This window comes from Syngnathus acus, chromosome 22, assembly GCF_901709675.1.
Source record: "Syngnathus acus chromosome 22, fSynAcu1.2, whole genome shotgun sequence".
Taxonomy (NCBI): domain Eukaryota; kingdom Metazoa; phylum Chordata; class Actinopteri; order Syngnathiformes; family Syngnathidae; genus Syngnathus; species Syngnathus acus.
In genome coordinates, this window is record NC_051106.1 from 644,111 (window position 1) to 924,664 (window position 280,554).

Genomic DNA, 280,554 nt, shown 5'->3' on the forward strand with positions numbered 1-280,554 from the left:
GTCTCAGTGAAATGATTAGCTCTAAAACCAGACTGAAAAGATTCATATCGATTATTGGCAACCACGTAATCAATAAGCTGCTGCGCTACTACTTTTTCAAGAAGTTTTGCTATGAATGGGAGGTTTGAAACTGGCCTATAATTACTGAGACAGTCCGGGTCAAGATTTGGTCGCTAAAGTAACGGTTTAATGATAGCGGTTTTAAAGGCTGTTGGCACTATCCCAGAGGAGACAGACAGATTAATTATATTTAAGACGGACGGTCCTAAAATTTGAAATAATTCTTTAAGTAGTTTGGCTGGAAGCGGGTCGAGTAAACATGTTGTTTGTTTAGCCACAGTAACCAATTGTGTAAGCCTTTCAAGGGACACGCTTTTAAAATTTGAGAGGGTTATTGCATGATCATCAGCGCCGGTAATCGGCGGTCTCGACTGAGCGATTGGAATGGTATTCTTGATCTCATCCCTAATGGATTCAATCTTTCGAGCAAAACATTTCATGAACTCGTCAGCTGACTGGAAGGAGCTGTCGGGGGTCGGCTGGCGTAGTGTTAGCTTTGCCACTGTATCAAATAGGTATTTAGGATGGTTTTTATTGAGATTGATGACTTGCGAAAAATAATGAGTTTTTGCTAAAATAAGCGCATCTTTATATTTCAGGAGGCTGTCATGCCATGCCTGATGGAAAACCTCAAGTTTGGTTAAACGCCATCTGCGCTCATGCTTTCTACATAATTGCTTAAGCGTACGTGTTTCATCTGTGAACCACGGAGTAGGCAATCTACGGCGAGTTTTCAGACGTAGCGGCGCCACAGAGTCGATGGCATTTAACAATGTAAGATTATATAAGATTATCAATAGAGCCGATATATGCGGGAAATATGGCAGTTGCCGGCGACAGTAACTCAGATAGCGCAGTTGCAGTCATGGAGTTAATATTACGGCTGCTATAATTCTGATTGCTCTCTTGTCTTTGACAAAGAGCTAAAATTTCCAATTTTATTAAGTAATGATCAGACAAAACAGTAGTGTATGGCAGTACTGTTATATTTGAGGTTGCAAGTCCTCGGGATAATACCAGATCTAAGGTATTTCCATTCTTATGCGTTGCTGCCTGTACGGCTTGCGAAAACCCAAACGTATCAGTTAAAGTCTGAAACGCCGAAGTAAGTGGCTCTGACGGTGAATTCATGTGGATATTGAAATCGCCCATGATTATTATATTATCCGCATTTGTCACTAGATCAGCCACGAATTCTGAAAATTCATCCAGGAAGCCAGAGTAAGCCCCGGGTGGACGGTAAATAACAGCAAGATAAAATGACGGCAAAGCGGTGGATCGGACAGTGAGAACTTCAAATGTTTTAAATACGTTAATCGAACGAGGCCTAAATCTAAGATCGGAATTTGAGATGAGGGCGACACCCCCACCCTTTTTTCGAGGACGCGCCACATGCGAGCTCACAAAATTTGGAGGCGAGGCCTCATTAAGCGGCAGCAGTTCATTAGGTTTTAACCAGGTCTCGCAAAGACCAAAAACGTTTAGATTATGTTCCGTGATGAAGTCATTAAGGAGAACTGCTTTCGTATGAAGCGATCTAATATTCATAAAACCGAGTTTAAGTGTAATCGGTCGATCAGGGTTCGTATCTATCGAAGGATTTTTAAATGAAATGCGAGTAAGATTGTGTTCTCTAGGCCTGACATCACCTCTCAAATGTTTATTAGCGCAGTGGAACGATACGACCGTGGGAATTTGATAGTAAATATTTGTTACACATGTAAAATTATCTGAAACAGGCACCGTCTCATCAGCGATACCGGTCGGGGTGGAGTGATTGGATTTGTCTACTACCCCAGTAGAAAGTGTGTTCACGTGTACTGTAGCACTATTCAAACTGTGACGCTCTAGTCTACACAAGGAGCTATGTGCATGCTGGAAGTCTAGCCTAGCGCTAGTTAACTATAACTTAACAGAAAGAAAAGAAAGAAAGAAAGACCCAATGATTGTCACACACACATCTGGGTGTGGCGAAATTTGTCTCTGCATTTAACCCATCCCCGAAGGGAGCAGTGAGCAGCAGCGGTGCCGCGCCCGGGAATCATTTGGTGATCTAACCCCCCAATTCCAACCCTTAATGCTGAGTGCCAAGCAGGGAGGCAATGGGTCCCATTTTTATAGTCTTTGGTATGACCCGGCCGGGGTTTGAACCCACAACCTTCCAGTCTCAGGGCGGACACTCTACCACTAGGCCACTGAGCTCCAAACCCATTCTAACAGGTGGTCTAATCACCTGTGCCCCGGCCTTCTCTAAAGTGACCTGTCATGAGTGGCTTAAACAGCAATCTATATTCCTAGAAAGAGTGAAGGCGCCTTCACGGTTAGGATGAAGGCCGTCCTTCCTCAGCAGGTCGGGGCGGCCCCAGAAGGAGGACCAGTTATCTATAAAATACAGTCCCTGCTTTTTACAGAACCCAGCCATCCATCGATTAAGGGAGACTAATCTACTAAACCTCTCATCAGTGCCTCTCCCAGGCACGGGGCCAGAGACAAATACTCGATGCCGACTCATCTTTCTGGCGAGATCACAAGTCCTCGCTATGTTTTTCTTTGTGATCTCTGATTGTCCCATCCTAACATCATTGGCGCCGACGTGTATCACTATGTCCGAGTAGCTAGTGTTGTTGGAACTACGCTGTTGACTAGGCCTATTGCGAGTCAGCTCCCTAAGATTAGCTTCTATGTTCAAGATTCAAGAGTTTTTATTCGCCATGTTTGAGCGTGCCAAACAAGGAATTTGACTTCGGTAAAACACACCCTCTGTTCAACATATAGGTGACTAACAACACTCAGGACATGTGACTAATGGCAAAAACAGTGTAGACAAATTCAAAAGGTGTGAAGAGCAGGATGTTATTGCACAGTAATGCCTCTGAGACTCTATGAGTGGTGTGAGTTCATCAGAGCAACAGCCTGGGGGAAGAAGCTGTCTCGGTGTCTGCTGGTTTTGGCGTACCGAGCTCTATAACGCCGTCCGGAGGGGAGTAGTTCAAACAGACTGCAACCTGGGTGAGAAGGGTCTGTAGAGATGTTCCTTGCACGTTTCCTGGTCCTGGACAGGTACAAGTCTTGGATAGATGGGAGGTTGATTCCAATGATCTTTTCTGCAGTCCTGATTGTCCGTTGCAGTCTGTGCTTGTCTTGTTTGGAGGCTGATCCAAACCAGACAGTGATGGAGGTGCAGAGGACAGACTGGATGATGGCAGTGTAGAAGGTCTTCAGAAGCTCTCGTGGCAGGTTGAACTTCTTGAGCTGTCTCAGGAAGTACAGCCTCTGCTGGGCCTTCTTCCGGACAGAGTCTATGTGGCCGGTCCATTTCAGGTCCCGAGAGATTGTGGTTCCCAGGAACTTGAAGGTGTCTGTGGAGAGAATAGTATTACTGCGGATAGTGAGGGGTAAAAGTGGTGAAGGGTCTCGCCTGAAATCCACTGTCATCTCCACGGTCTTGAGCGGGTTCAGCTCCAGATGGTTTTGGTTGCACCAGTGGACCAGCCGCTCCACCTCCTGTCTGTACGCAGTCTCATCACCGTCCTGGATCAGTCCGATGAGAGTGGTGTCGTCTGCATACTTCAGGAGCTTCACAGGAGAGTCATCTGAGGAGAAATCATTGGTGTAGAGAGAGAAGAGCAGTGGGGAGAGGACGCACCCCTGAGGGGCTCCAGTATTGGTGGTCCGGGTGTCAGATGTGATGCCCCCCAGCCTCACACGCTGTCTCCTGTTGGTCAGGAAGCTGGTGATCCACTGACAGGTGGGGGCAGGCACCGCAAGCTGGATGAGCTTCTGTTGGAGGATGTCAGGAGCGATGGTGTTGAACGCCGAGCTGAAGTCCACGAACAGGATCCTGGCGTACGTTCCTGGGGTGTCCAGGTGGTGCAGGATGTAGTGCAGTCCCATGTTGACCGCATCATCCACTGACCTGTTTGCCCGGTAGGCAAACTGGAGGGCGTCAAGCAGGGGGCCCGTGACCTCCTTCAGGTGGTTCAGCACTAACCTCTCGAAAGATTTCATGACCACAGATGTCAGTGCGACGGGTCTATAGTCATTCAAACCTGTGATGGCGGGCTTCTTGGCCACTGGAACGATGGTGGAGCTCTTGAAGCACGAGGGCACCTCACACAGCTCCAGAGAACAGTTGAAGATCCGTGCAAAGGTGGGCGCCAGCTGTTCAGCGCAGACTTTCAAGCAGGAAGGTGACACGCCGTCTGGGCCTGGTGCCTTCCTGGTCTTTTGTCTCCGGAACATCTGGCGCACTTCCTCCTCGCGGACCTGGAGTGCGGGCGCGGCCTCTGCAAGAGAGAGAGTGGGTGACAACGATGATAGAGGTGTGGACAGAGCAGTTGTGGGGAGAGGTGAGTATGTAGATTGTGCTGCAGGAAGTCCCGTTGTGTGGGAGGACCGATCAAACCTGCAGTAGAACTTATTCAGCTGGTTAGCAAGCCTTGGGCTCTCCACAGGGGGGTTCGTTTCTTGTAGCCCGTGATGCCCTGCAGACCTTTCCACACTGTTGAGGGATCAGGATTGGCAGAGAGGTGTCTCTTCAGGTTCTCCCCGTAACACCTCTTGGCTTTCCTGACCTCTCGGTTCAGTGTGTTTCTGGTCTGCCTGAACAGGTCGCGGTCGCCGCTCCTGTAGGCCTCCTCCTTGACTTTGCGCAGCCTCCTGAGGTTCGGTGTAAACCAAGGTTTGTCGTTGTTGTACGTGCAGAAGGTCTTAGTCTGCACACACAGATCCTCACAAAAACTGATGTATGATGTGACAGTGTCAGTGAGTTCATGCAAGTCTGAAGTTGCAGCTTCGAAAGCTCCCCAATCGGTGCAGTCAAAGCAGGCTTGGAGGTCCTGCCTTGACTCCACTGTCCACTTCCTCACAGTCCTCACCACAGGCTTAGAAGTTTTTAGTTTCTGCCTGTAGGCCGGGATCAGATGAACTAGACAGTGGTCCGAGAGTCCTAAAGCTGCACGAGCCGCAGAGTGGTATGCATCCTTGATCACGGTGTAGCAGTAGTCCAGAGTCTGTGCCCCTCTGGTGGGACACGTTACGTGCTGTCTGTATCTGGGGAGTTCGTGTGCGAGGTTCGCCCTGTTAAGATCACCCAGAACAATGATTAGTGAGTTTGGTAGAAGTTTCTCCATGTCTGTTACCTGGTCAGCCAGCATCTGCGTGGCTTCACTCGCACGTGCGTGTGGTGGGATGTAAACAGCCGCCATGACGATCGAGGAGAACTCCCGTGGTGAATAGAACGGCCGGCAGTTTATGAAAAGTGTTTCTAGGAGAGGGCTGCAAAACTCTTTCAACACCGTGACATCAGTACACCAACGTTCATTAATGTAGAAACAGAGACCACCTCCCTTTGATTTTCCGGAGAGCTCCGCGCTGCGATCTGCTCGCGTTAGCCTGAAGCCCGCTAGCTCCACGGCGTGGTGGGGCGTTCGTTCGCTGAGCCTCGTTTCCACAAAGCACAGCGCGGCGGATCTGCTGAAGTCCGTGTTCCTTGAAGTGAGGAGCAGCAGTTCGTCCATCTTGTTCGCCAGGGAGCGGACATTCGCCAGATGAATTGACGGTAGGGCAGAACGGAACCCTCTCTGCCTCAGCCTTACGAGTGCTCCCGTTCGTTTTCCGCGCCGCCGTCGTCGTGCTAGCTTGTACAGCACCGCCGCTCCGGCTAGAATCTCCGACAAACAGTCTGAATCGAAGAGAACAGGAGAGAAAATACCAGAAGAAGACTGTCCGATGTTTAACAGCGCTTCTCTAGTAAAAGTGATCCGGGATGGACAGCAGAGGACACAGAAAACACACAAAATAAGACAAATAAACAGAGAGCGACTCACCGTGGCTGCCATCCGCGGCGCCATCATGACGTCATGTTGGGTGCTCTGCCCCCAGGAATACACATTACCGTGGCTGGATTTTTAAGCATAATATTTCGGGTAATGGAGTCACCTATGACCAAAGTGCGAGGGCCAGTAGACTGAGAAGACTTTGGACGACCATGCGTCTTACCTGGCTCATCGCAATTAGCAAGCCGCTCGGGGCTAATGCTAACTGCGCTAGCGGGCTGACTACAGTCCGCGTCTGTGTCCGACACATCTACTGTTATCGCACTATTCTGCTCTAGCTGGCGGACACGTCCCTCTAGCAGGGACAACCTCTCTAAGAGAAGGGTGCAGTTGGTGCACGAAGCCGTACAACCTCTTGATCCGCAGCCATACTTTATGTGTCCGATGATCGACGGTAGACAAACAGCCACGAAGCCTCCGCTGAGAGCCGAACAGTGACGTGGTCGAAATGGCATATGTATATGATATAAATCAGTGGTCCCCAACCTTTTTTGCGCCACGGACCGGTTACGTATCAGAAATATTTTCGCGGACCGGCCTTTATATAAATAAATAATACATTTATATAAATAAATAATACATGTATAATAAATATATAAATACAATGAAATAAAATGATATGACTGGCATAAAAACAAGTATAAACGACATAAAAATAAAACTCACCATTACGTTGAATTAGTGGGAACACTGAGCTCGTTTCTCAGAAACGAGCCGGCCCCATCTAGGCTGTAATCGGAGACAATGACACCCGAAGTGGTTAAGGTTTGTCTTTTAATACAGGATGCTTGGTCTCCATGTGCTGAAGCAGTTTTGAAGGCTTCATTGCCTTGTTAGCTAGCCTGTCGCCACATATTATGCAGAGTGGGCTTGGCGCGTCAGAGTCACCTGTGGCGATTAATCCATATTTTAAGTAGGACTCCAGAAATGTTCTTTTAAATGTAGCTTTCCTTTTCTTAGAAGTCGTAGCCTTTTCTTCTTCCGTCTCCTCAATGGGCTTTTTTCCCTTTCCGAAGAAGCTTTCCAAACATCTCTGTTTCTTGTTCATATTTGCTTGCTTCGCGGGCTCGACTGAGGTGGCATGTCACGTGACTGAGACAAGCGTCTTCACCTGAACCGACGGATGTAATTGGGAGAGAATCAAAAATGTTTTTATATTTTTCAGAATAATTTTGTACTCATTTTTGCTAGCTTTGCGGGCTCGACTGGGGAAACATGTCACATGACCGGGACGAGCGTCTTGACCTGAATTAATTGATCGTCGATAAATTTTTTTATTTATTTTTTCTGTGTGGCTTGGCGGCCCAGTACCAAGTGACCCACGGACCGGTACCTGTCCACGGACCGGGGGTTGGAGACCCCTGGTTTATATAGCCCCGTCCTCTAACCAGCAGCAGGTGTGCGTGATCTGGCCAGATTGGAGGGGTGTGGTCGTGCGTATATGACAGGCGGAGTATGTTTGTGTGTATATATGTATTGATAAGAATGAAACCGAGGACGACAGCTGGTGCTCAAGTCTGCGTCTGTATTCAACTTCCCCCCGTGCGTCATGACGTCACAAAACACAGCATAACATCTCTAACATCTCCTCTTTTATAGATGGTAACTTGTACATGCAGATCAAATTTAAATTCCAACAATCTGTCTCCCCCGCTTTTCTTTACGTATCAGCGAACACTTAAACAACTCCTAACCCACATTTCAAAGAACAGTGTACAACATGGTTTTTTTTTGTTTTTTTTTATACATTTTGTTTCCGTCAACAACCCTATTGAACTCGAGGTCCCCACAGTATGTACCTACACAGCTCACAAGTCCAGTCTGTTTGGCACTCTTACAAGCCTGCCACTGGCCGTCCTGCGCCCTGGCACAGGTGTATGTAGTGGCGATCCATTCTGAGGCTGGTGGACGTCACTCCGCTCCTGCAGTGTGACCTCCTGGGCGACTGTGGCAGTGTCAACATTAGTGTCAATCGCGTTGTCAGGGGGATCCCCGGGTTGGTCAGTTGGTGGGCTGTTGTGCTGCACTCCGTGTTGCCCAGGCATGGCAGTGTTACTCTCCGCAGGTCACAGATCCACCCTTTTACAGCGGTACAGTGTCCCTTCGATGCCCACCAGGTATGACCTGGGGCCCACCAGCTGTAAGTACACTCCTCTTCGCCACCTGCCCGTTCTGTCCCCAGGCAGGGGCTTCATCCTTATGTCCTGTCCAATACACAATTCAGGCAGATCTCTGGCTGATTTGTCATACCAGAGTTTGGCTGTCTGGTGTTTCACTCGCAGCCTGTCTGGGACCCCCGCCACCACACTTGGCTCCAAGCGTGTGTCAGCAACCGGGAGTGGCGTTCTCAGTCTGCGAGACATCAGTCTCTGCGCAGGGCTGCTCAGCATGCCTTCCGTAGGCGTATTCCTCCACTGCAAGATGGCCAGCCAAGGGTCAGTCCCCGCCCTTGCTGCCCTCTTGTACAGGCTCTTGACTATCTTCACGGCTGACTCAGCCTTCCCATTCGATTTTGGATACCTGGGAGAGGATTTCACATGGTCAAAGTCCCAGTCTCTTGCAAACCTCCTGAATGTTTCGCAGTCGAACTGGGCACCACAGTCTGTAATTACCCAGTCAGGCTGACCGTGCCGTGCAAACTGGGCCTTGCACCTCAGCACTGTGGTCTCAGCTGACAGCAACTGCAACTGGGAGCAACTCTATTTCCCAGAAATCCGAATAATGATCAGCCATGATCAGAAAGTCCTTGCCAGCTTGTGTGAACAGATCCATGCTGAGGATCTGCCATGGTCGTGTAGGGAGTGCATGCGACATCATCGTCTCCCGCTGCTGTCCGTGTGCATATTCGTTGCAGGCTGAGCACTGGCTCACATAGTCCTTGATCTCACCGTGCATGTTGGGCCGGTATAGCGTCTCTGGCCTGTCTGTAACAGGCATCTCCTCCTACATGGCTGGCATGGATGCGTTTCAACATTTCAGCACGCAATGATTTGGGCACTATGACTCGCTGACTTTTGAAAAGCACTCCATCTTGTGCGCTGATCTCGTCCCTGATTGACCAGTATTCTCTGATTGCCAAGGGAGTGCCCTCCCGGCGATCTGGCCAACCCCGGAGCACTACCTCTTGCAACAGCCTCCCATCACCCACTGTATGCAGTTTTATCTGTCTCAGCCGCTGGCTGGTGACGTTCAGATGCTCAGCCTGATTTATCTGTTCAGCGTCAACTTTGTGCTCTCTGCATGCAGCAAACAGTTTGTTTCGTATATATCGTGCCAGGCCCCTGCTGTGGAGCCGTGGCTCTACTCAAGGTGTCACTAATGTGCATGTCGGGCCCTGGCTTGTACACCACCTTCAGATTGTAGCCCTGTAGTGTGAGCAGCATGCTCTGGAGTCATTTGGGCGCTGAGAGGAGTGGCTTGGTGAAACTGGAGATGAGTGGCTTGTGGTCGGTTTCTGCTGTGATCTCCCCCCGCCCATACAAATAGTAATGAAATCGCTGACATGCGAACACTATGCTCAGACATTCCTTTTCGATTTGTGCATAGTTCCGCTCCGTCTGAGTAAGTGCCCGCGAAGCAAAGCTTACCGGCTGATTCTCCTGCATTAGGCAACAGCCAAGTCCCTTCTGACTCGTGTCACTCTGTATGGTGACTGGCTTGGTCACATCGTAGTATCGCAGGATTGGGGCCGACGTGACGAGTCGCTTAATCCCCTCGACTGCTGCGTCTTGTCTAGGCAGCCAATGCCATGGGACATCCTTGTCCAACAATCTCCGTAGTGGCTCACACACCTCAGAGAGGCATGGCATGAACCTTGCGAGGTAGGTCACAAACCCAATAAATCGCTGCACGGCCTTGGCGTCCTCGGGGTGTGGCATGTCCTGGACCACTCTGATTTTCTCCGGGTATGCTCTAAGTCCCTCCGCTGACAGGATGTGTCCGTGAAACTTGACCTCTCTGACCCTGAATTTCAGTTTCTTTAAACTCAGTCTCAGCTTTACCTCCCTGCTCTTTGCATGAGCGCTAACAGCTTTGTATCATGGTCCGGTGTGGCTATTTCATCTGTCCCCCCACACCCCACAATCAATATGTCATCTGCTATAGGTTCCACCCCATCTAGCCCTGCCAGTAGCTCATGATGCATTCGCTGGTAAATCTCTGGGGCCACAGACACTCCAAACGGCAGCTTTAACCATCGCTTCCTGCCCCACGGCGTCCAGAACGTGGTGGTGTAACTGCTCTCTTTGTCTAATCTGCACTGTAGAAAGGAATCTCTTGCATCTACTAGTGTAAAGATGCGGGCCCTGGGCAGCTTCAAAGTCAAAAGTCAAAGTCTGCTTTATTGTCAATTTCTTCACATGAAATTCACACACAAAGAAATCGAAATTACGTTTGTGCAACACATCTTCAGGTGTTGGCATTATGTTGTGGGACCTCTTTAGAGCCTGATTTAATGACTTGGGGTCTATGCAAATTCTCAACTTTTCTGCCTGCCTGCCAATCACCATGTTGCTAATCCACTCAGTAGGCTCTGACACTGACGTTAGGTGGCCATCTGCCTCATATCTATCTAACTGGGCCTTGACTGCCTCCCTGAAGGCGACCGGGACATTGCGTGGGGAAGCCTGCACTGGGGGTACATTAATATGTAGCTCAAAATGAACATCCCCTGGGAGTGACTCAACTGGATCGTTGAAAACATCTGCGTATGTCTGCACAAGGTGCTGCCTGGTTAATGGCTCTGAGCTGCTGTGTCCCACCATAAGAAGTTATTCTGGGATGGTGAAGTGCACCAAGCCTAGCCGCTCGCTGGTTTCGCCTGACAACAGGGGTCTCTGTCCACTTCTCACTATTTCGAACCGTAGCCTGTGTACTCTTCCTTTCACTACGCACTCTGTGCGGAATATGCCCATGGATTGCATGGATTGGCCTGAATACAATACTAGCCTGGTCTGGCGAGGTAGTAGCTTTACCCCAGGGTCAAGTCTCCTCATGTCTTTTATGCTCATGACATCACATGTGGCCCCTGAATCTAGCTGGCACCTCTGAAACCCACCATTCATTTTGAATTTAACAAACCATTTCTTCCCTCGCCCCTGAACTGCCCCTATGCTCTCCGCTGTGTAAATGTGTGCCTCCGTGTCAGACCTGTCCATGTCCTGAGGTACTTCACCGTCTGCTGCGTGTAGCTGTCTTGTGGCTTGGCCCCTTTTCAGGCAAACTTTAGCAAAATGATTTGCAGTCCCACAGCTCCTGCAGTTTTTTCCAAAGGCTGGGCAAAAATCACGCCCACGCTTGTACGTGTTGCCGCAGAATCTGCACGTAGCGCTGTCATATGTGTCCAGGGTCTGATTTCGAATTCTGTCCGGACGCTCCTGCCTGGGCGGGGGACGTGGCCGCGGGCCATCCATTCTACGCACTGTCTCTGGAGGCCTGTCCTGCGTGATTGCTTGTATCCTCGTGTCTGTCATCTCTGCCGTTCTGCATATATCTATGGCCGATGCAAGTGTGAGATCTTTTTGTCTGAGCAGCCGGCGGCGCACACTTTCATCACTCACACCCAGCACCAGTCTGTCTCTGATCAAGTCCTTTTTGAGTTGTCCAGACTCACATGAAGCAGCTTTCTCCCTCAGTTTTGTTACGAACACATCATTCGGCTCCCCTTCATCTTGCTTGCAGTTTCCAAAAACAAATCTCTCGAATATGACGTTTCTAGCTGGTTTGAAGTACTCCTCCAAAGCATCAAGAATAACTTTTACATCCTTCCCTTGGTATGCCGTGAGACCCAAGTTATGCTTGTATATGTGACGACATTCATTACCCATTACTCTCCGTAGGGTTGCTGCTTGTACTGGTTGCTCTTTCTCTGATAATCCTGTTGCCAGTAAATAGTCTTCAAATTCCGCTCTGAAATTGTCACAATTGCTTGCGAAGTCGCCGCTCATCTTCATCTCCTCTGGTGGCGGTATATTCGTTGCCATGGTGGTTGCTATCGCTAGCCAACCTGGTTGCTAACTGCCGTTTCGCTCGTCTTTGCTTTCTGTCCGTCTGTCCCTCTTCTCCTTCTTTCACTGGCCCCACAGTGAAGCACAGCGCTAAACTGTGGTCGGGTCCAGTCGCTTCTGACACCATGTTTGTGTGTATATATATGTATGTATTGACAAGAATGAGACCGAGGATGACAGCTGGTGCTCTGTATTCAACTGCCGCCCGTGCGTCATGATGTCACACAACACAGCATAACATCTCTAACAGAGTATTGTCCAATAAAAATCGCGCTTTTTTTGTCCGACCTGGCGTCACCCTTCTGTACACCGAAGGGCAGCTAGGATTGGGTGATACGATGCAACCGTGCATTTCAGCGGTAGAAAAACAGATGGGATGGATTGCAAACGTGATCGTATTTTATATTTTGAAAGCTAATTTAACATTTTGATTTCAGTAGGTCTATTTTTTACTTTGATAATATAACAAAATTATTTATGACTTCAATTGAGTAAACAAATGTCAGATTTGTCCGCGAGCCAGATGCAGTCACCAAAAGAGCCATATCTGGCTCGCGAGCCATAGGTTCCCGACCCCTGGTCTACAGTAATCCCTCATTTTCCGCTGGGATTACGTTCCGAAAAGAACCCGTGATAGGCGAGATCCGTGAAGTAGAAATCTTTGGGGTTATTTTTACCATTATTATACATGCATGACATTGAGACCAAAGAACAAAAACTGTTTTCAGGCTGACTTCTGTGTGAGGTCAAGGCCACTGTGTGAAGTCTGGTCAAGTTAAAAAAGCTTGTGTCTACTGTGTGAGGTCACGGAAGGTCACTGTGTGGGACCTGGTTAAGTTAAAAGAGCTCTGAGTCTACTGTGTGAGGTCACGGAAGGTCACTGTGTGGGACCTGGTTAAGTTAAAAGAGCAATGAGTCCACTGTGTGAGGTCGCGAAAGGTCACTGTGTGGGACCTGGTTAAAAGGAAAAAAAAGGCGCTTGTGACCACTGTGTGAGGTCACGGATGACCGTGTTAAGTCTGGCTAAATTGAAAGAGCTCTGTGGCCACTTAATGACGTCAAAATCAAGTACTTTCTTTTGAGATTGCTGTGGTGATTGTAAGGTCCGATTTTGACCTTGTGGGGTTTATAATTAACCTCTAGCTAATCAACTTACCGTAATTTTCGGACTATAAATCGCACCGGAGTATAAGTCGCACCAGCCATAAAATGCCCAAAAAAGTGAAAAAAAACATATATAAGTCGCTCCGGAGTATAAGTCGCATTTTGGGGGGCAATTTATTCGACAAAATCCAACACCAAGAACAGTCATGAACGAGCAACAACAGGCTAAACCAGGGGTGGGCAAACTTTTTGACTCGCGGGCCGAACTGGGTTCTAAATTTGGACCGGAGGGCCGAACCAGGAGCAGATGGACGTAGTGTTTGTGTGAAGTAATATAAGCGACCTGTAAAGGTCATTGCATAAAAGATTTTGGCCTTTATTAGGTAGTAAAGCATGGATATTCCAAACAAGTTTTTTGAAAACAAATGCATTTATTAACAGCATTAAAAAAAAATCACTAAAAAACTGCTATCAGTGATTCTCATAAAATACGACACTATTATTATGAATAACAGTCTCCATCACTTCAGTGCCTGCAGGTCAGATTAATGAAAAATGTTTATTTTATGAGATCACATCAAACAGCAAACATTCTGACCAAATATATCATCTTGAAGAATCGGTGAAAGCATACATCCAAATAAAGTAATCAAAACGGCAACACGGTGAGTGGTATCTGAACATCAGAGCAGAGTTTTAACTCACAAACACCTGGTAACAGAGGTGAGGAAACGGGAAACACTTCCTTAAAGTAAGCCTTAAGAACTTTACAGGTTAAGATTAGTCGCAAACAGGTGGTGCATCAATGTCCTTGAGCATCCTGCATTGTTTGAAAATGAGAATGGTCGCTAGTTTCAATCCCTGCTATGTGTACAAATCATATTCAAAATGCATTTTTTTACAACAAACTTGAGAGCCTCCCCTTCATTTTCAGTGGGAACAGTGTTGTTGGTCTCCCTTTTTTGCTAGTGCATCATAGTCTGGAGTAAAATTTGTTGTGGCAATTCTTAGGAGAGATCCGTTTACCTCGATCTGTGACGGGTTGATGTGGCTGAACGTCACGTCGCGTACGTCGAGCCAAATTGGCCACTCTTTTAACATTCGGCACTCACTTCTTTTCTTCGGGCCACTCATTTTAATGGAAGGATTCCAGGGGAAGGTTTGTGGGTGGCTTTAGCGTAAAACTGTATCTGAAAGCTCAGCGAGCGAATTACAAGAATGCTGTCGTCACAGCCCACGCTCTAAATTCGGGACTGATACAAATAGAGCGCGAGTGCGCCATGTCCGTACTACTGAGTACGTACGTACACGCACTTGTGAGTGTGCACCGAGCTTTCTGACACGGCTTCCGGTAGTAAATGCGCAGGCGAGCGGTTCCCCATCTACTGGGGAAACGCAGTCATTGCAGGCAAAATGACAAAAAAAAAAGTTTAATAATACAATTACCGTTTTTTTCCGTGTATAATGCGCCCCCATGTATAATACGCACCCTAAAAATGGCATGTTGATGCTGGAAAAAAGCCTGTACCCATGTATAATACGCACCCAATTCTTTTTTTTTTTTTTTTTTTTTTTTTTTTTTAAGTCCCAATGATCGTCACACACGCAGGGAGGCAATGGGTCCCATTTTTATAGTCTTTGGTATGGTCTTAACTAGGCTGGATGTATTTTTTTTTTGTTGGCGTTGATTTCTCCGACTGCCCGTAAAGGCACCACCGCGATCAGATGAAAAGAGAGGAAAGTGACGTGCGGACATGTGAAAAAGGCGGCTCTGTATGGGAGAGACGTTGAAGAGGAATAAAAACACCCTTGGAAACCAAAACTTGCCCCTCGTCGTGACTCGGAGCCGCAACAAATGTTTCGGATTTGTGTAGGGTACATTGTGACAGCAAACGAGCAGGTGATCGAGCAAGCGTCTGATACGAGAGCATTGCGTTCGTATGGAGCGTGTTTGAAGTGAACAGCAGAGACGAAAGGAACATGGCAAAGTGTTGTGAAATAAAATATTACCTGTAATACGCATTTTGTTATTTGCTGATTGTATTAAACTATCACATTCATTGTCAGTCAAGAAGAGAAGAGGACTATTATCCCTTCTTTGACGAAATGACCAGAGCACAGTACAAACACACTATTGTCGGTCAGTCCTGTTGTTGGTTTTGTTGTACCATGATTTTCTTAAAAAAAAAAAAAAAAAAAAAAAAAAAAAAAAATTAAAAAAAATTTGTATAATGCGCACCCCAGATTTTAGGACAATAAATTAGTTAAATTTTGCGCATTATACACGGAAAAAAACGGTAATTCAGGGTTGGCGGGCCGGATTAAACGGTCCCGTGGGCCGGATGTGGCCCGCGGGCCGTAGTTTGCCCACCCCTGGGCTAAACGATAGGTATGCTAACGTGACATAAACACAAACTAAGAGCTGAGAACGGCCCTGACGTAAAATTCAGAGTTATTCAAAAAACTATTACATATATAACACGTTAATAAAACCATCTGTGTCACTCCAATTCATTAAATCCATCAATCGTCCTTTGTCAACAATGCGTGCGCGCCGCTGACGGCTCTTGCACTTCAAAATATTCCACAGGCCCATATAACGATATATAAATTATATATCAAATAACTATTATATAAGCAATAATGTTATCAAACCATCTGTGCACTCTAAATCATTAAATCCATCGATCAAATTCCTCGTCCTTTGTCAACAACGCCGCGCGTGCGTGCGCCCTGACGTCAGCCTCGTCGTTACTCCACAGATCTACTATATAACTATATTGTAGCGTTAACAAAGTTCAAGGAAAGACGTGGGTTTGGTAAACGGCTCTTTATTTAACAAAACAAACTTACAGGCGTGTGGCGGCGTGGACTTCCAGCCACGGAAATGGAAGAGAGCTCCATAGAATAGGACCGGGCGTGCGTAAAAGCCATGACCGAGCCCCATCCACCGTCCCCGGACAGCCACCCGACCGAGCGCCGGCCCTCGACTTCCATCCACGGAGGTGAAAGACAGCTCGGTAGAGGACCGGGCGTGCGTAAAAGCATTGTCCGAGCCCCATCCACCGTCCCTGGACAGCCACCCAGCCGAGCGCCGGCCCCCGACTTCAATCCACGGAAGTGAAAGAGAGCTCCGTCGAGTCAATCTTTGTCCTTTATGTAAACAACGCCGCGTCGCGCTGCTGACGTCGCGCTGCTGACGTCGCGCTGCTGACCGCGACGTCGCGCTGCTGACCGCGACGTCGCGCTGCTGACGTCACTTGAAATTCAAATTACAGTAATCCCTTGCTCCCTTGCGGTTCGTTTATCGCGGTTTCATTTTTTTTTTTTTTTTTTGAAAACGTTTGAAAAAAAACACATATAAGTCGCTCCTGAGTATAAGTCGCCCCCCCACCCAAACTATGAAAAAAACGCGACTTATAGTCCGAAAATTACGGTACTGCTGAGTTTTGTTGCTCTGTGGTTGCTCTGGTGGTTGTGAGGTCATAATTGACCACTGTGTTCGGCCACAAACAAATATTTTATTTGTTTAGTGAAGTTATCATGATGTGAGATTTTGTTTTGACTAAAAAAAAAAAATTATCGTTACTTTGGTGTAAATTTTGAGTGAAAGACTTGGAGAATAATGTAGGGGAGATTGCAAGTGCAGTCATAAAATGGCGGCGACAGAAGGTGGAACGAGAACGCTAGGGGAGAAAATTGATGTTGTTGTGAGATTGTTAAAATTAAATTATCCCCATGAATACCAGAAAACATATGAAGAAAAGTGCCAGATTTGGACACAGAAATTGTTAGAGTTGGGAGGGCTTGGTCCCCTAGAGGGGGAACTCCCAAATAAGGAGGCCAGAAGGGCCTTTTTAAAGGAGTTAAGAACCAAAGAATAGTTGGCTTTAAATGAGATGGTCACTGCAAATCAAGGAGATCGGGGTAAAAAACAAAAGAGGGTCGGAAACATCCAGGATTTGATCAGATTTTGTCGGGATGTGTTTACACATCCAGCTTTTTGTGAGGGGGATAAAATTGAAAGTGAGCTTGAAGCTTCTGCTCAACAGAGGAAAGGGCAGATAGTTGGTAGAAGTAACCGTCAAAATATTGCACAGCGTGGCCCTGAGGTGCTGAAGGCCCAGGGTCATTCGCTTGTTGATGTGATGCAGGCACCTGTGATTGACATTAAGCAAGGGACTTTGACGTGTGAGATAGAAGGCCCAATGACTACGGTGTGGGGCCAAGGGAAATACAAAGATGAGCTGGCCGCCTTATCTGAAACGGTACGCCATCTAAGTGACAAAGTGAGAGAGTTGACAAAAGAAAAGGGGTGTGGAAGGCCCTGCATTGGGCTAGATGACAGTGACGATGAGGGACCACATTGTATGGAGCTGGATGCACCGTTTGTCGAGGATTTAGTAATGGTCACAGGCAACATAGATTGTGGCGATGATAATACTATTCCTCTCCGAAAAGGAGATATTTACAAAATTGTGGCAGAAGAAGGTACATCGGATGAGAAAGTGTTTATGGTACAGGATGTCATGCCTCGTCCACAGTTTTGTGATGTGTCATCAGTTCTGTGTTTGTGTGCTCGCCCCTCCCTTCCTGTGTGCCCTTGATTTAGTGTGATCACACGCACCTGCCTCTCATTACCTGTGTTGTATTTAAGTTCTGTTTGCGTGGCACTCTATGTCGGAGCATTGCACGAGATGTGTGGACAATGCATGTCTCACTGTCACTCGGTTTGTTTGGTTCCTGTCTTTTGTTTCACGTTTTGGTCGGTTAGACCTGTTAGTTTGTTGTTTAGCCACGTCAGCTTGCCGAGTCTGTCCTTTTGGTTTTGTTTAGTCACGTCAGTTTGCCGGGTTTGTATTTTGGTTTCCACAATAAACCCTGGTCCAAGCTGCACTTGGTCGCCTCGCTCCATTACTCCACCCTGAAGCCTGACACAGGATGTAATAACAGACGGGATGGGCTGGGCGCCTGCCGATTGTTTTTTGACATTGAGACAACCAGATAAGACTTATACAGACACCACTAGTACGCCATTAAAACAACAAAAACGTGATAAGGGACGGCCTAGCGCTGGCTTCACTGCATATCCTTCATCATCCATGAAGCCAAGCATGCCTGATGCCTACAGAAGTGAACCTTCGGTATCTAACACACGTGCATCACAGGTTGTTACTAGAGCAGGGGTGGCCAACCAGTCAGAGACTAAGAGCCACATTTTTACTGTGTCATCGCAAAGAGCCACATCATACACATGAGCACACATGAACACCCCCCCACCACCCCACACACAAACACGCACACACACGCGCACACGCACACGCGCACGCGCACACACACACACACACACACACACACACACACACACACACACACACACACACACACACACACACACACACCTCTGCTCAGCCAAATTTATTGTGTGACATTATTATGTCACGCACCAACATGATAATGACAAATTGAGCGTTCAACAAAAAACAACTTTAACTCTGTTAAAAACGTCCTGTGTTCATCGTCATATATTCGTTTAGCTGTGCATTTTTTCCTTGCCATTTTGGCAAGCGTCTTGTCAGCTTTTCTGGACCTAATGGGCCCCCGTAGTCACAGTCGCCATTCATTAAAGAGCCAGCAAAACCAATCGCTCTGTTTGTCCCTCCTCCTTTGCGGGATTTCACCTCACGCGCATGCGCGTTTGACCAAAATACCATATTGAACTCAAGCGAAGCAAATACGCACGAAAAATAAACACAAATGTTGATATGAACGTAAAAGAGCCGCATGAAACCAGCCAAAGAGCCGCATGCGGCTCGCGAGCCGCGGGTTGGCCACCACTGGTCTATAGCATAGACGTCTAATAGACGTCTATTAGACGTCTATACTATAGACGTCTACGGGATAGACGTCAATTAGACGTCTATTAGACGTCTGGTTAAGACTTTAAAATTTTGAAATATGATCATATTTGCTGTTTTTAATTTAGACGTCTATTTTAGGTCTATACATAGACCAATTTTAGACATCTAAATTAGGTCTATACAGAGACCAGATGTCTAATAGACGTCTATGGCTGACAGGGGATGTTGTGAAGGTTGCTGACGCCATCCAGCAGGGTTCGGGGGACTGAAGTGCACGCCACAACTAAAATTCTTGGTCACCTCTTGTGCCAATTTTGGATAGTGACTGTAATACCAAAAGAAACCACATGGTGTCATAAATGGTCAAATACACGCTGGAACTGCCTGAGTGGTACGAGTGTATTTGTCTGTGTGTGTGTGTGTGTGTGTGTGTGCATGTGTGTGTGTGTGTGTGCGTGTGTGCGCGCGTGTGTGTGTGTGTGTGTGTGTGTGTGTGTGTGTGTGTGTGTGTGTGTGCGCGTGTGTGTGTGTCACGTGTGATTGGCGAGGAACAGGAAGTCGCCTCGTTTTTCAGGAAGTTGATGGCGACGCCATTGTTCTCCAGGAAGTAGACTCTCTGTCTAGGGCAGCTGGGCGGCGCCAGCAGCTTCCCGGAGATGAGCTCCAGCAACCGGATCAGAACTGCGCCGCTCTTCCGCGTTCGACTTCATCTACACATCTGTCAGAACTGCATTCTCCTGAATACACGCATCCCCCTCCTACATGTACGCAGACAGACACACACACACACGAGAAGCGACCGATGGGAAGTGTGTGTGTGTGTGTGTGTGTGTGTGTGTGTGTGTGTGTGTGTGTGTGTGTGTGTGTGTGTGTGTGTGTGTGTGTGTGTGTGTGTGTGTGTGTGTGTGTGTGTGTGTGTGTGTGTGTGTGAATGTGTGTGTGTGTGCATGTGTGTGCGCACGTGCGCACACACCCACACAATACAACTTACACGTTGTTGCGTGTTGTGCAGGCTGTCCAATGTTGAGCCAGGAAAAACAAAGATGTGGAGTTTAGAGTTGGTTCTTTATTGGCAAGATCTTGGGTTGTTTAATGGCGGCCAGTACACATAGCCCGGCGGCACATAAACAACAACTTCCTTCTCCAGGTCAGCTTGTTTTATACCAGGGGTCACCAACCTTTCTTAAACCGAGAGCTACTTCCTGGGTACTGATTAAGGCAAAGGGCTACCAGTTTGACGCAGACTTCTGAAATAGCCAATTTGCTCAATTTGGCTTTCACTATGTGTTATTATTGTCATTTCCAGTTCACATGTAAGTGTGATTTTAAGAAGAATAGCAAAAATACAGTCAAACCTTGGTTTTTGACCACAATCCGTTCCAGAAGGCGGTCGAATTCCGAATCTATTTTCCCATTACAAATAATGGAAAATTTTTTAATCCATTTCAAGACAAAAAAAAACCCCCTTTTTTAAGCATTTTTTCATTTGCGCATATTTGTCCGATCGCGCAACTGCAGCGCACCGACGTACGCGCAACCGTAGCGTGTTGCCCACTGCGCAACTGCACCGCGCTGGTCGCATTATTGTGACAGAGCCGTCGCTGAAATCTAGAAAATATTTTTAAAGTCCTGATGTATTTTCCAAAATTTAAGTGGACCTCAGTGCGCAGGGATCATAATTTGGTCCGATCGCGCAACCGCAGCGTGCCGCTCACTGTCGCATTGCTTTAAGAGCGTCTTTGTGTTTTAGGATGGCTTTACTGCTCCCACTTGCTTCCTTTGGAGGAATGATTAGGGGTTAATACAATCCTCAAAGTAACGAAAATACAATAACAACGGAGTCAGTCGGCATCCGGGCCACGCGGTCGGGTTTTCTCGGGTCCTCCCGGCTCATCTCGCGAGGTTCGACCTTGTTCTGTTGGATTGTGTCCACAATTTAGGGAGCGCGCTATCTGCGCCTCACGGCAAAAGCCATTGCCAATCACCTGTGATCCAATTTACTCACTGCGTGCTCGTTTGATTTCTTCAGATTTAGGAAAATGGAAGCAGATAAGAAGATACTGAAGCAGAAATTAGACTTACACAGGTTGGTTGAGTTCAATCACAATTCTTGTTAAGAAAGCTCTGTTTTCAGGAAAGTACAATACAGCGCTGGGCCTTTCGTGCGACCATGCTCAAGAGCAGAAAGTCTCCATTCAGAAAAGGCAACGTTCAAGGTTCTTTGGTCAGCTTGTATTCAGTTGCACATGCCAGTGTGGGCCGAGTTTGATGGGTGATGAGTCTTTGGGGTGGGGCAAGTTCGCAGGAGAATTTGATTCCATGGGAGTGGGTGCTGGTTCAGTGAGAGCTGGTTCCGTGGGGGTGGGTGCTGATTATGGGCGATTCGGTGTGTGTGGGGGCTGTTGTCTTCCATCCCGTCTTTCGGCCTTGGCGATCATCTTTGGCCGGGTTCTTGGCTGTCTCCCTCTGGCACCTACTGGTTTTATCTCCAAGTGACCTTCCTGTAAACATTCTCCTCCATTCTTGCACATACACTGTCGCACCTCATCCATTCATCATTCTTTCAATTTTGTCATTTTGTACGGAATTATGTGAGCTTTTGGCTGTGACATCATCAATTTATTAATGTTCCCTGACTATGCAAAGTTTGTACTCACCACTTACCATGTTTTTGTTTGTTTGTTCTTTTGATACTCCATGTACTTGCTTACGTCATCATATTCTTAGTTTAATCATGCTTTCAACCATATCTTTTCTTTGTTAGGCAAAATATTTCCCTCTGTCCAGAACGTTCAGTAGTAATCGAAAACTGGCGTCTAGCATTAGTCAAAACATAAGATACAATCAAGTACAACACAGCAAGATGGCGGCGCCCCAGTTGGCCGCGGCCGCGACGGGTCTCAACATCCGACGAGTATTTTCACAAAATATGTCGCCTTGGACACTACAAACAACACAAAGTTTAGTTTATCCATCCAGTAGATTAGTGTATGATCGCCAGCGCCTGCTGGAGGTACGGTCATCAAGTGTTTTCGGACTCGTAGCCACAACTACCCTAGTCTGTTTGTGTAGCCTCGGAGTGCTTAGGGCGCTAGCCCCAGAAGCTCACGACGCAGCGGGCTCGCCGGGCAGCACACGCCGGAGGAGGAGTAAGCGTAGGCGGTGTGACCGGCGGCGAAAGCGCGGCTGTCGAGGTGGGCTAACGGCTAAGCTTAAAGCTAACCCCTACAAACCGCCGCTTCCATCCATCTTCCTCTCCAACGTCCGCTCACTGGATAATAAAATGGACCATCTAAAACTGGAACTCTCTTCAAAGAGGGAAGTTAGAAACTGCTGCGCTCTCATCCTGACGGAGACATGGCTGAACTCATCAATGCCGGACAACGCCGTTAGCCTGGAGGGGCTCGCTACATTCCGCGCCGACAGAAACAGCGAGCTAAGCGGTAAATCCCGAGGAGGTGGGCTGTGTGTCTACATCAACAACAACTGGTGCAAAAATGCTAGATCTGTCGCCAGCTTCTGCTCTTCGGACATCGAGCTTTTGACTGTTAACTGCAGACCCTTCTACCTGCCCAGAGAGTTTACTGTTGTTAGCATCACGGCTGTGTATGTGCCTCCCAGCGCTAATACTAAAGAGGCCATGAGTGTTCTCTATCGGACAATCAGTGAGCTGCAATCCACGCACATAGAGGGGGTTTTCATCATTGCTGGGGACTTCAACCAGGCTAGCATGAAGACTATTCTCCCTCATTTTTACCAACACGTGGATTTTCCAACTCGGGGAGAGAACACTCTGGACTTGGTTTACACCAATATAAAGGATGCATTCAGAGCAGCCCCCCGCCCCCACCTCGGCTCTTCAGACCACCTATCTGTTATGCTAATCCCTGCATACAGGCCCCTGCTGATCAGAGCAAAACCCACTGTGAAGCAGGTGAGGGTGTGGTCTGAGGGGGCCATGGAGGCACTCCAGGACTGCTTTGAGTGCTCTGACTGGGACATGTTCAAGTCAGCAGCAACATATGACAATCAGATCGACATTGATGAGTACGCCATGACTGTGTCAGCCTACATCAACAAATGCTCCGAGGACGTCAGCACCACTAAGAACATCATCACCCGAGCCAACCAACGACCCTGGATGACTGAGGATGTACGTCATACGCTACGAGCACGGAACTCAGCCTTCAAGTCTGGCGACAAGGAGGCACTGAGGACAGCGAGAGCCAACTTGAACCGTGCCATCAGGCTAGCGAAGCGAAGCCACAGTCGAAAAATTCAGGATTTTTTCCACGACGCCAATAACACCAGGAGTATGTGGCAAGGCATACGGGCGATCACGGACTACAACTTACCCTCCCCCCCGGTGGGTGAGGTTGATGCTGACTTCCTAAATGGTCTAAATAACTTCTTTGGGCGTTTTGAGGCACTAAACAGCACTCCTGCAGTTAAAACTGTTCCCCACCAGGAAGAGGAGGCCCTCTGCCTTGACTCAGCCGACGTGTGGAAGACTCTGAGAAGAGTCAACCCACGTAAGGCCCCAGGTCCCGACAACATACCTGGGCGGGTGTTCAAGGAATGTGCAGGCCAGCTGGCTGGTGTCATCACAGACATTTTTAACATCTCGCTGGACCAAGCCAAAGTGCCAGTGTGCTTCAAGGCTGCCTCCATCATTCCGGTGCCGAAGAAACCTCAAATCACCTCATGGAATGACTACAGACCTGTGGCACTGACTCCCATCATGATGAAGTGCTTCGAAAGGCTGCTCAAAGATCACATCGTCTCCAGACTCCCCCCAACATTCGATCCGTTCCAGTTTGCCTACCGGCAGAACCGCTCTACTGAGGATGCCATCTCCTCCGTTCTTCACCTGGGCCTGGCTCACCTGGAGGAGAGGAACACCCACGTGCGGTTGCTGTTCCTGGACTTCAGCTCAGCGTTTAACACCATCATTCCACAACATCTGGTGGAAAAACTGGAACACCTGGGCTTCAGCACCCCCCTTCGGAACTGGCTGCTAGACTTCCTCACCAACAGACCTCAGTCAGTCCGGGTCGGACAGAACACCTCAGATGTCATCACCCTCAGCACAGGCTCCCCTCAGGGCTGCGTCCTGAGCCCCCTGCTGTTCACCCTGATGACACACGACTGCGTCCCCAGGTTCACCACCAATCACATCGTGAAGTTTGCAGACGACACAACGGTGGTGGGCCTCATCAGGGACAAAAACGACCTGGACTACAGAGAGGAGGTGGAGCAGTTGGTGGGCTGGTGCAGAGAAAATAGCCTGATCCTGAATGTGGAGAAGACGAAGGAGATCATCGTCGACTTCAGGAAGAACCAGCCTCACCACGCTCCACTGATCAACAGCTCAGCTGTGGAGGTGGTCAGCAGCACTAAATTCCTGGGAGTCCACATCACAGACGACCTCACCTGGACTGTGAACACCACAACACTGGTCAAGAGGGCACAGAAGCGCTTGTACTTCCTGCGGAGGATGAGGAGAGCCCACCTGCCCCCACCCATCATGAGGACGTTCTACCGAAGCACCATAGAGAGCATTCTGACAAGCTGTCTCTCGGTGTGGTGTGGAGGTTGCAACGCCTCCGATTGGAAGAACCTGAGGAGAGTGGTGAGGACAGCAGAGAGGATCATCGGGGCTCCTCTTCCCTCCATTCAGGACTTGTCATCCCAGCGCTGCGTGTCCCGAGCCCGTAATATTATCAGTGACCCATCACACCCCCACCATGGACTGTTCTCCCTGCTGCCCTCTGGGAAGAGGTTTCGCAGCATCCGCTGCAGGTCCACCAGGTTCTGCAATAGTTTTTTCCCTGCTGTCGTCAGACTGTTGAACATTCAAACGTAGCATTCCTCTGCACACTTGTAAATACTGCTTTTGTCTCCTGCACTGTTTACATACTTTATCACTGCTGCACTTTGTACTTTATAATTATCTTATTTCATATTTTTATATAGAATGTCACTTTTTAACCAGCCGAAATACCACTACATTGTTGAAAGCCGTATGCAACGAAATTTCGTTTTGTACACACCTAGTGTTGACAAAATGACAATAAAGTTCTGTCTAAGTCTAAGTCTAAGTACTGAACATTTTTAGACGACTTTGGCAGTGTCCGTGATTTAGAAAATCATCAGGCATGCATTAAACAGTTCCTTAAGGGTCATTAAGCTATAGAGGCTTTGCAGTCACGTGGTTTTATCACGTGATTTTGTGTTATGCCGCCATCTTGGCGGTCAACTCGTCAGCTCGTTCCTACGTGTTTGTATAGATTGTTTGATTTCTGCGCTACATTTTCACCGATTTCATCCGAATTATGGCTGATTTGCTATCCAACGAAGTTGGGCATTTGGATGAAGAATCCAAGAAACGTTACAGAGAGAAGTTGAACCTTGTTGGCACAACGGATCCGTACCTTTTACCGAGAAGTATGCTAAAATCGCCCGAGCATTTTGCAACAGCCGACCTGCCTGAACTCTCATATCCAGATATTTATAATTACCTCGTCGATTCACCATCTCCGTACACTGAAAAGGACCTTAAGGCATACAAGTGTCTGGATGCCTACAAGTATTCTACAGCAGGTTTTGTGCATGATGGGCTGATATGGCAGATCCTAAACAAGAATCGATTTCTTCTCATGACCAAGGTAAGGAAAAAGCACGCACGTGGCAGTAACAGTGTGATTGTGAAAAAACTACTGAAGTGATTCTAATGAAAACTCACATTGTTAAGCTTTTTTTTATTACAAAAGGCCTCTTGTTCAAAAATGAATGATTCATGAGAAAACTTACCAAATGGCAGGTAAAATATGCATAAATGGACAGTAAGAGGTCTAGGTTTGTATATTATATCCAAATTAGGGACTGATAATATAAGGTATGTCATATTATCTGTTTCAGGTAAAACACTCAACGGATGAATGATCCTCCCCTCAGACCTTGGGTAGCAATAGCGAAAGATGGTCAGATCCTGCTGTGCTGCCACTGTACCTGCATGGCTGGATTGGGTGAAACATGTTCACATTCAGCACTCAGTAATTAATATATATATCATAAATAATTTATTGTTCTCCAACCTGTTACAAATCTAATCATAGTGAAAACAATTTTTATTAAAATGTTTTTCAGATATCTGCGGTTGAAGAAGAGTCCAGGGGCCAAGCAACATCAACAACTTGGTTTCAACAAAGAGCTGGGCGAATTACGGCCTCGAATTTTAAGGCAACGACCAGGACCAATGTCTCAAAGATTCTTCATTCCATGTACAGCGTTTCAAACTGTCCTTCAGTTCATCAAGTTCTGCACGCAGATTTTTACACTCTGCAGTGAGGGAATCCATTGCTTCCCCAGTGATAGCCGTCTGTGTGGCAGTAGTCACCATGCCTTCTTTTCGAATCTCAGCGTGCACCACATCTTCACCAGCGGGTAGTTGATCATTTTCACAAGGGACAGACTGGGAAATATTGACAAGTGCTGCTGCTGCTGCCAATGCCCTCTCGCGGTCTCTCTTGCGCTGCTTGAGATTTTGTCTTCTCTCAAAGATCTTCATTGAACATTTGAGTTTTCGTTTGTGAGGTGACTGGGTATGCTCAAATATATTTGGCACATAGTCTGGGGATAGTGGATCTTTGTTTTTTGCACCTGAAACAATTAAACAATCACATTATTCATCATGACTACCATAAATAATTAAGTACGTTGTTGAAGGGGATATACACAGTTCAATTTGTTTTGTAATGGCATTTCATAACTTGACATATTAAAAAACTGAATAGAGTGAAATCATTCAGATACTGTACCTGTCTGTTCAAGTTGCTACCATTTTTATTTTTTGTTTATTTTTGCATGATGCCACATCTGATTGGCTTGAAAACTTAACCAATGAAAATTTTAACCTTGTGCCAATGGCTTGAAAACTTTACCAATGTAGATTTTACCTTGTGCCAAATGAAGTAACAAAAACCCTCTTGTTAAAAAATGCTACATTAAAAAAAAATTGTTTCACAAGGTTCATAATAATTTTTGGGGAAATTTCCTAATGCATTCACTCGAGAATTAATTGTTCAATTCCAATATGAAGTTCAATATTTACATTGATAACGTTTTCAAGCCAATCAGATGAAGCATCATGAAAAAATAAACACAAAATAAAAACGGGGGGGTGAACTGAAGAAATCATCCCATTCCCTGCCTTGCTGCTCTTGCTGCCTTTCTAAAAATGCACCCAGCATTTTCAACAATCATATTTGTATCATCCCATATTGTATTATTTCACATTTTGTGAAACAAATCAGGGGTGAATAGTTTGTTTACATACCTGATATGAAGTCCTCATTGCATATCCTTGTGTAAATCGTAGGTTTCCATCGTTCACGACGAATATCCGCGATCCATTTATCACGTTTTTTCATGTTCGCCGGAAATCTATAGAAGCTAAGATTTGGTTTATCGCCTCGTCTATTGCTACATCCAACAGCACAGCAGGTATCCGGCATTTTTAAGCTCAAATAGCAGCAGATATAACAAGAAAGCGTGTGTGAGTCGTAGACCGGCACTGAAAAGTTGACCGCCAAGATGGCCGCCAAGCTAATGTGGGTAGCTTGATGACGTCAGCTGCAAAGCCTCTATTCAGGCAATATATCAAAAAACATTTGTTATTTCAAAGTGCTCAGAAATATATCAGATCAAAAAGTTATAAAAACCTTTGTCATTACCACCTATCAAAAATGTCTAGTTATGTCTTCTTTATTGATTTGGTGTGTAGGTATAATTATATGCTTAAAATGTTTCTTTTATTGATTTAATACAGGGGTGGGCAAACTTTTTGACTCGCGGGCCGAACTGGGTTCTAAATTTGGACCGGAGGGCCGAACCAGGAGCAGATGGACGTAGTGTTTGTGTGAAGTAATATAAGCGACCTGTAAAGGTCATTGCATAAAAGATTTTGGCCTTTAGTAGGTAGTAAAGCATGGATATTCCAAACAAGTTTTTTGAAAACAAATGCATTTATTAACAGCATTAAAAAAAAATCACTAAAAAACTGCTATCAGTGATTCTCATAAAATACGACACTATTATTATGAATAACAGTCTCCATCACTTCAGTGCCTGCAGGTCAGATTAATGAAAAATGTTTATTTTATGAGATCACATCAAACAGCAAACATTCTGACCAAATATATCATCTTGAAGAATCGGTGAAAGCATACATCCAAATAAAGTAATCAAAACGGCAACACGGTGAGTGGTATCTGAACATCAGAGCAGAGTTTTAACTCACAAACACCTGGTAACAGAGGTGAGGAAACGGGAAACACTTCCTTAAAGTAAGCCTTAAGAACTTTACAGGTTAAGATTAGTCGCAAACAGGTGGTGCATCAATGTCCTTGAGCATCCTGCATTGTTTGAAAATGAGAATGGTCGCTAGTTTCAATCCCTGCTATGTGTACAAATCATATTCAAAATGCATTTTTTTACAACAAACTTGAGAGCCTCCCCTTCATTTTCAGTGGGAACAGTGTTGTTGGTCTCCCTTTTTTGCTAGTGCATCATAGTCTGGAGTAAAATTTGTTGTGGCAATTCTTAGGAGAGATCCGTTTACCTCGATCTGTGACGGGTTGATGTGGCTGAACGTCACGTCGCGTACGTCGAGCCAAATTGGCCACTCTTTTAACATTCGGCACTCACTTCTTTTCTTCGGGCCACTCATTTTAATGGAAGGATTCCAGGGGAAGGTTTGTGGGTGGCTTTAGCGTAAAACTGTATCTGAAAGCTCAGCGAGCGAATTACAAGAATGCTGTCGTCACAGCCCACGCTCTAAATTCGGGACTGATACAAATAGAGCGCGAGTGCGCCATGTCCGTACTACTGAGTACGTACGTACACGCACTTGTGAGTGTGCACCGAGCTTTCTGACACGGCTTCCGGTAGTAAATGCGCAGGCGAGCGGTTCCCCATCTACTGGGGAAACGCAGTCATTGCAGGCAAAATGACAAAAAAAAAGTTTAATAATACAATTAATTCAGGGTTGGCGGGCCGGATTAAACGGTCCCGTGGGCCGGATGTGGCCCGCGGGCCGTAGTTTGCCCACCCCTGATTTAATATGTGAATATACTTTTCTGCTTATGTACTTTATTCAATGAGGTTTGAGCATATCTGTTTTTGTAGCTAGGCAGGACTTTTTGTATTTCGACCCCATTCCTTCACTCCCTCTGTTGACCTCAGTTTAACTGAGGTCACCAAAACCATTGATACCACCAAGGTCCCTCTGTTGGCACACCAAGTCCCTCTGTCGGGCCGCCAATGAGTGAGAAAAATAAATATAGGTACATTATTTATCAAATTCTTGTGAAGCCATTTTTCTGACTCCAACTCACATGCAAAATAAAAAAATAAAAAATAAACAATTTTATACAAATCAACTTATTGTTCTTCATGAACCACAAATCATCACTTCCACCCCATGAAGCAGCACCACAACTAATCACTCACTTCTCCAGCTGCGTCGCTGTCCCATCTGACAGCCAAGCCTGCTTTCCACACAATATCAACATAGACACACTTCAACAATTATGTAGTGACCTGGTTAACCCAGTTACCCTTCGCCCTAGACAACAATATAAGTCTCTAAGGTCACACTATTGAGGTCGCCAGGCATCCGTCCTGCTATATCAGCGATGCCTTCACCTTTTTTTTTTTTTTTTTTTTCACGAGTCCCCAACTCGTATTGGTGGCCTGGCCGATCCAATCGACTCTGACCTTAGGCAACAGTACAAAGTCCCTAAGCGTCTACTATTGAGGCCACTCCGGTGCCCATATGCTAGCCATTGGCATCCCACAAGTTCCACGAGTACCTGACCCTTATGGTGGCCTGGCCGATCCAATCGACCCCGACCTTAGGCAACAGTATAAGTCCCTAAGTGTCTACTATTGAGGCCACTCTGGTGCCCATATGCTAGTCACTGGCACCACACAAGTTCTCCACGGTGTGAGTTTCCTTCGCTGATGAGACGAAGTCCTCACCACCTTTCACCTTTTCACCAGTTTCCATACAAGCATAAATGTATATACAACCACCATTCCTGAAAACAGAGCTAAAATTATTAATTTTTAATTTTACTCTGCTTTCACTCCACAATATTGCTGAACTGGGAGATTTTATTGAAAAAAAAAAAGGTTCCCCCTTACCTTTTGTGCCGATCGGACTGCAATATTGTTGAGCAAGAGCGGAGAAGGAAGAATCCTTCCTGGAGCATGCACGTTCCCTTCTGAAGAAATCACGTCGGGGTCACCATTTGTTGGATTGTGTCCACAATTTAGTGAGCACGCTATCTGCGCCTCACGGCAAAAGCCATTGCCAATCACCTGTGATCCAATTTACTCACTGCGTGCTCGTTTGATTTCTTCAGATTTAGGAAAATGGAAGCAGATAAGAAGATACTGAAGCAGAAATTAGACTTACACAGGTTGGTTGAGTTCAATCACAATTCTTGTTAAGAAAGCTCTATTTTCAGGAAAGTACAATACAGCGCTGGGCCTTTCGTGCGACCATGCTCAAGAGCAGAAAGTCTCCATTCAGAAAAGGCAACGTTCCAGGTTCTTTGGTCAGCTTATATTCAGTTGCACATGCCAGTGTGGGCCGAGTTTGATAGGTGATGAGTCTTTGGGGTGGGGCAAGTTCGCAGGAGATTTTGATTCCATGGGAGTGGTTCTCAGTGAGAGCTGGTTCCGTGGGGGTGGGTGCTGATTATGGGCGATTCGGTGTGTGTGGGGGCTGTTGTCTTCCATCCCGTCTTTCGGCCTTGGCGATCATCTTTGGCCGGGTTCTTGGCTGTCTCCCTCTGGCACCTGCTGGCTTTATCTCCAAGTGACCTTCCTGTAAACATTCTCCTCCATTCTTGCACATACACTGTCGCACCTCATCCATTCATCATTCTTTCAATTTTGTCATTTTGTACGGAATTATGTGAGCTTTTGGCTGTGACATCATCAATTTATCAATGTTCCCTGACTATGCAAAGTTTGTACTCACCACTTACCATGTTTTTGTTTGTTCTTTTGATACTCCATGTACTTGCTTACGTCATCATATTCTTAGTTTAATCATGCTTTCAACGATATCTTTTCTTTGTTAGGCCAAATATTTCCCTCTGTCCAGAACGTTCAGTAGTAATCGAAAACTGGCGTCTAGCATTAGTCAAAACATAAGATACAATCAAGTACTGAACATTTTTAGACGACTTTGGCAGTGTCCATGATTTAGAAAATCATCAGGCATGCATTAAACAGTTCCTTAAGGGTCATTAAGCTATTCAGGCCATATATCAAAAAACATTTATTTCAAAGTGCTCAGAAATATATCAGATCATAAAGTTATAAAAACCTTTGTCATTACCACCTATCAAAAATGTTTAGTTATGTCTCCTTTATTGATTTGGTGTGTAGGTATAATTATATGCTTAAAATGTTTCTTTTATTGATTTAATATGTGAACATACTTGTCTGCTTATGTACTTTATTCAGTGAGGTTTGAGCATATCTGTTTTTGTAGCTAGGCAGGACTTTTTGTATTTCGACCCCATTCCTTCACTTCGACAACCGAAGCAAAAAAATCTCGAATTTTTTGTTAGAATTCCGATTTGTTCGAGAACCAGGACGTTCGAAAACCGAGGTTTGACTGTAAAATAAATAGATGCAGCTCACTGATAAGTGCCGCTATTTGAGCAAATTTTAGAACAGTCCTGCGGGCGACTCCTGCGGTCCTCACGGGCGACCTGGTGCCCGCGGGCAACGTGTTGGTGACCCTTGTTTTATACTGTCCGGAAAGGCGGGAAATTGTCACATGACCATTTGGTATCTGTGAGTGTGGGGGGCGTCACCCCCCTGTGTGTGTGCGTGTGTGTGTGTCTATGTCTGTGTGTTTATACAGTTCTGTGTTGTATTCATGTTCTGATTGAGCAGTTATGTTAATATAAACTAATGAAAAGAATTGCACACATATAAACATTAAAACGTACATGAGATTGTCTAACCTAACAGAATATGTAAACATTGCTGTTGCTCTCTCTTCAACGTGCACACACATACTATTAGCCAGGAAGCTAACTGCTGCACTTGGACATGTGGACAATTAGTTTGAAATGTTTTGACATTTGCTTTCAAAATAAAGTGCGGAATGTTTCCCGAAGAGGCCAACGGGAAGTTGAGCTGAGGTGGTCAGGGGTCATTCTTCGAGAGGCCACCGCCGTGCAGCTTCCTGCCAGTCTTCCACAAGTTCAAAAGTCAAAGTCTGCTTTATTGTAATTTCTTCATATGTCAAGACACACAAAGAGATCGAAATTACGTTTCCCACTATCCCACGGTGACAAGACATAGTACACAATATACGTACAAGTAAACAGCACAAAAAGTAAAAACAAGAAGGCACAAACAATGATAAATAAGAGCGATGAATAAATAATAAATAAACAAATAACATAATAAATAAGAGGAGCAAAAATGGAGCAAGTGTGCATACAGCAGACAGTCAGAATATAGCGCAAAAGTACAGGAGGTTATGCAGCCGAGGGTGGAGGGGGGAGAGAGTTCAGGATCCTAACAGCCTGGAGTATGAAGCTGTTGGTGAGTCTGGTGGTGCGGGAGCGCAGGCTCCCGTACCTCTTCCCAGAGGGCAGAAGATCAAACAAAGAGTTAGCGGGGTGACTCACATCACACACAATCGTGGTCGCCTTGCGGGTGAGATGAGAGGTGTAAATGTCCTTCAGGGAGGGGAGTGAAGCACCAATAATCTTACCAGCTGTGTTCACTATGAGCTGCAGGGCCTTCATGTTGTATTCAGTGCAGCTACCACCCCACACAGCGATACAGCTGGAGAGGACGCTCTCAATGGTGCCACGGTAGAATGTGGTCATGATGGCCGGAGGAGCACTTGCTCGCCTGAGTTTCCGCAGGAAGTACAGGCGGCGCTGAGCTTTCTTCGCCAGTGATGCAGTGTTGGTGGTCCAGGAGAGGTCCTCACTGATGTGCACCCCCAGGAATCTGGTGCTGCTCACATTCTCCACCACAGCACCGTCGATGGTCAGCGGCAGGTGTTGGGTGTGACCCTGCCGGAAGTCAACAACAATCTCCTTGGTCTTGTTGATGTTCAGCAGGAGGTTGTTGTCCCTGCACCACGTGGCCAGAAGGTCGACCTCCGACCTGTATTGAGTCTCGTCGCCCTCGGTGATGAGACCCACCAGAGTCGTGTCGTCGGCATATTTCAGCACGCGGTTGCTGCTGTAAGTTGCAGTGCAGTCATGCGTCAGCAGGGTGAAGAGCAGCGTGATGCTGGCGGAGATATTATCGCTAACACGTACTACCTGAGGCCTCTGACAGAGGAAGTCCAGTAGCCAGTTGCAGAGGTAGTAGGTACTGAGGCCCAGCTTGTCGAGTTTGCAGATGAGTCGCTGTGGTACAATGGTGTTGAATGCAGAACTGAAGTCCACAAACAGCAATCTCACATACGAGTCCCTTCTCTCCAGGTGGGTGAGGGCTGAGTGGAGGGCAGAGCAGATGGCATCCTCAGAGGACCGTTTGGCTCGGTACGCAAACTGGAAGGGGTCTATGGTGGGGGCGAGAATGGATCTGATGTGCTCCATGACAAGTCGCTCAAAGCACTTCATGATGATGGGTGTCAGTGCCACGGGGCGATAGTCATTGAAGCAGGATGGAGCAGGTTTCTTCGGCACAGGTACGATGGTGGCAGCCTTTTGGCACACAAGTGTATGCTCAAATTTGAGACTTAAGTCAGATTTTTACTGATTTGATGACGTCATCAGCTAGCACGTCTACTGTTTGCTTTGTGCGCTATGTGCTCACCCCAAAGCTCACATTCATACAAGCCAAATCTGTTTGCGAGCTTTAGTGACCTTGGCTCCCACTGTTGTTGTTTTTTGTGGGGGGTGGCCAGCTTCACACAGGTAATAAAAGCATGTGTTTGGTTTGTGTCGTAAGGTATGAAACATCAAAGGATTTAAAGTACTGAGTCAGCTGGGATGGCAAACGCTGTTTATTGTCAACAAGTGCTTTGTGTGGAGTGACAACAGCCAGTATGGAAACTCGAAAAGTGACACCTCAAAAGACAACGCGTGCACACTTATATTTAATAGGACGTTCGTTAGCATTTGTTGCTAACGTCAAAGAAATGTATTAATCTAGGCGATTAAATGTTTTTTTGGACCACTGAGTGCAAATGTCCTGTGTTGGTTAAAGGGGAAGTAACCCCCCCCCCCCCCCATTTCGTTGTAATATGTTCTGTGCAGCCAAACACGTCGCAACAGTGTACTCATTAATGTTTCGTTTAGATGGATTAAACAAAGCATATGCCCGAGATGGAGGCCATTTCGCCACTTGTTGTCGCAATGTATAATATCTTAAATTAAATTAGCAATGTATAATATCTTAAATCTTGCTTTGATAGCGCAGGCATTGTGTATCATGACGTAGTAAAGGTGCGTATTTAGTGTTTTAAGATCTGGACGAGCCATGGAGGAGCCTGAAGCTATGAAGCAGGGAGTCAACACACAGGTGGGACACCCAAGCTGGACAGGTCTTAGTGTAGAGGCCTGACAGAGTGCAATCCACTTCTCCAGGTTGAGATCTGGACAAACAGCTAACAACTGCCGTGAAGAAAACACTAAGTGTTAAAAATGTGTAAAAAAAAAAAAAAAAAAAAAGAACATGCCCCCTTCACATTTCTGACTGCCCCCTCTTATGTGCATTCCTAGAACCGGCCCTGGTGACGTAGCAGCACTTTCAGTTGCACATTCAACCTATTCGGGGACAAAATGTCAGCACCATTATGAAACACATCCGCGCTGTTTGTTTCCGGGTTGCTGTGACGCAAATGTGAAGGGGCGGGGTATTATGAGCAGTCTGTCCCTCCCGCAGGTAGGTTGCTCGCTCACCCATCCCCGACAAGTTGCCCTCCAAGGCGTCGGTCAGAAAGTCCAAGACGAGGAGGGAAGTTGTAGCCCTTTACGCGTTGGCTTCTCCTTTTTTTCTCCCCCTCCCTTCGTTGTTCTGTGAGCGCTGCTGTCGGTGCTTGCGCTGGGGATGTTCAGTTGGGTAAAGCAGGAGCAGGGCGGCCGCAACAAGGAGGGCGAGATGTACCAAACGGTGACCGAGGGGCTGCAGAGCCTCTACAGCAAGAAGCTGCTGCCACTGGAGGAGACGTATCTCTTCCACGACTTCCACTCGCCCGCCCTGGAGCCGGCCGACTTCCAGAGCAAGCCCATGGTGCTGCTGGTGGGCCAGTACTCCACCGGGAAGACCACCTTCATCAGGTAAGGCACGGCGCCACAGCGGAATATCAGAGCGGGGATACAAAAAGACACACAGATGGCATGAGCGCAACTCAATAGGCTCTCATAAGGCTGCCACACAACGGCGCCACAAAGAAAGCCAGAAAGGGCGAAAGATACAAATTTGCTTCCCAATTCTCTGCCGCACCTGGGAGGGACGGAGTGCGACCGTAACAGTCGACGGCGTTCAAATGGGTTGGATGTGTTCGAATGACAACGACACGGGGCTGCTTTGAAGAAATCTCCGCCGCTCGAATTTAACTCGATCTGATTGCGTCGGCTCTCGGCGGACTTCCGCAAGTTTAAAGCAAAGAGGCATCGAATGAATCAAGGCGCCCGGCCCTGGCATGCTCATGAAACTCGTGCCGCACCTCCCGCGCGATGTAGAGTAACTCGGTCCCTCATCCTATTTGGCATTTGAACCTACTAGTGTGGATTACTTGGCGCTAACGCGCTCAATCTGATGCTTTTCAATAGGGCCTTGGTGTGTGCGTGCGTGTGTGTGTGTGTGTGTGTGTGTGCGGAGTGTGTGCGTGTGAGTGTGTGAAGGGGGTCATGTGACCATGTTTCACTTGACAGTTTCGCAGCTGTAAAAACACTTTTTTTGAAAAAAAATTGAAATGTTCGCATATCTTTCAGCGCACGTGCACGTTGTTTTCGAACATTCACTTTGGACCTGCTACAAGTGTCCCTCCTTTTTTTCTTTCGGCTGTCGACACCCCCATTGTGTGCACTTCCTTCATGTCATGTGAGCACTTGACAGGCGCTCGCAGTTTGCCACCAGACTCGACGTGATTTCAAACTGGTCCACTTGAAAAACGGCCGTAGCCACAGGCTGCAACATCCATGCAAATCAAATGCAACCATGGTAGAAGATGCGGACGCGGCTGCACACCTTTCTCACCAGACGTGAGATTGGTGGTCGGTGAGGCACCGACAGTCCAGTTGGTCGGGTTTGCAAATCCACAGACCGTTGTCAAGTTAAATGAAAGCTGTATTGCCATTCTTTTTTCCAGCGTTTCATTTACATCAAATTTGCCCCAAAGCAAATTGTGTGATTGTGACGTGTAGGTTGCCAGCCAAACGATTTGGGTACCAACCGACACCAAGATAAATGAGAATGATGTTCAGCCATCTGTCTTGTTCCGATTTGCTCCATTTGCTGTCTCTTCCCACGAGTAACGATTCACTTACCCGCGCACAATTTGTGAGGACTCTCACGCGGTCGCAAATCACACAGTATTATTTTTCACTCACTCGCAAAACTGATTTGGTTCCTGTTGTGACAGATTCGTTACTTGCTCAAATCATTTTTTACTTTTTGTGTTTCCTCGGGTTGGAGTATTCTCAAGTGAGAGCTGACTTGAGTATAATTTGAGGCGAGAGCGGGACAAAGAAAGTGATTTTTTTCTTTCTTTATTTTGCCGACTAAAGGTAGAAATCCCGTGTGTGTGTGCGTGCTACATTTTTTGGGCAGCCTACAAGCTGCAGAGAAATCTGAGCTGCTGTTGCAGCACTCATGTGCGTGTGTGCGCGCGCCTCTTTGGAGGCCCCACCCTGTTCGGAGGAATGCCGCCAATCACAGGAAAAAGAAGGATTACAACTTCATCATGCGGACGGGACTCCACATGTCGCTTAAAGCAGCCGAGCTAAACGACTCACCTGACCCGCCAATGAGATGGCGGCTCCATCGCTTGAATATTTTCTCGTTAACGCACTAGGCAGACGACGGCCCGTGTCGTGTTATGGCCCCCCTGCTTATAGCAACCAATCAGATTGCAGCGGGGTGTCTACTGCCTACTGTCTCAGCTCAGTGGTATTCCAAAAAGAATCGTTGCTCTTTGTAGAGGATAAATAATACATGACTGTGAGTACCGGGCTATTCACTGTCTCGGTGCTGCAGCCTGGAGGCGCAAAGTGATGCAACATTGATGCTAATTGGCGCTTGCATATCAGGCCGCTTATTTTTTGAATCCTCAAGAAGAAACTTCTTAGGTTGAGCATGAAATCACATTCAACCAGGGCAATCGTGGTCATGACAGTTGTTATGGTGACATCACGTCAGAGGTAGCAGACGCAAAATGAGGCCGTTTCATCCGGTCATCCCAAAAAACAAAACGGGTCTTCGTTGCATAAGAGGAGGCTTCTATGACCACAGGTATCTTCTGGAGCAAGACTTTCCTGGTATGCGGATTGGACCCGAACCCACCACGGATGGCTTCATCGCGGTGATGTACGGCGACAACGAGGGGATCGTACCCGGCAATGCCCTGGTGGTGGACCCCAAGAAGCCCTTCAGGAAGCTCAACGCCTTTGGAAACTCGTTTCTCAACAGGTATGCTTCTGACACCTAAAAATAGATTTGGCTCTCCGATAGGATCGGCACCGGTAATTGCCGTTTTGACGCATTTATAGGCATCAGGCTTTGCAAAAAAATTAAATCTGCCATCTGAAAAGTGAAGAAAATTTCAGAGAATTAGTCTTAACTTTTTTCAAATCGCTTCCTGTTCCAAGAGAAGCAGACGAGTGTTTTGCTCGCTGCGCTTTTTGTTTCACCTTCAAAGCTATGTGAAAGAAGAACCTGTTAGTGCGCCCGCAACTTTTGTTTACAATTTGAACACAAAGATGTCAGTTGTCTAAGACAAAAAGCAAAATACTACATTGCCCGCATCCACAAGTATTTTTTGAGAGGAAGCGATGGGGAGCCATCTTGTGCCAGTGAGGGCCCCCCGCCTCAATGAAGCATTGTTTCCAGGGGGAAGCGTTTGTGCGTCACACGTGGCGGCATTGCGCTCTTGTTATTTTCCGCCTGCCATGCGATTTATGACCAATGAGCCATTTATGGTCCCACGCGAACGCCCTTTTGGATGTATGCTGGGCTATCTATGCAAATACAAATACAGGCTCCACGAGCTAAGGGAGCTAAGCTAGTGGTCTTCCAATTGATCTGCTTGTGTGTACAGGTTCATCTGCTCTCAGATGCCCAATCAGGTTCTTCAGAGCATCAGCATCATCGACACGCCGGGGATTCTGTCCGGAGAGAAGCAGCGCATCAGCAGAGGTGCCCGCTAGCCCGCCGCTTTGACTTTTGCTTCGTCACACGCTCACCATGCAATCGCAGCAGGAACAAAGCTAGCCGACACGTAGCAATACAACGCTATTTTATTTCAAGAGCGGATTTCTCCACCGCTGGAGCTGGAACAAAGCGCTTAAATAGATATTAATAAGAAATACTTTTTCTATTTGAACCGAGCTACTTTGAAAGCATCCCACTTGTCAATCAGACGCATGCCTGATTTAACATTTAGCTTTAAATTATTTGCCCGTGATTTTTGCTGGTGCATTGAGGGAATCGGCTGCGCGAGGGACGGAGATGACTACTTTCAGGCAAAAGCCATCATCCCTCGCAGACGCATTTGGAACTTTACTTTATCCCCATGATTCCGTGTCGGTCCCGTCAACACATGATGCGTGGCGCGAGAAAGACGGGCCAACCCGCTCTCGCTTCGGCACCGGTTTGAGGTCGTCCCTTCGCGACTTTGCGTTCGAAGCGGCAACATGAACAGTGTGCCAAAGAGCCCGCTGAGTTTGCTCGATGACATCACCGGCCTCAGCGAGTCGGGCGGAGTCTCGGTGGGAGGACGAGTGGAGATGGGGGGCGCGTTGTTGCAATCTGGAAACATTTAGCGCTGCTCAGCCGAATCACACACACGTACACGCCCGTACAATAATGTCACTCTTGTCACGGCATATTTTGTACGAATATGAAAGGGAATCTTAAAGGGAGCCCTTGATTGTTTCCAAGTCAGAAAATGGCCGTGCTACTAGAGTCACAACTTGACTCGAATCCCTCAACTCTGCCATCAAGAGTGATGGTGTCAGGAGTTGGAAGCAGTTGTTGACATTTGACTCGTGCGTCTCACACCGCAAGTTCCACGTCCTGATTGGCACCAGGATGTGTTTCCATAGTGACCAGCAGGCCGGTTGAATGAATGAGCGCCCTTTGCGGGTTTTCTTGAGTCAAGTTGACAGTTGCCACGTGATTTTGTTTCACAACGCTAAAAAAGGAAGCAAGATTGCTGGAGAAAAGACATTTCCTCAAAAAGGGGAAATGGAACCTATGAAGTCTTCACCCGGCATCCTGCACATGCACACTTGAAACCGCGGAAGGAAACTGACACCCGAGGGCGTTGCCCTTGTCTCCGCCATCCTTCATTTATTGATGGAGAAAAGCTGCTTTGGTGGGCAATCGCCTAAAGCAACTACGGCAACTTCACACCCTTATTGCATCTGCGAGAAACTCAGTATAGTTCTGGGGTCCTTTCTCGGGGGAGGCGTCAAGGACTAGGTTGGCCTGTTCAAAGACAGCTTGTGGCTGATGATGAAGAGGAGGTATTCTGGCTGCCTGACAGGGGGCAAAGGGAAGGACCGGTGTGTGTTTTGGGTGGGGGTGGGGGGGGCTAAGCGACAGTTTGTAGTAAAGCTGCACTACTAGGTGGATTTTTTCCTCGATCGGATGGCCCGGGGTATAGGGGTCTGGAACGTGAGTCTCCTGATCAATGATGTGCTTTGGAGAGATTGGGGACTTTTTGGCTTGCGCTTTCCAGCTTTACAGTGTTCAAGCACGTCAACGTAAAGGCTCCTCGTCCTGTGAACAGGTTACGACTTTGCCGAGGTTCTGCGTTGGTTCGGCGAGCGAGTGGACAGGATCATCCTGCTTTTTGACGCCCACAAACTGGACATCTCAGACGAGTTCTCCGAGGCCATCCGAGCTCTCAAAGGACAAGACGACAAGATCAGGGTGGTCCTCAACAAGGCCGACCAGGTCCGCTCTCCCTCACGTCCGTCACCTCGCCTCATCCGCAGCCTTAACGCCTTTTCCTGCCCACCCTCGTGTTGCAGGTGGACACGCAGCAGCTGATGCGCGTCTACGGCGCCCTCATGTGGTCTCTGGGCAAAGTGATCAACACCCCGGAAGTGGTGCGGGTTTATCTGGGCTCCTTCTGGGCCAAACCCCTACAGAACACGGAGAACAGGTACCTTCCCGTAAGGTGTGTCCGTCCCTTGACCTCTCGCTAAATTCACTCTTGCCCTCAGACGTCTATTTGAGGCGGAGTCTCAGGACCTCTTCCGGGACATCCAGAGTCTTCCGAAGAACGCGGCGCTTCGCAAGCTCAATGATCTCATCAAGAGGGCCAGGCTGGCCAAGGTGAGACGGGAAGTGCATGGCGAGGTGGGAGGAAGTCACATAGGCGCATATTAAAACTGGAAAGGTTTAAGCAAGTCAATTACTAACACGAATGGCGGCGCTCGGGTCCAATGAAGTGGCTTGGGGGGACTCGACGCCAGAGGCACAAGCAGAAACGGGGAAAAAACAGCATTACGTTTTATGTCTATATTTGGGTACCGCACTCAAATATGCGTCAAGTATTTTGAAATGAATCTCATACTGACTTACCCCACCTGTGGAATGCAGAGGCTGACATTGGAAACGTTTGTGGAATGCGTGCGATGCCGTTCCCGCTGCCAGCATCATGCGATATCCCCGCCAACGCCAGCCCACACGTTATCAGCGCCTTTCTGCGCTCTGTCTCCTGTTGGAGAGAGTAGCCTCCGAACCATCCCACGTTTGCATTGACGCTGGCCGTGTGCTTGGCAGGTGCACGCCTACATTATCAGCTACCTCAAGAAGGAGATGCCATCGCTGTTTGGGCGCGAGAAGAAGAAGGAGGAGCTCATCGCGAGGCTGCCTGAGATCTATGCCATCCTGCAGAGGGAGCACCACATCAGCCCTGGAGACTTTCCTAACGTCAACAAGATGCAGGTACGTGGAGGGCAATGCTCGACTGCCCCCCCGCTGCTGATGTCAAGATTCATTGGGCATTGAATGACTCGACAACAAGTCGATAATGGTTTAGCGCCATAATGATTCCAAATCCTCGGATTGATTTCTTCATTGAGATCGGCATGCTGAAAATAACGCTGTGGTGAGTCTACAGGTGTAACGTCAACTCCTCTTCAATCCTGCTTTTTACGCCCACCGAACGTCCCAGTCAACGGCGGGCTACTTTTACTTGCGCGCAGTTATTTCTTTGGCATGCAATCGCAGTAGCGGTCTGACGGACATATCACAGCCACTGGGATGAATCAAGCAGACGGGTTCTGTTTGAAGGATAGGACCGGCTCCCCAATGACAGCTGCGCACGTCTCTTCCAGGACATGTTGCAGCACTACGACTTCAGCAAATTCCCATCGCTGAAGATGAAGCTGATCGAGTCCGTGGACAAGATGCTTGCGTCCAAGATCGCCGGGCTGATGACCATGATCCGCGAGGAGGAAACCAAGGCGCCGCCTGCCATGGTGTCGGGCGGCGCCTTCGAGGGCTCCCAGGACGGCCCCTTCGGCCGCGGCTATGGCGAGGGCATAGGCGCCGGCGCCGACGGAGCCGAGGACTGGATTGTCAGCCGGGACAAGCACCGCTACGACGAGATTTTCTACACGCTCATGCCCGTCAACGGCAAAATCAGCGGCGTCAACGCCAAGAAGGAGATGATGAACTCCCGGCTGCCCAACACTGTACTGGGCAAGATATGGAAGCTGGCTGACTGCGACCAGGATGGCAGCCTGGACGACGAGGAGTTTGCGCTGGCTCAGCACCTCATCAAGGTCAAGCTGGAGGGCTACGAGCTGCCGGCCGAGCTGCCCCCACACCTGGTGCCGCCCGCCCATCGCAAGCACGCCGAGGCTGAGTACGATCCCGGCGAGGACTAGACGCTCGCGTCCATGCACCCTGACTGACACGCGACGACAACAGGCACCTGTGTTTATTTGCTACGCTGCCCGCTCGCTTGAAATCTTCGGTTCAACTCAAAATTAGCAATTTTGCCATCAGCAGATTTTTGGGGAGGGACTCTCGTCTTTTTATTTGCTGAAAAAGTCGCTTATTTGCTGTTTTTGTTCTCACTGCATCTTGGCTTTGGAACTGTTGAAGTGAGTTGAGGAGCTTTATTTAGGCAGATGTAGTGATTTGCCGCCATCTTGTGGTTGGCTAGTACAGTACACTTTAAACCGTTTTAGGGGCGTGTCACTCACAGGCCGGATGAGCTTCATTTAGGGCAGAGGTACCTTTTTGAAACCGAAACCAACTTCTTGCCCACACTGCTTAAAAGCAAAACATGGTTTTGAAGGTCCTTGTCATACTGGTTTTGCTGGTGTCACTTGCAAGACTCGGCAGCAAAAGCAGCCAAGATTTAAACAGCTGAACATTTGGTCATCTGGCAACCCACTACGCTAACTCGGCAAGAGATTTTAAGATGTGAAGACATATAGCCTTATTAATTAAATTTTTTTAAAAACTGTTGTCTATATGTATGTGTATATGAACTGTTTTGGAGCAATGATCAAAGTATTGTACATCATTTCAAGGTTCTTGTCCCGCTCTGTTGTCCCATAGTTAAAGGACACATGGGAAATCGGCTTTTTATGCTTTTAAAGTCATTTTCTTGTGTATCTGGACTATGCAGGAGTGTAGAAAAGTGTAATATATCCCTCCAGGTGCTACAGAGATACTGTTACGATCGTTTTGGGAGGCTATTTTTTACTCTGTTCAGATTTCTCTGTTTTCTATGATGTTTTTTTTATCTTACAACACATCCGTTGGGGCAGGACAAACCAAACAAGGTAATGGGTATTGCCAAACGGAAATCCGAGTAATAAACATGGCGGATTCACGAATCCGCCATGTTTAAGACGTATCCGCTTGTTTATAACTCAGTGAGACTTTTGTAGTCCAAACAACTCAAGAAGGCCGAGGTGGAGAGATCAAAATGTTCCACATAAATCATTGCACAACATCAGAACCTCAAAGAAGTGCCTGGTCGAATTTCATTTTTCATGCAGTGTTCCCACGTCTGTGGACAAAGTCCTGCCTGTTAAGGAGTGTTTCAGAAATCTTTTGTCAATATAGAGGATTTGCCGAAAGACTTCATTTCGTTGATGGTTCAGTTCCTTCAATTTACGGAAACGACGGACACAATAAAGTGGTAAGTTTGAAATGACACAAAAATAATAAACTGTATTCTGCACTCGTTTTCATAGCATTAGTGTCAGTCTTTCTGCTGATTTTGGAGCTGTGCGCTGTGTTTTCACTTTTTGTGGGTGTATTTTGAGTAGTTGTATCAGATGAATTGCGTCAAAGGTCCTGTTTTATTCTTGGGGATGCATTCGTTACCTTGTTTGGTTTGTCCCGCTTCAACGGATCAGAATCAAAGTCTGCTTTATTGTCAATTTCTTCACATGTCAAGACACACAAAGAGATCGAAATTGCGTTTCCTACTATCAAAGTCAAAGTCTGCTTTATTGTCAATTTCTTCACATGCCAAGACACACAAAGAAATCGAAATTACGTTCCCACTATCCCACGGTGACAAGACATAGTACGCAATATACATACAAGTAAACAACACAAAAAAATAAAAACGTACGAAATTTAACTGACTGACAACGGTCAGGCACCTGCGTGAAGCTGGCCCCCCACCCCACGCAAAATTTAAGCAAAATAGTCTGTTTCGTTTGTGCTTCGTTTGTGCTGGTTTGTGCAGCAAAAAAATTCGTTTGTGCTGCTATGGTTTTTTAGTAATGAACGATTCTTTTATAGGTCATCCAGAGTTCACCCAGCCCCCCATCTGCTCAAAATGAACCCAAAATGGTACCGTTCGTTTGTGCTTCGTTAGTGCTGGTTTGTGCAGCAAAAATTTTCGTTAGTGCTGCTTCCGTTTCGGAGATATTACACATTTATTTTATAGCGATGACGTCACCCAGCCCCCCATTTCGCTCCAAATGGACCCAAAATGGTACCGTTCGTTTGTGCAGCAAAAATTTTCGTTTGTGCCGCTTCCTGTAATGTTTCTCTATACTATAAGAAATAACTTGACAGGACGACCAGGTTTTAGGGAAGCAGTGAGTCAATCATGTATTGATGTTCGTTCTTTTAGCTAGGGATGGGCGGATCGATACCAAAATATCGATATATCGATCCAGGCTGCTCATTTTTGAGTATCGATCTCCCTAGCTAAAATATCGATACTTACAATTATTTAATTATATTTTCCCTCATTTTTTTCTGCTCCAATTTGACGACTTGCACTCATGCTAGCACTACTTTTCCTTCCGCCTGCTGCACCGGCGTGTCCTGCTCTGCTCTGCTCCCGCCCCCTTTTCTCACAAGCCAAGCCCTCCTCCTCCGCCTCCCGTTCCAATCCAAACACAAACAAGCATGGCCACGGCGGCGGCCCAGTCCGAACGTAAGAGAAGTCTGGTTTGGAGGTATTATATTTTAGTTAATAACAACGAGGCAAGATGTGAAATATGTCACAAAACGATTAAATATTGTGGCAACACCACAAACTTAACAAAACATTTAAGTAAAATTCACCCCACGGTTCATGAAGAGCTGCAGTTGAAACGTGCCGCAGACACTAAGGCAGCGACGGAAAACCCTGCAGCCACACCGAGGCTAAGGTACCAAAGTACCTTAGAAGCAGCGTTTCAGAAAGGCAAGACATATCCAGGTATCAGGTGCTAACCAAAAATCGTAAGCATTTGTGGTTGATGTGCTATTTGAAGCAATAATTACTGCGCTTTAGTCAGTCATTTATAAATAAAGTTTTCCCCTTTTCAATTTGTGGTCGAACGCCATACGTTTTATTTGTAACTCCACTTCCTATAAACAACACTAAAGTATTACAATATTAAATGTAAGTATCCAGTGGCTTTACAAATTGATAGTTTTGCTGCTCAGTTTTGCTGATCCAGGACGGTGATGAGACTGCGTACAGACAGGAGGTGGAGCGGCTGGTCCACTGGTGCAACCAAAACCATCTGGAGCTGAACCCGCTCAAGACCGTGGAGATGACAGTGGATTTCAGGCGAGACCCTTCACCACTTTTACCCCTCACTATCCGCAGTAATACTATTCTCTCCACAGACACCTTCAAGTTCCTGGGAACCACAATCTCTCGGGACCTGAAATGGACCGGCCACATAGACTCTGTCCGGAAGAAGGCCCAGCAGAGGCTGTACTTCCTGAGACAGCTCAAGAAGTTCAACCTGCCGCGAGAGCTTCTGAAGACCTTCTACACTGCCATCATCCAGTCTGTCCTCTGCACCTCCATCACTGTCTGGTTTGGATCAGCCTCCAAACAAGACAAGCACAGACTGCAACGGACAATCAGGACTGCAGAAAAGATCATTGGAATCAACCTCCCATCTATCCAAGACTTGTACAGACCCTTCTCACCCAGGTTGCAGTCTGTTTGAACTACTCCCCTCCGGACGGCGTTATAGAGCTCGGTACGCCAAAACCAGCAGACACCGAGACAGCTTCTTCCCCCAGGCTGTTGCTCTGATGAACTCACACCACTCATAGAGTCTCAGAGGCATTACTGTGCAATAACATCCTGCTCTTCACACCTTTTGAATTTGTCTACACTGTTTTTGCCATTATTCACATGTCCTGAGTGTTGTTAGTCACCTATATGTTGAACAGAGGGTGTGTTTTACCGAAGTCAAATTCCTTGTTTGGCACGCTCAAACATGGTGAATAAAAACTCTTGAATCTCATGACGATTAAGCCCTGCATCTCTGTTGGTACCATGTCTCTTTTTACAATATACTAAAAGACTAAACTTTTTCCCAACAACAGAGAGAGAGAGAAAAAAGTAAAGAATAGCTCCTTTTAATTAAAGTTATACTATTAATATGCATCTTCCATTAATGTTTTTCTAAAAAGGTTAATAATTCATGTACATGACGTAATACTTTTTTCTACAAAATTCAATAGATGACTCTCCAAGAGCAAGTATCATTTGCAGTGAAACACCTGCTGTAGTATACAAATGTGCAGGTCAATAGTCACATGTAAGGCACAAAATATTGATGCAGCATGCCACTGCATTTAAATTGTTTTTTTTGGCGGGAAATTACACTTCCGGTATCGATATCGGATCGATATCGGGTATTTTTGGGCAGGAAATACTTGGTATCGGATCGAATCCAAAATCATTGGTATCGCCCATCCCTACTTTTAGCAGCCGTCTCTCACCAGCTACAACATGCCATCCGCCCGCCATACATCACCTCTAGCCCCACCCCCCAGTACGGGTAACCACACAGTCCAAATACACTACATCCCCCTTCTTAAGTTGTTTGTTTTTTTCTTTTTCTTTTTGTACAACAACAAACAGAAAATATATATATATTTTTTTTTTCTAGCAAATTGTCTACAATAACATATATACCCTCTATCGGATACAACATCCAAGAAAACGAAATAAATCACCCAGCACTGTATACATAAAAACTTTCCAATAATCAACATTTCTGCCCTAAATTCAAACAAAATATTCTTCCGTAATCAAGTACAGGTATGCAGCAAAATGAAACCAAACATGGAATAGTGCAATAGAACTTATCAACATTAAGTCCACTTTTCCTTTTTTCTTATTTTTTTTTTATGACCTTACTCTCTAAACCGTATTGGAGTCTTGACCAGTCTCCCTGATTTAGTACGGTACGGTTGCTTGGGAGAGCACACAGTGTCACTGTGTGACTGCGGAGCATGTGCTGAGGTTTGAATTGCACAGGTGTGAATTGTCCTGATCAGCAGCACTTTGGTTAGAGTCCATATCCACATTCAATTCTCTCTCAGTTGTAGAAGATGGAAACACCCTCTCAGCAGTCTCCCTGAGATGTCTCCGGTTTCTTCTGAGCATCCTGCCCTCAGGTGTACGCACCACATAGGAGCGTTGTTGTTCGTGCCGCTTCAGAACTACAGCTGGCTTCCAAGTGTTTCTAGACTGCATTCTCACATTTTCTCCAGCGTGTAGCTCCGGCAGATGCTTAGCATGACGATCATAGTAGCTTTTCTGTTTAGCTTGCTTTTCTTTCAGCTTGTTATGAACCTCGAGTGCACCTTCAGGAGTGAGTAGTGAGGTGGACGTTGGTAACTTTGTCTTTAGCCGACGTCCCATCAGCATCTGTGCAGGCGACAGGCCCACACCTTCCAGTGGTGTATTCCTGTACTCCAGAAGTGCAATGTAAGGATCTCCAGACTTCTTGAGCATTCTCTTCACTGTCTGCACCGCTTTTTCTGCTTGTCCATTTGATTGAGCATAGTGTGGACTTGAGAAGACATGACTGAACTCCCAGCTTTCTGCAAAGCTCTTGAAATCAGCACTGGCATACTGAGGAGCACCATCACTGACCAAAATATCTGGGATCCCGTGCCTAGCAAACATGGACTTCATGGCATTTATAGCACCCTTACTGGTGGTATCGGTCAACCTCATTATCTCTGGGAACTTTGAGAAGTAGTCAACACACAGCAAATATTCAGAGCCATTGCTGTGAAACATGTCTGAGCCAACCTTCTCCCATGGTCTAGTTGGCAGGGGGTGTGAGATCAGCGCCTCTTTTTGATTGCTATTCTTGTGCTCATTGCAGATAGCACACTGCGCTACAACTTGCTCAATTTGGGCAGACATGCCTGGCCAATAAAGAACATCCCTTGCCCTTTCCTTACATTTGACCATGCCCAAATGTGACTCGTGTATCTTGTCAAGCATTTGTGCTCTCAACAGCTCTGGTACAATGAGTTTCTCTGATTTGAATAGCAGACCAGAAGCAAAACTGATCTCCTCTCTGAATGTCCAAAATGGTCGCACACTGTCAGACACAGCAGACCTGTCCTTTGGCCATCCTCTCATTGTTGTGTTTATTAGCTCCTGCAGTACTGGGTCTTGTGCAGTTGCATTTCTGAACATTTCCAGCTTCTCCTCTGATATAGGCAACTGCGGTGTGATCCAGTTCACTTGCAGGTCCTCCTCCAAAAGGTCCTCTTTCTGCTCACGTAGATAGGCACGGCTCAAGGCATCTGCAATGTGAAGCTCCTTTCCTGGCTTGTATGTTACTGCCATGGTGTATTTTTGGAGCCGCATCATCATTCTTTGCAGCCTCATGGGAGCCTGATGCAGTGGCTTCTTGAAGATGCTTTCCAGTGGTTTGTGGTCGCTCTCGACCTGGACCTCTCTGCCATAAATATATTGATGGAATTTCTCACATCCGTACACTATGGCTAGCAGCTCTTTTTCGATCTGAGCGTATCTGCGTTGACAATCTGTAAGCGCTCTTGATCCGTATGCCACGGGTTGTTCATCTTGTAGTATTACAGCCCCAATGCCTTCAGAGCTTGCATCCACAGACAGCGTCACAGCCTTGTTGACGTCATAATATTTCAGAGTAGGAGCTTCCGTGATCAGCTGCTTTAATTTTTCAAAACTCTGTTGCTGAGGCTCCTCCCAGTGCCATTCTGTCTCTCCCTGCAACAGCTGCCTTAGGGGTGCAGAGACATCAGACAGATTGGGAATGAATTTCGCTAGGTATTGAATCATCCCCATGAATCTCATTAATGCTTGTTTGTCATCAGGCAGGGGTATCCGAACAATGGCGCGTATTTTGTCTTCATCAGGCTTTAACCCATCTGCACTGAGTGTATGACCAATGTACTTGACCTCCTTCATCCTGAACTTGCACTTGCTCTTATTGAATCTGAGGTCATTTTCATCTGCTCTCTGTAGCAGCTTTGTCAGTCTCTGGTCATGCTGATCTAGTGTGTCTCCCCAGACCAACAGATCATCAATGATGTTCACCACACCCTCTAACCCAGGGGTGGGCAAACTTTTTGACTCGCGGGCCGAACTGGGTTCTAAATTTGGACCGGAGGGCCGAACCAGGAGCAGATGGACGTAGTGTTTGTGTGAAGTAATATAAGCGACCTGTAAAGGTCATTGCATAAAAGATTTTGGCCTTTAGTAGGTAGTAAAGCATGGATATTCCAAACAAGTTTTTTGAAAACAAATGCATTTATTAACAGCATTAAAAAAAAAATCACTAAAAAACTGCTATCAGTGATTCTCATAAAATACGACACTATTATTATGAATAACAGTCTCCATCACTTCAGTGCCTGCAGGTCAGATTAATGAAAAATGTTTATTTTATGAGATCACATCAAACAGCAAACATTCTGACCAAATATATCATCTTGAAGAATCGGTGAAAGCATACATCCAAATAAAGTAATCAAAACGGCAACACGGTGAGTGGTATCTGAACATCAGAGCAGAGTTTTAACTCACAAACACCTGGTAACAGAGGTGAGGAAACGGGAAACACTTCCTTAAAGTAAGCCTTAAGAACTTTACAGGTTAAGATTAGTCGCAAACAGGTGGTGCATCAATGTCCTTGAGCATCCTGCATTGTTTGAAAATGAGAATGGTCGCTAGTTTCAATCCCTGCTATGTGTACAAATCATATTCAAAATGCATTTTTTTACAACAAACTTGAGAGCCTCCCCTTCATTTTCAGTGGGAACAGTGTTGTTGGTCTCCCTTTTTTGCTAGTGCATCATAGTCTGGAGTAAAATTTGTTGTGGCAATTCTTAGGAGAGATCCGTTTACCTCGATCTGTGACGGGTTGATGTGGCTGAACGTCACGTCGCGTACGTCGAGCCAAATTGGCCACTCTTTTAACATTCGGCACTCACTTCTTTTCTTCGGGCCACTCATTTTAATGGAAGGATTCCAGGGGAAGGTTTGTGGGTGGCTTTAGCGTAAAACTGTATCTGAAAGCTCAGCGAGCGAATTACAAGAATGCTGTCGTCACAGCCCACGCTCTAAATTCGGGACTGATACAAATAGAGCGCGAGTGCGCCATGTCCGTACTACTGAGTACGTACGTACACGCACTTGTGAGTGTGCACCGAGCTTTCTGACACGGCTTCCGGTAGTAAATGCGCAGGCGAGCGGTTCCCCATCTACTGGGGAAACGCAGTCATTGCAGGCAAAATGACAAAAAAAAAAGTTTAATAATACAATTAATTCAGGGTTGGCGGGCCGGATTAAACGGTCCCGTGGGCCGGATGTGGCCCGCGGGCCGTAGTTTGCCCACCCCTGCTCTAACCCCTCAATCATCTGGGCCACAGCTCTCTGGAACACCTCGCTCGCTGATGATATGCCAAAGGGAAGCCTCTTGAATCGGTATCTCCCGATGGGTGTGTTAAACGTGCACAGCTTAGAGCTTTCTTCGTCTAGTTTTATCTGATAAAATCCCTGGTTTGCATCCAACACAGAGAAGTACTTAGCGTTTGGCATGCGTGACACCACTTCTTCCACAGTGAGAAGTGGATAATGCTCTCTTCTTATTGCCCTGTTCAGATCTTTGGGATCCATACAAATCCTGATCTTCTTAGGAGTGACCACTGTCACCATGCTATTCACCCACTGTGTAGGCTCAGATTGTTTTGTGATCACACCCAACTGCTCCATTTTGTGAAGCTGTTCAATGACTCTGTCCCTTAGAGCAACAGGGATTCTTCTTGGTGCATGTATTACTGGCTTTACTTCAGGGTCTAGTTTTATGCTGTGCTCACCTGGTAAGCATCCAAGTCCAGAAAATAGATGCTCATAGTCTTTCTGCATTTTCTGCACTTCATCTTCCATGCTATACAGCCTCTTCACCATTTTTAGTTTGGTGCTTGATTCTCTTCCTAGTATTGCTGGAGCATCTTTCTCAATGATTTCAAATTCAATCTTGTGCTTTTGACCTTTGTACAGACATGTGACTGACGTCTTGCCTAAGGGCTCCATCTTGTGGCCTGAATACGCCACCAACTTGCAGCTGGATACATGCAGCTTATTGTTGAGATTCAACTTGTGAAACGTTTTTGCCGACATCACATTACAGTCAGCTCCTGTGTCAATACGAAATGAGATTTTCTTCTTGTTTATTAACAGCTCTTCAGACCATCTGTCTTGGTCACATTTGGCATTTTCAACCGCATCAATGCTTCTCATCTCTATAGTTCCAACAAACATTTCCTCTTCCTCACTGCCGTCACCTTCCTGTGTCTGTCCCACAGCATGCATTTTCTTATTTTTAGGTTGTCTGTTTGCACGGCACATCTTTGCAAAATGATTTGTCCTGTCACATTTTCGGCATGTTTGTCCATACGCTGGGCACTTTTTTCGCTCATGCTTGTAACCACATCGGTCACAGTCAAATTTCCTTTCACTGGCCATCGCGCTGTCTTTTGTGCTGCTAACTCCTTTTTTGTATGCTTTTGCTGTGCTGACTTTGTGCACTTCAACTTCATCATGTAAAGCTTTCATTTGCGTCGAGGTTATCTCACTGGCACGGCATACATCGAGTGCTTTTGTTAACGTAAGATCCGCCTCCCTGAGCAATCGAGCTCTTAGTTGATCATCACGTATCCCACAGACAATTCTGTCACGTATCAGTGAATTGCACAGGTTGCCAAATTCACAGTCTTTAGCTTTATTTTTCAGGTCTGTGACATAGGCATCCATTGTTTCTGAGGGACCTTGTGCACGGGAGAAAAAAACATGCCTTATGTAGGTCAGGTTCTTCCTGGGCTCACAGTAATTTTTGAATTTGGTTTTCAACACAGCAATCTTGTTCCTCTCGTCTTCCGTGAAAACAAACGTGTTACTCACTTTTATTGCTTCTTCTCCCGCAACATGCAGGAAAGTGGCACATTGCACCGTCTCCGAATTTTCTTCTACTCCACTGGCAACCGCGAAAAGTTCATAACGTTGCAGCCACGTTCTCCAGTTCTCGGCAAGATTTCCTTCCAGACTCAAACTCGGCGGTGGTTTGAATTGTGCCATATTACAGCTCAAGTTTATCTTCTGACACCATGTAATGTTTCTCTATACTATAAGAAATAACTTGACAGGACGACCAGGTTTTAGGGAAGCAGTGAGTCAATCATGTATTGATGTTCGTTCTTTTAGCAGCCGTCTCTCACCAGCTACAACATGCCATCCGCCCGCCATACATCACCTCTAGCCCCACCCCCCAGTACGGGTAACCACACAGTCCAAATACACGACACTACCGTTTCGGAGATATTACACATTTTTTTTCTAGCGATGACGTCACCCAGCCCCCCATTTCGCTCCAAATTGACCCAAAATGGTACCGTTCGTTTGTGCTTCGTTTGTGCAGGTTTGTGCAGCAAAAATTTTCGTTTGTGCTGCTATGGTTTTTCAGTTATGAACGATTCTTTTATAGGTCATCCAGAGTTCACCCAGCCCCCCATCTGCTCAAAATGGTACCGTTCGTTTGTGCTTCGTTAGTGCTGGTTTGTGCAGCAAAAATTTTTGTTTGTGCTGCTTCCGTTTCGGAGATATTACACATTTATTTTATAGCGATGACGTCACCCAGCCCCCCATTTCGCTCCAAATGGACCCAAAATGGTACCGTTCGTTTGTGCTTCGTTTGTGCAGGTTTGTGCAGCAAAAATTTTCGTTTGTGCTGCTTCCGTTTCGTAGATATTACACATTTATTTTATAGCAATGATGTCACGTAGCCCCGCCCCCTGTTTACTTCCAAATGGACCCAAAATAGTGCCGTTCGTTTGTGTTTTGTTTGTGCTGGTTTGTGCTGCAAATAGTTTCGTTTGTGCTGCTACGGTTTTGCAGATATTACACATTTAATTCATAGCGATGACGTCACCCAGCCCACGTCACTGTATTTTGTCGCGAATTTCAAGCTCCTGGAATGCTCCTGATGCAGGACGAATACAAGGTAAATATGTTCTTAACCTTTTTTTTCTTTTCTTTTTAGCTTACAGAAAACTTTCACTGCGGGGAATGGCTTTTAGAACGAGGATATTTCTGTAATTATGTTTGTATCGTGCTCATTGATTAATTTCCTTGTTTTCAATAAGCCTATGTGATCATTTTTTTCAATTACATCTGACATGCAAAAGGTTCACCGCAACCTGACAATTAATACATGTATGTGAAGTTGATGACAGCCAGAAAAAGAAATTGAGATGAAAAAGAATACTGATGCTGCTTTCACTCCACTTCCCAGGTCATTATAGATCTCCCAGGCATATGCAGTCCTTTTGAATATTTCCCCAGCAGTTCTGCCCTCTGTGAGTATACCTGTGGGTTCACACCCTGTGTTGTGATGGTTTTCACCAGGTGGAGGAATTGGTTCTCACGTTCATAGTTCAGAACAGTCTTTTCAAATGAAAAACTTTCACAGAAAGAACAGCATAAGCATTGCAAGACAGAATCAAATGCACAAGCATTGAGCACAAACACTTTTGATGTGCGAAGTTTAACAGGCTGTTGATGGTTCCCGTTTTTCAACAATGGTACCTTGACTTTTTTCCAGCCCACTTGTGTATCAATATGCAGCCATTCAGGACAAGGAGAGAGATATGAAGTTATCTTTCTTTTTTTCGGTGGGACCGCTAAACATCTCCAGTTCTCAACTGCACTGTCAGTAGATGCATCTGGCTCCGCTCCAGGATGAGATTTTTTTTCCCTTTTGTTTACTACTTCAGTTTGAGAAGTACTGCAGACATTGTCAGGCTCTTTGACAGTCGTGGCATCACACACATCCTTTTCACTTTTTTGTTTTGCAGAGCAAATTCGCATGTTTCCCTCAATGAAGGAAAGATGACGAGCAACAAACCGGTCCACACGAATGGGTAGGCTTTCATGCTTGAAAAGGCGCCTTTTTTTATGTTTTTGAACTCTGTTTCAACAGCTGCGGAACTTGCAGTGATGCTGGTGCTTTTGAAGAGAGGGACCATTATTGCTGTCCAGAATGGCAAGTAACTTCCAAGTCTTGTTATTTGGGGAATAATCTCAGGGAGGAAGTGGATGTTGTCTCTATCCCCATCAGCCATGGCAAGTGACCTGCTCTCCTCACATATTTCTGTCACCCACTGTCGGACATTAGTCTGGATGTGCTGATTTAATGCATCACCTGGTTCTTGTCCCTCAACTTCCTCATCTGAAATGGGGAGAAATTCCTCTGCGATTTGCGCTCTCAAGTATTTCTTGCACTTTTCTGATGGGATAGGGGCTCCAGAATTGTCATTACCCTCTGTCTCACTCAGTGCCACAATGGTGATAGCACGAAGAAGTTCTTTTGCATGTTGCAAACATTGTGACTTAAGAAGCTGTGCTATTGACCTAACAAAGAAATCCTTAACACGAGGTCTTTTGTTTTTCAGGCAGTCCCATCGGCAGATCATCTTAATACAGTGTGCTACGTCTACCTTGACAAAACATGGGGGTAGATGTCCAGGTTGATTCCCACGTGAAATGTTAAAGCACTCATTGATGTAGCTCTTCAGATCAGGATGAGGGGTAAAAGCTTTGACTAGAGCTCCAAGAATCGCCAGAGAAAAGTCACTCACTGCTTCTTTAGGAACAGATGCACCTGCATGGATCCATTCCTTCAGCCACTGTGTGATAGCATTAACATCATGCTTCTCTGACAGCATCTGCACGACTGGGACACTGGAGCTGGTATGCCCTGTCATAACACCCTGATACAGGAAGATATGGCCAGACATGCCATTCGACCTCATCAGTTTTTTAACTATTGAGCCAGTTGCATCAACACATAATATTGGGTGAGATTTCTTTAAGCTCTTGTACACATCCATTTGTGTTTGACTCCAATAGTGACAGAAAAACTTGTCAAGTCCAATGCCTTTGATGCTGTCACTGTGAGGTGCACTGTATTTCAACATCTGCAATGATAAAATTGGATTTTTGTCACCTAATGCCAAATCATTTTTCTCTTGCTTTGCCTTGCGCAGGGTGGCCAAATTTGGCAGGTGGCTTGGCTCAGGGTCTCCGAAGTCCATCAATTTATTTGCCTGTGATGCTCGCCATACATGTGGTTCCATCCTGCCCTCACAAAGTTCCTTGGCTACCTGCACACGCAACTGTCCAGATAGAAACCGCTTTGAGCTACCAGTGTGTAGGGAGTCATCACTGTTCTTAATGAAACAGTTCAATATTATTGGACTGTTAATTTCTGGCTCTCCGCTACAATTAATGTTGAGAAGGCCATGACACTCCTTGCAGTATCCTCTGATTTCGATATAATTATTTGAGACCAATGGCTAGACCTTGGCTCTTTTAAAAACAAATGTGCAAGGAATTTTGACTGTTTTCCAGATTTGTTCATTTATGATGTGGGTCCAGGTGCCAGGCTTCAAAATTGTATATTCTCTTTTTCGGGTTCGACAGTTCTTATCTTTGTATTCAGCCTTTTCCGAAATAAATTCCATCCACTTGTCAAAAGGAATATGAAGCTGAAAGGACCGTTCAGGTCCTGATTCCGAGCTTGCTTCACTGCTAGTTTCAGGATCAGTTTCATCATGAATGAATCCCAGAGCTGACCAGATATTGCGTCTGTTTGTTTTTACAAAGGTGTACAGAGCCTTTGCAGACATCTTCTTTTCCAACTGGTCACTCAGATCTGTCCACACAGTAGCGCTTGGAGTGGCTACGTTACCATTTTCAAGTATGGCCTCTTTTGATGAGCAGAGAACTGCAACAATTAAATCATTGTCTACTGCTGGTTGTTTGGGCATCTAGTTGAAGGACAAATATAAATATAATCAGGATTCATTGCTTGAATAATTAAAATTACACATGCGTGATCATTATAATTGCTATGCTCGGACGGAAAAATGATGCAAAGGGAAAAATATTGTGACATCAAAATGTATCAAGCATGCTTTCTTTAGAAATTTAGTTTTCTTGGTCAGTGCAAATTACACACGTATAATAAGACAATGTTAGCCAACTAGCTATTCAGACTACCTAGGGTGTTTTTAATTCAGAGGCATAGCCAGGAATTTTTCCAGTAGGGGCGCACGCCCACAGGAAAAAAAATCGAACATCACCCACGCCGTTCGCTGATCGCTAAAACAACATCCGGGTCCGGGAGGCAAACGGTGAATGGATAACATCGCGCACATAGAATAGCGCAAGCACATTCGCGCAAGACCGAAAGAAAAAAAACGGCATGAAAATGAAGAATCGAAAAAGCTCGATTTTTTTCAACCGGGGCGCAGGGAGTCCTAACCGGGGCGCCGCCCCGGCTCGCCCCGGCTTGGCTACGCCTCTGTTTTAATTCTATATTGTAGGAACTCCGTTTTTTTTTTTTTTTTTACACATTTTACTTACATTGGTCGATGGTCACTTCCCAGAAAAAGACGCTTTCTGTCACTCACTGTTATTAAATCTTCGGAGATAGTTGTGCATTTGTCGCTTGAAAAAGTTGCACGTCTTTGTTTGTCGCCACCCTGTTGCGATATGTCTTACCGGCCTGCAGAGGTCACCTTGCATGGTAATTAGTTGGATAATACATGTGTAAGAATTGAGGAGTTATCATGATGTCAAGTGAAAAAGAATAAAATACATGACAGGGGGTTAATGAAGATGCATGATTTTAATAATGAAAAATTGCAATGGCACAAACAAATGGTTAATTAATGGAGCAAGGATTTGACATCTCAAGAAAATAAATTAGTATTAAATGAATGACAAATTGAATGATTCACTGAACGCCAACAAATTTTTTTGCGGCACAATCGGTACCATTTCTGCAGCACAAACCAGCACAAACGAAACACAAACGAACGGCACTATTTTGGGTCCATTTGGAAGTAAACAGGGGGCGGGGCTACGTGACGTCATCGCTATAAAATAAATGTGTAATATCTACGAAACGGAAGCAGCACAAACGAAAATTTTTGCTGCACAAACCTGCACAAACGAAGCACAAACGAACGGTACCATTTTGGGTCCATTTGGAGCGAAATGGGGGGCTGGGTGACGTCATCGCTATAAAATAAATGTGTAATATCTCAGAAACGGAAGCAGCACAAACGAAATTTTTGCTGCACAAACCAGCACTAACGAAGCACAAACGAACGGTACCATTTTGGGATTCATTTTGAGCAGATGGGGGGCTGGGTGAACTCTGGATGACCTATAAAAGAATCGTTCATTACTAAAAAACCATAGCAGCACAAACGAAAATTTTTGCTGCACAAACCAGCACAAACGAAACTGACTATTTTGCTTAAATTCTGCGTGGGGTGGGGGGCCAGCTTCACGCAGGTCATTCACGCAACTGACAACATTTAAGTGGCGAGAGCAGGCTGTTATTGCACAGTGATGTCTCTGAGTCTCTGAGTGGTGTGAATTCATCAGAGCGACAACCTGGGGGAAGAAGTTGTGTCTGTGTCTGCTGGTTTTGGCGTACAGCGCTCTGTAACGCCGTCCGGAGGGGGGCAGTTTGAACAGACTGGGACCTGGGTGAGAAGGGTCTGCAGAGATGTTACTTGCACGTTTCCTGGTCCTGGACAGGTACAAGTCTTGGATAGATGGGAGGTTGATCCCGATTATCTTTTTCGCAGACCTGATTGTCCATTGCAGTCTGTGCTTGTCTTGTTTGGTGGCCGATCCAAACCAGACAGTGATGGAGGTGCAGAGGATAGACTGGATGATGGCAGTGTAGAAGGTCTTCAGCAGCTCCTGTGGCAAGTTGAACTTCCTGAGCTGTCTCAGAAAGTACAACCTCTGCTGGGCCTTCTTCAGGACAAAGTCTATGTGGCCGGTCCATTTCAGGTCCCGGGAGATTGTGGATCCCAGGTGATAGCATTACTGAGGATGCTGACGGGTGGAAGTGGCCAAGGGTCTCTCCTGAAGTCCACTGTCATCTCCACGGTCTTGAGCGGGTTCAGCTCCAGGTGGTTTTGGTTGCACCAGTGGACCAGCTGCTCCACCTCCTGTGTGTACGCAGTCTCGTCACCGTCCCGGATCAGTCCGATGAGAGTGGTGTCGTCTGCATACTTCAGGAGCTTCACAGAAGAGTCGCCTGAGGAGCAATCGGTGTAGAGAGAGAAGAGCAGTTGGAAGAGTACGCACCCCTAGGGGGCGCCAGTGCTGATAGTCCGGGTGTCGGATGTGATGGTCCACAGCCTCACATGTTGTTTCCTGTTGGTCAGGAAGCTGGTGATCCACTGACAGGTGGAGGCAGGCACCGCGAGCTGGATGAGCTTCTGGTGGAGGATGTCGGGAGTGATGGTGTTGAACGCCGAGCTGTTGTCCACAAACAGGATTCTGGCGTACGTCCCTGGGGTGTCTAGGTGGCGCAGGATGTAGCGCAGTCCCATGTTGACCTGATACTCCAGATACACAAGAAAATGACTTAAAAAGCAAAGAAAAGTCGATGTTCCAAGACAAGAGTCCTTTAAATATAATGAAAATGTATTAGACGCGAGGGCACCTCGTAATAATCTCTTAGAAAATATTAAATTTTCACGACGAGCAAACGAGCGCCAACGATCCCTGTGAGCATTTTGTCGTCTAAAAGCGGTCTATTAGCGGTCTATCCGTTCACCCACTCTATTAAAACAATATTAATAGCTTTTCATTCTTTTCACCGCTGGCGTCATGTTTGTTGTTCAGTTCGACCATTTCGAATGGGCAGCGCTATCTGGTGGCTAAATTGTTGAACTTCCATTCCAATGCCATTTAGTCCACAAACAGGATCCTGGCGTACGTCCCTGGGGTGCCTAGGTGGCGCAGGATGTAGTGCAGCCCAATGTTGACCGCATCGTCCACCGACCTGTTAGCCCGGTCTTTTACGTCCAGATAATATTATTTAGCATGAAGGAATAGGGTCAAAAGACACAAAACCCGCCTAGCCACAATAACAGATACGCTCACATCTCTTTGGATAAAGTATATAAGCAGACAAGTATATTCATGGAATCAACAAATAAAGCAGACATAACTACACATTCTTTGATATAAGATAATAACAGAGGTTGCTACAACTTCATGATTCAATATGTATTTCTGTGCACTGCAACATAAATGTCTTTTGATATGTTGCTTAAATAGCTTAATGACCCTTAAGGAACTGTGTAATGCATGCCTGATGTTTGTTCTCTAAATCATGGACACGGCCAGAGTCGTCTTGACCGTTCAGTACTTGATTATATCTTGTGTTTTGACTAAACGTCATATTTCGCCTAATGCGGGACGCCAGCTTTTCGATTACTACTGAACGCTCTGCACAGAGGGAAATGTTTTGCCTAACAGAAAAGATATGGTGGGAAGCATGATTAAACTAAGAATATAATGATGTGAGCAAAGACATGGATTAATGATGTTACAGCTCACATAAATTCGTACAAAATGACAAAAGTGAAAGAATGAGGTACGACAGTATATGTGCAAGGAATGGAGCAGAATGTTTACAGGAAGGTCACTTGGAGATAAAACCAGCTGGTGCCAGAAGGAGACAGCCAAGGACTCGGCCAAAGATGATCCCCAAGGCCGAAAGACAGGATGGAAGACGGCAGCCCCCACACACACACCGAATCGTCCATACCAGCACCCACTCCGATGGAATCAAACTCTACTGCGAACTCGCCCCACCCCAACGACTCATCACCCATCAAACGCGCCCCACACCGGCATGAGCAACTGAATATAAGCAGACCAAAGAACCTTGAACGTTGCCTTTTCTGAATGGAGACTTTCTGCTCTTGAAAGGCCCAGCGCTGTATTGTACTTTCCTGAAAACAGAGCTTTCTTAACAAGAATTATGATTGAACTCAACCAACCTGTGTAAGTCTAATTTCTGCTTCAGTGTCCTTGCATTTTCCTAAATCTGAAGAAATTAAACGAGCACGCAGTGAGTGAATTGGATAACAGGTGATTGGCAATGGCTTTTGCCGTGAGGCGCAGATAGCGCTCCCTAAATTGTGGACCAAAATCCAACAAATGGTGACCATCCGACGTGATTTCTTCAGAAGGGAAAGTGCATGCTCCAGGAAAGATTCTTCCATCTCCGCTCTTGCTCAACAATATTGCAGTCCGATCAACACAAAAGGTAAGGGGGAACTTTTTTATAAAAATCTCCCAGTTCAGCAATGTTGTGGAGTGAAAGCGGAGTAAAATTAAAATTAAATATTAATAATTTTAGCTCTGTGTTCAGGAATTGTGGTTGTATGTATATACTACATTTATGCTTGTATGGGAACTGGTGAAAAAGTGACGTGTTGTGGAAAAGAAAAGGAGAAAGGTGGTGAGGACTTCGTCTGATCAGCGAAGGAAACTCACACCGTGGAACTTGTGGGATGCCAATGGCTAGCATATAGGCACCGGAGTGGCCTCAATAGTAGACGCTTAGGGACTGTACTGTTGCCTAAGGTCAGGGTCGATTGGATCGGCCAGGCCACCAATACGAGTCGGGGACTCGTGAAAAAAAAAAAAAAAAAAAAAAAAAAAAAGGTGACGGCATCGCTGATATAGCAGGACGGATGCCTGGCGACCTCAATAGTGCGACCTTAGAGACTTATATTGTTGTCTAGGGCGAAGGGTAACTGGGTTAACCAGGTCGCTACATAATTGTTGAAGTGTGTCTATGATAATATTGTGTGGAAAGCAGGCTTGGCTGTCAGATGGGACAGTGACGCAGCTAGAGAAGTGAGTGATTAGTTGTGGTGCTGCTGTTCATGGGGTGGAAGTGATGATTTGTGGTTCATGAAGAACAATAAGTTGATTTGTATAAAATTGTTGATTTTTATTTTTTGTCATGTGAGTTGGAGTCAGAAAAAATGGCTTAAAAATAATTTGATAAAGAATGTATAGATATAATTAGCATGAAGGTTATATCCCATTGTGTGGTGGGGTTAAACTGTAACCATTTTTGTTTTCAAAAGGGTGCGGCTCTAAAGTTTGGGCCAAACGGTCAGGTGGGCACAAATGCATATTCTGGACAGAGGTGGGGGGTTGCATTGTGCGACGTGGTGGTGGTGAGGCTCTCCACACTTCGGTTGCCCCCCCCTTGTCATCAACTGGGAAGATTGTCATGTCTATGTTGTGGGCCCGTGTGTTATCTATGTTTGTCTTTGTGTATCAGTTTGTTATAAATTATGGAATTGGGCTAAAATGTTGCACGAAGATGGTGTGCTAGACAATGGTTTATCAGATTTGCATTGTTAAATGTAAAAATTAGAAATTATAGAATAATCTGAGGGTTGTGGGCAGAAACTGGTCCAAAAAGGAGAGTGCCCAACCCTCATAAAAAATGTGAGAGTAAGAGAGAACAGGCATTATTGAATTGGATCAAATTACATAAATTGTGATTGCAGATGTTAAATTTAGGAGGAATTATTGATCGATTAGGACATTAGACTATGCAAGGTGGTTACATGTAAGAATAAATCAAAGATTTGAATCACTTAGAGTTAAAAACAACAAATAAAAACGACATTGCAAGGGGGCACTTTTTATTAAAAGAACACCAAGTAAATTATTGAGTAGGGGGCATTTGTGATTGGGATTAAATTAAGGATAAAATTAGGTCAATGATGAGAAATCAATGGTGCTCTGCACAAAAAAGGCTAAAATTTTAATGAGGAAATATTTGGAGTACTTGGGTTTATTTTGTTTATTGTTATGTTTTCTTTGTGTTCTTGGGTTAGGGTTCAGGTGTTCCTTGTTATTCTCTTATCGCTTGCATTGTAAATGTCTTCTTTATGCAGATAGGTTAACAGGCTAGGAATTTAGTGAGGAGATAATTGATCAATTGATGAGGGTTAATAATTGTCCAAATTCTAGTCACATGTTTTGAGGGACCACAGCAACAACATTATATTTGGAGGCCATTATTTAGTACGTGATGACAGTGTCTAGATAAGTAGACTGTTTTATCAAAAAAATGTGAGAGTGAAGGAGGAGGTTTGAGTTGTAAGCTGGCATTTGGGTGCCACTTTTAAGAGTCTGTGCAGGAGCAGAGATTGTTTTTGTTTGTTTTTAAAGATATATTTAACAGTTTATCTCGGTGCAGTAATATAGCAATTTAGAAAGACTTAAAATTAAAAGCAAAATTACATTTTAATTCTGACACATGCCAGCTAACATGAGGATGGCAAATAAATAAATGAATAAATACTAGCTCAAATGTGGCATGTGTTTTAAATTGGGCGATAAGACATTCACTTTCAAGCACTATCATTTAGCGCTGCTGACAACAATAACATATGAGATGGTAAATCAAGGAGGAGTGTCATATTTGGAACACAGGCGCTGTATGACCTATAGATTGAACAATAACATTCACCGCATATACAACCATGTTGGTAGATTGTTAAATTACATTACAGTTTAATACAAAGGATTTCGGAACTTTATTTGATGATAAACACTGGAACGAGGATTTTAGCTGTGTTAATGGTGGATGGATTACTCAGAAAAAAAAAAAAAAAAAAGCATTTGATAAGGGCGGCTTGATAGTAAGATGATGAGTGTGCGCAACTGGTAGGAGACAAAATGTTAAGAGGAAGATTTGGGGTGTAAGGAACAAATACTACACAGGAAGACTGATAACACGAAGATAGTTTGTGAAATTTGTGTCCCAGTGTGTTCTGCCCTAGCGTGTGGCACAAGTCCTGAACTGAGTCCTCGTACTCCACTGGCTGTCTCAAAATCAACAGAGGACTGTCCCTGGTCATGAGACACCTTTGACCTTTGGGAGAACAACGGGAACTATTATCATGCTTGAAGGGGGCAAGCACAGCTCTTCACAGGACAAGAACCATACAGTTGGTGGAACACACACAGTTGCAGATCAAAAAGAAAATGGACTGAAAGAACAAAGACAAGATGGACGCATTTGAGAATGGCGGACAATCCAGCCCTGAGTCATCATCATGAGAATCTAAGAGGAGAGGCTGCTAAAGACTTGCACAAGGCACATGAAGTCAAACTGGACACATTGCTAAAGACTGCTGAAGCATTACAAAGTTGGTGGAGTATGGGACAAAAGGGATGGAAGTGTGTTTGGGTGCTGGGGCGGACATAACTGAGGAGTTTTGATAAAAGAGGGAATAATAAGGCTGCTTATTGACATTGAAACGGAGATAAAAAACAAAATACATCGATATGGACAGTGAAGATGCACTAATAATAACAAATCATACGACAGCGTGATCAGAATCTTTGCAAAGTGTGCATTGATCGATAGAAATTAAATCATTTGAATCATAAATTTCTATATGTAACATAGCATTTCGAAGACATGATGAACCTAATTGAAATAATGACATTTATAATTGGACCGGTGAAAATTTGGATTCGGGCAACAGAAGGCTGAATTGCTAAACTTAATTGACCTTTATCAAAACGACAGAATTTAATTACACATCAATTGCGACTGATTTATAGGATGCATATTTGAGTTTGAAGGGGTGAGGGGCCATAAGAAAGTTGGAATTCTGGATAGTCAGCAAAATAGTAATACAGGGCACTACTTAATTAAAAAAGAATACAGTAGGGTTTTTAAATAACAATTACGGTGACATGACCCTTGCGACAATTGATTTAAATGGCAATTTATGATAGGTACTTGGGGTTAGGATTAACAATCCATCCATCCATCCATTACTGGTGCGGCTCGTCCTTACGAGGGTCACGGAGGATTAACAATAATAACTAGAATTTGCAATTCCTGAAGAAATTGCGTGTGAAGGTGAAGAAGTTGAATAAATATTTAAGGAATGTTGCAGAATGATGTTGAAACGAGTTGAATCGGTTGAAAAATGTAGAAATGAGAAGGGAAAAAGGAATTGGGTGTGAATTTCAAAATAAAAGATGTGAAGTTTTTGGTAAGTTGTGGAATAGGTAGAAAAATGATGAACAGTTGAAAGTTGGAATGGGTTGAATCGGTTGAAAAATGTAGAAATGAGATGGGGGAAAAGGAATTGGGTGTGAATTTCAAAATAAAAGATGTGAAGTTTTTGGTAAGTGGGAAGTTGTGGAATAGGTAGAAAAATGATGAACAGTTGAAAGTTGGAATGGGTTGAATCGGTTGAAAAATGTAGAAATGAGAAGGGAAAAAGGAATTGGGTGTGAATTTCAAAATAAAAGATGTGAAGTTTTTGGTAAGTGGGAAGTTGTGGAATAGGTAGAAAAATGATGAACAGTTGAAAGTTGGAATGGGTTGAATCGGTTGAAAAATGTAGAAATGAGATGGGGAAAAGGAATTGGGTGTGAATTTCAAAATAAAAGATGTGAAGTTTTTGGTAAGTGGGAAGTTGTGGAATAGGTAGAAAAATGATCAACAGTCGAAAGTTGGAATGGGTTGAATCGGTTGAAAAATGTAGAAATGAGAAGGGAAAAAGGAATTGGGTGTGAATTTCAAAATAAAAGATGTGAAGTTTTGGGAAGTTGTGGAATAGGTAGAAAAATGATGAACAGTTGAAAGTTGGAATGGGTTGAATCGGTTGAAAAATGTAGAAATGAGAAGGGAAAAAGGAAATATTGGAGAATTGGGTGTGAATTTCAAAATAAAAGATGTGAAGTTTTTGGTAAGTTGTGGAATAGGTAGAAAATGATGAACAGTTGAAAGTTGGAATGGGTTGAATCGGTTGAAAAATGTAGAAATGAGAAGGGAAAAAGGAATTGGGTGTGAATTTCAAAATAAAAGATGTGAAGTTTTTGGTAAGTTGTGGAATAGGTAGAAAAATGATGAACAGTTGAAAGTTGGAATGGGTTGAATGGGTTGAAAAATGTATAAATGAGAAGGGAAAAAGGAATTGGGTGTGAATTTCAAAATAAAAGATGTGAAGTTTTTGGTAAGTTGTGGAATAGGTAGAAAAATGATGAACAGTTGAAAGTTGGAATGGGTTGAATGGGTTGAAAAATGTAGAAATGAGAAGGGAAAAAGGAAATATTGGTGAATTGGGTGTGAATTTCAAATAAAAGATGAAAACGTGAACATTTTGAATTTGGCAAGTTTGGGAATGTCCCCAATGTGATTTGAATGTGTTGAATTATGTGAATTTCAAACTGGAACAACGTAAATGTGAAATGTTGAATCTGCCATTAAGAATGAATGGGGCAAAATTGGCCGTAAATTTGTGAATTTTGCGAAAACGGAAAATTTTTCGAACGAAAAAAATGTAAGCACCCATGCCATGAATATTTGGAATAAGTGAAAAGTGGAACGGAGTGAATCGGTTGAAGTATGTGGAACTAGTTAAGCGGCAAAGAAAGTTAGCGGAAAGCTAGCGCAAAATGCTGTAGAATAACAATAGTGTGAAGGTCTTCACCTTCACACTAATTAGAATTTGTCATTTCTGTAGAAATTGCGTGTGAAGGCGTAGAGGCTGAATAAAAATTCGGGGAATGCTACAAGATTGTGTTTAAATTTGGAACGTGTTGAAGTGGTCAGAAAATGGATGAAAATATAGAAAGAATTCTGTAAAATTGGGCGTGAATTTTAAAGTTGAGAATTTGAAATTTTTCAAAAGTGGGAAGTTTGGGAATCGGTAGGCATAAGATGAACGGTTCAAAAATTGAAATGGGTTGAGTCAGTGAGAAAATTAATTAGAAATTATAAGGGAAAAAGGAAATTTTGCAAAATGTTACCGCAATGTTGAAAGTGAAAATGTGAAATTTTAATCTAGAAAGTGAAAGAAATGGATGTTTATTGTCCGGAGAGCTGCATGCACAGCTACAGGAGGGTGATGGCTTTTGTTCATACAGCCATGTGAGATGCTGCCAGTCGAGTTTCAGGGACTGAGAATTGGTGATTCCAGGCCAGGATGGCATCGAGGTACACCGAAGTCCAGCTGGCGATGGGTATGTTACCATGGACATTGTTATTTTTGCTTTTTAACCATTGTGACACATTTTTTAGAATGTGTAAAAAGGGAAAAATAAATAAATAAATAAATAAATAAACAAATAAAAATAAAAAACAAAATAACAAAAAAAAAAAAAACAAAGGGGGGAATTGTGAGATTTTAAGTGTTTTCAGATTTGATGGTTTTTAAGTCTTCAACATGCTAGACGGAGGAGAAGAAACAGCTCGGCAGAAATGAAGTGAATGGGAGACAACATCGTGAAATGGAGCCAAAGCCTGGTAACAAGTGTCATCATCATCATCATCATCGTTTTAAAGTCCGCTTTCCAGGCGCCGCTGGGTTGGACTGGGTTCTCGATATGGCCGTCTCTAGCCATACTGAGAATTTTTGGAGCAAAACTTTTTACAGCCGGATGCCCTTCCTGACGCTAACCCAAAGGGAAATTGATTTTCTGTCGGGGTTGACTCCCTTAGCCCATTCCTCTCCCGAGGAGCCCACTGGGCAGTGGTACTATTTAACCCATAGTTGGGGGCTGGTTCGTGGGCACCAGGGCGTGTCCACACACCGGTGGGCCTGCGTGCCGCACGTCTAGGGGCCAAACCTCCTCCGAGTCCCTTGTAGTTTAGCCTGGGTCCGTGTTGTACCCAGTTACCATGTGTCGCTGCGTGGAGGCACTACATAGGGCTTGCTGTTAGAGAGGCTATGTACTGGCAGGGAGAGACTTACGCACTCGGCTCTCCCGTTCGCATACTGCTAGCCAGCGGTGAGGGTTGACAGTGAGAAGTGACATGCACTGGACACTCCACCAACACACTAGACGCATCACAACAACCCGACTTGATGTTATGAAGTCAGACACACCTGCCTGGTAACAAGTGTGGAGAGTTTTAAAATAGCTTATAATAAATTGTAGACCTTTCAAAACAGGATCAAATAGGTGGGAGAGTATTAAATGTAAAAAATTGGAACAATAACATACAGACTCCAAACGGATTTGGAACAGGGGGATAACTTATGAACGTTAAAGTTTGAATAACACATTATTCACGTGATTCATTTGCAGGATAAACAATGGAAGGGATTGATAAATTGAACAAATTTAAGATGACTGCAGGAGTATTATGGCGAAAACAAATAGATTCAACAAAGGTTTTTCCCTATAAAATGGTGGCGTTTGGGTTTGAAGTACATAGTCGCTTCAAAGGAGGAAAAGCATGAATTAAGATACGTGATTGATCAATGATTAAATGTTAGTCAAACAACAGATTGAATAAATTACGATGACTATGCTTTGAAAAGGCTATCCCTTATACCAGGGGTGTCAAAAAAAATAAAAAAAATAAAAAATAAAAATAATAATAATAATTTTCGGGCCGCATTGTAGTCATAGCTTCTTTTGGAGGGCTGTTATGACTGTCACCCCAAATAAATGTATGGGCACCTCATATTATATACAGTAAAAGCTACAAAATAAACTGACAAGTAATTCGTTTTCAAATCAGACAAGTAAAAACTGGTCTAATAGTTAAAAATAAAATATTATTAAAAGTGAAGACAATTTGCAATTCGAGTAATGACACATGAATATGAAGCACAATTTGTCTTCGCGGGCCACATAAAATGATGTGCCTGGCGGCATCTGGCCCCCGGGCCTTGAGTTTGACACCTGTGCCTTATACAAAGGTAAAGAAGGATTAGAATTTGATAGAACAGATATGGACATTCACATATTCCAATAGAGTTTAAACTGCTTGCAATACTATTACAAATTAATTGACACTTGTGAGTGAGTGCGGGATTGATTGATTGATTGATTGATTGATTGATTGATTGATTGATTGATTGACCGAGTGACAGAATGACCGAGACCAAATGACTGAGTGACCGAATGGGCGATCGTTCGATGTCTGTCTGTCTATATGCAGGTATAGATGTATGTATGTATTTCGTTATTTGTTTATGTATTTTTCTCTCACATTTCCTTTCTCATCTTCCACTTCTTTCGGGAATCTTCTCGCTTTTAAGAATCTCCCCTGCCATCTCTTCTTGATAGTTCCATGCTGTCACTAGAATGTCGTCTAGGCCAGTTGCCTTTCCCCTCTCCATCTTTTACAAATGTCTGGGTATGAATTTTATCTATATTTATTTTTCTCACTCATTGGCGGCCCCACAGAGGGACTTGAAGCGGCTCCACAGAGGGACGTGGTGGGCCGACAGAGGGATTACGAACACATACGGGTTTTTGGTGACCTCAGTTTAACTGAGGTCAACAGAGGGTGTGAAGGAATAGGGTCAAAAGACACAAAACCCGCCTAGCCACAATAACAGATACGCTCACATCTCTTTGGATAAAGTATATAAGCAGACAAGTATATTCATGGAATCAACAAATAAAGCAGACATAACTACACATTCTTTGATATAAGATAATAACAGAGGTTGCTACAACTTCATGATTCAATATGTATTTCTGTGCACTGCAACATAAATGTCTTTTGATATGTTGCTTAAATAGCTTAATGACCCTTAAGGAACTGTGTAATGCATGCCTGATGTTTGTTCTCTAAATCATGGACACGGCCAGAGTCGTCTTGACCGTTCAGTACTTGATTATATCTTGTGTTTTGACTAAACGTCATCAGAATCAGAATCAGCTTTATTGTCAATTCCTTCATGCTAGGACACACAAAGAAACCGAAATACCGTTCCCCCTATCCCACGGTGACGAGACACAGCACACGATTAACACACAAGTAAAACAACGGGGAGAGAGTTCAGGACCCCAACAGCCCGGAGATCACAAACTTCGCCAGTGGCGAGCAGTGCTGGCATCCCACAACAAAGTCCCGGCACCATTCTTCACGGATGTAGACGCACAGTCCACCTCCACGCGATGTTCCCCCTCGTACAATGGCCCGGTCCGCCCGATAGCGCGCCATCCGCTCCAGACGCACAGCAGCTACACACTGTCCGGTCCGCAGAACTCAGCAGGCATGTTGATGTCCAGCGATCGAACGTCCGCCAGAAGAATGGAAGGCACGGCCGGGCGAGCTGGGGTGGCCGCCAGCCAGGCCCGGACGCCCAACCGGGGGAAGAACAGCAGGCGAGTCCGGCGACGCTCCAGGACGGCGCAGACCGAGCGCCTTTAATGTCCCCGCTTCAAAGTTCAGGTCGCCACAAAACCCGCTTTCGCCGATGTCGAGCAGAACCAGCCCGCCGCACTTGAAGCACAACCCGGTACGACGAGACGAACACACAAAACTGGCGGACAAACCCACATTAAACGACAAAACAAAACACCGTTCGGGACAGAGAGAGGCCGCAGCGTGTGCACGCGCCGCCATCTTACTTGTACTTACATATGTCGCCTAATGCGGGACGCCAGCTTTTCGATTACTACTGAACGCTCTGCACAGAGGGAAATGTTTTGCCTAACAGAAAAGATATGGTGGGAAGCATGATTAAACTAAGAATATAATGATGTGAGCAAAGACATGGATTAATGATGTTACAGCTCACATAAATTCGTACAAAATGACAAAAGTGAAAGAATGAGGTACGACAGTATATGTGCAAGGAATGGAGCAGAATGTTTACAGGAAGGTCACTTGGAGATAAAACCAGCTGGTGCCAGAAGGAGACAGCCAAGGACTCGGCCAAAGATGATCCCCAAGGCCGAAAGACAGGATGGAAGACGGCAGCCCCCCACACACACACCGAATCGTCCATACCAGCACCCACTCCGATGGAATCAAACTCTACTGCGAACCTCGCCCCACCCCAACGACTCATCACCCATCAAACGCGCCCACACCGGCATGAGCAACTGAATATAAGCAGACCAAAGAACCTTGAACGTTGCCTTTTCTGAATGGAGACTTTCTGCTCTTGAAAGGCCCAGCGCTGTATTGTACTTTCCTGAAAACAGAGCTTTCTTAACAAGAATTATGATTGAACTCAACCAACCTGTGTAAGTCTAATTTCTGCTTCAGTGTCCTTGCATTTTCCTAAATCTGAAGAAATTAAACGAGCACGCAGTGAGTGAATTGGATAACAGGTGATTGGCAATGGCTTTTGCCGTGAGGCGCAGATAGCGCTCCCTAAATTGTGGACCAAAATCCAACAAGCATTCAAAATGTCATAAATATGATTTCAAAAACAAAAAAATCTGTTTACATGGTTGTACAAGGGATTTCATTCTCTGTCGTTTTCCTCAAAAAGGAAGCTGAAATGTATTTCTTTTTTTTTTTTTTCACGATAAAACACGTCAAAAAGGAACTGGAACCCGCCGCGTAAACTAAAACTAAAATTGTTGAATGAAGAAGAGACGACTATTTTAAAATACAAGAAAGACACATCTTCAACAAGAATGCAATACACTCATTCGAAAGGCGGTGAGCGCAAGGGACGAGAGAATGCCCATCTTCGAGGAAAGGGGCGGAAGCGGAAATGACGTATCTTATTTTGAAAGCGCATTTTCAAAAGAGTTAGCCATCAGAAAGAACATCGCAAGTCCAGAAAAGACAACAGAGCGACATAAAAAATCATTGCAAACCTCCAAATCACGCGCTGAGCCTTGACGTAGGTCCACTTACTCTTATTCCACCGACATTTTTGTTTCGGTTTGGGCAGCTTTTGCACGGTTTCTCGCGTTAAACCAAAGAATGTTCGTCAAGTCAACGGATAGCGAGAAGCAGTGGCTTTCATTTGTCAATAAATGAAACATTTCTGATGTATTGCTCCAAAATCTCATTTTAGACGAGAGTGTCTAGCAGCTAGACTATAGCTTCAGTTAGCTGTGAGTGTTTGCAATTAGTCATGATTTGAAGTTTATTTAATAGATATGTCTATTTTGGCAGCCTTGCTATGTCTGTGAATGTATGAATGCATTTGTTGTTGTCTGCAGCATAAGACTTGAGTTTCCAACAATTGTGTGACCGCTGACCCTGGAGAAGAACAACATGAAGAAGAAAGCCAGGCGCTTGGGAAGGCACAAAGCGGTCACCAGCAGCAAAATGTTGGTCCAGTGTAAGTATGGAATGAGGAAAGACAACAAACAACTCCCTTTATTACTTTTGACTTTTCTTTTTTCAAAGAATTGGCTTCTTTTAGTACTGCGCTTATTGTTGTCTTGGTTCCTTTTGAGCAGATTTGGATTTATTTTGTGAATGAGCAATTTTGTATTTGACTAAATTATGTCGCGTCGATTGCTTTTGGCTTCATCCTTTACTCAGTTTATTTCATTTTAGATGGGATAATTGTATTGAGTTGAGTATGTTTGTACTAAATTTAGTTCCCTCTTCATTTTTTCCCCCCCCTGCTCGGACCCAATGTCGCGTGGTAACTCCCAGGTTGCGTTCTCTGCCGACGCTGTGAGGATGACCCCGCCTTGTTTGGGGACAAATTCACCCTGCGGGAGGACAACATCTCTGTGCACTACTTCTGCTTGGTCAGCATCGAGTTGCGCTTTCGTTGCCCCGAGAAGCCCTTCCTTCATAGACGAAGAACCAAGACCTCGTCCAGAATTTTGACTCGATGCGCTTCTCCTCGCAGCTGACGTCGTGCGGCGTTTACCAGCGGGGCAAAGATAGCGAGGGCGTGTTGGGGTTCCTGGTGGACGACATCAAGCGGGAGGTCCGCCGCTCGGCGCAACTGGTCGGTTTGCCGCGTCACCGCTGGCCCGGCAGTTGAGGCTTACTTGTTGCGTCTTGCAGACGTGCTGCGCGTGCAAGAAGAAGGGCGCATGCGTGGGCTGCAACGTGAAAAGTTGCCGAAAGACGGTGCATTTCCCGTGCGGACGCAACAGTGGGTTTGTTTCGCAGTTTACCCAAAACTTCCCGTGAGTCTCGCGTCTTTGGCCTCGCGCAGCGCAAAATGTGCTTGTCCCACTCTCTGTCCATCTCTCCGCAGCTCTTACTGTCCCAACCACAGCCCGTCCCAGTCTGCATGCGTGAGCTCAAACCCGAGCCCGCCTCAGTCGTGTTCCGTGTGCTTGGATGCCATCGACGGCGACCGACAGGTCCTCAAGTGTCCGTCCTGCCGCGCCGGCTGGTTCCACAGAGACTGCGTGCAGGTGAGCTCGCCCGCCCGCAGACTGACGACCTCACTGTGGACGCGCCTGGCAGCTGTGTGACATTACGTGCGCGTCAGAGGCAAGCGCACAGCGCTGGCCTCTTCTTCTTCAGATGCGCCTTGTGCAATAACAAGGACGAGTACCAGCGGGAGATGCTACGCATGGGAATCTACATCCCCGAGAGGTACGCAACTCAACACCGCGCAAAAAAACACATAACTAGAGGCGCACCATAACAACACAGTGTCAAATGGCACAAAAAAAAAACGGCAACATGAACTGACTACTGGCAAAAAAAACAGCAGCCAAGACATCGCCAGGCAACAAAAGGCATGACATCGAAACACACAGGACAAAACAGCACGAGAACAAGGCAGCGCAACACAATACACAATACTTCGCACAAGCGAAAGAAATGCAACAGACGATGGCAGGCAGGCAAAAGCCAAAGCAGTGCGCCGAGCGACACAAGCGCACAGCTGGCGAAGGCAATGCGAGACGAGGTCACGCTGCAAGCCGAGGCGCCTGCAGACCATTGCTGTGGTTGCGGTGCAGAGACGCATCGTGGGAGTTGGAGGCCAACGCCTACGCCGACCTGCTGGAGGTCTACATGCACTGCGACGCCTGCGCCTGTTTCTGCACCAACGGACGTGCGCATTCCGCCAAAACCGGGTGAGTCCGCCTCGCCGGAGGTCGCCGCATTCCCGCGACGTCGCTCTAAAAGTCGTCGTAATCTTCTCTCCCCGTTGCCACGACGCTCAGGTGGTTCACAGTGATCAGATGCCTGCTGTGCGGATCCAGGGGGACGCACAGGAAGTGCTCTGGGCTCAAGGTGGACGCCGCTGACTGGACCTGTTCCGAATGCGCAAAGTCCACTGACAGGAAAGGTGACCAAAACCGACGCCCCTTTCAAGGCCCTTTTCAGCCGTCTTACGTCCAAGCGGCTTCCTTCACCTTGACATGCTTGTAGAAGCCCTTGCATATGCCTCATCCCCCCCTTGTTCCTGCTGGCAAATTACCCTAATCCCACCGGCACAACAATAGTCCCTCCATATGAGTGTAGCCGCTTCACACGGACATGCGGGCCTCTCCAGCACACCCCAACACACCGCATCCCCTCTTTCTCCAGCAGCCAGCCACCGCAGCACCATCTTCCTGCGAGACCTCCTCCTCTTGGCCACCGGTTCACCGACGCCGCCGGCCTCCCGCCGACTCCCTCCATTTATCTCCTCTGGCCTCACCGCCGACACGACGAGGAAGAGGAGGACAAAACGCGGCCGAAGCAGGGCCTCTTCCCGCAGAGCCAGCTCGAGGAGAACCCCCTCCTCCTGCCCATCAAGTCGTCCTACCAGCCCGGCCGTCGGCCACCATGCGCACCTCCTGCCTGGCAACGTTGCACCGTCACAGTTTCTTAACAATTAAGTTTATTTTATTACTCTAAGACAGGGGTGTCAAACTAATTTTTTTCGGGGGCCGCATTGTAGTCATAGCTTCTTTCGGAGGGCCATTATGACTGTCAACCCAAATAAATGTATGAGCACCTCATATTATATACAGTTAAAGCTACAAAACAAACTGATTAAATTGTGATTAAAAGTGAACACAATTTGAAATTCTAGTAATGACACACAAATCTGATGCACAATTTGTCTTCGCGGGCCACATAAAATGATGTGGCGTGCCGTATCTGGCCTTGAGTTTTGACACCTGTGCTCTAAGATGTAGCATGAAGAGAATGATGTTTCACAGTGATATTGTTCACTTGTTAAATTGTGACTTCAGTATCAACTTGGAAAAATACAACTCTTAATTCAAATAAATCCTTCCTTGCTTGCTCGTTTTGTTGAACTGGCTTTTGTACTCTGATTCTTCCCTTGTGAAGACCTCCAAAGTTTGAATTTTCCGCCAAGGACTACAAGAAAGACCTTTGATACATATGTTTAATGATTCAAATGTTTGCTTGTCACGGTGCTGACAATCACGCTATATCATTTTGGAATAATCCAGCCAAATTGACACCCTTTATCGGGAGGGGACAAGTCGGTCGCGTCCAACGTCGTTCACTCAAAAGGTAGATACTAGGGGTGTAACGATTCATCGATACACATCGATTAATCAATATAATGCTCTACGATTTGTTGGCATCGATGCTAAACGTAAACATCGATCTATATCGCCCGTTTTTGACCTCGGACATTAGACGCGACTTTATTTTGAAATCCAGTTCATTGTTGCTTGCTTCCTCTTTCCGGGAGCAGTGCGCGGCGTGTTGTGTTGTGAGCAGAGCAGGCACGTGAAAGGGGAGCTGACAACTACGCGGCTCCTGGGCTGGTGCTATGGCTAGTGTCCAAGAAGACGAGGAAATTCGCTCCCCTTTGGGCTTCAAGTCATTCGTTTGGAAGCACTTTGTAATTAACTAAATAAAGAGTTTGCAGTACCTTGTTGATTTTGCGTATGAATTGTTATAAATCAGGATATTGTTCTGTATCGATCGTAGAGCACTATATCGTGATGTATCGTGAATGAATCACAGCAGGCTATAAAATATCGGCAAATATCGTATCGTGTTTCTTTGTATCGATATGATATCGTATCGTGACAAAACCCGCGATTTACACACCTAGTAGATACCTCCTCTCGGTCGTCTCTCGCGATGGTTTCGTCAAACTGCGTCAGAGTGGCGCCTCCTCCTATTAATGCCTCTTTGTGCTGATAGACACGTCATCGACATTCCACAACATCCAAGATGGCGGCATCGGTGCGCGACAAGCAGACAGGTACGTGTCTTCCGATCGTAAAATCACTTGTCATCCGTCATCTGCTGCCGCCGGCGCACTCTTGACTTTTAAACTGTCAATTAAGACGGACGCGTAATTTAAACAAGCGTTCATGGACCGCCATATAGAATTAGCTTCTGTTCCCTGGCGCTCTCCCCCGTATTTCGCATTGACGTCTCGTCTCCAAAGATTTGAAATCATCGAGATGGCAAAGAAACTTTCAGGATGAAAGCGTAAGCAAATGTTGCCGCTTAGCTCGTCGTGCGTGTTCCAAAATGGACTGCGTCCGCTGCACATTGGAAGAGAGCAACGCTTGATCGTCCCGAACGGAAATGCGAACCTTTCCCTCCACTCTATTCCCCGAACATGTCTTAAATTTAACCTAAGTTCCATCGAACAAAGTGTAGCAAAATAGAGCCAACCCGAGCAGGGTCTCGGCGCGTCTCAATTGATGTTATGTCTGCTCACGTGTTGTGTCTTTTCTCGCGGTTGCCGTCCAGTGGCTCTGAGGCGCATGTTGAACTTCAACACTCCTCCCGTGAAGAACGCCACATCCGAGCCAGTATGGAAGGTAAGAAACAAACACAAAATGACACACAAACTAACGAACCAAAGGCATCGAAAGCCGACTCGAGCATGTGAACTTCACTTAGGAGCGAAGCGGGCGAACTCCATCGGATGGCAGTTTGAGTGTGGCGAAAGACGCATCGAGACAAGTTTGCGTTTGTTTCCTAGGTGCTGATCTACGACCGCTTCGGCCAGGACATAATCTCACCTCTGCTGTCTGTCAAAGAGCTGCGGGACATGGGCGTCACCCTGCACCTGTGAGATGCCGTCGGGTGGGCGCACCTCACCTTGCCCCGCCATCGACATCGACATCTCGTTGCCTTTGTGCCTTCAGCTTGCTCCACTCGGACCGAGATCCCATTCCCGACGTGCCGGCCATCTACTTTGTCATGCCCTCGGAGGAGAACGTCGACAGAATGTGTCAGGTGCTGGCGCAGGCGCCTGCGTCTCTCGAGTGGAACGTCAACCTTTTGGCACTCAGTGAGCCGCGTCGGCAACCCAACCTTGAGTTGTGGCAGGTCTCATGAGCATCAAATTCAAGACGCAATTTTTTCCCCCTCATGAGGTTACAAACTGGCGTCGCCTTATGGCGCGAATGGGCGCAGCCGGCTCCGGTTGCGCCTTATTTGGTCTTGGCCCGCTCCTTGAGCGCGCCGTCATTTTGCGTCCAATTATCGGACTGCTTGTTGACCAAGCAAGCGACCTCTCGCAAGTGAAAACTCCCAAGTTGAGTCGATGTCGGCAGAGTTCTGATCCGGCTCCGTGTGTGGATGCGTATATGTGCGCGGGTGCAGGACCTGAGGAACCAGCTGTACGAATCGTACTACCTGAACTTCATCTCGGCCATCAGCCGAAGCAAACTGGAGGACATCGCCGGTGCTGCCTTGGCCGCTAATGCCGTCAGCCAGATCACCAAGGTTGCCACGTTTACCCTTAATCGATTATCACTCCCAAATTTCAGGATGAACAAAATGCGATAGAACCTCGGCGGCCTCTCGTTATCATTTGGACCCAAATGTTTCTTTTGTGATGGGATGGGCTAACTGGACATTTTTTGGTTGCTTCAGGTTTACGACCAGTACCTGAACTTCATCACGCTCGAGGACGACATGTTTGTCCTGTGCCATCAAAACAAGGAGCTCATCTCGTATCACGGTGCCGCTTTGCTGCTACTTCGTCGCGCGAGCGCCTCACCGCTGCTGGCTGCTGCCGCCCGCTCACTGGCGCCATTGTGCCGCATCACCCTGCAGCTATCAACCGGGCGGACGCACAGGATGCCGACATAGAGGCCATCATGGACACCATCGTGGATAGCCTCTTCTGCTTCTTCGTCACCCTTGGTGCGTCCCCGCCAGCCGCCGACCTGCCCTCGCCCTGACCTTGACGACGAATGCGCCCTGTGCTCGCGTAGGCGCTGTGCCTGTCATCCGGTGTCCCCGTGGCAACGCGGCCGAGATGGTTGCCGTGGTGAGTTGAGCGGCGCCGTGTGCTTTTCAGCCCCTTTTGCAGGCAAAAACCCGCAAGAGCGTGGTCGAACCCAGGTCGGAACCCGGTGACGTCTCGGATGGAGAGCCGAGGTGATATTTCTCTCACCCAGAGAACCGGAGACCTGTCTTGTAAGCTTGTGGTCGGTCACAACCATCGGGGCTCCATTACCGTAGAGCAGGGGTCTCAAACTCCAGTCCTCGGGGGCCGCATTCCTACATGTTTTCCAAGTTTCCCTCGTTAAACACACCTGATTCAAATGATCAGTTCATCCTCACGTTCTGCAGGAGCCTGATAATTGAATCAGGTGTGTTGAACGAGGGAAACTTGGAAAACATGTAGGAATGCGGCCCCCGAGGACTGGAGTTTGAGACCCCTGCCGTAGAGGAAACGGAGCGAGTCAGTCGGTTTTGGTCTAGTTCCACATTGGGACAAAGTGATCCTGACCCGCTTGTCTTCTGAAATGGATGCGTGACCTTTTGATTCATTTCACCGTCCACCCCACCCCGTCTCGTAGAAGCTGGACAAGAAGCTGCGTGAAAACCTCCGCGACGCCAGGAACAGCCTGTTCACGGGAGACAACATGGCCGCCGGGCAGTTCAGGTGAGCACACATTTCTTGCCAGCGGCGGCTCCTGTGACGCTTGTGGTCCTCTCGCGCGCAGCTTCCAGAGGCCGCTGTTCGTCCTGGCTGACCGCAACATGGACATGGCCACACCCCTTCACCACACATGGACATATCAGGCGCTCATCCATGACGTCATGGTTAGCCGTCTGTTAAGTTTTTTGATTATGATGAATGATAAGTCCACTAAAATTATATTTTGACTGTTGAACCGCCCGCCAGGATTTCCACCTCAACTGGGTGGTGCTGGAGGAGGGCGCGGTGGCCGAGGCGTCCTCCGCCGGTGCCAGACCCAAAAAGAAGAGCCGCCGCACGTACGACCTGACGCCCGCCGACAAGTTCTGGCAAAAGCACAAGGGCAGGTGAGTGGCCGGGGAGCGAAGGGAGAGCAGAGTGCTTTTCTGACCGCGTATGCCCGCGAGCGGCGGCAGTCCCTTCCCGGAGGTGGCCGAGTCAGTCCAGGAGGAGCTGGACGCGTACCGGGCGCAGGAGGACGAGGTCAAACATCTGAAGAGCATCATGGTGAGAAACCCCGGGTGGGCGGGTGCTGTCCCCTTGCCGCCGCCGGCTGAGCTCTCTGTGCGGGCAGGGCCTGGAGGGCGAGGACGAGGGCGCCATCAGCATGCTGTCCGACAACACCGCCAAGCTCACGTCGGCCGTCAGGTGCGCAGCCTGCTCCCAGCTTTCTTATTCACGAGCAAGTTAACCCATCCCCATGGGAATACCTTCATGCAGCACCAAATGCAGCAACTTTTTGGGCCTACTGTTCATCGGCTTTTGTGCTGCTTTTCTCCTCACCCAGGAGGCAATGTAAAACCTACACGCATACGAAACATAAATTTGATGGCGAAGAAGAGCGTCACAGTTTTGTATTGCTCAGATGATAACGACTCGATGCCCGTGACAATTGTTATGTCGAGAGCAAGACTATGTGCGCAGGGTGGCTAAGTTTGGTGTTTGTCTAGTTCTCTGCCCGAGCTGCTGGAGAAGAAACGCCTGATTGATCTGCACACCAACGTGGCCACGGCCGTGCTGGACCACATCAAGGTACCGACATGCACGCGCGTGCCTAACCTGTAAAGTACGCGCCGTGACGTGTCGTGCCCTTGTGTGTTTTCAGAGCCGAAAATTGGATGTTTATTTCGAGTATGAAGAAAAACTGATGAGCAAGTCGACTTTGGACAAATCTCTCCTGGACATCATCAGTGACCCGGATGGTACGTGCGCACACTCACGGCTCGGTCTGAGCGCCTTGTTGTTGATGCCACCATGTTGTTGTTGCTCGTCAGCGGGGACTCCGGAAGACAAGATGCGACTCTTCCTCATCTTCTTCATCACAGCTCAGCAGCCTCCTTCCGAGGTATCGCCACCGACAAGCTTAGAATTAATTTTTTTAGACTTTTAAAATCAGTCAAAATTGTTGCATGCAGCAAAAGCACAAACAATTGACAGGTTGTCACCAGATGGCAGCAAAACACTACTTTTGCCGTAATGAAATTTCTCAGGCGCTTCAGCATGTGTCCCTGCAGATTCCGCAAGATGATGCCAAAGCGCTCCTTTGGTCCAAAGGAACTGCTTTGATCACGTCTTCAATTAGTAATCCCCTCGCAGCTAGATGCTGCAAGATGGCGGCAAAGCACTTCTTTTGTGTAACGGAAACCCTAAATCTAGTTTCTTGGCACTTTTATCAAAGAGCCCTTTTCGTCCAAAACAAGCTTCCGTCTTCACTCTGACATCAGCGCTCCTTTTGTCAAAAGGAAGCGCTTCACTTTGATGTGTTTTGCTTGAGCACAAAACGGCAACTATTTTTCAGCAAAGGTAAGTTAGGAGAAAAAAAGATCAGCGACGAGGTGAATATTGAACCGAGCTCTCTCCGTGTGTGCCTGCCAGGGCATCTGTCTCGCGTGCGTGCGTGTGTCTGTCTGTCTGCCTGTCCCCGCGCTAGAGCAACCGCGCTGATGGCGATCGCAGGCCCGGCCATGACAGCGGCCATGTCGTAAATCGTGCTCGTCCTTTTCCAGTCCAAACCTTCTCTAAGTACGACGGAATGTTCCCTTGCCGCTCTATTGTTTTTGCGCTGGTCCTTTTTGTTTTGCCCTTGCCGTGGCTCCAATGATGCCAGCACGACTTTGTTTGTTGCGTTTGTTTGTTGTGTGCCCCCAGTCTGACGTGGAGCAGTACAAAAGGGCCATGCTGGATGCTGGCTGTGACCTGTCGCCCCTCACCTACATCAAACAGTGGAAGTGAGTCTCTGTGCCTGCGTCCTTCGATGAGCAATGCCCCTTGCTTTGCCCCCCCCCCCCCAACTCCCCCACGTGGCCGCATGGAAATTAAGTTGCGCTTCTCCCGGAGGATGATCTGGGAAAGACGAGTTGGCGGGTGGAGATAGAGAGCGGACGACCCGGTGCGCCCTCCCTCAAAACGTGTCCTCAGGAAACCCGAACCCCGTCTGACCAGCCTGTCATTGAATTGCTCCTTTTGATGCTACAAACCCTTGCAGCCAAAAAGAGCGTCTGCAGGCCTCCCCCTCCGAGTCGTGTGTGGGCTTCCCTGTCAAACCTGCAAAAAAATTGGACGGATGGATGCGTGGTCCGCTGTGATGCCTTTATGAGAACAAATGCCGCTGACACGCTTTGATTTGTGTCTTCGCTGCGCAGGGCCTTCACCAAGATGTCCGCCACCCCCGCCAACTACGGCAACAGCGGAGTCAAGCCCATGGGGTACCTTCTTCAAATAGCCAAAGTGAACCTGATTTCCAGCCTGAGCTTGTCCTCCGTTCCTCCTCCTGGTCAGACTCTTCTCACGAGTGATGAATAGCGGCTCTCAGCTGGTGATGGAGGGAGTGAAGAACTTGGTGCTCAAGCAGCACGTGAGTCAGCAAGCAAACACCTGCGCAAGTCGTTTCCACGCCGCCTCACCGTTCGTTGTTCCACCGGCCCACTGGCGTTGCCCGCAATGATGTCATCTCTTGATCACATTACCTTGATGTCTCGTCTCCAAAACATTCCACTCAATATCTTTCTTTACAATTTTGTTCAAGATCAATGATGATTGACCCCAGAAGAGGCCCTTTTTTTCCATTTGGAAGGAAAGGAAATATTTATGCTTTCCTGATTCTTGTCTCTTTGTTGAAGTTAACAATTCACCTTGCGTCTCGAGAGGGGAACAGTCGCTATTAACGATGTGTTATCACTTTCAGAACCTCCCGGTGACGCGAGTCCTCGACAACCTGATGGAGATGAAGTCGCACGCTGTGAGTGTAACACATACACTCACACACACGTGAGCACGAGCACACACGACGCGGTTGTTGTGCTTGGTGAAAGGAAGACACGAGCGAAATAATGTGGACCGACACACGCTTATTTTTTCCCCGCTTGACTTGCTGTGCTCACACTAACCCATCTTAACCTTGGATCGTGAGGCTCCACCTCCTGGCTGCCAATAATTTTCGTCACGTGTGTATTTTTTTCCTTCCCGTTCCAGGAAACGGACGACTATCGCTACTTTGACCCAAAGATGCTGCGTGGCAGCGAAAGGTAGCGCACGCGCAAGCGCTTGCTCTTAGCGCCGCGACGACGTCACAGCGATGTCATGTCTCCCTCGCGTCGTCCGCAGCTCCATTCCCAGGAACAAGAACCCTTTCCAGGAGGTGAGTCCATCTGTTTTTGACCGATACGTTCATCCATTGACTGAATTGTAAATGCCTTGCCAAGGACAAGAAACGTGAGCCGGATGACAACGAGACAACTGAAATATTTTTGAAGGAAAAAAAACAAGCAGTGTGGAAAAAGCAAATAGATTTTAAAAAAAAAAAATGTACAAAATGTAAACATTTCTGAAAGAAAGGAGGAGAAAATGTCAAATTGGATATAAAAATAGTAGATTAACCAATTCTAGTTGTGTAAAAATGAAAAAGTAATTCTGTGGCAAAAGGGAATGAATGAGAAGGCAAAAAGTTCCGTTTGAAAAAATGTGCTGTATTTCTGGATGCAAAGGTAAAATGCAGCAAAAAGAAAGTCAAACAGAAAATTGGGTCAATGCAAACATTTCAGTTTGTAAAAAGCTTTTCAGAAATTCTCCAGAAGGGAAAAAGCCAGTTAGTGTTGCGTCATCACACTCATGACTTTATTCTCCTCGAGGCCATCGTCTTTGTGGTGGGTGGCGGAAACTACATTGAGTACCAGAACTTGGTGGACTACGCCAGGGTACGTGAACTCGCGCGCACACAATCACACACACACACACACACGACTCACTGTACTGACGTGTGTGTCTGTGTGTCAGTCAAAAACAGGCAAGAAGATCCTTTACGGCTGCAGTGAGCTGTTCAACGCGTCGCAGTTCCTCAAACAGGTCAGTTGCAGCCCCCCCCCCCCTTTCTTTTTTTTTCTTTTTGGGGGAAAACTTTTCAACTTGTGGCCTTCTGACGTGTGAAAACCAAATTGAACACTGTGTGTGCGTGTGCGTATGTGTGTGTGTGCGTGTGTGCATGTGTGTTTGCAGCTCTCCCAGTTGGGCCAAAAATGAGGTGGCAGACCCCAAAGAACATTTTAGCCTGTGAGCAGAAGTGCTTGGGATGGATGAGCGCATCAATTGCTGTTGACTGGGTGGATGTTGTCCAGCAGCATCAATACAAAAGAACTTGACCAACCCCCTTTTTTAAAGTGTGTTGCTTTTGGAAGATGTATCTGAGGAAACCCTGTCTGTCAATCACCCCATAAATCAATATGTAGAATAAAAATCGTCGAGCCTCATCAAGTCCAACCACGTCGTCGTTTGTTGCAAGCACATATGCGATCAAGTGAGGATAATCGGGCCTTGCCATTGAGAAGAGGCTTGATGCACGTACACCAGCCAGCCACCAAATCCAAAATGAGAGTCTTCAACTTTTAGCTGACAACAAATGATTGCACAAGTCAAAGTGACATTTTCAGACAAAAGGCTCCCAAAAAAAGAACAAATCTCTTTAGTGGTGCCATACTACTGCAGCGCTGCCGGACACAAAAGCTTCTTGTGCTGTGAGTCGACAGAAAGTTTTAACTAAACCAAGATGAGCCACACCTCATGCAAAGACAGTCGGACTCTGGCTGAGGGGAGGAAACGGCGCCTCCTCTTGGAGAAGAATGAGGAACCGCCGCAAGTTTTCATTTTGGAACAAAGAAGATGAACACGAGGCGTCCGCGTCCTGCTGACCGAGCTCCACTTCCCGGCCTGGAACCACATGAGAGACATACTTGCTCTCCGTCTCAGCTGGAGACGCAGTAGGAGGAAATTCTCCTTCCTCCGCAACAACATCCTGTCTCGTGTAGATGATGTCATCAGGCCAAATCTCATTTGCATCCGTCCCAATCAGCACGAACCCCGACGACTGGGGAGCTCTTGCACAAATGAGGAGTGAACAGCAAGGTCTAATGAAAAGCAGGAGCGTGGCTGGCTGCATCGTCTTTAGCCTCATTTCACTTCCCTTTTTTTCCAGACAAAGCAAGACATTAATCAAAGAAGCGTGCAGTTTGACCCTTTGACCTAGCTGACTGCCAATCTCGAATCACCCCGAGCTTAAAAAAGGATTCGGGCAATTCTGCCATTGGGCGAACAAAATGTAGCCCAAAATATGACAAGTTGGAAGCTGATATGCTTTCTCTTCTCTTTTGACTTAATGTTTTTCTTTCCACTTGGACTTGAAAGAGTTGAGGTGAAAAGCTCGAGTTGTTGTTTTCCCGTCGTGACTCGTCAGAGGGCGCCGCTGCCTCCACGCCCATGGAGCGCGTGCACGCGATCGTATTTAAAGGCTCCGGTCAGCCGCTCTTGTTCAATTTCTTCATCCTCATCCAGGATTTCGGATTTGCTTGGATTCCAACCTAGGCGGTCAGCGTTGGCAACTGGTCATTTTTTGCCGTGGTGCGATTGCGTTTGCGTGGTGTCGGGCCCACGGCCCATTTGTATCTCGTTTGCATGAGCGGCGCCTCATTAGCATAAGCGTCGAATTGTTGCATTTGCGCCCCTGTGCAGTAAGTTTGACGACTCTTTTTTATTTGCTTGTCTTCCAGGCGGCGGCGTCGGTGCGCTCATGTCTGCGCTCCTTTTCAGCGGTACCGGCTGGCACCCACTCGTCTCCACTCGAGCGTGATTCTACTGCGGCTCTGTCTCTGTCGAGCGTTCAATTCTTCTTCTCGAGTGCCCTCCTTAGTTTGGGCAGAGTCGGGCTCTGTTGTTCCCCGTTTACCCTTAATTTCCGACTCGACCATGTTCTGTTCTGCGACGTCCTCGTTCTTGTTCCACCCTTTCAATTCTGTAGTTTTAACACTATTTTTTTCTCCAATTTCACCCGATACTTTTCCTCTCTTCTACTGTACTCTAACACTTTTGTATTGGAGTCCACTCGATTGCACTCGATTCCGTGCGACCCGTATCCGCACTCGTCCAACTCTAGCCTCCATTTCCACTTTGTTCTGCAGGACTCCGTAGCATTCTGTGTTATTTTTCTATGTCCTTCCATGATGCTGCTCATCGCCGTTTTACTTGACTCTCTGTTCTATTGGTCTGGAGTCGACTCATCTCTGTTCGCTCCTCTTCTCCCCTTCCCACTCGTGTCCTTCGTTTGCCTCCATCCTGTTGATGTGTATTGCGATGATGTTTTGAATTCTTTCCTCTCTTCTTGCAGGTGTACTCTTCCTGGTGTCATGGCGGTCCTGCGAAAGCTCGGGTGCGTCCTCACATTTTTTGCTCGTGGCCCTCAAGCTTGTTTCGGTGTCGTGTGAAGTTGCTGTGTTTCTGCCGGTCGCTTAGCAGCGCGTGCGCTTACCTGCGGCACCCGTGCCGCCGACCTAGACCCGACGGCGATGGTGGGCGGCATCCCGCTGCGGTGCCCGCCCCACTGTGCGCAACGCAGACTCTCTGTCTTCGGCACCACCGTGTACGCCGCCGTCTCATCCATTTGCGGCGCTGCGCTGCACAGGTAAAAAGGATTTAAGCCTCGCAGTCCCACCTGCCCACGTGCCTCGACCTCACCTCCCGTTTCGCAACACGACATGTTTGTCTGCAGCAGCGCTGTGGGACACACCGGTGGCGAGGTTCTGCTCAGCCGTCTGCCAGGACAGCAGCACTATGTGGGCACCCTGGCCAATGGTGTCCAGTCGCAGGCCCTGTCGCGCTGGAGCGCCTCCTTTACCCTCCAAGGTAGGGTACGAGGGTACGGCTAGCGCCGGCGAGCATGAGCGCTCACCGGGCCAGGTAGGACTCACAAGGGACTCTTTCCACTGTGACCCAGGGCTCCAGGACCAAAGACCGCAGGAGCTAATCCGGGACTCGGGCACCAATTCCAGGCCAGCCAAGAAAGCCGCCAAGAAGATGTCTGTGAAAAAAGTTGGAAATAAAGGTAACCTTGTCCTATCCGTTGTTTTATTTTTTTTGGTCCTGTTCTATCCCATGCCATCTTGCCTCTTCCCTCTCTGGACCTGCCTCGCTCTGCCCTGTGCTATCTAATGTGTGCCAGTCCGCTCTGCCCCATCCCTCCCAGTGCTGTCACTTCCCTGCACCTCCCTCGCCTCGCCTTCCCCGCCCTGTTCATCCTTTCTGGCAGCCATTTCCACGGCATTCTGTCCCGTCCTTTTCTGCCAGACTGTCAGATGGACATTGGGCTGGTGATTGACAGCAGCTCCAATTTGGGGCAGCGGCGCTTCAACCTCCAAAAGAACTTTGTCGCCAAGCTGGTGGCCATGTTGAAAGTTGGAGTCGACGGACCCCATGTGGGCCTCGTTCAGGCCAGGTCACGCACGCGCCAGTCGCTTCAGCAACCCTTGAGCTCAGAGCTACGAGTTAATGTGTGTGTGCATGTGCGTGTAGTGACCTTCCTAGGACAGAATTCCTGCTCAGCAACTACACACAACCCAAAGAGCTTCAGTTTGCCATCAAGGCGCTTGCACACCTGGGAGGGAACACCAACACAGGTACTCACACAAGCAGGGTGACTCGCTGTAGCGGGACTTTGGCTGGATGGTTCCGCAAAAGTCTCCAAGAAAGCCGCGTGTTTGTGTGGCACTCCCGCAGGCAAGGCCATCACGCACACGGCAGAGATGCTGTTCACGCAGCGGAGCGGCGCCAGACGCGGTCGCCCTCGCGTCATGCTTGTGCTGATCGACGGCTGGCCGTCAGACGAGCTGCAGCCGGCAGCGACGGCAGCCCGCCACGCGGGCATCAATGTCTTCCTGGCCACCGTCACCCAGCCCACGGCCGACGAGCTTCCCACCGTGCCTGATCGCGACTTTGCCAAGAAGGTCGGTGGGCTGGCCCGTGTTTATCACAGTCATGTGTTTGACCCGCGTTTGTTCGCTTCAGGCGGTGTGCAAAGACAACGGCTTCTTCAGCTACCAGATGTCCAGCTGGTTTGGTACCACCAAACACGTCAAACCTCTGGCGCAGAGACTCTGTTCGCCGGACGGCCTTCTGTGCAGTATGCGATTTGATGGTGCCACCACAACACAGCAGAAATGCACTCGTACACCATCCAAATGCCCGCCGTCGTGTGTTTTGCCACAGGTCGTACGTGTTATAATTCGGTCAACGTGGGCTTCTTGATCGACGGCTCCTCCAGCGTGGGTGATCCCAACTTCCGCACGCTCCTGGACTTTTTGGCGGCCATCGCCACCAAGTTTGACATCTCCGATATGGGTGCTCGCGTGGGTGAGCGTGCCATCTTATGTTGCCACTGTGCCAAACTTGAGTCTCCTGATATCTCCGTGGCCTTTTCACATGCTTTTCTTGTGTGTGTCTGCAATGTCACAACCAGGCGCCGTTCAGTTCACGTATGACCAGCGTCTGGAGTTTGGCCTTAGAGAGCACGACAGCAAAGATGGCGTCCTGGGTGCCCTGAGGGCCATCCCCTACATGAGCGGCGGCACGGCCACCGGGAGCGCCATCACCTTCGCCGCGCAAAACCTCTTCAGGTGACGCTCGCCATCACTGGCGCTCCGATTCCAACGTGAATTGATTCTCTCGTAACAGGCCGACGGCAGTCGGACGTAACTTCCTGATTGTGGTGACTGACGGCCAATCGTATGACAGCGTAGACGGGCCCGCACTGGCGGCGCAGAATCAAGGTGTGCCCATGTGGCAGTTTTCATTATATTATTGGGAAAGATTCTGCAGTACCAATATGGACAGTTTTCCTTGAAATTTGTTACCGTAATAATTTTCTTAGAAATGGAGAACTTTTCAATAAATAGGACTTATTAGTGGCGCCACGGCGGCGCGCAGGTTAGCATGTTGTATTTTGCGGGGGCTCATTTGTGTCATGTCTTTAAAGCAGTGGTTCTTAACCTGGGTTCGATCAAACCCTAGGGGTTCGGTGAGTCGGTCTCAGGGATTCGGCAGAGCCTCCACTGCGGCGGTCCAAACACACCTGATTTATCGTGTAAATTCGTGATGACGCATAACTGAACTGGTCTCGCAAAGGCAACAGTAGAAGTCACACTGATTTGCAGGAATGTAATTTGTTGTGAGTTCATGCAGTTTGTTGGTGATGTTCATGCACGACTCATTTTGTGCACCAGTAAAACACATCTATATCATGAGTTTGAAAAAAATAATTTTATTTTTCACTAAAAAGGGGTTTGGTGAATGCGCATATGAAGCTGGTGGGATTCGGTACCTCTAACAAGGTTAAGAACCACTGCTTTAAAGTGATTAGTTGATTTTTTTCACCAGTGTGCTGTTTGTCACTTTTGCTCCGCCCATGAAAGGCATCAGCATGTTTTCAGTGGGCGTGGCCTGGGCGCCCATGGACGACCTGCGCGCGATGGCGTCGGAGCCCAAAGACGAGCACGTCTTTTTCAGCCAACACTTCGATGGCCTGGAGGAGCTCGTCGACAATGTCGTCCGTGTAATTTGTCACGACTTTGACGTCAACAATTGAAACATATAATACGGACGCTATAACGTCATCGCCAAGTCACCACGCGTAGTTAAGTGAACTCTCCTGATTGCCATGTAGAACTTTTCTTAGGCGCTTATTCATATTCTTAACTGCAACAAAGTGTACACGTAAGTGCTTCCAGTCAAATGCTCTCTCGGGTTCCAATGATTTTCGCTTTGTAAAGCGACATTTTCGAAACCATCATGAGCCCTCTCTGCATTGAAATTGGTCGTGCGCGCATCTTGAGGCTACTAACAGCAGAAGTTGAGTCTAATTTGTTTCGTGTAGTCTTTTAAAGGCATTGAGTTTTGTAATATTTATTCCATCCATCCATTTTCTATACTGCTTTTTCCCACGGGTGTCGCAGGCGTGCTGGAGGCTATCCCAGGCAGTAGGCGGGGGACACCCTGAACCGGTTCCCAGCCAATGGCAGGGCACAGAGAGACGAACAACCATCCGCACTTGCACTCACACCTAGGGGCAATTTGGACTGCTCAATTGGCCTACCAAGTATGTTTTGGGGATGTGGGAAGAAACCGCAGTGCCCGGAGAAAACACATGCGGGCACGGGGAGAACATGCAAACACCACACAGGGAGGGCCGGAGGTGGAATCAAACCCGCACCCCAGTGGCGTAGCCAGGAATTTTTCCAGTAGGGGCGCGCGCCCACAGGAAAAAAAATCGAACATCACCCACGCCGTTCGCTGATCGCTAAAACAACATCCGGGTCCGGGAGGCAAACGGTGAATGGATAACATCGCGCACATAGAATAGCGCAAGCACATTCGCGCAAGACCGAAAGAAAAAAACGGCATGAAAATGAAGAATCGAAAAAGCTCGATTTTTTTTTCAACCCGGGGCGCAGGGAGTCCTAACCGGTGCGCCGCCCCGGCTTGGCTACGCCACTGCCGCACCCTCCTAACTGTGAGGTGAACGTGCTGACCAATTTTTGTAACAAATTTATTAGAAGCTGTTTTCAAGAAAACTGGTTCTTTAAAATGTGGTTATATTTTGAAAGACTTTAAAGCCCACGTATCATGGTAATAAATTCTACAGTTTTACGTTGTACTCATTCAGTTGTGGTCTATATAAAGTGGAACAGAGATGCTTTTGTCTGAATTTTTCATTTTGATAGGATCACCTCTTTTCTTCTTCTGAGGTGCGGCTCAGAGCAAGCCGTTTTGGTGCGGTCTTTTTGCATTTAGCAAATGAGATATTTCACACGCCACTCCCTCCATGCCACAAGATACGCGCCTCACTTTCCGGTCAACATATTTGTAGTTTTTAGCCGAAGTAGTGTTTACTTGTGCCGCAAACGTTTGAATTGATTAAAAGATGTCAACGGAAGAAGACTTGTCCATACATACATAACACGTAATACGTAATAAATCCTCTCACAATATTTATGAACACGTCTTGTAAACAAGCACTGCAATCAAGCTGCTGCTAGCGCTAGCATTAAGCTAACGAATGCATTTAAAACATTATTGTGTCCCCCAAGAATAAAACAGCATCTTCGATGCAATTCATCTGATACAACTACTCAAAATATACCCACAAGAAGTGAAAACATAGAGCACACAGCCCCAAAATTAGCAGAAAGACTGACGGAAATGGTATGAAAAAGAGTGCAGACACAATATTATCAGAGTCGAGTCAGCTTTATTGTCAATTCCTTCGTGCTAAGACACACAAAGAAACCGAAATTTCGTTCCCCCTATCCCACGGTGACGAGACACAGTACACGATTAACATACAAGTAAACAACGGGGGAGAGAGTTCAGGACCCAACAGCCTGGAGATCACAAACTTCGCCAGTGTCGAGCAGTGCTAGCATCCCACAACAGAGTCCCGGCACCATTCGTCACGGATGTAGACGCACAGTCCACCTCCTCGCGATGTTCCCCCTCGTACAATGGCCCGGTCCGCCCGATAGCACGCCATCCGCTCCAGATGCACAGCAGTTACGCACTGTCCGGTCCGTAGAACTCAGCAGGCATGTTGATGTCCAGCGATCGAACGTTCGCCAGAAGAATGGAAGGCACGGCCGGGCGAGCTGGGTTGGCCGCCAGCCTGGCCCGGATGCCAACCGGGGAGGAATAGCAGGCGAGTCCGGCGACGCTCCAGGACGGAGCAGACCGAGCGCCTTTAATATTAAAGTGAAATACAGTTTAGTATTTTTGTTTCATCTCAAACTTACCGCTTTGTGTCCATCGTTTCCATAGATTAAAGGAACTGAACCATCAACGAAACAAAAGTCTTTCGGCGAATGTTTCTCTATACTGACAAAAGATTTCCGAAACACTCGTCCTGGAACAAGCAGGATTTTGCCCACATACGTGGAAACACTGCTTGAAAAATGAAATTTGACCAGGTACTTTTTTGAGGTTCTGATGTTGGGGGACGGTGCAATGATTTGTGTGAATTGATGCATCCAACAACAGAACATTTTGATCTCTCCACTTCGGCATCCTTGAGTTGTTTGGACTACAAAAGTCTCTCCGAGTAATAAAGATGGCGTATTTGCGAAACTGTTTGGCAACACCCATTACCAACCTTGTTTGGTTTGTCCCACCCCAACGGATCTGATGTAATAGATAAAAATACGTAATATAAAATGGAGAAATCTGAACGGACTAAAAAATAGCCACACAAACAGATCATAAAAGTATCTCTGCAGCACCTGGAGGGATATATTACACTTTTCTACAGTCCTGGAGACTCCAAATACACAAGAAAATTATTTTAAAAGCAAAAATAGTCGATTTTCCCTGATATGTCTCCTTTAAGTTAGATGATATAAAAGTGCTTTGATGCAAGTCTTTAAAAATTCTAGTCCCAGCAAAAACAAAGGAACGTCAATTTAAAATGGTCAATGATATTTACCCAAGTAAAGAGAACATTTGAATTGGATGTAGGTATTTGTGTTTTTTTTGTGGAACGTAAATTGAAGATTTAGATCTTTAGACCTAGGTCTTTACTTTTGGTGTGAGTCTGTACAAAGTTTCCCACTGAGCCATAGTGGCTCAATCAAAATATGATCATATTTTGAAATATTAAACTCTAAACCAGCTGTGAGTTGTATAAATAATGTACAGAAGTTGTATTGCTTCGTTTTAAACAACCATTGACAGTGTAAGCTGTGGTTATTTTTGTAACCAGATTTAGACGCGTCTATAATTAGTTATTCCATAGCCCTAATATAGACGACAAAATTAAATCCATCAACTATGAAATATTAAACCCTAACCCAGCTGTAAGTTGTATAAATACAGTACAGAAGTGTATTGCTTCGTTTAATCAACCATTAATCCGTCTAAAAGTGTGGTTATTTTTGTAGCCCGTCCATACCGGTTATTCCATAGACCTAATATAGACGACAAAATTAAATCCATCAAATATGAAATATTAAACTCTCAACCAGCTGTAAGTTGTACAGGGTCCGGCAAAATGATCCAACACATTTATGGGTTTAAAAAAGCACAAATAAAGTAAAGAAACTATATATATATATATATATATATATATATATATATATACCGTTTTTTTCCATGTATAATGCGCGAAATTTAACTACCGTTTTTTTCCGTGTATAATACGCAAAACTAATTTATTGTCCTAAAATCTGGGTGCGCATTATACATGGGTACAAATTTTTTTAATTTTTATTTATTTTTTATTTTATTTTTTAAGAAAATCATGGTACTGGTACGAGTATTGATTTATGTATTGTTCTCTTCTTGTCATGTTGTGAAAGAATGTGGGTTGAATAAATACCGAAAGAACAATAGTGTGTTTGTACTGTGCTCTGGTCATTTCGTCAAAGAAGGGATAATAGTCCTCTTCTCTTCTTGACTGACACTGACCGTGATAGTTTAATACAATCAGCAAATAACAAAATGCGTATTACAGGTAATATTTTATTTCACAACACTTTGCCTTGTTCCTTTCGTCTCTGCTGTTCACTTCAAACACGCTCCATACGAACGCAATGCTCTCGTATCAGACGCTTGCTCAATCACCTGCTCGTTTGCTGTCACAATGTACCCTACACAAATCCGAAACATTTGTTGCGGCTCCGAGTCACGACGAGGGGCAAGTTTTGGTTTCCAAGGGTGTTTTATTCCTCTTCAACGTCTCTCCATACAGAGCCGCCTTTTTCACATGTCCGCACGTCACTTTCCTCTCTTTTTCATCTGATCGCGGTGGTGCCTTTACGGGCAGCGGAGAAAATCAACGCCAAAAAAAAAATACATCCAGCCTAGTTAAGACCATACCAAAGACTATAAAAATGGGACCCATTGCCTCCCTGCGTGTGTGACGATCATTGGGACTTAAAAAAAAAAAAAAAAAAAAAGAAATTGGGTGCGTATTATACATGGGTACAGGCTTTTTTCCAGCATCAACATGCCATTTTTAGGGTGCGTATTATACATGGGGGCGCATTATACACGGAAAAAAAACGGTAATTTATTGTCCTAAAATCTTGGGTGCGTATTATACATGGGTACAACAATTTTTGAAGAAATTCTCCCTCGAAATAAAACTTGAAATCACCTTTCTTGTTGTTTGTTGTCAATCGCGCAGCGCATTCAGCCATCCTGCCCAACACAGTCAGTAAAATTCATAATTGACGACACATCGTTTGATGCGATGGTGCAATCCTTGATGGTGTGTTATTGTCAAATATTGTTTGTTTTATATATCACACGGATATCATACGGAGGCCGCCATGACAGTATGCGCAGAACGGATGCGCAAGACACGTCAATCGCGCATCGCATTCAGCCATCCTGCCCAACACACTTAGTCAGTAAAATTCATAATTGATGACACATCGTTTGATGGGATGATGCAATCCTTGATGGTGTGTTATTGTGTGAAGGCAATGGCCTTCACAGTGAGCCAGGGCTGTGGACTCGGACTCGGGGACTCGGACTCGGTCATTTTTTTGCCGGACTCGGACTCGGTGCTGATTTTGACCGAGTCCACCGAGTCCGACAATAAAAAAAATACGTTCAATTTTATTTTCATCATGCTGCTGAGAATGCGCGTAGGAATACTGTCCACAGCCCTGCTTACGATCAAGTTTGAAAAGAACTTGACAGCATTGAGCGCCGCCGGCGTTTGTCGGCCGCCACCTCGCCAACCGGTCAAACGCGCATGCGCGTGAGGGGAAATCCCGCAAAGGAGGAGGGACAAACAGAGCGATTGGTTTTGCTGGCTTTTTAATGAATGGCGACTGTGACTACGGGGGCCCATTAGGTCCAGAAAAGCTGACAAGACGCTTGCCAAAATGGCAAGGAAAAAATGCACAGCTAAACGAATATATGACGATGAACACAGGACGTTTTTAACAGAGTTAAAGTTGTTTTTTGTTGAACGCTATGGCAAGCCATTCTGCCTGATATGTCGGACGTCATTGGCGCATTTAAAAGCTTCAAATGGTCAGCGCCACTTCAGCTCACTTCATGCCAATATCGATAAGGACTTTGCAAAAGGGACTGAATTTCGCAAGCACAAGTTTGGAGACTTTGAAAGTCAGGCAGAAAATAGGTACAGTTTTTCAAAAAAATTACGAAGCACTCAGAGACTGTCACACTTGCATTGTTTCAACTGGCTTGGAACATGCACGGGCTAAAAAGCCATACAATGAAGTGGAGTTCGTTAAAATATGCCTCAGTGACGTTATTGAATTTTATTTTCATCATGCTGCTGAGAATGCGCGTAGGAATACTGTCCACAGCCCTGCTTGCTTGTTATGAAGACAAATTTAGTTGTTGCGTGCGCGCCCGCGCCTGCCTGCCTGCGTGCGTGCACGTACAAGACCCACAATGCCCCGCGCGCAGCCAAGATGGAAGAACCCGGGAGTAGCGAGAGAACAATGTTTTGCCTCTAGATTTGGGGGGGAAACGGAGCGTAAGTTACGATCAATGCGGCCACGTTGAGTTGCACTTAGGCTAATGTTTACATTATGTACCAATGTCAAGGACGATTATGTCACCCAGCTTATATCATTGATGTGTTTCGATAGTTGTGGGGATATCATTGATGTGTTTCGATAGTTGTGGGGTCGTCACTAATTATTTGTGTTTAGATAGATGTCTGAGCTATAATGGTGTAATTAATGATTAAAACTTGAAAGTATCTGTTTATTGTATTCGTTTATATGTTTAATAAAGACAAAGCCATCACAAAACTGTTGTAATTATTTAGATTTTGATCTAAATTAGCCTTGAATAAAGACTAAGCAGTCACATGAATTAACAGAAAAAAATGGACAGCCGGACTCGGACTCGTGGTCAAGAGGCCGGACCCGGACTCGGTGCAAAAATCCGACCGAGTCCACAGCCCTGCTTCACACATATGTTTGTTTTTTAATCTCCATCGCAGACCCCATATATCATATGGAGGCCGCCATTACAGATGCGCAGAACGGATGCGCAAGACACGTCAGCTATATAAAGAGCGAGAGTTCAGTTTTCTTCCTATTAGTTTCAATTCACAGTTTAATTAGCAGTTTCAATCAGCAAATAACAAAATGCGTATTACAGGTAATATTTTATTTCACAACACTTTGCCTTGTTCCTTTCTTCTCTGCTGTTCACTTCAAACACGCTCCATACGAACACAATGCTCTCGTATCAGACGTTTGCTCGATCACCTGCTCGTTTGCGGAGACGAAACAGAAAGAGCTTAGAATTGATAGAAAATGTAACTGAAACGCTCTCCATTAGTTCTCCTCACGAGTAAAGCAATTACTGGTTGTCTTCTCTTTGTTTCAGTGTGTAAATAAATGTCTGATGGTGCTTCGACCTGACAGCTTCATGTTCGAAATGTGCGACTGACATGACATACTACATCAAGGAAAAACAATTTATACAATTGTAGTCGTTTTCTTCATATTCATATTTCTTAATAATCCCAAGGTCTACAATGGTTGGTGCCCGATGTCCATGGAGTTCATCTTTGTAGAAGTCGTTGGGGACACGCACAAAGAGGCCATGGATGATAAAAGAAGGACAACAATGGTTTGAAAATTAAAACAAGCTCCAGCGCTGGCTGCGTGGCAGAGGGGGCTGTCAAAAGCCCACAAGAGTGTGATGTTTATTTTGTTTCCCCCTTGTGTTTTGCCAAGCAGGTTGTTTTGTTCATTTGATATGTCCCACATAAAAAGTATGTATATATTTACATTACAACTTAGTAGTTTTGTTCTCTATTGAAATAGCCCCCATTTCTTAATGTTGTATGTATATTTTTTTAATGTTTTAAATGTGATATGATTAAAAACATTGCACATTCATGTTTGTGATGGTTGGATAATGTTCGAAAATGGTTTTTATTTAGATTCAATTACATTTAGGTTAATTTTAACACCAAAAGGTGTATTTATATACACAGCCAACATACGTATGACTGTTACTGAAATCTATTTAAAAAAAAACAAAAAAAAACACCAAGGTAAGGATCACAATTCAAATGCATTTTCACAACATCCTGGACCTACACAAAGGTAAGATCACAGGTTAAAGGTATTAAAGAGAACCTTATTTAATGTTGAATAGATGTCGACGTTCAAATGATCACTAATAGCTATTAGCAATAATAGCTATTAGCGGTCATTGGAACGTCTGTGCAATAGACGTCAAAGAACCTTTCATGTTAGGTCTATGTGTTATAGTTGTGTTTTAGACGTCTAAGCATGGCCGGCTATTAGACGGCTATGTATGGACGCGTCTATATGCGTCCATACATAGCCGTCAAATAGTCGTCTAAGAAACTTTCATATATAGACGTGTTTTAGACTGATTTTAGCCTAGGCGTCCAGGCACTATATAGCGGTCTAATGGACGGCTTTTAGACCGGAAAATGCTCAGTGGGTTAGGTATGATACAACAAATCATTGACACTTGTTAACCCCAAGAATGCTGTAAAAATTGCCTCATTTATTGAAAGACTTTTTATGTGAGTCGTTTGCTCTGGCTGGCTGTTCTTTGGATATAATATGGAGATGCCCTGTAATATTTTTCTTTTTTGTATCATCTGAGCTTTGTTTTTGTCTTTGTTCGTTTGTACTTGCTATGTGCAATGGGATTGTTAGGGTATGTTGCTGTACCTAATTTGTGTTTGGATAAATGGTTGGGGGGGGGGGGTAATGGCGCACAGTTTCCTCAACAGTCGCCATGGAAACGAGACGCAAACATTCCAGTAAGGAGCGCGTGGACGAGGTAAGATGACGAGGATGCGTGCTTTTTTTCTCTCCACACTTGCAATTTACTTGCAATTGCTATTATTAGCTGAGTACAATAGCGGGTTTTAGGCATGTTACACAACTTTGAAAAACATTTTCGTCGTGACATTTGACATTTCAAACCTCTGACAATTGCATGCCGTCATCACATCACGACGATTAGGTTCACCAAGTTACCACAATGTCGTTGTGCCCCTTTAAATTTTGTATTTCAAATAAGAGTAAATAAATTCATTTTAAAATCTTACACAATATTTACACCAGAAAAATCATAATCTCCAAATTTGTCGAGATTGAATGCAATCCTTAAGTATCATGTTCTTTTTGCAATTCTGATCCTGAAACTACAATTCATCTTATCTACAACTGCCCTATTACTTCTAAGTTTTGGAATGATGTTAAGAATTTTATACTCACTAAAAATATATGTATTAGAGCCAAATATATTCTACCTGTTTTTGAATCAGAGAATACTCCACTTAAGCATGTTACTAATGTTCTACTGCTCGTGGGAAAGTTCCTTATTCACAAAGCAAAAGTTAATAATTCGTCTCCACTTCTATTTTTTTGTCTGAGCTGGAGTCATATGTCCGTGTTTTGGCTCTCGTTTCCAACAAGAAAAGTGCGCGTACATTGTTATTTTTAGAAAAGTTCTTTCGTGTGACCTTTGATCGAATTTAAATCATATTTGAATCTTAAGTTTTCATGTTGCATTTTCAAATTTGTGCTTTGATCTGTTTTACATGGTCATTCTATAAACAGAAAACTTGAATGTTTGCTATGCTTCTGCTAAATAAAGTTTGCAAAAACAAGTTACCACAATCTCACAAAGACTTCAAATATTAGAAACACGTAAAAAAAAAAATACAAGGCCAGTCGTTTTTTCAGTGATTAGCAAATTTAGATTTAGTTTCCCCCTCCTCCTCCAGTAATTGAAGTTGACATATACAGTATATACTACATGCTATAACATAATGCAGGGGTCCCCAAACCCCGGTCACTTGGTACCGGGCCGCCAAGCCGCACAGAAAAAAATAAAAAATAAAAAAATTTTATCGACGATCAATTAATTCAGGTCAAGACGCTCGTCCCGGTCACGTGACATGTTTCCCCAGTCGAGCCCGCAAAGCTAGCAAAAAATGAGTACGAATTTATTTTGAAAAATATAAAATAATTGGCGATTCTCTCCCAATTACATCCATCGGTTCAGGTCAAGACGCTCGTCTCGGTAACGTGACGTCACCTCAGTCGAGCCCGCGAAGGAAGCAAATATGAGCAAGAAACAGATGTTTGGAAAGCTTCTTCGAAAACGGAAAAAAGCCCAATGAGGAGACGGAAGAAGAAGAGGCTATGACTTCTAAGAAAAGGAAAGCTGCATTTAAAAGAAAATTTCTGGAGTCCTACTTAAAATATGGATTTATCGCCACAGGTGAATCTGACGCGCCAAGCCCACTCTGCATAATATGTGGCGACAGGCTAGCTAACAAGGCAATGAAGCCTTCAAAACTGCTTCGGCACATGGAGACCAAGCATCCTGCATTAAAAGACAAACCTTAACTACTTCGGGTGTCATTGTCTCCAATTACGCCTAGATGGGACCGGCTCGTTTCTGAGAAACAAGCTCAGTGCTCCCACTAATTCAACGTAATGGTGAGTTTTATTTTTATGTCGTTTATACTTGTTTTTATGCCAGTCGTATCATTTTATTTAATCGTATTTATATATTTATTATAAATGTATTATTTATTTATATGAATGTATTATTTATTTATATAAAGGCCAGTCCGCGAACATATTTCTGACACGTAACCGGTCTGTGGCGCAAAAAAGGTTGGGGACCAGACATAACGTACACTCACGCTGACATTCTTGCAAATAGAAAGCGACTCAAAAGAGCATCGCGATTTTCTCATTGGAGGCAGTTCGATGGTTGGATTTTAGGATGATTAAACAAACGAAAAGAAGCATTTGCTTGATGTTTAGGCCACCTGAGTGAAAAAGAGGAGGAGGACCAAGAAGATGCTCAGGCAGGCGAAGAAAGTAGGCGGGGTGTCGGAGCTACCGCAGCGATGGCATCGAGCCAAACAAGAGGAAGTGGAGAGGAAGAGGGAGGAGCTTCTCACACTCTTCCTCACGGTAAGACTCAACGAGAGCGTTTGGGTGACCATGGTGACGATGATGCTCAGAGGCTGGCGTTGCATTATTATGCGCAAGGGTCTGAAGTGGGCGCGTTTGTGGCCACAGGTCAAAGTTCATCGGGAGGAGCAAAACTCGCGTGTCAATCGGGCGAAGCTGGACCAGGCCTGGCGCGTCATCCTGCAGCGGGCGCGCTCAGAACAGCTGCGCCATGACATCATCGTCTTGAGACAGACGTTAGAACGACAGCTGGATGGCCTGGACGATATCATCAAGGTGTTAGCATGCAAGTTAAAATGACAATGGCGACCAGAATGCGTGCCGCGTTCTCCTTGTTTCTTGGGCCGCTTCCTGTTTGACCCTCACAAAACTTGCTCTTTGACTCTTCCTTTGTCAGTTCCAGCTTGGCCACTCTTCTTGTTGGTTTCTCGCAACACGTCATTGGACCTAAAGAGCTCCTTTGGTGTTTATACGACTTCCTGCTCGATGTTCGCATCGCTTCCTTTCTGTTTCTTGGTTTTAGTTTCTCACGTCTCCTTACTTATTCCTTACTTGCCTTCTTTTTTGATCTCTTGTGGCACTTTTTGTCACACCACTTCCTGTTTTTTTTTTCTTTTTTTTGAGGCAGGTCCTGTCAGGTGACCTGGAGGAGGCGGAGCGTCAGTGTTGCCGCGTGCGTCGCCTTCACCTTCATCATGCCGAGCGTTTGCGGACTTTGCTGGAAGAGCGCGTGGCGTCTGTGCGGATCCACTGGGAGCAAAACATGCAATACATTGATCAAGGTTTCGCAGAAGACAGGTCGGTGGGCGGTCCACTACAGTAAACAACCAAGATGCATCTCCTTAGCGCCGATTCGTGACCAAACTCATGTTGTCATTTTGATGCATCGCGCTGATCGGGGGATTAACCGGTCTTCTGTTGCTGCTCGGGCCCTAATAAATCCTTGGAATCAAAATTTAATCAATGGCGACTTTCTCATTTCTCACTGATTCTGAAAGTAAACATTTTTTGTAATTTCATGTTTCAACTCTTACTGCACGCAAACTAATCGACACTATGCAAGGTGACAAAATGGACATAAAACCATTCCCCATGTATCGAAATAAGGAAAGTCGCATCCATTGGATGGCAAACAAGTGGGCTGTGTCCCTCACAATGGTGCAAACAATCCTTTCGAGTTGCGCCAGTTTGAGTGAAAGAAATAAAATGTGAAAACAAAACGCATGGTTAAAAGAAGGCCAAACAGATGACATGCTAATGCACTAAGTTGCTACCTGCAGTAACAACATGGCAGTGGAGTCCCAACATCAGCGTCGGCGCTTAGAGGATGCAGCACTGACGTCGCGGCGGCATGATGATGTCATGCGCCAAGTGCACGCGGTGTACGGCGACATTATGGCAGCCCAGCGCGACGCTCAGCGTGAGCGGGTACGTCGACAACCGCTCGCTCTCACTTCCTGGACGCTGTCTTTGTTTTAGATGGCTAATTTGTTGTTGCGCCCTCCTGTCAGGTGTCGGCGCTATGCAGCGCCGACGAGAAGATGGAGGAGAAACGACATGAGAAGCAGGAACTGGAAGAGGAGGTGAAACAGAAAGTGGAGCAGGCGTGCCGCCCGGCCCAACTTCTGATGTCCAGAAACCAACGACTGATGAATGACACCGGCAAGGACGTGACGAGAGTGCGCAGGCTGCAGGTGACACGCTGGCGAGCGTTTAGCAGCCAGGGGGCGTCACCTCAGCCACATAACCCTAACCCTCACCTTCAGGTCGCCGTCAGCAGCCTATGCGCCCAGCTAAGCGCCTTCCAGACAGAAACGACGTCCGACGCGGAAGCGCTGACGTCGGCGAGCACCGAGGTGGCGGCCAAGGCGATGCGTCTTGGCCGCCACCTGACCGAAGCCCGCCGGGCGTCCGGGAAACGTCTGTCCGTGCTGGCGCTCCAGACAGACGCCGCTGCGCACAAGCTGAGGGCGCTAGTCGACAAGGTGTCAGAGTCAGGTCGTCGTGGAAACAGAGAGGAGAGGCCGAGGCGCTGACCAACGTTTTGTCTGCAGGGTGAGAAAGTTCTGTTCGCCACCTCCTTATGCAGCCAGCTCGAACTCGCAACGACTTGGTGGCCAAGCAGCGGCAAAGACGACGAGCGTCCAATAAAGACACGACCGACCGAGGTAGGAGTTGGCCGCACGTAAAAAATGTTTGACAAAATAACGTAGTAGGGTTAGGGTTTCAAAGTAGGCTTTCAAACTAGGGTTGGGGGTTTCAAAGTAGGACCAAGTATAGTAAAGCCTTACATGGCTTTGGTTAAAAGAAAAAAAAAAAAGACCATGAGTTTTTTTGTTTTTTTTTACCAAAAATATTGAAAAATGCAGAATCAGAATAACATAGCATTCACATGCACAATGAGCCAAGTGGTGAAACAGTAGCTTAGTAAACTAAGTACATTTTTACAGAAAGGCACTCGAGACTTTAGGGACTTGATGTTTGCGCATGCAGACGTTTCCGGAATGTTACCAGATGAGTCGCCTTCTCAACTGGGACCTGCTGCAGCAAGACGCGCTGGCCAAACGCTCGGAGGAGCTGCGTCGTGACAACCGTCGGCTCAGGCTTCTGCTACGCCGCTGTCTGCACGGCACGGCGCTCGGAGGAGGCCCGGCGCTCGGAGGAGGCCCCGCACTCGTCGCCATTGAAGCAGCGCCCGTCGCGGGCGCACACCCAGTCGGGACGTCGCGCCATAACATCATCGAGGCCAATGCCGTCGTCAGAAACTCACTTACCTAACAAGGACACCTGCGGCCACGAAGCGGACTTTTACTTTGGAGGCGCCACATGCCACGGAGCTCCTGAGCGCCTCTCGTTCTTTCTGAAACAAATCGCTCCGAAGCAGGGACGTGCGGTCAGAGGAGGCAAGCGAGGCTACGCCTCCCCTGCCCTCATGAAAAGGGGAAAAACGAATTCAATTGTTTTTATTATAAAGTCATTTTCCTTTTAATTTCAATAGTTTTGTATCATTTTGAACCAAAATCGCTGAATTTCTATAGTTATTTTAAAACCGAAGACGATTCGCTCGGAGGAGCCAACTTCCTGTCTAGCCTCCTCTGAGGATTGCGTAATCACACGGCTGCCTATGTTGACAGGCTATGCAGTTAGACCAGGGGTGGGCAAACTTTTTGACTTGCGGGCCGAATTGGGTTCTAAATTTTGACCGGGGGGCCGAACCAGGAGCAGATGGATGTAGTGTTTGTGTGAAGTAATATAAATGACATGTAAAGGTCATTGCATAAAAGGGTTTTACTTTTAGTAGATACTAAAGCATGGATATTAAAAAAAGCTTTTTGAAAACAAATGCATTTATTAACAGCATTAAAAAAATATTTCACCAAAAAACTACTATCAGTGATTCTTATTAAATACGACACTGTTATGATGAATAACATTTTCCATCACTTCAGCGCCTGCAGGTCAGATTTATGAAATATGTTTATCTAATGAGGCGAAATCACATCCAACGGCAAACATTCTGACCAAATACATCATCTTCAAGATTCAAGATTCAAGAGTTTTTATTCGCCATGTTTGAGCGTGCCAAACAAGGAATTTGACTTCGGTAAAACACACCCTCTGTTCAACATATAGGTGACTAACAACACTCAGGACATGTGAATAATGGCAAAAACAGTGTAGACAAATTCAAAAGGTGTGAAGAGCAGGATGTTATTGCACAGTAATGCCTCTGAGACTCTATGAGTGGTGTGAGTTCATCAGAGCAACAGCCTGGGGGAAGAAGCTGTCTCGGTGTCTGCTGGTTTTGGCGTACCGAGCTCTATAACGCCGTCCGGAGGGGAGTAGTTCAAACAGACTGCAACCTGGGTCTTGAAGAATCAGTGAAAGAATACATCTCAATAAAGTAATAAAGAAATCAATAGTATTGTTGGTTTCCCTTTTTTGCTAGTGCATCATAGTCTGGAGTAAAATTTGTTGTGGTAATTCTTAGGATAGAGCCGAGGTGTCGGTCCGTTAACCTAGATCTGTGACTGGCTTTGTTGACGTTCATGTGGCTGAACGTCTTCTCACACACGTAGGTCGAGCCGAATTGTCCAGTCTTTTTTAACATTCGGCACTCAGTGTACACCTTTCTTTTCTTCGGGCCACTCATTTTAATGGAAGGATTCCAGGGGAAGGTTTGTGGGTGGCATTAGCGTAAAACTGTATCTGAAAACTCAGCGCGCGAATTACGAGAATATTGACGTCACAGCCTACACTCGAAATTCGGCACCGATAGATGAAATTACTACGTACTACTGAGTACGCACACGCACTTGTGAGTGTGCACCGAGCTTTCTGACACGGCTCCCGGGAGTAAATGCGCCGGCGGGCGCTTCCCCATCTACTGGGGAAACATAGTAATTGCAGGGAAAATGACCCCAAAAAAAATTAATAATACAATTTATTCAGGTTTGGCGGGCCGGATTAAACGGCCCCGTGGGCCGGATGTGGCCCGCGGGCCGTAGTTTGCCCATGTCTGCGTTAGATAGTACTGCTCTCTGTCTTTATGTCGCTGTTTAAGTGTTCAAACACTGTGGCTATATTAACTAATTTCCGTAGTTAAGCTGATGTATTGAATATCTAGTGTTTTTTGTCATCTGTCTGTAACGTCGTGTTTCTTAAGATGAACAAAACGGCTTTGAAAAGAGACCTTACGGAGGCTACGAAAAAAGGTTCTCCAGCCTTATGGCAGGGGGTGCTAGTGATCCCGGGATGCTTCATGCGCCTACCTGTAGAATAAGAGAGCTCCAGTTCAAATTTACAGTGAGCAACTGAGGAGCAGTCGTCCATTTATTTCGTTTTCCATTCGGGTTTTTTTTTCTTCCGTTTTTACATTTCGTTGTACAATGGAGGATTACATATCCAAACGATTTTCAACTATGGATTGGAGCAGGAGGTCATCAGTAAAGGAAGAGCAACTCCGCAGTTAAAAGGTTTGATTTGGACAATGGGACTTCGGAACGGAGTGGTACGCACGATCGAAAACAAGTTTTTGATTCCATGTGCTTTATTGAGTGTTTTTATGTGTGAAGACTGCTGATATGAGATTTTAATTAAAATAGTTCAAATTAAATAATGAAGAAGCCACCCTTTTTTGTGACACGGTTAGGTGCCGGACAAATTTAAAGGGGGGGGGGGTGACGTCAGTGCCTCCCCAGTCATGAACCTCACCGCACGTCACTGCTCCGAAGCACTGCCTCGGAGCTTGTCTCGCAGTAGCCACTCACGTGAGGAAAGCGTTGAAGTCTCGGTTCCCTGGGTGTCAATGGCTTCAGTGTATCGAAACGTTGCACTGGCTCAGCGAATGTTGCACTCTCAAAGTCAAAGTCTGCTTTATTGTCAATTTCTTCACATGCCAAGACACACAAAGAAATCGAAATTACGTTCCCACTATCCCACGGTGACAAGACATAGTACACAATATACATACAAGTAAACAACACAAAAAAATAAAAACAAGAAGGCACAAACAATGAATAAATAAGAGTGATGAATAAATAATAAATTGTAGTGGGTTGACATAATTCACCCGGAACCTAAAGTCACGTTACATAGTTCCGGTGGGACAGTTTACACGTGTGGGAATTTCCTGTTCAGTTTAGTGTGTGTTAGGATCTCGAAGGGAAAAGAGTCTGCCCGTTGTTGAACGAGAATAATTATAAATGTCATTAAAACAACTGCCGTTGGCACCGTCGTTTGTCACTCCGCCTCCGACTCCAGTCCTTGCACGCCACACTGGTGACCCTGACGTCAGTCCCGCTGAAGATTCCGGGACTGAACAGTATAACGAGCGAAACGGCATGGCGCATTCCGCCGTCCTCAGACTGCCTGAGTTTTGGGAGACGTCTGCGGCAACGTGGTTCGCATAGGCGGAGGCTCAGTTCGCCCTCCGGGGAATTACGGATGACGCCACACGCTACTACCACGTCGTCTCAGCACTCGGATGCTCCACCGCAGCCAGAGCCGTAAGTTTCATCACTTCCCCTCCTGCCCAGGATAAATATGCAGGGCTCAAGGCTTATCTCCTCAGGATTTTTGAACTGTCACGATCCGAACGAGCCCGGCGCCTGCTTGCTATTCAAGGCATAGGGGACAGCAAACCCTCTGAACACATGGAGATGATGTTAAACCTGCTGGGTGGGGAAGAGCCGAATTTTCTTTTCATTGAACTGTTTCTGCGACATATGCCGCCGCACGTACAAACGGCCCTCGCAAATACGACTATTACGGAGCCGTGTGCTCTGGCGGAGGAAGCAGACCGTTTCTACTTGGCCACCCAGCGTTTCGCCCCTGATGTGCTGGCCCCAACACGCAGCTACACGTCCCCAAGCGCTGGCGTTTCCCCTGGCAGAGGACACGCTGCAACCGACGGCCGCACCAGCACAGGTTTGTGCTACTTCCATGCACATTTTGGCGCCAAGGCTAAAAGGTGCCGCTCCCCTTGCAACTTCAGCACGACGGGAAACGCCAAAGCCTGCGCTCAGTAGTGGCCGTGAGCGCGGGCAAAAAGAACTGCTGTTCATTGTGGACACCGTCTCGGGTCGCAGATTCCTCTGTGACACCGGTGCCCAGAGGAGCGTCCTGCCGGCTACGGTGGACGACGCCGCTGGAGGGTTGCACGGCCCGCCCTTAACATCCGCCAACGACACCCCCATCAGGACGTATGGCACGAAGACTGTGGACATATGCTTCGGGGGTCAGCGTTTCACATGGGACTTTGTCACTGCCGACATCTCCTTCCCCCTGCTCGGCGCAGATTTTCTGTGCGCCCACGGACTGCTCGTGGATGTTAAGAATGGCCGCCTGGTGGACGCGTTAACCTTCTCCTCCTTCGCATGTGTCCGCGATGTGGGGAAGTATGTGAGTCTCTCCAGTTCGCTCTCCGAGGGCGACATGTACCAGAAACTCCTTGGAGAGTTCCCCGGCCTTACACAGCCCACCTTTGCCGCCACCACAGCTAAACATGGGGTCGAGCACCACATCGAGACCAAAGGCCCCCCCATCTACGCTAGGGCCCGACGGCTCAACCCGGAGAGACTGACAATTGCTCGGGCCGAGTTCGCCAACATGGAACGCCTTGGCATTATTCGCCGCTCTGACAGCCCGTGGGCCTCCCCACTCCACATGGTGCCTAAGCCAGACGGTGGTTGGCGCCCGTGTGGCGACTACCGCCGCCTCAATGATGCCACCACGCCCGACCGCTACCCGGTCCCCCATGTTCAGGACTTTTCGGTACATCTAGCAGGGAAGCACCTGTTCTCCAAAGTGGACCTGGTGCGGGGTTATCACCAAGTCCCAGTGCACCCTGCCGACATCCCTAAAACAGCAGTGGTGACTCCTTTCGGGCTTTTCGAGTTTCTTAGGATGCCCTTCGGCCTGAAAAACGCGGCCCAGTCCTTCCAGCGGTTGATGGACTCCGCGCTTAGGGACATGCCTTTCATCTTCGTCTACTTGGACGATGTCCTCGTCGCCAGCTCCTCGGAGGAGGAGCATGCGGCGCACCTGCGGGCCCTTTTCGCAAGGCTCGACCAGCATGGCCTGATCATTAACCCGGCGAAGTGCGTTTTCGGAGTGCCGTCGATCCAGTTTCTTGGGCATCTCATCAGCAGTAATGGGGCCACCCCCCTCCCGTCAAAGGTGGAAGCAGTCTCCGCTTTTCCCCGCCCACATTCGGCCCGGGGGCTCCGGGAGTTCCTTGGGATGGTTACATTCTACCACCGATTCATACGCCGGGCGGCCCACATCATGCACCCACTGTATGAGGCCCTTAAGGGTAGGACCCCCAACCAGGACATCGACTGGACCCCCAAGAGGGTCAAGGCTTTCGAGGATACTAAGGCTGCGCTGTGCCAGGCCACCATGTTGGTCCACCCGTCGCCTGGAGCCCCGGTCGCCCTCACAACCGACGCATCTGACTACGCAGTTGGTGCTGTATTTGAGCAGTGGGTTGGTGGCGCCTGGCAACCGCTCGCCTTTTTCAGCTGTCAGCTGGTCCCTAGGGAGCCGTGGTCCGCCCGCCAGCAGCGTCAGCTGTCTTTTATCTCCGAGTACACCACAGATATCCGACACATCGCCGGCAAGTCCAACGTGGTCGCCGATTGCCTCTCTAGAGCGGTCATCCACACGGTTCAGCTGGGTCTCGACTACTCAAGTATGAGTGCTGACCAAGCCTCAGATCCTGGGATCCAGTCACTCAAAGACTCGGACACTGGGCTGCGTCTGGAGGAGGTCGCGGTTGGCGACTCAGGAGTCAGGCTGTGGTGCGACCTCTCCACCGGCCAACCTAGACCACTTGTCCCTGCCGGCTGGCAGCGGGCTGGCAGAGGGCTGGCAGAGGGCTGGCAGCGGGCTGTCTTTGAGGCGATACACGGCCTGTCCCATCCTGGCAGAAAGGCGTCCGTGAGGCTGGTGGCTCAGAAGTTCGTCTGGAAAGGGCTGAAGAGGGACGTGCGGGCCTGGGTCGACTCATGTGTGGCTTGTCAGCGTGCGAAGGTGCACCGCCATACCAAGGCCCCGTTGGAGCCGTTTACTGTCCCCGAGAGGAGGTTCGACCACGTCAACGTCGACCTTGTGGGCCCGCTCCCCCCTTCCCATGGTGGACAGGACGACCCGCTGGCCTGAGGCCATCCCCCTCTCCTCAACCTCAGCTGCCGACGTGGCCCGGGCGTTTATCGGCACATGGGTCGCACGCTTTGGAACACCTTCAGACCTCTCCTCGGACCGGGGTGCACAGTTTACTTCCGAAGTCTGGAATGTGGTTGCTAGAGACTTAGGGGTCAAGCTGCACCGCACCACCGCATATCACCCCCAGGCTAACGGGCTGTGCGAGCGGTTCCACCGCTCCATGAAGGCTGCTCTACGCGCCAGTCTGGTGGATCGCGCCAGTCTGGTGGATGGCGACTGGGTGGACAGACTTCCCTGGGTCATGCTGGGCCTCAGGACGGCCCCTAAGGAGGACCTGCAGTCCTCGTCTGCTGAGCTCGTCTACGGCCAGGTACTACGGGTTCCTGGGGACTTCATTCCGGACGCCACAACGCCTTGGTCGGCGGCCAGGCAGCGGTCCTCCCTGCTGGAAGTTGCCAGGACGTTCGCACCTGTCCCCACATCACAGCACTGCACCCCTGTTTCCCGGGTGCCCACCAACCTGCGCTCGGCGGGTTTTGTGTTCATCCGCCACGACGCCCACCGCGGACCGTTGCGTCCGCCTTACGACGGGCCTTTTAAGGTCTTGCAGCACGGGGGTAAGAGCATGGTCGTGGACATCGGCGGTAGGCCTGAGACTATCTCGGTTGATAGGATTAAGCCTGCCCACGTGGATGTTTCCCGGACATTGGAATTGGCGCAGGCCCCACGACGCGGACGCCCCCCAGCGCCTCGCCCCTCCAACCTGACCGTGCTCCCACCTGCCCGACCGACAACACGACCGTCCAGCCCAGCGGTCTTTCCGGCGGCGCCCCCTACCCCTGACCCCCCGCCAGCCCCTGCCACCTACACCCGCTGTGGTCGGGCTGTCGTCCCTTTCCGGCGTGGCGATTTTGACTATGGGTGAATTCTGGGGGGGCTTGTGTAGTGGGTTGACATAATTCACCCGGAACCTAAAGTCACGTTACATAGTTCCGGTGGGACAGTTTACACGTGTGGGAATTTCCTGTTCAGTTTAGTGTGTGTTAGGATCTCGAAGGGAAAAGAGTCTGCCTGTTGTTGAACGAGAATAATTATAAATGTCATTAAAACAACTGCCGTTGGCACCGTCGTTTGTCACTCCGCCTCCGACTCCAGTCCTTGCACGCCACAAAATAAACAAATAACATAATAAATAAGAGCAAAACTGGAGCAAGTGTGCATACAGCATACAGTCAGAATGTAGCGCAAAAGTACAGGACACTACGCAGAAGGGGGGAGAGAGTTCAGGATCCTAACAGCCTGGAGTATGAAGCTGTTGGTGAGCCTGGTGGTGCGGGAGCGCAGGCTCCTGTACCTCTTCCCAGAGGGCAGAAGATTAAACAAAGAGTGAGCGGGGTGACTCACATCACTCACAATCGTGGTCGCTTTGCGGGTGAGATGGGAGGTGTAAATGTCCTTCAGGGAGGGGAGTGAAGCACCAATAATCTTACCAGCCGTGTTCACTATGCGCTGCAGGGTCTTCCTGTTGTATTCAGTGCAGCTACCACCACAAACAGCGATACAATTAGAGAGGACGCTCTCAATGGTGCCACGGTAGAATGTAGTCATGACGGCCGGAGGAGCACTAGCTCGCCTGAATTTCCGCAGGAAGTACAGGCGGCGCTGAGCTTTCTTCGCCAGTGATACGGTGTTGGTGGACCAGGAGAGATCCTCACTGATGTGCACCCCCAGGAACCTGGTGCTGCTCACTCTCTCCACCACTGCACCGTCGATGGTCATCGGCAGGTGTTGGGTGTGACCCTTCCGGAAGTCAACAACAATCTCCTTGGTCTTGTTGACGTTCAGCAGGAGGTTGTTGTCCCTGCACCACACGGTCAGAAGGTCAACCTCCAACCTGTACTGAGTCTCGTCGCCCTTGGTGATGAGACCCACCAGAGTCTGCGATTGGTTCGGAGCCTTTGGCACACTTCCGTAGTATGACAAGCGCTAAACTGCTACTGCAGGGGTGGGCAAACCTTTTGAGCTCGCGAGCTACTTTTGAAATGACCAAGTCACAAAGATCTACCCACTAAAAAAATAAATAATTTTATATATATATACAGTGCCTTGCGAAAGTATTCGGCCCCCTTGAACCTTTCAACATTTCGCCACATTTCAGGCTTCAAACATAAAGATATAAAATTTTAATTTTTTGTCAAGAATCAACAAGTGGGACACAATCGTGAAGTGGAACGAAATTTATTGGATAATTTAAACTTTTTTAACAAATAAAAAACTGAAAAGTGGGGCGTGCAATATTATTCGGCCCCCTTGCGCTAATACTTTGTAGCGCCACCCTTTGCTGCAATTACAGCTGCAAGTCGCTTGGGGTATGTCTCTATCAGTTTTGCACATCGAGAGACTGGAATTCTTGCCCATTCTTCCTTGCAAAACAGCTCGAGCTCAGTGAGGTTGGATGGAGAGCGTTTGTGAACAGCAGTCTTCAGCTCTTTCCACAGATTCTCGATTGGATTCAGGTCTGGACTTTGACTTGGCCATTCTAACACCTGGATACGTCTATTTGTGAACCATTCCATTGTAGATTTGGCTTTATGTTTTGGATCATTGTCCTGTTGGAAGATAAATCTCCGTCCCAGTCTCAGGTCTTTTGCAGACTCCAACAGGTTTTCTTCCAGAATGGTCCTGTATTTGGCTCCATCCATCTTCCCATCAATTTTAGCCATCTTCCCTGTCCCTGCTGAAGAGAAGCAGGCCCAAACCATGATGCTGCCACCACCATGTTTGACAGTGGGGATGGTGTGTTCAGGGTGATGAGCTGTGTTGCTTTTACGCCAAACATATCGTTTTGCATTGTGGCCAAAAAGTTCGATTTTGGTTTCATCTGACCAGCGCACCTTCTTCCACATGTTTGGTGTGTCTCCCAGGTGGCTTGTGGCAAACTTTAAATGAGACTTTTTATGGATATCTTTGAGAAATGGCTTTCTTCTTGCCACTCTTCCATAAAGGCCAGATTTGTGCAGTGCACGACTGATTGTTGTTCTATGGACAGACTCTCCCACCTCAGCTGTAGTTATCTGCAGTTCATCCAGAGTGATCATGGGCCTCTTGGCTGCATCTCTGATCAGTCTTCTCCTTGTTTGAGATGAAAGTTTGGAGGGACGGCCGGGTCTTGGTAGATTTGCAGTGGTCTGATACTCCTTCCATTTCAATATAATTGCTTGCACAGTGCTCCTTGAGATGTTTAAAGCTTGGGAAATCTTTTTGTATCCAAATCCGGCTTTAAACTTCTCCACAACAGTATCTCGGACCTGCCTGGTGTGTTCCTTTGTCTTCATGGTTCTCTCTGCGCTTTAAACAGAACCCTGAGACTATCAAAGAGCAGGTGCATTTATACGGAGACTTGATTACACACAGGTGCATTCTATTTATCATCATCAGTCATTTAGGACAACATTGGATCATTCAAAGATCCTCACTGAACTTCTGGAGTGAGTTTGCTGCACTGAAAGTAAAGGGGCCTAATAATATTGCACGCCCCACTTTTCAGTTTTTTATTTGTTAAAAAAGTTTAAATTATCCAATAAATTTCGTTCCACTTCACGATTGTGTCCCACTTGTTGATTCTTGACAAAAAATTAAAATTTTATATCTTTGTTTGTTTGATGTGGCGAAATGTTGAACAAGGGGGCCGAATACTTTCGCAAGGCACTGCGAATATATATTCTACTATATATATATACTATATATATATATATATATATATTATATATATAGTATGTCATTGTGAAAAAAAAGTCCTACTCCCATTCCCTATGAAAGTGATACTTCTTACTATGGCCAGCTGCCCCACTCATTTTTATACCCTTTCTTAAGTTTAAGAGAAAAAACAGGGTTCTGACAATTGGAGGGAACTCGCGAGCTTGCGTGTTTGTGTTGTGTTGTTAGCGCCGTTGTTTGTACACGCGTCAAGTGCGGAAAAAAAATAAATAAAATAAATTAATATCACGCGATCGACCAATAGTGGCTTGGCGATCGACCGGTTGATCGCGATCGACGTATTGAGCACCCCTGTGCTACTGTATAAAAAATGCATCAATATTTCTTAAAAATGTTGGGTAGCGATGAGTATTGTGTGACGTTGGTGGCGATTTTGGTGACTTTTGACATTTGTTTAATTTTCGATAGCGAATAGAGTTTAGGGTTCTCAAATCATGGGTTGTGTGTGCTCATTTGCGATTGTTAAGTTCGTCCACTAGAAATCAGTGTTTACCAGGCCTCAGACACTTCGAACCATTTGACACATTGCTTCAGACGGCTCCGTTCGCCCAATGTCGTTACTTCCCGACAATGAAATCAAACGCAAGTTGGAAGACTAGAAAAAATACTTTTATTGTAATCATGCAGGACACTGACAAGAAGTAACACGTCGCGTGATCAACGTCAGCTGCTCACCACACCATCAATCACTTGAGTTAAAAAAATAAAAAGAGCCATTCAGCGCAGGCTCCAGGAGGCCTCTGGTTGGACGGTTTCTCCTGGAGTCTCGACTTCCTTAATGTGGATATCGAAGCCTATGAGAAAACGTGAGAACGACAGCAGTGAGCGATGTGGCGTGGATCTGCTCCTTCCCAGCAGATGCTATGTGATCAACCAATCAAGGAGGTGAATTGTTTGAAAAATAAAAATGAATAATATTGATGATTTGTCAGTCATTTCCTTGACTTTGAGCTCATTGCAGTTATCATGCCGTCATCTCAAGAATTCAGGGACAGGAGGTAGAGGAGCAAAGACTCGAAAGCCCGCCAAAACTTCCTGACGGAATGGAGATTTCTGATTGGCCGGCTGCTGCTTAGGTCTGAAATCCAAAATAAATCGGGTCCAATCAGGACCAGTCGTTACGTTTCTATGGCTGTCACACTGACTGGCCAGTGAATTGCGACATCAAATTGGCTCGCTGGGATCCACATGACAGCTGCCCTGAGTCCCGTCATATTCGATCACGACCAATCTGAATTGTTATTTCAGAAACTGGAAGTAGAGGTGTCGGGCCAAGAGGGATCCTTGTTTGATTTTAAAATATAAAAAAAAACACTCATGCCATCGGCGACTGAATGGACATATCCGATTGACCGGCTACCGCTGCTGAGGCGTATCATATGAGCACGGTGACCGAGTCCTGTCCTAACTAATTGGGCTCAATCATTTTAGTTATGTCATCACACAAACATAACAAAAAACCTACGATTGCTCGCGATGTCAGCAACAACACGGCCAGTTGGCCAGCTGCAGTCCTGAGTCCCGTCTTGACCGATCGGAATCAATCTGGTCTGATCAGAATCGATCGTCCGTTTGAAATTAAGTTTTTTACCGACGTGTTCTAGAAGCGTTGGTGAAGAAAATGCATCACCTCGCTGCCATCTTTGTCGGTGAAGCGAGCCCGAGGACCACCGGCTGACAGGAGCGTCGGGATTGTACGACAAACAACCGATGGGGTGACGTGGAAGAGGGGCTTTAGTGTCATGTGGACCAATGATGTCATTGGTCAGCTGCCCGTGTCGGTCTTCAGGCGGCGTGCATGGCGGTGATTCAGCGTCACGTGTCTGTGCGCAGGGTTCCCTGCAGGCGGGGAGGGCAGACCCTACACGTAAACCCTGGCGAGGGCGTCGGCTCCGGCCGAGGCGATGTAGGCCTTGGAGGGGTGAAAGGTCACGTCGTAAATGGCCTCGTCGCTCTTCTTGCGGTGCGCTGTGATCTCCTGCACGCACGTCTTGGAGTCCAGATTCCATAAGCGCAGCGAGCAGTCGTGACCTGAAACCGCGGCAACGACAACCGTTATTCCATCGGAGGCCAGGCAACCTTGTCTGACGAGCCACGCCTACTTTTAAGGGGCAAAAGCGGGCAAACTTACTGCCGGACATCAAGTAGATCCCGTTTGGATCCACCGCCAGGCTGGTGACGGCGTCCAGGTGGGCCACCATGGCGTGGATCACCTTACCTGCAAGCGCACACACGCACGCAAGCAGGCACACACAGACACACACAGACACAAACACACGTACCATTTATACAAACAATACTTGCGTGGAGCCACACACCTTAGCACAAGCACAGACGTGTGTGCGGACAATGACGCATGTTCACAAAGGTATACACAGTGGAGTTGTAAACAATGATGAATTCAATAATCAAGTAAGCTATTAATTAATGGATGAAGTGGATTAAAAGAAATAATTTCCATTTTTGGATTCCGAATCTGGCAGCACGCTGACGCACTGGTTAGCATGTCCGACTCACAGTTCAGAGGTTGCGGATTCGATTCCACCTCCCCTGTGTGGAGTTTGCATGTTCTCCCCGGGCCTGCGTGGGTTTTCCCCAGGAACTCGTTTCCTCCCACATCCCAAAAACACGCTTGGTAGGCTAATTGATCCCTCCAAATTGCCCATCGGTGTGAGTGCGTGTGCGAATGGTTGTTCATCTCTATGTGCCCTGCGATTGGCTGCCAACCAGTTCGGGGTGTCCCCTGCCTTCTGCCCGACGACTGCTGGGATAAGGTCCAGCACGCCCGCGACCCACGTGGGGATAAGCGGTATGGTATGATATTAGATGTATGGTTGGATGGCTAGACGGACGGATTCCTGAACAGGGCAAATTTGGAAACATCTTATTTGGATCCGACACAAAGAAATCGCAGATTATTTACGTCGCGTCGGCAGGACAAAATTTGGAGCATTCAGACAACTTGATGAGTTGTCGATGATCGGCAGCGCACCTCCAACAGGCAGACGGGCGAACGCGGCCCGCGGGTGGATGTTACCTGACTTGTTGTCGAAAAACTTGATGCTTCTGTCCTCGTGTGCCGTGATGGTGACAGCCAGTGTGGGATGGCCCACCGCCCTGTAGATGTGATGGCAGCCAGGACGGCCTGCGTGTGGAGTCACATGGTGGGACAAAATGGCCGCTTTAAGTGGGCATCATCAAGCACCGGGACCGCATTTGGCGGATGGCAAAACCGCGTTTGATGTGTGCGCTTACTTCCTTTGCCCTGGCCCTTCAGCACTAGCGCACTCTGAGCCGTCTCCAGGTCGTAGAGCACCACGTCTCCGCTGTCAAATGACACCACGGCGCGGGCGGGGTCACAGCCGTCAAAGTTCACCGAGGTGGGGATGCCGTGCTCTGTGTGCGCACAAAGCCATGATGTGGGATGAGTGTGAGTGTGTGTGCGTGCACGGTGCTGCTGACCTGCGGCGGCATTCAAAGTGCTGATGCAGGGGTTCTCCTCACGAGGGTTCCACAGCTTGACCGTCCCGTCGGCCGAGCAGGACAGGAGGCGGTTCTTGATGCCGCTGTAGGCCAAAGCCCACACGGCATCCACATGGCCCACCCACGTCCCTGCCAGCGCGCCAGCGTCTAGAAAAAAGGAAAACGCAAGGAAAAAAGGACCCACTGAAGCCGAGCGCTACGTACGCTTCGTCATATTTCCTTGTCTTAGCTTTCGTGTAACTCTCAATTCTCTTATCTCCGTCTCTCTCCGCCGTTCTTTTCAACCCTGTTCAATATTTTTCCATGGTGTCCCACTGGACTTTTTATCGCCTGCTCTGTGCTGTGTCTGCGTATGTTCCGTGCGCTCGACACTGTAGAGCGACTACTCCTTGCGCACACTCTTACAGTGATACCGCCACTCCCACCTACTGCAGTGGATGTCTAATTCCCCTTTAATCTAGTACAGCCAAAAGAAAAGCATGTTCCCTGGTGTCACACGCGACCCCCTTGGTATCACACCGCGCCCTATTTGAGAAGCACTGCTTTAGCAGATGTTCCATCCCCAAACCAAAGCTTCAGGTTCTGCTGCCCAAAACATAACATTCACAAACAGTTGTGTCAAGGGTGCACGCAAAACGCCTTTGCGGCTGAATTTCATTGGACTGTTTTTTTCAATCTGCAGTCTCACGTTTGAGTCATTTTATCCTCCAACGTCGAGGCGGCTGAACATAGCATTTGCGATTTCCCGGCGGCTCTGTGCCTACCGTACGTGTCGTAGGGGTCCACATTTGGGCCGGGAACGTTCCACCACCGGATGGTGGTGTCCACACCGCCGCTGAAGCAGTGCTCACCGTCGGCCGTGACGGCTAGCGACAGCACGGGGCCGCTGGAGGTAGGGAGAGAGGGACACGGGGCTAGGTTAGGCTGCGAGGCTCGGATCGGCCCGATGGCACCGCACCATACGTACGCATGAGCTCTGAACGTGTAGACCGGCTCCACGTCCAGCGAGGCGCTTCTACACAAAAGAAGCAAAGTCACATGATGTTGGCGGGGTGGTTCATGAGCTGACATTTTTGCTCAACCTGACGTCAAATGTTTAAGATATGAAAAAGGTTATCAAAAGATTTGGTCATAGCACGATACCTGATGTCGTAACGAGGGACAGGCGAGTCCCCATGTTGCTAACGATAGCCGTAGCGGCTTTATTTGCCTTTCGTGTCACGTCAAGTTGCTATCTCTGGTTATTCCGGATGGGTCTGATTGGAAAGTGGTCTCGATCGTTGTTGTTAGTATAGGTGACTAATCGAGAATTGATACTCGTATTGCTCTGAAGAGGTATTGAACATCCCCAGTAGCAACGCTTTGTGATTTTTTTTTCCTAACGTAAAACTTCAAAAATTAAAAACGTAAAATCATAAAATGAGTTGTAAAATGATGTTGGATGTTAGTTAGGTCGTCCTCAGACGAGCTTCCATAGTAGAAGCTATACATTGCTAATAATGACTGTGGAGCGCAGCTCCTCACAGCATCCCCAATCCAACCCTTAATGCTGAGTGTCAAGCAGGGAGGCATCGGGTTCCATTTTATAGTCTTTTTGGTATGACTCGGCCAGGGATCAAACCCACGACCTCCCAGTCTCAGGGCGGACACTCATACCACAAGGCCACTGAGCTAGAAAATGTAGAGGTGCTCAGATCAATAGATTACTCAAAACCTAAAAGATTACCAAATTAATCAACCATTTTATTGAGAGCCATTTTTCTCCAAAGGGTCCAAAATCTTAGATTTCGGCCTCCCAATAAAATTTCAATGATTCTTTTCGGATTTGTCGTCTTTCGTATCGAATTTGCCACTGTCGTTAGGCTGTTAGACAACGCCGACAAACGTGGGTGGCGGTGATGTGTGGTGAAGCCAGCTGGGCGGCGCTACTTTTTGGCGGCGAGCGTCTTGGTGAGATTCCACAGCTTGAGCGTGTGGTCCTCAGACACGGTGAGCAGGCAGGGCTCCAGCGGGTGGAAGGCAAGCGCCCGCACGCCGTCAAAGTGGCTGCGCAGCGTGTACTTGGGGTTCCACGTCTTCCGGAATGACGACTCCTGATTGGACGCCAGCTGCGGGAGGGGGGAGGAGTCGCATTAGCCAGCAAACACTCAGCTCGCCCTCATTTCTATTGGTGATGTGCTTTTAGGAACCGAAGCAACGTAATGTTCAGTATGTGGGTAATGAGGTCAAGTGCAGGAACTAAGTCGTAGTCGTCACTCACGTCGTAGCCGAATTCCACATCGTCGTTGGCGACGGTGAGGTCGGCCAGATCGCCCAATCCCAGCACGCTCTCCAAGACGCGGTCGGCCCCTCCCATTAGGAAGTCGTTCCCCACCCCAGGCACGAACGGCAGCGGTTCAGCTGTGCGCCACAGAAGAGGGCTAGTGTTAGCGCCGGCGTCCTCTTGGCCGGAGGTGGATGGGGGGGCGGACGCCCACTGAGCTCACCCCACTCCGTCCCGTCTCCAGAGCTGCGTGCCTCGCCGGCGCCTTCGCCGTCCTCGGCCGTCACCAGGAAGTCAAACTCCTTCAGTGCCTCCTCCGTGTCGCTGGCGTCCTCCTCGGACGCCAGACCCTCATTGCCCGCCTGAGGACAGCGACGATGGGCCGGGGCGGATGGCAACCGAGAACATGGAGAAGAGGAAGAAGGGTTAGGAAGGCACTGGAACACGAAGAAAAGCAAGCGCGATAGACAGAGCAAGTAGAGGAGGACATGGAAGAAAGAGACGGGACAAGCGGGACGAGGAGGATGAAGAAGATGGAGGAGACCGATTGGGAAGATGAGAAGAAAGAACTAAAGAGGAGGAGAAATATGAAGAAGAAATGTTAGACCAAAAGGAGGAAGACAAAGATCGGGAAATGATGAAGAGATGGAACACCTACAAGATGAAAATGAGGAGCAAGGCAAAGATAAAACTAGAAAATGAAATTTCTGGAGAAATTCCGCGTGAAGGCGAAGAGGTTGAATAAATATTTGGGGATATCTATGTTTAAAGTTGGAACGGGTCAGAATTAGTTGAAAAATGTAGAAATTAGAAGGGAAAAACAAAATTCTTGAGAATTTGGCGTGAAATTCAAAATTGATTTAATTTTTGATAAGTGGGAAGTTGTGGAATAGGTAGGCAAAAGATGAACATTTGAAAGTTGGAACTGGTTGAATCGGTCAAAAAAATGTAGAAATTAGAAGGGAAAAACGAAATTTTGGAAAAATAGGCATGAATTTCAAAATTGAAAATGTGGAATTTTTGGTAAGTGGGAAGTTATGGAATAGGTAGGCAAAACATGAACAGTTTAAAGTTGAAATGGGTTGTATCGGTTGAAAAATGTAGAAGTGAGAGCAAATGTTGAATGCCCCATAGAGAATGAATGGGAATTTAAAAAAGAAAATTGCACCAAACATTTTTGAAATTTGGAACGAAACGAAAAGTACGGGTTTAAAATAAGATAATCCTTTATTATTCCCTCAATGGGGAAACTCCTATGTTAGCAGCAGTACACTTAACATATACGCACACACACGCATGCGGGGAAGGGGGTAAAAGATTTAAAAAAGTAGAAGGTATATATAATCAAAAAATATGGACAGTAAAATATTAGATAAAAAAATAGTGCAAAGGAAGAAAAAAAAAAACAGTGCAAAAAAGCAGGTAAAAAGAGTGTGAGGTAGACAGATATTGCACATAGTATGATTGCACATATGGTTATTGCACGTTATTGCATGTTATTTTGTCCGTTAGCTACAGTCTGGTTGTACAGTCTGATGGCAGCAGGGAGGAAGGACCTGCGATGCCTCTCGGTGGTGCATCGTGGGTGACGAAGCCGGTCACTGATGGAGCTCTCCAGGGCTCTGACAGTCTCATGAAGGGGGTGGAAGACATTGTCCATGATGGAGGACAGCTTAGCCACCATCCTCCTCTCCCCCACCACCTCCACCCGGTCCAGACTGCAGCCCAGGACAGACTTTCTTCACCACCAGCTCAGTGGCCTAGTGGTAGAGTGTCCGCCTTGAGACTGGAAGGTTGTGGGTTCAAACCCCAGCCGGGTCATACCAAAGACTATAAAAATGGGACCCATTGCCTCCCTGCTTGGCACTCAGCATTAAGGGTTGGAATTGGGGGGTTAGATCACCAACTGATTCCCGAGCGCGGCACCGCTGCTGCTCACTGCTCCCCTCTCCCCCAGGGGATGGATTAAAATCACACGGGGATGGGTTAAATGCAGAGGACAAATTTCACCACACCCAGGTGTGTGTGTGACGATCATTGGGACTTTAACTTTGACTTTAACTTAACTTGTCCAGCCTCTTCCTCTCCGCTGCAGTGATGCCGCTGCTCCAGCAGACCACCCCATAAAAAATGGCGGACGCCACCACAGAGTCGTAGAAGGTCCTCAGGAGGCCGTCCCTCACTCCGAAGGACCTCAGTCTGCGCAGCAGGTGGAGTCTGCTTTGGCCCTTCTTGTATAGGGCCTGAGTGTTAACAGTCCAGTCCAGTTTATTGTTCAGGTGAACACCCAGGAACTTGTAAGAGTCCACAATCTCTATGTCCGTTCCCTGGATGTTCACCGGCGAGGGGGGGACTTTGCGCCGGCGGAAGTCCACCACCAGCTCCTTTGTTTTTCCAGAATTAATCTGGAGGTGGTTCCGCCGGCACCAGTCCACGAATCTGTGATTCAGTTCTCGGTACTCCGTCTCGTCTCCGTTGTTAATGAGACCGACGATGGCGGAGTCGTCAGAGAACTTCTGGAGGTGGCAGGTTGATGTGTGGTGGGTGAAGTCAGCTGTGTAGATGGTGAAGAGGAGGGGGGCCAGGACGGTCCCCTGTGGAGCTCCTGTGCTGCAGACCACCGTGTCAGACACACGGCCTCCTGTCCTCACAAACTGCGGTCTGTTTGTGAGGAAGTCCAGGACCCATGATGTCAGCTGCTGGCAGGCTCCAGCATGGTGCAGTTTGTTCCCCAGCAGTTCTGGCTGGATGGTGTTGAAGGCACTGGAGAAATCATAAAACATGATCCTCACAGTGCTTCCAGCCCGCTCCAGGTGGGCCAGGGACCTCTGCATGAGGAAGATGACGGCGTCCTCAACCCCGATGCTCGGCCGGTAGGCGAACTGCAGGGGGTCGGCGGAGGAGCTCACCAGGGGGCGCAGGTAGTGGAGGACCAGCCTCTCCAGGGTCTTCGCCAGGTGGGATGTCAGGGCCACCGGCCGGTAGTGGTTGAAGTCGCTGGGGCGAGATGACTTGGGCACCGGTACCACGCAGGACGTCTTCCACAGCTGTGGCACCCTCATGTTGAATATGTGCTCCACGATCCTGTACAGTTGCCCGGAGCAGGATCTGAGCAGCCTGGAGGTGATGCCATCTGGACCCGTCGCCTTCTTCACCTTGAGCCTGGCCAGTCCTCTCTCCACCTGGGCTGTGGAGAGCACCATGCTGGGTGGGTGGGGGGGGGGGGCTTGCAGGGGGGGTGGTTGGTGGGTTCGGTGGAGTTGAGAGTGGGCTGGGGGGTTTTGGAGGGGAAGTAGCAGGGGGCGTGGTTGAGGTGAGAGTCCTCGGAGCAGAAGAGGCTCCAGTCGGGGGAAGTTGCAGCAGGGCTGGGTGGGTGGGGGGAGGAGTGGATGGTTGTTCAAACCGGTTGAAGAACCGGTTCAGGTCATTCACCCACTCCTGATCCCTGTCCAGCGCAGGTCTGGAGTTGCTACGTCCTGAGATGGTGTTCAGGCTCCTCCAGACCCCGCTGACGTCGTCCCGCTGCAGTTGGTCTTCCATCCTCCTCCTGTAGTTGCTCTTCCCCTCCCTGATCTTCTTCTTCAGGTCCCTCTGCACCGTCTTCAGCAGGTCCCTGTCTCCTGATTTAAAGACCCTCCTTTTTTCCCTGAGCAGGTCTTTAATCTCAGGGGTGATCCAAGGTTTGCTGTTTGCAAAAACCCTGACTGTTTTGGTGGGTATGGTGGAGTCTACACAAAAGTTAATGTAGTCTGTGACACAGCTGGTGAGACCGTCGATGTCGTCCCCGTAGTCCTCACAGAACACGTCCCACACCGTGGTCTCAAAACAGTCCTGAAGAGTCTCCAGAGATTCTTCAGACCAGATCTGTCTGGTGTGGGTGACTGCTGGTTGCCTGTGCACCAGAGGCTGATACAGGGGGAGAAGGTGGATCAGATCGTGATCAGATCTTCCAAGGGGGAGGAGGGGGGATGATGTATATGCCTCCTTAAGGTTGGCATAGAAAAGGTCCAGTGTTTTATTTCCTCTGGTGCTGCAGGTGACATATTGGCTGAAAGTTGGAAGTGCGGATGAAGGAGAGGCATGATTGAAGTCCCCGGTAATAAGGAGGAGGGCATGTGGATGCTGTGTTTGCAGCCTGCTTACATTGCTGTGCAGGACATCGCGGGCTGCGTCGGCATTAGCATTAGGGGGAACGTACGCAGTTATCGCGATAACGTGCGAGAGTTCCCGCGGCAGGTAGTGTGGCCTCATGCTAACGGCTAGCAGCTCAATGTTCGCGCTGCAGAGTTGCTCTTTGATTCTATCGTTCACAAACACAGCAAGCCCCCCTCCTTTCCTCTTACCGCTCTCTCGTGTCCTGTCTGCCCTTATCAGGTTAAACCCGTCCAGAGGGACGGCAGAGTCCGGTGTTTGCTCCGTTAGCCAGGTCTCCGTGAACAGCAGCATGCTACATTCCCGGTATTCCCGTTGGTGCCGTGCCAGCGCCGTTAGCTCATCCATCTTATTACAGATGGATCTCACATTCCCGGTGATGATGGTGGGGAGTGTGGGCTTGAAGCGGCGTTTCTTTTTCCGGCACATAACACCCGAGCGTTGTCCTCTTTTCCTCCTCTTCAGCTCGGGGGAAACATCGGGCTTGTAGCCGGTTAGCTTCCCTTGGCTACAGAGGGCTAACAGCTGACCACGGGTGTAAACAATGGAGCGTTTACTCCCTGCTTCGGTAGTTGCTGGGGTGATGAACCAGGTGAAAAATAGGAAAAATAAAAGGGCCAGCCTCACTGTTTTTGCAAACATGTTTCTGCCCGGTAAAAAAAGAAAACACAGGACTGCGAAAAAAGAAAAATAGTCCAAAAAAAACATAAAACGAGACAATATACAGACGAGTCGACGGAGCTGCTGCAAACGTGTCGCCACTACCGCGGCGCCACCTTAAAAGGTTCACTTTGGAATTCTAAAGTTGAAACGGGTTGAATCGGACAAAAATTGTAAAAGTTAGAGCAAATGTTGAATTCCCCATAGAGAATGAATGGGAATTGTAAAAAAAATTGTGCCACAATTTTTTTAAATTTGGAACGAAACGAAAATTACAGGTTTAAGAGGTTCACTTTGGAATTCTAAAGTTGAAATGGGTTGAATCGGAAATAAAATTGTAAAAATTAGAGCAAATGTTTAATTTAGGGCACTTCTGGTTGAAATAAGGTAACTTCTGGTTTATTTGGGTCTGTTCATGTCGGGGCACTTCCTGTTCATTTTGGGACCCTTCCTGTTTGTTTTGGGGCACTTCCGGTTCACTTCGTGTTCATTTTGGGGCACTTCTGAGTCAATCCAAGATGGCCGCCACACTGGAAGTGGGGGTGAATTGGGTAAGCACAGTGGGTGAATATGGTAAGCATAAGGTGAACAGTTCAAAGTTGGAACGGGTTGAATCGGTTGAAAAATGTAGAAATTAGATTTGTAAAATGAAATTTTGGAGAATTTGGCGTGAATTTCAAAATTGAAAATTTGGAATTTTTGGTAAGTGGGAAGTTGTGGTAGGCAAAAGATGAACAGTTGAAAGTTGGAACGAGTTGAATCGTTGAAAAATGTAGAAATTAGAGTTGAAAAACGAAATTTTGGAGAGTTTGACGTTGAAGAGAGAGCAACAGCAATCTGTACATATTCTATTTGGTTAGACAATCTCATGGACATTTTAATGTTCATATTATGAAATTCTTTTCCTTAGTTTATATAAACATAACTGCTCAATCAGAACACTAATACAACACACATATAGGCACACCCATACCCACACACACAGAGGGGTGACGCCCCCCACACTCACAGATACCAAATGGTCATGTGACAAGTTCCCACCTTTCCGGACAGTATAAAACAAGCTGACCTGGAGACGGACGTTGTTGTTGATGTGCTGCCTTGCCATTGTGTACTGACTGCCATTGAACAACCCAAGATCTTGCCAATAAAGGACCAACTCTACACTCCACATTGTTTTTCCTGCCTCAACTTCGGACATCCCCGCACAACACGCAACAGCGTGAATTTCAAATTTGAAAATTTTGAATTTTTGGGAACTGGGAAATTGTGGAATAGAGAGGCAAAAGATTAACAGTTGAAAGTTGGAACGGGTTGAAAAATGTAGAAATTAGAGTTGAAAAACGAAATTTTGGAGAATTTGGCGTAAATTTCAAAATTGAAAATATTGAACTTTTGATAAGTGGAAAGTTGTGGAATAGGTAGGAAAAAGATGAACAGTTGAAAGTTGGAACGGGTTGAATCGGTTAAAAAATGTAGAAGTTAGAGTAAATGTTGAATGCCTCAGAGAATGAATGGAAATTTTAAAAAAGAATTGCGCCAAAAATTTTGAAATTTGGAACAAAACGAAAACTACAGGTTCAAGAGGTTCACTTTGGAGTTCAAAAGTTGAAACGGCTTGAATCGGACAAAAATTGTAAAAGTTAGAGCAAATGTTAAATTTAGGTCACTTCTGGTTTCATTTAGGGCACTTGTTTAAATAAGGTCACTTCCGGTTTATTAGGGGCACTTTCGGTTTAATTTAGTGCACTTCCGGTTTAGCTTAGGTCACTTCCGGTTTAATTGGGGTAACTTCCGGTTCAAAAAGGTCACTTCCGGTTTATTTGGGGCAATTCCTGTTTGTTTGGAGTCACTTCTGTTTAGTTGAGGTCACTTCCGGTTTATTTGGGGCACTTACGGTTTAATTTAGGTCACTTACGGTTTAGCTGAGGTCAACTTACGTTTCTTTTTGGGTCACTTCCAATAATAAGGTCACTTCCGGTTTATTTGCGTCACTTCCGGTTTAATTTAGTTTACTTACGGTTTATTTGGGTCATTTCCGGTTTGATTTGGGGCACTTTTGCTTTAAATTAGGCCACTTCCGGTTTATTTGGCGCACTTCCGGTTTTATTTATGCCACTTCCGGTTTATTTGGGGCTCTTCCGGCCCACTTTAAGGTCATTTGGGGTCACTTCAGGGTCAATCCAAGATGCCACACTGTGGCAGTGGGGGTGAAAGGGTGAATTGGGTAAGTATAGTGGAAGTGGGGGTGAAGGGGGTGAATATGGTAAGCATAAGGTGAACAAAGTAAATGAAGTTGGAATGGGTTGAATCTAGCGGTGTAAATCGCGGGTTTTGTCACGATACGATATCATATCGATACAAAGGACCACGATACGATAATTGCCGATATCTTAAAGCCTGCTGTGATTCATTCACGATACATCACGATATAGTGCTCCACGATCGATATTTTTATTTATTTTATTTTTTTTTAAATAAAAAATATAGAACAATATCCTGATTTATAACAATTCATACGCAAAATCAACAAGGTACTGCAAACTCTTTATTTAGGAAATTACAAGAGTATTGTAGTATACAAAGTGCTTATTTTAACACTGAACTTTATCAAATTCCTATATTTTTTCTCATATAAGTAAAGAAAAATGAATATTCTTTCTTTTTTTGTAATACCATTAACTTTAAAGTGCATTACTGAACTATTTATTTACAATAATTTTAATTGTCCGTTGAGCCATCTTTTCTTTGGAATCCAAAGTGCTTCCAAACGAATGACTTGAAGCCCAAAGGGGAGCGAATTTCCTCGTCTTCTTGGACACTAGCCATAGCACCAGCCCAGGAGCCGCGTAGTTGTCGGCTCCCCTTTCACGTGCCTGCTCTGCTCACAACACAGCACGCCGCGTACTGCTCCCGGAAAGAGGAAGCAAGCAAAAATGAACTGGATTTCAAAATAAAGTCGCGTCTAATGTCCGAGGTCAAACACGGCGATATAAATCGATGTTTACGTTTAGCATCGATGCCAATAAATCGTAGAGCATTATATCGATTAATCGATGTGTATCGATGAATCGTTACACCTAGTTGAATCGGTTGAAAAATTTAGAAATTAGAAGGGAAAATTTTGGTGTGAATTTCAAAATAGAAAATTTTGAATTTTTGGTAAGTGGGAAGGTGTGGAATAGGTAGGCAAAAGATTAACAATTGAAAGTTGAAATTAGTTTAATCGGTTAAAAAAAGGTAGACATTAGAAGTGAAAAACGAAATTTTGTGAAATTTTGTGCAAATTTTAAACGTGAAAATGTGAAATTTTTGAATTTGGCAATTTTGGGAATGTCCCCAAAGTTGGAATGAGAAGTGACAAAGGAAATTTGGTGAAATTTAGCGCAAATTTTATATGTGAAAACGTGCAATTTTTGAATTTGGCAATTTTGGGAATGTCGAGAATCTTTCCAAATGTGATTTGAATGTGCTGAATGCTGTGAATTTCAAACTGGAACGACGTAAATGTGAAATTTTGAATGTGCTATTAAGAATGAATGGGGAAAGATTTGCCAGAATTTTGTGAAAACAGAAAATTTTTGGTATGAAAGAAATTTAAGAAACGGTGTCATGAATATTTGGAATAAGTTAAAAGTGGAACGGAGTGAATCGGTTGAAGTATGTGGAACTAGTTACGCGTCAAAAGTGGGGGGAATAAAATTGTCGAATAACAATAGTGTGAAGGCCTTCACCTTCACACAATAAAGGACAGGAATAACACTAGTGTGAAGTGTGAAGGCCATCGCCTTCAAACAATAAAGTAAATTACTAATAAAGGAAGACATAGAGGAAGGAGATGAAGACCAGGAGGAAGATGACGTGTTACAGACCTTGTTTTTGTGTTTCCTGTGATGTCTGACATCATTGCCAATGTCATCCATGAGCTCTCCGTCCTCATCGTCGTCTTCGTCGCTGTCCTCGGCGTTCTCCAGAAAGTTGAACGTCTCCAGAACGTCACCTGGACTCCTGCGCACGCAAATACACAAAGTGTCCTCATCATCATGGCCACGTCATCTCGTCGTCACCGCCACGGTTACCGTTTGCCATCCTTGCCGTTGATAAGCTGCTGCAGGTTCTTCTTCTCCACCGACCCGTTCTGCTCTGGCGTCGACAAGCCCAGCAGCGAGCGCACACGCTGCGTGCGCACGTCCAAGATGGTGTCCGTATAGCCCACTTCCTGAAGGTACCTACGCATGCACCAACGTGAGCACTTCCTGCCACTGCCTGATGAAGTCACCATGATGTCATCTTACTGTCTCAGCAGCTGTCTTCCTTGTTTCCACGTCAGCTGACTGTTGGTGGCGAGCGCCGACACTTCTGAGTCTTTGGCGTCTGGAACACGACAGACGCGCTTAGATACGCTCAGATACACGCACAAACACGCACGATTACTGGCATACACAGACATATCGACAACAAATGCACACAAATACACAAGGGGACAAAACAGACCGCATGCAGACACACACATAGAACAGAACAGCGCTAACATCGGCAGGCGAGGCAATGTAACCAGGACAACCAGAAAGCAAGGGGGCAGGGCAGAGCAATGTCACCTGACTCAAAGCTGGGCATCTTCAAGTCGCCTTGATTCAACTCTGTTCCATATTTCAACTTGTGATACTTGGCCCTGAGGAACGCCAACGTGCACGCACACAGTTACACACAATGCATTTCCAAAGCTTTGCTACTCGGGCTAATTATGCACGCACGCACCTCTCTTGCTTGAGAGCATACTCCAACATCTTGATTCTTCTGACCAGGTCATTCTTCAAGTTCTCCTGACCTTTCCTCTCTCCCTGGAGGAATGCTATCCTCGCCTGACCAAAAAACACACACACGCGCGTCAGTGTGACAGCAGCTGGTCCTGAAAGATGACACTATTGGTGGATATTTATAAACACACACAGAGTTGTCCATAGCAACAGGTGCATCAAGAGGCAAATCAGAGTTGTGCCATTGCCATGGCAACAGGGGGATACACACAGGGCGCTTTGCCACCATCCGTTTTATCGAGAGGTGGGTTTGTGTGCGTGGGGTTACGTGGTGGCTCCACCCACTCGTTGCGCCCCTCTTAAAGATTATGCGAGAATCGAAATATTGTCAAACGGTAATTTAGGGTCAGGCCAGGAATTAGTCAGTGATCTCCAACACGGGCATTTACTGAGTTAGGGCTCTGTTAGCGGCATTGGCTCTAATTTGATTAATCATTTCAGCGTGAAAGTCACCAACATTGTCCATGGTCTTGAAACCAACAAGAACTAGAAAATGCAGATTCTGGAGAAATTGCGTGTGAGGGTGAAGACCATGAATGGGATTTTTTTTTTAAATTGCGCCAATTTTCTTTTTTAAATTTGTAACAAAACGAAAACTACAGGTTCAAGAGGTTCACTTTGGAGTTCAAAAATTGAAACGGGTTGAATCAGACAAAAATTATAAAAGATGGAGTAAATGTTATATTTAGGTCACTTCTGGTTTCATTTAAGGCACTTCTTGTTGAAATAAGGTCAATTCTGGGTTCATTGGGGGCACTTCAGGGTCAATCAAAGATGGCCACCACACTGGAAGTGGGGGTCAAGGGTTGAATTGTGTAAGCATAGTGGAAGTGGGGGTGAAGGGGGTGAACATGGTAAGCATAAGGTGAACAAAGTGAATAAAGTTGGAATGGGTTGAATCGGTTGAAAAATGTAGAAATTAGAGTAGAAAAACGAGATTTTGGAGAATTTGGTTGAATTTCAAATTTGAAAGTTTGGAATTTTTGGTAAATGGGAAGTTGTGGAATAGGTAGGCAAAAAATGAATAGTTGAAAGTTCGAATGGGTTGAATCGGTAGAGAAATGTAGAAATGAGAGTAGAAAAACGAAATTTTGGAGAATTTGGTTGAATTTCAATTTTGGAATTTTTCGTAAGTGGGAAGTTGTAGAATAGGTAGGCAAGAGGAACAACTGAAAGTTGGAATGGGTTAAATCGGTTGAAAAACGGAGAAGTTAGAGTAGAAAAACGAAATTTTGGAGAATTTGGTTGAATTTCAAATTTGAAAATTTGGAATTTTTAGTAAGTGGGAAGTTGTGTAATAGGTAGGCAAAAGATGAACAGTTGAAAGTTGGAATGGTTTGAATCGGTTGAAAAACGTAGAAATTAGAGATGAATAATGAAATTTTACAAAATTTTGTGAAATTTTGTCGAAATTTTAAACGTGAAAATGTGAAATCTTTTAATTTGAAGAAATTGCGTGTGAAGGCGAAGGTTTATTTGGGGCACTTCCGGTTTAATTTGGTCACTTCCGGTTTAGCGGAGGTCACTTCCGGTTTATTTGGGGTCACTTTCGGTTTGCCTGAGGTCACTTCCGGTCTATTTGGGGTCACTTCGGGTTTGATTTGGGGCACTTGCGGTTCATTGGGGGCACTTCAGGGTCAATCCAAGATGGCCGCCACACTGGAAGTGGGGGTCAAGGGTCGAATTGTGTATGCATAGTGGAAGTGGGGGTGAAGGGGGTGAATATGGTAAGCATAAGGTGAACAAAGTGAATAAAGTTGGAATGGGTTGAATCGGTTGAAAAATTTAGAAATTACAGTAGAAAAACCAAATTTTGGGGATTTGGTTGAATTTCAAATTTGAAAGTTTGGAATTTTTGGTAGGTGGGAAGTTGTGGAATAGGTAGGCAATAGATGAACAGTTGAAAGTTGGAATGGGAATGTTTTTTTTTTGGTATGGCGCCGTGAGTGGCTGCCTCCCAGCAGTGTTCTCTCTTTTCCTCTTTATTTCCTTCTTTTCTCCTTTTTCTTTCTGTCTTTTTGTCCATTCGGCGATGCTGGTGCCTTCTACCGCACCTCGGTATCTCTTCGGATCGGATATTTTTTTCTTCTTCCTGGGACCGGGATCATCGGTCGAGACCGGCGTAACTCTACGACGGCTTCCTGCTTATCCGGCCAGTGATGACCGGGTCCCTCGCCTTGGCCTTGCAGCCGCAACCCCTGTGGGGAGTCCGCTCCCTCGTGCTCGTCGGAACCAACGACTTTCGCCATGCGACGTGACCATCTGCACGTGCCCCGACTGGGTGCCCAGGACGCTGCTCACACGTTTGCCTGCTTTGTGATGTTTTCACCGATTCACGACCACGGTCCATTGGGCGCCGTTGAACTGGACTGCCCTTCCACCTGTCTATGGACCCCGTGGAGGCTATTTTGTGTGTTTTGGGGTGTTCTCTTGTATTGAGGGGTGCTGGTTGCCCGCTGTTACTTTTTTTTCCCTTTGTCTTTTAGCTTTGATTTGCTTTGATGGCTTTTATCTTGAGCACTTTCTGACTTTCTTTGTGGCGCCGTTGTGTGGCAGCCTTATGAGAGCTCATTGAGTTGCGCTCATGCCATCTGTGTGTCTTTTGTATACCCACTCTGTGGTATGGATACTGCTGGGGCCTGAATTTCCCCACCCCTGGGGATCAATAAATATTCAATAAATAAATAAATAAATATTCAATCAATCGGTTGAAAAATGTAGAAATTAGAGGTGAAAAACGAAATTTTGTAAAATTTTGTCGAAATTTTAAACGTGAAAACGTGAAATTTTTGAATTTGGCAATTTTGGGAATGTCGAGAATCTTTCCGAATGTGATTCGAATGTGCTGAATGATGTGAATTTCAAATTGGAACGACGTAAATGTGAATGAATGGGGAAAAATTTGTCGTAAACTTGCGAATTTTGCGAAAACGGAAAATTTTCGGAACGAGAAAAATGGAAGCACTCATCTCGTGAATATTTGGAATACGTCAAAAGTGGAATGGAGTGAATCGGATGAATTATGTGGAAGAAGAAGCAGGACAAAAAAGTGAGGAGAATAAAATAGAACTAGAAAATGCAATTTCTGGAGAAATTGCGTGTGAAGGCAAAGACCACGAATGGGAATTTAAAATAAATTTGCACCAACATTTTTTAAAATTTGTAACAAAACGAAAACTACAGGTTCAAGAGGTTCACTTTGGAGTTCAAAAGTTGAAACGGGTGCAATCGGACAAAAATTATAAAAGTTAGAGTAAATGTTATATTTAGGTCACTTCTGGTTTCATTTAAGGCACTTCTTGTTGAAATAAGGTCAATTCCGGTTTATTTGGGGCACTTCCGGTTTAATTTGTGTCACTTCCGGTTTAGCAGAGGTCACTTCCGGTTTAAAAAGGTCACTTCCGGATTATTTGTGTCACTTCCGGTTTACGTGTGGTCACTTCCGGTTTGATTTGGGGGCACTTCTGGTTTACCTGAGGTCACTTCCGGTCTAGTTGGGGTCACTTCCGGTTTGATTTGGGGCACTTCCGGTTCATTCTGGGTTCATTGGGGGCACTTCAGGGTCAATCCAAGATGGCCGCCACACTGGAAGTGGGGGTCAAGGGTTGAATTGTGTAAGCATAGTGGAAGTGGGGGTGAATGGGGGTGTTAGGAAAATGTATATAGTCAGTGAATTAAACCTGACAGGGGGTGAATATCAAAGTCAAACTCAAAGTCAGCTTTATTGTCAATCCTTCATATGTCAAGACACACAAAGAAACCGAAATTCCGTTTCCTCTATCCCACGGTGACGAGACATAGAAGTAGACGACACAAAATAAAAACAAGAAGGCACAAACAATAAATAAATAAAAAATAATAAACAAAATGAGCGATGAATAAATAATAAACCAATAACCCAATAAATAAGAGGAGCAAAACTGAGCCAGTGCGCATACAGCAGACAGTAAGCATAGCGCAAAGAACAGGACGCTACGCAGAAAGGGGGAGCGAGTTCAGGATCCTAACAGCCTGGAGTACGAAGCTGTTGGAGAGTCTGGTGGTGCGGGAGCGCAGGCTCCTGTACCGCCTCCCAGAGGGCAGAAGATCAAACAAAGAGTGAGCGGGGTGACTCACATCACTCACAATCTAATATGGTAAGCATAAGGTGAACAAAGTGAATAAAGTTGGAATGGGTTGAATCAATCGAAATATGTAGAAATTAGAGTAGAAAAACAAAATTTTGGAGAATTTGGTTGAATTTCAAATTTGGAATTTTTGGTAAGTGGGAAGTTGTGGAATAGGTAGGCAAAAGATGAACAGCTGAAAGTTGGAATGGTTTGAATGGGTTGAAAAATGTAGAAATTAGTGTAGAAAAACGAAATTTTGGAGAATTTGGTTGAATTTCAAATTTGGAATTTTTGGTAAGTGTGAAGTTGTGGAATAGGTAGGCAAAAGATGAACAGTTGAAAGTTGGAATGGGTTGAATGGGTTGAAAAATGTAGAAATTAGAGTAGAAAAACGAAATTTTGGAGAATTTGGTTGAATTTCAAATTTGGAATTTTTGGTAAGTGGTAAGTTGTGGAATAGGTAGGCAAAAGATGAACATTTGAAAATTGGAATGGGTTGAATCGGTTGGAAAATGTAGAAATTAGAGTAGAAAAACGAAATTTTGGAGAATTTGGTTGAATTTCAAATTTCAAAATTTTGAATTTTTTGTAAGTGGGAAGTCGTGGAATAGGTAGAAAAAAGATGAACAGTTGAAAGTTGGAATGGGTTGAATCGGTTGAAAAACGTAGAAATTAGAGATGAAAAACGAAATTTTGTGAAATTTTGTCGAAATATTAAACATGAAAACGTGAAATTTTTGAATTTGGCAATTTTGGGAATGTCGAGAATCTTTCCGAATGTGATTCAAATATGCTGAATGATGTGAATTTCAAATTGGAACAACGTAAATGTGAAATGTCGAATGTGCCATTAAGAATGAATGGGGAAAAATGTGTCGGTTAGGGTTAGGCTATCGCCTTCACACAACTAGAAAATGCAACTTCTGGAGAAATTGCGTGTGAAGGCGAAGACCACGAATGGGAATTTAAAATAAATTTGCGCCAAAATTTTTTTAAATTTGTAACAAAACGAAAACTACAGGTTCAAGAGGTTCACTTTGGAGTTCAACAGTTGAAACGGATTGAATCGGACAAAAATTTTAAAAGTTAGAGTAAATGTTATATTTAGGTCACTTCTGGTTTCATTTAAGGCACTTGTTGAAATAAGGTCAATTCCGGTTTATTTGGGGCACTTGACCAGCTCAGTGGCCTAGTGGTAGAGTGTCCGCCCTGAGACTGGAAGGTTGTGGGTTCAAACCCCGGCCGGGTCATACCAAAGACTATAAAAATGGGACCCATTGCCTCCCTGCTTGGCACTCAGCATTAAGGGTTGGAATTGGGGGGTTAGATCACCAACTGATTCCCGAGCGCGGCACCGCTGCTGCTCACTGCTCCCCTCTCCCCCAGGGGATGGATCAAAATCACACGGGGATGGGTTAAATGCAGAGGACAAATTTCACCACACCCAGATGTGTGTGTGACGATCATTGGGACTTTAACTTTTTACATACTCACCTCTCCCCACAACTGCTCTGTCCACACCTCTATCATCGTTGTCACCCACTCTCTCTCTTGCAGAGGCCGCGCCCGCACTCCAGATCCGCGAGGAGGAAGTGCGCCAGATGTTCCGGAGACAAAAGACCAGGAAGGCACCGGGCCCAGACGGCGTGTCACCTTCCTGCTTGAAAGTCTGCGCTGAGCAGCTGGCGCCCACCTTTGCACGGATCTTCAACCGTTCTCTGGAGCTGTGTGAGGTGCCCTCGTGCTTCAAGAGCTCCACCATTGTTCCAGTGGCCAAGAAGCCCGCCATCACAGGTTTGAATGACTATAGACCTGTCGCACTGACATCTGTGGTCATGAAATCTTTCGAGAGGTTAGTGCTGAACCACCTGAAGGATGTCACGGGCCCCCTGCTCTACCCCCTCCAGTTTGCCTGCCGGGCAAACAGGTCAGTGGATGATGCGGTCAACATGGGACTGCACTACATCCTGCACCACCTGGACACCCCAGGAACGTACGCCAGGATCCTGTTCGTGGACTTCAGCTCGGCGTTCAACACCATCGCTCCTGACATCCTCCAACAGAAGCTCATCCAGCTTGCGGTGCCTGCCTCCACCTGTCAGTGGATCACCAGCTTCCTGACCAACAGGAGACAGCGTGTGAGGCTGGGGGGCATCACATCTGACACCCGGACCACCAATACTGGAGCCCCTCAGGGGTGCGTCCTCTCCCCACTGCTCTTCTCTCTCTACACCAATTATTTCTCCTCAGGTGACTCTCCTGTGAAGCTCCTGAAGTATGCAGACGACACCACTCTCATCGGACTGATCCAGGACGGTGTTGAGACTGCGTACAGACAGGAGGTGGAGCGGCTGGTCCACTGGTGCAGCCAAAACCACCTGGAGCTGAACCCGCTCAAGACCGTGGAGATGACAGTGGACTTCAGGCGTGACCCTTCACCACTTTTACCCCTCACTATCCGCAGTAATACTATTCTCTCCACAGACACCTTCAAGTTCCTGGGAACCACAATCTCTCGGGACCTGAAATGCACCGGCCACATAGACTCTGTCCGGAAGAAGGCCCAGCAGAGGCTGTACTTCCTGAGACAGCTCAAGAAGTTCAACCTGCCGCGAGAGCTTCTGAAGACCTTCTACACTGCCATCATCCAGTCTGTCCTCTGCACCTCCATCACTGTCTGGTTTGGATCGGCCTCCAAACAAGACAAGCACAGACTGCAACGGACAATCAGGACTGCAGAAAAGATCATTGGAATCAACCTCCCATCTATCCAAGACTTGTACCTGTCCAGGACCAGGAAACGTGCAAGGAACATCTCTACAGACCCTTCTCACCCAGGTGGCAGTCTGTTTGAACTACTCCCCTCCGGACGGCGTTATAGAGCTTGGTACGCCAAAACCAGCAGACACAGAGACAGCTTCTTCCCCCAGGCTGTTGCTCTGATGAACTCACACCACTCTTAGAGTCTCAGAGTCATTACTGTGCAATAACATCCTGCTCTCCACACCTTTTTTGAATTTGTCTACACTGTTTGTACTATGTGTCCTCTCTGCATCCATTGCAGCCTGGTCATCCTGGAAGAGGGACCTTCCCATCTGTGGTCTCTTCTCAAGGTTTCTCATTTCCCCTAGCTGGAGTTTTGAGTTTTTCCTTGCCCTTTTGGGAGTTTGATGGCGTCATGATGGCGCCGCGGATGGCAGCCACGGTGAGTCGCTCTCTGTTTATTTGTCTTATTTTGTGTGTTTTCTGTGTCCTCTGCTGTCCATCCCGGATCACTTTTACTAGAGAAGCGCTGTTAAACATCGGACAGTCTTCTTCTGGTATTTTCTCTCCTGTTCTCTTCGATTCAGACTGTTTGTCGGAGATTCTAGCCGGAGCGGCGGTGCTGTACAAGCTAGCACGACGACGGCGGCGCGGAAAACGAGCGGGAGCACTCGTAAGGCTGAGGCAGAGAGGGTTCCGTTCTGCCCTACCGTCAATTCATCTGGCGAATGTCCGCTCCCTGGCGAACAAGATGGACGAACTGCTGCTCCTCACTTCAAGGAACACGGACTTCAGCAGATCCGCCGCGCTGTGCTTTGTGGAAACGTGGCTCAGCGAACGAACGCCCCACCACGCCGTGGAGCTAGCGGGCTTCAGGCTAACGCGAGCAGATCGCAGCGCGGAGCTCTCCGGAAAATCAAAGGGAGGTGGTCTCTGTTTCTACATTAATGAACGTTGGTGTACTGATGTCACGGTGTTGAAAGAGTTTTGCAGCCCTCTCCTAGAAACACTTTTCATAAACTGCCGGCCGTTCTATTCACCACGGGAGTTCTCCTCGATCGTCATGGCGGCTGTTTACATCCCACCACACGCACGTGCGAGTGAAGCCACGCAGATGCTGGCTGACCAGGTAACAGACATGGAGAAACTTCTACCAAACTCACTAATCATTGTTCTGGGTGATCTTAACAGGGCGAACCTCGCACACGAACTCCCCAGATACAGACAGCACGTAACGTGTCCCACCAGAGGGGCACAGACTCTGGACCACTGCTACACCGTGATCAAGGATGCATACCACTCTGCGGCTCGTGCAGCTTTAGGACTCTCGGACCACTGTCTAGTTCATCTGATCCCGGCCTACAGGCAGAAACTAAAAACTTCTAAGCCTGTGGTGAGGACTGTGAGGAAGTGGACAGTGGAGTCAAGGCAGGACCTCCAAGCCTGCTTTGACTGCACCGATTGGGGAGCTTTCGAAGCTGCAACTTCAGACTTGCATGAACTCACTGACACTGTCACATCATACATCAGTTTTTGTGAGGATCTGTGTGTGCAGACTAAGACCTTCTGCACGTACAACAACGACAAACCTTGGTTTACACCGAACCTCAGGAGGCTGCGCAAAGTCAAGGAGGAGGCCTACAGGAGCGGCGACCGCGACCTGTTCAGGCAGACCAGAAACACACTGAACCGAGAGGTCAGGAAAGCCAGGAGGTGTTACGGGGAGAACCTGAAGAGACACCTCTCTGCCAATCCTGATCCCTCAACAGTGTGGAAAGGTCTGCAGAGCATCACGGGCTACAAGAAACGAACCCCCCGTCCTGTGGAGAGCCCAAGGCTTGCTAACCAGCTGAATAAGTTCTACTGCAGGTTTGATCGGTCCTCCCACACAACGGGACTTCCTGCAGCACAATCTACATACTCACCTCTCCCCACAACTGCTCTGTCCACACCTCTATCATCGTTGTCACCCACTCTCTCTCTTGCAGAGGCCGCGCCCACACTCCAGGTCCGCGAGGAGGAAGTGCGCCAGATGTTCCGGAGACAAAAGACCAGGAAGGCACCGGGCCCAGACGGCGTGTCACCTTCCTGCTTGAAAGTCTGCGCTGAACAGCTGGCGCCCACCTTTGCATGGATCTTCAACCGTTCTCTGGAGCTGTGTGAGGTGCCCTCGTGCTTCAAGAGCTCCACCATCGTTCCAGTGGCCAAGAAGCCCGCCATCACAGGTTTGAATGACTATAGACCCGTCGCACTGACATCTGTGGTCATGAAATCTTTCGAGAGGTTAGTGCTGAACCACCTGAAGGAGGTCACGGGCCCCCTGCTCTACCCCCTCCAGTTTGCCTACCGGGCAAACAGGTCAGTGGATGATGCGGTCAACATGGGACTGCACTACATCCTGCACCACCTGGACACCCCAGGAACGTACGCCAGGATCCTGTTCGTGGACTTCAGCTCGGCGTTCAACACCATCGCTCCTGACATCCTCCAACAGAAGCTCATCCAGCTTGCGGTGCCTGCCCCCACCTGTCAGTGGATCACCAGCTTCCTGACCAACAGGAGACAGCGTGTGAGGCTGGGGGGCATCACATCTGACACCCGGACCACCAATACTGGAGCCCCTCAGGGGTGCGTCCTCTCCCCACTGCTCTTCTCTCTCTACACCAATGATTTCTCCTCAGATGACTCTCCTGTGAAGCTCCTGAAGTATGCAGACGACACCACTCTCATCGGACTGATCCAGGACGGTGATGAGACTGCGTACAGACAGGAGGTGGAGCGGCTGGTCCACTGGTGCAACCAAAACCATCTGGAGCTGAACCCGCTCAAGACCGTGGAGATGACAGTGGATTTCAGGCGAGACCCTTCACCACTTTTACCCCTCACTATCCGCAGTAATACTATTCTCTCCACAGACACCTTCAAGTTCCTGGGAACCACAATCTCTCGGGACCTGAAATGGACCGGCCACATAGACTCTGTCCGGAAGAAGGCCCAGCAGAGGCTGTACTTCCTGAGACAGCTCAAGAAGTTCAACCTGCCGCGAGAGCTTCTGAAGACCTTCTACACTGCCATCATCCAGTCTGTCCTCTGCACCTCCATCACTGTCTGGTTTGGATCAACCTCCAAACAAGACAAGCACAGACTGCAACGGACAATCAGGACTGCAGAAAAGATCATTGGAATCAACCTCCCATCTATCCAAGACTTGTACCTGTCCAGGACCAGGAAACGTGCAAGGAACATCTCTACAGACCCTTCTCACCCAGGTTGCAGTCTGTTTGAACTACTCCCCTCCGGACGGCGTTATAGAGCTCGGTACGCCAAAACCAGCAGACACCGAGACAGCTTCTTCCCCCAGGCTGTTGCTCTGATGAACTCACACCACTCATAGAGTCTCAGAGGCATTACTGTGCAATAACATTACTGTGCAATAACATCCTGCTCTTCACACCTTTTGAATTTGTCTACACAGTTTTTGCCATTATTCACATCCTGAGTGTTGTTAGTCACCTATATGTTGAACAGAGGGTGTTTTTTACCGAAGTCAAATTCCTTGTTTGGCACGTTCAAACATGGCGAATAAAAACTCTTGAATCTTGAATCTTAAGATCAGGGGATGTTTGAGAATATTTGCCATTTTTCACATGTCCTGAGTGTTGTTAGTCACCTAAATGTTGAACAGAGGGTGTGATTTACCGAAGTCAAATTCCTTGTTTGGCATGCTCAAACATGGCGAATAAAAGACTCTTGAATCTTCCGGTTTAATTTAGGTCACTTCCGGTTTAGCAGAGGTCACTTCCGGTTTATTTGGGGTCACTTTCGGTTTACGTGAGGTCACTTCCGGTTTACGTGAGGTCACTTCCGGTTTGATTTGGGTCCTTCCGGTTGATTGGGGTCACTTTCGGTTTGCCTGAGGTCACTTCCGGTCTATTTGGGGTCACTTCGGGTTTGATTTGGGGCACTTGCGGTTCATTGGGGGCACTTCAGGGTCAATCTAAGATGGCCGCCACACTGGAAGTGGGGGTCAAGGGTCGAATTGTGTATGCATAGTGGAAGTGGGGGTGAAGGGGGTGAATATGCTAAGCATAAGGTGAACAAAGTGAATAAAGTTGGAATGGGTTGAATCGGTTGAAAAATGTAGAAATTAGAAGGGAAAAACTAAATGTTTGGAAAATTTGGTGTGAATTTCAAAATTGAAAATTTGGAAATTTTGCTAAGTGGGAAGGTGTGGAATAGGTGGGCAAAAGATGAACAGTTGAAAGTTGGAACGAGTTGAATCGGTGGAAAAATGTAGAAATTAGAAGTGAAAAACTACATTTTGTGAAATTTTGTGAAATTTTGTGCAAGGTCTTCACCTTCACACTAATAATAATAATAAAGGACAGGAATAACAATAGTGTGAAGGTCTTCACCTTCACACTAATAATAAAGTACAGCAATAACAATAGTGTGAAGGTGAAGACCTTCACACTAATAATAAAGGACAGCAATAACAATAGTGTGAAGGTCTTCACCTTCACACTAATAAAGGACAGCAATAACAATAGTGTGAAGGTCTTCACCTTCACACTAATAATAAAGGACAGCAATAACAATAGTGTGAAGGTCTTCACCTTCACACTAATAATAATAAAGGACAGCAATAACAATAGTGTGAAGGTCTTCACTTTCACACTAATAATAATAATAATAATAATAATAATAATAATAATAATAATAATAATAATAATAATAAAGGACAGGAATAACAATAGTGTGAAGGTCTTCACCTTCACACTAATAATAATAATAATAATAATAATAAAGGACAGGAATAACAATAGTGTGAAGGTCTTCACCTTCACACTAATAATAATAATAATAATAATAATAATAATAATAATAAAGGACAGGAATAACAATAGTGTGAAGGTTTTCACCTTCACACTAATAATAATAATAAAGTAGAATAACAATGTGTGAAGGCCTTCGCCTTCACACAATAATAAAGGACAGGAATAACAATAGTGTGATGGTCTTCACCTTCACACTAATAAAGTAAATGGAGTAGAATAACATATGTGTGAAGGCCATCGCCTTCACACAATAATAATAATAAAGTGAATGGAGTAGAATAACATGTGTGAAGGCCATCGCCTTCACACAATAATAAAGTGAATGGAGTAGAATAACATATGTGTGAAGGCCATCGCCTTCACACAATAAAGTGAATGGAGTAGAATAACGTATGTGTGAAGGCCATCGCCTTCACACAACAAAATCAACAACACAGAGTGCTTGCCAAGTGAGTATGGAATGACAAATCAATGATTTGATTACCTATTCACTACACAGAGATTTTCAGAAAACTTTTAAAATTCATTCCTGTAAATTAAAATAATCTCATTACTGTGAACCGAAGCATTCCTATGCAATATGAGAGTCACTGACAAAAAACGGTACAGTAGGCTTTTAGGAAAGTCGTAATTGATATTGCCATTCAAATAAATCATACGACAATAGTGTGTAATGACGCGTATGTGGTGTCATGCAGGCCCAGCCATTCCTCGTTCAGCGGCAAGGCTAAGCTAGCTCGGAGCCAGAATGATGAACCAAAACAATTTTGAATGTACAAATTCGAGGACATTCCTCCACGATATTCGAGTCTGATTGTTTGGGAGTCAAACTTCGACGCGCAGGGACAACGTCAAGACGTTACAAATTGAATTTTTGGACGCATTTAAATTTGGGTGCAAGCGAAAGACTAATGCGGCTAATCTCGTCCAAGCTAACGGTGATCCAGCGCGTAGCATATTCGCTTGTCTTTAGCCCTCAAGCAAAGGTTTCGTTTTAGAAAAATCATTTTGATTTGCATTCATGGTCGCCGTGAGATGTTTAAGATAAGTGGTCTTGAAAATGGATGGATCTATAGAACCCCCTTGCCCACCCTCTTTTTTGTTAAATACGCGGCACAAGTCGACACTGTTGTTGTTATTCAGGGCCTGACTGTCACTCACTATCGAGATTCAATAAAAAGCACACATCCAATTGATAGAAAAAGTATCATGTATTGACAAAGGCTAAAATAGTCGTTGACCTACTTTGTGAGTGTTGTCACATTAGTGAGAGTAGTGTCACTGCTATTATTAGTCCAAGATGTTGACATGATCTCCCTTGAATGGACGTCAACGGCGCCCCGGCCAGTGGTCGCGTCTACCTTCCATCCGCCCCAGCGCGGCTCACCTGCAGCTCGGCCCGCTCCACCTCCCAGTGGGCCCGCTCCATCTCGAAGCGGGCCCACTCGTGCTGGATGTAGTGCAGGATGCCCGCGATGGTGTACTGTTGCTGCTGAGGCCGCGGCAAGTCGTCGGTCTGCGGCGGTCCCAGAGCCGTCCCGCCGCCGACGCCTGGGTGAGCTCCTCCGTTCCCCCCCGGCTGGACCTGCGGCTGCGGCTGCTGCTGAATTCCGGTTGTGGCTCCTTCGGGGTGCTCGTCCATGTCGGGCTTGTAAGGAAAGTGTCCGCAAGAGAAGGAAAACCCCCGCTGCGTGTCCGGCTCGATCCCGTGGTACCACCCCCCCGACCCAGGAGGACTGGGATGAGGTGAATGTGGCTGATGACGGAGCAGCTTACTGAGGGGAGCTAACCGGCCGCCATTACGGAGCGATCTCGTAGCGGCGGAGGCCGGAGAGAAGTTTGCCGCGGTGCATGCCGGGAACAGAACTACCACCGAGCCGCTTTCAGGGACACAAACAAAAATGGCAACTACGGCGTCAACGACCATGCCTGACCATTGCCAAGACCTCATTTTTATTTTAACGATAATTTTAACTTTTACTGCCAAAGTTTTTTTCATAGTGGATTATGATGTGACATTAAATGTGCTCTTTTGATCTTTCACGTCTCTTTTATTTTTATTAATTTTAGTGTGGAAGGTTAGTTCACCGTTCGGCGATGAACATGAAAGCCAGATTTCCTACTTTTTGCCATGAACGCACCACTACAGAGGACCTGGGTAGTGATGTGCATTCCAGTTCTTTTAAGTGAACCGAGTCTTTAGAATCAGTTCACTCAAAAGATTCGTTCAAACGAATCGTTCAACGAACCCCCCCCCCCACAGTTTTTGTTTTGTTTTTGTTTTTTGTTTATTTTTAGAACATCTCGTGGAAACAACCCATACACATCAAACAATACAACTACACCCCCCCCCCCCCCAATTTTTTTATTATATATAATAATAATAATTGGCTCGGGTAATTCACACATTTCTTTCTATAATACAACACTTACACACTGATCCGTTGGCAACAGTCTCTCACCCGGTCGTGAACGGGCAATTACGTCCCTGACTCGTAAAATCCCGCCTCCATCTATCGCTCGCTGCTGATTGGTCGTTCGCGCAGATTCACGAATGAGTGACAGACAGCATTGCTGCTATGCCAGCCGACACACACGTTATGCCAACATTTATGTTTTAATCTTGTATTTGTTGGCTTATAGTTGATGGTGTTATTACACCGAATGTGTTTGTGTTTGAATAAAAGGTTGGAAAAAACCCGTTATGCCGACATAACATAACATTCGTTATTTAATGTGCATACAGGCCCCTGCTGATCAGAGCAAAACCCACAGTGAAGCAGGTGAGGGTGTGGTCTGAGGGGGCCATGGAGGCACTCCAGGACTGCTTTGAGTGCTCTGACTGGGACATGTTCAAATCAGCAGCAACATATGACAATCAGATCGACATTGATGAGTACGCCATGACTGTGTCAGCCTACATCAACAAATGCTCCGAGGACGTCAGCACCACTAAGAACATCATACCCGAGCCAACCAACGACCCTGGATGACTGAGGATGTACGTCATACGCTACGAGCACGGAACTCAGCCTTCAAGTCTGGCGACCAAGGAGGCACTGAGGACAGCGAGAGCCAACTTGACCGTGCCATCAGGCTAGCGAAGCGAAGCCACAGTCGGAAAATTCAGGATTTTTCCACGACGCCAATAACACAGGAGTATGTGGCAAGGCATACGGGCGATCACGGACTACAACTTACCCTCCCCCCCGTGTGGGTGAGGTTGATGCTGACTTCCTAAATGGTCTAAATAACTTCTTTTGGGGCGTTTTGAGGCACTAAACAGCACTCCTGCAGTTAAAACTGTTCCCCACCAGGAAGAGGAGGCCCTCTGCCTTGACTCAGCCGACGTGTGGAAGACTCTGAGAAGAGTCAACCACCGTAAGGCCCCAGGGCCCCGAACAACATACCTGGGCGGGTGTTCAAGGAATGTGCAGGCCAGTTGGCTGGTGTCATCACGTACATTTTTAACATCTCGCGGACCAAGCCAAAGTGCCAGTGTGCTTCAAGGCTGCCTCCATCATTCCGGTGCCGAAGGAAGCAACCTCAAATCACCTCATGGAATGACTACAGACCGGTGGCACTGACTCCCATCATGATGAAGTGCTTCGAAAGGCTGCTCAAAGATCACATCGTCTCCAGGACTCCCCCAACATTCGATCCGTTCCAGTTTGCCTACCGGCAGAAACGCTCCACTGAGGATGCCATCTCCTCCGTTCTTCACCTGAGCCTGGCTCACCTGGAGGAGAGGAACACCCACGTTGGGTTGCTGTTCCTGGACTTTCAGCCAGCGTTTAAACACCATCATTCCACAACATCTGGTGGAAAAAACTGGAACACCTGGGCTTCAGCACCCCCTTCGGAACTGGCTGCTAGACTTCCTCACCAACAGACCTCAAGTCAGTCCGGGTCGGACAGACACACCTCAGATGTCATCACCCTCAGCACAGGCTCCCCTCAGGGCTGCGTCCTGAGCCCCCTGCTGTTCACCCTGATGACACACGACTGCGCCCCCAGGTTCACCACCAATCACATCGTGAAGTTTGCAGACGACACAACGGTGGTGGGCCTCATCAGGGACAACAACGACCTGGACTACAGAGAGGAGGTGGAGCAGTTGGTGGGCTGGTGCAGAGAAAATAGCCTGATCCTGAATGTTGGAGAAGACGAAGGAGATTCATCGTCGACTTCAGGAAGAACCAGCCACACCACGCTCCACTGATCATCAACAGCTCAGCTGTGGAGGTGGTCAGCAGCACTAATTCTTGGGAGTCCACATCACAGACTACCTCACCTGGACTGTGAACACACAACACTGGCAAGAGGGCACAGAAGCGCTTGTACTTCCTGCGGAGTATGAGGAGAGCCCACCTGCCCCCCCCATTCATGAGGACGTTCTACCGAAGCACCATAGAGAGCATTCTGACAAGCTGTCTCTCGGTGTGGTGTGGAGGTTGCAGCGCCTCCGATTGGAAGAACCTGAGGAGAGTGGTGAGGACAGCAGAGAGGATCATCGGGGCTCCTCTTCCCTCCATTCAGGACTTGTCATCCCAGCGCTGCGTGTCCCGAGCCCGTAATATTATCAGTGACCCATCACACCCCCACCATGGACTGTTCTCCCTGCTGCCCTCTGGGAAGAGGTTTCGCAGCATCCGCTGCAGGTCCACCAGGTTCTGCAATAGTTTTTTCCCTGCTGTCGTCAGACTGTTGAACATTCAAACGTAGCATTCCTCTGCACACTTGTAAATACTGCTTTTGTCTCCTGCACTGTTTACATACTTTATCACTGCTGCACTTTGTACTTTATAGTTATCTTATTTCATATTTTTATATAGAATGTCACTTTTTTTAACCAGCCGAAATACCACTACATTGTTGAAAGCCGTATGCAACGACATTTCGTTTTGTACACACCTAGTGTTGACAAAATGACAATAAAGTTCTGTCTAAGTCTAAGTCTAAGTCTAAGAGTACACAACTCATATAACAACGTAAAACACATATACATATTGTTATATAAAGCAGTTAACCAAATGTCTGATTTTTATGTTTTAATTGGCGAATATAAAATCAAGGAATAAAACACCAGACAAGTTTTAACATAAATGTTTATCATAGATAATAATAATAATAATAATAATAATAATAATAATAATAATATTAAAAGTAAATTTCAAACCAGCAATCTAATATGAAATTGCAGTAGATATATTGGATAACAATATTTAGGCGTATATATGCATACACGTTATTTAAAAACGACGATAAGTAAATCATAAATCTACATTCTGGCTTACATAGTTCACGCCAGGAGACGCAACATGTCCACTGACTGATCCGTTGATGCACGGGAAGGCAGTTCACCCATTGACTCGTTCGCGAACGGGAAGTCGGGAAAGTCAGGATTCGTTCCTTCACTCTCGCGATGAACCGGAAATGCAAATCACTCACTGATTCGTTCACTCACAGATTCGTTCGTTGGTGAACGGGAAATGCAATTCACGACTCGTTCGTGAACAGGAAGTTATGTCATTTTCTTCAGCTTCAATGCGCATTACTGACACCTACTGGTTGAAGACATATGAACTGAAAAAAGAACGAATCACTTTAGGAAATGATTCGTTCACTCTCGTTCACTGAAAAGAGGCGTTCCTTTGAACGAACCGTTCACCCAGGAGCCAACGCTAAAGCTGGACACGAGTGGAACCTTTGGCGAGTTTTGTGAGCAAAATATTCAACATTTTCACGAGGAAATGTAATCTGCAATTCGGTGATACTGCCTCTGTTTTAGAACAGCCTAAAAGGATTTCGGTACAAGCTTGATTGTTGCCGTTTTTGGACTCATCTGACTAAGCTCATGTAGCTGCTAAGCTACCAGGCAGCTGACCGTAGGTTGACAGTATTTATGGAATCAATGCACGAAAGTGTTTTGAAATACTATTAATTATCATTATTAATGCATTGCACTGAGAAATGGACGCAGTCGCACTTCCAAGTTCGCATTAGAATCACGTCAATGTCTCACTTAATGCTTTTTATTTAAACTCATTATTTTTAAACTCGAGGAATAGTTGCAAAAGCAAGGTAACGTGTTTCAAAAATTTGACGCAAAAATTGGAAAAACCTCAAAACGCCACTGCTTTGTTGTCGACGGTGACATCGCGATCAACGTCAGAAGGCTTCAGCCAATCAATGTCAAGCATGATCACCTTCATCCTGATGGTGAACCGCCAGGGTCAGACCCGACTCTGCAGGTACTACCAGCCCGTCAACATGAGTTGCAGGATGGCGCTGGAGGCCAACGTCGTCAGTGCCTGCCTAAGCCGCAATAGAGACCAGGTGAGCGCTTGCTGTGCATCACGTGCACTCTGCTTAGCAATAACCCCGTGCTGTAAATATTCATAAATCTTTGCAGAGGATAGAGAATATACATCTGGGAGTACTATACAATAGAAATGCAATACAAAAACTACAGGAAAAACTTTACACCGACAAAAAACTGTTGCCATCTCGTGGTCAGCGGCGGAACTACACCAAAAATAAACAAGCTTCAAAACAAAATTAGAGATAGCTACTTTATTGATCCCGGGGGGAAATTCAAGAGCCATCAGTAAAATACAGAAACACACAAATTAAGTACTAACTGTACCCCCCAAAATAAATAAAATAAATCCACAAACAGGAACCCACAATGGAATTTGTGTATGTTGGCGGCTGCACAGATTTTCTACCTTAAAAAAAGAACAAAACAGAACAGCCCTTATGTAGTAATTGTGAGATTAGTGAATGTGTTCCCAACAGTCCCCAGTTCACTTCCTGTCTGTGCCAAATCTGTCTGTCATTCCCAGTGTTCCTTTGTGGAGTACCAAGACTTGAAAGTGGTTTTCCGGCAGTACGCTGCCCTCTACATCGCCGTGGGCATCACCGAGGATGAGGTGGGTCGCCTTCAGCTGCACGCCTCGCCCGTGACTCGTTCTCACGCGCGGTAGCTGAGCTTAGCGTGAGGACTGATGATTTTCTTGATCCCGCAGAACGAGTTGTCCATCTATGAGCTAGTACAGAACTTTGTGGAGGTTCTCGACAAATACTTCAGCCACGTGGTGAGTTGGTAAAGATGTCAGTCACATCCGTAGTTTCCCACTTCCATGTTTCTTTCTTTTTTGTACCTTTTGAAGAGCGAACTGGACGTATCCTTTCAAGTCAGGTGACCTCAAACTAGTGCGTAAAAATGTGCAAAAAAATAATATGGGTGTTCCTTGAGTCGTTGGTGTCGCAGATTATGTTCAACCTGGACCGCGTTCACATCATCCTGGACGAGATGATCCAGAACGGACGTGTCGTGGAGACCAATAAGAGCAACGTCCTCGGCCTACTCAATGCCCTGGACAAGATGGCCGACGGCTGATGCCAAATGGAGATAAACTGGAATTTTTAAATTTTTTTCACCGACGCGTCAACTGCTACGCTTTTGGTCGTAATGACAAAGGATGGTTCTTTGTCATTTAATTGCTGTCACGGTCAATCACGCTTAAAGTGCTCAAATGTAAAGTGGTGCAAAGTAAAAAAAAATAATTCAAAAGCTTCTTTTTACCTTGCAAACATTTTAATGATCCTTTTTTTATGGAGCAAACACATTTTTGAAAATATTTGTTTAGCTCAAACTGCAACTTGAGTTAAATAAATGTTTATAATATACAAAGAAAATACAGGATTTTTTTTCTGTTTACCCTTCGCACACGGACAGAAACAAAAGAATGAACGAACGACCAGTGTTTGTGTCTCTGGAAAGAACCACCACGCACGCACAAAGCAATCAAAGGCTAAAAACAAAAGCCAAAACAACTCAAAATGTGGTCACAAAACAGGGAAAGACAGGACACACATCCACACACATAGCGGGTGGGTGAGAATGGCTGTGGGGAGACCGACCCCCCCACCACCAACCCACCAGGTCATCAGTTGAGGTGGAAGCCCTTCTCCATGGTGGCAGCCAGCAGACGTTCCCTCATGATATCCTCGGACGAGTACTCGGGCAACTTCAGGTAGTGAACGCACGTGTTGACCGACGGGTAGCTCGAGTCCGTCGCGTCCACCTGAGGGCAAAGGTCAAAAAGTCGCAGTCTCATGGAGCGGCCTTGTGGACGGAGACTTTGGGCGCTTACCTTTCTGACGATGGTGAGGCGTGGGTGCAGGTTGGCCAGGCCTCCAGGAGGCAGCGTGGAGCAGCCAGTGGTGAACTGCAGGAAGGCTTTCCTCTCGTCCGACGACATTCCGCACAGGACGCGCACGAAGCGCAGGAAGCCCGCGCTGAGTGTGGCAAAAACAAAGGGGAACATTTTCGCAACCCACCCACCCAAGGAAGGGTAAGTTGTTGGGACCTGTCTCTGGTGTAGCCCAGCTTTGGCTCAGTGTAGTTGATGATGTCATCAGAAGTCCACGAAGGCGACTGGTTGCCACACAGGATCATCTGAACTTCTTTGTGGCTGAACGAGCTCAACTTCTCCATCGGGAAAACGCAGTTGAAACCCTCTGATGGCAAGGCACCACAGCACCGGCAAATCACTAACTAGCTGGCTAACTAACCAAGTAACCAGCTAAATGGTGTGTTTGTAATTAAGCAGTCAAACGACTACTCACGTAGCCGAAAAAAACCCACTAAGAAACAAAATCACAAATTCATTATCTAGTCTTCAGGGAGTTGGCAACCCTAGTGCGTCATTTTTTAAGGGCAATGAACATTCAGGAACAGAGCAAAAAGGCATCCGGATGTGTTTGTATGGTGTCTCTCTTTTCCACATGTAACAAGGGGGAAAAGCGCATCGACGAGAGAAGCGAGCGGTTTCCTCAAATTGGCATGTGGCCCATCCCTTCACATTGTGCTCACCTTTGACGTCCCCTCCTAAAAAGCAGCTAATTACCGGTGACAGCCAGCATTAGCGTTCAGAGAAACCAAATTTTCCAATCCACTCTAAACCGTTGGTCCAACCAAGTAAGTATAAAATAAACAACTAATTAGCTAACAAAAAACACAACTTACTTTAGCTACTTCATTTCTGACAACTAAATTCCTTGTGGAAGTTAGTACATACACAAGGATGTGCGTACCTCTGAAGGCCTCCATCTGTTTCTGTATGCCCATGTGCATGCAGAAGTCAAACATTAACTCCACGTAGTCCTCGGCGTTCTCCACGGTCACCATCTACACACACCCACGCAGGCGTTAGCCAGATGCAGCGCGTTTGCACGTAAAACAGGCATGCTTACCTCGTCGTCTCCGTTGGGTTTGAGGTCCACGGCCGAGAAGCCGTGAACTTTGGAAGATGGACAGAACTGGAAGTTCAACCTGCGTGGGAGGAGACACGCAGTAAGTAGTAAGGCCACCGTTTTGCCTTACAAAAGTCAGCTAGCTTAACGCTGACGCGCAATGGAAAACGCCACCGACAGGCTAACAAAAATAGCGTCAATGGAGACACGCGAGTGAGTCCACCATTTTGCCTTACAAAAGTCAGCTAGCTTAACACTGATGCACAATGGAAAACGCCGCTGACAGGCTAACAAAACTAGCGTCAATGAAGAGACGCGAGTAAGGCCACCGTTTTGGCTTCCAAAAGTCAGCTAGCTTAACGCCGATGCTCAATGGAAAACGCCACTGACGGGCTAACAAAACTAGCGTCAATCCCACAGTGGTGACCTGTTCAGCAACAAATATTAAAAAGAGAGCCAAACACTACATGGAAACACAAAATAATATTCACAGCCATGTATTTTTTATCCTCCGAGAAGAAATGCAAATTTTAAGGCAGCAGCTACAGCTTAAGCTTACTGAGCATCGGATGAACGTGTGTGTGTGTGTGTGTGCGTGCGCATTTGTGTGTTTGTGACAGTTGGGGTCTCAAGTCACCCGAGGTCTTCAATGCCGAGCGGGGGTCCGGAGCCCAGGGTGTTCCGAAGCGTCAGATCCTGCAGTCGCGTGTTCTTCTCGTCCTCGGACAGAATTTTACAGGTCAGGATCTGCCGCCTTTTCACCGCCAGATCCTTGACCTCCTTCAGAAAGCTGGCCCTGTGATTGGTCGACGAGAGAATGCGCTTATTTTGGCCTCATGTGGCAACACCCCCTCCTCAATTGCTAATCCAATGTACGTCATGGAAACCAAATTTTTAGATTTTTAAATCCAACAACGTCTATATCAGGGGTGGCCAACCAGTCAGAGACTAAGAGCCACATTTTTTACTGTGTCATCGCAAAGAGCCACATCGGGCGTGACCTGGTTGGTTACAGCACAACAGCAACAATAAGCAAGTGCAGCGGGTGGAGGCGCGCGCGAGGACACCTGTGCGGGTTGACCAGCTGGAAGTCGTCCCAAGTGAGGATGCCGTGGTACCAGGCGGGGGGTTTGGGCTTGGGCGGGTCCATGATGAACTCCGACTTGGAGTCGTCGTCGAAGCTCCCCACCGAGAAGGTCTCCCGGCTCTCCTCGGTGGACGCCTCGGAGCGCACGTCGGACGACGGTGAGCGCTCCAGGTCGGCGGCGCCCTGCGACGAGTAGAGCAGCTTGCTCATGTTGGATTTGATGTCGCCCATGCAGAGCAGCTTGAAGAAGGGTTGCGAGATGGGCAGGTCCACCAGCCGGTTGTCCTGGATGCACTTGGCCAGGAAGACGCCCAGGAAGCGAAAGAGCTTGCTGATGCGCTCCAGCTCCTCGCTGTCCTGTGGGAACGGCGCAGGGAAGAGGCCACACGAACGCTGCACGTAGTAGCCCGGCGGCTTAAGGCCACCGCCCAGGTCCACCTGTCACACAGAGGGACGTTAGCTTAGCGTTAGCGTGGCAGCATTGGAAAACTGCACCGGTGAGTGAGCGTGCGTGTGTGTGAAAATGGTGAGAGCTCGTTAGAGAGTGTGAGACCCAATAAGAGAGACAAAAAAATAAGTCCATGGCGACCTGTCTGGATTCATCGTCGGGGAAGTCGTCGTCACACAACCAAATTCCCAAGGAGGTGGTCTGGAATTCCGCCGCCACCAAAGCGTAAAACTCCAAAGTGGGTCCCAGACCAGTGCCCTCCTCTCCCTGAAACTCCACCTGGACGAGACACGTGTGTCAAATACAGAACGCAGGCAGGCAGGCAAGCAGCGAGCGCTCACCTCTAACACGGACTTCCTGTCGGCGTGAATCTGCATGACGGCCTCGGCCCACTCCATCATGGTGTCACCTCGGGGCACTTTGACGCGCTCATGCTTGAGACGGCCCACCCGAAAGTCACCGGGGTCGTCCCGGCGGACGGCGGTGGATGCCCGCGACCGCTCCATGGTGGCCTCACGGCGGTTCTGCAGCCACACGATGGCCCTGCAGTACATGCACGCAAGACAAGACATTGACGCACTCCTGGCTCCTCCCGCCACAATTCTCCACCGATTTCAATAACTCTGATCTGGAATTGCCGAATGGGTCTCGAGCAGTGAGCGCGGGTCTCACCTGGAGGCTCCAAAGGCGGTGCAGGTGAAGAAGAGCTGTCGGGTCTCGAAGGGGATGAGGAAAGGACACTTGGAGGTGAGGCGCTCGCACCAGTCAGGCAGCGCGCCGCTGGCCAGCGCCAGAGGCTCCTCGATCTGCTGCAGGATCTTGGTGGTGATTTTCTTGCTGGTGAACTCCTCTGGCGAGGCGTTGAACTGCAGCTCGTCCGCGTCTGCGCACAGGCAGTCGTTCGGGTGAGGTCACGCTGAGGCTAATGTGGAATGATTGGCCCCCTTCCCGTGTTTGGGTTGGGCAGCTAACTTGCATACGTAAACCAATGGCATTCACCGGCATCAACTTCCACAGTCATTCAATAGAATAGCAGGCACCGAATCCTAAAGGGTGAGCCAAAAATGCCAATGATAAAGTTGCGTGCCAACCTTCTTGCAGCGTGCGGGCATTGGAGGTGCCGTCTCCCCCGATGATGTAGAGGATGCGCAGCAGCTGCAGGACATCTTCCACGCTGCAGGCGCTGTGCGCTGAGCCCGCCTTGGCCTGCGCCTCCCCGCCACGGGCCAAGATGTCGCCGCCGCGCTCGCTTGGCGAGGCGCCGGGACTCGGGCCACCACTGCGGCCCACGCTGTGCTCGCACACGTCCTGAAGGCAACCAGCGCATGGTTACGGTGAGGGCGCGACTCGGCGCATATTTATGCTTTGCGTATTGTGCTCCGTTGGAACCAAATATCGTGCCATTTAGACATGCCGCCTCCGCCAAATACAAATCAAATATTCACGGGTGCTTTGCATTTTTATTGGTCTCGGCATGCGGCGATAGTTACCGTCTTGTCGCTTTCCTTGTCCTTGTCTGCGTCCTTCAGCTCTCTGTACATGATCCTGAGGCAAGGACAAAAGCGTCAAGACCCGTGCGTCTGCGCACGCCGCTGCCGGAAGCTCGTGGTGCGCTCTCACGTGTAAGTTGGCTCCCAAATGCGCCGCAGCTTGTCTGTCTTGACGGCGCCATTGCACGAGAGCTGCAGCAGCCGCTGCACGTAGAAGAAGATGGTGGACTTGTAGTCGGACAGAAGAAGTTCCACCTCCCGTGTTGCACCCAGACCCGCCACCTGCGAGAGAGAGAGAGCGAGAGAGAAAGTGCGATCTTAGGGGGATAAGCCTGCTCATCAGCGTCAGAGGCGTGCCACAAAGAGCTACCTTGAGAGTGAGGGCCAGGTGTGGGGACGGAGCGCACTCCACCTCCTCCTGCACCTCTGAGCAAGGAGTCCCTGAAAGCCACGACCATGAGAGAACGTTAAGAGAGAGCGGAGCAGACATTATTGGCTTTGGGTGAAAACAAAGGCGGCCTGGGGGTGGGGTCTTTGCTTACCCGGCGGGGGGATCTCCAGGTCGGTGGTCTGCTGCACGTTGGTCCTTCCGGGCCGAGGGTCGAAGGCCGGGACCAAAGCCGAGAACTGCCTCTTGAGGACAAAGTCGTCATCCCACGTCCTTCTGCGACCACCTTTGGTCTCGTATTCCTCCTCCTCCTGCGGAAGGGCGGCAGAGCGCGCTCACTGCCCATTTGCTGGATCTCTTTGTACGTGCTGGCGAGCGAGCGGGTGGGCGCGGCGGCCACTTTGTTGGCATACCAGGACCTCCTCGTACTCCTGATCCTCCTGATTATCGTCCTCGTTCTCGTCGTCATCGTCATCGGGCTCTGGCAGGTCCTCCTCGTCTTCCAGCTCGGCCAGTAGTGTGTTTGCGCGGCAGCTGTCCAGGAAGTCTGCACGAGAAGCCGCACTCACACTTTGCAAGAGCCAAACAGAACCCAACCATTATTAGGAATTCTACTCAAATCCCCTAAGGTATTGGCTACGGAAACGGGGCCCAACAATTAGAATAGAATCCAAATTTCAAACAGCGAAGGCTACAATAATGACGACGGTGAGCGAGCTAATGCAGCTAGCTTACCCCGACATAGACGACGTGAGGAAACTCGGCCGGCAATTAGCCGGACTGCTGCGACTTAAGGATGACGCGACCCTCGCTAAAAATGCGCAAACTGACCGTAGAGCGAGAACTCAGCCTCCTGCCCTGTGTCGCTCTCGCTGGATGTGGAGGTGAGGCTGGCGGTCAAGGTGTTGCTGAGCATCTGTCCCACCGACAGACCAGTGGTCGCCGTGGCGACATTGTTGCTGCTGGTGACGATGGACGTGGACATGGTGACGGTGGAGGTGGTGCCTGTGGTGGTGAGGTTGGGGAAGCTCTGGGCGCCCATGAGGGGAGATGCTGGCAAGGCACACGGCGGTAAGGATGGTTCATATTTCAACAAGCGAGCCCTCGCAGGTCGAGTCATTTGGATCCCGGCAACTTACTTGCCGCGCTCATGACATTGCGGCCCAGCGTGTTGGTGTTGTTGTCGCTGCTGCTGCGGCTCAGGTTCATGTTGTTGGTGGCGTTGGTGCGGGACATGTTGGGCGCACGGCGCACAAACGACTCCATGAGGCTGGCCTCACGCGACGACAGATTGGGCACGCTGGCGCTGGAGCTCATAGGGGCACCGGCCGCCAGCAACGAGCTGACCGAGAGGCGGGCGTTGGCAGCAGAGCACAAAGGCCTCTGGGGAGGCGCGTCCTTGCTTGGGGACTCTGAGACGGAGCTTACGTCCGGCGAGCTCACGCTGACCATGGAGATGGCTGCCGCCGGGTCGGATGGGTCTTTGGTGCCATCGGCACCCTCCGCGGCCGAGGGCAGCACCACGACGGCTTCCTGCCGCCGGCCCTCGGAGCCGGCCCCGCCTATGGCGCCGCTGCCCTCCCCGCAGCCCGGGAGAGGCCCCTCGGTCCGCTTGTCCGGCCGCCCTCCAAGGGAGGAGCTCAGGCTGATGTCTGAGGAGGAGGCCACGCTGCACACGGAGCTGTTGCTGCCCTTGCGGCTGGAAGAGCCGACTCCGCTTAGCGCTGAGGCCCCGCCCTTGTCTGGACAGTTATTTTTCACCAGACTGCTCCACGAGGACGGCGTGGACGCGGAGTTGCCGCCGCCGGCTGCCGGGGTCGGGGAGGGTCCCAGCGTGCCAAAGGCGGGGCCTGAAACAGCGGATGAGACAGGTTTGGGTGACGGTGCTGAGGCAGCCGACTCGGGGTCGTACCCCGGAGCAAGCTTGAGGTCAAACTTCCCTTCGGCGCCCATACGGTAAGAGTTTGAGCCGCCGGCATCCCAGGTTACATCAATCCAGCCTGGATGGACAGAGACATAGGAGGACACGCACGCATGGATGTCAGAGACCCGGCAGAGAAGGCCAGAGTGAAAGAGAGAGAGGGAGCGAGCTACAGACTGAACGAAAGAGAAGGAACGAGAGAAAAAGAGAACGAGGCGCATACGACCAACAAATAGCACCGGACCACAGCGCCGGCCTGTTAAGGCCACCAACATAGACTACTGCGAGTATGCGGGGTCTGATTAAACCCGTTTGCATTCGTAACATCCAATGTGACCGACTGACCTGGAAAAATTACGCAAAGTGATTTTCGATCAGAGAGCCGCAACAAGTCCTGTTCATTTGTAAACTGGTGCCTTGAGATACTTGCAGCCCAACTTTACCAACAGACAAGCCATCCAGTCGTTGCCGCCCCCTTGACTTGCAAAACTAGCCCTTTTGTGCCGCTTCCAGTCGAAGCTGAATGTCTTCATGCTAACACACGACGCAGATATAGGCTGACGAGCGGCACCAACTGTGCATTCAACGGCGACATACGAGAACGGGTCTATATTCCTCAACTGCGACTGGTAAAAAAGAAGTGCGATACAAACGTTTGGAGATTTTTACCCGTATCTCAATGCAGCAATGTAATCTTATTTCATCCCCGTTGACAAAAACCAGCTCCTCGTATGTTGTACATTTTTTTTAAAGACTGGACTAAAATGGACATTTACTAGAACCCATTTCAACATTCAGCTCGTGATATAAAATTAACTCAAGACGGCAGGGCTGCGTTCTTCAACATACGAGCCACAAAGTCAAGGGCAAAATGATACCATGCCCAAGCGCCGCCAACAAGAGTTGTCTCAAATGAGGCGTTGCCACCCACGGTGAAGCTTTGCCACAGCCGGGCGCGCGTCTATGTTTGCAGCCTTAAACAAACAGGCGGCTCGAGCGCCATTGTGGTCCGGTGACGGGGAGCACATGAACAAACGGCAGAAGACATTTGAGATCATCATCCTTCACGGCACAAACTTCATCCTTCACGGCAACAAACTGAGCAAGGGGAGGAGCCTCGGGAAGACGAGCGGAGCAGGTGCATAATTGGCTTGCGTTACAACCGTGTGGCCCCGGCAGCCAATAGATTTTTTTCTCTTTTGGGTGCGCGACAAAGCTTCATCTGCACCAGCTGTTCTTACCATTGTGGGCCTCTCCGGTGACGGTGCCCTCGCCGGCCGGGTTTCCGTCTTGGTCACGCCACTTCCAGTCGATGCCGCGCACTACCCGCGCGCCCGGCACGATGTACTTCATCACTTGAGAGCGGAAGAGGCGGCGCTGGCGCCGCAGGTTGGCCTCGGCCTCCTTTACGGCTTTGCCTGCGGGGGTCAGCAGTTAAGTGTTGCGCGTCGCCATTGTAAGCCTCGATGGAGTCGCACTTGCGGCCATACTGAGGTGCTCACCTAGTTGGTCCTCGCAAACGGCAGTGACTGTGCCGTAGAGTTCCAGGCCCGACAAAGACAAGTAGTGCGTCTGGGCGCTGGCGTTCTTGCCCATCTGCTTAATGCGGATGTGCCTCCAGCCCTGCTTATCGTCTTTGGACGGGTCCAGGGGCCAAGTGGCCGTCGACCTGAACACGCAAATCGGTCACGGAGGCATCTTGCGTGGCCGCCGTCACGTGCCAAAAAAGCTTACCCCGGCTCGTTGAGGCTGCAGTCGTCCACGTGCGTGTACAGCGTGCTCCAGTTCTGACCGTCTTTGGACACCTGGAAGACCCAGCTCCTCAACGCTGAGCGCCCATAACCCCTGAACCGGGACAAAGAATGAGCAGATGACAGCAGCGTGACGGCAAAAAGGCTTCTTTCCTATCGACCTTACAGGGAGGCATGCGTAGAACTTGCAGGGACAAACAAAAATAACTAAACTGCAGCACAGCAAACTGTGGAAGAATCCGAATACGTCGCCAAGGCCAGCTGAAGCCCATTCCGATTGGCCGGGGCGTCTTTGTTTGGCTTGCGTACCTGGCGTGTCTCAAGGTGTAAGCCGAGGGGATGAGCCAGAGGCCGAGGTCGACGGCGAACCAGGCGTTCTTGTCGTCGTTGGTGTGGCAGTTGAGGGCGGAGCCGTCCCGACTGAGGATGTCTTCGAGACGGCCATAAGGCAGGTTGCGCCCTTCCGACGACGTCACCACCACCAGACCGTAGGCGGCGGGGTTGACCCACTCGTAAGCAGTCCTGCGGGGCAACCGATCCGTTGACGGCTGGCGTCACGGCCAACGGCGAATGTAAGCGGCCACGACTTACTTAGCGTTGGTTCCGACCCAATAGATGACGCCGTTCTCGTCAAAGTCGTGCTGATGCCTGAAGGCAAAGGTCTGGCCTTCCCGCAGCTTCCTGACGAAGACGAAGGAGGAGCGCTCAAAGTCGTACCACTGCTTGGCCACCTGCGCTCACGCCGAGGGAGAGCCAGAAATGAGAATCCGGCAAGGTGGCGGCCAGCACCGGGTCGACTGTGGGCTGACCATCTTGAGCAAGTATTGCTCCAGAGACTCCACGGTGGCCAGCGGTTCCATCTTGAGCATGCGGCCCGTCCGATCGATCAGGGCCGTCTCGCCCGGCGCTCGCTCCAGGCGGAAGCGCAAGCGTCTGGTCAGGATCTGAGAAGGCGACGCGGAGGGTGGCCAACGTGACTGTGACGACCGACTGTGGAGCCGTTGAGAGTGCGTGACCCACCTGCAGGTTGTAGGCAGAGCCGGGAGTGTCATACAGGTGCAGCGGCAGCCGCTCGATGGACTCCAGGACAGCAATCAGCTTGCGGATTAAGGCGACGGCTGGCCGGCTGCGCGCAAACACAGACTCATTCTTTATGCAGTGACTTTTGCTCACACAAATGTTGCTTTGTTATGGGAGGTCCGGCCTATCACGTCGTTACCTTTCGTCGTCTTCGTTCTCACTGAAGGCCGCCTTGAAGACGTTGATCCTCTCCATTAAAGGCTTCCGATCGGGTTTCGGGTCCACGTCAACACTCTGAACAAAGCAGCGCCGTCGATTGTGTGTGAGTGTTTGTGTAACCTGATGACAGTGAGCAACAGCACGGCTCAGCTTGCGCAACAGTGTTTGCGTGAGACTAAGTCTACGAAAATGTTTTTGTTCTCCGAATCCCCCAATAATGAGAGTACCTTGATTGAGGTTGCCCGGCCTAAGTGCTTATGTTCAGGCAGGCAACGGTCAAGCCGAATGCGGCAACACCCACGTGTTACTGTTGGAGCCAACGCCGACTTCAAAACAAAGGCAACGTAACCAAAGAAAGGAACAGCCATGCCTCAGCACACTTTTTCCTTCAGGCAGCGCGTCGTCACATCTCTTTGACTTGTGACCACAATCGTGGCATATTTCTTAGCACAAATATTTATCCATATCATGATTACCTGATGAAAAGCAAACACTTGTATTTCTGCTTCTTCTTCACCTGAGCAAAATTGTCAGTGTAATTTTTATAATCCACATACCCACTCATTCAACACAAGTTTGAGTGGGATAGCAAATTGTCGGATGGCGGCAGTCTGTGTGTGTGCGCGCGTGTGCGTGCGCGCAAGTGCGCCAAAGAGTGCCTTTGTGCCTGCGTGACTGACGTTGAGCACGATGAAGAGGGCCTGCACCAGGCCGCTGCTGCACATCTCATAGGGTGAAATAGTGTTCTCGTCTTTGAGCACCACAATCAGGTTCTCCAGGGCCGTCTTCATCAGGTCCCTCCACGTGTTCTCGCCTTCAACGCACTGACATGGAACGCAGGCATGCACAATGACAAAGGTTATTGTCAGCGGCAGCGGGGCGCCGACAAGGCGTGACGCTGAGCACCTGTCTGTTGGTGTGCAGCTCCCAGGAGGACTCCAGCTGCGTGGAGATGTTTCGGAGGGTGACCACAACGCCCCTGGGCATGCTCTCCACCGCCTTGAAGTGGTCGTCATACAGCTCCCTGGCCATGCTCTTCACTTTCTGCTTGGTCTTTTCCAGCTTGGACTTGAGCTTGCGACCCCGTTTGCCCGTCCAACCCGTCACAAACTCTGAACCTGCACAAAACGGCAGAGCAGCCGGTGTTGGAGCTCCCTCAGCTTGATGCACATTATTGCCTCATCCTCCGAAATGAAGACAAGAGCCTTCTCACCTAGCGAGGTCTCGGCGGTGAAGGAGTGTTTGGTTCCCCGGTTGGACTCGAAGACAAAGCCAGGCAGGTCCTCCTTCAAGATGGTGGCCTGCTGGCCGTCCGAGTTGTGAATGGCGATCTCGCCGTCCTTCAGGCACATCAGTGACCAGTTGCCCACCGTCAGTTTGGCGGGACCCAGACCGGACAGGACAGGCTGGCTGGACGTGACGGGCTTCACTTGACTCCTGGCACGCTGAAGCTTCTCCAGGAACTCGCTGCGAGACTCTTTGGGAAAAAAAAAAAAAGGAGGTCAAATCACTCAAGCGGCTTTTGTTCTTGTACGGCTGGTTTTAGCATTACCAGAGCTGTCGGAGCCGCCCTCGGGGCTGCCGCTGGAGTACATGGTGGCCAGCTTGCCGTCAAGGATGAAGCGGAACCAGCCATTGGAGCCATTGGACAGCTCTAGGGCGGCGGCGTCCGACCAGATGTATAGGCAGTCCCGGCCCCTGATGATGGACCAGTCCCTCCAGTGGTAAGGCTTTCCTTGAAGGATCTCACGCGCATCCTCCTGGGCTTCCTCCTCCTGTGCGCACACACGTATGGGTCAAAGTCTTCCGCTGTCCGTCACCCTTCCTCACTCCCTCGACGCACCTTCTCAGCTTTGACCTCATCCTCGTTCTCGTCGTCCGACGTGGGTCCGGCCAGAGTGGACACCTTGTTGATGACGCCCAGCCGGGCCAGCTGGTCCAGAAAAACATCTCCCCCTTTGTCCACCAGGTCTCGGATGATCTGCAGCGCCAGCAGGTGTCCATCGTCGTCATCCTGGGTCGGGGGAGAAAGGCGTTCGTTTCATTGGGGCCCGCTCCATGCAAATGGCAAGACGGCGTTACCTCCTGGTCCAGCACGGTGGCGCTGATCTCCACCAGAACAGTGGGCAGATTGTGGCCCGCCTCGCCGTCGCAGACTTCCTTCAGCAGCAACTCGCCGCTGTAGTGGACCATCTTTCGGATCAGGGCCAGGCTGGCTTTCCTGATACACACAAACACTTGAGGGAGTAAGTCACTGGAAAAAGTACGTCTATTCAGTGAGCCAATCAGGTGAGCAATTTGACCTGATGGAAGGCAGCATGGTCTGCTGGAAGGTTTGTGCAAAAACAGGCAACAGTCTCTTCAGGTAGACTGGCGCCATTTCGGGGTCTCCTTTCGGCTCGCCTCCTTCGTCCTCCTCCTTGCTGACGTCTTTCTTCTTCTTGTCGTCGCTCTTGTTTACTGGACACATCCAGTCACCTGACGCAGACGCAAACACGCACCTGTCAGGTCGGGAAAATGCTATGGTGGCTCTTTTCTCGCCACGCGTGAGACTGACCCGGAGACTGCAGTATGGCCACGACCTCGCTGTGGCCTCGCTCCCTGGCCTTATCCAGGGGGGTCTTTCCATCCTCATCCCTCAGGTCAGGATTGGCGCCGTGACGGAGCAGAGTCTGCGTACAAGTGCACGAACGCATGCACGCACCATTTAGACCAGGCGCTGTTGAGCGGCGCCTTCCACAGCGTCGGCTTGCTACCTTAGCCACTTGTGGCCGCCCGAAACAGGCAGCGTAGTGCAGCGAAGACGACCTCTGTCCTCGGTTGACATCGGCACCACGCTCACACAGGAACTCCACCTGTTGGCGAGCAAAAGAAGCGGGATCAATAGCGGGCACGTTTGCGCTTAGCTTTGTGGCTCCTTTACCATTTCCTGCGTGCCGAAGGCAGATGCCCAGTTGAGGAGGGTCTGACCCACGTCGTCCATGAAGTTCACCTCGAAGGCTGCCAACAGTTTAAAATCTCATGTCAGTCGCACCAATGCCGCCCTTTTATGGAGCCTATCAAATGCTCAGATTTGTGACAAAAGCGCCTCGACTTCTGTGTGTGCCACCATGAGACGGCGCTCGGGCACCATCTTGCAAGAACATTGCCGATTTAACTTGAAAAGCCCTGGCGAGTCTGTACAGCCACGCCGTCCTTGGCCGGCGCCCTCACCTCCCGTGTCGATGGCGTCAATGAGCGCGTCCGTGTCTTTGCTGCGAATACAGTCGATGAGCTGGCGGTGGGATCGTTCTCCCGAGCTGTCCAGGCGCCGCAGGCAGGGGATGCGGCTGGAGGAGCCCGCCGCGGACTTGGGCAGCGCCTTGCGGCCCTCAAACAGGAGCACTAGCAGCAGGTCCACCAGGCGCATGGTGTCCAGCACGCAACGCTCATCCCCGCCCAGCGCGCACTCCATGGAGTTGAGCAGCGCGGAGCGTAGCAGGTCCTGTTGGCATCAAAACACTGCGGTGAGCCTCGAGCTGAACTGAGCCTCGTCGAGTTTGAGGAGGAGGGCATGTGCTGAGCGACAGGAGAGCCGGCCAGCAGTCGGCAGAGGTAATCCCATAAACTGGAGCGGCACGAGGACGTACGTGCGTGACGAGCGGCGAGCCTCTGCACAGCGTAGACAGCAGGCTGACGATGGTGGACACCTGGTTGCTGAGCTTGGAGTCGGGGGTGGAGGGGGCGGCGCCGGCCGATGGGCGGCCAGGCTTGCAGGCGGAGGAGGGGCCCGGCGCGGCGCCACCACCCGCCGCTGCCATGCGCGACAGGAGCTCCTCCGTCAGACCGTGCTTGGCCAGTGGGGCCGGATCCACGCCACGACGCGTGAAGCGGTCAGCCAGTGAGGCAAAGCAGCGCAGGGCGCCGTCCGACACCTGAGCGCAAGCAGACACTTCAATCAAGCCGGCCTTCCCGGAAAACAAATACAATCTGCCCGAGCAACTGCAGTCGCTTGGAATTGTGTCGAGCAGGCGGGGCGGACCTGGTGGTCTTCGTGCTTGAGGAGGCTGGACAGAGACTCCACGCAGGTCTCCAGGGAAGCGTCCTGGGGCTCCATCTTGCCGCAGAGGCGCGACACCACCGCCATGGCCGAGTGCAGCGTGTCTTTGTGCACCAGGTGGCCGCTGTCGCGAATGAAGCTCAGCACGCAGTTCAGGCCGCCCGCCTCAAACACGGCACCAGACTCCCTGGTGCAGATCAACTCCAGGACCTACAACAACAAGTCCACTCCATTGACTGGATCAGCTTTGGAGGTTCCACATGCAACACAGCACTCAGTCAATCTTTTAGCAACAGTACAACACAAAGTGCAACTCGCACTACTAAACACTCCCAATCGCCGACTCCAGCCTTGCATTTCAGAGACTCTCCATGCTTGCCTTTCGAGCCCCAGCTGAAAATTAAGAAAACGGCTGGCTCACTTTCAAGTTGTCGTATCACGACTCCTCACAGGATGTTTTTCAAGAAGTTGCCGTGATTTTTGTTCTGGAGAAGGCTGAAAGGGATGCATGGAACTTCCACTATTTGAAGTACAAGGCCTCAAGGCATCGCCATACTACAAGTCATTTTTCAAAACACTTGATGGTTTTTCATCTTGGCAGCAGTTAACTTTAATCTAGCTCACTCCATTATATGGTGGAGGCCGGCTACTGGAGGGGGGGGGGGTGTTAGTGGGGGGTTGGTAAATCAGTGGCTTGGTAAATCAGTGAATAGATGAATCTGCAAGTATGTGGGGCCTTAGTCAAACCTAAACAAAGACTTGATTTTATTCTCTTCCAAACAAGTAAATGGCGCGAAGGCCCGTATGTTAGCCTTTGGCGCCCCGCCTCACCTTGACGCACTGCTCGGCCAGGTCCCTGCTGGTCCTGTTGTTGAGCTCCACCACCACCAGGCGGTTGCACAAGGCTTTAATGGCGCCGTCCACACCAACGATCCTGCGCGTGCACTCGGCAGACACGTCCAGGTAGTATGTGATGGCCCGGGCCGTCACCTCCAGAACGTTGTCGGGAGCACTCTCGTCCAGGAAGATCTTGCACAGTGCCGGTAGGAAGGTCCGCGGGGGGCACCTGGACAAAGGCCGGCATGCGTCCTTGAGCAATGAGAACCCTAACCTCTCCCCGGCCCCCCCACTCACGTTTCGAAGCATCGGTCCACGTTGTCAGACATGAGCAGCAGCATGCAGAGCTGCTCCAGCGCAATAAGCTGCATGTCGCGCTCATCGCCCTGACCCATCTGGAGCCACTCCAGCAGGGTGTCGGGGTCCACGTCTGCCATTGCACCTCACCGCTGAAATGTCAAAACATACGGCTTTGCGCAAAACTCAACAAACTAGCCACTTTTAGTAACAACAAAATAGGGCAAGCATAACGTAGCACACACGCTGGGACTCTTGACCACGCAACATAAAACAAACAAGGAAGAAAGAAAAGGTGAGCTACCTACCCACCCACCTGGATGGCTCGAGGCCAATCAGTGCTCGCGCTGCTCGGGCTGTTTGGGATTCATCCAAGCCAGCAGGAAGCGGGAAGCGGCTCTCGCAGGGAATTTTGGGACATCAAGCGCACGGCCTGGCAGACACAAGCAAATGTTCCATCAAAGATGTTGGTCTCCAAAAGTTGTCACTGCCTTTTACTCTGGGAAGCAAATGGCCAGTGGGGCATGTTAATTTCCGATGCAATGCATTGTGGGGGAGTCACGGAAGGGCATGCTGGGAGATTTGGATGGCGGCTTTAGTTTAAGTCCGGAAGAGCTGCAGCAACAAATCAGATTTGCTTCTCATGAGCGCCGCACGCTGCTGGTAGGGGCTCTTCTCTTCTTTTGGTTTTCCCCCCTCAATTTACTATTCAACTTTGAACTGAAAATATGCCTCTAAAAACACCAGCACCCCAGAAACCATGACAAAGCGTGCATTTTCACGAAGAATTGGTTATTGTTATAGAAAGATTATCTCTCCCTCTCTCTCTCGTGATTTAAATATTACAAATAATGGAAAATCCACTTTTTTTTTGCTTTTAAATTCATTTTTATGTGTATTTGGGGTCTCCAGGAGTGTAGATAAGTGTAACACAGTAATCCCTCGTTTATCGCGGATGATTGGTTTCAAAAACCACCTGCGATAAGTGAAATCCGCGAAGTACGGTCACCAACAAGAAGTATAACGAGTTAGCGGAAAGATGGTAATTCGCGATCATGCTAACACGCGAAAACGGACTTCTAAAGGAATGTAAACGAACATTTGGAGCAATACTACATTGTCCTAAAGTAGGGGTGTCCAAACTACGGCCCAACTGCGGCCCGCGGTCCAGTTTTTATTGGCCTGCAGCAAATTCTGAAAACATAATTGAATGTGGCCCGCACAACAGCTTGAGCACTTCTCAGTTCCCACAGTAGATGGAGCCCGCCACACAAAGCGCTTGACGTCCGATTAGCCCCCCCCCCACCGGAAGAGAAGCGAACGCGCAGCGTTTGATTTGACGTCACACTAGCCCCCCCCCCCCGGGAGAGAAGCGAACGCGCTGCGCTTGACGTCCGATTAGCAACCCCCCCCGAAAGATAAGGGAACGCGCAGCGTTGGACGTCCCACTAGCACCCCCAACCCCCCGCCCCGGAAGAGAAGGGAACGCGCAGCGTTGGACGTCCCACTAGCACCCCCCCCCCCCCGCCCCCTCCCCCGGAAGAGAAGGGAACGCGCAGCGTTGGACGTCCCACTTGCCCCCCCCCCGGGAGAGAAGCGACAACAAATATTGGCCCCCGGGCCCCTTCACGTTACTAAATATGGCCCTCCTTGCAAAAAGTTTGGACACCCCTATCCTAAAGGTTAAACACATGTTTACTCAATTTATAAGTTTTATTTTGACTTTTAAATGTTTTTTTAATTTGGAAAAAAAAAATCCGCGATGTAGTGAAGCCGCGATAAATGAAACGTGAAGTAGCGAGGGATCACTGTATATCCCTCCAGGTGCAGCAGAGATACTTTTATGATCTGTTTGAGGGGCTATTTTCTTACTCTGTTCAGTTTTCTCCGTTTTCTATTGTGTATTTTTATCTATTACATCACATCCGTTGGGGCTAGACAAACCAAACAAGGTAATGAGTGTTTGGCAAACGTAAATCCGAGTCATAAACATGGCGGGTTCGCGAATCCGCCATCTTTATTACTCTCAGAGACTTTTGTAGTCCAAACAACCTAAGGAAGCCGAAGTGGAGAGATCAAAATGTTCTGTTGTTGGATGTATCAATCCACACAAATCATTGCAATATCCCTAAACATCAGAATCTCAAAGAAGTGCCTGGTCAAATTTCATTTTTCAAGCAGTGATTCGCGAATCCCCCATGTTTAAAACGAATCTGCCTTGTTTATAACTCTGTGAGGCTTTTGTAGTCCAAACAACTCAAGGATGCCAAAGTGGAGAGATCAAAATATTCCGTTGTTGGATGCATCAATCAAAACAAATCATTGCACAACATCAGAACCTCAAAGAAGTGCCTGATCAAATTTCATTTTTCAAGCAGTTCCCACGTCTGTGGGCAAAGTCCTGCTTGTTAAGGAGTGTTTCAGAAATATTTTGTCAGTATAGAGAAGGATTTGCCGAAAGACTTCATTTCATTGATGGTTCAGTTCCTTCAATCTATGGCAGGGTTCACCAACCTTTCTTAAACCGAGAGCTACTTCCTGGGTACTGATTAAGGCAAAGGGCTACCAGTTTGACACACACTTCTGAAATAGCCAATTTGCTCAATTTGGTTTTCACTTTGTGTTATCATTGTCATTTCCAGTTCACATGTAAGTGTGATTTTAACAAGAATAGCAAAAATACAGTCAAACCTTGGTTTTTGACCACAATCCGTTCCAGAAGGCGGTTCGAGAAGTGAATCGGTCGAATTCCGAATCTACTGTTCCCATTACAAATACAGTGGAGCTTTGGTTTTCGACCACAATACGTTCCAGAAGGCTGTTCGAGAAGTGAATCGTTCGAATTCCGAACCATGTTTTCCTATTACAAATAATGGAATAAAAATTAATCCGTTCCAAGCCTTTTTTTTTTAAAAGCATTTTTTCATTTGCGCATATTTGTCCGATCGAGCAATTGCAGCGCACCGCCGAACGCGCAACCGTAGCGCGTCGCCGACCGCGCAACTGCACCGCGCTGGTCGCCTTATTGTGACAGAGCCATCGCTAAAATTTAGAAAATATTTTTAAAGTCCTGATGTACTTTCCAAAATTTAAGTGGACCTCAGTGCGCAGGGAGCTTAATTTGGTCCGATCGCGCAACCGCAGCGCGCCGGGCGCTCACTGTCGCATTGCTTTAAGAGCGTCGTAGTGTTTTAGTATGGCTTTATTGCTCCCATTTGCTTTCTTTGGAGGCATGATTAGGGGTTAATACAATCCTCAAAGTAACGAAAATACAATAACAACGGAGTCAGTCGGCATCCGGCCCGCGCGGTCGGGTTTTCTCGGGTCCTCCCGGCTCATCACCCGAGGTTCGACCTCCAAATTTTGTTCGACAACCGAAGAAAAAAGTCTCTAATTTTTTGCTCGAATTCCGATTATTTCGAGAACCGGGACGTTCGAAAACCAAGGTTTGACTGTAAAATAAATAGATGCAGCTCACTGACAAGTGCCGCTATTTGAGCTAATTTTATAACAGTCCTGCGGGCGACTCATGCGGTCCTCACGGGCGACCTGGTGCCCGCGGGCCCCGTGTTGGTGACCCCTGATCTATGGAAACGACGGACACAGTAAAGCGGTAAGCTTGAGATGACACAAATATAATAAACTAATAAACTGTATTTCACTTTAATAATATTGAGTGTCTACGCACTGGTTTTCATAGCATTAGCATATACATATATGTGTGTTTGGTGACATTATTTACTGTAAACCTCTGCCGTTTACAAGCTTCTACCCAGCGAAAGCATTTCTCTCGGCTTATCCACGGCTTTGGAAAAGATATGAAGAAAACTCCCCTCATATATCCCGAGTCGCTCCGGCAGACACCAAAGCAGCAGTGTTTGGTTGTAACCATGATAGGTCCGTTAATGTTATTTCTGATAGAAAAATAGCGAGTTGGTCCTTTGCACTCCAGCTGTTCACTACCTGTGCGGCTCTTGTGTTTGTCCGACCACAGTGCATGCGCAGTTCGCTGTTCTAAAAATAGTAACTCTGGGTTAATTGTGACAAGCCCCATTGCATCGAAGGTGCTGTTTTATTCTTGGGGAACACAATAATGTTAAATGCATTCGTTAGCTTACTTTGTAGCTTGACTGCAGTGCTTGTTTACAAGACGTGTTCATAAATATTGTGAGGGGATTTATTACGTGTTATGTATGTATGTATGTATGGACAAGTCTTCTTCCATTGACATCTTTTAATCAATCAAAACGTTTGCAGCGCAAGTCATCGCTACCTCGGCTAAAAAAAACTACAAATATGTCGACTGGAAAGGGAGAGGCACATCTTGCGGCATGTGGGGTGTGAAGTATCTCATTTGCATTTAAAGAGACTGCACCAAAATGGCTTGCTCTGAGCTGCACCTCAGAACAAGTAGAAAAGAGGGACCTGTGTTGCGATCAAAACAAGGAATTCATACAAAAGCATCGCTGTTCCACTTTATATAGACCACAACTGAATGAGTAAAACAGTAGAATTTATTACCGTGATGTGTGGGCTTTAACAGTTCGCTCATATTCCAACATGTGCGGTACATGTTGCTTTACAGCTTCGCAGCAGCTTCCATGGTCTCCGGTCGGGACACTTTTAAAATCGAGTCAAGCGACTCGATGAAATTTTGCTTGCGTACTTTGCTATTTAAGATCACCGGCCCAGATTCATTTTGGACAAGACTATCAGGACAAGTCCACTCTTAACACACCTCAGACAGAAAGATCAGTTCAGAGGTCAATTTATCATGCGTTGTCCTTGATCGAAACAGAGACTTGTCCAAAACCACGAGGCGACATTTGGGAGTTGAGTCCCAGAGTCCCAGTTCCCTTCAAAGAGTGACCTTGACACAGCTCTCCGGTGTTACAACCACAAACCGGTTATCACTTTCTAAGTTTAGCGTAGGGTGACCAGACGTCCTCTTTTTCCCGGACATGTTCTACTTTTGAGACCTAAAAAAATCTCCGGGGGGAATTTCAAAATCGTCCGGGATTTTATCGGACTGCCTCAAACATAATACATGTACAGTACATTGTCAATAGAACTGCCACTCCGTTCCATTTCACTCAATTCCAGGTTTTTCAGTATCGTTCGCAAATAAGTCACGCCCTTCTCCTCAAATCTAGTCATTTTGCTACGAAGTAGGATGGGCTGGCCAGTCTACACCGAGTGTTTACAAGCAGTGGCGAAACAAAAACGCACATTTACGGAGGAGTTGAATAAAAGATTTCCGGTGCTTTCACCAGGGTCGTGATGCTTATGAAGCCGAGTGCTTGACATGCAAGGCAGGCAAATAAAGGTGCCAACGCACCCCTCAAGAGGACTTTTTTTCTTTTCTTCAAATGGTGCACCGATGGCCGTATTGTTTTTGTCTTTTTTTTTACTTAGTGTACCACTATAAAACTAAAAAATATCAGTGTACACATGCTTTTGTTCGTGTAAACATGTTTTTGTTATTGTATATATGTTGTTTTGTGTGTAAATATGTTTTTGTTATTGTATATATCTTGTTTTGTGTTATTCAGGCCAATAAATGCAATTGCTATACTGACACCATGTCATTTGTGTCATAACGACACAAATGACCCCCAAAAAAATACCCAAAAATAATGCCCCCCCCCCCCCCCCCTAAAAAAAAAGTGTCCTCTTTTTCATAAACTCAAATCTGGTCACCCTAGTTTAAAGACATCTGCGATGACACCAGGTTTTTTAAAATGCAGGAAGTACAAAATTGGGAAAAGTTATTTAACTTAGATCGGTGAAAACGGTTCCAGCTAAGATCTCAGAACGTGCTGCAGTTTTTTTAAAAAGACGACGCCAAAACCATACTTGTAGCACCGGGATGCTCTTGGGCTGACCTGCGTACTACGCTCAACCCAGTCGAGATTCTCAGCTCATAACTAGGTCTAGAAAGCACCGGGACAACTTGCGCAAGCGACCTGCTCGAATCAACATGATGAGACGATGAGATTGTGTTGCACAGAAAGCACGCAAATTCCGGGGGCGCACAAACCGAGCTAGCTGTCCTGTTGTGCTGGCACATTTTCATTTTATCGTGTGGCCGCCTCGCCTCTTCCATCACACTTGACTAGTGGTCACAAACGCGCTCCAGCAAGCGTGCATGTAGCTTTAGCATGTTACCATCTCAGACTGCTGGGCCGCTAGCGTCAACGAACAACATTCAGTCATAATCGCTCTTGTCAAGCCACTTGATTAAACCGCGAGTACTCGGAAAAACCCCAAAACAACCGACGAGGACAAGTGCACATGTATCATAAGTTTTCCCACGCACATTAGAGGGTCGGATTGCCTTGAGTTAGCCGGTTAGCTCGTGGCAAGCTTCGCGCTAGCTTATCCGGAGACTAAGCAGACTTAACAATTGTTGACATGTTCACATAAAGTTGTCATATTGGCGTGTTAAATCCACGCACGTGTTTTACCAAACCTGCAGCCACCGACAACGAGTGCGACCGTGACGAGTCAGGTTCGGGGTTAGTCGGCGTGACCGCGGACAAAAACACGGGCGGCCTCATGCCTCGGGTCTCGAGTTCCAAGAGAGCCGGCAGGCCGCGACGCAGCCGCCGGATAGCAGACACTAGCCGGCCAGAACACTCACCCTGGCTTTTCTTGACGTGTGCGCGCGTGCGTGTGCGTGGGTGGGTGTGCGTGCGTGTGTGGGTGCGCGTTGGGAGGGGGATAGTCGCTCCTTACCGCGGGGAAGGAGAAAAGTATCACCGACACCCGTGGGTTGCGTCCGTTTCCAGCGAGGTGCTTCAAGGAGGTCAGAGTGGACCGAGCGGACGGCAGCCCGGAAAACAACACACAAATTCACGCACGCTAACACATGCGCACACAACACACACAAACAGTGGCAAGAAATGGAGTGGAGCGGTGCCCACGGGCCGTGCGACGTTCAAGTACCGCTTGTCCACTGGGAAATATTAAACACGATGACGACCGTCAAGTTCTTTCAATTGTCATGGCCTGGTTTAATATTTGCGCGGGCGGTATGAAGACATTTAACAAATTGTGCAGTAAGCATGGACTTCTTTGGATGAATAATAAATGATAATGAAAACTATCGGTCCTCGGTATTGGTGAGTCACCTTGGAAATACCCCAAAACATGAAAATAAAATAAAACACATACTACTAATAATAAGTTTATGGCGTATTATGTAACTCGTTTGAGGTGGAAACATAACAGTTGATGAAAAGAATTAAGGTAACTTTATTGCATTTCCTTCCCTTTGGTTTTTTTTCTTTAAAAAAACGGACCGACGTTAATACAAATGACCAAATTCATTCATTCAACAGACTTGTATTAATTTGTAATAATTTTGTAACATTTTTTAAAAATATACATCATAGTCATACTGAAAAAAAATAACTACAACCACAAATTGGAAAAATGCCGTTTGTATAAACCCTTTGTGAGCAGACTTGCTTTTAAGATAAATCTTTAATTCTATTATGCAGGGAAACACTTTTCAGTTGACTTAAAAACAAATATTAATCCTAAAATAATTTGCAAAGTGTTTGGAAAGAAGTAATCACATGAATTTGACACATCTTTTGTAAACAATGTCACCGTTTATTCTTGCTTTTTGGTCCGAATATCATTGATTTCAGTTTTTAGAAACAGTAGATAATACACTTTTGTTTGGGTTCCATTATGCCGAATTTAACAACATAAGCAAGAGAAGCTATAAAATGAATGTAAAAAGTGAAGCATTTCCCAGGGGGCCATTTGGGGTAAAATAAGGATTTGTTTTTGTTCACAAATAACGTTTTTAATACTCTTAAGTAACTCCGAGCTCAGGGATTGTAATCGATAGCCGATCAGATGCGACGCGACCTGAGAAGCTTCTCGAACTTTCTGCTGTCGTCTATTGGTTGCGTAGCAGTCAAGTGAGCTGGCCTGGCAGTCGGTCAGTGAGACGCCAGCGGGGGGTAACGTTAGCGGCTAAAGTTACATCGGGTAACGCGTGCTAGCTAATGTTAGCAGCTAAGGCTACACAGAGTGCTCAAACGGCAGCTTTCGCTAGCAGCCAAAAGCTAAACTAAGCCAAGGCGGGGAAACGGACGAGCGGCTAGCCATGTTCGGCTGCTTGGTGGCCGGCCGACTGGTGCAGACCGACGCTGTCCAGGTGGCCTCGGACAAATTCGTCTTCAACCTGCCAGACTACAAGAGCGTAAACCACGTGGTGGTGTTCATGCTGGGCACCGAGCCGTTCCCGGCTTGCATGGGCGGCGCGGTATACTTCTCCTTCCCGGACGCAGGAAGCGGCGAGCCGGTATGGCAGCTGCTCGGCTTCATCGCCAACGATAAGCCCAGCGCCATCTTCAAGATCTCGGGCCTGACTCAGGGCCGGGGCGGGGTACACCCCTTTGGCGGAATGGCCTCGGCCGCTCCCTCCGTGGCGCAGGTCGGCGTGTCGGTGGAGCCGCTGGAGCAGCTGGCGCAGCAGACGCCGGTGTCCGGGGCGGCGGTGTCCACCGCGGACGCGCTGCGGCTCTTCACGCAGAAGATGCTGGATAGTTTGTACAACTTCGCGTCGTCGTTCGCCGTGACGCAGGCGCAGATGACGCCCAACCTCAGCGAGACCTTCGTGCCGTCCAGCTGCATCCTTAAGTGGTACGACAACTTCCAGAGGCGCATGAACCAGAACCCCAATTTTTGGAAGAACTGAACTCACGGACCGTTTGCTTTCGTTCGTTTCCCCCGAAGGACAACTTGAAGGAATCACGAGCGACATATCCTGTTTATGTTGATTATTTAACTACAAATGCGTCAACTTAGTATCGTGTCAAAAGAATAAGCTATCTTAATTAAGCTTGCATTCAATCCATGTGAGAAAAGTCTGAGCTATGAAAGCTTAAATACTGTATGTTGGGGGAGCCGAGCACACAGTGCAAGAGGCTCATTTGCAATTGCTTTGTTTCTTGGCAAATCTTGCTTGGTTTAAGTAAATCGCAATCTTTTGATGTCTTCCCTTGTACATTTCTCATTTGTCTCAAGTACATCTTGGCAATTTTTTTTAAATTCCCTGGCGGCAGTCTGAATCCACTTATTGATTGATGTCTTTATTTTGAACATATTTAAAACGTAAAAATAACTTAAATAAAACAAATAACACTTTAATGTGCCATATGTAAGGCCGTACAACAAACAATAAACCAACAAACTGGAAAAAAATCAATAACAAAGAATGGTTGAAAAGGAGGAAGCATAGCTTTTTAGATTCCTACCCCTTTCTCACTTTATCCATTAAAATGATTCAACATATAAATCTACAAGTAGACACTTTCAAACTCATTTTTCTGTTTCATTTTTGCTTTTGTGTAGCCATTTGGCATTTTTAGTCCTTATACCCGCTAAACATATTTTTGTACCTTTTTTAAAGTGGACGATATTTGGACTTTGCTTGAGTTCCTCACTTAAACTGTTCCCTAGTTTGACCCCGGTTATAGTTATACAGAAACTTTGTACGGTTGTTCTTATGTTTAAGATTTTGAAGTTGTGATTCCCCCTTAATTTATACAAGGTCTTACCCAACAGGAGTGAGAAGAGAACACTGACACCCCCCCCATAGATATAAATGCAACCTGAAATGCTTCTTCACATGAAAGCGTAAAAGGAGGCGTTTATTGGGGGAAAAAAAAAAAAGTCTTGCAATCGATTCTGCAACTCACAAAGACTGCAGTGAGTGAAATGTGCTTTGTCCCTTTTGCCATTGTTGGGTTCTATAGAAATGCTAAACAATGTTTAGAACCCAAGGCCCGAAAGTGAACAGGACGTCGATTTTTATTTATTTATTTTTCTTCTTTTTTTTTTGGGCAAGGAAAGGGCCCGGAGAGGTTTTGGCGGCAAGCGACCATGCTAGGCAACCATAACTTGCTATGCTTAGCCACCGATGCCATCGACCGGTGCACGATTAGAAAAGAATCACGCCACTTAAAGTCACGAACCGTCTTCATTTTCCATCAAATATGATTACGACTCATGATGAGCAAACGAGCAATCGCACTTTGTGACTTGAGATTGAAAAACACATTGAATCATGTATGCGTGAGAACTAGTAAAGTAGAAATACACAGTATTGCACATGCTGTATGGAAAGTGCAGCCTTGCTGGTGAGCTGAACCAAACCCGGCGATGGCTGAAAGGCCGCCCACACCAGGGCCGAGGTCATGTCCGCTTGCAGCGAGCGCTCCCCCATTTAGCGCCGCGGTGCGTCCGCAGCTGTGTTGCGTGTCGACGGTGGGACGCGCCCACCCGCCTCAGGACGCCAGAGCTCCGTGCACCCTGAAGCTGTAGAGGCACGTGTAGGTGGGGTCGCCCCAGTTGCTGTGCACGCTCAGCGTCACGTGCGTGCTCACACCGGCGCCTTTGGGCTGCTGCACCAGCACAGCCACACATTGCAAACGCACCTTCTCACAAGCTTTTTAAACTTTAGCCTATTTTTTGCATGCTATATTGGTGGCGTTACTTACCGATATTTGGAAATTTTGGAACACGGGCCCAATCCGCTCATACTTGAACATTCCCAGTTCCACGGCCGCCGACTCCAAAGACACCAAACCCTACAGGGACAATTGCCGTCAGACCGCGCGCTTCAACACGGACTGGCGACCGGTCCACTGTCTGCGACCCCAAAGTGAGCGGCGAGGAGTTGGTGAGCAGGCAAATGGACGTAGCGCGCTACTCACATAGACTAAGAATTTCTTGGGCGCGTGCGGGATGTCGCCGGTGGGCGAGATGCTTCTGGTGATGTGTCCGAGGGTGACGCTAGTGACCAGCACCGGGTGCGAGAGGGCCACCGTGAGGTTGCCTTGCTGGCCGGCGAAGGCCCAGCAGTCGCCCGGATTCAGCTCCGACTTGCCCTAAGAGACAAACAGCACTGTGTCAAGGCCGCGCCGTTTGTCGCCGTTTGCCGCGGCACCTTACCTCAATGACCACTCGTGCCCGGGAGACATAGGGGACATTTCCCCTCCAGCCCAGGAAGGGCACGCGCACCAGGCCCAGGAAGGGCACGCGGAACGCTTTCGCCATGTACGGCAGCGACGAGGCGCTGCACAGCACCCGGGCACCTGACAACAAAGCAAAAGACACCTCGCTGGCTTCACCCATTGCCGTAAGCAGCTCGGTGCCCCTTGGCCATGCGTCATGGTTGTCACACATAGACTTGCCACACGTTTGCCACCCGTGTTTATGGCGTTGAATTGTTACCCGTCACTGACACGACTCATATTTGGTACATTCTTCCCAGAGCTTCATTTGTAGGCGGGCGCCTTCATGCGTTCAGATGGCGAGATGCTCCTTGAGATCATGATGATGCTAAGGGGTTGCACAGAGATATGTGCACACTCACCCGCCGACTGGAGTGCGTAGTTGGGAATGGAGGTCCACGACGGGTCCTCTTTGCGTATGTGCAGAAGCTCTTTGAGCTCGTTGTACGCTGTGTAAACCTCCTCCAAGAGCTCGTTGCCACGTCCGGCCATCTGGGAGGACGACACCACAGCCTCGTTAGAGAGGTCGCTGATGAGAGAGCTTAGCGTGGAAGAAAGCTCTCGTACCGCGTTGGAGGGAGCGGGGCCGCCCGCCATCTGACGGACCAAGGGCTCGCACACTGGAAACAGGAAGTGAAAGACGCGTGAGACCATCTTGAATGGTAGGACCAGAACCTTTCCGTCATACACTTGGGACTGGAACTTGCTCTCAGGGACCACAATTGTCTTCCAGAACATTCCCACATTACACTTGAGTCTGGAACTTGCTCTCAGGGACCACTACCGTCTTCCAGAACATTGAAACTTCCGTTGGGAGTAGAAAGTGCACTTGGGAATAGGCTTCTTTCAGGACTCCAAACTTCTCTTTGGACAAGAACCTTCTCTTAAGGCGAGAACTTTGGACAAGAACCTTCTCTTAAGGCGAGAACTTTGTACAACCCAGAGCGGGGACTGGCACCTCTACTAACTTGGACCTTCTTGCAGGTCTATCAACCTCACATCTCTGGACCACAAGTTTTGCCCTGGACTACGTGCTTCACATTGGACTACGGTAGAAATTTGCCAGGAGCCCAGTTTTCTCCTGGTAACATACCTCTCCCTCCTGCTCCCTTGACAGCAACTATTTCTCGGGACTACGGCCGTCTGTTTTGACGGGAACTGTATCTTGTGAGAACCTTGGCTTTGGGCTATCGCCTTTATGCTGAACGAGAACATTTTGCTTGGACTGCAACGTTCTCTGGACAAGACCTTTTACCTCGTCATTAGCTTAGGTCTGGACTAAAGCCCTTTCTCATGACACGAGCCGTGCTTCCCCCGTGACAAGGTGCTTCTTTTCAGACTACTCGAATCTTCTCTCCTGACTCAAGCATCCACCTTACCTTGGAGTGACAAGCGTATCATGACTGGAACATTAGCAGCAGACTACGAGACGAGACTCAAACCACCACTTGGACGATGATCTTCTCTCACGGCCGGAACTTTCTCCCTGGGCTACGAATGTCGCTGGGGACTAAAACGCCAATCTTCCCTTTAATTACTCCCACCACCCACTAGAACCTTCTGACAAGACACGCGTCTCTGTCTCATGACTAAAAACTTCTCTGGGCCAGATACAACGCAACTTGCAATTTGTAGATGCCCCTCTTCTTAGTTGACGAGAACCTTGACCCGAGCCAAGACTTGGACTTAGAACTACAAGTTTCTCTCGGAAACTACTGCGCATACTCACAGATCCAGAGTGCAGGGATGAAGATGGGGATGAGGTAATTCCGTGCCAACCGTAGCAGTCCTTTTCCTCTGCGTGCCGGTCTGACGTCTTCAACAGGAGAGTCAGGCAGCGGGGTGGCTTCCTTGGCGTTGTCCGTGGCGACCCTGCGGGGGCGCTGCTGAGCGCGGCTCCGTGTCCACAGCTTCCTGTAAAGGGGGGAGGGGGCGCGAGCGAGCAGCGGCGTGGATATCAGATGCACACCAACTTCTGCCATATTGGATGTGGCGGCACAACCTAATGCAGGTGAGGCACTGGCCAGACTTTCCAAAAATAATTCATGCAATTCTTTACTTTGGAATTTCAAATGTTTGATGTGGCCCGGGTAAATGCAGACAGTTGCATCAGGCAGGAAGGGCATCAAACGACTTCTCGCGCTTGTCTTGACACCTTGGCTCCACATTGCCACATCCGTTGATGTAGCAACAAGTGCTCACTGAGCACTCAACTCGCCGCGTTCTGCGTGTGTGTAAGTGCGCCATCATGAACACACCTGCTTACCTGTATGGCGTCTCCTTGTACGAGATGACGGGCTGACCGTTGCTGTTGTAATAGCCCGATAACTCCAGGCGAGAACTTTTTCTTATCATGGCTGCCGGACACAATGGGGGGGTTAGATTTGGAAAGGAGGAGGAGGCAGCGACCACTATTGATGCTTATTTTGTTGTTTTTCTTCAGTGAAAAAAAAATAATCTGTTGGCTAGACAAAGCAAGGACGTCGATTGTGCACATTCAAATCATGTTTCGTCGACGTGAATATGAATAAAATCATGTCATGTTGATCAAACCCAATTGGAATGTGAATGCGTGCAGCCAATGTCTATTTTGTTTTGAACGTTACGGAAGTTCCCAACTAAGTAGAAAAGGTTGTGGCGCAAATCTCGACAGTGGGCACCAACTGGCGTATTTTAACCACTTTTCAATTGTCAACTTTCGGAATATTTGTCACATGCAGGAAAATGATGCTGACTTGCATTGACAAGACCTGATAATGCTTGTCTCAAGCTTTGAAATGTTACTCGCATACCGCCATGCTACAAGCTGCAGAATGAGATGGCCCGGGACCATGAAGAGGTTTCAAGACATATTGAAGAATGTCAACGTTTAAGTTGGCTGCAAGTGCACATGGACAACCGAGCTGAGCGCACTGGTCAGACATTTGGAGCAAATCCTCAACTACTTTGCCACAAATTGGTCAATTGGTGTATTGAGTTGATTGCAAACCGCAGGCGTGACGTCAGCCATAGTCCCGCCCCTTCCCGCAGCCAATAAATCAAACCTTTCCAGTTGCCTTTTTCGGTAACTGAGTTTGGACTTTCTACTCACATTTGCACTTGTTGATTCCCACCGTCTTCTTGTCGGTGTCATGTGAGTCGATTGATGTGTTGTTAGATTCCCGTGGCGTGCGTAACGTGACTCGTGAGCTTTGCCAATTTACTGCCTTGGGCGTCTAATCGGGAGGGGCTGCCATTTTGTACCGGTCACCTGGGAGAAGCTCTTCGTCGTAGCGCGTGCGCGCTACAAAGGCCGCCGCCGCCGCCTCAGCAGTCGCCACCTCACCTACCGTGCGTCGTTGACGTCATGGCGCGTCACCGCCAGCTGACGGCCCTGTGAAACGTGACGTCGCACTTTGGCTCAAGGCGCGCAAGAGAGTGCACGTGCAGGCGAGGAGCAGTAGGCTGGTGTAAACTTCGAAAAGGAAGACAAAAATACTTTGCAGTCAAAGGCAAAACAAGTTTTGGCTTTTGCAAAGGAAGGAACAGTTTTGGTTTGAAAAAAAAATAATCAGTGCATTTAAAAATATATATATAGTATTTCCTTGGCGGCTCTAATTTTTATTTGAACACCATTTACCGTGGAAACTTATCAGCTGTCGACTGACTGAACTCTAACCCAGGGGTGGGCAAACCTTTTGACTGGTGGGCCGAATTTGGTTCTAAATTTAGACCGGGGAGCCGAACCAGGAGCAGATGGATGTAGTGTTTGTGTCAAGTAATAGAAAGGACATGTAAAGGTCATTGCATAAAAGGTTTGTACTTTTAGGAGGTAGTAAAGCATGGATGTTCAAAAAAAGCTTTTTGAAAACAAATGCATTTATTAACAGCATTAAAAAAAATCACCAAAAAATTACTATCAGCGATTCTCATTATATACGACACTGTTATTATGAATAATAGTTTCCATCACTTCAGTGCCTGCAGGTCAGATTTATGAAATATGTTTATCTAATGAGGCGAAATCACATCAAACGGCAAACATTCTGACCAAATACATCATCTTGAAGAATCAGTGAAAGAATACATCAAAATAAAGTAATAAAGAAATCAATAGTATTGTTGGTCTCCCTTTTTTGCAAGTGCATCATGGTCTGGAGTAAAATTTGTTGTGGTAATTCTTAGGATATAGAGCCGAGGTGTCGGTCCGTTAACCTAGATCTGTGACGGGCTTTGTTGACGTTCATGTGGCTGAACGGCTGCTCACACACGTAGGTCGAGCCAGATTGTCCACTCTTTTTTTAAACACTCGGCACTCAGTGTCCACCTTTCTTTTCCTCGGGCCACTCATTTTAATGGAAGGGTTCCAGGGGAAGGTTTGTGGGTGGCATTAGCGTAAAACTGTATCTGAAAGCTCAGCGCACGAATTACGAGAATGCTGACGTCACAGCCCACACTCGAAATTCAGCACCGATGGTAATAGAGCGCGGAGTGCGCCGGGTCCGTACTACTTACAGGACTGTCTCAGAAAATTAGAATATTGTGATAAAGTTCTTTATTTTCTGTAATGTAATTAAAAAAACAAAAATGTCATAAATTCTGGATTCATTACAAATCAACTGAAATATTGCTAGCCTTTTATTATTTTAATATTGCTGATTATGGCTTACAGCTTAAGAAAACTCAAAAATCCTATCTCAAAAAATTAGAATATTTCCTCAGACCAAGTAAAAAAAAAGATTGATAACAGCAAAACAAAATCAAACATTTGAAAATGTCCATTAATGCACTCTCGGTTGGGAATCCTTTTGCACGGATTACTGCATCAGTGCAGCGTGGCATGGAGGCAATCAGCCTGTGGCATTGCTGAGGTGTTATGGATGCCCAGGATGCTTCAATAGTGGCCTTTAGCTCATTTGCATTGTTGGATCTGGTGTCTTTCAGCTTCTTCGTCACAATACCCCACACATTCTCTATGGGGTTCAGGTCAGGGGAATTGGCAGGCCAATCGAGGACAGTAATGTCATTTACTGGTGGTTTTGGCACTGTGGGCAGGTGCCAGATCATGCTGGAAAATAAAATCATCATCTCCATAGAGCTTTTCAGCAGACGGAAGCATGTAGTGCTCTAAAATCTGCATTTACTCTGGACTTGATGAAACACAGTGGACCAACACCAGCAGCTGACATGGCTCCCCAAACCATCGCTGACTGTGGGAACTTCACACTAGATTTCAAGTAACTTGGATTTTGCTCCTCTCCAGCCTTTCTCCAGACTCTGGCGCCTTGACTTCCAAATGAAATGCAAAACTTGTTTTCGTCTGAAAAGAGGACTTTGGACCACTCTGCAACTGTCTAGTGCTTCTTTTCCATAGCCCAAGTCAAACGCTTCAGAAGTGGCTTGACCATGGGAATACGGCTATTGTAGCCCATTTCCCGGACACGTCTGTGAACAGTGGCTTTTGATACCTGGACTCCAGCTTCAGTCCACTGTCTTTGAAGCTCCCCCAAATTCTGCAAGCGACTCTTCTTCACAATGCTGTTAAGGCTGCGTTCATCTCTCTTGGTTGTGCGGCGTTTCCTGCCACATTTCCCCCTCCCAACAGACTTTTTGTGGATGTGCTTTGAAACTGCACTCTGTGAACAGCTTGCTCTTTGAGAAATTTCTTTTTGTGTCTTACCCTCCTGATGGAGGGTGTCAATGATGGTCCTCTGGACAGCAGTCAGATCAGCAGTCTTCCCCATACTTGTGATTTAGTTTACTGAACCAAGCTGAGTGTTTTTCAAGGCTCAGGAAACCCTTGCAGGTGTTTCGAGTTAATTAGACGATTCAAGTGATTAGTTGAATACCCTACTTAGTAGGGGTGTCCAAACTACGGCCCACGGGCCAACTGCGGCCCGCGGTCCAGTTTTTATTGGCCCGCAGCAAAGAAGAAGTACTGGGCAGGCTAACGAGTTAGCGGAAAGATGCTAATTCGCGATCGTGCTAACACGCGCAAACGGACCTCTAAAGGAAATTAAACAAACATTTGGGGCAATACTACATTGTCCTAAAGGTCAGACACATGTGATCATTCATTTCTCTTGTTAGGAGACACACTTACATCGCCAATGACTCCTGTACCACTGTAACCGACATATGTACGAGAACGTAAAAAAGGAAGTGGTATCGCCTGAAAACGGCCTTCAAAATAAATCATTTAAGGTATTTCATACAGTTTGTTCAATGTTATCTGACTCTTCAGATATGAATGAAAGGCAGAATTTGTGTTTTTAGAGTTGTTCACATCTGCCTGAGTGACTCATATTTGGTTATTTTGTCATTTGAAAAAAAAAGACAATTGTGACAATGAAATTTGTTTTATAACAGTGTGTATTTGCATGACATTTTTGTAGTTAAAAAATGTCCTAAAAAACTATTGTCCCCCGGGCCCCTTCACTTTATCAAATCTGGCCCTCCTTGCAAAAAGTTTGGACACCCCTGCCCTACTAGTATACCTTTTCATGATATTCTAATATTTTGAGATAGGATATTTGAGTTTTCTTAAGCTGTATGCCATAATCAGCAATATTAAAATAATAAAAGGCTTGCAATATTTCAGTTGGTTTGCAATATTTCAGTTGATTTGTAATGAATCCAGAATGTATGACATTTTTGTTTTTTTAATTGTATTACAGAAAATAAAGAATTTTATCACAATATTCTAATTTTCTGAGACAGTCCTGTAGTACGTACACGCACTTGTGAGTGTGCACCGAGCTTTCTGACACGGCTTCCAGGAGTAAATGCGCGGGCGGGCGCTTCCCTATCTATTGGGGAAACATAGTAATTGCAGGGAAAATGACCAAAACAAAAGTTCCATCCATCCATTTTCCGAACCGCTTAGTCCCCACGGGGGTCGCGGGCGTGCTGGAGCCTATCCCAGCCGTCATCGGGCAGTAGGCGGGGGACACCCTGAACCGATTGCCAGCCAATCGCAGGGCACACAGAGACAAACAACCATTTGCACTCGCACTCACACCTAGGGACAATTTGGAGTCTTCAATCGGCCTACAAAAAAAAAGTTTTATAATACAATTTATTCAGGTTTGGCGGGCCGGGATAAACGGCACCGTGGGCCGGATGTGGCCCGCGGGCCGTAGTTTGCCCATGTCTAGGTTAGTAACTAGCCTCAACCATACGCTTTCTGCTGGGTACATGTGGTACTGCACCCATCCCACTCATTTCTATGTGGAGAACGAGATGCTCAGAATCAACGTCGGCTCCCCCATTTTCAGGACCCTTGAACGCGTTGAGCGAGCTGGCTCGAGTGGCTCAACAACCCTCTTTTCACCCAGAATGAACGTCAAAATGGCCATTTCAACCACTTCCGTTAAACCGTTCAGTTAGCTTATCCCAACTGACTGAGGGGTAAAAGTTCTAAATGTTTGATGTTTTAAAGTGTTTAAAACGTAAGCGTGACGTCATAGGATGGTGCATTATTAAAACCGGCAAAGAAATACCTTAAAGAATAGTTGAGGAAAATGGCGATTGTAATCCGTGTGGGCGGAGTCAAACATTTCAGCCCACCCCAAATTGAGCCAGCCAGGGCTTCTCGCCTCATTCTGCAAAACAAAACGCAGCCTCCATTTCATCTAATCGTTTTTTTTCTGGTGTGGCAGCAATTAGTGTTCACTAAAAATATTCTAGAAATGTCGACATTGAAGTCAAAGTTGAGAGCTGTTGCTCCTCCCTAGAGTTGCTAAATGGTGAAACACCCTCATGCAAGTGGCGCCCCACCATTTGAGATTTGTTGTTGGTGAAGGCTTTTCGGAAGGCGTCCCAAAGGGATGACATTGCCTCAACTTGACAAAAATCACTTTTATTGTCTCCAGTCCAACACTTTGTCAAACATGCTGAAGGAAGGAAAAAGTCACCAAAAGCGAGCGGTCCTCACCGATATCATCATCGCTTTGCAATTTCGTGCCCAGAAAGCAAGTCAATGTTTCTTTGCCCCTGGCACGGCTGATAAGGGGGGAAAAAAGTTTCAAGCTTTTGTCTTTGTTGTGCTTGTTTGAAAAATAAATTCCACATTGTGGACTTTATGGCGACAGCGAGGCGTCAACCAAGTCTCGTTTTCGCAACTGTCCCTTTTCCGCCGTTCCCGCTCCTCAGGTTGCCGTGAGGCCGGCAAAATCCCGCTTGGTCTCAAGGCACTTGAGTGTCATGGCGGATGCACCCCGAAGCAACAAAAATGCGCCCAACCCCCAAAATTAGGTGTGTGCGTATGTTCTCAAGAGTGTGTTCTCGTGTGTGTGTGTGTGTGTGTGTGTGTGCGTGTGTGCGTGTGTTAGTGTGTTTCTGGGTCGAGGGGTCAGCGGGGTCACAGTAATAACTGGAAAAGAATGCTAAGCTAAGAGCCGTCAATGTTCAGAATGCGGGGGCCAGCGCGCAGGCGGGGCTAAACGTGGTGGCGATGTCACCTCTGTCGGCCAAGTAGGATCAAGCTTAGGGTGACGTGCGGCAGCCAGTCGCCAGGACGGCGGGGCAGGGCCAGCGAGATCAGGTCTGAAAGAGGAGAGAGCAGGAGAGCGGGATCTCATTGGCATCGTCACAAGTATATGTTCACAATTCAAACAAAGCACAGTGAAGTCGGTCTGCTCAACCCCACGGAATCAGCAGGCGGCGCTCTCGCTTACTGTTGGATGGCGGGTCTTGGCATGGGCCTTCCTGGATGGTGATGTCGTCGACGGCAATGTCGCCCTCAATTCCGGAGCCGCGCACCCCTTCCAGCACCACCTGAAATAATTCAACCATTCAAAAGAATTGAAACCGTGTTCTGATATCAATGATGATTTGGTTCAACGTATCAATAACACACAAATGTGGTGTACCAAAAGCAACTTCTACTGGTGTCCATAAAGCGCGGCCACATCGATTTGACACGATTGGAATTTTGCCATCTCTTTTGCTTCTACTTTTCCTCCTCAGACTGAAGATGGCTCGTCGAGAGCAGAACATATCGAAGAATGCGTTTTTTTTTTTTAGCAGGTGGCCAAACTTTATGGAGTGCCTGTACATCAAATGTTGAACGCTTTAGTTGGATCAATTACCTTTTTAAGTGACAACAGATTACTATTATTGAATGACTACTACTCAACTTTGACTATTATTGAATACCTGGAAATCGGCGTCGGGGTGAATGTCGATGGCCGCGCGGCGCCATCGGTCGCCTTGGTTACCCTTCAGACTCCACACCGGCGTCTCCGACACCCCTTTCTGCCGCAAGGAGACGCTCAGCGAGCCTACGTTCAACAGGGGAAGTTGAGGCGAGCTCGGGGCGACGGCACGCCGAGCGACACCGCGCTCACTCACCGATGTGCTTGCCGTACATGTGGTAGTGGAAGGCCAGGCAGTAGGTGGCGCCACTTTTGGAGCCCGTGTTGAAGGACGGCGACAGGAGGCGGGCCTTGTCGCCCTCTGTTCTGGGTCGGGACGTCTCGATGTAAACGTAGTACCCTGCAGGACACCACCGTAGCCGCTCAACTTTTTTTCTCAACAAAAACGGGATTGTTCGTCAAGACAGGAAGCGGATGAAATCCCCAAAGGTCCGCAAAAGTGATTTAAAGAGCAAACGGCAAAACGGGAAATGATCTGAGAAGCTCGCTGTGTGTGTACGTTTGGGAGCGATTACTTGAGAGTACTTGTTTTGTTATGATTACGCACGTAGTCTGCCTTCACAACAAAGAGTCACACATGCACATTTGTCTTTCCTGCGCCTAACACGTACCCTCTTGAGATTGCTGAAATTGCAAATTTGGCAAAATCCAGCCCCTGAAATAGAATTAGAAATCCGGTAGAAATGTCAATGGCGAGTGGAGCCGCCCAAAAGCTCAAAAAGACTCAGAACGTCTGCCATTTGCTTTGAAACATCCATTTTGAACATGCTCTTTCCAAATTCAGCGCCCAAAGCCAGTTTAAATTATCAACATGAACTTTGCTACACGTCAATCATGAGTAGGACAAAGAAAGTCAAGCGTTTGGCTTTGAAGCATCAATTTTCGGCACATTTTGACCATCCCAAGATTTCGTCAATCTGCCAGCGGATTTGAAGCGGGAGTGTGTGTGAGTGAGTGACCTTGTTTGGAGCCACGACGGTCGGCGCTGGGTCCGGTGTTGGGTGTGTACTTGGTGTCGCGGGAGGCAGCGCTGTGGCGTGTCCAGTCGAAGTCGTCGCTTTTGTCCTGAGAGAAGAGACACATGGCCTCGTCCTCGAAAGCACACTGGAACGCCCCTGCGCACACGCACACAGGCACAGGGCGCACGCTCGGTATGTGATATCAAATTGATACTCTGCTCTCAACATTAGCTGGATATGGGACTAAAAACACATTTTCAATTCCTGATTGCAAACTTCTGCTCCATTAAAGTTAAATACGGCTGAACCATACTTTAAAAATCCAATCCATTGTAAAGTTCTTCATGTTTGACATAAGCAGTTTTTTGGTGTCCCACTAGGGGACATGCACCACACGGAGACAATTTCTGCTTTGAACTTTCAATATAGCAAACGTCACGGTCAACGTGTGTTGGAGGGTGATCGTCGGATTACAAAGGAGTACTCACTGAGGTGTGGATTCACGGGCGCTGCGGAGGGAACGCGACACCAGTTAGATGGGTGCACATGTGCAGTGCAGGCTGCGCTCGGCTGCGCGCGGCGGCCACGCCGGGAAGTACCGCTGTAGGCGATGACGCGCTCGGTGGGGTCGCCCTCGCCGTAACGCGTGATGGGCGTCAGGCGCACCAGGTAGGACTCGGGCTTGACCAGCTCCGTCAGGTTGTGGGTCAGCAGCTGGCCCTTGTGGATGTTGACCTCCATGGGGATCTGCTGCTCCCACAAGCGGCCCTCCCCCACCTGACACATGCATGTGTGTGCGCGTTCACTCGGCTTAGCACGCAACCACGGCACTTGGAGCGGCGTCCCTTTGTGGCTCACCTGGCGGATGCCCAGCCTGTAGGCTAGGATGCGGTCTACACCGGCGGGCTCCATTTGGGTCCACTGCAGTGTGAATCCATATGTGCGGGGCCGGTTCTGCCACAGGGCACCGGGCGTATCATAGTAGAACTCGGGAGGGTACGCCTTCCCTGGCGGAGGTACAACGCAGCCGCTCAAAGTGGAGAGAGCTTGACATCAAGCGTGTGTGTGGGTGTTGTGAGAAAGGGAGAGTATTCAAGTCCAAAGAAGAAGCGTGACAACTGGCTGACTCAGCTCTCGCACATGTTAAGTCCCAACGTGACAAACGGGAAGGAGCGATGAGCAAGCTAAATCAGAGCAGAAAATGTCCCGTCATGCATCGGCATGCGCCGCCGCGACTAACCCGTGACCAGGAAGGTGCATCTGCCTGCTCCGGCCTCGTTGCTGATGTCGCACGTGTACTCTCCGTAGCCTTCGCGGTTGAGCGCTCGCACCTGGTAGCGCGTCTCGTCGCGCATCTCGTCAAACTGGCCCACAGTCAGGAGTCGGGAGCCCAGCTTCCACTCATAGCGCAGTGGCCGGGCCGGGTGGGCACGCAGCAGTCGGCACGTCAGAGGGAAAGCCCGACCCAGAGCCTGGCGCACCTCCGACAACACCGGCTCCACCACCGGTGGGACTGCAAAAGGAACTGGGAGTCAAAAGTGGCGCGCCGTTACGCATAGGGCCCGACCAATATGGCATTTTAGAGGCCCGTCTCCAGGGCTGGAGGGGACTGGGGGGCCTTGTGAACAAAATTTTCAAAGCGCAAATGTTGGCCGGGCACAGGTGTCGGTGCGCGCTACCCACACTGCACCACCAGCTGTATGAGGGCCTGTCGAGGTTTGACGTTAAAGCCGTTGTACTGGCTGGTCTGGCAGCGGTAGGTCCCACCCATCTCCCGCGTCACGTTGGCCAGCCTCAGCATGCCATCGTGGCTCTCCGTCTGGGCGGCTGCCTCGGCCGGCGGGTGCGCCTCAGGCGCCGCAGGACCGTCCTCCACGCGAGACCACAGAATGACAGGTTTGGGTTTGCCTGACACCAAACACTGCAGCTCCACCGCGTCGCCTTCCTGCGTGATGATGCGTGAGCGCCCCCTGGGCACCGTCAACTCTGGGGGAACTGCGACCGCACACCCAAGGTTCCGTTCATCAAGTTGAGCTGAGTGAGCCGAGCGCCGAGTCCCCCTCACCTCCCTCACCTGTCGTGGATGAGATGTTGACATCGATACTAATTTCGGGACTTTCCCCGTCCCTGAGCGAGGCCACGCAGGTGTACGTTCCAAAATCGGTGAACTTGAGGTCGATGATGTCCAGGTTGGTGACGCCCGGCGACATTTGCACGTCTGAGTGCGTGATGACCATTCGCTCGGAGCTGCGCAGCGGCCGACCGTTCTTGAGCCAGCCGAATTGCAGCTCCTCGGAGGGCGTGGCCTCCACCTCGCAGCTGATCTTCACCTCACGCCCGATCTGAATGTGGTCATCGTCATGGTATGGGTCCGGAGTGATCCAGAAACGAGCCTTACGCAGACCTGACGGAGAAGCAAGCACAAACAGGAAGCGCGTCGGATCAAACAAGGAGTGTGAGAAGTGGGTGGAGTCGCAAATGGAAACTGTGCCGAGTCAGAAACGGTAAGTGGCCGAGTCTCGCATTTGCCCGGAATGATTCCTACGCCATTTCGGGCTTGGCCACACGAGAGCACACGTTTGCGTACACGGGTGCCTTTGTACATGTGTGTGCAGTGGCAGGCATCACCCGCGCCCGTATAGCGCCACCCTTCCAGCTGACCGCGGTTCAACAATGGCCTCACCTCTGACTAGGATGTTGGCCGACTTCCTGGCAGCGTTGCCCACGTGGTTGTCGGCCAGACAGCTGTAGACGCCGCCGTCGTCGACGGTGACGGAGGGGATGGTGAGCTTGCCGCCCTGGGCCCGGCTCTTCTTGGGGAGCGGCTCCCTGCCAGGACGGAGCCACCTCAGGGCGGGAGGAGGGTCTCCGCCAGACGCCACGCACACCAGCGTCGCCGTCTCGCCAGGGTTCACCACCAGCGGGTCGTCCAGGAGCAGCTTGACGGAGGGAGGGGCTGGCGCACACAAAGCACACCCACCTGCCTGCTGTCACCTCCTGATGCGCTGCCGGCATGCGTGTGTGCAAGTGCAGGCATGCGTACCCGTTCTGTTGTTGAGCCTGAAATGCGCGACCTTGTCGGCGATACCGCACACGTTCTTGACTGAGGCGATACACGTGTAGTTGGCGTAGTCCTGAGGACGGAGGTTCTTCAGCTTCAGGATCTTCGTCTCTCCCTGAAAAGCACGCACACATCGTTTGAGATGCGCGCTGGGCGGTCGGCGCGCTGGAAGAATGCTGGCGGCGCAAGCGCACCTGTGTGAAAAACGGCTCATAAATATCCACTCCGGCGTCCGCTCCCTGCGACAGGTCTTGGCGACCTCTCCTCCAGATGTAGCGCACAGGCGGGTTGGAGGTAGCCACGCAGCGCAGGAACACCGTCCTCTCAGAGTAGAAGAGCTCCTTGGCCCCGTCGCCCACGCTTTGGTGCACTGTGACCAGCGGCTGGTCCAGAACTGCACGGCAGAACGTGTGACCTTCAGGAACCGCTTGAGGAGTTTTCATGCGTGCATGCGTGCTCACAGTATACATCAACCCGTATGGAGCGGATGGCGGGGGTCCCAATGCCGTTGTCGGCCTTGCAGTAGTAGCGACCCCCCTGGTTGCGGTCGATCCTTTCTATCTTTAGTGTGTCGTCGTGGGTTCGGGCGTCGCCTTGCCGTTCCAAAGTTCCGCCCGCAGTTTTGGTCCAGCGGACCTGTTCAGAAGACGGCAAGTGAGCGAGCAGCAAGTGAGCAACCGTCTCCTTTCCAAAATGTGTCATCAACAGCTACGTTTATGTGAATGTTTTGTCCACGAGGACAACTCTCGGCCGCCTCCCCCACCCCCAAATGGACAACAATTCCCCATCCGGGCACCAGGTGAGGCATGCTGACCTGTGGTCGCGGGTGTCCGGTGACCAGGCAGACAAGTTCCAGAGTTTCTCCTTCTTTGATGGTGTAGACTCGCTCGCTGAGTCGCTCCTCCTCCACGTTGCAAGCTTGTCCCGAGTGCACGATGCGAACTGTAGGTGGCGCTGTGCACCCCCCGCCCACACACATCCCACATTTTTCTTCTTTAAAGCACAATTAGAAATGTTGCCTGTCGCTACGGCAACACAAAGCTCATGTCTTGAAAACGATCGGAATGACGTCAGGCAGTGCCGGCTCTACGCAGGGGCAAGAGGGGGCGTTGCCCCCTCAAACAGATGTCCTGCCCCCTCGAATCAAACTTTTAGAAGTGAAAAATCCGCTGATAGAAACACACGTTAATCAGCCCCCTCTCTTCTCTCATGTCGGTGCAGTGTGTGTCCTCCCTCACACAGCCTGCTGTCAGGACTCCGCGCCCCTCCGTAAACATCCAATCACTGTGAGTATGCAAATGAGGCAAGACGCAGCCAGAGAGTGTCAAGTTACAGTCAGCGCGATAGGAGTTGGAGGAAGCAGTAAAAACTCCACCAAACTCGTCGTAATGACCCGTGATATAACGAATGATTAACGACAACTCAAATAATAGTTAATATAACATTCATATTATATGTTCCCCCCCCCCGAGACATTGCCACCTTATTGTGGTCAGGGGGTTTGCGTGCCTCAGTGACCCTAAGAGCAATACCAGCAGAAGCTTTAATCTTCAGGTGGGACACCCAAGCTGGACAGGTCTTAGTGTAGAGGCCTGACAGAGTGCAATCCACTTCTCCAGGTTGAGATCTGGACACACAGCTAACAACTGCCGTGAAAAAAACACTAACAGTGTTAAAAATGTGTAAAAAAAAAAAAAAAAAAAAAGAAGTTGCCCCCTTCACATTTCTGACTGCCCCCTCTTATGTGCATTCCTAGAACCGCCCCTGACGTCAGGGACATGCCCCCCCATCATGACAAAAGGGTGACGCAGCATTTAGCGACAACGGTTGGATGCCATCTCAAGCGCTGGGCACCGAATTGCGCCCTAACCTGATAATAATGAATGGAGGGGCGCGAGGAAGACGAGCACGAGGAGGAAGGTGAAAGAAAAAGAACGCGGGTAGGGGAGGGGCTGGGTAAGGATGTCCTACTTTGCCTCTGCTATTTTTAGCCTGGGATTTTTCTGTTGGTCTCCTCTGACGGCTGAATGCTGATGTCATCAGAGACACACACACGCACACACACACGCACGCACTTGACCTCGCGTGGCATTTCCCAGTACCGCACACATTCACTTGCTGTTCCAGAATATTAGCAGCAGTGTTGTGCGTGCGCGCATGCTCTAATCCGAGGTCAGCTGCTTTTAAGTGTGTCATGCGTTCTCCTTCCTCCGTGACGGCGTTACATAAGATGCCCGACTCCACCCCGCCTACTCGACCGCCCCCCTCGCTTTCTCTCATCTTTCTTTTTGTAGACCGAGGACACCCATATCAGTCAGTGGGCCGCACAAAAATAACCGCCATCGCCCCATTGGCTGGCAGCCGCACACACTCATGCATACGGAATGAAGCCCCCAGAGGCCCGAATGATGAATGGAAGATTCACTCACACGATTCCATGCAGCAACCAGCGCAGATGAGCTGTCAATCACAGGGCGATAGTGTCGCAATGTGAAGCACTACCCTACCATTGAGACTCCTGTCGGAGCCAATATTGAGGGTTCCCACCTACAAGGAAATATTTGAGCTCCGAGAGCGCCAAACCCCTTCCGCGAGACGAAGCCTGCAAGTTGCGCAACATTCGGCCACTCTCAGAAAAAAATCTGCAAATATCATCTGATTTTCAGCTGGATGCTAAAATGTCATTAACTTTATCTAGTGTTCTATTGTGTTAATGTGTACAAAAAAGCAAAGTTTTGCAAAAAAGGACGACTTTTTTAGGGTTTTCAAAAGTGCTAAATTCCAATTAAATCGGCAGCTGATAGACCGGAATTGTTGTAATATTTCTAATAAAAAAAAAGTGGGCCGGGTTGTAATGTGTTCATTGCATTTCAATTTCTTTCAATGGGGGTGATTTGAAACGGTTGGAGATATGACCGTTTCTTTCAAGAGCGCAAGTATTCGCAGCGAGCTAGCAGTTTGAAGATGACGATGATGAAGATGACATGTTGCCTCCATCTGCGAGCGAGCTCGTCATCGCTGAACATCAACGTTGGCGCAGATGTTCGCGCCTAATCCGCACACACGCACGCGGGCCTGCTGTGATGTAAACTACATGCAATCCACACCGGAAGTGCTCAAATGGCCAATCCTGAGTCACTCCACTTCCGGTGTGTGCCAGGTGACCTTGACAGGTGTTTACCCGCCCGCGGGAAAAACGACCGCGTTGTCACGTGACCCGAGGCTTCCCTCTCTGACGTCGCCAGGGGAAGGGGGGGGGGGGGACAGGTGCACGCGCGCAGCCGGTCTACCTGTTGCTCCACACGCCCACGCTGTCAGTCGTCACAAGGTCACGTGCGTACGCGCGCGCTTACCGTAGACGCCCTGCGCGTGCATGCTGTGCACGAAGCCGCTCAAGAACCACACGAGCGCCACCAGCGGGCCCATCTTCACATCCTCCCTCCCGGGACGAACTCGCGGGTCCAGGCTCCTGCAGCCGCTCGGCCCCCCTTCTCCTGCCTCTCCTCGTCCTCTTCTTCCTCTTCCTCAGAGCAGAGTCGTGCCCAGAGTCGGCCTCTCATGCAAACATCCCGAGCCGACGCGTCCCGCCAGCGGCCCCCCGTCGGCCGGGCGGTCAGGTGGTCCAGCTCATCCCGCAGCAGGAGGCCGGGGGAAGACGCAAGAGGAGCGCTTCGGGCGCCTCAGCTAGGCGGCTCTCCTTTGCACTGACAATGTGTGTGCGTGCGTGTGTCTGTGTGTGTGTGCGCGCGTGGGTGCGTGCGCCGTTGGGAAGCTCTCGCGTCCGAGCGAGTCCTGCGGTGGGTGCGAAGCTCCACGTCACTCACACCGAGCCACCCTGCAGAGCTTCCTCGCGCTCCGCCAGGCCGCCGAGGTGCGAGCAGAGTGGGCCTGAAGATGGAGCGGCAGTCCGCTCGTTTGCTGCTGGTGGTGCTGGATTTTACCGGTGAGACGTCAGCGAGAAGCCAAGTCGGACGCAGTGGGCCGCCAACATACTTCCTGCTTGGCTTTTCACAGTAAAACGGTCGGGAAGACTCAGAGGTGCGTCCTGGAATTTGTTCTGCTCATTCAGCGGATTTGCCGGAGACAAATTTGACTTTGATTAAAAGGCACTAAAAGTGACCATGTTCGGCCCCAGGAACAAACTCATTGGCTTCTTTTTCAAATGCTTTTCATTCATGAGAAGTAAAAAAAGATCATGTGATTCAAGGTAACTTGAGCAAATTGCCCAGAGAGTAGTGAGGGGGAGTATTCATTCTCTCAAAGTCGTTTGGGTCGTGTTTGTGGCTTCCCGAAAGACGCAACAGGCAAGTTGGAGAAAAGCTTTTTATTGTGAAAATGTCTCCTGCCAGATGTCGTAGTGACGCCAACTTAGTAGACGTAGAAAAGAAGAACCGTTATAAAAATGAAGTTTGCACACGCTCAGTTTGCAGCATTTTCGATGGTCAAACGATAAAAAAGAAAAACAAATATACACAACACAGAGAACCCCCCAAAAAGAGAAAAAACAAGGCAGGCACTCCAAGTTAGCATCCGCGTTATCATCCTGTTCATGCTCCTCCTCTTCTGTGAGGCAAAAAACAAAACAAACAAATGTACCGTGGTTTATTTAGTCTTTTTTCTCACTCTTTTCATCCATTTTTTAAATTGTTGAATAACACCCTTAACATTGATAGAAAGAGAAGAGCCTCACCACCGTCTTCTCGTGAAAAAAGAATAATTTCCAAAACACAGACATAGATTTTGTTCACACTTAAATGACGGGGACACAGCCGCCGTTTTCACGCGCAATCGAGGGGAACGCTCAGAAAAAGTGCTTTGCTGGATTTTGGTGGAGGGTTTTTTGCCACAAGTGCGTGTGCACGCCTACGTTGCGTGCGCAATGCGCGCACTGAGCCGCAAAGCATTCTGTGAAACCGGAGCCGTCGCTTTCACACCTGCCGTCACGCGATGCTGAGCATCCTTTGACGGCCGAGTGCAAAGTTCGCTTTCCCTCGTTTGTGTTCTTGACATGTCAAACTTTCAGGACGCGGCGGCCTCGTACTCTTCAGTCTTGTTTGCTTTGTCGAGTCACGTGTTGAAGTTCTTGAGAGCGCCAGCTGCTTTCCTCAAGACACGGTTTCTCCACTTTGAGCCTTCGACATGCGCCCAAGCATTTTTTCCCACAAGTAGTCACGTTGTTCCTCGAAAACATTTCCAGCGCTTAAACAAAAAGTCTCCTTTTTCTCTGCCTTCAGTGCTCAAAATGCTCCAAATCGGAACTGCTCTTTGAAAACGGCATGCAGTCTTGGAAACAATCATTGTCGGAATATCTGAATACGTGAAGCCGCAACGGCCGGGTCAAAAGGACTGTGTCAAAGGAGCTGTGGAGTCCCAGAATGCTTTGCGTCGCCCGCCCGCACCATACATCCAGCCGGTTTTGTCAACGAGACGACGGCACGAAAGCAAAGCAGAGAAGAAGATGGCCACAAATTAAAGAAGAAAGTACAAACGTTTTCTTTTTTTTTTAGTAGTTTCCTGCAGCACAGCAACCTCCCAAACCTCCCTGGGTTGTTTTGGGGTTCACACGAGAGCACAGAGAAGACACGACGACGATAGCTGCGGCGGCAACAGCGCACACACGGCACAGAGCAACACATACAGGAACAGGAAGTGGCGACACCAAAAACGCGGCGACGGAGGGGAACAAAAAAAACCCCACTTTTGCGCGCTGAGCACATTTTTGCGGGCTCATCTTTTTCATCTTAGCAAAAAATACAAATGACGTAGATTCACAGTGCTCGTTAGATTTTTTTTTTCCATTTTTTGGGGGGGCAACGCCCACTGGACATATGGTCGGTTTTCCAAAGTTGGCGGAAGAAGTGCAGAAAACAAACGTATCATATCAAACAGCAAGCGGTCAGTCAGACATTCATTTTTAAGTTCGCCATTCTAACTCGTTAGAATCAATGCTAGCTGATTAATCCCAATGTCAGCCAATTAGTGTCATTGCTGACCAATTACCATCCATGCTAAATGATAAACCCGCTGACCAGCATCACCTTTATTATCTGTTAAGCTTCAGCACAAGCTAATTAGCATAAATTAGTCAATTACAGCTGCAATGTAGCTTATTAGCATCCATGCTAACTGATTAACATCAAGCCAATTGCACTAGTGATGCTAAACGATTAGCACCGATGCTAACTGGTTAACGTTGCGGTCCACTGAGTAGCATCAATTCTAATAGCCAATTAGCCTTAAAGCTAGTCAGTAACTCACTTCAATACTTATTAATTAGCCAAATGTAGCCAATTATAGCAGTGATGCTGATTGGTCAGCATCAACAATAGCTAACCAATCAAAATCAACGCTAGCTGCATAGTCTCAGTATCACTGAGACGATAACGTAGCACCACCAGTGTGTCGTCCTCAAAACTCCAAGACTGGGTGACGCAACAGGAATTAGTTCCACATTCTCAAGTCGCTTGTTTTTCTGTGCATGTCACTTTTGTATTGTTTTCTAGCCTTGCCAGCGACAACAGGAAGTAATGATGTCAACAACCTTCAGCTAGATCAGCGAGGGAGCAAAATGGTGGCAAGAAGTGAAGATTTTAAAAAGTGCTACACAAGCTCTGGCATTCAGTTCATCCTTCCATCTTTCCCTCCTATTTGCTGTCCTCACTCCTTCTTTTCTTGCCCGTCCTTCCTTCCTTCCTTCCTTCCTTCCTTCCTTCCTTCCTTCCTTCCTTCCTTCCTTCCTTCCTTCCTTCCTTCAACAACACAGTAGAGTCGGAAGCACAGTAACCCGGTCTCCGGTCTGGGCCGGTTTGGGCCAGTCCCCGCTAGTTGTCCTTTCTCTGGGCTTGGATGCCGTTCGTGTAGATGGGAAACGGCAGCGTGGAGAAAATTCCATCAGCTGTGGTGAACACGTTGGCAGCAGCGGCCGCTGCGGGCACCTGCGCTGTCCCTGCGGTGGCCCCTGGAGAGCCTGCAAAGGGCCCTGTGGCGGCAGCGGCTGACATGTTGAGACGGTGCACGTGGTGGTACAGCATCTCCATGGGGGTCTTGGGGTCTAGGCCGAAACCCGGGGCGTCCACAAAGTTCACAGAGGCGTTGGGCAGCAGGCTCCCCGGCGGCATTGCGAGCGTGACGTCAGCGGGCGCATAGCGGATGGTCCCGGTGGTGTACACACGGGGCGGCGTGCTGCCACTGGGCGCCACCGTGACGCGGTGGACAAGCGGCAGGACCATGTTCCCCGCCTGCAAGCGCTGCAGCACTTCCAGGTCACCTGAGCACAACAGCGAAGACGACGAAGCTGAGGACGTGGCCAAAGTTGTGGCGGGCGAGTCTTGCCGCTTGTCGCGCGGCGACGCCGAGAGGGGCGGCGATAGGGGATCTGCCGAGGAGCCGCTGGAGGGCAGCACTAAACTGGCCGGGGTGGAGCTTCCATTATAAGGGGGCTTCTTGGCCCCAGCCCCGCCCTCGGTGGCGGGCGGCGTCAGCGCGGCGTCAGGAATGGGGACCTGGAGGGAGCCGCCCTGCTTGAGGGGTCCTGGGGTGGCCGGCTTGGCCGTCATGCTGTACGGCGATTCGTTGCGGGAAATCTCCCTGTTGGGCGGAAAGTTCCAGATACTGCTGTCGTTGTCAAAGTTGATGGGCTCCGACATTTCCGTCTTGATCTTCAGGACCGCCGACGTGCTGCCGCCCAGGGACCCGAGAAGTTGCAAGGAGTCTGGCGCCGCGGTGGCATCCATCAGCGGGACTGGGCTGGCCAGCGTCGATGACAGGCGCAACTTTCTGCCTCGTGTCCGGTCCCATTTATGCAATTTCCGCCGCTTACGGCTTTGGAGCTTTTCCGCGCCGCCGCTGGCCGGCTCATCACCGTCCCTCTCCTCTTCCTCCTCCGACGAGGACGACTGCGAAGGATGAAAATGCTCGTCGGCCTCGCTGTAATGCTCCACTTTGATCTGAAGGCCGTCCAGTACACCGTCCATCCCGGCTGCTGCTGCAGCGGGCTCGGCGGTGTCGCTGTCTGGGCTGTCATCGCTGTCATCGCTGTCCGGACTGTCGGCGTCGTCACAGGACGTCTCGGGCTCCTTCCGCCGCTTGGCTTCCTGCTCGGACGAGCTCTGCATTCGGCCGCGGCGCTGCATATTGGCCTCCACGTCCGTGCCATGCTCAGATTGGCCTGGCTTGCACGCCGCCTTCTCGTTGTCTGGCGAGACAAACAAATATTCCACAGATGAACGCAACAAAAAAAACAAGATGTGCTGTTCTCCCCTAAAGTTTGGGTTGGGCCAAACTCACCCGAGTTTTCTTTAGACTCGCAGTCCGAGTCAGAGGATTCCAAGGAATCCGAAACCTTTTCTGGAAGGTTTGGCATCTGGCCAAAGTCAATGGGCGTGTTCTTGTATTCATGATTACTGCGTATGCAAACGTGGAATCACATGACAAAGAAGAAAAAAAAGGCAATCTTAAGAAACAAAAAGTATTAAGACAAAACTAAAGAAATGACTCAACAAATATTTAAAACAATATGATATATATTTCATTTCTGTCTTGATATTTTTCTCAAACCGCTGTGTTCCTAATAAAATGGTGTGTATGAATGTCAAGTTAAAATGTGTCCAAAAATACAATCAAAATAAAATCTTAACTTTTGAAACTGTTTTAATGAATACCTTAATTTTGATGATAAATAATAATACGTGATCGTATGATTGAAAGAAGGAAAAATGACTGCAGCCTGCGGGACATCAAACCTGAGCACGTAGTTGACCCAGATGACGTTCTTGTCGCCGGCGTTTTTGGCGTTGACGGCGATGGTGGCGCTGGACTGGATCCAAACGTAGCCGGCGCTCCTCTGGATCCAGCGGTAGTACTTGGTCACGCACTGGCCTTTGTTCATAACTGCGCACACACGCGGGCACGTCACAAACCGACTCTCGCTCGGTCACCTTCCAAATGTAGCTTTTGTACGTGGCAACCACGCAGCCGAGTGGAGGACCTGCGTCATCTCAGGCGCGGTGAGCGTTTTAGTCCACTAGGTGGTGCTGCGACTGTGTGAATGAGAGCACGGTCAAACGACCTCCACTCGCAATTCTGGTGAGGAAGATTGGGAGCCAGGGCAGGACGGGAAGCCTTCTCGCGGGCGGAACGATCTGGCGCCAATGCTGACGGCTAACCATTGATAAAGAACAGTGGCGGCCCTGAGCAATTTGGTGCCCTAGGCAAGATTTTCCCTGGAGCCCCCTGGCCGTGGTCGTGGTGTGCGTCGTATGCACCACGCAAACTCGCGGACTCAGCTGGGTGCATCTAGCACGGTGCTCGAACGTGCTAGATCAGGGGTCACCAACACGGTGCCCGCGGGCACCAGGACGCCCCCTTTAGGACCGCATGAGTCGCCCGCAGGACTGTTCTAAAATTAGCTCAAATAGCGGCACTTGTCAGTGAGCTGCATCTATTTATTTTACAGTCAAACCTCGGTTTTCGAACGTCCCGGTTCTCGAAATAATCGGAATTCGAACAAAAAATTCGAGATTTTTTTGCTTCGGTTGTCGAACAAAATTCGGAGGTCGAACCTCGCGAGATGAGCCGGGAGGACCCGAGAAAACCCGACCGCGCGGCCCGGATGCCGACTGACTCCATTGTTATTGTATTTTCGTTACTTTGAGGATTGTATTAACCCCTAATCATGCCTCCAAAGAAAGCAAATGGGAGCAATAAAGCCATACTAAAACACTACGACGCTCTTAAAGCAATGCGACAGTGAGCGCCCGGCGCGCTGCGGTTGCGCGATCGGACCAAATTAAGCTCCCTGCGCACAGAGGTCCACTTAAATTTTGGAAAGTACATCAGGACTTTAAAAATATTTTCTAAATTTTAGCGACGGCTCTGTCACAATAATGCGAACAGCGCGGTGCATTTGCGCGGTCGGCGACGCGCTACGGTTGCGCGTTCGGCGGTGCGCTGCAGTTGCGCGATCGGACAAAATTAAGCTCCCTGCGCACTTAGGTCCACTTAAATTTTGGAAAGTACATCAGGACTTTAAAAATATTTTCTAAATTTCAGCAACGGCTCTGTCACAATAATGCGACCAGCGCGGTGCAGTTGCGCGGTCGGCGACGCGCTACGGTTGCGCGTTCGGCGGTGCGCTGCAATTGCGCGATCGGACAAATATGCGCAAATGAAAAAATGCTTAAAAAAAAAAAGGGTTGGAACGGATTGATTTTTATTCCATTATTTGTAATGGGGAAACATGATTTGGAATTCGAACGACTCACTTCTCGAACAGCCTTCTGGAACGTATTGTGGTCGAAAACCAAAGCTCCACTGTATTTGTAATGGGAACAATAGATTCGGAATTCTACCGATTCGCTTCTCGAACCGCCTTCTGGAACGGATTGTGGTCAAAAACCAAGGTTTGACTGTATTTTTGCTATTCTTGTTAAAATCACACTTACATGTGAACTGGAAATGACAATAATAACACATTGTGAAAGCCAAATTGAGCAAATTGGCTATTTCAGAAGTGTGTGTCACACTGGTAGCCCTTTGCCTTAATCAGTACCCAGGAAGTAGCTCTCGGTTTAAGAAACGTTGGTGACCCCTGCGCTAGATCTTCTGCTGGGCTAAACCAAAAGACAGTCAGCTGGAGGGTGTTTGTTGTGATGCCCCAAACATAGAATTGTTAAAGCCTGCAATATGTAGGGTGCCTTTTATGGATTATATCAAAATGTGCATTTATATGAGTTAGAACAACTAATAATAAAATAATAATAAAAAAAGTTTTTTTTTTTTTTTTGGGTGGTTGCAGGTCTCCCCCCCCTCCCCCAACTGTCGCCCTAGGGCCGCCCTTGACAAAGAACCTTTTGGACGACCACCGGGGCGAGAGTTGCCGTGGGGGGAGTTGTCGTGGGGGCAGTTGCCGTGGAGGCAGTTGCGTGGAGGCAGTTGCTGTGGAGGCAGTTGCGATGAGCCACAAATGTGATAGCGGCGAACAAAGCCATCAAGTCAGCCAATCAGAGAGAAGCAAGAGCGGGAAATAAGACAAACGTGGACGGTTTTGGGGTTGGTTGCTTGTGGGGCGTGCACGTCGCTTGTAGCTTAGCTTAGCTGTGTGCGCACTGAGTCTGCCAGTCAAGCACAAGAAAAAGACAAACTTTGCTCTTTGACATTGAAGTGACTTTGTGCTGCGTTTTACCTACGTGCGCAGGTGTGTATGCATGCGTGTGTGTGTGTGACAGGCCTTTGATGTGTGTGTGCCTTGATCAAAGGTGGTGGGGGTCCACAGCAACGATCTGAGCTAAAGTGCCTGCAGGCTTCAACGCTGAGTTCTATGTCAAACGCTTGCTCTCCAGCTCGCTCTTTCTCTTCGTTTTTGTGCCATGGTGTCCAATCGTCTCCTTTTCGACAGTCTTTTCCAGCGGCGTCCCTCATCATCTTTGCAAAGCGCATCTCGTCAGCCACGGGGGCTTAAAACATGAATGATAGATTGGAAATCGTGTTTGGATCTTGCTGAGGATGAAGAGGACGAGGGTGTGGAAGGTGGGCAAGGATGAGGGGAGCAAGGTAGGACGAGGAAGGGGGAGGTGAAGATTGGAAGGCCGAGGATGAGGGGGGTGATGATGTTAAGGTGAAGAAGGAAAGTTAGGAAGAAGAGATTGATGGGCATGAGGAAGAGGATGAAGGGTGAGGAAGATGAGGAAGGCGATGATGAGGGTCAGGAGGAAGATGCTTTTCAGTAGTGAAGCTTGAAACGAAGCTTCAAATTTGCTTCATGAACAGGTTATTGTATTTTTTACCTCATGGCGCCCTGTTCAACATCGGGCTCAAAGTCTGTTGACTTGCCATCAAAGCCGCATCGCAACTAACCTGGCACGGCTTGAATTGTTCCTGTTTCTGGGCAAGTCCTACTTGGGCGCTACTCACGGTCTAGGTGACTTTGCCTGATGGCGTCCACGTCCTCGGCGTGGATCAGCTGGTAGCAGCGTTTGCCCACAATGTCGGTGGCGGACACGTCCATGTAGTCGCTGATCCTGACAATGTAAACGTGAAGCAAAGTTACACACAACGCTTAGTGTGTGTGTGTGCGTGTGTGTGTACATACGCGCGCATACAGATCAAAATAGAAGAATTGAATGTCTTCAGATCAACTCCCAAGTGTTCAACTCCTTCCGATTGGCCGGATTCCCAGGGCAGTCCAAGTTAAGACCCCACATTCCAAACTTTCGAATGAATTCAGATAAGAGCACACCTCGTCCCCCCAAAACAGCTTTTGCGCTTCCTGTAATGGAAGCGGCCGGCACCCGTCATTGTGTCGCTCGCAGCAGCCACAAAAAGAATCCATTTGAGCCTTGGCTGTTTTTCCCCCCTTTTCCTTTTTTGGTAACAAGAAAACAAGCCGCTTTCTTCTCTCTTTGCGCGTTGTCGAGCCTGATAGAATCTCGATGGTCGGCCGGTTAAGTCGGGAGCGAGATGGTATCTCTTTTATCTGGACGGCGGCGAGCAAGATAGATCCATCAGAGACTCTGCCGCCCGCAGCTTATGGCGCGCCGTTCGCTCATGAATAAAAATGTGCGATCGGCCACTGGATGGACAGACGGACGGACGCGGCCTCATGTTGGGAATCTTGAAAGAAGGCGGCGGAACGAAATTCAATCACATGCAAAAGTGGAAGAAGCAAATGCGGGAAAAAAGTTCCAAGCGGTTTGTCATGCAAGCAATGCCGCTAAGCTGTTAGCATTAGCACGCTAACGGCTGGACAAGGGCCATGTGATGACTTGGAAGAGGAAATGCACAAACACATGAGTCTTGACTACTTTAGCACGATTAGCATTGGCACCCTCCCAGGCAGAGTTCGTCTTGAAGAGTTCCACACCCAGTGGCTGTTCTTCACTGAATTACTCCCTGAGCGAGGCTACTTCCGAGCGTGTTTTTTGTTTTTTTATTAGAACAGTATATGCGCCAAAATATTTTAAAAGAGCCCTTGTAAATGTAATTGCGATTGAACTTGATATACCAGAATAACTCTTATACAAAACATCACTTCATGAATTAAAAATTTAAATAAACATGCCTTTACATCCATCCATCCATCCATTTTCTGTACCGCTCAGTCCCCACGGGGGCCGCGGGATGCCGTTACATGCTAAATATTATTAATTTAAATATCATAATAATGAAAGGAATAACTTAATAAATAATAATAATTATAAATATTAACGTAATAAATGTCATGAATGACAGACAATGACAAGTTTTTCAAGGAAGGAGGAATGATGAGCTCCTCGGTAATGAAGTGGGTGAAACAGCAACGTGTACATATTTTGTTAAGTTAGACAAACTCAGACTTTTTCATGTTCATATGTGTGCAAATCTTATTCTTTTATATAAACATAACTGCTCAATCAGAACACGGATACAGCACACAGAACTGTGTAACCTGCCAATACGCACACACACACACACACACACACACACACACACACACACACACACACACACACACACACACACACACACACACACACACACACACACACACACACACACACACACACACACACACACACACACACACACGGGTGACTCCCCCATACTCATAGATACCAAATGGTCAGGTCACGCTTTCCCGCCTTTTCCGGACAGTATAAAACCATCTGACTTGGAGATGGAGGCTGTTGTTTCATTTGCTGCCGTGCCTCGTGTACTAGCCGCCATTAAACAACCCAAGATCTTGCCAATAAAGTACCAACTGTTACTCCACATCTTTGTTTTCCTTGCTCAACACGGACATCATTCACAACACGCAACAGTAACTGCCCCAAATTCTATGCTTGGCACACTTTCAATTATGACACAAAAAACAGTTGTCATGAAATATAGTTGCACTAGCAAATGGCAACTGTTTGTCGATGAAACTAGCTTCAGATATGAACATTCCGTTAGCTAATTACGGACCAACGAAATAAGTAGGCCGAATAACTGAACTTGTAACAGTCTTGTTGTAAAGCACAAAATTAGATCATGTTTGTTGAGTTAAAACCGAATTATAAGTTGTGGCCTATAAGCAAAGCAAGCATAAGAGAAGGCAGAAAATTAACCTAAACAGAATGCTAACAAACGTAAAAGGTAGGCTATATCATGAATTATTATTAGCCCTTAATTTACAGTGTTGGGAACTCACTACCTGTTCAAAAAAGTAACTGCGTTATTAATTGTATTATTGAATAAAAATAACTTGTTACTGGGGAAAGTGTTAGTTAAAAAAAAACCCACAATAAATGCACGTTTTTGCCTTTAACCTCAATGAAATTGAAATTCATGTTGATATCGCCACCTTGAAAATGCTAACTTTTCAGCTGTCCTGAGTCACCATTTCTGCCTCTTCTGTGTTGTGTATACTACCGATGAAAGTGCGTCGGTCAGCACACGTGAAAAGCACAGGCTTTGATTGGTTACCATAACGCTGCCTTAGCCAATCGCTCACTGACTTGTTAGTTAACCCGGAAACTACTCACTTGCCTGAGGCTCGTCCACCCAGCCTGCAGCTGAAGGGGAGCTAAATTGCCAATTCCCCAGACAGTGATAAAACCGCTTTGCAGCGCAATTTATTTTTAGGGGGAAAGGAGGCTTGAGACATAAATTAATGCCGCCCATGTTGCCCATGCCAAAAACCGCTTCTGTCCACACCGAATATTTTATTTTAAATTGTTTGCGTCTCCATGAGAAGAATTTGCATGGGTGCAATGGCGACACATTGATTCGTTTGCCTTTATCTTGTTAGTTCACCTGTTTTCGCAGTAGACAATCTTGAGGTCCATGTTGACGCGCGTGACAAACATCTGACAGTCGATGCGCACCTCATTGATGGTGGGCGGCGGCAGGGCGTGCGCTACCACCACCATACCCATGATCTGATTGGGTGTTGAGCGGCCGTGCGTCAGCGCCATGCGGATGCGCAGGCGACCGGTCACGTGGATCACCTGAGGCACAAACAAATTCACAGGCATTTCAGCCAACCGGGAAGCCTGAAGAATGAGGCCAAGCCAGGCCAGGCGAGCCGAGCCACCTTGTATCCTGACGACTTGATGTGGACGCCTCTCTTGGTGAGCGTGGACTTCATTCGGATGAAGAAAGAACGCTCCAGGTAGTCGTCTGGAGACAGGTTACCGGGACTGCTCGACTCCGCTGAAAGCACAACGTTGGTTCAAAATAAACACCCTCTGTCAAACACACGGCGACTTCTGCGACATTGTTGAAGAGAGGATGACGGCAAGCCCACGTGTCGAGGGAGGACGCCGCACACCGGGCCGAGCAGGACCGAATTCATGCCGATGCATACTTGTGCTCATCTCGTCTGTAGCGAGAGCATGTAATAGAGATGTTACAGGAGAACTACAGGTGGTCAAATGTCGGAGCTTGGTCGCCACGCAGCTAACGCTCGCCACGCAGCTAACGTTCACCATGCAGCAGTAAGTCGTGATCCTTTTTCCAGTTTTTGCTGTTACTTTGTTGCCACAGACGGTCCATTCCTGTGCAGTTTTTGTTGTTACTTTGTTGCCACAGACGGTCCATTCCTGTGCAGTTTTGTTGTTACTTTGTTGCCACAGATGTTCCATTCCTGTGCAGTTTATTTCGCAACTTTCTTTCGCTGCGTTGCAGCGAGGATTTGTGTTGTGGTATTTTTGCCAGTTATTATTAAACCTTGGTTCCAACATTTCCAACTCCGCCAAGGTTTTCAAGAGTGAAAGAAACTAACGTGGAGTGTCAAGATCTGTCACAGTTCGTTTCCTTGTTTTAATGTTGTCATAGTTTCGGTTCGCATGTCTGTGGGCTCGCCCCTCCCCTCCTGTGCCCTGATCAGTGTGATCACCCTCACCTGCCTCTCGTTAGCTGTCTTGTATTTAAGCCTTGTCTGCCCCTCACTCCCCTGTCGGATTGTTTGCGTCTCATGTCTTCTTGTTTCTTATTTCTCTAGTTGCTTATCTGTTCTCGTCTTGTTTCGTCTTTCTGTTCAGTTATTCGCATCCCTAGTCGAGCATCTATAGCAGGGGTGGCCAACCCGCGGCTCGCGAGCCGCATGCGGCTCTTTGCCGGGTTTCATGCGGCTCCTTTACGTTCGGCTCGCGAGCCGCATGCGGCTCCTTGCCGGGTTTTACGCGGCTCCTTTACGTTCATATCAACATTTGTGGGTTTATTTGTTTGTTTTTGTGCGTGTTCGCTTCGCTTGAGTTCAATATGGTATTTTCGTCAAACGCTGCGTGTTCGCTTCACTTGAGTTCAATATGGTATTTTCGTCCAAACGCGCATGCGCATGAGGTGAAATCCCGCAAAGGAGGAGGGGCAAACCCATTCGGGGGGGGGGAATGTGGCTCTTTGCGGTACACAGTAAAAAAATGTGGCTCTTAGTCTCTGACTGGTTGGCCACCCCTGATCTATAGCACCAATGTCAAACTCAAGGCCCGGGGGCCAGATATGGCCCACCACATCAATCTATGTGGCCCGCGAAGACAAATTGTGCATCAAATTCGTGTCATTACTAGAATTGCAAATTGTCTTCACTTTTAATATATTTTTTTTAAATATTTGACCAGTTTTTACTCGTCTGATTTGAAAACGAGTTATTTTTCAGTTTGTTTTGTAGCTTTTACTGTATATAACATGAGGTGCTCATACATTTATTTGGGTTGACAGTCATAATGGCCCTCCGAAAGAAGCTATGACTACAATGCGGCCCGCGGAAAAAATGAGTTTGACACCCCTGATCTATAGTCTGTCTTTTGAGTTTGTTCAATAAACCCTGGTCCAAGCTTCATTTGGTCGCCCAGCTCCATTCACTTCATGACAGAACAATCCGACCAATTCAGCAACCAGCGCTTTGACCAACCGTTGCCGGCTCCCGCAACTGCATGGTCCCCACAGAGCTGGGGCTCCAGCGGCGCAAGACGCATGGCCGCCCCCCGACCCAGTTTCGACGGCGCGGATGCTGCGGCCGCCACCAGTTCCGGCGGCGTGGATCCACCGGACGTCACCCAGTCGGCCTTTGGCGGTGTGTGATGTGCGGCCGCCACCCGACCCAGTTCCAGCGACACAAGACGCACGGCCGCCCCCTGACCCAGTTCTGACAACGCGGATGCTGCGACCGCCACCAGTTCCGGCGGCGCGGATCCAGCGGCCGTCACCCAGTCGGCTTTCAGCGGCGCAAGAAGCATGGCCGCCCCCCGACCCAGTTCCGACGGCGCGGATGCTGCGGCCGTCACCAGTTCCGGCGGCGCGGATCCAGCGGCTGTCACCCAGTCAGCCTTCGGCGCCGCGTGACGTGCGGCCGCCTCCCCATTCCCTCCCGCCCCTTGTTGGACAGTTTTGGATTTTTTTCTTTCTTGGGACGGCGGGAGCCGTCCCTTGAGGAGGGGGGCACTGTCAAGATCTGTCACAGTTCGTTTCCTTGTTTTAATGTCATAGTTTCGGTTCGCGTGTCTGTGGGCTCTCCCCTCCCCTCCTGTGCCCTGATCAGTGTGATCACCCTCACCTGCTTCTCGTTAGCTGCCTTGTATTTAAATCCTGTCTGCCCCTCACTCCCCTGTCGTATTGTTTGCGTCTCATGTCTTGTTTCTCTAGTTGCTTGTCTGTTCTCGTCTTGTTTCGTCTATCTGTTCAGTTATTCTCGTCCCTAGTCGAGTTCGTTCAATAAACCCTGATCCAAGCTGCATTTGGTCGCCCAGCTCCATTCACTTCATGACATGGAGAGGAATTAACAAAACCAAGGATCTCAAGAGTGAAAGGAAATACAAGAAAACTAAACCGATCTAAGCAGATCGTGAACCGGCAAATTTGTTAGCAGACAGCTAATAGCTGATTTACGGGGGAACAGCGGATTGAGCTGTCAGAGATAGCTGGGACCAACGTGAGCAATATGGGGCCGAAAAAAAACTGACCATGACCACGGAGGAGGTCGAGGACATAAAAAAGTCACTTGACTTCCTTTCGGAAGAAGTTTCTGCTCTGAGGATGCAGCAGAAAAACATCTTGGCACTGGTGGAAGAGGTAAAGATGCACCTGCGTGAAGCTCGCCCCCCACCCCACGCAAAATCTAAGGAAAATAGTCTTTCTCGTTTGTGCTTCTTTTGTGGTGGTTTGTGCCATAAAAATTTTCGTTTGTGCTGCAATGGTTTTTTAGTTATGAAAGATTATTTTATAGGTCATCCAGAGTTCACCCAGACCCCATCTGCTCAAAATTAACCCAAAATGGTACCGTTCGTTTGTGCTTCACTTGTGCTGGTTTGTGCTGCAAAAACGTACGTTTGTGCTGCTATGGTTTCGTAGATATTACACATTTAATTTATAGCGATGACGTCACTCAGCCCCCCATTTACTTCCAAATGGAACCAAAATGGTACCGTTCGTTTGTGCTGGTTTGTGCCGCAAACATTTTTGTTTGTGCTGCTACGGTTTCGTAGATATTACACATTTAATCTATAGTGATGACGTCACTCAGCCCCCTATTTAATTCCAAATGGACCCAAAATGGTACCGTTCGTTTGTGCTGGTTTGTGCTGCAAAAACCTTCGTTTTTGCTGCTACGGTTTCGTAGATATTGCACATTTAATCTATAGTGATGATGTCACGTAGCACCCCCCCCCCATTCACTTCCAAATGGACCCAAAATGGTACCGTTCGTTTGTGCTGGTTTGTGCCGCAAAAACTTTAGTTTGTGCTGCTACGGTTTCGTAGATATTACACATTTAATTTATAGCGATGACGTCACTCAGCGCCCCATTTACTTCCAAATGGACTCAAATAGTACCGTTCGTTTGTGCTTCGTTTGTGCTGGTTTGTGCTGCAAAAACTTTCGTTTGTGCTGCTACGGTTTCGTAGATATTGTACATTTAATTGGGGGGCTGTGACGGCATCGCTATAAATTAAATGTGTTATACCTACGAAACCGTAGCTGCACCCTTCCGGGCCTTGAGTTTGACACCTGTGATTTAAACACATTCAAACTAATAATATAAATATAAATTAATATAATTACTATTTCTGAGACCTGGATTACGACTGAGAAGAGAATGGATTTTGAGATGGAAGGCTATGAATTCATACATAACAGACAGAGTAAAGGTGGGGGTGGTGTTGCAATCTATGTTGATTTGAATATGAAATTCAAGATTGTAGAGGCTATGACACAAGTGGTGGACAACCTTCTTGAATGTCTCACAATACAGCGTTGAAAAGAAAAAAGATATTATAAGCTATGTCTATAGAGCTCCTGGTTCTAGCATTGACACGTTCACAGAATGGATAGAAACGTGTGATAATACAAAAAGGCAACAGTAATATCTTTATTTGCGGGGATTATAACATTGATATATTAAATCCAAATAAGCAACAAATTATTGATGATTTTTTAAATTTAATGCATAGCCTGAGTCTCTTTCCTACAATCACTAGACCCACTAGAGCAGGGGTGGCCAACCAGTCAGAGACTAAGAGCCACATTTTTTACTGTTACCGCAAAGAGCCACATCATGCACGTGAGTACACATGAACATCACCCCATCCCTTCCTCTTACACACGCACGCACGCACACACCCACACATACACCTCTGCTCAGCCAAATTTATTGTGTGACATTATCATGTCACGCACCAACATGATAATGACATAAATTGACTCCTACAGTACTAAGACCACAGACCACATTTTCAACAATGAACATTGTGTGCATTGTCTCACACAGACAAACTCTCAGTTCAACAAAGTCCACAAACAAAAACAAGTTTTTTCACTTACTATATGTGGCGGGACAGACCATTCGTTTTAGTTTGTCGTTTTAAGGAGACAAGATTTCAATAACGTCACTGAGGCATGTTTTAACGAACTCCCCTTCATTGTATGGCTTTTTAGCCCGTGCAATGTTCCTAGCCAGTTGAAACAATGCAAGCGTGACAGTCTGAGTGCTTCGTAATGTTTTTGAAAAACTGTACCTGTTTTTCTGCCTGATTTTTCAGTGTCCAACTTGCGCTTGCGAAATTCAGTCCCTTTTGGAAAGTCCTTATCGATATTAGCATGAAGTGAGCTCAAGTGGTGCTGAAGATTTGAAGCTTTTAAATGCGCTAATGACGTCCGACATATCAGGCAGAATGGCTTGCCATTGCGTTCAACAAAATAATATATACTTTCCCACTCTGTTAAAAACATCCTGTGTTCATCTTCATATATTCATTTAGCTGTGCATTTTTTCCTTGCCATTTTGAGAGCAAAATTGACACTCCTCGAATGGGTTTGTCCCTCCTCATTTGCGGGATTTCACCTCACGTGCATGCGCGTTTGACCAAAATACCATATTGAACTCAAGCGAAGCAAACCACGCACAAAAACTGGTCAAGAGGAAATGCTCAACAAAATACATGAAGGCCACCAAGGCATAACAAAGTGTGTTGCCAGAGCGCAGCAGTCCAAGTGGTGGATAGGTCTGACCAAACAGATCAAAATAAGAGTTGCCTGAACACGGCATGTTACACATGTCAAGTCCGTGTCGTGGGACGCTCGCTCAGCCACACCCCTTTCATCACCGCAATGTCTATTACCTGCTTCCTCTTGTTACCTAAGCCCTGCCCGTGTGTTTCTCCCTGTCGGTGTCTACTGTTGTCTCCCGTCTGTGTCTGCGCCTAGTGTTCCTGTCCTGCTCGTCCAGTTTCCCCCCGGTTTTGTCTGGAGGCTCACGGTCAGATTCTGTTCCGTGTCCGAATGGACTGCTGTTTGGCTGTCTGCTGGTCGTGAGTCTCTATCGCGCCTGTGTCTGTGTTCGCCCACTCCCCTTACCTTCAATAAACCCTGGTCCAAGCTACATTTGGTCGCCCTGCTATACTCATCCATGACAACACAGGCCATGTCCCGTACGCATGCGCAGACACACACTCAAAGCAAACGCATACAAGTAGCACATAAACACGCACGCACGCACAGGTTTCCATTGAAAGAAGTCTGGAGGGTTGCGACGTGCAGCGAAAGATGTAAGAGGGGGAAAAGGACATGTAGAAAGATAATGACGAGGAGGAGGAAAGACAAACAAATGATGAAGAAGACAAGGATGAGGAGGGGAGCGAGTGTTCAGAGGTGCTGCTTGTTTTCTGTTTCTCATTTTACGGGCAAAGTGTCTTGAGGGACACAGTTCCTCCAAGACAAAGATTAGCCTGAAAGGCAGCAGGTGGCGCCGCACGACTTGGGAGCTCATTATTATCAAATGGATATTTATAGAATTATCATTTGCGCTGTAAAACTTTGGTGGCCTTTGAAGTACAAAGCGTTCATTAGGAAGAAGCAAGACGCCTGGACAAAACCCACCACGGCAAGGCTACGTGACGGCGCCAGGTCTCTGCGGGCCATCGCCGTCTTTGTGAAGCCAAAACATGGCCGCTTGCTTGTGAAGCTTCATTGCGTCGCACTGATAACAAGCTAACGTAACCGGGTGTCAAGGTCGCAAAAATGAACGAGTCCTTCAAAGACAAGCTTCACTTTTCTTCAAGGAACTAGCTCGCAATCAATATGCTAATGTAGCTACTTGCTATTGCAGGAGCTTCATAGCATCAATCGGCTAGCGTAGCCAGCTGCTATCAACACACTAACGCAATTACTCAGGCAAGTTAAGTTACAAGAGACCACCGACATGCTAACATGGCTCGTCGCTACATCAGCGCTATAAACATCCTAGCTAACTGCTAGGTCACACTTTACTGGCTATACAGCATCAATCTACTTGCTGCCCCCCATCAATGTGCCAAACTGTGTTCAAATGTGTCTCCATGATGTCCAGGGAGTGACAAAGACAGGAAGAGGACAAGAACCGGAAGTGGAATTTTCAATAAATGGAAAACTGACGATTGAGAAAGTGGAAAAACACAGGAAACTGCAATGACGGGAAATGGAAAAAACAGAAAGGGAGAAAGGAAGGAATCAGGAAGTGTATAGCATTTACAATATCGCAATTTGCTAACAAAATTAGCGTTGAGACAGACCACGATCTAACAGCTTGCCAGCAGCTGAGACTGACTGTTATGATGCTAACTTAGCGAGCTGCTAATTATCAGTTACAGTTACAAAAACGTTTCGTCCACCAAGGGGCGTCGTGGTCATGTTTTTTTTAGGTCCCAGCTTATTTTTCCTGTATGCTGCTTTTTCCCCACAATGCAACACATCAGCTAGGGACTACTCCTCTTTTAATTGAATGGAACCTCTAGAACAGTGGTCCCCAACCACCGGGCCGCGGACCGGTACCGGTCCGTGGGTCACTTTGTACCGGGCCGCCAAGCCACACAGAAAAAAAATAAAAAATTGTTTTAATCGACGATCAATTAATTCAGGTCAAGACGCTCGTCCCGGTCACGTGACATGTTTCCCCAGTCGAGCCCGCAAAGCTAGCAAAAATGAGTAAGTATTTATTTTGAAAAATATAAAAAAATTGGCGATTCTCTCCCAATTACATCCGTCGGTTCAGGTCAAGACGCTCGTCTCGGTCACGTGACATGTCACCTCAGTTGAGCACGCGAAGCAAGCAAAAATGAGCAAGAAACAGAGATGTTTGGAAAGCTTCTTCGGAAAGGGAAAAAAGCCCAATGAGGAGACGGAAGAAGAAGAGGCTACGACTTCTAAGAAAAGGAAAGCTGCATTTAAAAGACTATGACGCGCCAAGCCCACTCTGCATAATATGTGGCGACAGGCTAGCTAACGAGGCAATGAAGCCCTCAAAACTGCTTCGGCACATGGAGACCAAGCATCCTGCATTAAAAGACAAACCTTAACCACTTCGGGTGTCATTGTCTCCGATTACGCCTAGATGGGACCGGCTCGTTTCTGAGAAACAAGCTCAGTGCTCCCACTAATTCAATGTAATGGTGAGTTTTATTTTAATGTCGTTTATACTTGTTTTTATGCCAGTCGTATCATTTTATTTCATCGTATTCATATATTTATTATAAATGTATTATTTATTTATATAAATGTATTATTTAGTTATATAAATCTATTATTTATTTATATAAAGGCCGGTCCGCGAAAATATTTCTGACACGTAACCGGTCCGTGGCGCAAAAAAGGTTGGGGATCACTGCTCTAGAATACATTTAGAAATGTCTTGGTGGTTGCATGTGGACTGTTGCGGTAATTTAGTAGAAAGTTGTGCAGTCTCTGATGTAGTGTTCCTTGTCCTTGTGATGTTTTCAAGGCATGTTTCATTGTTTGAACAAACCTCTCAACAAGCCCATTTGTTGCGGGGTGGTAGGGAGCTGACTTAATGTGTTGAACACCGTTAGCTTGTAGGAACCCTGCCATTTCCTGTGAGACAAATTGGGGTCCATTGTCAGAGACTAGCTGGGCAGGAGATCCAAACCGACTAAACAGTTCTCCTAACTTTTCGATCGTCTTCTCTGCAGTGGTTGATCTCATGATAGCCACCTCTGGCCATTTACTGTGTGCATCAACAGCAACAAGGAACATCCTGTCCTCCACTGGTCCCGCAAAATCAATGTGCACACGGTGCCATGGTCCTTGTGGGAATTCCCAGGGGTGAAGAGGCGCTAGTGGAGGATTGTTCCTGGCTTTGTGGCATGATGGACAGCTTTTGGCCAATTCTTCAATCTGTTGATCCATGTTCGGCCACCCAAAATAGCTTCTCGCTATTTCCTTCATTCGTACTATTCCGCTGTGTCCCGAATGCAGTTGCTGCAGCACTTTTGTGCGAAGTGACCGTGGAATGACCACCCTCCTCCCCCACAGCAAACACCCCGACTGGACAGACAGTTCCAATCTCCTCCCGAGGAAAGGCTTCAGGTTTGCATTATCGCCAGCAGGTCGACCCTTGACGACGACGTCCATGACCGCCGATAACTCCGGGTCATTTCGAGTCTCCCTTTTCACCTGCACATCTGAGACAGGTGCTCTCTCCACCTCCCTGAAGTAGAAGAGGTCCACCGCGTCCGACTCCGGCTTCGTGACAGGCAAAGGCAGTCTGGACAAGCCATCCGCATTGCAGTGGAAGTCTGATTTGCGATATCTGATGTCATACGCATGCGCCGACAACAACAGAGCCCACCTCTGCAGCCGAGATGCAGCAAGAGACGGTATCCCAGTGTGTGGACCAAGGATGGTTGTGAGGGGTCGATGGTCCGTCAGGAGCGTAAACTTCCTCCCATACAAGTATTGATGGAATTTCCTAACTCCAAAAACAATGCTCAGTGCTTCTCGTTCCAGCTGAGCATAGTTAGACTCTGCCTTGTTCAATGTCCTTGATGCAAAAGCGATTGGCTTTTCCTCACCACCTGGCAGGACATGAGAGAGAACCGCCCCTACTCCGTAAGGAGAGGCGTCACAGGCGAGCTGAAGTGGAAGTGATGGGTTGAAGTGAGTGAGGACCTTGGATGTAGTCAGCACTCCTTTAGCCTTTTCAAAAGCCTCCTGACAGCTAGCTGTCCACTTCCACGTTTTGTCTTGGCGTAGCAGTTCGTGCAGCGGTTGAAGCAGTGATGACAGATTGGGGATGAAGCGTCCGTAGTAGTTCAACAGTCCTAAGAAGGATCGCAGCTGGCTGATGTTTTGTGGTGGTGGCGCGTCCACGACAGCTGCCACCTTTGATGGTGCAGTGTGCAGCCCTTCTGCATCGATCACATGCCCCAGATATTCCACAGATGGTTGGAAGAACTCACATTTGTCCTTACGGACTCTCAAGCCGTAGTCCTTCAGCCTTTGAAGGGTAGCATCCAAGTTGCGCAGGTGCTCGTCATCGTTTGATCCAGTGCACAGGATATCGTCAAGGTAGCACTGTACCCCAGGCAACCCGCTAAGGATCTGATCCATTGCTCGCTGAAAAAGTGCCGGGGCTGACGTGATGCCGAACGGCAGTCTGCAGTATCTAAAGAGACCCTTGTGTGCGTTAATGGTCAACATTTCACGTGACTCTTTTTGTACATGCATTTGTAGGTAAGCCTGACTGAGATCTATCTTACTGAATTTTTGTCCCCCACTCAGTCCAGCAAACAAGTCGTCAATTAGGGGAAGTGGATATTGCTCTGCTGCTAACACAGGGTTAAGCGTTACCTTGAAGTCTCCACAGGTACGGATTCCCCCATCTTTTTTTGGTACTGGAACGATGGCCGTGGCCCACTCACTGATGGCCACTGGTTCCAAAACCCCATTCTTGACCAGGGCGTCCAAGTCAGCTTCCACCTTGGATCGGATGGCGTATGGCCCTGGTCTAGCTTTCATGAACACAGGCTTGCTATCAGGTTTGACATGTAACTTAATGGTTATATCTTTCATGCTGCCTAATTCATCACGGAAAACCTCTTTGTGTTTCTCCAGTATTTCCTGTAGCGGAGAGGAACTGTGTGACAGCTTCCTTATCGCTTGCCAGTCCAGCCGGATTCCCTGTAGCCATGTACGCCCCATTATAGCAGGATGATTTCCCTTAGTCACATAAAGGGGGAGCTTCTTGGTTTGCCCGTGGCACTGAACAGTCACATCTATCATCCCTTCCATGTGCACTCGATGTCCCGTATATGCCTTAAACACTGTGTCTGATGGACGTAGTGGGAGGTGCCTCATGTGTTTCCTATAGATCTTGTGTGACACTAGTGATGCCTTTGACCCTGTGTCTACCTGCATTTTCACCACATGTCCCTCCAACTTGGGTTCAGCCCAGTAGCCATCTGAGCTCTCACCTACACTCATCACCCGTATCGTATTTACAGGCACTCCTTCCTCTGAAGAATCACTATTTCTGTCATTATCATGGCGAATTGTGCGAACATGCCTTTTCTGTTTATATTTCACATTGTCACTTTTGTTTCCAGCCCTTGAGCTTTTGTCTGTGCCCTGTTTACTTCTGCATGCCCGCTCTATGTGGCCTTTTTTTCCACAGTTACGACAGTCCATCTCTTTACACCAGCATGTTGATGCAAGGTGTCCAGACTTGCCACAGCGAAAACATGGCCCTTGCGTGTTTGGTTTATCGTTGTTGAGTTGGTGCACCCTTCCTGTGGCACTTAGCTGCTGGGCTTCCCGTTTTGCCATTTCCATTGTTACACTGATGTTAATGGCCTTTTCCAAAGTCAACTTACTTTCTGTGAGTAATCTCTTCTGTGCTGTTTTGTTTCTGAGTCCACATACCAGCCTGTCTCTCAAAGTGTCATTTAACACATCTTGGAACTCACAGTGTTCAGCCAGCTTGCGTAGGGCTGCTACAAACTGGGTGACCGACTCGCCCTCCTCCTGGCTGCGTCTGTGAAATCGGAATCTTTCTGCGATTACCAGGGGTTTCGGTGAAAGATGGTTTGCCAGTACATCCACTATTTCTTGGTATGTTTTACTGCCCGGCTTTGCTGGTTGAAGTAGGTCACGTAGCAAGTTAAACGTTTTCGGCCCTATTACACTCAAAAAAGTGGGTACTAACTTCTCCTCCTCTATATCATTAGCCATGGCGAAGTAATCAAAACGCTCAGTATATGAGCTCCATTGTTCAATACTTTTGTCAAAGGGACCAATTGAGCCAATTATTCCCGCCATTTTAAGGTCCTGTGTGTATGGGGCTGCTTTCCCTTCACAGACGACTCCCCCCAGTAGGCTACTCCCTTTCAATCTTCACCACACTACTCACGACGTTGCCGACAGTCCACCAATCCACTCCTCCCCTCGAGCTGAAGCTGGCCGTCCGGAACAAGCACACCCGACGTGGTGACAGCGACTACTTGCCCACCATCCGCAGCAGCGCGAGGCATCAGCAGGGAAGAGAAATAACTGACACTTTCACGGCGCGGACAACACGCGTCAGTCCAGACGTCCTCGTCGCCAGTTTTGTTATATCCTTACTATTTTCCAGGTTCTTAGATAGCAAGAATAGGCCGGACAACGACGTGAAGGATAACTGCTTTATTCCTTAATCACAGTGCGTTCACAGGGCGTACCACCACATCACAGAATGCCCATCCCACTTCCGGGGTTTTTCTACTACGGAATTTGAGTTAGCCCAAAATACACAACACAAGTCAGGTCTCATTTTTAGGAGGATCAGAGGAAATCGGCAAACAAACGACAGCATATCCACCACATTTTAGCCCGAGATTAGCATCAGGATTTTTTTGCTGTGTTCTCACGGTTTTGGCCATGTTGAGCTGCGAGACGTTTGCGCAAAGTCGAGAGAAAAAAGTGGGGGGAAAAAGTGGAATTAATAACCCCATCAACCGCCCCCCCCCCGCGTCTCCCCGGCTGTCACGCAGCAGCCAAGAGCGGCGAACAAACGGGCGGCAGATGTAATTAGTGCCGTGTCTCGGCGGAGCGCCGCAGCCGGCGAGGCAATCTGCAGCATGTTTGAACGTCCTGATGAAGTGACGTCCTCCGCCCAGATCAAGTCGCTTTGTTTAATTTACAAATGGATTTCGCTCTAACTCTCAAATTATCATCAGCGGCGCGACAAGCTTCGCCAGGTGAAGTCTTCCCGGCGCCTCGCCGAATACTAATGGCGCCGCGGCTCGGGGTCGAATCGGATCCTAGCGGAACGTTCGCCGAGCGAGGACGCCGCTCTGCAACCCGTATACTAACAATACTACTTTCCTATTGAAGTTGAAATACGCCTGGAGTATTGAAAACATTGCTTTGTCGCTTAGCCTAATGCACATGTGTCAAACTCAAAGCCCAGGGGCCAGATTTGGCCCGCCACATCATTTTATGTGGCCCGCAAAGACAAACTGTGCATTAAATTCGTGTGTCATTCCTAGAATTGCAAATTGTCTTCACTTTTAATAATATCTTTGTTTTTTTAAAATATTTGACCAGTTTTTACTCGTCTGATTTGAAAACGAGTTATTTGTTAATTTGTTTTGAAGCTTTTACTGTATATAATTTGAGATGCTCATACATTTATTTGGGTTGACAGTCATAATAACCCTCCAAAAGAAGCTATGACTACAATGCGGCCTGCAAAAAAAAAAAAAGAGTTTGACACCACTGGTTTAAATCTAGGGTTAGGGTTTCAAAGTAGGGTTTCAAAAAGAGAAATGCTGTTTAATAATTTGGGGAAATTAACTCCCTGGATTAAATCCGAGGTTACAAGTCTTGGTGTTATCTTAGATTCAGATCTAAGCTTTAGGTCCCACATTAACAAGGTGACGAAAACATCATTTTTCCACCTTAGAAATATAGCAAAAGTAAGAGCGTTCATAAATCAAAATGATGCTGAGAAACTGATTCATGCCTTTATTTCAAGCCGGCTTGACTACTGTAATGCACTGGTCTCCTGAAAAAACCCACTGATAGACTTCAGCTCATCAAAAACTCTGCAGCTCGGCTATTAACCAGGACCAAGAAGAGAGAGCACATTAGACCAGTTCTAGCTGCTCTGCACTGTAACATTTAGAATTGATTTTAAAGTCCTTCTCCTTATATACAAAGCCCTCAACGGGCAGGGACCAAGCTACATTGCTAACTCTCTTGTTAGCTACATAGTACCTCCAAGAACCCTGTGATCATCTTCTGCTGGTTTATTGGAGGCTCCCAGCAACAGCAGAAAGATCGGTGATGCAGCCTTTGTTAATTACGCCCCCAAACTATGGAACACACTGCCCATAGATATGAGGGAAGCCAGCTCGCTAGATATTTTCAAAACAAAACTTAAAACTAATTTCTTTACCCGAGCATTTAATTAATTAATTATGTTTTGTAAATTTCATTTTAAACCTCATTTTACCTTTGTTTTTTATTTTTTACCTTTTCTTAAAGCTTTATTCTTTATTTTATTAAAGCTTGCTCTTATTTTAAGCTCACTTTATTAATTGTGTATGCATACATTAATGTTTTTGTTTTAATGTGTTCATGTTCTTTTTATGTCTGTTCTTATGTGAAGCATTCAATGCTTATAATTTTCTTTGTTGTAAAGCGCTTTCAGCTGCATTTCTTGTATGAAAGGTGCTATACAAATAAAGTTTATTATTATTATTATTCATACTAGAGTTAAGGTTTCAAAGTAGCGTTCAAAGCTAGGGTTTCAAACATGGGTTTAAAGCTATGGTTAGGATTTCAAACTAGAGTTTCAAACTAGGGTTAGGGTTTCAAAGCAGGGTTTTATACTAGAGTTAGGGTTTCAAAGTAGGGTTAAAGCTAGGGTTAGGGCTTCAAAGTAGGGTTTAAAGCTAGGGTTAGAGTTTCAAAGTAGGGTTTAAAGCTCGGGCTAGGGTTTTAAACTAGGGTTCATACTAGAGTTAGCGTTTCAAACTAGGGTTTAAATCACAGGTGTCGAACTCAAGGCTCGGGGGCCAGATACGGTCTGCCAATTCATTTTGGGTGGCCCCCGAAGACATATTGTGCATCAAATTCGTGTCATTACTAAAATTGCAAAATGTCTTCACTTTTATTATAATTTTTTTTTTTTTTAATTTGACCAGTTTTTACTCGTCTGATTTGAAAACGAGTTATTTGTCAGTTTGTTTTGTAGCTTTTACTGTATATAATATGAGGTGCTCATACATTGATTTGGGTTGACAGTCATAATGGCCCTCCGAAAGAAGCTATGACTACAATGCGGCCCGCAAAACAAATTAGTTTGACACCCCTGCTAACAAACTATGCAAACCAACATTTGCGAGGTGCCCTCGTGCTTCAAGAGCTCCATCATCGTACCGGTGGCCAAGAAGCCCGCCATCTCAGGTTTGAATGACTATAGACCTGTCGCCTTGACATCTGTCGTCATGAAATCCTTTGAGAGTTTAGTGTTGAACCACCTGAAGGACATCACGGGCCCCCTGCTCGACCCCCTGCAGTTTGCCTACCGGGCAAACAGGTTGGTGGATGATTCGGTCAACATGGGACTGCATTACATCTTGCACCACCTGGACACCACAGGGACGTACGCCAGGATCCTGCTTGTGGACATCAGCTCGGCGTTCAATACCATCGCTCCTGACATCCTCGACCAGAAGGTTATCCAACTCGCGGTGCCTGCCTCCACCTGTCAGTGGATCACCAGCTTCCTGACCAACAGGAGACAGCATGTGAGGCTGGGGACCATCACATCCAACACCCGGACCACCAATACTGGCGCCCCCCAGGAGTGCGTCCTCTCCCCACTGCTCTTCTCTCCCTACACTAACGATTGCTGCTCAGGCGACTCTTCTGTGAAGCTCTTGAAGTATGCGGACGACACCACTCTCATCGGACTGATCCGGGACGGTAACGAGACTGCGTACAGACAGGAGGCGGAGCAGCTGGTCCACTGGTGCAGCCAAAACCACCTGGATCTGAACCCGCCCAAGACCGTGGAGATGACAGTGGACTTCAGGAGAGACCCTTCACCACTTCCACACACACCTTCAAGTTCCTGGGATCCACAATCTCTCGTGACCTGAAATGGGCCAGCCACATAGACTCTGTCCGGAAGAAGGCCCAGCAGCGGCAGTACTTTCTGAGACAGCTCAGGAAGTTCAACCTGCCACAGGAGCTACTGAAGACCTTCTATACTGCCATCATCCAGTCTATCCTCTGAACCTCCATCACTCTCTGGTTTGGATCAGCCATCAAACAAGACAAGCACAGACTGCAACGGACAATCAGGACTGCAGAAAAGACAATTGGGAACAACCTCCCATCTATCCACGACTTGTACCTGTCCAGGACCAGGAAACGTGCAAGTAACATCTCTACAGACCCTTCTCACCCAGGTCGCAGTCTGTTCGAACTACTCCCCTCCGGACGGCGTTACAGAGCGCTGTACGCCAAAACCAGCAGACACAGACACAGCTTCTTCCCCCAGGCTGTCGCTCTGATGAACTCACACCACTCATAGAGTCTCAGAGACATTACTGTGCAATAACATCCTGCTCTCGATGCTTTACCTTTGGATTGTCCATATTATGTGTACTGTGTCCTCTCTGCATCCATTGCAGCCTGGTCATCCTGGAAGAGGGATCCTCCCATCTGTGGTCTCTTCTCAAGGTTTCTCATTTCCCCTAGTAAGAGTTTTGAGTTTTTACTTGCCCTCCTGGGAGTTTAAGATCAGGGGATGTTTGAGAATAATTGTCAATTTTTGCACATGTCGTCCTGAATGTTGTTAGCTACCTAAATGTACAGAGGCCGAGATCTACGGGAGTCAAATTCCTTGTTTGGCATGCTCAAACTTGTCAAATAAAAAGATTGATAAAAAAAAAAAGAAAAAAAAAGATTGATTGAACTGCTAAGAGTTACCAATGAGCGTGTTGGACAACACTTGCACTCCTCTGTGATTTTTTAGACTTTGCTAATAATAACTTGCATTGATAGCTCGCAGCAGAAGCAGAAATTGATTCCTCTTGGTTTGGCTTCGGCAGTACTGGCTCCCGGTGGCCGAGCGGCAACGAGCAGCAACGAGCGGCAACCAGCAGCAATGAGCGGCAACGAGCGGCGCCGGTTACCTGGCTCGGGCGTCTCAGGGCGCGGCGATGACGGCAACGAGGCCGACGAGGCGGCGTCCTCGTTGATGGTGCCCCGGCACAGTGCTGCTGCCGCCCCCCGGCCAGGCGGGACCTTCATGCCCAGCTGCTCCGCCATCTCCACGTGGTCGCCCGGGTCCACATAGTCGAACACGCTGCTGCCCGTCAGCTCCACCTGAAGGAAACCGCCAGTCATTACTTCCTCGGAATACGATATCCAAAGACCAATGACTATATATTGTTGAGAGGCTTGCATTAAAAAAAAAAACGAGAAATAAAAGGCTCTGAACAGTGACGCGACGATCGAAATAGTTGTCCATTCATTTGACGGTCGACGAGTTGTTGACGAATCGACTTTGAAGCGGCCACGATGGTCGGGGCTGTTGCGGACGTTTCAGGCTGGCTACGAGATGCAAACGTGCAAAACGTGCGCTGACAGAAATGTGTTCACACTCTGAGGAGGAATTACTTTTGATGCGCGCACACACATGCGAGGTAAATAGACACTCTGGTTGTCAGCCGCTCAAAAGATGACAAATAGATGAGCTCTTTTCTGCTGCCTCAAGGGCACGTGTCAGCTGAGTGCGATTGAATGTGATGCATGAAAGCAAACAAAACACAGGATGCTAAAAACAATCGCATGATGTGACCCATGAAGGAGGTGCCAAGCAACACGCCACCCGACACACGCACACACATGCACGCACACACGCACGCTTGCTTGCTTAGGCGGTCCATCGTCGTCGAAGAAGACGTAGCTTCCATTTTGTTGATCTGATTGGTGGCTATCGTTGCTGGCGCAGATGCTATTCTATGTCACTGTGAAGTCCGATCCTGGAGCCACATGTCCTGCCACAGTGAGGACATGTAAGGCCTGGATCAGGGTGTTGGTATGGTTCTGGAACTGCAGAATGGTGTCTTCGCCTCCGCAGGTCCCTCCAGTGTTGATTTCGACACTCTAGGTACATGACCCCATCATGGCACAGCGAGCGCCACAGCGATCGGTTAGCTGCAGCTGCCTCAAGTTCATTGAGTTTGATGTTGCACCTCTTCAGTATCCCTTTCAGTTGGACTTTATATCACAGCTTTTGTCCTCCGGGCTTTCTGCTGGCTGACAGGAGCTGACCATAGACCACCTGACGAGGCAATCGGTGTCCTGGCATTCGAATGGTGTAGCCAACCAGTTGTCTCTGTGCCAGGATTGCCTCTATGATTATGGAGTCAGTGCGCTGTAACATCTCCATGTGAGGAACCCGGTCCTGTCATGTGATGCCAAGAATGCATTGAAGGCATCTGATGTTAAATACATCAAGGCAGCGGTATAGTGTCCAGGGTTCTGACCCATACACCAGAGTTGACACACACACCGCCCTGTAGACTGACACTTTCATTGAGGTTCGAAAATTGTTATTTTCAAACACCCGAGAGCGCAGTCTCCCAAAGGCAGAGGAGGCTGAGTTGACACGAGCCTGGATTTCAGCATTGATCTGGCATATTGAGGTCAGAGTATTGCCGAGGTAGCAAAACTGCTCAACGACCTTGAAGGGTGTGCTGCTGATGGTAAACACTGGGGGTGTCGGGGATGGGGACCTCTCCTGGATATGTACTTCTGTTTTCTGGGTGTTGATTACCAGACCTAATGAGCGGTAGACTGATGACATGGTGTCTAGTGCATGCTGCATGGCATCGCGGCACCGCTGCTGCTCACTGCTCCCCTCGGGGATGGGTTAAATGCAGAGGACAAATTTCACCACACCCAGATGTGTGTGTGACAATCATTGGGTCTTTACCTTTTTTTATCAGGGGTGTGGGTGAGGAGTGTGCAGTCATCTGCATTTTGCAGCTCCTGGATGTTGGAGTCTGCCATCTTCGTCGGATGTTGAATAAGCTCCCATGCAGGTGAAACTCGATGGAGACACTGCTATCTTCCGCGATGGACTAACGAAATAGGAGTATGGCTGCTGCCAGGAAGAGGTTGAAGATCACTGAAGCCAGTACACACCCCTGCTTCACCCCTACTTTCACGGGGAATGAGGGGGACTGTTCACTGTCTACAAGTACAGAGGCCTGAATACCATTGTGAAACTGTTATAAAATGCTGAGAATTTTGGGGGGGAACACCAAACTTCATGAGGATGCTCCAGACCAAATCACAATTACTAACTGTGTCAAAGGCCTTGGTGAGGTCAATGAAGGTGATGTTAGAGGTCCTTGTGTTGTTCCCTGCATTTCTCCTGGATTTGACGGGCAGTGAAAATCATGTCCATATACTTCGGTTCTTTCTGAAGCCACACTGTGTCTCTGGAAGGATGCCCTCTGTTAGAGATGTAAGGTGAGGGAGCATAATTTCCGCAACTACCTTGCCGGCCACTGAGAAAAGGGAGATGCCACGAATATTACCACAAGATGATTTGTCACCTTTCTTCTTGTAGATCAGTGGTGGCCAACCCGCGGCTCACGAGCCGCATGCGGCTCTTTGCCTGGTTTCATGCGGCTCTTTTACGTTCATATCAACATTTGTGTTTATTTTATGTGTGTGTTTGCTTCGCTTTAGTTCAATATGGTATTTTGGTCAAACCCTCATGCGCGTGAGGTGAAATTCCGCAAAGGAGGAGGGACAAACCCATTCGAGGAGTGTCAATTTCGCTCTCAAAATGGCAAGGACAAAATGCACAGCTAAACGAATATATGAAGATGAACACAGGAAGTTTTTAACAGAGTGGGAAAGTTTATATTTTTTTTGTTGAACGCAATGGCAAGCCATTCTGCCTGATATGTCGGACGTCATTAGCGCATTTAAAAGCTTAAAATCTTCAGCGCCACTTCAGCTCACTTCAAGCTAAGATCGATAAGGACTTTCCAAAAGGGACTGAATTTCTTCAGCGCAAGTTGGACACTTTGAAAAGTCTTCAAAAAAATTACGAAGCACTCAGAGACTGTCACGCTTGCATTGTTTCAACTGGCTTGGAACATTGCACGGGCTAAAAAGCCATACAATGGAGAGGAGTTCGTTAAAAAATGCCTCAGTTACGTCATTGAAATCTTGTTTCCTGAAAACGACAAACTAAAACGAATGGTCTGTCCCGTCACACATAGTAAGTGAAAAAACAGGTTTTTGTTTGTGGACTTTGTTGAACTGAGAGTTTGTCTGTGTGAGACAATGCACACAATGTTCATTGTTGAAAATGCGGTCTTTGGGCTGTGGTCTTAGTACTGTAGGAGTCAATTTATGTCATTATCATGTTGGTGCGTGACATGTCACACAATAAATTTGGCTGAGCAGAGGGGTGTGTGTGCGTGTGTGTGTGCGTGTGTGTGTGCGTGTGTGTGTGCGCGTGTGTGTGCGTGTGTGTGTGTGTGTGTAAGAGGAAGGGATGGGGTGATGTTCATGTGCTGCTCATGTGTATGATGTGGCTCTTTGCGGTAACACGGTAAAAAAATGTGGCTTTTAGTCTCTGACTGGTTGGCCATCCCTGTTGTAGACAGTGACAATGTTGCTGTCTTTCCATTCTTGAGGCAGGGTCTTACTGTGCCAGATGGTTTCTAAGAAGTGAAACAACTTCCGCTTGAGAAGGTAGCCTCCTTTCTTTAGTATCTCAGCCGGGATTCCATCAGGGCCAGGGCTCTTGTTGTTTTTGAGGCTCCTGATTGCAGTAAAGACCTCACTGAACATGGAAAGGTCATCAAGGGAGGTAGATGGCGGGAGATTTGGGAGCACATTGAGCACTGATGGATCCGAGGGGTTTATTTTATAGTGAATCAAAGTGCTCAGCCCAGGGCTCGAGAATTAGTTGTTTATCCTTGAATAACTCGAGTCCGTCTGCAGATCTTACTGGAGCGATGCTTCGCTTTTATGGGCCATAGATAGATTTTGCAGCAGCGTAGAATGCGTAGGTGTTATTAGCATCTGCATATCCCTGGATATCCTGGGCCTTTTTGAGCCACCATTCATTTTCCATGAGCCACAGTTGTTTCTGTGTCTCAGCTCTTGTGGTTTTGTAATGGTGGAGGAGCGATGTAGAGAGGGTTGGAGAGGATAGCAGCATGGGCTTTTCGCTTGGCGTCCAACAACTCCTGTATTTCTCCCGAGCTGTTGTCGAACCAGTCTTGATGGCGCTCCTGAGTGAAGCCAATGGTTTCAGAGGCAGCTTGGTGTAGTGTTGACCTCAGTTTTGCCCACTCACTGTTCATGTCACAGGTGGTACCGTAGCCAGCTTGCTGCGGTAGTGGGCTGTGCACTCTGGAGAGTCCAGGGCCCTGCAGTTCAATCGCTTTCTTGGCTGTTGTTTTTTGTGTGGGGGTTGGATTTTCATCCTCAGATTCGATCTGATCAGTTGGTGGTCAGTCCAGCATTCAGCCCCATGCAAGGCCCTGGTTATGCAGACGTCGTGTTGGTCTTGTTGCCGTGTGATTATGTAGTCCAGAAAGTGGCAATGTTTGGATCGTGGGTGCATCCAAGATGTTATGTATTTCTTTTTCAGCTGAAAGATTGTGTTGGTGATGAGAAGTTGGTTCTCAGAGCACAGGGAAAGGAGTCGAATGCCATTGTTATTTATCTTTCCAGACCCATGGGTTCCAATTACCTTAGTCTACAGCTTGGCATCTGTGCCAACTCGGGCATTGAAATCACCCATGAGGAGAAGTTTATCAGACTTAGGGACTCTGGATAGGACCGCTGCAAGAGAATCGTAGAAGGCATCTTTGATGTTGCTATCAGCATCCAGGGTGGGGGCATACGCACTGAGTAGCGTAGCAAACCGGCCTTTCACCAGGCGGATACGCCAGGTCATGAGCCGTTCACTGATGCCTTGGGGAGACTCTGGGATGTTATTGAGTAGTTTACTTTTTATAGCAAAGCCAACTCCATGGAACCTCCGTTCGCCTTCTGGGAGACCCTTCCAGAAGAAGGTGTAGCCTTCACCGACTTTTGGCAAGGAGTCTTCACCAGAGATCCGAGTCTCACTGAGTGCTGCAATGTCTACATTGTACCTCCTGAGCTCATGTGCAATGAGCGCCGTCCGTCTCTCTGTCCCGTCCTGAGTGTCGAGGAGGGTGCGGACATTCCAGGTAGCCAGATTCATAGTCATGTGTTTTCCTTTATGTTTTCGACCGCAGTAGGGGATGCCTTGGTGGCTGCGGTTGGCCACCCATGTATGAGGAACAAACAATGTGTGGGTCACCTTTTCCAGACCCTTCCCCAATTTGGGGTGAGCTCAGTCACATTGGCAGCTGCTGAAGAAAGATCTTGTTCCTGAATCCCAATCTTCCAATGACCATCACACCCACGCCGCCCCTGTGCAGGACTCAAGCTAGGAGCCTCCAGTCACATCCTTGACCTCCCCAGTAACTTTATCCTGTCGCCAGAGGACTTTACAGAAGAAGCTGAAGCTTGCGCAAAGAGTGGATTTGTGTGAGGGATGGGGCGCGCAAGTTCCTTCCCCACAATCTTGGCCACACCCACCATGTTCCACTGGCACGAGAAGCTCGAGACGACCTTCAGGTGAGTGCAGTTGCAGGGGACTGTTAGATCCGGTCTGTTGGAAACCTGCCCATATGTGTATCCCCCCCGGAGCACTGGATCGCTCTTAGTCTGGCCTCTACCCGTTCAGCTTAGGTAACCCTGCCAGGAGTACAAGACTCCCGCCGACATAGCTCTGGGGGTCATGGAGTGCCCCACCACGAAAAGGTGGCGATCCATCGGGACACAACGCACACACGCACGCACGCACACACACACACCCGCACACACACACACTATTAATTTCTTCCGATCGCGCAACTGTAGTGCACCGCCGAACGCGCAACCGTAGCGCGTCACCGACCGCGCAACTACATCGCGCTGGTCGCATTATTGTGACAGAGCCGTCGCTGAAATTTAGAAAATAGTTTTAATGTCCTGATGTACTTTCCAAAATTTAAGTGGACCTCAGTGCGCAAGGAGCTTAATTTGGTCCAATTGCGCAACCGCAGCGTGCCGGGCACTCACTGTCGCATTGTTTTAAGAGCATCTTTGTGTTTTAAGATGGCTTTACTGCTCCCACTTGCTTCCTTTGGAGGCATGATTAGAGTTGATGCAATCCTCAGAGTAAAGAGATTGTAATAACGAACGGAGTCAGTTGGCATCTTGGATCATCTCACGAGGTTCAACAACCGAATTTCGTCCGACATCCGAAGCAAACAAATCTAGAATTTTTTGTTCGAATACCGATTTGTTTGAGAACCGGGATGTTCGAAAACCGAGGCTCCACTGTATTTAGGTTTGCGTCCCACTGGTCCAATTCGGCTCAAAGCAAACGATTCCATGAGAAACTTATTGTGTGTCTTTGCCATACGCATATTATATAATTTTTCTAATATGTTGTGTGGACCTACTCGCAAGGCACTCACACGCGCACACGCACAGTGGCCCGGCAGTGCGCCAAGGACACGTGCGACCTCCTCTGGGGTTTCGATTGAAATTGCGTCGCAGTCTCCAGGGGGAACGTTGACCTTCTGCCGCTCATCGATCGGGCGTGTCAATAAAAATGATCGACTTCATTTGCATCTGACGTACTTGGTTAGCATTCCGCATCCACCTGTGCTGCTTGATATTTACGCGGTCCATCGGCCGTTTCTGACATGGATAGAAATAGACATGCGCAGTTTGCAAAGGTTTCTTCCAAAGTTGGCTCTTTGTCTTTGAGGAAACCTCAGACATTTGCAACTTTGCAGGCGACTGAAACAAATGACAAATGGAAAAAACAGAGACTTTTTTGAAGAGCAGAATTGCAACACACAGCGTCCTTGTCGAGGTCACCTCAAAATGGACGAGAATGCGCACGAGAGTTGCTCGCAGCGATGGCTTTGGTGAATGGGATAGGAAGACTGCTCCCTTTGCCTCCCTTGTTCTCCCTCCCTGGAATAATTGCGCTTCCGGCATTGATTGATGATGTCTATCAAATAATTGATTAATTGTCGTGCAAGCAAACCTTATCTTGTTCTTTGGCTTTTATCTTAGCCGTGTTGGCGTGCAGCCTTTAACCGTACGGCGCCTCCACACCATCCGCCATCTTCTTTGTCGCTGATGATTCTTAAACTTGATGGCGGCACCATCAAATTGAGGGCTGGTCCCCCAAAAAAGCTTTTTGACAAAGCAACGAGTCCTCGACCGGATTTATTTTCCGCAATAACACGACGCAAGAAAAGACAAAATTAAATTACAGGTTCGTTAAAATGGCGGAGCTCATGTCAGTAAAATTTTATGCGTCAAAAATTGCAGAAAAAAAAGCATGCTTTCTTTAATGCAGCAGCAGTTGCTTGGTCAACTTTCACAAATCAAGCTAATTGTGAAAGTCAGCATAAGGCTGAAGTTTCCTGCCAAAGACGTGATCAATGAGCTCACCTCGGCCTAGATGCGCAGCCGATAGTTGCGTGGTCGCCTATGACGCCCATTGGAAGGTCACACTGAGCGACTTGCACGGAAAGGCCCGGTGAAGATCCACAATCATTTTCAAGCCACGTACGCGTCTAACTCCATTCAAGTGCGGAATTGTTTGGAATGAACGTGCAACTAACACGACGCTACGTGCCAACTGAGACGTCACAGCGCCGCCGATTTGCATAATCCTGCCCCCACGTCACCACCGACCACTTGCCCAACTAGGCCAGGTGAAGATACAGAGCCATTTTTCAGCTGGTGACTTGAGTGACTGGGTCAATGCAATCCATATCTCTGCCACATAGTGGCGCTCTACAGCACAAGCTGTGTTAAATAGTTATTCCACATTGAAAACTACTGAAAATCTCAATGTAAACATTGGGCATAGAAACATAAATTTTATCACTGAGCAGGTCGTATTGAACCCCCCCCCCCCCCCCCACACACACACACACACACAGATGCACACGCGGGTACACGCTCAGCTCGTCACTAATGACTTATTAGCTTTGTCAAGGTCAAGCCTGACCTTGGTGCTTCCATTAAGGCGAGGAGTCCGCGGCGAGTGCACGGATAGGGAAGCGTGGCTCGTTCGCGAGCTGACTCGCGCACACGCACACACAGAATAGCGGACGTGCGTGCGTCCCGTCGATGAGATTGTAAAGGAAGCTCATTTGTTGACAATCGTCATTGTTGACCAAATGAGATTAATTAAACAGGGTTGGACAGAAAAGACAAAAAGTGAAGCCAAAAGCAATCACACGTAAAAAATAGACGGACACACATGTGGCAGTATGGACGTCAAGATTCAAATGCAGATGTTGCCCTTAGAAAAGAGAGCAACATCTGCATTTCCATTTTGCGCACCAAGAGGTATGAAGACGGCGATATCCGGACTACATCTTGGCCACCAGGGGGCAGTATAATACTTACATAGCCCAGACTGCAAACTGTCCAGCGCAATAAGAGTTGCGCTTTGTGCAATCATGAGGAATGTGTTGCATTGCCGCTTACGCTCAACTCATTTTTTGTTGACATCAACGCTTATTTTGTTAGCTGCATGGACGGCGTGGACTGACCTGCGAGAGTCCCAGGTATATGGAGACGGTCTCAGAGATGTAGAGGAAGCGGCCTTCTTTGTTGAGTGCAAATACAAAGCCATCCAGAGACTGGAAAGAAAACATACTACAACAATAAGGCAAAGGCGGGGTCAATAATCAATCAATATGGTCAACGCCATCAGCCAATGAGATCAATACCACATAAGCGTCGGGGTGCCGCCCGCCACGAGGCGCTAGCGATCACACGTTAGCGTTCGCTTGAAGGAGGCACCGACGCGTTGGCCAACAAATGGCAACACGTGCTTGTGATGGCGACTGACGTAGGGACTTTTGGGGGAGCCTCCCGTCAGAGTTGCCGTTTGGCGCGCAAACAAACGCGATGGTCTCGTGCTTCCTGCGGAGACGCGCAGACGAGCGTGTCTAATGGCGGATTGATGTGAAGATCACGCCGTGACGCTCCTAGGGGGCCACGTATCACATGAGCGCACGCGCGCAGCAGATGTGTGCGCTTCTCTACATGATTGCAGTGAGTAAGCCGAATGATGCGTGCGCAGGCGCACCTTAAAGTGTACCTTTGTTCAAACTGTATAACGCAGGCACTGATTTAGTATAAAGTAAATGTACAATATCAAAAAAGAAATAACACAACACCTCTTAGGGACAAGAGATATATAGCCTGAAACATTGCTGTTTGACCGGCACTTTTGCTGCCTGGGGTAGAAATATGGCGCCCCGGATATGACGTCACAAAGTTGATTCCGTTTTGGGGCGCCCCAATCAGGCCTATATACTACCTTTATAAGAAATCGATTATGTTGAAATTTAAGGGTAATGTGAGTAATGATGTAGGAATAAATGAATACAACGATTAGATGTTCTGTAGAAAAGCCATATTCGTAGAATAGAAAAATGTTAATATGGCTAATGACCAAAGGTACCCTTTAATTACAGCAGCCATCTCACCTGACGATTGGCAGATATGTTGTTGTAAAAACCAACATTATACTAGGACCGTGTTTTGGCAGAAAAAATAACGATAACCGATTAATAAAACAACTTATAATGCCCCCCCCACGCATGTCAATGTGTGTCTATTATAAACTCTCAACTTGAACTTTCTTTCAATCGCTCAGGCGCACACGAGTGAAGCACTCTCATAATGGCAACGTATGTGACGTGTGTGCGCGTGCGCAGGTGTCCAAGTAAGCCGAGCCTTTTATCGGCAGAGTTGTCCTTGCATAAAAAGACGTTTGTGTTCTGACGGTAGCGGCGAGCGTCGCTGACCTCACCTGTCGGACGTGGATTTTGTTTTCAAGGCCCGCCGCTTGTTTCTCCCACCAGCCTATTTGCATATTAATAATACGCGCGTGTGCGCTGGACCCCGAGGTGTGTGTGTGCATGTGTGTGCGTAACAGAAGGACCACAAGAGATGGCCACTCACACACGTGAAGAAAACAACAAACACGTTCCCTTGCCTCGCACACGCGCCGCCATGCGAAATCACAGAGGCTCTGACCGCCTCCTAGTAATTATGCTAATTGCCCGGATGCCCTTGCCTTAATTTATGCACGGCTGCTAAGATAAATAAAAGGAAATTGCTTTGGATCTAACTGTATTCATTTCAGCATGCTAACTAGAACGCTAACGCCGCGTGTGTGAGCAAGGGGGTGGCGCACATTTGTTTACCCTTCACAAATTCCGCAGGTAATTGCAATTTTGATTGTACATTTATTTATTTTATTTGTTGTGTGTGGACCGCTTGTATTGACTTAATAGTGTGTGTGTGTGCGTGTGTGGATGTGTGTGCGTGCATGGAATGCGTGTGAGTACAATAAATTGCTTTGTCCTATTAAGCAGAATGAAAATGTTGAAAAAGCTTCAGCACTTTTGAAGTCATAACAAAACAACTTTGACTTTATGATAATGCAAATGTATCTGCATACACGCACACGCACACACACATGCACACGCACACACATATATCGCCATCCATTCATCTATCCATCTTCTACCGCTTATCCGGGGTCAGGTTGCGGGGGCAGCAGCTTTAGGAGGGACACCCAGACTCCCTCTCCCGAGCCACTTCATCCAGCTCATCCCAGGGGATCCCAAGGCGTTCCCAGGCCAGCCGAGAGACATAGTCTCTTCAGCACGTCCTGGGTCGTCCTCACGGTCTCCTGCCGGTGGGACATGCCCGGAACACCTCCCCGGCCGGGGAGGCGCCCAGGAGGCATCCTAATGAGATGCCCAGCCACCTCATCTGGCTCCTCTCGATGTGGAGGAGCAGCGGCTCGACGATGACCGAGCTTCTCACCCTATCTCTAAGGGAGAGCCCGAACACCCTGCGGATGAAATTCATTCCGTCCGCTTGTATCTGAGATCTTGTTCTTTCGGTCACGGCCCATAGCTCGTGACCATAGGTGAGGGTAGGAGTGTGGATGGACGGGTAAATTGAGAGCTTCGCCTTTCGGCTCTCTTCACCACGACGGACCAGTACAAAGTCTGCATCACAGCAGACGCTGCACCGATCCGCCTATCGATCTCACGCTCCATCCTGCCCTCACTGGTGAACAAGGCCCCAACATACTTGAACTCCTCCACTTGGGACAGGATCTCATTCCCGACCCGGAGAGGGCATTCCACCCTTTTCTGACTGAGGACCATGGTCTCAGATTTGGAGGTGCTGACTTTCATCCCGACCGCTTCACACTCCAGTGAGAGTTGGAGATCACGGCCCGATATATATATATATATATATATATATATATATATATATACTATTATCACTCCGATTAGAAGACCATTTGTCGTTTTTCCATTTTGTAGCCATGGAGCGGTTCAGTATCGAGCAACGCATTCTTATTGTGAAAACTCATTACAAAAACAGGGAGTGCTACGCAGAGACTGTCCGTAAACTTTGCGCGATCTTTGGACGTGACAATGCCCCGACCGAAACAACAGTTTCGAGGTTGGTACAGAAATTCAAAGAATCTGGGTCAGTTGCAACCAGAAAATCGCCCGGTCGAAACCGTAATGTTCGAACGCAACAAAACATTGCGGTAGTGCAAGACAGTGTGAATGTGAGCCCTGTGAATTTCAACGATCGGATGACTGCCTGCAGAGAAAGTGGAGGTGGACATATGCTCGATATCATTTTTCATTATTAAATTGAAGTATATGTTGAATGAAATTAAATAAAAATTTTGAATTTTGCATCGATTTTGGCTGATTTATTGCATTTTTAAAAACTGCGTACTTTATGAAACACCCTATAGAAGACCCTTCTCACCCAGGTTGCAGTCTGTTTGAACTACTCCCCTCCGGACGGCGTTATAGAGCTCGGTACGCCAAAACCAGCAGACACAAAGACAGCTTCTTCCCCCAGGCTGTTGCTCTGATGAACTCACACCACTCTTAGAGTCTCAGAGTCATTACTGTGCAATAACCAGCTCAGTGGCCCACCAGCTCAGTGGCCTAGTGGTAGAGTGTCCGCCCTGAGACTGGAAGGTTGTGGGTTCAAACCCCGGCCGGGTCATACCAAAGACTATAAAAATGGGACCCATTGCATCCCTGCTTGGCACTCAGCATTAAGGGTTGGAATTGGGGGGTTAGATCACCAACTGATTCCCGAGCGCGGCACCGCTGCTGCTCACTGCTCCCCTCTCCCCCAGGGGATGGACACGGGGATGGGTTAAATGCAGAGGACAAATTTCACCACACCCAGGTGTGTGTGTGACGATCATTGGGACTTTAATCTTTAATCTTTAATCTTTAATAACATCCTGCTCTCCACACCTTTTTTGAATTTGTCTACACTGTTTGTACTATGTGTCCTCCCTGCATCCATTGCAGCCTGGTCATCCTGGATAAGGGACCTTCCCATCTGTGGTCTCTTCTCAAGGTTTCTCAGTTCCCCTAGCTGAAGTTTTGAGTCCTTCCTTGCCCTCTTGGGAGTTTAAGATCAGGGGATGTTTGAGAATATTTGCCATTTTTCACATGTCCTGAGTGTTGTTAGTCACCTAAATATTGAACAGAGGCTGTGATTTACCAAAGTCAAATTCCTTGTTTGGCACGCTCAAACATGGCGAATAAAAACTCTTGAACCTTGAATCTTGAATATATATATACATATATATATATATATATATATATATATGTATATATATATACAGTGCCTTGCGAAAGTATTCGGCCCCCTTGAACCTTTCAACATTTCGCCACATTTCAGGCTTCAAACATAAAGATATAAAATTTTAATTTTTTGTCAAGAATCAACAACAAGTGGGACACAATCGTGAAGTGGAACGAAATTTATTGGATAATTTAAACTTTTTTAACAAATAAAAAACTGAAAAGTGGGGCGTGCAATATTATTCAGCCCCTTTACTTTCAGTGCAGCAAACTCACTCCAGAAGTTCAGTGAGGATCTTTGAATGATCCAATGTTGTCCTAAATGACTGATGATGATAAATAGAATGCACCTGTGTGTAATCAAGTCTCCGTATAAATGCACCTGCTCTTTGATAGTCTCAGGGTTCTGTTTAAAGCGCAGAGAGAACCATGAAGACAAAGGAACACACCAGGTCCGAGATACTGTTGTGGAGAAGTTTAAAGCCGGATTTGGATACAAAAAGATTTCCCAAGCTTTAAACATCTCAAGGAGCACTGTGCAAGCAATTATATTGAAATGGAAGGAGTATCAGACCACTGCAAATCTACCAAGATTCCCTCCAAACTTTCATCTCAAACAAGGAGAAGACTGATCAGAGATGCAGCCAAGAGGCCCATGATCACTCTGGATGAACTGCAGATAACTACAGCTGAGGTGGGAGAGTCTGTCCATAGGACAACAATCAGTCGTGCACTGCACAAATCTGGCCTTTATGGAAGAGTGGCAAGAAGAAAGCCATTTCTCAAAGATATCCATAAAAAGTATTGTTTAAAGTTTGCCACAAGCCACCTGGGAGACACACCAAACACGTGGAAGAAGGTGCTCTGGTCAGATGAATCCAAAATCGAACTTTTTGGCCACAATGCAAAATGATATGTTTGCCGTAAAAGCAACACAGCTCATCACCCTGAACACACCATCCCCACTGTCAAACATGGTGGTGGCAGCATCATGGTTTGGGCCTGTTTTTCTTCAGCAGGGACAGGGAAGATGGCTAAAATTGATGGGAAGATGGATGGAGCCAAATACAGGACCATTCTGGAAGAAAACCTGTTGGAGTCTGCAAAAGACCTGAGACTGGGACGGAGATTTGCCTTCCAACAGGACAATGATCCAAAACATAAAGCCAAATCTACAATGGAATGGTTCACAAATAGACGTATCCAGGTGTTAGAATGGCCAAGTCAAAGTCCAGACCTGAATCCAATCGAGAATCTGTGGAAAGAGCTGAAGACTGCTGTTCACAAACGCTCTCCATCCAACATCACTGAGCTCGAGCTGTTTTGCAAGGAAGAATGGGCAAGAATTCCAGTCTCTCGATGTGCAAAACTGATAGAGACATACCCCAAGCAACTTGCAGCTGTAATTGCAGCAAAAGGTGGCGCTACAAAGTATTAGCGCAAGGGGGCTGAATAATATTGCACACCCCACTTTTCAGTTTTCTATTTGTTAAAAAAGTTTAAATTATCCAATAAATTTCGTTCCACTTCACGATTGTGTCCCACTTGTTGTTGATTCTTCAACTGCACCGCGCTGGTCGCATTATTGTGACAGAGCCGACGCTGAAATTTAGAATATATTTTAAAAGTCCTGATGTACTAACCCAAAATTTAAGTTAACCTCAGTGCGCAGGGAGCTTAGTTTGGTCCGATCGCGCAACTGCAGCGCGCCGGGCGCTCAGTCACATTGCTTTAGGAGCGTCTTTGTGTTTTAGGATGGCTTTACTGCTCCCACTTGCTTTCTTTGGAGGCATGATTAGGGGTTAATACAATCCTCAAAGTAACGAAAATACAATAACAACGGAGTCAGTCGGCATCCGGGCCACGCGGTCGGGTTTTCTCGGGTCCTCCCGGCTCATCTCACGTGGTTTGACCTCCAAAATTTGTTCGACAACCGAAGCAAAAAAATCGCGAATTTTTTGTTCGAATTACGATTTGTTCGAGAACCGGGACGTTCGAAAACCAAGGTTTGACTTTATATACATATATACAGGACTGTCTCCAAAAATTTGAATATTGTGATAAAGTTCTTTATTTTCTGAAATGCAATTAAAAAACCAAAAATGTCATACATTCTGGATTCAGTACAAATCAACTGAAATATTGCAAGCCTTTTATTATTTTAATATTGCTGATTATGGCATACAGCTTAAGAAAACTCAAATATCGTATCTCAAAATTTTAGAATATCATGAGAAAGTATACTATTAGGGTATTCAACTAATCACTTGAATCGTCTAATTAACTCGAAACACCTGCAAGGGTTTCCTGAGCATTGAAAAACACTCAGCTTGGTTCAGTAAACTAAATCACAAGTATGGGGAAGACTGCTGATCTGACTGCTGTCCAGAGGACCGTTATTGACACCCTCCATCAGGAGGGTAAGACACAAAAAGAAATTTCTCAAAGAGCAAGCTGTTCACAGAGTGCAGTTTCAAAGCACATCCACAAAAAGTCTGTTGGAAGGGGGAAATGTGGCAGGAAACGCCGCTAAACCAAGAGAAATGACCGCAGCCTTAACAGCATTGTGAAGAAGAGTCGCTTCGAGAATTTGGGGGAGCTTCAAAGACAGTGGACTGAAGCTAGAGTCCAGGTATCAAAAGCCACTGTTCACATACGTGTCCGGGAAATGGGCTCCAATAGCCGTATTCCCATGGTCAAGCCACTTCTGAACTCAAAACAACGGAAGAAGCGTCTGACTTGGGCTATGGAAAAGAAGCACTGGACAGTTGCAGAGTGGTCCAAAGTCCTCTTTTCAGATGAAAGCAAGTTTTGTATTTCATTTGGAAGTCAAGGCGCCAGAGTCTTGAGAAAGGCTGTAGAGGCGCAAAATCCAAGTTGCTTGAAATCCAGTGTGAAATTCCCACAGTCAGCGATGGTTTGGGGAGCCATGTCAGCTGCTGGTGTTGTTCCACTGCGTTTCATCAAGTCCAGAGTATATGCAGCTGTGTACCAAGAGATTTTAGAGCACTACATGCTTCCGTCTGCTGAAAAGCTCTATGGAGATGCTGATTTCATTTTCCAGCATGATCTGGCTCCTGCCCACAGTGCCAAAACCACCAGTAAATGGTGTACTGACCATGGCATTACTGTCCTCAATTGGCCTGCCAATTCCCCTGACCTGAATCCCATAGAAAATCCAGAATGTATGACATTTTTGTTTTTTCAATTGCATTTCAGAAAATAAAGAACTTTATCACAATATTCAAATTTTCTGAGACAGTCCTGATGTCAGACATTCTGGATTCATTACAAATCAACTGAAATATTGCAAGCCTTTTATTATTTTAACATTGGTGATTATGGCTTCCCCTCCGTGAGTCGTCACCTTATCGTGGTGGAGGGGTTTGCGTGCCCCTATGATCCTAGGAGCCATGTTGTCTGGGGCTTCATGCCCTTGGTAGGGTCACCCATGGCAAACGGCTCCTAGGTGAGGGGCCAGACAAAGCACGGCTCACACAAGCCCCTTATGAAGAAAAATATAAATGGATTTCGTTTTCCCTCGCCCGGACGCGGGTCACCGAGGCCCCCCTCTGGAGCCAGGCCTGGAGGCGGGGCTCGAAGCCGAGCGTCTGGTGGCCGGGCCTTCGCCCATGCGGCCCGGCCGGGCACAGCCCGAAAAGGAAACGTGGGTCCCCCTTCCCATGGGCTCACCACCTGTGGGAGGGGCCAAAGGGGTCGGGTGCAGTGTAAGCTGGGCGGCGGCCAAAGGCAGGGACCTTGGCAGTCTGATCCCCGGCTGCAGAAGCTGGCCCTTGGGACATGGAATGTCACCTCTCTGGCTGGAAAGGAGCCCGAGCTGGTGTGCGAGGCAGAAAAGTTCAGACTAGACACAGTCGGACTTGCCTCTACACACAGTTTGGGTTCCGGTACAAGCCCTCTCGAGAGGGGCTGGACTCTCTTCCACTCTGGAGTTGCCCACGGTGAGAGGCGTCGAGCAGGTGTGGGTATACTTATTGCCCCCCGGCTGGGCACCTGCACATTGGGGTTCACCCCGGTGAACGAGAGGGTAGGCTCCCTCCGCCTTCGGGTGGGGGGACGGGTCCTGACAGTTGTTTGTGTCTATGCACCAAACGGCAGCTCAGAGTACCCACCCTTCTTGGAGTCCCTGGAGGAAGTGCTGGAGAGCGCTCCTTCTGGGGACTCTATCGTTCTACTGGGTGACTTCAATGCTCACGTGGGCAATAACAGTGAGACCTGGAAGGGCGTGATTGGGAGGAACGGCCCCCCCCGATCTGAACCCGAGTGGTGTTCTATTATTGGACTTCTGTGCTCGACATGGATTTTCTATAATGAACACCATGTTCAAACATAAGGGTGTCCATGTGTGCACTTGGCACCAGGACACCCTAGGCCGCAGTTCGACGATCGACTTTGTAGTCGTGTCATCGGATTTGCGGCCGCATGATTTGGACACTCGGGTGAAGAGAGGGGCGGAGCTGTCAACTGATCACCACCAGGTGGTGGGTTGGCTCCGATGGTGGGGTAAGATGCCGGTCCGACCTGGCAGACCCAAACGCTCTGTGAGGGTCTGCTGGGAACGTCTGGCAGAATCCCCTGTCAGGAAGAGCTTCAACTCCCACCTCCGGCAGAGCTTTTCCCACGTGCCGGGGGAGGCGGTGGACATTGAGTCCGATTGAACCATGTTCCGCGCCTCCATTGTTGAGGCGGCCGACCGGAGCTGTGGCCGTAAGGTCGTTGGTGCCTGTCGTGGCGGCAATCCCCAAACCCGCTGGTGGACACCGGCGGTAAGGGATGCCGTCAAGCTGAAGAAGGAGTCCTATCGGGCCGTCTTGGCCTGTGGGACTCCGGAGGCAGCTGACAGGTACCGGATGGCCAAGCGGAACGCGGCTTCGGCGGTTGCTGAGGCAAAAACCCGAGCGTGGCAGGAGTTTGGCGAGGCCATGGAGAATGACTTCCGGACGGCTTCGAGGAAATTCTGGTCCATCATCCGGCGTCTCAGGAGGGGGAAGCAGTGCAACGTCAACACTGTTTACAGTGGGGATGGCGTGCTGCTGACCTCAACTCAGGACGTCGTGAGTCGGTGGGGAGAATACTTCGAAGACCTCCTCAATTCCACCTACACGCCTTCCATTGTGGAAGCAGGGCCTGGAGACCTGGAGGCGGACTCTCCAATCTCTGGGGTCGAAGTCACTGAGGTAGTTAAAAACCTCCTCGGTGGCAAGGCCCCGGGGGTGGATGAGATCCGCCCGGAGTTCTTAAGGGCTCTGGATGTTGTGGGGCTGTCATGGCTGACACACCTCTACAACATTGCGTGGACATCGGGGACAGTGCCTCTGGATTGACAGACTGGGGTGGTGGTTCCCCTCTTTAAGAAGGGGGACCAGAGGGTGTGTTCCAATTACAGGGGAATCACACTCCTCAGCCTCCCTGGTAAGGTCTCTTCAGGGGTGCTGGAGAGGAGGGTCCGACGGGAACCTCGGATTCAGGAGGAGCAGTGTGGCTTTCGTCCTGGCCGTGGAACAGTGGACCAGCTCTACACCCTCGGCAGGATCCTCGAGGGTGCATGGGAGTTTGCCCAACCAGTCCACATGTGTTTTGTGGACTTGGAGAAGGCGTTCGACCGTGTCCCTCGGGAGGTTCTGCGGAGGGTGCTTCGGGAGTACGCGGTGCCGAGCCAACTGATAAGGGCGGTTTGGTCCCTGTATCACCGATGCCAGAGTCTGGTCCGCATTTCCGGCAGTAAGTCGGATTTGTTCCCAGTGAGGGTTGGACTCCGCCAAGGCTGCCCTTTGTCACCGATTCTGTTCATAATTTTTATGGACAGAATTTCTAGGCGCAGCCGAGGCGTTGAGGGGGTCCGGTTTGGGGACCTCAGCATCGCGTCTCTGCTTTTTGCAGACGACGTGGTGCTGTTGGCTTCTTCAGGCCGTGATCGCCAGCTTTCGCTGGAGCGGTTCGCAGCAGTGTTTGAAGCGGTCGGGATGAGGGTCAGCACCTCCAAATCCGAGTCCATGGTCCTCGGTCGGAAAAGGGTGGAATGCCCTCTCCGGATCGGGGATGAGATCCTGCCCCAAGTGGAGGAGTTCAAGTATCTTGGGGTCTTGTTCACGAGTGAGGGGAGGATGGAGCGGGAGATCAACAGGCGGATCGGTGCAGCGTCGGCAGTAATGCGGACTCTGTACCGGTCCGTCGTGGTGAAGAGAGCCGAAAGGCGAAGCTCTCAATTTACCCGTCGATTTACGCTCCTACCCTCACCTATGGTCACGAGCTATGGGTCGTGACCAAAAGAACGAGAGCCCGGATACAAGCGGCCGAAATGAGTTTTCTCCGCAGGATGTCCGGGCTCTCCCTTAGAGATAGGGTGAGAAGCTCGGTCATCCGGGAGAGACTCAGATTAGAGTCGCTACTCCTCCACTTGAGAGGAGCCAGATGAGGTGGCTCGGGCATCTCATCAGGATGCCTCCTGGATGCCTCCCTCGGGATGTGTTCTGGGCATGTCCCACCAGTAGGAGACCCCGGGGATGACCCAGGACGCGCTGGAGAGACTATGTCTCTCAGCTGGCCTGGGAACGCCTTGGGATCCCCCGGGATGAGCTGGATGAAGTGGCTGGGGAGAGGGAAGTCTGGGAGTCCCTCCTAAAGCTACTGCACCCGCGACCCGAACCCGGATAAGCGGAAGAAGATGGATGGATGGATGAATGGATTATTATGGTTTACAGCTTAAGAAAACTCAAATATCCTATCTCAAAATATTAGAATATTTCCTCAGACCAAGCAAAAAAAAGATTTATAACAGCAAAACAAAATCAAACATTGGAAAATGTCCATTAATGCACTCAGTACTTGATTGGAAATCCTTTTTAATGGATTACTGCATCAATGCGGCGTGGCATGGAGGCAATCAGCCTGTGGCATTGCTGAGGTGTTATGGATGCCCAGGATGCTTCAGTAGCGGCCTTTAGCTCATTTGCATTGTTGGGTCTGGTGTCTTTCAGCTTCTTTTTCACAATACCCCACAAATTCTCTATGGGGTTCAGGTCAGGGGAATTGGCAGGCCAATCGAGGACAGTAATGTCATGGTCAGTACACCATTTACTGGTGGTTTTGGCACTGTGGGCAGGTGCCAGATCATGCTGGAAAATGAAATCATCATCTCCATAGAGCTTTTCAGCAGACGGAAGCATGTAGTGCTCTAAAATCTCTTGGTACACAGCTGCATTTACTCTGGACTTGATGAAACACGGTGGACCAACACCAGCAGCTGACATGGCTCCCCAAACCATCGCTGACTGTGGGAACTTCACACTGGATTTCAAGCAACTTGGATTTTGCTCCTCTCCAGCCTTTCTCCAGACTCTGGCGCCTTGACTTCCAAATGAAATACAAAACTTGCTTTCGTCTGAAAAGAAGACTTTGGACCACTCTGCAACTGTCCAGTGCTTCTTTTCCATAGCCCAAGTCAGATGCTTCAGAAGTGGCTTGACCATGGGAATACGGCTATTGTATGTTCACGTCTGTGAACAGTGGCTTTTGATACTTGGACTCCAGCTTCAGTCCACTGTCTTTGAAGCTCCCCCAAATTCTGGAAGCGACTCTTCTTCACAATGCTGTTAAGGCCGCGGTCATCTCTCTTGTTGTGCAGCGTTTCCTGCCACATTTCCCCCTTCCAACAGACTTTTTGTGGATGTGCTTTGAAACTGCACTCTGTGAACAGCTTGCTCTTTGAGAAATTTCTTTTTGTGTCTTACACTCATGATGGAGGGTGTCAATGACGGTCCTCTGGACAGCAGTCAGATCAGCAGTCTTCCCCATACTTGTGATTTAATTTACTGAACCAAGCTGTGTGTTTTTCAAGGCTCAGGAAACCCTTGCAGGTGTTTCAAGTTAATTAGACGATTCAAGTGATTAGTTGAATACCCTACTAGTTTACTTTTTCATGATATTCTAATATTTTGAGATAGGATATTTGAGTTTTCTTAAGCTGTATGCCATAATCAGCAATATTAAAATAATAAAAGGCTTGCAATATTTCAGTTGATTTGTAATGAATCCAGAATGTATGACATTTTTGGTTTTTTAATTGCATTTCAGAAAATAAAGAACTTTATCACAATATTCTAATTTTCTGAGACAGTCCTGTATATACTATATATACTATGTGTGTGTGTATGTATATATATAAAGGTTATTTGCCCGTGTCAAACATTATCAGCATGAATTAGCGATCGCTAGCAGCTTTTGCCCAGATTAGCATCAGTATGCAACGTCACCGCAGCGAGCACATTTTCACAATAGCCATTAGTCTTTAACATCATGCAGACTCGACTTGGCTAACGGTATTAGTACAGATTAGCATTAGCTAAGAGTGCTAGCCGACACCAGTGATAAATAATTGATTGTGATCAAAGTGGTGTGTTGACATCAGATTCCTCCACCCACAGATGGCAGCGTGACATGCACCTGCACGCGCACGCAGGGTCCAAATGAGGACATTTGGACTATAAAGGAAAGTCGTGCCATTGATTGAGAGTGCTGCCGAACGCTTCTCTCACTCTCTCGCTGCTTGCCACCTTCCTTCTGCAGATTACTGCATCGATCGCCCAACCTCATACGCGCAATGAAGATGAGGCCATCTTTTAACCATTCAGAACAGACTGTTTCAATGTTACTGTTGAGCTGCCTCGTAGTGACAAATGGAAAATGTGTGTGTGTGTGTGTGTGTGTGTGTGTGTGTGTGTGTGTGTGTGTGTGTGTGTGTGTGTGTGTATCCATGTGAAATGAATGGTAAAAGAAAAGGATGTGATGTATGCAAAAGGCACAAGTAAAGAAATCAAGCCAGGACTAGCAGGTGTGATTAAAAGCAATTCAGGGAGAAGATGGGCGCACAAGATGAGGAAGAACCAAAGAAATGTCCTTGCCTTGCCCGATTCCGGCCGGGCGGAAGGTGAAGCCTCCAGAGCACAAACCTGATTTGAAAGCCCAACGGCGGATTTCAACCAGAACCATTTGGAAGTTGAAATCAGAGCAGGTCACGTACTTCCTGCATTCCTCTATTTCCTGTCTCGCTGAGGCACTTCCTGACGCTCGTCCCGCAAAGGTCAACTTTTGCGCCATCACTGCCAAGTCCAAAAGGCCAACTTGCTGCTGATTGGCGATAGAACGATCAGGATGAAGTTATTGATCGTTTGTGGGGGGTTAGGGTTAGGGTTAGGGGGGGGGGGGGGGGGGGGTTGCGGGCGGGAGGCCAGGCGAGCAGGGAGGGGGCGAGCGAGGTGAGAGCACAACAAAGTCAGAAAAGGCCAACGGTCAATAATGCCAAGATGGGGTTGACACAGCGAGCAAGAGGACGCCAAAGCAAAAACACACTCATCATCACGTTACAAGCAACCAATCCGCCATCTCAATAGGTTCCAATGATGGATGGCGACCAGTAGATTGCTCTCCAAATGTACTTTGACTTTGGCCAGCGACTGGTCCGTTGTTAGTCGATGACAATTAACGCCTTTGAAACGCGCAAAGAAGAGGAAGCTTTGCTATCGCTCAACAATGAAAAGCAGCTTTTAGCGTTAGCTATGACCTGTGAAATATTGACAGGTCACATGACACCTGCTGGCTTGTTAAAGGTGTTGCCGCTCAAAGGCGCAAACTCAAGGATGGACGCCTTAAACCAGGGGTTCTTAACCGGGGGTATCCATACCCCTTGGGGGTATGGGACCCAAATGCTGGGGGTATGGGACTCGATCTCTCGTAATCAGGTATTTTTTTAGTATCTCTCGTTATTTTCTTCTATTTTGTACCTATTATTGTTCACAGGTTATTTTTTTTAGTTATGCTCATGTTCTTGTTCACTGTCGTTATGCTTGTAAGTAGTTAAAATCTGACAATCTCAAATGAACGTAAAAATCTGCAGACCTAACGATTAATCTGTAGAGTTGGCAGCACTGACAGCACAGGCAGTGGGTGTTGTGGCCATCAGCTGAGCTCTGGCGGGACCACAAGCAGCATAACTGACCACAACATCGCTGTAGCGTCAAAAAGCCGTCCGCCCCCTCACCCACAACATTCATATTCACGCCTCACTCCCACACCACAGTAGTTATTTTGTCCTGCATCACACTCACTACACCACAACACACCCATCCTCCCCTAAGGAAAATATTAACACAGAAGGAATAATAAGGCAAGTAAATATGAGGTCAAAAGCTCTTCTTTCTTCTTTCTTGCTCTTCTTTTTAGGGTTAGGGTTAATAATTATTTCAACAGTCAAGTGAAGGGGGTATGGTACCATATTGGACAATCCATTGGGGGTCTGGAATCATTCGAAGGTTAAGAACCCCTGCCTTAAACGATCTCCTTCTTGTCGTCACATTAACCTCAGCATACCCTACCAAACGCATCCAAAACACTGAACGTCACTCTTGCGTTGCGTTTGTGTGTTCTTTGAAAACACACACACATTCAGACACTTAAATAGACACATCCTCCACCAAACACCCACACACATTTTCAGTGTCGTGTCTGTCTTGTCTTCAGGCACAATTAATGAGCCTTACATCATATTAGCGTAGCATATCGTGACTGTCATGCAGTGTCCAGGGCTGTGGACTCGGACTCGGGGACTCGGGCTCGGTCATTTTTTTGCCGGACTCGGACTCGGTGCTGATTTTGACCGAGTCCACCGAGTCCGACAATAAAAAAAATACGTTCAATTTTATTTTCATCATCCTGCTGAGAATCCGCGTAGGAATATTGTCCACAGCCCTGCTTGCTTGTTATGAAGACAAATTTAGTTGTTGCGTGCGCGCCCGCGCCTGCCTGCCTGCGTGCGTGCACGTACAAGACCCACAATGCCCCGCGCGCAGCCAAGATGGAAGAACCCGGGAGCAGCGAGAGAACAATGTTTTGCCTCTAGATTTGGGGGGCAAACGGAGCGTAAGTTACGATCAATGCGGCCACGTTGAGTTGCACTTAGGCTAATGTTTACATTATGTACCAATGTCAAGGACGATTATGTCACCCAGCTTATATCATTGATGTGTTTCGATAGTTGTGGGGTCGTCACTAATTATTTGTGTTTAGATAAATGTCTGAGCTATAATGGTGTAATTAATGATTAAAACTTGAAAGTATCTGTTTATTGTATTCGTTTATATGTTTAATAAAGACAAAGCCATCACAAAACTGTTGTAATTATTTAGATTTTGATCTAAATTAGCCTTGAATAAAGACTAAGCAGTCACATGAATTAACAGAAAAAATGGACAGCCGGACTCGGGCTCGTGGTCAAGAGGCCGGACTCGGACTCGGTGCAAAAATCCGACCGAGTCCACAGCCCTGGTTTAAACAGTAAGAATGTACATGTTTGTGTGTATATCTACATGTAGAGTGTGTTGTGGTCATACAGCACAGGGAGTGTGTGTCTGTGGAGCCTGATTTAGACACAGACAAGGGAGTTGTAAAGCACTTTGCTAATCATCAGGATATCAAGCAGTGTATTGGGTACACAGTCTCGATATCACCTTTAAGATTAGCGAGAAAGTTAAACGGCCACACCGAATTGATGGATGCGGCGTGACGCTAGCCTAGCATTGACGTAGCGGCAGGAAGCGGACGTCCTGACGACTCATCAGTCACACGACTCACGCTAATCACCATTATTGATGATTAATGGTGAGAAGTGCCGATGCTAATATTTCACGCTATCGCATCCCCAAAAGATGACTCGGTCGATGGGCTCGCACATATTTGGAAATCACTTCAAAAGCAAAATATCTGCATCTGTAAATGACAACTCATTCCCCTTAAGGATTGATTCTACTACCACAGATGATCACAGGCAGAACTGCAAGTCCGCTCGCGAGAACCCATTGGGTTTGGGGCAGCATGGCTCATTCCCCTGAGAGGCCAGCGGCAGTGCTGTCGCGCTGGCATCCAAATTGAGTCGTCGCACAAGGCGGCAAGTGGGTGTGCGGAGGAGGAGGAGGGCGTCGCCGGACGGCTAATGAGTCCAAAGCGGCGCTGTGCTCCATTTGTCTTCATTTGGCCTGACGGCCTTCATGCGTTTTGATTAGCCGAAGAGAGAGAGAGGGAAGAAAGACAGAAAGAAAGAAAGAAAGAAAGAAAGAAAGAAAGAAAGAAAGAAAGAAAGAAAGAAAGACAGACAGAAAGAAAGAAAGTGGAGAAGAAATGACATTCCACCAAGGTGAAAGCACAACCAGACGTTTGAGTGACGACACGTTTGAGGAAGCTTGATTTGGCCTTGTGACCTCACCAAACATGATACAACAATAACAAGGTGTCGCAAAAATTTTATGACAAATTGACAACAAATAAGTGAAAGAGCGTCGCCACAGCAGCTTCCGTGGCAAAAGTCGCCAGGTGCTCTTTTTGGCAAAAAGCCGCCCCAAGCGCTGTGAAAAGTTGCTCCAACCAAAAGTTGCTTCAGGCATTAAGGGCAACAATCCAGCGCCCCGGCAAGGACGAAACAAACAGCGCGAGAATGTCGGGGCACTCCACAACGCAACAAATCGGATGGACGCGGGCAACAGATTGCTGATAGGAGCCAAGCCATAAAGCCGACAACCCCGCCCCGCCCCTCCCCCTCCCTGCCCACCTCTGGGGAGCGCCCTTGCCAGCTGCTGCAGCACATAACAGCGGAGAGGATGAGAGTCACGGAGAGCCATTACAGATGGATGAAGGGCGACACACATTACTGAAGTGAAGGAAGGGGGGAGCGACAGAGAGAGAGAGACAGAGAGCGAGAGAGTACACACATGCACACACGCGCACGTACATCCCTTGTCGTTTCCTGGATGACAGTCGAAGCACACCTCCTAATATCTTTCCTCAATTTAAGCAGCTTTCTGATGAGCATGTGGAGGAATTTGACACAGAAAAGGCTTGCTAGCAGAATCGTCATTTGCGCGGCCAAAGCAAAAAGCATCCAAACGAGGCGCACCAGCAAACCCACTCGGGGCACTTTGGCGCAAACGGCAATGACGCCCTGGAAAGGCAACGCTTGGTTGCCTTTTTATTTCATGATTTGAATTTGGCGCTCTTCAAAAATGCCACCAAAGGTTTGTGTTTAATTTTTTTTTCCTAAAAGGGGGAAATTGCTTGGATGTGGTGTCACGTCTTAAAGAATAGTGATAAAAAATGAATAGCAAAAATCTCTGCATATGTGACTAAAAAAAAAATTTTTTTAAAAAGACTAGCATAGAAGTGTCTTTGGTCCGCGCCACGCCGCACACGCGTACAATCATGCCGGCGCGCTCACGAGCGTTGCCCCGCTCACCTACACGTAAATGTAAACGTCCATATATTAACCTTTACGCACGAGGGACGGCGGCGGCCGTGTCTGCAAATTGGCCTCATTAATCGTTGGCCTAATTGATTGTGAGAAGTTTGGGGATGACATTTGAAGAACGCGAGCGAGGCAGCGTGATTGATCGTGTCCGAGCGCGGCGCTAATGAATGCCGGCCGCTCGCTTAGCGACGCGCTGAGCGGGGGAGATTAAACCCGGAGGCCAGATGTCTTAATGAAGATGACACCGACGGCGGAGGCGGTGTACACTAGCTTAGGTGCTAGCTGACCTGCCAGCTAACACACTAACTCACACGCTTGCTATCTGGTCATTGTCCATGAAGGCGCACCTCCGTCTCCTCATACAAGCTGTTGATGGCATTTGCCTCATGTTGTACTCTTAATGTCATTATTTGCGCAAATATGTCTGGAAATCGGCAGAATTGTCCAAAAACGATTCCCGTGAATGCTAAAATAGCATTTGTTGCTATGTTAAGTCCATGACCCCAGATGCTGGCTTCCGATTGGTCGATCACCGTCGGTTGGAGCAGCGAAATGCACAATAATCACAGATGGACACGGCGCAATGGAGCAGCCAGCGCCCGGCTACGAGGCAGCCATGTTGGCAGGGGCGACTTTCCCATCAAAGGCACCGAGAACAAACCGCAACTTGCTCGTTTCTCAAACTATCTTGTATTTTTTGTCAACGCCGGAGCGTAGCCTATGCTATCGATACAGGGCATCTTACCAAAAGCCCTCCCAAATATTTTGAGTCTTTCCGATAGGAGGCGAGCAGCAACATGGCGGCATCTTTGGCTGCCCAAAGATGCATTAAGATACAAAAAGTGACGGAATGTGCTTGTTTGATATACAGTGCCATTCTCTTTGTCTTATGTTGCCAAATATGCTGTTCATCACGTGACGGTGGGCAATCAGCGCTACTGAACGTCGCAAATAAAAGACACCTCACACAAGACAAAAACACACGTTGCGGGTGTCACTTCCAAACGCGGTGGGGCTTCAATCAGGACTTCTTCACGGCGGGGTTGCCGCGGAAACTCTCGGGGGGGATCATGACGATATATTATGGGATGTCAAGCACATCGGGGGGATTAGAGCGAGGCGACCGCGGCGCCCTCTGCTCGTCACGCCGCGCTCGTTCACCCGCTGTCGCTTCTGTTTGATCATGTGACCTGGTCACGCTGTCCGCTCTCGCTATCGTTGTCTGTTTGGTCAAAAAAGGGATTGGCTCCATCAAAAAAATGAATAAGGGTGGATTGCTGAAAGAGGAAAAACTGCAGCTCACAGCAAACATTCTTAGAACTGCGGTGACAAATTATAAACAAAGGTTTTTGGTCACAAGAAAAAAAAAAAGATGTTAAACACCTGGGTAAAATAAGCCGGCGATGGGGGGGAAATACTGCGACGTTTGTGGGCCCTTCCTACCTGCAGGATGTGGCTGCCCAGGTGCGGTTCAAAGATGTCCGAGGCCAACGCGCCGGGGGTCCTCCTCCTCTGGCCGCCGATGGCTGCGCGCACACACCAGCACGCACGTGCAAACGCACATGCACACGCACGTACACACGGGGAGGGAGAAAGCACAGGACAGGACAGAAGAAGACCGGTGAGACTCGGACACATTGAAACAAGCAAAGCCGCACGCACAACGCACGCGCGCACGCACACACGTGTATGTATGTGCGCGCGCACGCACACACGCACACACACACACACACACACACACACACACACACACACACACACACACACACACACACACACACACACACACACACACACACAGAGGTTGAGTCAGCCTGGCGTGACAAACACACATTGCACAGGACAAGAGGAACCAGTGAGGTCGGGCAGCTTTTCAGGTTAGCCGCACGCTACGCTACGCTAATCACAATGAGCGGGACCATGCTAATGCCGCAGCGAGCTGGCGGAAGCTAATGGTGACATTTGCCCTGAAGTACACTCACTCGAGTCACTTCAGAGTAGGGATGGGCGATACCAATGATTTTGGATTCGATCCGATACCAAGTATTTCCTGCCCAAAACTACCCGATATCGATCCGATATCGATACCGGAAGTGTAATTTCCCGCCAAAAAACCCAATTTAAATGCAGTGGCATGCTGCATCAATATTTTGTGCCTTACATGTGACTATTGACCTGCACATTTGTATACTACAGCAGGTGTTTCACTGCAAATGATACTTGCTCTTGGAGACTCATCTATTGAATTTTGTAGAAAAAAGTATTACGTCATGTACATGAATTATTAATCTTTTTAGAAAAACATTAATGGAAGATGCATATTAATAGTATAACTTTAATTAAAAGGAGCTATTCTTTACTTTTCTCTCTCTCTGTTGTTAGGAAAAAGTTTTGTCTTTTAGTATATTGTAAAAAGAGACATGGTACCAACAGAGATACAGGGCTTAATCGTCATGAGCAGCAAAACTATCAATTTGTAAAGCCACTGGATACTTACATTTAATATTGTAATACTTTAGTGTTGTTTATAGGAAGTGGAGTTACAAATAAAACGTATGGCGTTCGACCACAAATTGAAAAGGGGAAAACTTTATTTATAGATGACGCAGTAATTATTGCTTCAAATAGCACATCAACCACAAATGCTTACGATTTTTGGTTAGCACCTGATACCTGGATATGTCTTGCCTTTCTGAAACGCTGTAGCCTCGGTGTGGCTGCAGGGTTTTCCGTCGCTGCCTTAGTAGTGTCTGCGGCACGTTTCAACTGCAGCTCTTCACGAACCGTGGGGTGAATTTTACTTAAATGTTTTGTTAAGTTTGTGGTGTTGCCACAATATTTAATCGTTTTGTGACATATTTCACATCTTGCCTCGTTGTTATTAACTAAAATATAATACCTCCAAACCAGACTTCTCTTACGTTCGGACTGGGCCGCCGCCGTGGCCATGCTTGTTTGTGTTTGGATTGGAAAGGGGGGCGGAGGAGGAGGGCTTGGCTTGTGAGAAAAGGGGGCGGGAGCAGTGCAGAGCAGGACACGCCGGTGCAGCAGGCGGAAGGAAAAGTAGTGCTAGCATGAGTGCAAGTCGTCAAATTGGAGCAGAAAAAAATGAGGGAAAATATAATTAAATAATTGTAAGTATCGATATTTTAGCTAGGGAGATCGATACTCAAAAATGAGCAGCCTGGATCGATATATCGATATTTTAGTATCGATCCGCCCATCCCTACTTCAGAGCGAAAACGGGAAGTAGACCAACAGGAAGTCGAAGAAGGCGGTCGTGTGCAATAATTTGCATCGTGAGCAGACGGACGCGCGGGTGCCGAGACGGCGCGTGTGCGTCTTCGTGGCCCGAAGTGTTTGTGAGGTCCCCGCAGATCTCATTAGACCAAATCGAAACCCCCGCCCTCTCCCCCTTTTATTCCTGTGCCTTGAATCGCCAATCATGATGTCATCGGGCAGCTCATCGGGCAGCTCGTCCGAAAGCTCGTCCGAAAGCTCGTCCCCGCCACCGCCCGATGATGATACCGGGTACACTTCACCTTCATCGTCGTCATCATTATCTTCATTCAAATAAAGGCGCACTAAGAGCACCGCCGAGACTTCAAAACAACAAAATAAAAGAAGGAAAAGTCCGCAAATGATAAAAGCCCCGCGGTCATGCTCTCAGCGCTGAGCAACAAGTGCGCGCGTGTTCAAACGTGTGTGTGTGTGTGTGCGCGCGCGCAAAACACAAAAACGACTGTTAATATTGCAAATGCATCATGCGTGCATGCATGTGCGCGGGTCACCAAGTCCGCTCAATGATGCATTTCAAAGTCAAACAATAGGTAGTTGTTTTAATTGTCTTTTTTGAAAATGTGCATGCCCAAATACTCATAACCACACGCGCACACGCACTCATGCACGCACGCACACACGCACGCATACACACGCACAATTGTCTGCTAACGTGGACATGATAAACCAACAGGATGCTTCCTTGCAAACTACTTGACAATCACATCCAATCTATGTTTTAGCTTGCAGTCTCAAATAAATAAAAAAAAACACCAACAATAATAACTCCCAGTGCGCATGTGTGTGCGTGTGTGCGTGCTCGCGATAAGCTATCTGATACAGTAGAACTATGATGTATGATGCCCATCCCGGGGCTCAGGCACAGCTCTCTCTCACACACACACACGCGCACACACTCCACGAGTGATTTCGAGTTGATAAGCGTGCAATAAAAGCTGGTCCACACTGAAAAGTTTACAATCTGCTTCATTGTGTACGTTGTTGAAGGTCAAAAAAGTCAAAGGAGGGCTAAAAGGAAAGTCGAAACTTTGGACACAAGTGCTGGCGCGTACACACATACGCAGGCTTTTTACAACTTCCCTAATGAGCTTGCTTGGGAGGAAAGGCGAGTTTATTGATGCCAAATGTGCGTAAAGATGCAATCGTGTGACAAGAGTGAGAAATGACGTTTGTTTTTTTTGGGGGGGCAGTGTTCATTTCCCTTCCGGAGGGAGAAGCCTGTCTGTGTTGTCACTGTCTTTTCACGAAGTTTCTTTTCTGGGTTTTTGCTTTGAAAGATGAAATACAGATGCACTGGTTAGCACGTCCGCCTCACAGTTAGGAGGGCGCGGGTTCAATTCCACCTCCGGCCCTCCCTGTGTGGAGATTGTATGTTCTCCCCGTGCCCACGTGGGTTTTCTCCGGGCACTCCGGTTTCCTCCCACATCCCAAAAACATGCTTGGTAGGCCAATTGAGCACTCCAAATTGCTCCTGGGTGTGAGAAGCGAGTGCAGATGGTTGTTCGTTTCTGTGTGCCCTGCCATTGGCTGGCAACCAGTTCAGGGTGTTCCCCGCCTACTGCTCGATGACTACTGGGATAGGCTCCAGCACGCCCGTGACCCCCGTGGGGACAAAGCGGTACAGAAAATGGATGGATGGATGGATGGATGGATGGATGGATGGATGGATGGATGGATGGATGGATGGATGGATGGATGGATGGAAGATGAAATACATTCGCAACATTCCAAACGCGTTGGACTCACCAATGGAGCACACAGAAGATTATATTTAGAAGATGGATGGATGAAGATGCAAGCTGATGGGGTGGCCGACGGACGGGTGGTGGGAGGGGGAGGATAAGTTATTAGTAAATGGGCCGGCCACTTCCGCCGCCAGTCTACAAATAGCGGCCGAACTTCACAGTTCAGTGAACATGCCCCCCCTCCCCCTTCTCCAGTTGATCTGGTCTGATTCATTCATCTTTGCGTCCTCCAACTCTCCTGCTGGCTTTTGCAGAGACATTAAAAGCTTCCCTTTTTGCGGACGCGCGTGTTTACGTGTGTGCGCAGGTGAGAAGGGATTTGAGCCAGCGTGCTTGGCGAAGGTTGCGGCGAAGGTCATGTCGGTGCGGTGACAAAGTGACGCTTGGCTTCGGTTCCAGTCGGCATCGCGCGTGATGACATCACTCAGCTTGATGAAGAGAAAATGGTGGGGGAGGGGGGCGTGTTTACGGCAACGAGTCACTCGTGTGGGCTGAAGGTGACCTTGAAGCGCAGACAAGGGCAAAGAAGGTTCTCCCGGGTTAGCGCAGCCAACGCTTGCTTCAGAGATCGACTCCACTCTCAAAATGTTTGATTCACTTAGCTGACGAAATAAGTGGCAAACTCATTTTATGTAAAGAATCCAATTGAAAGCAATTTCACCTGAACATTGAAAGTATTTTGTATTGTGACGATTCCATTTGCCAAAGCACTTCCTCCTCTCGAGGGTCGCGTTGGAGCGGAGCCGAGTCGCCTTGAAGCGTAAACTGCGCAATTACAAAGCGGCATGCGCATCAACAAACATTTTTGTCAACAAATAAATAGATAAAAGTGTTTTTGCACGGACACTTCTGGGAGAGCCGCGCAGAAGCTTCCAGATCAAACATTGAAAGGCTGAGCTGCCAACGAGTCCTGGCAGTTGCCATGGTAACCCCATTTCTCTAGTTACACACTTGCGCGCACACAAACTTCAGCAACGCCGAAGCAAATCGACAAGGACGGAAACAAAACAACAGCAACGTCAAAGTAGAGCTCCGGGAAAAGAAAGAAAGAGTCAAAGTGAAATGAAATCAAAACGACGTCACCAAGAATGAAAGCTACTGAAAAGAATCAAAACTTTAGAAGAATCAAAGTGACAGAAAAACAATCCAAATCAAATAAAGACAATTGGAAAAATAATTATCTAGAACAAGAATCACAGGGACAGAAATTGAATGTATCGTTTGTTAGCATGACGCTAAATGGATGGATTGTCATTTTTCTGTTTGATCAAATTGGGCAAAACTCTCCGGAGCGTCATCTAAAGGCGGTGCCAGCGTTCCGCGACAAAATGCTGCTCATTGTGGCAAATCCTTGCCCCAAACGACACAAACCAATTTGGGAAACAGAACCAGTAGGAAGCGGTGCTGCTTCACGTCAGCGACCGTTCCCGGGTAGTCAAAGCCACTTACAAGTCGGCGTCATTCTGCAAAGCGGCACCGCGCGGCTAATTGGCCGGCATGTCTTTCACAAACAATTTCTGCCATTACGGCGTGATGCGACTCAACCATGCTGGGCTTTTGTGTCTGCCGGCAAAATAAAGGCACGCCGGCTTGCGGCCATTGTCTCAACGGCGATTACATTCCCAGATGGAAGAGGCGAGACATGCCCAATGTCATTTCCGGGCGCAAACACGGCGGGCGAGGCCGAGCCTGCGGCTATCATCAACTCCTCCTTTCTTTTGCAATGACGAAGGCGCTCGCAAGCTTGCCGCTCGCCAGAAGCAAAGCAAGTGCAGTGCCAAAAGGAAGGGATCTTCTGATGGGCCACGCAGCCACATTCCGTCTGCATTCGGGGCCGTATGAGCCGAGATGAGCCGAGACGAGGACGCCGCTCCCGCCATCACCGCCCTCCTCGCTCGCTCGCTCTCTCTCTCTGACATCGCTTAGTCTGGATGAAACGCAGCTCCACTTGGTGTCAAGCTCACATCTCATGACACACGCACGTGCGCGTATGCACACATGCACCTAGCAAAATTGTTGACAAATGGGAACAGAATGTGTGAACAAACACACGTACACACACACACACTCACACACACACACACACACACACACACACACACACACACACACACACACACACACACACACACACACACACACACACACACACACACAATGAATGACATACACAAACAGACACACTCATGAAGCATCAACAAATAGGAAACAATGTCACTGGATGGGTAAGAACAAAACAGTGCAAACATACATACTTTTAAAATCTACTCATATAGCAAAAGAATGATACTGACACTTGATAGTGAACATCATACCACACTCACAAGTAGACCTGCCTTAAAAAAAAGTCAAATTATTCATATTCTAATGACCAAATATGGTAGGGTGCAAGTCAAGTCATGATGTGCAAGTGTGTGCGTGTGTGTGTGTGTGTGTGTGTGCGCGTGTGTGTGCATGTGTGTGTCTGTGGCCTTTTAGTGTCTGCTGCACTCTGCATGCATAATGAATGAGCAGGTGTCAAAGCAGGTCACACACGCAAATGCAATAGATAGTCCAGAACACACACACAGCTCTACATTGCTAGAAATGCAGCCCTCCCTCAAACGCACTAAACGGTCTCCTGCGGGTGCGCGCGGCACGCACACATGCACGGGTGTCAGGATGCTGCAAAGGTCAGCCGTGTTTGTGTGGCACAACAGATGTGGAGAGCGTGTGACAGCAAGTCAGAAGCTGCAACACTAAACTGCAGAAGAGCAACTGATGGGTCAATTATCGCAAAGGGCAAGGGGTGGGCAATGGCGGTGGGGGGGCTATGGCATTGGGGGACGTACAGAGTTTGTGCTCAAATTGCTCACTACTTGACAAGTCCACAAGTCTGCATTTCGTACTTCAGAAAGTCATGGTGCTAGCTGCTAACGCTAGTGGCGGTGCTAGTGGCTAGCTAGTGGTAGCAGTCGTGTGTCTAATGACAATAAAAGGCATTCTTTCATTCATTCAAGAAGAAGAGGTGGTAAAAGTAGGAGGAGTACTCGTCACGCGGTGGTCATACCATGTAGTTGTTGTGGTACAAGTCTACAGAAGTAGGAGCAGTACTTGCGTGTATGTTGGCACGAGTAGCGGCAAGCAAAAACTTGGAGTGCGAGTCAAAGAAGACTTGTAGAGTGTGAGATTTAAAAAAAGTCACACAGTATTGTAAGCGATAATTCTCAAAAGACGGTTTGACAATATGAAAATAAATGAAGCCCACATGTGATATTCATTGAAAAAGCCAAACGTGAAGGACATACTCTCTCTCTTTTTGCTTCCCGCTACAAGCTTGGAGTGAAACGTATCACTTCTCAAGTTAGCGTTTACGTCCAGTCCGGTCTTGGCCTGTGCTGGCGCCGATGAGCCACTTCACGCAACTTTTGGACATATACAGGAAAAATGGCCGTCTCCTTATATGACACCGGCAAAAGGTAGACACACACATATGCACACCCAAACAGGTGTTTGGGTTGCTTTCATTAAAATGCATGCGGCTCTTCAAAGTGCTGACAACAATGATGCCATCTGCTGCGGCGAGGCGACCGTATGTGCCGTCTTCCTTTGGAGATGCCGCTGCATGCATATGTGCACACGCATGTGCACATGGCCTGCTGTGAATGCCCATTTCAACGTGTTGGCTTCTGCCGCACAAATTCATCCGAACTGACGTCGAGGAAAACAGACCTTATCAGCGCAACAGCGAACGGTCTGTCCGTGCATTTGCCCGTCCGTCTCGCTCGGCCGAGAGCTTGACTTGGCTTGGAATTCCCACGTGACTCGACAAGTCTTGCCCGTTTACATTTGGCGATCGGCGCTTCGTCGCCTAGCGAAGGTGAGTCCTCCAGCGACCGAGCCAGTAACGCAGGCCGATGCCAAATCCGTTTCCCCCCGGCAAAATAGTGCTCAACTTTGTTCCAGTTGCCCAACAACCCGCCAGGGCCTTGGAATAGTTCAACGTGTTTTTTACTTGACTCGCTCGTCGCTCGCCCGAATATGAGAATCAAGCTCGGCGGGCAAATTAGCTTCGATGCAACGTGGATATTTGAACACAAAGAGCGCATCTACACAACTGCTTGCGTGATGTACACAAACCAATTTCTTTGTGAAATAAAATATTTGTGCACTTTTCTATTTTGATCCGCATGTGTGATAGCACCCCCGGTGGCCAAAGCATGCACCACAGAAGAAGCGGCATCATGTCCAATTGTGCTCAGTTCTTCCTATTCTATTTGAAGGATGTCATGATTGCATGTTTTCAATCTCATAGAGCAAATTTTTTTTGTCAACGTATTTTTTCTTTGGGCTGCAAGTGATGGTGGCCTTTGCTTTGACTTGAATTGGGAAAGCGGGGTGCAGCATTTGCATGAGTTCCCGGCAGCGATGTGGTGGCTGTACCTTTGACTGAGGTGTTGGGGGGCGCAGCATCCACGCGCAAGTTCCACGGGGGGTCCCCTTGGTTAGCAAAGTCCCTCATCTTCAGGTAGCTGATGGTGAGGCGAATGATGGAGGCTTTGTCCAGCTGACTGGTGATAGCGCCCGGCAGTGGGAGCATCTTGGCCAGCTCATAGAACTCAAAGTTCTCCTTTCCGCGCCGTGACCTCGCCGCGTCCCGGGACTTCTCCTTGCGCAGAGCCTGCAGCCTGCCGAGCCACACACAGCATGCGCTAGTTGAGAGAAGAGACCCGGTTCGGTGAGAGGAGGCGACGCGTGGGCTGCCCGTCGTCACTGTCCATGGTTCTGACAAGCTATGACATATTATGTTAACACTTGATCTAAAATTCAAATCGCATTCATACAGAGAAAATATGCGTTTCAAACTTCTGCTGGATGTAGTGGTCCAAAATGGCCACCACCCCTTCATTCTTCATCAGGCTAGCCCGCTGCTGGCTTGACTCTCCTGCTGACCGCGCAAACTTAACTGACATGCACGTGAGGAGGTGTGTTTGACTTGGGCTCCGTCAGACGGACTTGTCACGTCCGAGGAGCCGCACTCGTCCCGTTGCTGCTGCCCGCGCGAGCGTGCATTTAAAACGCGTTGAAAGTACGTCGTAAAGTTGGGCCTGCTGACTTGATGGCGTTTTAAAGAGGTTGACGCAGAGTGCATGTGTGCGCGCGCCGGCTCATCATAAAGCTCTGCGAGCTGTGTCGCACTTGTCGACCAGGAAGTAAGATGTGTGTTTTGTGGCGCGTGCGCAGGCAGCCACAACGACAGGAAGGTCGGCTGCCGGGATCAAGGTTTAACTTGCAGGTCAAACGCCCCGTGCATCATGTGACAGGAATGCCCGTCACCGGGCAGATTTACCGTCGGGTTGAAGGTAACGTTGAGTTACCAACGTTGCGTGGCAACTTCGCCGTTACTGTGTTGCGTTCAAACATCATCGGTCACTCGTTTCAATCTCAAGATATTAGAAGGGGAGATCAATGATGAAATATTACAGGCAATTTTCCCCAAAATTATGACGAGAAAGAGAAGCAAAGAGCTACTTTACTGCACAATATTGCACCCGGGTTATTGCGTCTCAGAAGATCATCTTGACAGAAACAAAGCAGACCTTTTCCAACACAGGCGACCGGAGATCATATTATAATATTAATATTGCACGCATATTGCAGGGTCTGCAGCGCCACGGCAGCGCTAATTAGTTTGGCGTGGCAACAACACACCTTTGGCCTCCAACACGCCGCACGCATCGAAGAGAAGCCAAAACATGGAGAAGGAGCAACCAAAACAACAACATTGACGGCGACGCACCTGCTGCATAACAGCCGTCGCAAAAACGGAGGCAAATGAGGAGATCCAAACACGGGAAAAAAAAAAACAGGCAAGGCCCAAGCCGCCACCGGAAAAACTGTTGGGGTCTTCTTTAAACAAACTGGGCACACGCGACGACTTTGCAATCAGACAAACGAGCGCACGGAAACGCCCCAAACGCTATCCGCTTGGCTTTTTATTTATTTATTTATTATTTATTCATTGCTCTTATTCGTTCATTGTTTGTGCCTTCTTGTTTTTACTTTTTGTATTGTTTACTTGAATGTTTTGTTTGTCTGTGGACCAATATAATATAATATATATTATATAATATTTAATATGTTGTGTCACCGTGGGATAGTAGGAAACGCAATTTCGATCTCTTTGTATGTCTTGACATGTGAAGAAATTGACAATAAAGCAGACTTTGACTTTGACTTTTATGAGTGAAGTCAATCCATTATTAATGCGCTTGCCGGCAGACGGTCAAATGTTGGGAAATACAAAGACGGAGAAGACGTTGAATCATTGAAATGCTCGCTCGGCAACAAACATAGAAAAAAAAAAGAAGAAAAAGATATTTTTGGGGGGGTACGATGGCAGTGACAACCTGGGAGCGGGAACTGGGTTCCGGGCGGCGCCATCAAAGACAGCAAGTGGCCCGTGCGTCGCCTCATGTGGAAAACAAGTTTGTGTGTGGCGTTAAGCCGGCCCTGTAATGAGCTAATAACTGCCGCTGTCTTCTTTTAGCTGCGCCTGACTCGACACAAATCCTCCTTTTATTTCCCATCTGCCACACACACTCAAACACAAACCATGTCATCCTCATACGCACTATGATACTCCAAATCCCTTTTCTCTGTGCCTTCCAAGTTGGTGGACAACACGGTCGATCCAACTTGCTAGCGCTCGCGGGCGCCGCGCACATCAGCAGTAGCATTGGCGTGGGCATCATTACGGCCGCTGTTATGGCATGTGCACGGTTACCATGGCGACGAGGTATGCTGCTGTCCTGCGGCCAGGTGAAGGCTCTTGGGCCGGGCGGCGGAGCAGCTGCCCACGTTGGCCGGACGCTCCCAGTAGGGGTCGCTGTGAAACACACACAGAAAGAAGATGAAGATGAAGCTATTTGGACTGGAGCAAGTCCCCGCAGCCGATCGGCATCTGACTGGACATGCCAGCACTTTTTTTTTCTTCTGAGCATTGACATGTCGCCATCGTCTTGACCAACATTTGACATGGTCATAAACGTGTTGAGAGCAGCGAGCGCTGTGATTTACTGCCGGTTTTACACGTAGATGCACGGCGCACGCCAACACTCTTATGTTGTCAATTGATGAGACTGTCCATGTAGGAAATCTGCACATCAGCTGGTCACGATGATGTCACAGTCTTGTCACATGACGGCATCGTGAAGCCAGTTCAAAGGAGTCCCGTGATGTGGGGTTAGGGCGAAAGCGACATCACGTCAGAATGATTTCGCAAAGTCCAAATGACGTGATGTGACATGGCAATGGCAAAAGGCAAAATGAAAGCTTCCGACAGCGTTTTCAAGAAGAAGCCAGTTGACTTTCTACACACTCGCTTTCCAAGCAGAGGGTGTTGGACCACGTAAATAAATAGCGGTTGGGGCCACCCCCCCATCCGAGGATGGACAGGCAGGGGGTCGTCCAAAGAAGCGTTTAAGGTGCAGGCCGGTGGTGCGTTTGATGTTTGCAACCTCCCTTCCGGCGCCTCGAGAGCAGCGTGAGAGCGAGCGTGTCGGCCGCCGCATCGAGTCAATCAAACGCTCCTCATGTCTGCGCCAAAGGTTAGACGAGGAAGAGGAAGGGAGAGGAAGAAGGAAAAAAAAATCCAATGCGGGCCAATCTCGGCCAGCCCTTCCATCGCACATGCAAAAAGTGTCGGCTTGCCAATCGTGCACACAAGAAGTGTTGGTGATGAATTTCAGCCTTGCAAGTGATGGACGTTGATTAATTGGGCTTTGGCAAGTTGCGGCCACGGCAGCTTCCCAAAATCGAAAGGCGGCAAAAAGTGAGAAGTCTTTGTTTTGTCCTGTCATGTGACTTTCAAAATAAAAGCTAGAGCTCAACCGGACAAGAAATACAACGGCAACGCCCCGGCCAACTGTGTCGCAATGACCTCTGCGACTACGCACGTACACACAAACACACCAGGCATTTTTTAATCAAGTGGTGTCCAATTAGTGGCTAACGATATAAAAGCTTTGTGCTACGACAACAAGCCGGGATGACCGTCACACTGCGGCCCAATAATTCACTTTCCGCGTGCCCGCCCGCGTTTGTGTGTCACAGAAACGTCAGCGTGCGTGTAGCTGTGCATGTGTGCGCGTGTGTGTTGATGTATATCAAGCCTATTTAGCTGCACACATTGAGGCAGAGTGCCCTGAGTCTCCATTACAAGGACAATATTTCCTGTCATATCTGATTTGTGAGAGGAGGGGGGAGGGGGTGACAGCAGAGGGAGGGGGCAAAGCGAGAGTAAGTGGGGGAGGGGGCATGCCAATGTGCAACAGAATGGAGGAGAACAAAATTGAGAGAAGCTCCTTCACGTTCATTGTTCTTTCTTTTAAAAGGTGGAAAGTTGCAAAAAAGGGGAAGGAAGGAAGGAAGGAAGGAAGGAAGGAAGGAAGGAAGGAAGGAAGGAAGGAAGGAAGGAGACCTTTCAGCAATTCTTTGATTGAGTCTGATGAGTCCAAAGTGACAATTGTATGACTTTTCTCTGCAACAAGGTGAGCATACGACATCCTGAAAGAGTGCGGCGAATTCCAGCGTATGACATCATCACCAAGTGACGTGAGAAAGTGAAAGCAGAATGGAGGACACGTCTTGCTTTTGCCCGTAATTCCTTGTTGAGGTGGAGTGTAAATAATGACCGACCGCTGCGACGGCGGCGGCGCAGATAAAAACCAGTCGTACTTGAAAAGAAAAGAAAAGCGCAAGCGTGTGTCAATACAATATATATGCTAATCACGCCTTTAGCGACCGTGCGCATTTCATTACAAGTAAAACACTCAAATGGGCACAAACAAAAACTCTGGCGCTGCGACCGTCAAGGTCGTTCAGTCGCCGTCCCACGCCGCTTTGGAGAAGGACAATGTAAGGCCGTCGGCCGCAAGAGGCGCTCGGGTTGACCGCCCGGAACGCACACGGCGCCGACCGGCGCGCTCTGTGCTCGTTCGCCGCCCGACAGAAACTCCTGTCCGTCTTTTGTCCTCCCATAGCGCAACAGCTTCAACTTTTGATTGAGCTGAGCTCATGCTCATGATAATTGCTAATCACAGCACAACGTCAGCGTACGTCAGCAGTGTGTGCGTGTGTGGCGGAATCGTGTTCCACACATGCTGGCTAATACACTCTATTTATCCCCAAAACATGACAAAACAAAGTGCAGACTCCATGGAATTGGCCTGCATTCACAACTCGACGCAAATGAGCAAACACACACACATGCACAAAACACACACACAGGAAGCATGGCAATCGCCATGAATATTTATGGCATCCTTTGCAAAGAGAAACATTGATAAGCTGCAGCTTGGGAAATTAATGCTGACTTGATTTTTTTCCCCAAAGTGCATTAAAGCAAAAAAATGAATGAAATAATTGAACATTTGTTCATTGTATACACACACGCACGCATGCACGCACACCCCCGCACACACCCGCACACATATACACACAAACACACACACACACATATATATATATACAGGACTGTCTCAGAAAATTTGAATATTGTGATAAAGTTCTTTATTTTCTGTAATGCAATTAAAAAAAAAAAGTTATACATTCTGGATTCATTACAAATTAACTGAAATATTGCAAGCCTTTTATTATTTTAATATTGCTGATTATGACTTACAGCTTAAGAAAACTCAAAAATCCTATCTCAAAAAATTAGAATATTTCCTCAGACCAAGTAAAAAAAACGATTTAAAACAGCAAAACAAAATCAAACATTTGAAAATGTCCATTAATGCACTCAGTACTTGGTTGGGAATTCTTTTGCACGGATTACTGCAACCAATGCGGCGTGGCATGGAGGCAATCAGCCTGTGGCATTGTTGAGGTGTTATGGATGCCCAGGATGCTTCAATAGCGGCCTTTAGCTCATTTGCATTGTTGGGTCTGGTGTCTTTCAGCTTCTTCTTCACAATACCCACAAATTCTCTAATGGGGTTCAGGTCAGGGGAATTGGCAGGCCAATCGAGGACAGTAATGCCATGGTCAGTACACCATTTACTGGTGGTTTTGGCACTGAGGGCAGGTGCCAGATCATGCTGGAAAATGAAATCATCATCTCCATAGAGCTTTTCAGCAGACGGAAGCATGTACAGGACTGTCTCAGAAAATTTGAATATTGTGATAGAGGTCTTTATTTTCTGTAATGCAAGTAAAAACCCAAAAATGTCATACATTCTGGATTCATTACAAATCAACTGAAATATTGGAAGCTTTTAATAATTTTAAAATTGCTGATTATGGCATACAGCTTAAGAAAACTCAAATATCCTATCTCAAAATATTAGAATATCATGAAAAAGTATACTAGTAGGGTATTCAACTAATCACTTGAATCATCTAATTAACTCGAAACACCTGCAAGGGTTTCCTGAGCCTTGAAAAACACTCAGCTTGGTTCAGTCAACTAAATCACAAGTATGGGGAAGACTGCTGATCTGACTGCTGTCCAGAGGACCATCATTGACACCCTCCATCAGGAAGGTAAGACAAAAATAAATTTCTCAAAGAGCAAGTTATTCACAGAGTGCAGTTTCAAAACACATCCACTTAAAGTCTGTTGGAAGGGCGAAATGTGGCAGGAAACGCTGCACAACCAAGAGAGATGTCCGCAGCCTTAACAGCATTGTGAAGAAGAGTCTCTTCCGGAATTTGGGGGAGCTTCAAAGACAGGGTACTGAAGCTGGAGTCCAGGTATCAAAAGCCACTGTTCACAGACGTGTCCGGGAAATGGCCTACAATAGCCTTATTCCCATGGTCAAGCCACTTCTGAACTCAAGACAACAGAAGAAGCGTCTGACTTGGGCTATGGAAAAGAAGCACTGGACAGTTCCAGAGTGGTCCAAAGTCCTCTTTTCAGACAAAAGCAAGTTTTGTATTTCATTTGGAAGTCAAGGCGCCAGAGTCTGGAGAAAGGCTGGAGAGGAGCAAAATCCAAGTTGCTTGAAATCCAGTGTGAAGTTCCCACAGTCAGCGATGGTTTGGGGAGCCATGTCAGCTGCTGGTGTTGGTCCACTGTTTCATCAAGTCCAGAGTAAATACAGATTTTAGAGCACTGACTGTGGAAACTTCCCACTGGATTTCAAGCAACTTTGATTTTGCTCCTCTCCAACCTTTCTCCAGACTCTGGCGCCTTGACTTCCAAATGAAATACAAAACTTGCTTTCGTCTGAAAAGAGGACTTTGGACCACTCTGCAACTGTCCAGTGCTTCTTTTCCATCGCCCAAGTCAGACGCTTCTTCCGTTGTCTTGAGTTCAGAAGTGGCTTTACCATGGGAATACGGCTATTGTAGCCCATTTCCCGGACACGTCTGTGAACAGTGGCTTTTGATACCTGGACTCCAGTTTCAGTCCACTGTCTTTGAAGCTCCCTCAAATTCTGGAAGCGACTCTTCATCACAAGGCTGCGGACATCTCTCTTGGTTGTGCAGCGTTTCCTGCCACATTTCCCCCTTCCAACAGACTTTTTGTGGATGTGCTTTGAAACTGCACTCTGTGAACAGCTTGCTCTTTGAGAATTTTTTTTTTTTGTGTCTTACCCTCCTGATGGAGGAGGTCAATGATGGTCCTCTGGGCAGCAGTCAGATCAGCAGTCTTCCCCATAGTATACTTTTACATGATATTCTAATATTTTGAGATAGGATATTTGAGTTTTCTTAAGCTATATGCCATAATCAGCAATATTAAAATAATAAAAGGCTTGCAATATTTCAGTTGATTTGTAATAAATCTAGAATGTGACATTTTTGTTTTTTTAATTGTATTACAGAAAATAAAGAAGTGTGTGTGTGTGTGTGTGTGTGTGTGTGTGTGTGTGTGTGTGTGTGTGTGTGTGTGTGTGTGTGTGTGTGTGTGTGTGTGTGTGTGTGTGTGTGTGTGTGTGTGTGTGTGTGTGTGTGTGTGTGTGTGTGTGTGTGTGTGTGTGTGTGTGTGTGTGTGTGTGTGTGTGTGTGTGTGTGTGTGTGTGTGTGTGTGTGTGGTGTGTGTGTGTGTGTGTGTGTGTGTGTGTGTGTGTGTGTGTGTGTGTGTGTGTGTGTGTGTGTGTGTGTGTGTGTGTGTGTGTGTGTGTGTGTGTGTGTGTGTGTGTGTGTGTGTGTGTGTGTGTGTGTGTGTGTGTGTGTGTGTGTGTGTGTGTGTGTGTGTGTGTGTGTGTGTGTGTGTGTGTGTGTGTGTGTGTGTGTGTGTGTGTGTGTGTGTGTGTGTGTGTGTGTGTGTACATCCATCCATTTTCTGTAGTGGAGCCTATCTCAGCAGTCATCGGGCTGTAGGCAGGGGACACCCTGAACCGGTTGCCAGCCAATGGCAGGGCACACAGAGACGAACAACCATCCGCACTCGCACTCACACCTAGGGGCAATTTGGAGTGCTCAATTGGCCTACCAAGCATGTTTTTGGGACATGGGAGGAAACTGGAGTGCCCGGAGTGCCTGGAGAAAACCCATGCGGGCACAGGGAGAACATGCAAACGCCACACTGGGAGGGTCGGAGGTGGAATCGAACCGGCACCCTCCTAACTGTGAGGTGGACGTGCTAACCAGTGATGTGTATATATATATAGTTCGTCGTGTTGTTGTTGTGCAGTCAACAAGTGATTTTCATTAGTGATAGCGCCTCCCACAAATCAAAACGTATCGTCGCTGGCTCGGGGCTCCTTTCATTTCCTGTCGTGCAAGTGCGAAGGATTGCGAGCGCGGCGGCAGGAAGGGATGGGATAAAGGTGGCGGTGGCCAGGAGGAAGACGAAGACAATGAGGAAGACGAGGAGGAGGAAGATGAGGAGGAGGCGGCGTGGTGTGCTGCAAATTAGGCCATCGGCCGACACAAAAGGTCACCGCGGCTTGTTCGGCGGAGATCTCGCACACGACCGAGATACAAAAACAGTCACGTCGACAACGATGTCGCTCTGCATGGCCCGTTGCCACCGCTCGGCTGCAGGATAACGGTCGCTAAGGACGTGACGCGGACCTCGATTTGATTAAGAAACAGGTCCAAAAAAAGGAAAAAGAAGGCCGCAATCGAAAATGGATCCATCTTTCGAAAAAAAAAATTCTTATTTGCATTTTCCTTTTCCCAAAATAAAAGAGTTTCAAAAAAGGTAAATTTTCTCAGGAAGGGCTACATATTTTGCCGGCATGCCGTCTTTTCATGCCAACTTTTCTTTCTTTTGACTTTCTTTCAACTCGTCCCACTTCTGATCTGGCCAAAATGACAACGCATCTGGCAATTCATTCACGTTGGAGCAGAATTGTCCATCATTTTCCTAAAACACCGCATCAAGTCACTGGCAAAATGTTGCAGCCAATGTCAAATATTGACAAAGAATATCACAAAGCCAACGGAAAAGGGCAGAAATGGCGTTGGAATGATGCCACCCAGGCACGCACGCATGCTACCAGCCAGCCGACTTTTGGATCAAGATGTATTAAGACTTGGATGGCGTGGAGCTCATTTCGCATCTGTTGTCAACGCCCACGAAGGCTTTGCTGGCTCTGCGAAGTTTGGCAGCAAATCATTCATTCACTCATCATCAGCGGAAGCGCTTCTCCTCGCTCACGAGGGCCCGCCCCAGCTGACTTCCAACAGCAAATCCAAATTCCGGCGCCCGGTGGGGGAAAGTGAGCAAAAGATGCGGGGCAGCTAGAGAAGCACAGGAGAGAGGCAGGAGAGGCTAGAGAGCAAGCCTTGTGCAGCTAGTGCAAAGGCGTATTTTCCCACTGTTTGCCGTTGCCCCCCGCTCGCCTGCTAACAGAGTCGTCAGTGTAATTGCCGGCAAAGAGGCAGAGCACAAAGCGCGACACGCACTTGAAGGGTGCCGGGGGGGGGGAAGGCGAGGGGGTGGTACGAAGGAGGAGAAAATGATGACGGCAAAGGGGGTTTGATGCTGGGAGGGAGAGTAGTAAATTGTTCCATTTTTGCGGGTAATCTAAATGCTAACTAGAGGCAACTTATCAGCACAATGGATTCCCGAGCATCTGCTCAAATAACGGGGGATTTGTCGGCCATGATGGCAGCCAGATTAGGACGGCGGCGACCAAAGAGCGAGCAAGGTGGCTGCGGTGGGAAAGAGAAGATGCCAAGAATTGTGCAAACAAGAGCAAATGACGCCCTCCCAATCACACCGCTCAAGTCACAAGCAGACTTGAGCGGGTCTCCAAAGTGACCAAATCAAAGCAGAAGCCCCAAAAAGGAAACCAGATGAAGGAGGGAGAGAAGGAGGGATCACCACAAGCAGAGGAGGAAACAAGTGCATCAAAAAAAGGGACAAAAAGGGCAACTGTGTGAAACAAGATCTTTCTCCATTTTTGGAACGACTTCTATGCTAAGCTAAAGCTAAACATTTGGACAGACGAGTGAACACAAAATGGCGTTGACATTCAACTAAAAGAAAAATTTATTTCGTAGTCTCGATGATTAAATAAGTGACGGCCACGCAGCAGAGCTCAGATATGCAAATCAACACTTTTCAACATCCCAGAGTGCGACGCTGATCGCTGACAACACGTGCGCGTAGGAACGCCGGCACGTGTATGCCGGCACATGTCCTATGTGTGCATGGACCGCTCGCCGGGAATTTACAGGTTTAGGCAAACGGGGGAATGGTCACCAGTCGAAGAATTTGAGTATTATTCAATTGAAGCCATTTTGCACAAACAAAAATGCATGTTGGAAAAAACAAACACCATAGCTAGCCTAATGATGCTAATTTTTTGCTGAGCGAATACTTTTTACTCACAAACAAAAACGACAGCTAGACATACGAGCAAAACTAAGCAAAAAACAGTTTATTTGCAATTCACAAACATGCTAACAACAATAACACCATACATGCTAACAATGCTAATGATGCTAACAATGCTAATGATCTTAGTTCAGCATCTTAGATCTAAGTTAACAGCACATGTTGTTTTTCTAGAAATAATACACAGTCACCTCCCCCCCCACACACACACTGACACAACGCCAACGCGCACTCATTAAAGATTGCAAATCAGGCAGAAAGATATTTGAACATTGCAGAGTACGATATTGATGTGGTGCACAGGGAAGCTGCTCAAATGGTCTCGTCATTGAAAGGAAATCAAATCAAATCAGTCAAGGCCACCAAAACTTTATCTCACGTACTTTTTTCTTATATTCGCATACAGTGGCGCCTTGAGATGTTTACGGATATTTTTTGCTTTGACATTTGAAGCTAAAAACGGGTGCCGTGTGCTGGTGGTGGGCTCAATTCAACTCGCAAGCAGCCATTTGCGAGGAAGTCAACCGCCTCGAAAAAAGTTGGGGGGGGGGGCACTTATTGTCTTCAGGCGCCGGCAAAAACTAATAACTGAGATATCAGTGCACGCACGCACACACACACACACACACACTCACACACACACACACACGGAGAGGCACCAACAGACATACCGTAATTTTCGGACTAAAAGTTGCTCCGGAATATAGGTCGCATTAGCCATAAAATGCACAATAACGTGAAAAAAAACATATATAAGTCGCTCCGGAGTATAAGTCGCATTTTGGGGGACATTTATTCGACAAAATCCAACACCAGGAACAGACATGAACGAGCAACAACAGGCTAAACGATAGGTAAACTAACGTAACATAAACACAAACGAAGAGCTGAGAACGGGCCTGACGTAACATTCAGTTATTAAAAAAAATATTACATAAATAACACGTTTATAAAACCATCTGTGTCACTCCAATTCATTAAATCCATCGATCGTCCTTTGTCAACAATGGGTGCGCGCCGCTGACGGCGCTTGCACTTCAAAATATTCCACAGGCCCATACAACGATATATAAATTAGATATCAAATAACTATTATATAAGCAATATTATCAAACCATCTGTGTCACTCCAAATCATTAAATCCATCGATCAAATTCCTCGTCCTTTGTCAACAACGCCGCGCGTGCGCCCTGACGTCAGCCTCGTCGTTATTCCACAGATCTAGTATATAACTATATTATAGCGTTAACAAAGTACAAGGAAAGACGTGGGTTTGGTAAACGGCTCTTTATTTAACAAAACAAGAGTTCAACAAGCCAACAACTACTGAACTGTAACAATAAAACCATATACAAGTTGCTAAACGAAATAAAATATATCAAATAACTATAACATAAATAGTTCACCGCAACACGGCCCCAAGCACCGGCGTTGACTTCCAGGCGTGTGGCGGCGTGGACTTCCATCCCCGGAGGTGGCACTTCCAGCCACGGAGGTGGAAGAGAGCTCCATAGAAAAGGACCGGGCGTGCGTAAAAGCCATGTCCGAGCCCCATCCACCGTCCCCGGACAGCCACCCGGCCGAGCGCCGGCCGCCGACTTCCATCCACGGAGGTGAAAGAGAGCTCCGTAGAGTAGGATCGTGCGTGCATAAAAGCCATGTGCGAGCCCCATCCACCGTCCTCGGACAGCCACCCGGCCGAGCGCCGGCCCCAGACTTCCATCCACGGAAGTGAAAGAGAGCTCCGTAGAGTAGGACTGGGCGTGCGTCAAAGCCATAATAGTTTTTCAGACCTTCTGTGTCACTCCAAATCCTTAAATCCTTCAAACTTTTTGTCCTCCGTGTCACTTAGAAACAAAGCCGCTAATGATGCCGGTAGTACGTGGGGCCCTTCGTCATCTTCGTCATCCCGTGATCGAATCTTTGTCCTTTATGTAAACAACCGCCGCGCCGCGCTGCTGACGTTACTTGAAATTCAAATTACAGTAATCCCTTGCTACATCGCGGTTCGTTTATCGCGGTTTCACTTTTTTTTGAAAATTTTTGAAAAAATTTACATATAAGTCACTCCTCAGTATAAGTCGCTCCCCCACCCAAACTATGAAAAAAAACGCGACTTATAGTCCGAAAATTACAGTACGTATTTCCTGTGACAGCATGGGAAATCCTCCGCTGAGCCGTGCCCTAACAATATGAGAGGGATGCTGGAAGAACGTGTGTGTGTGTGTGTGTGTGTGTGTGTGTGTGTGTGTGTGTGTGTGCGTGTGTGTGTGTGTGCGTGTGCGTGTGCGTGTGCGTGTGCGCGTGTGTGTGTGCGCGTGTGTGTACGTGTATGTGTGTGTGTGCACGCGTGTGTCAAAGTGCAAGTGTCACCCTGAAGTGTCAGCGGTCTCCAGAGACACGTTAGGTGGGCAAGAGGGGGAGAAAGCGCAATCATTCCGTCTCTCCAAGGAGTTTCCGTCCATCAGGCCGCATGACATCACCTGGCAAGGCTCACTTTTTAGGTACAGCATATCACGGTAGCAGTTGCCAAGGTAACAACTGGCCGATTGACAGGCTAGAGTGGAAATTGAGGCTCACGGACTCCACCCACAAACAATTGCTGTGTACGTTAGCAGTGACGGCCGGTTAGCGCGCTCGATTAGCGCGCTTAAAAAGGCAAATCTGAGAGCTACAAAGAGGAAGTAAAGTGGCTAATTTGGCATGCTAACTTTTGCATGCTAACTTTGGCATGCTAAGATTGGCATGCTATTTCCCACCGCGGCCCTAAAAGCCAGAGACGTGAACTTTCACACCTCCAAACAGGAAACGCAAGGACGAACATGAGCGCCAAAACGCGCAGCTCACGTTAGGTCCCAACGCTGGCCATCTTGATAGTCCATGTGAGGGATGAACGTTATTAAAATGTAAATAAACAGTCGGCAAACTTACACCGGGCTCTTATCTGGGCTGGGAAAATAGATATAAATAAATAAATATTTTTCCCCTCCCCACCGCTGCACACACGCGCGCACGCATACATACGTACGTGCAACCATATAAGCACACACACAAGTCATCGAAGAAATGCGCCAGAGTGCAACAAGTGCTTGAAAACGGAAATGGCAAACACACATACTTGTATCTCTTACTACCGTAAGAATACACGCACGGCAACACAGGTCTTGCTAACATATGTCGAGGGATGCTGATAGACTGAAGGACAAACACAGTCAAAGAAAACACACACAGCTGAGAGCATATTTGCGCGTGTGCATGAGTGCGTGCGCACGCGTCACCGTAAGCTCGGGCCACTATCGGCGCTAAAACGATTACAGCGCACCATTTGTCACGTGAATGGTGGCAACATATAGCTCGACATTTCATTTAGCGCGATGGGGGGCATTGTGTGTGCATTGTGTCTGCCGTTGACCCACATACATAAGAAGCCCCGAAGGAAGGAAGGAAAAAGAATGACATGGAGAAAGAAAGGGACAGATGTAATTGAAAGAGAACGAGAAAAGGCAAAGTGCGTGGGTGTGTGCGTGCGTGGGCGCGCATCATCCATCCTTACAGCAGCCAAGCGAAAGCAAAGAAATTTGATTCTGCATGAGCAACGCTTGAACGGATTTTGGGCTGCATGAACGAGAATGAGACATTTTGTTGGTTTTGCTCAAATTTGCGCAAGGACATAATTTCATGTGCTCTGGAAGGCTAAGCTAACACCTCGCTAACTTGGCCGCTGCTTTATTCTTACCAAACCTGACGCTAGCACTAGGGCCAAAGCGCTTCACTCAACTCGTTTTGCGTTTAACCTTTGCAAAGTTGAGATGGGTGTGTGTGTGTCGACACGTGTTGTTTTGTGCTAAATGTCACCTTAGTCATTTGGAGTTCAAATGTCAGCTCTGCATGCACAACTTGAATACATTCAAACTTTTGGGGGAGAGGGTGGGGATTCACAAGGTGGTGTGACAGCAGACGGGATAAGTTGGGACAAATGACATCCGGCAGGTGGACGGAGGCCAAACGACGCCAAGCCTGGATTGGGACGCTTCCAATCAAAATGGCTGACTTCCTGTTCAATTTTGGCTTTTTGGAGACTTTTTTTTGGACTGCATCAAGTTTTGTGCGCACTTGTGTCAGGCTTCATATGTTCTACGTTTGCTAAGGGCGCAAGGGCGGCGGCACAATGGGCGGCGGCGGAAGGGCAGCGGCGCGAGGGCTGCGCGAGGGCAGCAACGAGAGCAGCGACGGCGGCGGCAGAGGGTTGCGGCGGCGGTGGAGGGTCGCGGCGGCGGCGGATGGTCGCAGTGGCGCTTCAATCGCGTGGCAATCGTAAACTTGCATTGCGAGTAGTGACACGTTCACTTGGAAGGAAGGAAGGAAACAGGAAGGAGGAAAGCCACGACAAGCCGAGGATCCGAGGAAGATGGCCAAGGCTTGTGCATGTGATGATCATTTGCTGTTGCTATGGTTACGGCAGTATGGGCTCACCGGCGAGTAAGTGACGGCCACCTTCGGGCATGGCGGCCATTGGTCGATGAATCGACACCCGACAGCTCATCAAATTCATTGACCATTGGTGGGGGGGTTGCTTTGTATCCACAATCAGACACTGGCAAACCCATCAATAAAGCGAGTTGCTGCCCTCGCCGTTTCGAGTTGTGTCAGCGGCAATGTTTCGGGCCTTTGTCTTACTTCTGACACAAAAGAAAATTTGAAAGCATTTTTGGGAAACAACAAATTTTACGTTTTGCACCCAACAATGCTTGATGCATGACTTGCGCCACATTTTGAAACATCTTGGGGTTTCTAGAAATGATGAGGCCCAAACACCCAAAGTCAAATGTTGCCAACTTTTGCCCGTCGTGATCTAAAAGGCCGGCGTGCCATGAAAAAAGTGCAAGAGTGTCCAACTAAGCACTTAGTCAGGTCGTAGTCGAGCGCCACCCAAAGTTCGCCAATGAAGGCCGCGCTATCCGGATGCTAACATTCTTTCTGAGTCAGATTTCAAGTTGGCACCATAAACATCCTGATTTTCACATCGCAAATCTGAGAAAAAACAGAAAGCGCATGAGAAAGCGTCCTTGTTTGGAATTCTTTTGCTCCTCCCCCATCTTGTTTTGTTGCTGACGACTCAACAGTGCACAATTGGCTTGGACATTGGGCGAGAGGTGTAAGCAGCCATGCAGCCGCCGCGATGCTGCGCCAGCCACACACATCGTGTCGGCACACAGCGGCGGGCAGCGTGTCACGCTAGCTGTTGGACCCGCCTCACCAATCGTCTTAGCTGAATTCATGGTCAGCCACACGCGCAAACATTCGCACACGCAATCAGCAGTCATGTGCTAGCACTGGCGCACACTCGCACGCAATTGCGTCATCGTTATTTCATGGAGGTGCAACGATTGCTCGCTTCGCTTCATCGACGACGACCGGATGAGTAATCGACGACTATTTGAATGATTGGAGAATTTCTTTGTTGCTCTTTGCAATTTCAGCCTCCCGAGCCTGAACATACAACATTCACAGATTTCTCCATTCTTGCGAAAAGTGGACAGATTATTTGGGTTTTGTTTTTCAAAAGTAGACTCTTTTGCTGACATCAACTTATGTTTCGCACTCTCAATTGGAAATAATGTCCTGTTGATGATTAGAACCCTGGAAATTAACATTTTCGCGGGGGGGGGGTTATCCCATTCATCACTTGAAAACAGAACAGATAGTTAAATCGATAAAAATAATCGTTAGTCGCTGCTCTGCGCTGAAGCTACGACTAGGACTGCAAATCCGACTTTTTTCATTGGCAATATTTATATTTATGTACATGTTTTTTTGATGTTACACATATCTTCTTATGCTTGACCCCTATTTTTTTTTATTTTTGATACCTGAAAGGAAGTGCTTCAATCTGATTGTGGCAATAAAAGTGCAATTGCTGGATCAGGCTGAAGAAAGCATCACAATAACTGCCCCAACAGTAAGACGTCATCATCATCAAACGAGCATGTGAGCAACAAGTAACAACTTGAGTTAGAGGGGAGGGGTTAGGAAAGACTCAATTCGTCTTATTCATGAATTAACCTAAAAGGCCACGAAAGTCAACACATGTGTCACATTCAACCAGAACAACAACAGCTTCTGAAGACGAATGAGTGACGTTCGAGCGCGCTCACATAATCTCCTCTCAGGTGACTTCGCGTGCATGCGCTGCTATAAAACTTCATGCGGATGCAAGCATTGCCGAGCAGGCGCGTGTACGCGGGCCTGTTGCTCAGCCAGCACGCGCACGCGTACGCTGCCAACACACGCGTGCGCGCGCGCGGCGACGGCCACGGGGGCACGCGCGCAAATAGTCACACGCATGCTCACGCATCGCTTGCTTTACCGTTGTGTGCGCGCGTGCTCGTGCTGGGTGCTGGTCTTGGTGGGCGCCATGTTCCCGGTGGTTGTAGTCGCGGGGTGGGGGCTTGGGTTTCGCGAGGTGAGGCGGGGGGGGGGCGCCTGGATCAAGCTTCTCCTCTCAGACGTCGGCAGCAGCGCCAATGCGTCACGGCGGCGGCCGTGCGAGACAAAGCCATGTCCCCGTGCACGCGCGTGCTCGTAAAGGGGCGTTCGGCGGGCTGCATGCCGAGCGCGGCGTGGGGGTCCCCCGCCAAGCGCTTCCGACGTCCGCGCGCTTCGTCAATCCCAGCCGCGGCGGAGCTCCGAGCCTGCCACGATTTCTCCCAAGCGCAGAATCGGGACGACAAGACAAATCAAGAAAAAACACGACTCCCCCACCCTCCCCCCCAAAAAAGAAAAACAAGTGGACGACACGCCGATGGGCAGTCGGGGAGCGGCGTGTCCCCCTCCCCTCCAACTCGTCTTCCCGCTGGCGGCGTTTTCTCTCCCGCCCGCCTGCGTGCCGCAGACACGCCGCTCGCCTCGTGCGTGTGCGCGCCTAAATGCATGCGATAGCATGCGTGGAAGCACGCTCGCGCGCGTGCGTTTTGTTTAATTCCCCGCGTGGCGTCTTACAGGTTGCATCCAATGTCAGCACAATGTGGGGGCGCATTGGAGGTGGGGGGTCTTTAGGATAACTCGCTTGTAAATTTCACATGCACTCGCACGAAGTTTCCGCTCGCTATTTATTGAACCTGTTGCTGAGCTGAAATGCAAAAGAAGGGAAAAGTGGAAACATGGGGCGGGCTAATAGTTTGGAGCAAAAGCATTAGCACTGCTGAAAAGAGCGCCCTTGCATATTCTGAAATAATCTAAAAGCGACGATGTTCCGTGGCAGGAGGTCAACGTGTGCAGACACCGAATCGTCGTCAGTTAGGAAAATTGCACAGCGCGGGCCACTTCTCAAATGAACACAGAGCAATGGAAAGGAAACACTTCATCTCATTCTGTTAGTGTACCGTAGCTTAGTGTGATGAGGAGCCTTTCACTGGCTCGCTCCATGACGACCTCTCAAGGTCAAAGGAACCTTAGGTGGCAAGGCGCCAAGCAGGCCGCGGGAGGAACACAAAAAAATGAAGCCGACTAAAGTTGACCAAAATGTTGACCAAAAAAAAAAGCTTCCCGAATCATTCGTCAAATTAAACACTTTTTGAATTGGATTGGGCCAACGTTAATGACGTCTTTGCGGTTCAACTAAGCAAACAACTGAATAAACTCGGGCTGCAACTTTTTAATAAGCCATTAGGTAACTATCTTTTTCAATTCATCGATGAATCTGAAAATTGGCATAAATGTCCGTCATTATTTTCCAAACTCAAAGCTGATGATTGCAAACATCTCACGGGCAGAAAAATGATAGTGGATGATGACACGGTCAACGGCCGCACCCCCGCTAGCCAGGATTTGCACTCATTTGCTTCAAAACCGCCCAAACAAAACATGGGGATAACGTGGCTGGGGCGCTATCTTGTGGCGTCTCATTGCCAAACAACTATGTTAAAGTGAGGGGAGGTGCTTCATTTACTGTCTGCAGCCTGACATTTTCTCATATCCACACCAAGTTTTTAGTGAGAGAGAGAGAGACAGAGAGAGAGAGAGAGACAGACAGACAGACAGAGAAGACAGACAGACAGACAGACAGACAGACAGACAGACAGACAGACAGAGAGCAGGAGAGATTTCCAAAGCAGCCTTTGTATGTCCACATCACGGGCCAGGTTGGTAGGCCCACAGGGGGCGCTCGACTAGGTTGCCACCGTGCTGTGTTCCCGCCGCTTTGGCATCAAGGAGCAAATCCGCCCCGATCGGCCGCATTTAAATAACGTTAGCGCCCACCGGCGGTCTCGTTGGGGGTGTCCGCCACTGCTCAATGTCTCCCCACCCCAGAGCTGTTGCACTTCAGAGAGCCACTTGTCTCGGAAATACCTGAACGAGAGTGTGAGAGCATGCGTGGGTATTTGTCATCCCTCCCCCCCACAGTGTGCGATGATTAGAAAAAACAACAACCCACTGCGCGGGACCAGCAAGCAATCATTCACTGTGCAAGCGCAGGCAGAAGAGGAAAGAAATGTTGTAGAAGGAAGCTTGGAAGGAGCTGACGGGAGGTGCTGCTGCTGTGCGGTGCACCTGCAGCGTCCTGCCAGGGCGGAGTGACGAGCAAAACCAGTCAAGTGCAACAAAAAGCTAAAAGAGGAGCGGCCGCTTTCAGAAACTACCAAAAAATGCTGGCGGCGACCCGGAGAGGGCCCAAAATGAACTTTTCCGCCGCAAAGCCGTACGACGACCTGTCTTGTCCACTGGAACGGCGCTCCCATTCCAAAGACCTTGCTGACACTCCCACCCCCTTCAATCAACAACCATGCACTTGCCTCGAACCGTTTGCAAAGCGGCGAGTGGAGCCCAAAAGTGCTTGCACAGGTGCGCCGCAACTTGAGTTCTGCGAGCGCTCGGCAGTTCGGCAAGCAGCGTCGCGGCCTTAATTTCTGAAAGAGCCACAGGTCACCTGCAGCCAGTTGCCCGCCTACCTTTGCTGGTAGCCCGGCAGTCCCTGCACGCTCTGCGAGCTTCCGTTGGTTGCCCCCGGCACCGGCATGCGCCCCACCGGGGCTCCGTCGCCACCCCCGGCGGCACCAGCCGATGCCGTCACCTGCACACTGAAGTCTGGGAAGATCCGGATCATGGTGCCGCCTTGGAACAAGGGGCGAGCAAGCACACAACCGCCTCCGCTTCTCTCGATCTTCTTCTTCTTCAAAGTTCTGACGGAGCTGTGAAAGTCCGGATCATGGTCACGGTCCCAGAACAAGCAATGAAGAAGATAAAACTGCCTCAGAGAATGAAGGAGTGACAAATGATGACCAAAGGACTACATATGTTCCTTTTCTTCTTATTCGGAGTTGTTGTTGCTGTAGTTGTGGTCGTCTCGTGGTCCGGCCCGCGTCTGTATTTACATGCCGACGGAAACAACTGGTGTGCGGCCATCCTCCCTGCCGAGTGGCCGCCGGTCCGTCCGCAAGCTGCGAGCGGCGCCAATACGCGGGAGCTCTGCAGCGCGACTATACGTCGATGTTGTGCACGCCCGCGCGCGTTCATGTGCGCGTATGTGTGACGGAATGTCGTCGTGCGCGCGCGCTCAGAGAGAGCCAGTGATTACGCTGCTGGTTCACGTGCGGCCAAGATTGACTTGAACCTTTAGTCTAATTTTGATGCTTTTTTGGAGCCGCTTCCTGCCACTTGCCACTTTGTGAAAGTCATGTGGCGAGCATTTCACAGGTGACTGACGCAGCACGTAAACCACGTGACGTATGGAAGTTGTGGAACATACAAGTGTGTGTACTTTAAACCGTTTCTCTGAACTATAGTGCAGTCGACAGATGGGGGGCGGCACAAAACGAGGGGCGTAACTTGAAATAAGCGACACCTTTGCGGCTTTTGAAGTTTGCCCTCAGATGCAGACGACTCGACTCGGTGGAGGCGCGTTGTGCTTTGCTGGCAAAAATGCCCTAGTCCGATTCCTGGTGCTTCTGCGCAAAGTCAACATGTGACAAACACTAAACGGCGGATTCCAAAACGGCATGAAACAAATTGAAGCGGCAGCCAAGAGTCGAGCGCTAGCATTCACACACGTTGATGAACACACCGCGCAATCATGACCCCGCCCCGCCCCCAAATTAAATTTATGCCAATGACGTCGCTGCAATCGCCGGCAAGCGGACAATGAAGATGTCCAAAGGCGTTACCGTGACGACGAGGACGAGCGGGAGGGGCGTCACATTGAATCAAGCGCCGCCTTAATATTTGATGAGCATTTGGCCGCTCGGACGCTTGATGGATGAGGTCGGCGGGCTGGGGGTCAAAGTTGTGAGCGGAGCCCGGCCCGGCTCGCTTTCCCGCCGCCGTAATGAAAGCCCGGACGTGGGAGCGACGCCTGCGCGACCGCAAGTGATGAATGAACTGCTCGCGACAATTACGCACGGAGCCGGGTGACGCGTGCACACGCACGCAAGCTCGCTCGCATATCTTTGGTGCTCATGCAAATGATTGATAATGGACTCAACTCATGTCGTTGTCTCTGTCATAGTCCCACAGGCACACAGACTCACGATTCCTCAACTATTGACACACCCTTCAAAATGCTGCGTTCTAAGCAACCCAATTGGGGGTCAAAATTAGAACCAACTTCTAGGGTTGTTTTGCATCAAACAACCCAGTTTTTGATATCGAAGAACCCAACAAGTTGGGTTTTGTGGGACCCAACTCCCTGGGCCGCTCCGATTTTTAAACCAGCACTGTACACACACACGCACACACAGAGACCCACTTTGACACATTTGCCGTGACATACACACTCACACGTTCAATTTGCAAGTGATTGATAATAGACATCAATTTATGTCTGTCTCTGTCTCTCGCTCTTTGTAGCGCGCGGGCGCACACACGTGCGTGTGTTCACAGGCTCTCTCAGTCGCGCATAGGCGGCATGGTGATTGATGGCGCCGTCACAGTGTTGCTCGGACGGCGCCGTCATCTTCATTTTGCGTTTTTTTGGCCTTTCGGACGCCGCGCTGCACCTCGCTGTCTTTGCATCAAATTGTTTTTTAAATGTCTTCAGATGGCTGTTGCAAACATTCAATCATTCCGCTCGCACCAATTAATTACAGTCATGACCAGGGGTCCCCAAACTTTTTCCTGTGAGGGCCACATAACCTTTCCCTTCTCTGATGGGGGGCCGGTGTCAGTTTGTAACAGAAAAAGTGTGACGATCGTAGGGGAGCTTAAACAATTTATTGTTTTCCAGAAAGCCACATATAACCAAATAACGGTTATTTAATAACCCTTTCCAGGTTCTTTACAGAAAAAAAGTCAGGAAACAAATAATAACACTATTAATGAAATAAATAATAACTAAATAACCCTCTCTGAGTTCTTCACAGAAAAAACAGGAAATAAATAATAACTAAATAACTCTCTCTGGGTTCCTCATAGAAAAAAAAGCCATGGAACATTAACTTTCTGTTGTGCCATGCACAATCTTAACAGATAAAAGTTCAGCTCAGTTGTCAGAGCAGAATCTCTCTGACACATATGAGCAGTCTCTTAAAGTTCTTGTGTTCCTTCCTTATAATCCTTTTGTAGGTTCCAGTAGGCTTGTAGACACCGCTGTCTTTTTTGTTAAAGTTTGCTAGTGCGTCATAGTCTGGAGTAAAATTTGTTGTGGCAATTCTTAGGCGAGATCCGAGGTGTTGGTCCGTTTACCTCGATCTGTGACGGTTTGATGTTGACGTTCATGTGGCTGAACGTCACGTCGCGTACGTCGAGCCAAATTGGCCACTCTCTTTTAAACGCTCGGCACTGTGTCCACCTTGCTTTTCCTTGGGCGACTCATTTTAATGGAAGGATTCCAGGGGAAGGTTTGTGGGTGGCTTTAGCGCAAAACTGCATCTGAAAGCTCAGCGCGCGAATTACAAGAATGCTGTCGTCACAGCCCACGCTCTAAATTCGGGACTGATACAAATAGAGCGCGAGTGCGCCATGTCCGTACTACTGAGTACGTACAGTGTACGTCGTACACGCACTTGTGAGTGTGCACCGAGCTTTCTGACACGGCTTCCGGTAGTAAATGCGCAGGCGAGCGCTTCCCCATCTACTGGGGAAACGCAGTCATTGCAGGCAAAATGACCAAAAAAAAAAAGTTTAATAATACAATTTGTTCAGGGTTGGCGGGCCGGATTAAACGGTCCCGTGGGCCGTATCCGGCCCGCGGGCCGTAGTTTGGTGACCCCTGGTCATGACGATGCGTCGGAGGGCCAGACAACGGCCGTCCCTCGCGCAAACGTAGTTGACTGATGTTGTTTTTCCCAGACGCAACGACAGTGTGAATGACACTTGCCTCCGAGTGCTCCAAAAGCACGTGCAGAGAACATGAACTCTGACCTTCTGTCCAGCTGAGTTGGCAGCCTGTCGGTGCGCCGCAGGCCAGGACGAAGTCCACTTGTCCGTGGCATCAGCTGGCAAGGCAAATGCTTGAGCACGAGTTGAAAAATAAAACAAAGGCAGATGTGTGATTCCGTTTGCTGAGGAGCATCATTTGTAAACATTTGCGCTAAAGGTAAAACTAAGGCTAACGACTAATATTAACATATGTATGTGAGACAAGATCCGTCTGTCCTTCCTTCCTTCAATCTACTTGATCTTCTCCCTCTGTATCTGTCCATCCATCTACCAGTCGTCTGTCTGTCTGCCCCTCTGTCCGTCCACCATTGTGTCTGTCAGTCGGTCCGTCCGTCTTCGTCAATGTTGGCAGGCGACTCGCACAAGGATCCTTTAGCAGACAGCTAACATTAGCGCACACAAGTGAGCCACTCATATAGCCCAGTGCTAGCAAGTATTTAACATGGGCAAATATTAGCCACCTTAGCTCACATGACCGAAGCGCAGGAAAGAGCTCGCATTTCAAGCAGCTAATATTTGCAGACATGAGCAAACAGCCAAAAATGAGCGCATAAGAGAGAACCTCAGCACACAGCTGACTTTACTACACCAAATGTTAGCAAGTAGCGTCTAGTAGCGTGATCAATCTTTGTCCTTTATGTAAACAACCGCCACGCCGCGTTGCGCTGCTGACGTCACTTGAAATTCAAATTACAGTAATCCCTTGCTACATCGCGGTTCGTTTATCGCGGTTTCACCTTTTTTTGGGGGGGAAAGGTTTTGAAAAAAAACATATAAGTCGCTCCTTATTATAAGTCGCCCCCCCACCCAAACTATGAAAAAAACCGCGACTTATAGTCCGAAAATTACGGTAGATGATAACGGTGTTTGGAAAGGCTTGCTTATGTGTGAGGGCAATGTGCTCATTGGACTTCCAGAATGCTGAAGGATAAGCTGAAGCAAGTCACATACATGTTTGAGACAGGAAATGGAGGTTGGAAAATGATCCCGCCCCTGAGGGAAAAACCCTCACTTCCTATTTGAAACCACCTGTGACAACTGCTCGTGTGATCATTTGTGTATCAATGAAGCTAATTGTGTCATGTTTTTTTTTTAGGCCATCACTGTCACGTGCCTGCGTCACCGGACTTCCAGCCACGCCCCCAATCAAGCTAATCACCAGCACCTACCACAGCTCGTTGGGCCCGCTCTATTTAAACCCAGTGAATCAAGCCAGTGGTTGTCAGTTCGTCTCCTTACCCTGCCCGTGACGCCACTGCTCACTGTGCCCTGCTCACTGTGCCCTGCTCACTGTGCCCTGCCTGAACGATTCCCGTTGCCGACTTTGCCAGTGTTCTGACCCGACTCGCCTTGCTCGCTGCCTGTCCTGACTACTTGCCTGTCCTTGACCACGTTCTGATCGCCGCCTGCCTTGACCACCTGCCTGCGCGCTGCGCTCTTCTGCTCAGCCACACCAGCCAGACCGGCAGTCCAGCGTTCCATCTCCCCTTTCCCCTGTTCAATAAAGGTTTGTGCTGCATTTGGTCGCCCACTCTCTGTTTCTGACAGTCACCTGTGCTAAAGACCCCAAAACAGCAGCAAGGCAATCTATGTGCTGGGACACATTTGAATGCAAAGCAAACTTCATGTGGGGCCAAACACAAGAAGGCCATGCATGTGAAAATGCGCATGACAGTGGCTGGCGTGACGGTCCTCTTGGCATGTCCGAGGATTTGTTCCCAAGAGGAAGTCCATTTTGCTCGCTCCTTCAATTGGGACACCGTCAAAATAAGCATCAAACACGTCTTTTATCATCACCCATCCATTTTACCCCCACAAGGGCCGCGAGTTTGCTGGAGCCTAGCCCATCATTCCCATCATCCTCATCACCATTCTCATCATCATCACCATCCTGGTGGCGACCTTGTGACGGGGATGGAAAACGTCCAACCACGGCGCGAGGAGGCAGCAAAGTGGATGTGATTGAGGACAAGAATATTCGCAGTCAAACCAAAGTCAATGAATCGATTTTGATCTCGTTTTTAATTGCTACCAGTTTGGCCTGGTGTTGAGCGTTGCGTGACAAGGAGCCCCCAAAAAAACACAAACGGCGAGTGATGACAATTGCGAGCGTTTATTGAGGATGCGCATAGCCAAGCACGTCTCTCCCGGGATGTTGAGGAACCTTTGTTTTGTTTCTCCGGAAACTTTTACCAAGGCTCAGCGTCCCGACACGCGGCACACAAACAAAAGGAGGCCGCCCATCGCGCCGGTCCCGAGCAGAACACAAACAAAAGAAGTGCACCCTTTGCAGAGGTCCCGAACAGATTGTACGTCGGGACATGCAGAACAAAACATACACGCAAGTAGCATTGCACCTTGACAAAATTGCAGCCTCCTCCCGACGGTGGCTAAAAAGGTAGCAAGGCACAAACAGACTCAAACGCGTTTTGATCTTCATCCAAGCAAAACGCAAAATCATTAAAGCAAGCCCCGTGCAAAATGGCCACCGCCACCGCCGGCGTTGCATAGACAAAGCAAATCACCTTTTGACACTCAACTTTCAGCTTGTCCTACAAAATGAATGCTCGCGTCGTTCGCGCGCGCATTTTTGTGTGTGCTCTTTGTTGTGGACGTGTGGTAAAAGTATGTGTGTGTGTGTGTGTTACGTGTGTGTGCACTGTGTAGTGCGCTTATTTCTGTGGGTGTGTTCGTGAGCGTCTTGCAGGCGGCCATTTTGTTTATTCAGCTGCGTTTCCGAGCTCATTGTCGAAGTGTCTTCTCTTTAAATTGGCTCTTTGTTCATCTTCGTCAACTTTCGTCTTCCTCTCGTTCATCTCGGTCGCACACCGGTTGTTCTCACGGACGGACCTGGATGCTCGGCAGCCCGGTCTGGATGGGAGAAGGAAAGAAGAATCCAATAAGTTTTTCCGGCTGTGAGGCAAATTGTGAACAACGAGCGAGTCCAAAAAACACGAAACAAAAAATCTGCTGCCTGCGAGCTGTGGAAACTAGCGTGACCTGGTTGCTACTTTCTTGAGCTTGCGGGTGGCATTTTGCATTGTGTGATTGCATGAAGCTTGTGGAGCTCAACCTCCTGCTTGCGTGTGTGTAATTTCCGCTCTTTTGTGTGAAACCTTCTGAGCATCAGTGGACGATGAAACATGAGCGCACTTGTGTACACGCACGCTTGCACGCGCGCACACGCTTAAGGGCCTTTTGCTGTCTGGGTCACAGCGCATCCTGAGCCACATTCACCATTGCTTTAATTGAGCCTGTGTGTGCGTGAACAGGTGGGTAAGACCCGATGGGGGTCGGCAGCACATTTATGCATCACAGATATCGCGTGCACGTGTTTGTGTGGTTTGTCATAACAGCGTCGTCCTCCAGTGTGTGTGTGTGTGTGTGTGTGTGTCTGTGTGTGCCTGTGTGTGTGGCGACAACAACCTGCAGCTGTTGGGCTGTCAGAGCGGGACTCGAATGCCCTGCCCTGAGGGGGTGCGTGCGTGTGCGCCTGCGCATGTCATACAGGGCACTGAGGTTTGCTTGGCCCCAGAGGCACCCAGAGGCCAGCCGCACGCGCACGCACATTCACAACTCCAGTCTTTGTTCTTTGCTTTCTGCTATATACCCCGCCTCCTGCTTCACAAGCGTTATCCAAGACGGACGGATCGGCGGCATCGTTTGCAACCTACTCGGATCGGCCGATCCAGGACTTGGCTCCGCCCCCGTGTGGCTTGATTGACAGCGCTCGCCTGCCAGAGAAAGAAAAGCCATTGCGATCATTTATTGGTTTGACGTCTTGCAAACCATGCCACTGTTACTCGAGCCGTTCCGCAGAATCTTTGCCAAATATGGCGCACTGATCAGCTTGATTGTTTTGCTTTTTGTGTGGGAAATCGGCAAATAAAAGGCAACAGCGCACCAGTTTGGGGAGAGGCTCATTGCTATGCGAGCGGACAAAGAGGCAAAAGTGGCTAAAGTGCGGCGCTAGCAAGGCTGCGCGCCGATTTGCATGAGGAAATAGAAAAACGAGAGAGAAAAAAGTGCTAATTCAAGGCTGATGAATCCTAATCAAATGCGACTGATGGTAATTATGCTGATGTTGTTCCCTGGACCTGAAAGTGAGACGTCTGCAAATCCCACCTTGCATTAACACCTCGGAGGGACTGGGGGGGTGGGGGGTAGAGAGGAAGCATACGCAATCTAAATTGAGCTTGAATAAAAGTCACAGAGAACGCGGTCGACTTTGCAGAAAATCTGCGTACGTTCATTGAAATGCTCGGGGGGGCAAAAATGAATCCCAATATGCTGTTAATGCTTTTCCATGAAACAGGGAAAGTGCTTCCCATCTTCTTGCATTCCAGCCTCGCCTCGCCCCTCCCCACCTCCACCTTTCGACACGCAGTGACAAACAGCATGCTCGTTTCAATCAAAGAAGGTGTGAAGGGTGCAGGAGGAGAGCCGGGTGTGTGGATCACACGGTCGGTTGGGCTCAGATTAACGCGACAGAGCAGATTTGCGAGCATGGGATCTTTGTCCAACCGACCTGGTTCTTGTTGCCTGCGAGCGGTGCGCTCTTCTTCACGTCCAGCCGCCTCCTTGCCCCCGCCAGCCTGTCTTGGGGCCGCTCGCTGCCGCCGCGGGTGTAGACCTCCCCCCGCCTCCCCACCGCCCTATCAGCCTCTTTGATCGGCCTGCGGTTAATTTTGGGATTAATTTGCGCGGAGGCGGCGGGGGTGGGCGGCTCTTTTGAAGGATTTGTCGTGGAGTCGCTGTCACTTATCTTGGTCATTACGGCGCCAATATTGGATTGAAGCCTTTTAGTATCTGCCAAACACTGAGCCGGCGAGGAGTCTATCGGGGCGACACGCGCCCCGGGATTTAGATAAGGGGTCGCCTCACTACGAGGCGCCTCCGACACATGGCGGCCCGCGAGGCGCGGGGCCCCCTCCGGCCTGGCTTCACCCGGGACGGCCTCCTCGGCGTCTCCGACATCTGCCTCCTCTGGAAAGCCTCCATGCGGATGCGATTTGCCGGGCGGCGAGCCCCGCTGGATCTTTGACAAGGAGCAGTGAGAAGGCTCCGGTTGGGCCAAGACCCCACTCTGGCTCTCCTCGGGCGAGTGTTTGGGGATCTGCCGTTTGCAGCCAAGGGGCGGAGCGGATGTGACGCTTTGGACCTCCTGGGGGCATGGGAGCCGCGCCTCCCTCTCCGGTAAGGCCCTCGCTTTGTCGGTGGGCGGCAAGCTGTAGCAGAGCGGCGGGCCCAGGTAGGCCTCCTCTGTGCAGGCCGGGACGAGCGTTTCCTCACCCGGGTGAGAGGGGGCGGGGCTGGCGGCGCCGGTGGGGACGAGGGAAGGCGCAGGCACAGTGACGCCTCCGTCCTCGGCGCAGCGAGTGAGTTCACCGCAGTCGCTGTCGTGGGACGAGAGCGACAGGTAGGCGTAGAAGTCGCCTTTGCGCAAGCGCAAGGGCCGATGGGAATGTTGCGCCACCTGCAGCCGGCACACAAGGATGCAAAGGTCACGACGAGTGACACACAGCCATCTCAATTGTAGGCAAATCAATTAAACAAACAACAAAAAAGGCGGCGAGCAAAATTGCTTCATTATTCATAGATTGATCATGTTCTATTTCAACATTTTTTGAGTCATGATGATTTTCTAGTTTTATTGTGTATTTTATAACTCAGAATTTGTAATTATTGATATATTCGGTCCTTGATTTATGATTTGATAGAGTTTGTATTTTATGTGTGCGTTACCTTTTCTCTGATGTGCTGGAAGGAGGCGGGGCTTAGTTCGGTGTCGGACTTTCCGATGGTCTGCGTTAGCTCTCGTCCAGGAATCTCTTTGCTCTGGCGGGCCTCTGAAGTCAAGTCCAAGATTTCCATGACAAAGTTGTGCACAGCCTCCTCGGAGGAGGGTGGGGAGGGTGAGGAGGGCAAGGAGAGCAGGGAGGGCCAGCAGCACGAGGGAGTGTGGGAGTTTTTGCTGGGGTGGCAGGAATGCTTGTCCTGGAGTTTGTTCCTGCTCTCTTCCGTCACCAGCGAGGAGAACTTGAACTTCTCCTGAATGGTGATGGCCTTCCTGTCGGGGGAGAAGGAGACGCTCTGGCAGGGTAACTCGCCCTTAAGCTGTCCTTCGAAGGAGGAGGCGCCAGCGGGCGGCAGATACTCGCAGGTTGGTGAAGAAGGAAGCAGCTCAAGATCCTCTTCGGCTACTGAGAAGGTAAAGGAGTCCCTGACGAGTTGGAGAGCTACTCCTCTCAAGGCGTGAGACTCTGCTCGTACATTGAGAGGCTCACCTCTCTTGGTGAAAACAGCAGACTCTTCTCGCAGGAGCTCGTCATCCGCATCTTTACCTTCCAAGGCGCCGTTCTCCACGTTGCCGTTCTCCACATCATCCGCAAACTGGCTCATGAAGCGCCTCCGGTTTGCCTCCTCTTGGTGGTCTCGCTTGGTAGAGTTCAGGGGGTGTCCTTGCTCAGGGTTGCTCCCACACTGGAGTTCATCCCATAGTCCAACTTCTGTCTTTGAGGCGGGAGGAGGTCGCCTGCATGCCTGGAGCTCCTTCTTCAGGTCATCCAAGCCCAACACGTAGGCCTCCTCGGCGGCCAACTCGTCATCCCGGTCTTCGTCCTCAAACGAGGCGAGCATCAGCCTCTCCTCCTCCTCCTCCTCTAGGACTTCCATCTCCTCCTCGGTGAGGGTGGAGGAGGACAGGAGATCGCCGTCATTCTCGTCGTCGGAGCAGGAGACATTGACCACCATGCTCAGACTAACAGCGTCCACCTCCTCTCGGTGGCCGCTCCTCCCGTAGGAGTTCTGCTTGCTGGCCCCCTCCAGAAGGAGGCTCCTGCGCTTGGGGAGCACGGTGAGCGAGGCAGAGTTGTCATCAACGAGTGAC

The 280,554-nt window shown here is 48.0% G+C and overlaps 13 protein-coding genes and 4 long non-coding RNA genes across 48 annotated transcripts in view; 11 read left to right on the forward strand and 6 right to left on the reverse strand.

The window, feature by feature from the left end:
- LOC119116765 overlaps positions 1–12,491 on the forward strand; it is a 15,507-nt gene extending 3,016 nt beyond the window's left edge. The window contains exon 3 of the long non-coding RNA XR_005096354.1: positions 12,153–12,491. This is a non-coding gene — a long non-coding RNA (uncharacterized LOC119116765). The remainder of the gene's footprint in view (positions 1–12,152) is intronic.
- Positions 12,492–34,691: 22,200 nt separating this feature from the next.
- On the forward strand, positions 34,692–43,327 carry ehd4 (EH-domain containing 4). 2 transcript variants are annotated; one of them, XR_005096321.1, is made up of 9 exons: positions 34,693–35,210; positions 37,387–37,563; positions 38,192–38,289; positions 39,887–40,053; positions 40,131–40,264; positions 40,326–40,437; positions 40,888–41,052; positions 41,445–42,165; positions 43,009–43,327. XR_005096321.1 is itself a non-coding variant. In XM_037242371.1 (8 exons), the coding sequence occupies exons 1-8, from the start codon at positions 34,981–34,983 to the stop codon at positions 41,997–41,999; spliced, it is 1,638 nt and encodes a 545-aa protein (XP_037098266.1). In that variant the 5' UTR covers positions 34,692–34,980; the 3' UTR covers positions 42,000–42,652. The 2 variants fall into 2 exon arrangements, 1 of the variants encoding a protein (XP_037098266.1); XM_037242371.1 differs by lacking the exon at positions 43,009–43,327 and having other exon boundaries at positions 34,692–35,210; positions 41,445–42,652.
- Positions 43,328–67,433: 24,106 nt separating this feature from the next.
- On the forward strand, positions 67,434–73,715 carry LOC119116758. Its single transcript, XR_005096347.1, has 2 exons — positions 67,434–67,476; positions 73,616–73,715. It is a non-coding gene; the product is annotated as an uncharacterized LOC119116758 (long non-coding RNA).
- Positions 70,259–73,599, forward strand: g2e3 (G2/M-phase specific E3 ubiquitin protein ligase). Of its 2 annotated transcripts, none has more exons than XM_037242387.1 (10): positions 70,259–70,389; positions 70,715–70,836; positions 71,160–71,257; positions 71,362–71,463; positions 71,523–71,647; positions 71,719–71,881; positions 71,959–72,065; positions 72,437–72,553; positions 72,644–72,768; positions 73,011–73,599. In XM_037242387.1, exons 2-10 carry the CDS (start codon positions 70,770–70,772, stop codon positions 73,301–73,303), a joined length of 1,197 nt encoding a protein of 398 aa, XP_037098282.1. In that variant the 5' UTR covers positions 70,259–70,389; positions 70,715–70,769; the 3' UTR covers positions 73,304–73,599. The 2 variants fall into 2 exon arrangements, with proteins under 2 accessions (XP_037098282.1, XP_037098283.1); XM_037242388.1 differs by having other exon boundaries at positions 73,014–73,599.
- Positions 73,716–74,562: 847 nt separating the features above from the next.
- scfd1 (sec1 family domain containing 1) lies at positions 74,563–82,101 on the forward strand. 2 transcript variants are annotated; one of them, XM_037242356.1, is made up of 25 exons: positions 74,563–74,658; positions 75,159–75,229; positions 75,394–75,482; positions 75,560–75,650; positions 76,020–76,142; positions 76,293–76,380; positions 76,476–76,565; positions 76,637–76,692; positions 77,228–77,313; positions 77,375–77,474; positions 77,557–77,696; positions 77,766–77,856; positions 77,924–77,997; positions 78,300–78,381; positions 78,455–78,551; positions 78,624–78,694; positions 79,498–79,577; positions 79,992–80,054; positions 80,128–80,203; positions 80,534–80,587; positions 80,821–80,873; positions 80,953–80,986; positions 81,477–81,542; positions 81,622–81,690; positions 81,841–82,101. In XM_037242356.1, the coding sequence occupies exons 1-25, from the start codon at positions 74,628–74,630 to the stop codon at positions 81,862–81,864; spliced, it is 1,899 nt and encodes a 632-aa protein (XP_037098251.1). In that variant the 5' UTR covers positions 74,563–74,627; the 3' UTR covers positions 81,865–82,101. The 2 variants fall into 2 exon arrangements, with proteins under 2 accessions (XP_037098251.1, XP_037098252.1); XM_037242357.1 differs by lacking the exon at positions 74,563–74,658 and having other exon boundaries at positions 75,312–75,482.
- Positions 82,102–82,705: 604 nt separating this feature from the next.
- coch (coagulation factor C homolog, cochlin (Limulus polyphemus)) lies at positions 82,706–87,811 on the forward strand. Of its 7 annotated transcripts, none has more exons than XM_037242363.1 (14): positions 82,706–83,202; positions 83,385–83,426; positions 83,999–84,040; positions 84,124–84,292; positions 84,383–84,513; positions 84,605–84,712; positions 84,955–85,102; positions 85,180–85,283; positions 85,357–85,610; positions 85,672–85,801; positions 85,873–86,016; positions 86,123–86,279; positions 86,338–86,432; positions 87,075–87,811. In XM_037242363.1, the coding sequence occupies exons 2-14, from the start codon at positions 83,405–83,407 to the stop codon at positions 87,245–87,247; spliced, it is 1,677 nt and encodes a 558-aa protein (XP_037098258.1). In that variant the 5' UTR covers positions 82,706–83,202; positions 83,385–83,404; the 3' UTR covers positions 87,248–87,811. The 7 variants fall into 7 exon arrangements, with proteins under 7 accessions (XP_037098258.1, XP_037098257.1, XP_037098255.1 ...); XM_037242362.1 differs by having other exon boundaries at positions 82,707–83,202; positions 84,127–84,292; positions 84,380–84,513; XM_037242360.1 differs by having other exon boundaries at positions 82,708–83,202; positions 84,380–84,513.
- A 7,613-nt stretch (positions 87,812–95,424) lies between these two features.
- On the forward strand, positions 95,425–108,301 carry ccdc65 (coiled-coil domain containing 65). Of its 5 annotated transcripts, none has more exons than XR_005096324.1 (10): positions 95,425–95,475; positions 97,482–97,634; positions 97,743–97,910; positions 98,263–98,432; positions 98,915–99,062; positions 99,146–99,328; positions 99,401–99,619; positions 99,689–99,802; positions 100,128–100,522; positions 108,239–108,301. XR_005096324.1 is itself a non-coding variant. In XM_037242379.1 (9 exons), exons 2-9 carry the CDS (start codon positions 97,518–97,520, stop codon positions 100,410–100,412), a joined length of 1,404 nt encoding a protein of 467 aa, XP_037098274.1. In that variant the 5' UTR covers positions 97,109–97,148; positions 97,482–97,517; the 3' UTR covers positions 100,413–100,623. The 5 variants fall into 5 exon arrangements, 1 of the variants encoding a protein (XP_037098274.1); XR_005096322.1 differs by lacking the exon at positions 95,425–95,475 and adding an exon at positions 97,109–97,148; XM_037242379.1 differs by lacking the exons at positions 95,425–95,475; positions 108,239–108,301 and adding an exon at positions 97,109–97,148 and having other exon boundaries at positions 100,128–100,623.
- A 2,364-nt stretch (positions 108,302–110,665) lies between these two features.
- strn3 (striatin, calmodulin binding protein 3) lies at positions 110,666–139,015 on the reverse strand. 5 transcript variants are annotated; one of them, XR_005096318.1, is made up of 17 exons: positions 138,551–139,015; positions 125,395–125,498; positions 125,235–125,308; positions 124,932–125,010; positions 124,716–124,865; positions 124,509–124,644; positions 116,048–116,186; positions 115,822–115,961; positions 115,491–115,669; positions 114,529–114,576; positions 114,326–114,447; positions 113,541–113,708; positions 113,334–113,474; positions 113,116–113,223; positions 112,210–112,296; positions 111,709–112,109; positions 110,666–110,872 (listed from the first exon to the last, which is right to left on the reverse strand). XR_005096318.1 is itself a non-coding variant. In XM_037242349.1 (16 exons), exons 1-16 carry the CDS (start codon positions 138,803–138,805, stop codon positions 111,940–111,942), a joined length of 2,100 nt encoding a protein of 699 aa, XP_037098244.1. In that variant the 5' UTR covers positions 138,806–139,015; the 3' UTR covers positions 110,666–111,939. The 5 variants fall into 5 exon arrangements, 2 of the variants coding, with proteins under 2 accessions (XP_037098244.1, XP_037098247.1); XR_005096317.1 differs by having other exon boundaries at positions 111,670–112,109; XR_005096316.1 differs by having other exon boundaries at positions 111,544–112,109.
- Positions 120,760–129,102, forward strand: LOC119116749. Its single transcript, XR_005096334.1, has 4 exons — positions 120,760–121,023; positions 122,607–122,667; positions 128,828–128,847; positions 128,932–129,102. It is a non-coding gene; the product is annotated as an uncharacterized LOC119116749 (long non-coding RNA).
- Positions 139,016–142,753: 3,738 nt separating the features above from the next.
- Positions 142,754–144,732, forward strand: ap4s1 (adaptor related protein complex 4 subunit sigma 1). The gene is made up of 6 exons (XM_037242439.1): positions 142,754–143,051; positions 143,342–143,502; positions 144,012–144,098; positions 144,195–144,263; positions 144,339–144,350; positions 144,440–144,732. Exons 2-6 carry the CDS (start codon positions 143,356–143,358, stop codon positions 144,566–144,568), a joined length of 444 nt encoding a protein of 147 aa, XP_037098334.1. The 5' UTR covers positions 142,754–143,051; positions 143,342–143,355; the 3' UTR covers positions 144,569–144,732.
- A 12-nt stretch (positions 144,733–144,744) lies between these two features.
- hectd1 (HECT domain containing 1) lies at positions 144,745–166,837 on the reverse strand. The gene is made up of 43 exons (XM_037242280.1): positions 166,663–166,837; positions 160,229–160,357; positions 159,925–160,076; positions 159,622–159,856; positions 158,773–159,000; positions 158,381–158,665; positions 157,965–158,235; positions 157,675–157,751; positions 157,508–157,606; positions 157,309–157,423; positions 157,055–157,229; positions 156,834–156,972; positions 156,595–156,765; positions 156,304–156,526; positions 155,965–156,228; positions 155,658–155,869; positions 155,432–155,575; positions 154,732–154,826; positions 154,533–154,638; positions 154,322–154,456; positions 154,104–154,243; positions 153,822–154,034; positions 153,496–153,606; positions 153,264–153,430; positions 153,003–153,179; positions 150,980–151,840; positions 150,672–150,893; positions 150,254–150,387; positions 149,995–150,151; positions 149,823–149,893; positions 149,583–149,734; positions 149,453–149,507; positions 149,054–149,270; positions 148,635–148,845; positions 148,304–148,505; positions 148,104–148,241; positions 147,495–147,952; positions 147,065–147,223; positions 146,428–146,506; positions 146,269–146,362; positions 145,542–145,692; positions 145,326–145,470; positions 144,745–145,256 (listed from the first exon to the last, which is right to left on the reverse strand). The coding sequence occupies exons 3-43, from the start codon at positions 160,062–160,064 to the stop codon at positions 145,119–145,121; spliced, it is 7,566 nt and encodes a 2,521-aa protein (XP_037098175.1). The 5' UTR covers positions 160,065–160,076; positions 160,229–160,357; positions 166,663–166,837; the 3' UTR covers positions 144,745–145,118.
- A 1,052-nt stretch (positions 166,838–167,889) lies between these two features.
- On the forward strand, positions 167,890–168,943 carry hikeshi (heat shock protein nuclear import factor hikeshi). The gene has a single exon (XM_037242434.1). It carries the CDS (start codon positions 168,050–168,052, stop codon positions 168,641–168,643), a length of 594 nt encoding a protein of 197 aa, XP_037098329.1. The 5' UTR covers positions 167,890–168,049; the 3' UTR covers positions 168,644–168,943.
- Positions 168,729–174,403, reverse strand: LOC119116719 (SUN domain-containing protein 3-like). Of its 3 annotated transcripts, XM_037242393.1 has the most exons (9): positions 174,055–174,403; positions 173,230–173,320; positions 172,693–172,877; positions 171,531–171,583; positions 171,326–171,455; positions 170,902–171,044; positions 170,664–170,837; positions 170,448–170,537; positions 168,729–170,265 (listed from the first exon to the last, which is right to left on the reverse strand). In XM_037242393.1, exons 2-9 carry the CDS (start codon positions 173,316–173,318, stop codon positions 170,143–170,145), a joined length of 987 nt encoding a protein of 328 aa, XP_037098288.1. In that variant the 5' UTR covers positions 173,319–173,320; positions 174,055–174,403; the 3' UTR covers positions 168,729–170,142. The 3 variants fall into 3 exon arrangements, with proteins under 3 accessions (XP_037098288.1, XP_037098284.1, XP_037098287.1); XM_037242389.1 differs by lacking the exons at positions 173,230–173,320; positions 174,055–174,403 and having other exon boundaries at positions 172,693–173,221; XM_037242392.1 differs by lacking the exons at positions 173,230–173,320; positions 174,055–174,403 and having other exon boundaries at positions 170,126–170,351; positions 172,693–173,221.
- A 3,610-nt stretch (positions 174,404–178,013) lies between these two features.
- On the reverse strand, positions 178,014–188,253 carry mdga2a (MAM domain containing glycosylphosphatidylinositol anchor 2a). Of its 5 annotated transcripts, none has more exons than XM_037242309.1 (18): positions 187,474–188,251; positions 184,935–185,074; positions 184,582–184,756; positions 184,315–184,514; positions 184,103–184,235; positions 183,743–184,039; positions 183,134–183,463; positions 182,743–183,054; positions 182,300–182,572; positions 181,918–182,066; positions 181,659–181,836; positions 181,548–181,568; positions 181,060–181,215; positions 180,297–180,440; positions 180,102–180,226; positions 179,621–179,720; positions 179,405–179,489; positions 178,014–178,546 (listed from the first exon to the last, which is right to left on the reverse strand). In XM_037242309.1, the coding sequence occupies exons 1-18, from the start codon at positions 187,544–187,546 to the stop codon at positions 178,387–178,389; spliced, it is 3,051 nt and encodes a 1,016-aa protein (XP_037098204.1). In that variant the 5' UTR covers positions 187,547–188,251; the 3' UTR covers positions 178,014–178,386. The 5 variants fall into 5 exon arrangements, 4 of the variants coding, with proteins under 4 accessions (XP_037098204.1, XP_037098206.1, XP_037098205.1 ...); XM_037242311.1 differs by having other exon boundaries at positions 178,015–178,546; positions 184,935–185,195; positions 185,896–188,250; XM_037242310.1 differs by having other exon boundaries at positions 178,015–178,546; positions 183,743–184,015; positions 187,474–188,248.
- Positions 188,254–188,956: 703 nt separating this feature from the next.
- Positions 188,957–270,774, reverse strand: LOC119116691 (neuronal PAS domain-containing protein 3). Of its 4 annotated transcripts, none has more exons than XM_037242315.1 (12): positions 270,242–270,774; positions 253,278–253,379; positions 250,934–251,178; positions 242,910–242,992; positions 224,045–224,134; positions 215,531–215,723; positions 199,173–199,291; positions 198,893–199,086; positions 196,031–196,137; positions 192,862–193,009; positions 192,407–192,522; positions 188,957–192,314 (listed from the first exon to the last, which is right to left on the reverse strand). In XM_037242315.1, the coding sequence occupies exons 1-12, from the start codon at positions 270,394–270,396 to the stop codon at positions 190,942–190,944; spliced, it is 2,925 nt and encodes a 974-aa protein (XP_037098210.1). In that variant the 5' UTR covers positions 270,397–270,774; the 3' UTR covers positions 188,957–190,941. The 4 variants fall into 4 exon arrangements, with proteins under 4 accessions (XP_037098210.1, XP_037098213.1, XP_037098211.1 ...); XM_037242318.1 differs by lacking the exon at positions 270,242–270,774 and adding an exon at positions 267,661–267,950; XM_037242316.1 differs by lacking the exon at positions 270,242–270,774 and adding an exon at positions 253,583–254,140.
- A 2,462-nt stretch (positions 270,775–273,236) lies between these two features.
- LOC119116759 overlaps positions 273,237–280,554 on the forward strand; it is a 13,522-nt gene continuing 6,204 nt past the window's right edge. The window contains exons 1-2 of the long non-coding RNA XR_005096348.1: positions 273,237–273,247; positions 277,035–277,053. This is a non-coding gene — a long non-coding RNA (uncharacterized LOC119116759). The remainder of the gene's footprint in view (positions 273,248–277,034; positions 277,054–280,554) is intronic.
- akap6 (A kinase (PRKA) anchor protein 6) overlaps positions 275,760–280,554 on the reverse strand; it is a 42,910-nt gene continuing 38,115 nt past the window's right edge. For all 6 annotated transcript variants that reach the window (XM_037242286.1, XM_037242284.1, XM_037242285.1 and 3 more), the window contains 4 exons: positions 279,411–280,554; positions 278,194–279,141; positions 277,340–277,399; positions 275,760–276,536 (listed from right to left, as the gene is read on the reverse strand). The exon at positions 279,411–280,554 is cut by the window's right edge. In XM_037242286.1, the coding sequence (XP_037098181.1) occupies positions 276,504–276,536; positions 277,340–277,399; positions 278,194–279,141; positions 279,411–280,554 (2,185 nt within the window). In that variant the 3' untranslated portion in view covers positions 275,760–276,503. The remainder of the gene's footprint in view (positions 276,537–277,339; positions 277,400–278,193; positions 279,142–279,410) is intronic.

Excerpts from the sequence above, each read along its gene's own strand:
- ehd4 (XM_037242371.1), top strand. The coding sequence starts at position 34,981 with ATGTTCAGTTGGGTAAAGCAGGAGCAGGGCGGCCGCAACAAGGAGGGC. Across the intron at positions 37,564-38,191 it reads GGAAACTCGTTTCTCAACAG|GTTCATCTGCTCTCAGATGC; the intron begins GTATGCTTCTGA and ends TTGTGTGTACAG. Across the intron at positions 40,265-40,325 it reads CTACAGAACACGGAGAACAG|ACGTCTATTTGAGGCGGAGT; the intron begins GTACCTTCCCGT and ends TCTTGCCCTCAG.
- g2e3 (XM_037242387.1), top strand. The coding sequence starts at position 70,770 with ATGAAGAAGAAAGCCAGGCGCTTGGGAAGGCACAAAGCGGTCACCAGC. Across the intron at positions 70,837-71,159 it reads CAGCAAAATGTTGGTCCAGT|GTTGCGTTCTCTGCCGACGC; the intron begins GTAAGTATGGAA and ends GGTAACTCCCAG. Across the intron at positions 72,066-72,436 it reads GGAATCTACATCCCCGAGAG|AGACGCATCGTGGGAGTTGG; the intron begins GTACGCAACTCA and ends GTTGCGGTGCAG.
- scfd1 (XM_037242356.1), top strand. The coding sequence starts at position 74,628 with ATGGCGGCATCGGTGCGCGACAAGCAGACAG. Across the intron at positions 81,543-81,621 it reads ACTTGGTGGACTACGCCAGG|TCAAAAACAGGCAAGAAGAT; the intron begins GTACGTGAACTC and ends TCTGTGTGTCAG. Across the intron at positions 81,691-81,840 it reads CGTCGCAGTTCCTCAAACAG|CTCTCCCAGTTGGGCCAAAA; the intron begins GTCAGTTGCAGC and ends GTGTGTTTGCAG.
- coch (XM_037242360.1), top strand. The coding sequence starts at position 83,405 with ATGTCTGCGCTCCTTTTCAGCG. Across the intron at positions 84,041-84,123 it reads GCGGTCCTGCGAAAGCTCGG|CAGCGCGTGCGCTTACCTGC; the intron begins GTGCGTCCTCAC and ends CCGGTCGCTTAG. Across the intron at positions 86,433-87,074 it reads ACTGGCGGCGCAGAATCAAG|GCATCAGCATGTTTTCAGTG; the intron begins GTGTGCCCATGT and ends CGCCCATGAAAG.
- ccdc65 (XM_037242379.1), top strand. The coding sequence starts at position 97,518 with ATGCTCAGGCAGGCGAAGAAAGTAGGCGGGGTGTCGGAGCTACCGCAG. Across the intron at positions 97,911-98,262 it reads GCCTGGACGATATCATCAAG|GTCCTGTCAGGTGACCTGGA; the intron begins GTGTTAGCATGC and ends TTTTTGAGGCAG. Across the intron at positions 99,620-99,688 it reads TGAGGGCGCTAGTCGACAAG|GGTGAGAAAGTTCTGTTCGC; the intron begins GTGTCAGAGTCA and ends TTTTGTCTGCAG.
- strn3 (XM_037242349.1), bottom strand. The coding sequence starts at position 138,805 with ATGGACGAGCACCCCGAAGGAGCCACAACCGGAATTCAGCAGCAGCCG. Across the intron at positions 116,187-124,508 it reads ACAGGAAACACAAAAACAAG|GCGGGCAATGAGGGTCTGGC; the intron begins GTCTGTAACACG and ends CGCTGTCCTCAG. Across the intron at positions 113,224-113,333 it reads GAAGGGCCAGGGCAAAGGAA|GCCGTCCTGGCTGCCATCAC; the intron begins GTAAGCGCACAC and ends CTCCACACGCAG.
- ap4s1 (XM_037242439.1), top strand. The coding sequence starts at position 143,356 with ATGTCAAGCATGATCACCTTCATCCTGATGGTGAACCGCCAGGGTCAG. Across the intron at positions 143,503-144,011 it reads TAAGCCGCAATAGAGACCAG|TGTTCCTTTGTGGAGTACCA; the intron begins GTGAGCGCTTGC and ends TGTCATTCCCAG. Across the intron at positions 144,099-144,194 it reads TGGGCATCACCGAGGATGAG|AACGAGTTGTCCATCTATGA; the intron begins GTGGGTCGCCTT and ends TTGATCCCGCAG.
- hectd1 (XM_037242280.1), bottom strand. The coding sequence starts at position 160,064 with ATGGCAGACGTGGACCCCGACACCCTGCTGGAGTGGCTCCAGATGGGT. Across the intron at positions 149,508-149,582 it reads ATTTGGGAGCCAACTTACAC|GATCATGTACAGAGAGCTGA; the intron begins GTGAGAGCGCAC and ends TCCTTGCCTCAG. Across the intron at positions 145,257-145,325 it reads GCCTCACCATCGTCAGAAAG|GTGGACGCGACGGACTCGAG; the intron begins GTAAGCGCCCAA and ends CTTTGCCCTCAG.
- hikeshi (XM_037242434.1), top strand. The coding sequence starts at position 168,050 with ATGTTCGGCTGCTTGGTGGCCGGCCGACTGGTGCAGACCGACGCTGTC.
- LOC119116719 (XM_037242389.1), bottom strand. The coding sequence starts at position 173,131 with ATGTGGAGCCAAGGTGTCAAGACAAGCGCGAGAAGTCGTTTGATGCCC. Across the intron at positions 171,456-171,530 it reads GCCCCGCTCCCTCCAACGCG|ATGGCCGGACGTGGCAACGA; the intron begins GTACGAGAGCTT and ends TCGTCCTCCCAG. Across the intron at positions 170,838-170,901 it reads GGGCACGAGTGGTCATTGAG|GGCAAGTCGGAGCTGAATCC; the intron begins GTAAGGTGCCGC and ends TTTGTCTCTTAG.
- mdga2a (XM_037242309.1), bottom strand. The coding sequence starts at position 187,546 with ATGGGCCCGCTGGTGGCGCTCGTGTGGTTCTTGAGCGGCTTCGTGCAC. Across the intron at positions 183,464-183,742 it reads GGCCAACATCCTAGTCAGAG|GTCTGCGTAAGGCTCGTTTC; the intron begins GTGAGGCCATTG and ends CTTCTCCGTCAG. Across the intron at positions 181,216-181,547 it reads GCCCGTGAATCCACACCTCA|GGGCGTTCCAGTGTGCTTTC; the intron begins GTGAGTACTCCT and ends GCGTGTGCGCAG.
- LOC119116691 (XM_037242315.1), bottom strand. The coding sequence starts at position 270,396 with ATGATCCGGATCTTCCCAGACTTCAGTGTGCAGGTGACGGCATCGGCT. Across the intron at positions 253,380-270,241 it reads CTGCCGGGCTACCAGCAAAG|CGACCCCTACTGGGAGCGTC; the intron begins GTAGGCGGGCAA and ends TGTGTTTCACAG. Across the intron at positions 199,292-215,530 it reads CCCTGAGACGCCCGAGCCAG|CGGAGTCGAGCAGTCCCGGT; the intron begins GTAACCGGCGCC and ends TTGTGCTTTCAG.